Source organism: Oncorhynchus clarkii, chromosome 3 (genome assembly GCF_045791955.1).
Source record: "Oncorhynchus clarkii lewisi isolate Uvic-CL-2024 chromosome 3, UVic_Ocla_1.0, whole genome shotgun sequence".
Taxonomy (NCBI): domain Eukaryota; kingdom Metazoa; phylum Chordata; class Actinopteri; order Salmoniformes; family Salmonidae; genus Oncorhynchus; species Oncorhynchus clarkii.
The window spans coordinates 37,144,273-37,432,630 of NC_092149.1; the positions used below are offsets into that span (position 1 = coordinate 37,144,273).

The window sequence follows — 288,358 nt, forward strand, 5'->3', positions numbered from 1 at the left end:
TAAGGACAATCACACCTAACACTTGGCTATAGCCCCACACTCTGTGGACCCACACATCCTGTTCAGTTGGTGAAACTTAGTCCAAAGACACCTGCCCGACACAGCACTCGTACACACACACACACACACACACACACACACACACACACACACACACACACACACACACACACACACACACACACACACACACACACACACACACACACACACACACACACACACACACACTCGGCTACTGCCAATGAAAACAGTCAACAAAATTCTACAGAAATCAACTACTTCAATGGCTGGTATGATAAACACACTCATACACAGAACGTGTCATTAGCCCCATTCAGACAAAGCTAGTTCAGACCCATTTTTCTAGCATGAGGCCTGTTGGGAACAGTAGCATGGCAAAGTAGCATGTGTGAGAGGTGGCAGGAGGAGTGTCGTGGGGCTGCAGACAGCAGACTGCCTACCTGCGATGCGGATGACGGCCCGCTCAGCCGGGTCCAGGACGTCCCCGGCGCCTGAGGCAGACTTAGAGCGTTTTACCCTCTGGTGTTTAGCCAGGTTCCAGGGGAGTGTGTCCCCAGGGAAGGGGGCAGGGAAGCTCCTCTCTCCATAGCTGTCTAGCAGGGCCCTCTCCCTCTGCCGGTCCCTGTCCTTCTGTCTGTCCTTACGCCCCGACGCCATCACCTAAATTACAGTACTGTACAACGACATGGAGGAGAGCAGCAGTCAGACGTGGCACGTGTATAGGCCTATGCATATTTGAAACATACAGTACCAGTCAAAAGTTTGGACACACCTACTCATTCAAGGGTTTTTCTTTATTTTGACTATTTTCTACATTGTAGAAAAATAGAGAAGTCATCAAAACGACTATGTAATAAACATGTGCTAAACATATCAAAATATATTTTAGATTTTAGATTCGTCAAAGTAGCCACCCTTTTCCTTGATGGCAGCTTTGCACACTCTTGGCATTCTCTCAGCCAGCTTCATGAGGTAGTCACCTAGAGTGCATTTCAATTAACAGGTGTGCCGTGCTAAAAAGTTAATTTGTGGAATTTCTTTCCTTCTTAATGCGTTTGAGCCAATCAGTTGTGTTGTGACAAGGTAGGGGTCCATATTATGACAAGAACAGCTCAAATAAGCAGAGAAACGACAGTCCTTCATTACTTTAAGACATGAAGGTCAGTCAATGCGTATCATTTCAAGAACTTCGAAAGTTTCTTCAAGTGCAGTCGCATAAACCATCAAGCGCTATGATGAAACTCGCTCTCAAGAGGACCGCCACAGTAAAGGAAGACCCAGAGTTACCTCTGCTGCAGAGGATAAGTTCAGTAGAGTTTCCAGCCTCAAAAATTGCAGCCCAAAGAAATGCTTCACAGAGTTCAAGTTACAGACACATCTCAACATCAACTGTTCACGGGGGCCTGCGTGAATCAGGCCTTCGTGGTAGAATTGCTGCAAAGAAACCACTACTAAAGGACACCAATAAGAAGAATAGACTTGCTTTGGCAAAGAAACATGTGCAATGGACATTAGACCGGTGGAAATCTGTCCTTTGACACCAAATGTGAGATTCTTGGTTCCAACCGCTGTGTCTTTGTGAGACGCACAGTAGGTAAACGGATGAGCTCCACATGTGTGGTTCCCACCGTGAAGAATGGAGGAGGAGGTGTGATGGTGTGGTGGTGCTTTGCTGGTGACACTGTCTGTGATTTATTTAGAATTCAAGGCACACTTAACTAGCATGGCTCCCACAGCATTCTGCAGCGATTCGCCATCCCATCTGGTTTGTGCTTAATGGGACTATCATTTGTTTTTCAACAGGACAATGACCAAACACACCTCCATGCTGTGTAAGGGCTATTTGACCAATAAGGAGAGTGATGGAGTGCTGCATTAGATGACCTGGCCTCCACAATCACCCAACCCAATTGAGATGGTTTGGGATGAGTTGGACCGCAGAGTGAAGGGAAAGCAGCCAACAAGTGCACAGCATATGTGGGAACTCCTTCAAGACTGTCGGAAAAGTATTCCAGGTGAAGCTGGTTCAGTGAATGCAAAGCTGTCACAAAGCTGTCACAAAGGCAAATGGTGGCTACTTTGAAGAGTATAGATATATAGAATATAGAATATATTTTGATTTGTTTAACAATGCAGAAAATAGTACAAATAAAGAAAAACCCTTGAATGAGTAGGTGTGTCCAAACTTTTGACTGGTACTGTACATTGTTCATATTTGAACACTTTGAGATCCACAATTTAACACTGGATACAGTCCACATGATACAAATATACACAGCCACAGGTACACACACGGGCAATGTCCATAACATGTTCAGTTGGAAGCCTTCCCTAACATGGGTCAAGTGGATACACTGGAACTACTGTGGTTTACAGTACGACTCTCTGGAATCGCCTGGCATGTCAGGCGGCATGGGAAAAATTGTCCACCAATGACAGAGCATGCATCCACGTTAGTTGAAAAGATAGTCCAGACTGGTATTCAGATATCAGTAGGATAATGACGACAACATTCTATGATCTACTTGCCACATGATAAATGGCAAGCCTTAGCCAACACAGTAGGATATCATCCAGCTGCTGCCAGTCAAGGTGTCTAAAAAGCACCTAACATTTATAACTGAGTTAGGGTCCGGTAGGCAATTCTCACGTGTTAAAGGAGGGACACTTTCGCTGTGACCCAACTCCCAGTTGATGATTAACCACCATGAAAATATGCAGCCAAGATAAATGTTAAGAGAATATATTTCCATATTACAGTCATAGAGTGGAACAAAGTGCAAACTACCATTTGCATCCCTTACTGTCCGTAGACTTGGGCACTTGATAGGAAAACGAGACGAGGCTGACTATGAACTATTGAGTTTCCTGGAAAAAGTCTGACTAAGTGGCAACTATTGGTAAGTGATGGACCTTAAGCTCTGATCGGAATGCAAAAACCCGCTCTGCTAATGTTACCCAATGACAATGCACGAATGTCGTTTTTGGGGGGTAAAAACATGTAAGCGGTGCCAAATCTGTTAATATTTGTAATCAAAGTATTTGATTATACTGTAACTAGATGAAGACAAAAGCATAAGGCATAGATTTTTAGATGACACATTGGTCACACTTTCTTTGGATAGCCTGTAGATGCTCTACAGACGGTCATACTATCAGCAAACTATCTGTTGATAAGCAGCTGCATGCTAAGGTTACGGTTAGGGTTAGGTTTAGAATAAGGGTTAGGGTAACGGTTAGCATCTAGAAATGGACTATCCATATAAAGTGTCCCCGATACATACGTTTGTTGTAAAGTAAATAAGAAACTAGCGTGATGTAAAGACTGTCATCTCAAAGGTGTGTTGCTATGACAACCAGGCCACGTGGGAGCACGTTTTGCGGCTTCAATTTGTGATGTTTACAGGAAAACATAACTAATACACTATCTCTGCCTTGCTCTTCCCTGTGCATGGTAAGGATTCGTGTTAATTTACAGTCCCTGAAGTTATGATTTCCTGTTTTGTTGGGTGTGTTTATTTTGGTGGACAAGGAACTAAAGTCATTCAATTTTCTTGTTTATGTCTAATACATTGTCTAGTAGTTCATCAAAGAAAATGGCCATGATCTCATAATCTCCCAAAACCAAATCTCACATCTTTCACGAGAGACTATGGCATTTGCTTCCCAAATACGGTCCTTTTGGAAATGTTGTAAATCCCAAAATTAAAGGGACCTGAAGGAGTTGCGACTCCAAAATCGATATGTAAAATGAAGAAACGCAGAGCAAAGAAAACAGCCACATATATGCAAAGTCGTTCCTGTACGACTTCCTGTACGTTCCAATTAGCATTTTGAAGCCAGCCGTAAGGCAAACCGCCACACCATTGAAGTCGTGATGAAATTGAAAAATTTGCTCTAGTATTCTGAAACTGAAACTACCCATCACATGACCAATCACCTTCAGTGCATAGTTTTATCAACTTGTTCAGATTTCAACCCCTCCTGACCCCGGACATATTTACTTGCTTCCCATGTAATCCTTGGTTGGCATGGTGACAGACAGAGAGGCTCTCTGGCAGTGGAATGTAGGTCTGACTGATACCAAACTCGAAGTCCCCCTGACTTCTGGAAAAGGCTGGAAAGGCTATTTTGATGTTGTCGGCACGATGTGTTGATAAAGAAGGCGGGTGTGCTTTTACTGGTTGGTTCTCCTCTGTGTCGTTCTCACGCAAACACTCACAGGCACAGCCACACACAGCCCCAGAGCGATGCCCCCTTCAATTACAACTGTTGGATTTTCACATGCAAACAACCCCCCCCCCCCCAGAAAGAAAGAAAAAAAAAACATTGGAGATAATCAATCAACGTGGCCACTCAATTTCTGAGCAAATATTGCATTAGCAAACGACCTCCTTTCCAGACCAGTGAGTCACAGCTCTTCTGTGTGGTCACTAGTAAAATGTCACACCACGCAACACATGATGTCATACCCAGCTAGACTAGACCCCTCCCCATCAGCCCCTAACCCTAACCCCCCACACACACACATAGATGCACACACCCTCACATACTATGCACGCTATGCACACACACACAGGGTGGCTACTAGCTATTAGTGATGACATTTTATGCCATTCCCACACACACACACACACACTGGCGATACAGTGAAGCCAGTAAAATATATAGGGGTACAGTGAAATTAACCTCAGCTATGAGGATGTGGGTCAGACTAGGCCTCAATATAGCCAATGGAGCAAGAGGGATTTCTGTTTATTCAACTGTGTTTCCTGAAAGGGTTACCAAAGAGATGGATAGCATGATAAGTTCATTAGTGTCTCACTGTCACCTCGTGAAACGTGGCAATCAGCAATGTGGTGTGAGGTCAATGCCACAACAAAGACCAACTGTAGCTGATGTAGAGAAGAACCGTGGTATCTTCATAGGCATGCATATTGCATATTTGAGTTGCAAATGATTAGTACCAATGGCACAGTGACACGCCTACTGTGACACATAGCATATGGGTGTAAAGCAGTCCTGTGGCTCCAAGGTCCTAGACAGTGAAGCACTATCCCAGAGACATGCTACTGGGACGTGTCAGCCTGGACTGAGTGCAAATGAGTCCTTCATGGAGACATAGTGCATCTGGTGGCAGTAGATAGCCCAAAAACAGACCAGTAGCTGGAAGGTTGCTGGTTTCAGTTCCTCTGTACCATCTCCGGCCGTTATGCCCTTGAGAAAGGAACTTAACACCAACATATCTCCAAGGGCACTGCGGATGCCGTGTGCTCCATTCAACGTGTGGTGTGTGTAGTCTGGTGAGCAGTTGTTAGCAGAGTAGAAGAATTCCCATTTCGGATGGACTAATAAAGTACAATTCTATTCTTCTGTTCTATTCCATTCAGCCCAGTATGTCTAGGTTTCCTTGAGAAATATGTAGTTTACTGTCACCTTCTTACTGTATGTTACGATCGTTTAGAGATGGATTGGACCAAGGTGCAGCGTGGTAGGCGTACATTTTACTTTTTTTAAATGACACCGAAAAAACAACAAAAATACAAAAACGAACGTAAAGCTACATGCAGTGCAGAAAGCAACTACACACAAACAAGATCCCACAAATTAAAGGTGGAAAAAAGGCTGCCTAAGTATGATCCCCAATCAGAGACAACGATAGACAGCTGCCTCTGATTGGGAACCATACCCGGCCAACAAAGAAATAGAAAATCTAGAACCCAAATCATGCCCCGACCTAACCAAATAGAGAAATAAAAAGGCTTTCTAAGGTCAAGGCATGACAGTACCCCCCCCCATAGGTGCGGACTCCGGCAGCAAAACCTGATTCCATGGGGGAGGGTCCGGGTGGGCATCTAGCCTCGGTGGCGGCATCTAGCCTCGGTGGCGACGTAGACCCCGCTCCGCTCGCTGATCCCTCCGCTTCTGTGGAACCGGACCGTGGATCGTCGCCGGAGGCTCCGGACCGTGGATTGTTGCCGGAGGAACTGGACCGTAGATCGTCGCCGGGGACTCCGGACCGTGGATCGTCGCCGGAGGAACCAGACCGTGGATTGTCGCCGGAGGCTCTGGACCGTGGATCGTCGCCGGGGACTCCGGACCGTAGATCGTCACCGGGGACTCCAGACTGTAGATCGTCACCGGGGACTCCGGACCGTAGATCATCGCCGGGGACTCCTGACCGTAGATCGTCGCCGGGGACTCCGGACCGTAGATCGTTGCAAGAGAATCCGGACCGTAGATCGTTGTAGGAGGCTCCGGACTGGGAATCCCCGGTGGAGGCTCTGGACTGGGAACCCCCGCTGGAGGCTCTAGGCCGAGGACCGTCGCTGAAGGCTCTGGACTGCCGACCGTCGCTGGTGGCTCTGGACCGCAGACCATCACTGGAGACTCTGGACTGCAGACGGTCGCAGGAGACTCCAGACCTTGGATTGTCTCTGGAGGCTCTGGGCCATGGATCATCACTGGAGGCTTTGGGCCATGGATCATCACTGGAGGCTCCGGGCCATGGATCATCACTGGAGGCTCCGGGCCATGGATCATCACTGGTGGCTCCGGGCCATGGATCATCACTGGAGGCTCCGGGCCATGGATCATCACTGGAGGCTTCGGGCCATGGATCATCACTGGAGGCTTCGTGCCATGGATCATCACTGGAGGCTTCGGGCCATGGATCATCACAGGAGGCTTCTTGCAAGGAGCAGGCACAGGACGTACCAGGCTGGAGACACGCACTGGAGGCCGGGTGCATGGAACTGGCACAGGATATCCTGGACTGTGGAGGTGCCCTGGAGGTCTGAAGCGTAGAGCCAACACAACCCATCCTGGCTGGATGCTCACTTTAGCCCGGCAAGTGCGGGGCTCTGGCACAGGACGCACTGGGCTGTGAAGGCGCACTGGAGACATGGTGCATAGAACCGGCACACATTGTACCGGAACAGTGACACACACCTCAGGGCGAGTGCATGGAGGAGACACAGGATGTACCGGACTGAGGAGGCGCACTGGAAGCCAGATGTGTGAAACTGGTGCATATGACACCGGACTGGTGTCACACTTCTCAGCACGCCCGCTCTGCAGTGCTCTCTCCGGAATCTTTCGTTGAATTCCTCACTCGACTCCCTGACTGGCTCTGGTTCACCCCTCGGCTCCACTGACCCCTCCGTGTGCCCTCCACCCCCCCAAAACATTTTTGGGGCTGCCTCTCGGGCTTCCATCGTGGTTGTGAACCCCGGAGTTGTTGTTGATCCTTCTTCCCTGCCTCCGCCTGCTTCCATGGCAGGGTCTTGTCTCCAGCCATAGTCTCCTCCCATGTCCATGATGTCCTCCACTCCCTTTTCTCCCGGGCCCAGGATCCCTGCTCCTCCTGGCCATGCTGCTTAGTCCTTTGAGAGATGGATTGGACGGATATGGATTGGACCAAGGTGCAACGTGGTAGGCGTACATTTTACTTTTATTTAAATGACACCGGAAAAACAACAAAAATACAAAAACGTAAAGCTACATGCAGTGCAGAAAGCAACTACACACAAACAAGATCCCACAAACTAACGGTGGAAAAAATGCTGCTTAAGTATGATCCCCAAACAGAGACAATGATAGACAGCTGCCTCTGATTGGGAACCATACCCGGCCAACAAAGAAATACAAAATCTAGAATGCCCACCCAAATCACACCTCGACCTTACCAAATAGAGAAATAAAAAGGCTCTCTAAGGTCAGGGGGTGACACTGTACCTTTGACCCCTGGAAATGAGCATGGTCAATGTACTGTAAAGATGTTTGATCTAAATTTGACCCATTTTGTCACAGGAGGAAAATAATCCTGCAGCAGGAGGATTTGAATATCTGAATAAATATTTAGAATCACCGCCAGGAGGGCAGCTGGAAGCGGTATTTGTATACCATGCAGTATCATACCTACATTGTAGGCTACCTTATGTAGGCTATGGTGACAACAATGTAGACTGTGTGTAGCGGTTAGCGGTGAGCAGGAGCTCACCAGAGCTGAGTACTGGCACCTCAAGTTTTCTATTGCTTGAGCTCCTGTTCCTCTTATAGAATATTAGCTCAAAAGTATTGTGGAGCTCCTGCACCTAAATATAATCAGTACCAGCACCTAAAATGAGTGCTGGCACCTATTTCAGTCAACCACTGGCGGTTATGGTATGTAGGTTTGGTTTGGAAAGGTTTTTTTGCCTGGTCACAGACAGCTGTTGTGTAATGCACCGAAGTCCACTAGCGAAGGGAAAAGGTGAGTGGAGTGGAGCGTGAAGATGCAAGAAGGAATTATACAACGAGCAAAGTGATGATGCTGTTTGTATGTGGCTGCAATGAAAGTGAACTGTGTGCGCGGTTGAAGCGGTCATAAGCCTACCTAAATTTGTCCAATAGAAACTCCTGTTTGGACAAATGATTACACCCTAGATCAGCTACATGCAGACAAGATGTGTCACTATTTGCCACCTCCAACTTGTCTCTCGACCTGTGCACCTACGTTATAAACTTTTATTCATAGGATAGGTTGTAGCATGACGGGTATAGGGAAAATGTTTGTACTATGTAGTAGTCTAAACCTATCGATGTTACATTGAACTGGGTGAATGGAATATGAATGACAGTCCTCCAATATCCTTTCAAAGAAATAAGGCCATGCTCATTATAAAAAGCACCCTCCCTAATCTTAAAACAGCAACAACTGCCACTGATGGGTTCCTACCAAACTATTGACCAATCAGTGTCCCTTACATGAAGGCAATGATGCAATGTAAAAGTATAATTGTGTTGCACCTTTAGGCCTAAGCTTCAAATTATTGTGCGCAATTCAAAGTGACCGAACATCTCATGGAACTACCACTTTACTATTTAAAAAAGTAAATGATGTTTCATAATGAAAGTATTAAACACCTGCTGCAAATGGAGCCCATAATTCCCCCCCAGTGGATAAGTGAATCGACCATGGAACCTACAGTATTGCTACTCGACATTGCATTAAATAGTGATACACAATCTGAATATTAAAGTACAGTACTGTGTAGTTGTTGTGAGTGACAAAATAGCCTTACCGTACCCTATGTTGGTTCTGCTTGCTGCTTTACGGGCTCCTGTCAAATAGCCATGAATGCGGGTGTCCATACGACTTCGCTGCAACCGAAACAAATGCACTTGCTCCCTGTCAACGACCGTGCTTGCATGTGTAACGTTTCAATAGCCACTCCTTTTCAGGAGGCAGGGTATGAGAGACGAGCCGAATTGCAGAATCTGCAGTCCTCTAACGGTACTATGTACCCTCGGCGCATTTGTGAATGTGAACGTCTCCTTCGCTCTCACTCACCATCCCCTCCCGCGTCTGTTGTTGGATCTAAACGTTAACCGATAGAGAATATTACAAATATATACCCCTTTCATCATTTAGAGATGGAGGCAGAAGATTAGACTTCATTGCGAGGTACGACACGCTCGGGAGCAATTGACGGTACCTTCACGGGCTGGGTCTGCTGGGAGAATCTGATGCAGTGAATTTAACCCAGAGCCCGTGCTTCGTTGTTCGATTAGTTATCCTGGTCCTGAGGAGAGCTAGAGCCCAGTCGAGGTTAGAGAGATGCTCTTGAAGCATGTTTCTGAAATCAGAAGACTAACCTGAAATACGGATTAATCTAATAGAGTGATAGCTCAGTTGTCTTCGTCACTACCATCATCATCTTCCTCAGCATCAGTAGCATGCCTGTTATTGCGTGGCTGTGATTATATGTTCGAAATTATTACATGCAAATGACTATCCCATATAATACTTACTTTTTATTTTTCTAATTCCAAAAACATGTATTGTGGGTTAGGCTATGATTTAGAAGATTTGGGTGGAAACAATTCATAATGGAATGATTGATTTCTCCCTATTTCTGTGCTCAGGTCCTCTGCCATGGAAACAGAGGTAAGTGAGAGTAGTATACAGAAGAGAGTGTAGCTGCAAGAGCTGAGCCCACAAGCATCAACCACTAGGTCCCCCAAGCACAAGTATCATAATATCACCCTGCACAGCTGTGAAATGGAGAAGAAATCTAGTGAACATGCCATCCTTTTAATGAACATAAAGTACAGTATTAAACTGGGAAAACCATAAGCCTGCAGTAGCATTTCACTGAATCCATGGCTGTATTCTCATCGAGAAATTGAGACACAGGGGAGAAGTCTCATACTGCACTGCAGTGATGAATACGTAGGCTCTGTGGGTAATAGGAGTTCTTGACAAAGCCAGATGTCTTGTGCCACTGAGTCATCCGGAGATTATGTAGAATGTATTGCTGACTAAATGATCTTGCTGTCAAGGTGTTGGAGAGCTCTGAATTATTCCTCATGAAAGCACTCCTTTAAACACACAGCCCAACCAGATTATACATCACTATCACACACTGGCAATAAACTTCCCAAATCATTCTGTCTAACGAACAGGACAAAATGTGCTAGGCTACAACCTAGCCCAAGATCTACTGTTAAAGGGTCCAATGGAGCCATTTTTATCTCAATATCAACTAATTTCTGAGTAACAATTATGTACCTTACTGTGATTGTTTTCAATTAAAATGGCCAACAAAAAACAAAAACAGCTTCTTAGCCAAGAACAATTTCTCAAGCAAGAATTTTGCTAGGATTGTCTGTGGGGTGTGGGAAATGGAAAACTAGCTGTTATTGGCAGAGAGGTTTGGAACTCTCTTTCTTATTGGTCTATTAACTAATTTACCGACTGGTGATGTCACCAAAACAGGCAGAAATTTCAGGCAGGATTTCCAAACAGCTCTTCCACTAAAAAGGCATTATCAAATTTTTCACAATTTCACAGTATTATTACAAATCTCATTTTGTGGAAATATATATAAGACAAAGGAAAATCACATTTTTGACTGCACTGGGCTTTGAAGAGACAATTTATGATTGATCCGAAATTGTGGTCGGAGGCTTTGTATGGAGAGGCCAAATTTATATATTTATTTTTTCACCGTTTATAACAATGCCCAGGGCTCCGTATAGCTCAGCATTGACATGATTGGTTGATGGTAGGGGGGGGCATGAGGTCCTGTAGAAACACAACATCACTTCAGCTCTGCACTGCTCCGCGAAGTTCTGGCGTCTGGATACGCCGTATCACTGTAAATGCTGGACCAATGCAGACGCAGATTGACCATGCAGGTCCTTTAAGGAGTCTAGGCTAGCCTACTCTTTTCACGTCCAAGGACCGTATATGTTTTGTTTAGAGGTAAACTGGCTCTGGCTGCCAAAACATCTAAATTCTCCATCGAAACTTGAATCGATTCTCAATTGCGATACGGTTGTAGAAACATAAAGCCTTCTCCTTTCATATCACATCCGAATCATTTTACAAATACAAAATATACACTTACTGTACACTGTTTCAACACATTTATATCAGACAGTATTTCTCAGTTACAACACTTTCCTGGCGTCCTTCACCTGTTATACACAGGTGTTTGGAGAGCTAGATAGCTAATTAGAACAGGTGGTCATCTCTCTCTTCTGTAAACAAGCTGTAACATGGAAATAAGGCCGTGTCGAATCATGTTTCAAGGGCGTGTAATAATTGTACCTTTTGTTTTATGAAATATGTTTTTCTCGATCATAAGAAAATAACATTTGAAAGGTTTCCAAAAGCTATCGCAAGCGAGGATTATTAACATGTAGACAGAGCGTTGAGACTGTTGTTAACATTCCTGTGCCTTCATTAATGCTTCAACTGAGAACCAAAGACAAAGCCCACTTTGGTTGAGCGAGAGCTAGGCTACACCCAACGAGACCGCAGCTGATTTTCATTCACACTAACTCTCAGACACTGACAGGGTTGACTTTCATTGTGTCTGACTATCATCATGTTGATTGACCTTGTGTTTGACTCACTGCAATTGATATGATCCAAACTCAGTCATAAACAGTGCACAGACGTGACTCTGTCTTCCTAAAGACTTGGACACTTTTTTTTGTCACTGGGCCGACTCACCTCTACTTGACAAGAGGACAACTCGATTTCAGTAGGCAGGATTTGCACCGCTTTAGTTTCCACTTCTACGGTATTGTAGCGACCCTGTGTATATAACCGCTTGATCTACTCTTCCACATGAGCAGGCTTTTGTGGCATAGTCAATGGCACGCTGGGCTACGGGCCAGAAGGTTGGAGGTTCAAATACCACTGTGGACAAGCACGCTTCCTAGCCTGGCTGATGCAACCCATGTGACTCAGAGCGCAAGGAGAGCTGTGACCACACTGGTCTGTAATAGAGGCTGTTAATGCAGCATTAGCTCCAAAATTCATTGATAGGTTCTCTCAACAACAACTACAAATATTTGGGGTTGAGACCTGTAGTTGTCTGTATTTGAAAATCCAACCATTGTGTTGGAAGAGGGGCGGTGCTCGGGGACTGTGTGTGGCTGTGTGTGGCAGTGTGTGGCTGTGCGTATGAGTGTTTGAGTGAGAAAGACACAGAGAGCCAACAAGTAAAAGCCCTTCATTATTGACACATTGTGCAGACAACAACAAAGAACCATTCCAAACTCAGAAGTCAGAAGCTCTTCTAGAATTAGGTGTTAGCCAGAGTACACGCTCCCTGCCTGTTTCATCACACTGGTGTCAGAAGTGATCGGCCCTTGCATCCACCAACATGCGTGTGCTTGGCCGTAAGAGCGTGTTCCTGTAAGGCGTGGTTCTGTTACGGCTAGTGCGAGGAAGCGCTCTTTGAAAAGAGGGAGTTGTGCAGCAACCCAGTGTTTATAAGCACGGATACCCCACCTGTTTTCTTTAAAACATAAAAGGTGGGCTTCCCGGGTGGCACAGTGGCCACCAGAGACTCTGGGTTCGCGCCCAGGCTCTGTCATAACCGGCCTTGACCGGGAGGTCCGTGGGGCGACACACAATTGGCATAGCGTCATCCGGGTTAGGGAGGGGTTGACCGGTAGGGATATCCTTGTCTCATCGCGCACCAGTGACTCCTGTGGCGGGCCAGGAGCAGTGCACGCTAACCAAGGTTGCTAGGTGCGCAATGTTTCCTCCGACACATTGGTGCGGTTGGCTTCCGGGTTGGATGCGCGCTGTGTCAAGAAGCAGTGCAGCTTGGTTGGGTTGTGTATTGGAGGATGCATGATCACCTTCGTCTCTCCCGAGCCTGTACGGGAGTTGTAGCGATGAGACAAGATAGTAGCTACTAACAATTGGATACCACGAAAAAGGGGGTAAAATTCAAAAAAATTAAATACCTAAATAAAAAAAACATAAAAGGTGCACGAGTCCAACTCAGCTGCTTTTAGCCTTTTACGTTTCAACAGAGATTTTCAACAAGCAAAATAAAAAAAAGTCCTATCATTGGCCAGCCAAAAGGCTCCCGAGTGGCACAGCGGTCTAAGGCACTGCATCTCAGTGCTAGAGGCGTCACTACAGACACCATGGTTCAAATCCAGGCTGTATCACAACCGGGCTGTGATTGTGAGTCCCATAGGGCGGTGCACAACTGGCCCAGTGTCGTCCAGGTTTGGCCAGGGTAGGCCGTCATTGTAAATAAGAATTTGATCTTAACTGACTTGCCTGATTAAATAAAGGTTACATTTAAAATATATATAATAATAAAAAAATAAAGTGTCACAGGACTCGTCTGAAGGTAACCCATACAAATGAATGGAAGTACGGAGGAACAAAATAGGGGTTAAATAGGTGTCCAAAAAAATAACAATTTTCCTGAGCTTTCTTATATCTCTTAGATATAGGACATGATATGATTTATTTTTTGACTGTCATTTATGAATGTGTTAAATCAAATAGCTAGATGATCCATGGTATGACCATCTTAAAACAATTCCATATGTATTTATTTATTTAATTTTTATTTAACCTTTATTTAACCAGGTAGGCAAGTTGAGAAAAAGTTCTAATTTACAATTGCGACCTGAAATGAAACATGTTAGCTTTTTTTTACGCCAGGATTATGCAATTGAGATTTTCCATTGGTGTCCTATGGAGTTGTCTTCCTTGTGCTTTAGTAGAGAGTAAAGATCGTGGATAAATGAAGATAGTTCACTCAAGCCTTTTACCATTGAAAAGATGGTCAGTTCTGGTTAACTGTGTGTTTCTCCCATAGACACTAACGCAATAGCAGCTGGGTCTGGTCTACTTAGTTCATTGACCTTCATTGAACCAGAAAAAAATGACAAAATCCAGCGAGTGGGGTGTCTCGCTTCCTCTTCTGTCTCTGGTAGAGAACACCTTTGTAATTACAAAATGGCTACCACAGCAGTTTCCTGAGCTGCAGCCAGGATTTATGGGACAAATGAGTTCTGGACAAGAAAGACCATTGGCAACCTTTATTCATGAATCAAAAACAAAATCCTTATTAGTAGGATGTTTTTATTTGATAAGGATTCAGAGAAACAATGACTTATGCGATAAGGATAACACAGCAACAATGAATGGCTGATGCAGATGTGTCCTGTAATAGAGGGGTTATGAAGAGGTGCAGCCAGCCATCCTGAAATTAAACTCACCCCGAGATATAATTATCTATGGCTGATGTTAATGATACTTATAGAGCCAGAGAGAGGGTCAACCCCAAGATGAGTGTAAGTTATTAGCCAGGGGCCTCAGTGGAGCCCTATCACAAGTTACAGCAGTAAATATATTTCCCCCTTTGTTTTACAGATGAGATGTTCTGTTGATAACCTCAGTTTTCCAATGATCACTTCTCTGCCTTCTGCCCTACTGATTTGGAGAGAAACTGAGCGTTTGAGAGATCAGATAATGTACCTCTCAACCGATGTTTCATCACTATAGCTCCATGAAGCACAGCTATTTGATCGTCTCTTGGATAATGTATCTTAGGGCCATGGTTTCAATAGTAACAGATTGCATGTATGCCATTATTCAGAGCAGATCTCAATAAAGTCACGGCAATCAGACTATATCCTCAGTCATTTCCAACAAACTTCTCTCTTTCTTTGGGATAATCTAACATTCAGCTCACTCAGTCCTCTCATCAGTCTCTCTGAAGTCTTTGTTTGGATCCAAACCATCACTATAAAACCCCTAGATTTGGCCATGCCGCCAAAAGCATCAGAATGACTGAACAAAGCTGGGCTCTGTGAGCGGTTAGGCTGCCGCTGCACTTCTGCTTGTGTGGTGGTGTTGCTATTGAGACAGTTCATTCAGTAGCACAGACGCTGTGTAACGGACTGTCTGGAGCCTCACTCATCCAGCCGTCTCTCACCCCACTCTGGCTGGGCTCTTCAGTGTGGGCTTCAGAGAAACAGCACTGACACTAACTCTCTGTACCTAAGACCAATCTAGAAATAGCCCAATTGTCAGGAGTCCAAGCAGGCCCACTTTCACAGGGAGCTGAGTCATTGTAATGTGCTTGGCTTGTCCAGCAAGGCTGTCCCAAGAGCCAAGAGGAGTCAGTCCAGTCCAAAAGTCCCCAGGCCTGGCCTAAATCCCCTCCATACCACTCTGAAATAGGTTGACTATTCAATATTCACTGAACATCATATTATTTAATTACTTAGCTAATAATTTGACATAGGTGTTTGAGCTCATGCTTTATTTTTCTTTCACATATACTGTAATATTTATAGTTGTCTCTCACATATTTCCATAGGATATTTACATTTCGTAATCAAAAGTGTAACATCATATTTTGAGGAGACATTTGAGTGGTCAGGACATGAGTGGTCATTTTCTTGGAGAGGGAAGGGTTAAGGCAGTGGGATACACACAAAGGATCTTGGAAACCGACGGGGAGATGATCGCAGACCCATGTACATTGTTATTATCAGACTTACGCTGTCCTCCAGAGGACAGAAGAGGAAATGCGTTACACAGAGCTGTTCGGTGCTCTCACGTCTTGTTATTGTCTAATATTCCACCTGTACATCAAGTCATGATAACACATATGATCCATATGATTGGACAAAGAGCTGTGACTCCCTTGTTGTGGTAGTATTTTAGTCACGAAGATGGAGCCAAAAAGTGGCAGCAATGGATGGTCATGGCCACAAGACAAAGCGGTAATGTGGCATTTTGCTCTGACATTCCCAAAGTCGTCCCCAATCACAATTTACACATCAGCTGGAGCATTTTGAAATGAGATCTGTTTGACAAGTAGCACACTCTCAAGGCATTTACTTCTATAGCCAATACCTAATGTCACTCTTGCTTCTCAACGTCTTTTTTTATATTTAAAACATTATGAGTGAGTGTGGAAATATACTTATTGTAGCTTCAGAGAGTAATCGCGCCAACACGACCACATTTGACATAATGCACGGATGGAAACCTGGCAAAATGGGGAAAAGTAGTGTTTTGGAACGATTAGTAAGACTGATATGGTAGGGTACATTAGCATGTGGGCCCTGGAGGGCAGCAGAGTGCTTTATTTGGATTCTATTCACTGAGAGGAATGTTTAGTTGGAGATACCCCTCCCACAACCACACACGTATACTGTATACGTGCACGCTTAGGATAAAAAAGCTGCTATCTGGAACCTTACAGGGTTCTTCGACTGTTCCCATAGGATAACCGTTTGAATACATTTTTTTGGTTGCAGCTAGAACCTTTTGTGGTTCCATGTAGAACCCTTCCTAGAAAAGGGTCCTACCTAGAACCAAAAAGGGTTATCCTATGGGGACAGCCAAAGAACCCTTTTGGAACCCTTTTTACACAAACACACACACACACACACACACACACACACACACACACACACCAGAAACATCCTCCCTCTGTGTTGCAGACCCAGACACCGTGTACCAGTGCACCTCACACAGGGAGCCACAGGCAGCAGGGGCAGTAGCAGTAGCAGCAACAGATGGGCACCAGCTGTATGCATCAGAGCCCTGATGCAGTACACAGCTACTGAATGACACACATACACATGCATCCACCAACACACACACACTTTTGTGAGCATAGTCCACGGGTCCTGGAGGGCCAACGTTCCGGTTCGTTATACCTAGTTAATTGATTGGCCAGAGAGTCCACTTACCTGGTGTCTCAGGTCTGAATCAGTCCCTGATTAGATGGAATGAATGAAAGCCAGATAAGAAGTGTGTCTGCCCTCCAGGCCTGAAGTTGAACACCCCTTTGCACAAAAGTAGGTGCTCCCGTGTCACACTCACCGTGTACTAGCCACTGCTTATGAGCGTATTGCCATCCAGGGGGATGAACGGTTTACATACTACAGTGCACTGACCAGAACAGGTCTCAGTTGGGATATCGTTAGATTTACCATACTTACTGTAAGTCACAGCTTAGGAAATTGATTTATAATGACTAGTATAACTCTGTCTGGTGAAGAACGGTCAGCAAAAACATTTTCACGGGTTCCCTCTCTAACCAAGGGTCTACAGTACATTCCCTGATCCCTCAAACAACCCAGGCTTAGTGAGGGGGATGGATTCCGGAGGTGTTTTTCTTGACTTGCCCTCACCAACCCTGTACTTTCTGATCCAACCAAAGCCGTTTACTTATTTACTATGTATCAGCTGAACTGGGTCCTTAACATATTTCTAAAACACGACCTTGTGAAAACCTAAGCCCTCGTTCTCTGCTTACTGCTAATGCCCCAAATTCTGTTGTGTGTGTGCCCCCCCCCCCCCCCCCCCCTCCCCGAATGTCATTAGCTTCGTGTCTCAGTTACACTGCTGTTCCCTCTTATTAGATTGACTTTGAACACAAGCTGTCTCGTTAAGTAGATATACGGCATTGTGTAAAGTATACTTAGGGTGCAATTCATCAGTGCTTAAGATTCTGCTGTGACCACTGTGTCCTTCATCCCTGTGGGGCTGCTCCGTTGCAATAAAACCTGACATTAAGGATGACAGGACGTCACGGGTTCTGACTGGCTGATGTCAACGTCACGGGTCTTACGGTTGCCTTGCGGTCTCAAGTGGTAAAGAGGACTGAGCACGAGTGGGAGGAAAAATAACCAAATGGAAACGGTATTGTGAGCGTGGCTGCCACGGTCGTCCTATGATTTCACCCCTCAGCCCCTGATGTGGTGGGCCCAGTGTGGGTTTAGAGGGCACTCTTCTGGAGCAGGAGTTTCATTGGGCCTGCCTCTCTGTGGTCACACAGGATGCCTTGTTGACCACAGTGTATTTGAACTGTCACATCTCACCATGTTACAGGTCAACCGTACTCACTGGCACATGCACAACATGAAAAGGAATGTGCAGAGTTAAATAAGAAAAATATGAAAGCTTGAAATTAAATCCGGGAAATGTAGTCGCTGTTAAAAAGACCACAACTGTCTAACAATAACAATAAAGAATGCCTTTAGTTGTATATTCTTAAACCTGGTTTTAATCCCAGACACAGGCATGAGGCCTTCCTGAATGTTAGATCTAAATTTAGAGGCATCTAATCTAGAGAACCGTTCTCATCATACGGTAACTTTGATGTGACCTCAGACAAAGGTTATGGACCAAACAAGAGTAACAGTTTATTCCTGTGGTACCTGTCTATATAAGGTCCCACAGTTTACAATGCATGTCAGAGCAAAAACCAAGCCATGAGGTCGAAGGAATTTTCCGTAGAGCTCAGAGACAGGATTGTGTCAAGGTACAGATCTGGGGAAGGGTACCAACACATTTCTGCAGCATTGAAGGTCCCCGTTTTGTGTGCAGTTTGTTCTATACAAGATCAAGGTAATGTTGTTTAGAATTGTCTTTACTTAAGCATCACTCGGTAGCATGCATACAGCTCCATTCAGTGCATAGTAAGTAATGCCTAACTTGGCTAGCTAATCCCAAAGAACACAGTGACCTCCATCATTCTTAAATGGAAGAAGTTTGGGACCACCAAGACTCTTCCTAGAACTTGCCGCCTGGCCAAACTGAGCAATTGCTGGAGAAGGGCCTTGGTAATGAGGTGACCAAGAACCCGGTGGTCATTCTGACAGAGCTCCAGAGTTCCTCTGTGGAGATGGGAGAACCTTCCAGAAGGACATACCTATGGTGAAGCATGGTGGTGGCAGTATCATGCTGGGGGGGGGGGGGGTGTTGAGGCGAAGGTTCACCGTCCAACAGGACAACGACCCTAAGCACACAGCCAAGACAACACAGGAATGGCTTCTGGACAAGTGTAACGTCCGTCGTTTGAATGAGACCAAGATGCAGCTTGGGGTAGGTTAATCATATTCTTTAATGATAACCACAAAGACAAGAAAGAGAGAACCAACGAAACGTACAGCCTTGTCGGGCTCAACAGCAACAATACAAGGACAAGATCCCACAACATAGGTGGGAAAAAAGGCTACCTAAGTATGACTCCCAATCAGAGACAACGATAGACAGCTGCCTCTGATTGGGAACCACACTCGGCCAAACGCAAAGAAATACAACACATAGAAATCCCACCCAAATCACACCCTGACCAAACCAAATAGAGACATAAAAAAGCTCTCTAAGGTCAGGGCGTGACATTTTGCTTTGTCATTATGGGGTATTGTGTGTAGATTGATGAGGAAAAAAATACAATTTTATCAATTTTAGAATAATGCCTGAATGTCTCAATACTTTCCAAATGCACTGTAAATTCACATTTGTAGAGCATGAGGTTACCTACTACAGTATGTCCACAAGATGGGGTCACTGGTATGAGCATGTAGGAGCGTGAACCATAATGCCTGACTCTTGTGGCAGCCAGAAATAGAAAACAATATGACTCCATTATGTGATGATGGTTCAGTGACCGCAAGTGTTGATATGGCGCATACTGTTTCCATTTCTCCAAATTGTTGTTCAAGACCATGCGATAGGAAACTCAAAACATTTTCTACCCAAGTTTGATCTTGTGGGCTCTTGTGAAACTGGAAATGAACAGTGATTAGATATGATAAACTACAGGGTGTCATGTGAAATGTTGAGTGTTTTCTCAATTGATATTACTGGTGATTACAACATATTTCTAGGATATAAACTGAGTATACCAGACATTATAAACACCTTCCTAATATTGAGTTGCAGCACAGCACAGCACAGCACAGCCTCAAACCCAGCAGCATTGCAGTTCTTGACACAAACCGCCCGGCACCTACAACCATACCCTGTTCAAAGGAAATTAAATATTTTGCTATTCCCATTCACCCTCTGAATGGCACACAACCACGATAAATGTCTCAATCGTCTCAAGGCTTAAAAATCCTTCTTTAACCTGTCTCCTCATAGCTTTCACCTGGATTCACCTGGCCAGTCTATGTCATGGAAAGAGCAGGTGTCCCTAATGTTTTCTATACCCAGTGTATATGTTTCCTTGTTGAAAGTATAGATGTTTTCAGTACTATGTGTATGTTGCCATGTGCACTGTGGGCCAAGGTGTATGCAGTCACATGACACCACGTTCTATTCTCTTACTGACAAATTCATGGCCTTTTAGTACCTCTAACTTCCCAGCCTCCGTGTTGATGTGCGTTGCAGTGGGAGATTGCGTTCTGGGGAGTGTTAGAGGGATATGGCTGTGATTAAAGCAGGCACTAAAGCAAAGGTGGTAATTGAGACCAATAAACACTCACTTTCCGTTCACCCCTCTAATGAAGCGCTCATGTTTATTTTGAGCGTGCAGATTCATCAAAAATACTGCCGCCACTTAACTTCTCTTTAAGACGTTTTTGTTGTTGTTGTACCACCAATAAGATTTGATCAGTGGAACTTGTAACACCTCTCACCTTATATCGTTCCTGAACAGTTGCACACACATGCACATGCCAGGATGCATATCACACACAATTCCCCCGTGCATGCAGGCAAACACATGCATGTAGGCATGCACGCACGCACGCACGCACACACACACACACACACAAACACACACACACAAACACACACACACACACACACACAGAGTGTGAGAAGCAGACGAAGAAACACTGCTGGGACCTAGATCAGAACATCTGCTGCCTGGGACTGCTCCTTATTTTTCACATGGGAAATTGAGACCATAAAACAGAGGTCTTTACAGCAGTGAGGATGAGATACAGTAGCACTGTGGCTCAGAAGGCACGAGGGGTCAAACCCCGGCCATAACTCCTTGGCATAGCACTCATTTTCACCCTTTTTCTCTCCTAACATCCGAAAGGACAGCAGCGTAGCTAACAGACGATGGAGCTGTCAAGCGTGGCAGTGCAGAGTTAGTTTACTGCAGATGTGGGGCCTGGCTGGCCTTCCTGACACCCCGAGTGTTTAGCTGAGACACAGCCATTGGGGTAGATAGCCCAGGAACTGGAATCTCATAATAATCATAAATATTAGGAGGATATTTACTTAGTTGCTTTTCTCATCAGTGCAGAAGTGTTTTCCATCAAGACAGAAGAGTAAAAGTCATAGCTTGTTCTATTGAGGCATGACACGGAGAGCTGTTGGACGGAGCCATAGTCACTGTCACTCTGTGTGATATTGATTTTAATAACGTACGTGTATTCCCCTCGCAGAATCAAGACATCCAAGATGTCAGAGAGGCTGAGTTAGGGACAGCAACAAGAGTTTATGTTCACTGTTTTGACAGAATCTTTATTATCATTGGAAGTCTTTAACTAAATATCACGTTTGCCACCTGGCTGCCTAGACTGAAATCTATAAAACATGACCTTTGCTTTACCCTTCACCGCAACATATATCTATTATGTATCGTCTGCCGTTGAAGTTCAACTGAAAAAGTCAACCTGACTTTTCCATTGTTAACGTGATTCCTTTTGGACTTTAACCGTGCGTCCAGAATCTAGGCACGTTAATTCATGGTAATCCTTTGAAGCTTCGACCTGGAGGAAGCACACTCACAGTGTTCCCCTCGTTGTTCCAACTCTAAATGCTTTGTGGCATGTTTGACATAGGGAATGAAACAAATAACGCAGGTTGTCAGGTAGGAAGGAGCTGGGCGGCTACGAGGCCACAGCAATTAGGAAAACTCTGTCCTGCGTTAGGCACGACTTCAATAAAATACCTCCAGCACCGCTTTTAAAAGCATTAGTCCAAGGCAAATTAAAAAGTCGAGCGCAATTAAAAGAAATCACTGTATAAATGTTAGCATGTGGAAGTTTTTTTATTTTCCTTTCTCTTCTCTTCTCTTTAGTGAAAAACAAAGAATGCCCTGGGGGCAGGGTTGCACAGCTGTTGAATATTACTACGTACATGTGTATTAAATAAGGCGCCGTTATAATCAAAACACAAAGTTCATGTATTTGTGTCGATTTTTTTAGTAGTTCATCGAATGACTTCGAGGAAAACAGCTTCAGCAGCAGTCGTAAGTACAAGGTACTGTATATTCTACAGTACATAAAGGGTGTACATTTTGTGAGCCTTATTCTTATCTGGGGACAGATGATTCTTGCAACTTGAGTGCGCCTTGTTTTTGTGCTCAGTTTTCGCAGTTTAGATAGACCTTTTCCGAATCAAACCTTGGGATTTCAGAACATCATGTAACAAACAGTTGGCAATAACATACCAAGGAGAAAATAAAACAATCCTGTGTAGGAAATGGATCTCCACATGAGAAGTTCTTACACAGGCTCTTATCCAAAACAACTTTTAATCAGTAAATTCAACTTAAATATAGAAGTAGGGCCTTATTAAATCCAAACAGGTAACCGGATATACACTACATGGCCAAAATGTATGTGGATACCTGCTCGTCGTTGGTATTACATTTTTGCATCTGAGCTCCTAGAGTGTGCGGCGGCTCTCTTTTGTTTTCAAGATACCTGCTCGTCGAACATCTCATTCCTAAATCATGGGCATTAATATGTAGTTGGTCCCCCCCTTTGATGCTTTAACAGCCTCCGCTCTTCTGGGAAGAATTTCCACTAGACGTTGGAACATTGCTGCTGGGACTTGCTTCCATTCAGCCACAAGAGCATTAGTGAGGTCGGGCACTGATGTCGGGCGATTAGCTCTGGCTCGCAGTCGGCATTCCAATTCATCCCAAAGGGGTTTGATGGGGTTGAGGTCAGGGCTCTGTGCAGGCCATTCAAGTTCTTCCACACCAATCTCGGCAAACCATTTGTGATGCTGAAACAAGAAAGGGCCTTCCCAAACTGTTGCCACAAAGTTGGAAGCACAGAATCGTCTCGAATGTCAGTATGCTATAGAGTTAAGATTTCCCTTGACTGGAACTAAGGGACCAAGCCCGAACCATGGAAAATAGCTCCAGACCATTATTCCTCCCCCACCAAACTTTACAGTTGGCACTATGCATTCGGGCAGGTAGCATTCTCATGGCATCCGCCAAACCCATAAAAGTCCTTCCAACTGCCAGATGGTGAAGCGTGATTCATCACTCCAGAGTCCAATGGCGGCGAGCTTTACACCACAGACGATTTTTACACGCTACGCGCTTCGGCACTCAGCGGTACCATTCTGTGAGCTTGTGTGGCGTACCACTTCGCTTTAAAACAGTTACAGAGTTTAATGGCTGTCATAGGATAAAACTTAGGATGGATCAACAACAATGCTGAGCCCTTGTTGCTCCTAGACGTTTCCACTTCACAATAACAGCACTTACAGTTGACCAGGGCACCTCTAGCAGGGTAGAAATTTGATGAACTGATTTGTTGGAAAGGTGTAATTCTATGAAGGTGCCACGTTGAAAGTCACTGAGCTCTTCTGTACGGGCCATTCTACTGCCAATGTTTGTCTGTCGATTTTATACACCTGTCAGCAATGGTGCGGCTGAAATTTGCCAAATCCACTAATTTGAAGGGGTGTCCACATACCTTTGGCAATGTAGTGTAAGTAGAACATTACATTTCACATCTGCATTCTTACAGTGTACATATTTTAATCCCAGGAACTCAGAGTTTGATTAAATAAAGACCAGTATAGAGGGCAATACGTTTAGAAGGTGCACGTCAGAGCAGGACAGTGTAGAATGGCTGTGAAAAGGCGAGCCACTCAAACCTTCCTCTCAAACCAATGTCTCTAGCTCCCTCTATGCCCTCTGACCCAAACCCTATATTACCAGACCAGAACCTTCATTTAAGTGACATAACTCCGTGCTTGCCCGAATATGCTCTCCTCTCCCTAAAGTCACTGGGTGTCGCCTCACATCAGCGAGAGACGAGAGTCGGGACAGATGAGTTTCCACATGAAGAACGAAACTGTCTGGCCAAATCCACTTTTCCCCCATATTAAAATTGATATTTCCGAGCTGTCAGAGGGTCTGGGGTTTGAGAGTGTCTCTCCGGTGAAAGAGGACTTCGTTTCCCTATCGGTTCTCTCTATCCCTCGCAACTCCCTCCCTCTCATAACATGTGGGCAGTGGGCTCCCCACGGATCACAAACCAGCGCGGCGCTTGGCTGGCAAGCGGCTCACTTTTCACTTAACTGCACGCACTAATTTACTGAGACCCGAGACTGCTCCGTGTCCGCGGTGCGATTCCTACGTTCCAGCTGAGAAAATATATCATTAGTCCCTTACCATGTAATACTTGCCACATTACGTTATAAAAGCTGGGTGTAAAGCAACATAGATAAAAAAAGGAGCGATTTCCAATGTGCCTCATTTTGACAGCATGCTGGAAGAAATGGTGGGCGAGAAACCAACGAAAGGAGGACATAACGTGGTGTTGAAAAAGCCCATTTTGCTTACTAAATGGTCCTGGGTGGCTGCAAGACAAGACTAAGCATTTCCATTGCGAATGTCTCCATAATGTGATACAAGTGCTAGTGTATGTCTTTACGAGTATGTTTTCAGAGTTCCTTTGCAAGCAAATTAAGATTTCCCGGCTAATTGCAGTCTAGTCTAGTAGGTAGGCTAGGCTTACAAGTAGTAAGCTAATGAGATGTAGACAGAGGATGGAGATTCCACCACAAGCTATTTCCACCACTGGAGAGACATTGAATGAATATAGGATGTTAATTGGCTTGCCTGAGGTTTAGCTTCTTACTTTACAGTACTGTTTTGTAGACATGGTTTTTAGGCGCTTTAGTGGTGAAAAGGTTTAATACTTGTGTTCACTGACAGCTAAAATAAGAACAGGTTCGTGTGTAATTCCCTTGGGTAGATAGATAGCTGAAGAAACTTGAGGGCTGCTCTGGCTTCACTTAGCTGACATCCATGGGACCTATGATGACTGACTGTGACCTGTGGATTCGTTTTGCTCTTTCATTACGCCCTACTATATGTGTGTGAAGACCCTTTTTCGGCATGAGCACCACAGCTCCGAGAGGTTTTCACTTCACAAACATTTTTACAACTTCAACTGTAATCTCCAACCGAGAAGGCCACGGCGCACAGCAACCTCCTTTAAACAACCACCCCGCGGTGCCACAATAGACGGCTAAATATATCTGCCTCCATCAGGAAAGGAAGATATAGAACAGTTGAGCCTGACGACGGTACAGGACCAGTGTTGGGGAAGCTACTCTCAAAATATAGTTTACAAGCTACCAATTACTTCACACTAGAAGAAGTTAAGCTATACTAAAGCTACCCATAATAAAAATGCAGTTTACTTAACTAAAGCTACTTTTATAAAGTAGTTCACTACATCCAAACTACTTCATGAAAAATAATCATAGAAATCGGAAATGTCATAGAATACAATTTGCAAGAACAGATTACTATGTCATCAGATGTTAATATAATGTGTCGTTTATAATCATTTACAACATAATGTGTTCCAGTAACGTGATAAAAAAAAAAGATTAACTACTGAAAACACTACCAATATTTGAATTTAGTTCAGCTACCACCAAGCTACTGCAAAATGTAGTTAAATGACTAGTTGAACTACTTATAGTTCACTACTCCCCAACACTGCACAGGACACAGTAAATAAGAGACCAACACAACTTGAGTAACTGGATGGATCCACATGGTGGCCAGGATGTGATCAGCTCCTCTCACATCCCTCACCCTCCCTCTCCCACGCTCAGAGCCCCTTACTTAGATGATTGTGTTGTGTCGACACACTGGTCATCCCTCAGGCTTGGATTGTGTAGATGCTAAAGATGCGTTCAAGTTTGGCCGTGTCCCTTTAGGGCTCAATTATGCACCATAGGAACCTATTTTCAACCCTTTTTCCCCTTCGTTTCCCAATCACAAGTGCACAAGGCGTTCATGTGGCAGCAATTTGGCCGGCTGACACCCAGTGGAGAGCGAGCCTGACCCCCTCCCTGCCCCCTCCAAACCCCCTGACACCCTCTGAAAAACCACATCTATAGGGCAGGAACCAGCAAAGCACTAACTGGCAGCCCCCGGCCCATTAAAGGAGGGCCGTCTGCTGTGTGCGCAGGTTCTAACCAGAGGCTCTGGGCAAGCTGTTCCTAACCAGTACAGCCGTCTCCTCAGTAATGAGCATGGCAGCCTATTGTAACAGTATTAAACCAGAAACATGTCACCCTGCTCAGTACCTCAGTACCTCTATAAACCACTATTCATGCAGTCTCTCATGGCTGTTTTAATGGATGCTCCAAACAAGCATCCATGTTACCTAGCACATAATTAAAAAAGAGAATCAAATCAGCATGCTCTCCTTATGCAATCCCTCGTCCACGTTCGTTCATATATCTTTTATCGGGGTTAATGCGATCATAAAAAAAAGGTCTTGAATTAAAACAAAAATCCACACGCACATTTTTATTGCATCCTCATATTATAAAAAAAATAAAGGAGAGCAGTTCCACATTTGGCTTCCTCGGTAGTAGAACACTGGATTTGTTAGTGCAAGTGCTCCCGTGAACTAGTTTCATTGCCACCGAATGAGAGAGCCCTTTGACACGGCGCAGAAGACATCATCCGCTTACAAGGTCTCACAATAAAAGCCATGCGTGCCACAATAAAGCTCTGCTTTGTTTCCAATACATCCACGTTAAAACATTTATTAGGCTAATTACACCGGTCTCCCATAGAATTTTCTTCCTGTGTTACAGTTGCCTTGGCAGAGTTCCCATGTCACAATGTATTTTTATTCGTGGCTCTGGACATTGCCAGAGTACGGAGGGAAAGAAGCACTTTAGCCTAAATGTGAATTATGGAGAGACGTTCGCCCTGGTTGCCCTTTGTTCACCTTCACTCTGATGTGACGTCACCCACCATAAGTGACACATTTTTTATTTATTTAACCTTTATTTAACTGGGCAAGTCAGTTAAGAACAAATTCTTATTTACAATAACGGCCTAGGAACAGTGGGTTAACTGCCTTGTTCAGGGCCAGAACGACAGATTTTTACTTTGTCAGTTCGGGGATTCAATCTAGCAACCTTTTGGTTACTGGCCCAATGCTCTAACCACTAAGCTACCTGCTGCCCCAAATAGGTCAGCTTGGGTGTCGCTATAAATATTAAATGTCACTATATTTGAGGAAATATAGTATACCATACGTGCGTGTATGCATGAGAGAGTGACCTTTGTAACAAGGAAGAGGCTGCTTCAACCAATGAAAAAACATAGATGAGAGCGGAATAACCCCGCCCCCTCTTCCAAGATTACTCTGAGTTGCACATCCTCTAATGCAGGAATTTTCAACTATATGTAGATTCAGTCGCGGGCCAATTTTTTTCTTGATCGGTTGGTTGGGGGGGGGATCATAATTACAAATAATATAATTTATAGACTAAGAAGTTGTTGACTAAAATTATTTCAAATTATTTCAAACCTTGCTCACATTTGTAAACGATCACTTGTAGAGTACATTATGCGTGGGAATACACATTTCCAAAAACGTTCTCACTTGGATCGAATTTTTACAGATTTTTACAGAAAACTTGGGGGGCCATATAAAACCATCCGTGGGCCAAATTTGTCTCTTGGTCCACCAGTTGCGGAGTCCTGCTCTAATGGTTAGCAGTTTGCAAATTCTCCAGAAAACAAAATAATCCCTGGAGATATGTATTCCTGGTAACAAGACCTCATGCTCAAGATTACATATTCTAATGAGACCATGTTATTTAACTAGGCAAGTGAGTTAAGAACAACTTCTTATTTTCAATGACAGCCTAGGTGGGTTAACTGTGGGTTAACTGCCTTGTTCAGGGGCAGAATGCCAGATTTGTACCTTGTCAGCTCAGGGATTAGAACTTGCAACCTTTTGGTTAACAGTCCAACACTCTAACCACTAGGCTACCCTGCTGCCCCACGTAAGGATGTGAGGAGTAACGGTCACAGGTGTGACTGATGGCCCCTTTTTATTCAGCTAATGCAGCAAACATTTTCATTGGACAATTGAACTGATTATGTGACTTCAATGTCTATTTAAACCCTACTCTTTTTGTGTTCTAGATGGCTGTCCACAGGAAGTGAATGCAGCCCGCAGGTATGGCGGATCCTTGTGAACTATGTATTGGCTAAAAGCAAAAACTGTGGAATGACACGTGAGATGTCCCCTAACTGAGCCACATGTTCTATTAAATAGTCAGTGTTTTTTTTGTTGTTGATATGTTTTATTTTGTTTGGTCTCTACTTCACTCTGCCTGCTCAACCCAGATTCAAAAGAACCTGTGGCTTTTCTACCACTTGTCATACCTTCAGTCAGCTGTTTGTCAAGAACTCATTACTGGTGGACTCAGGTCTGGAAACGGTAGACAGTTTGAGCTGTGTTACCCAGTTGTGTTGTGCCCACAACCATGAGGTAATTCAGCCCTGCATTGACCTAGTGCTTTGTCGAATCTCTTAATAGCCTGTTGGTGACTTACCATATCAACCATCGTCAATGATTTGCTCCCACCTAGAACCATTTTGTGTTGTTTCAGGGAAAGAAAATTTTATGGTTGTGTATTTTTTTTAACCAGGAAATCTAATCAAATTGTATTGGCCACATACACATATTTAGCAGATATTATTGCGGGTGTAGCAAAATGATTGTGTTCCTAGCTCCAACAGTACAGTGTATCTAACCATTCACAACAATACACTCAAATTTAAAAGTAAAAGAATGGAATTAAGAAAAGAAAATAATTATTTAGTAATATAAATATTATGAAAAGCAATGTTGAAGTGGCATTGACTAAAATACAGTAGAGTAGAAGACGGTACATACATATGAGATGAGTAAAGCGGTATGTAAACATTATTAACGTGACTAGTGTTCCATTGTTAAAGTGGCCAGCGATTCTATGTATATAGGGCAGCATTCTCTATGGTACATGGTTGAGTAACTGGTTGGTTGCCGACTAGTGACGGCTATTTAACGGTCTGATGGCCTTGAGTTTTTCAGTCTCTCGATCCCACCTTTGACGCACCTGTACTGACCTCGCCTTCTGGAAGATACCGGGGTGAACAGGCCTTGATGATCATTTTGGCCTTCCTGTGACATTGGGTGCTGAAGGTGTCCTGGAGGGGTTAACACTGCAATAATTGAGGTCAAGTTACATGTAAATGTTTGTTGTTCATACTATCCTTCTGACCTCTTGTCAGGTCGGCCTTACCAAAGAGGTTTCTAACCTCGGGTCTTTCCTGGTTAAATATTGGTTCAAGAATGATCACAGGGAAACAGAACCTGTATAAAACAGTGAAGACTTTGAGCCTACCTCTTTCCAGCCTGGAATTTCCACTCGTGTACCACACAGGAGAATGGAGAGCCACATAGGAAAAAGCTTGTCTACAGGCTCAACACACCGGGGCAACTTGATTTTCCTAGGGTGGTCTTCCATCCAAGTGCTAACCAAGCACAGCCCCACTCTGCTTCATTTCTTCACCAACAGGGGAGTTATGGCTGTTGGCCAGGGTGGCATGTGTGCTATTGTATTATGTTAAGCGTGGATGGGTCACACCTCGCCGTTATAATGGCCACTAAGTTCGTTAATGGCATGGTGTTAATTAAGTGAGAAAATGTGTAGAAAAACACAGACTGAGATGTGTTCACACATTGTAATCTGCTGTCAGTTGCTGTGGCATACAGTGGGGCAAAAAAGTATTTAGTCAGCCACCAATTGTGCAAGTTCTCCCACTTAAAAAGATGAGAGAGGCCTGTAATTTTCATCATAGGTACACTTCAACTATGACAGACAAAATGAAAAAAAAAATCCAGAAAATCACATTGTAGGATTTTTAATGAATTTATTTGCAAATTATGCTTACGAAGCCACTCCTTCGTTGCCCGTGCGGTGTGTTTGGGATCATTGTCATGCTGAAAGACCCAGCCATGTTTCATCTTCAATGCCCTTGCTGATGGAAGGTTTTCACTCAAAATCTCACGATACATGGCCCCATTCATTCTTTCCTTTACACGGATCACGACAGGCCTGGACATGTACTGGTTTAAGCAGGGGGGCACGGCTGGCACTGCAGGATTTGAGTCCCTGGCGGCGTAGTGTGTTACTGATGGTAGGCTTTGTTACTTTGGTCCCAGCTCTCTGCAGGTCATTCACTAGGTCCCCCCGTGTGGTTCTGGGATTTTTGCTCACCGTTCTTGTGATCATTTTGACCCCCCGGGGTGAGATCTTGCGTGGAGCCCCAGATCGAGGGAGATTATCAGTGGTCTTGTATGTCTTCCATTTCCTAAAAATTGCTCCCACAGTTGATTTCTTCAAACCAACCTGCTTACCTATTGCAGATTCAGTCTTCCCAGCCTGGTGCAGGTCTACAATTTTGTGTCTGGTGTCCTTTGACAGCTCTTTGGGGTTGTGGACAGGTGTCTTTTATACTGATAACAAGTTCAAACAGGTGCCATTAATACAGGTAACAAGTGGAGGACAGAGGAGCCTCTTAAAGAAGAAGCCTGTGAGAGCCAGAAATCTTGCTTGTTTGTAGGTGACCAAATACTTATTTTCCACCATAATTTGAAAATAAATAAATTAAAAATCCTACAATGTGATTTTCAGGATTTTTTTTCTCGTTTTGTCTGTCATAGTTGAAGTGTACCTATGATGAAAATTACAGGCCTCTCTCATCTTTTTACGTGGGAGAACTTGCACAATTGGTGGCTGACTAAATACTTTTTTCCCCCACTGTATGTGTGATCTGTCTGATTGTAAGTGGATGTCAATAGTGTATGTGTGTGGGCACTAGTAAACCCATGGTCTCCATAAGCCTGTTAGATTGGGGCTTAACCCCACCACAGAGACTGGAGCCTGCCGCTAGACTCCCACAGAGACTGGAGCCTGCCTGCTAGACCTCCGAGCAGCCAACCATTGCAGGGGGTTGAGCAGTACACTGCCATGCTTAGCGCCCAGACAGATGCCCGCTGTACACCCCCGTACCAGCACAAAACCGCTGCCAAGCCGAGCCACACAGGGAGACAGACAATGAAGGCAGAGAGCTAGGTCCGGCAGCTGTCTCGCGCGCGCGCGCGCGCACACACACACGCACACGCACACGCATGCGCACGCGCACGCGCACACACACACACACACACACACACACACACACACACACCCCATGTGGTTTATTTTTATTTCACACAATGCATACAAGCCAGGCAGGCAACTGCAATTAAATGTCTGTCTCATTGGTTTGCTCCAGTATACTGGCCTTATAAATCTTCATGGTAGTGTTATAAAGTGCAGGCATTTCCACGCAGGGCGGTAAAACTGAGGATCCCACAGGATGCTGCCATTGTTATTCATTTGATTAGCAGACACTCGTCGCTGGATGCGTTACAAAACCGGTTAAATGCTACTGGGGGTCCTGCTGAAGTACTTTATTTGATAGTACAACCTGAATATGGCGTTACTGTATATTCTCTGCTCCAATGGCTTAACTGCTTACTCCTCGGCTCTCCCAGCTAATAAGTACATGCTATGAATATATATGCCAGAACATCTACTGTATGTTTGTTTGGTAATGTGAGACTTGGTAGGAGGTGGATTTGCTCAGCCTACTGTAAAAACAAATCACTGTGATAATGAGACAACCACCTTAAAATCCACACACGCACGCACGCACATTAACACATACACACACACCTCAGAGGGATGTAGCTTGTGCATGTACTGGATCATTGCTTGTTCTGTTTACACACACACACACACACACACACACACACACACACACACACACACACACACACACACACACACACACACACACACTTATAGATGAAAGTTTTACAAGCATCTGCAATCTTTCGCTGTTCTGGAAACAGAGGAACTTATTAGCATTTAACTTAAACTGATTGTTGTGGATAATGTGCAGTTATATGGATTGCGCTGTCTGTCAGGCTACCTCCCATTAGTCATTACTTTCTTAAAATTGATCACTTTTACCAACAAAGAGTCCTGAGTGTGAACTAGTGGCTGAACCACAGATCACTCTTCACACCAAGGCCTAGGAACCATTGACATGAGGTCACGACCTCCCCTATGGTTAGTTGATTAAACCCATTTCTGAGACCCACCGCACAATGCAGCCAATAAAAGCTGGCGCTGGCTGCTGAGGAGGACTGACGGGCAGGCGGGAGTCTGAGGGAGGCTGATGGAGTGGAGGGTGTTCTATGGCTGGCTCCATGGCTCCAGACAACAGAGGAGTCAGGAGAGACAGCAGCCATGACACCCTGCTGCAGCCTGGCCCGGCTCCAGCCCAGATCAGACCCACACCTACCACCTCTAAGAGGAGACCGCCATCGCTGGCTGGAAGCAGGAAACAACAGGCTCCTTATTGTGGTGTATATTGTGTGTGGTGTGTGTGTGTTTGTGGGCGCACACGCGCGTGCATATGTGTGTGCATGCGTGCATGTGTGTTTGTGTGCGTGTTTGGTGTGTCTGGATGAAGATTTCCACTCAAGACCCTCCAAGTCGAGGCAGAGGTTGACTATGAAGCATGGCGCTGCATAATCCCCCTCTCAATGAAGACATGGGGGAAGGTGAGGTGAACATTCCAGGACAATGAGACCCTCTTACCCCCTACTTTATACCCTCCTAACCACCCTTACCCCCTCTCACCATGAATGCAGGACTCTTGGCTCTAATGCCTAAATGGCCCCCACGGGAACCTGTGCTCCCCTACACGATAGCGGACAGCCCCTTTTTCAGGGGCCACTTGAGTCGGCTCCATGGAACAGATATGGCCCTTTTGGGCCTTTGCTGGTCACATTATATCCAACACGAGTGGTCTTAACATGGTTTAATAAGAACTGTTTTTGATTAATTCTCCCTTGAAACCAGTGGTAACGCAGCTACTAGGCACATATAAAAAGTCAATGAATGGAGAAGGGCTGCCAAAAAAAGGGGGGGAAAATAGTAGTCTTCGTGGACGTCCTTAGCAGCTGGCTCCCGAGGTAAATACAGTTATGCCAATGGCTCTCTGTCTGCCAGTAAGGGGAATTGTTTGCTCCTCTAGGTGATCACTAATGTTTTTTAAGTGCACAGTATGATTCAGCTGGGGTCATAAAGACCATGTGTGTCACATCCTGAATGGAAGGACAGGGTCCCTGTGCTTATTTCCCTCAGGTGGGGGTGAGGGACAATGGTTGTGTGTTTTCATTGTTTGGGCCTCACTGTTGATTTATTGAACCTGAGGAAAAAAGCAACACTCGCTCCGGGGTGCTGCTGGTGGTGGTTCACCATCAGTAAAATGAGTCATTGGAAAGGAGATGAGGAATGTTAGGTGAAACAGGCCGAAAACGACTGCCAAGCCCTTAAGTAAACCTCATACCAGGTCAGGAATATAATATAGATTTGCTCTTCTGGGGAGTGTATTATGGAACTGCATGGTCCCATTTCTGCACCTGTTGAAATGTAGCCAAAGAAACACAGGCCAAGGAAATGAGTCATAAATATCCCCCTGCTTGACAAAGTCAGAGTCTGGACATCATAAATATCCCCCTGCTTGACAAAGTCGAAGTCTGGACATCATAAATATCCCCCTACTTGACAAAGTCAGAGTCTGGACATCATAAATATCCCCCTACTTGACAAAGTCGAAGTCTGGACATCATAAATATCCCCCTGCTTGACAAAGTCAGAGTCTGGACATCATAAATATCCCCCTGCTTGACAAAGTCGAAGTCTGGACATCATAAATATCCCCCTGCTTGACAAAGTCAGAGTCTGGACATCATAAATATCCCCCTGCTTGACAAAGTCGAAGTCTGGACATCATAAATATCCCCCTACTTGACAAAGTCAGAGTCTGGACATCATAAATATCCCCCTGCTTGACAAAGTCGAAGTCTGGACATCATAAATATCCCCCTGCTTGACAAAGTCAGAGTCTGGACATCATAAATATCCCCCTGCTTGACAAAGTCGAAGTCTGGACATCATAAATATCCCCCTGCTTGACAAAGTCAGAGTCTGGACATCATAAATATCCCCCTGCTTGACAAAGTCGAAGTCTGGACATCATAAATATCCCCCTACTTGACAAAGTCGAAGTCTGGACATCATAAATATCCCCCTACTTGACAAAGTCGAAGTCTGGACATCATAAATATCCCCCTACTTGACAAAGTCAGAGTCTGGACATCATAAATATCCCCCTACTTGACAAAGTCGAAGTCTGGACATCATAAATATCCCCCTACTTGACAAAGTCGAAGTCTGGACATCATAAATATCCCCCTACTTGACAAAGTCGAAGTCTGGACATCATAAATATCCCCCTGCTTGACAAAGTCGAAGGCTGGACATTTGAAAGAATCGAACCGAGCATGATGAGGGCAATGTAAACAGGAAACAACTGACTTCAGTAAGAGTCATTAGGTTGGTCCATCTCTCTCCAGCAGGTGGGACAGATGTATAAGAGGTCAGACGGCTATAGTCACAAGCACTGCCTAAGATAGCCACCTTCAAAGCATCACTTCAGCTGCAATCAGGCAGAACACACCAGCATTAGCTATGGAGTCCCATTACCGGGCCTGGTCCCTTTCAATTTCCCGTCCGATTTGTCTCCCAAGAACGCAGAGAGAGGGTCACAGACAATTACCTTTTATTGACGTATTTATTTATGCCTGTAATAAACGTGTTACTTAGCAACTTTTTCTTAATGAAGCCAATCTGCTTCTCAAAAGGAAGTGGATACCGGATACCATTTTGCAATTACGAGGGAATTTGTCCGAATTTGGTGGATGAAAGACATGGCGTCTATGCCTCCACTCAGTACCCCTGCATATGATAGCTGACATATGGTAAACTTGTAGAAAGTCTTAGACTGGTTTCATTGTACCTACTCTGTGCGGCCTGCAACAGGCCATGCCAAGCGTCATCATAACCCATGTGAACGCAAATAGTTCCAGATTTCCTTCAGCTCAAAGGGCAACCGATGCCCAATTATATAGTTATTAAACACAGCAAATGATTTCAACGTTTATTGTCCCGGGCAATGTTATTAACCCGCCGATGTCATAACTTCCACTTCTGCCATCTGGGGTTGGAACGAATGTGTCACTCACAAAGTGCTGCACATTTGAAGTAGCTGAAGAGAGGGACTGCAATATATGTATGCTTAAAAAACCTTAAATCCGTCATCTGCATTGGCCGTGCAGAATTTATGGTGATATGGCCTCTGCAGAAGTCAGGGCATTCTTACTACTTGCGCTTCGCAGAGCAGAGCTGTTGAGCAGAACTGTTGTGAAGGAAGCTGTCAAGGAAGTGAGTTTGTGTTTAGGCAGGACCTCCCACCCCCACCTACCGTCAACCAATCATGTCAATGCGGAGCAATATGGAGCCCTCCAAATTGTTACAATAAAATTGGAGACGGAACGAAGCTCGATTTGGCCTATTCATGCCTTCGGAGGCACCGCAATTGCGTCACAACCTCCATTCGGAGCATAAATTGGCTTTTACCTTTGTTACCTGCAAGATACACAGTTCTTAAAGATATAGCCATTCAATTTACAAAATTACATGATTTGGGCATTTTGGTACCCTGTCAAAACTGGATGTTAGTATACAATTTAGGTGAACTATCCCTTTAATAGTACTTCACTGTGCTCCTCCTGTATTACAGTATGGCTCTCTAGTGTGCAGAGGCCACTGGGACATTTCCTGTTTGTGGTTTCACTTGTTGGGCCTTTGAAGAGGGCTTTAATAATAGGACTGAACTGAACTAATGACAATGCACCCACATGCACTCACATGAAAAGGGAGTGTCAGCCTCAACAACCTAGCTATGTCCTTCAACCACACACACACACACACACACACACACACACACACACACACACACACACACACACACACACACACGGTGAGAAACACAGACGCTTCCTTTAAGCTGCCTCGAAGTTTACAGAAGTGGTTTCACTAATAAAAGGGGATTAGCATGGCTACCTTCTGATGTCTGGGTGAGCGTAAAGAAACCCTGAAGGCAGTTTCTCACCGACGACCCAAATACACCCCGAATGGATGACAGACAGAGGAATAATTGGAAGCGGAGAGGTAAGGGAAACAAGACATTTAGGATGTCCCCCCCCCCCCCCCCCCTGCTAGACATTGTGTAGTGTTTCAGTGGTGTTGGTGGTCTTCTCCTTAATGAATCCACTTCAGTGCAGTTAATTCCCAGTCTGAAGCAGTGACAGTCTGGCCCTGGGGATGACATCTGTAAATCGTTCATTAACTTTTAACCAGCAGCAGACGTCTTTTAAAACACTTAGTACTTTTACATTTCCATTCACTCTTCACTCACTGTTCTGCACTCTAGGCTTTATGGATATCTCTACTTGCTATAAGGCGCATCAAAGAGGATATTCCCCTTTTATGACAATGAGTACCGGTGCATTTCATCAAGGGGAAAGGTTAAGGGAAGTGTTAAGCTGTAAAAAAAAAAATGAAGAGCACGTCAAGCATCCTACTCCGTGCTCCTTTCCAACACCTGTGAAAGACCTTACTTGTACGTTGAGGCATTCGCCGTTCCTAGCGGAGGCTACTGTTTCACTGTCAGAGGTTGCTTTCACTCCTTTTCAGAGAAGGCTACACGGACAAACCGGGTATTATGGGTTATTTGAGCATCAACACCGTCACCCCTTTCCCTCTGGAAATATCATGTGTGACTTCAGAGGATTACTAGGAACAGGAAGCCTGCGGTCGGTGTCTCCCAGGATAATATAGGACACAACGTTGATTCATTCGCTACTGTGCGTCCATAAGCTGTCTGGCAGATACGGCCTCACATTTTCTAAGGGGCAATGATTATACAGTATGCATCACTAGGTTAATTAGCCGTGACTGGCGTTGAAACCTTTCTTGGCAAGCCAGCACGTTTTGGATTTATATATTTATTTATCTGATGTTTTGAAACCCCTGAAAATGAAAGAGATCTGATGAGTGCACAAATAAAGAGGGGGTGAATGTGTGTGTGTGTGTGTGTGTGTGTGTGTGTGTGTGTGTGAAGGAAGCATAGTAGGCATTTGTATGGTCAAATCAAGTGTAAGATAATGAGGATGGAAATGAATGATACGGTGGTGACGTGTGGCATTGCACCATCCGTGAGGTCACGTCAAGTCAAGATGACTTACAGTGACGTCATGGTCAATTGACCATATCGAATCTCCCTGGCTCGAAGGCAGCTTGTGTCATTGCAGCGCACAGTGCATGATTGGTATCACAAATGTTGTACAAAATGACACAATTGTACACTAACGCGGGAGGGACAAGCTAAAGCTAGCGCTCTTAGCTATTCACGAACAATAATACTGAAAAGCTACAACGACAGTCAGATGAAATGTATTTTAATAAAACAAATGCACACGTCGTCCTATGACCATATATTTGTTGAATCCTGAATATCAAACCTAAAAGAATGTCAAACGAAGTACGCATTTTATTTAGCCGTTTTTGAAACATTGAAATCGGTAGATGAGACCAAATGAACGCAATGCAACACTCAAACTGTTTCGCATGACCAGACACAAACAAGAGGCTCTTTTAAAGATATCTGTATTGTGGGATTCAAATCATATTTCAGCACAGAGTAGTAACAGTATGAGACAAAATTGTCACCGAACACAAACGTACAAAATAGAATCAATAAATAAATCAAATATATACCATATAAATGTAATAGCTATGTGTTGGCTATGTTTATTACTTTGTTTTAAATCTTTTTGAAACTGTGGCTTGATATTACAACCTTTTCACTAAAACATTTAGAACGCTGAAGGAGAGTCAATACCGAAAACACAGTAATAGGTTTTATAATTGGATAAACTCATCAACTATGTACACATGAGTTTTTTTTTGCCATGCTAAGTCAAACAACTACATTTATTTATCCACACCATACAGTTAGAGAGTTGAAGCGGTTCTGGACGTAAACATTTTGTGCTGAGAATAAAATACATTGCAACTATGCATGGTATTTCTTAACATGACTCTCAAAAATGTACATAGTGAACAAACAGGCAGTACATGGAACACACCGCCTCCGATGGGGGGAAAATAAGAGTTGGCTTTGAAATAAATACAGAAAAGTCTAAATGATTTAAAGATGTCACTTAAAGCCGTCACCCTCGTTGCTTCTGCCAAATCTCCCGATCATCCTCTCATTCCATCTCTTTGCACGCTCTTCCTCTCTCCGTCGGAATTGTCGTCTTGACGTCTTCCATTGCCCCCTTAGCTGGACCGTCATCACTATTATCAACATCCATCTCATTCCTCATTCTCCTTCTGCTCCTTCGCGTCCTCAGTCCGTCAGTCTGTGTGTGTCGGTCGCCCCTCGTTTGGTTTGTTCTAACCAGACGTACATGACGGGTGGGCAAAGGGAACAAATGTTTCTATGAGTTCTATGATGTCACAGTGGGCTCAAAGGGGGAAGCTGATTGGCTGATCTGCCAGCTGTACACTACGATGCGGTACTCTACGGTACGAGGGAAGCAGCAGAAGGCAGAGAGAGACAGGGACAGAGGGCATATGTGTACTTTACTACAACCATAGACATGTGTAGGGTCATTAATAGGGTGTAGTGTGACTGTGTGCTGGGGTAGGGGGGTGGGTTGACGGGGGGGGGGGAGCAGCAGCTAGCAGCTTTGTGTTGTTTAGGTTCCAAGGGGAGGGGGGGGGGGGGGGGGGGGGGGGGGGGTTCCAGTCCTCTACTGGCTGGAGCTCATGGAGGCCAGGTGGTCACTGTGCTGGTTCTGGGCCTGGAACCGGAGCCTCTGCTTGTTGGACTTCTTCTTTGGTTCTTTGGGTCGGTGCTTCCCTGATTCTCCTGAAACAGAAAGACAAGAAGGAAAAGAGAGCCTATTAGAAAAGCATTGCATCCATGTAAAAAGGGAACACGTCCCTTTGGTGTCTCTAAAACCTGCTGATGTATTTACACTACCGTTCAAAAGTTAGGGGTCCTTGTTTTTGAAAGAAAAGCATTTTTTTTATGTCCGTTAAAATAACATCAAATTGATCAGAAATACAGTGTAGACATTGTTAATGTTGTAAATTACTATTGTAGCTGGAAACGGCAGAATTTTATGGAATATCTACATAGGCGTACAGAGTCCCATTATCAGCAACCATCACTCCTGTGTTCCAATGGCACGTTGTGTTAGCTAATCCAGTTGATAATTTTAAAAGGCTAATTGATCATTACAAAACCCTTTTGCAATTATATTAGCACAGCTGAAAACTGTTGTCTGATTAAAGAAGCAATAAAACTGGCCTGCTTTAGACTAGTTGAGTGTCTGTAACATCAGCATTTGTGGGTTTGATTACAGGCTCAAAATGGCCAGAAACAAAGCCCTTTCTTCTGAAACTCGTCAGTCTATTCTTGTTCTGAGAAATGAAGACTATTCCATGCGAGAAATTGCCAAGAAACTGAAAATCTCGTACAACGCAAACTGGCTCTAACCAGAATAGAAAGAGGAGTGGGAGGCCCCGGTGCACAACTGAGCAAGAGGACAAGTTCATTAGAGTGTCTAGTTTGAGAAACAGACGCCTCACAAGTCCTCAACTGGCAGCTTCATTAAATAGTACCTGTAAAACACCAGTCTCAATGTCAACAGTGAAGAGGCGACTTCGGGATGCTGGCCTCCGAGGCAGAGGTGCAAAGAAAAAGCCATTTCTCAAACTGGCCAATAGAAAATATTGAGATGGGGAAAAGAACACAGACACTGGACAGAGGAACTCTGTTCATTTCTCAGAACAAGAATAGACTGACGAGTTTCAGAAGAAAGTACTTTGTTTCTGGCCATTTTGAGCCTGTAATCGAACACACAAATGCACAGATACTCAACTAGTCTAAATCAGGCCAGTTTTATTGCTTCTCTAATCAGACAACAGTTTTCAGCTGATAATCGGCCTCTGTACGCCTATGTAGATATTCCAATAAAAATCTGCCGTTTCCAGCTACAATAGTCATTTACAACATTAACAATGTCTACACTGTATTTCTAATCAATTTGATGTTATTTTAAATGGACAAAAAAAAAGTCGCTTTTCTTTCAAAAACAAGGACATTTCTAAGTGACCCCAAACTTTTGAATGGTAGTGTATATACCATATATCTTGGTTCCCTCCTTACCCACTCACAACCAGCAGAGCTATGCCACTGGGCAGAGGGACTGGCAGGAGGATTCTGCCTTTTTTCAGCCCCATTGCTCTCTCTCTCTCTCCCCCCATCACTTCCACTCACTCTGCTAGGGTACACAGGGGGGAGAGAAACTGGGGAAATTGTATAACACTCTTTCCGAACTGGAAAGGTCCTTGTTCGCAAGCCCCGGGTTAATGTAACTTAATGTATCCCAGGTGTCATTGGTGTGGGGCAAAGCATGTTGGCAATCTGTGCTATTGGAACCGTGTGCGGTGATACCTCGGTACCCATGGTTTGCTATGACAGAGGCGACTGCACCAAAAGGCAACAGTTTGTCTGCCAAAGGACACAAATTATATAACGAGGTGTGTGTGTGTGTGAGTGAGTGTAAGTGTGTGAGAAAGACGGAGAGAGAGAAGTAAAGAGGGGGAGAAGTGATGGGGCTGGATAAAGGTTGGCTTTGGGTGGTGGCGGGGGGGGCACAATCCTCCTGCCAACCCCTCTGCCCAGTGGCATAGCTCTGCTGGTTTTGAGTGGGTAAGTGATCTAAGGAAAAATACAATCTGATAGGGGAGGGGGGGGGGGGGTGAACTAGAGTCAGGCTTGGATGATGAGATGCTATCTGGATCCTGATTTGGCACAGCACGAAACAAGGCATGCTATGGTTCGCCGAGGGGGGAAAATACTGAAAAATGCTACATAAATGGATGTCTCAATGGTAGATTTGCAAAACTTGGCTCCGTGTCCTATTATTGCACTTGCTCATGCCATTTCACTCAGGAAAATAAGGCTAAAGTGTGTCATATGTGGCAGAATTACCTCTAATTACCTTCTCATATGGCCTGGCCAAACGCCGGCCATTTCAAGCCGCCCCAAAAAAGTCTGGTTCAATTGAACATCTCAATTTACACTGTAAAATATATTTGAAAATATTATTTCCAAGAAATGGGGACGTATAAAATTAGAAAAAAATATCTGTTTTCGCTCTGTTAACGAGAGTCATTTTACAGTTGCACAAATGTCAAACAATGTCACGTCCACATTTCACAGCCATTTCCTGCAATTAATTAAATCTAGCTAGCTATTGTTGGTCACATCGGCCATTCCGAGGGCGAACAATAATGTTGCCTGTACGCAATATCTTATTAAAAAAAAATCCCCTCTTCAGAGCATAAAGGCTTTAAAATAACATCTCGTGAGGAAAACAAACATCTTGCTCTGAACTTTCCGTGACCTCCAACTGAAAAACATTAACAGCAAAGTTGCTATGCTCGTTTAGTAAATGTCGCTTTTGATTCTTTGGGTAAGCTACTGTATGGTTATGACTGCTAGTGCAGGCATAACGCTCAAGTCAATTCCGGACCACAGCCAATTACGATTCAATTACGATCAACTCAAGACGAATTACATTTTGGTGGCTATTAAAAATACCTCTGTAGCTGGGTTAGGCCCACGTGGGCCATTCCTTGGAGCCATTAGGCTGTTTGTGTGTAGCGCAAATAAATGCGTGAGAGCTCACGCTTAACAGTATAGATTTCCTGGATAGTCGGGAACACAGAAAGGATATAATCCACACGGCTTTAAGATGTTTGTGAACTGCATAACACGTGTCTTACACCACACACAAACAGGACTACAGCATGTTCATGGAAAAACAAGGCATTTTACACATCTCCATGGCATTACATAGATCGTGATCCCATGTCACAGTACTGCTCATCTCATAATATGTAAGTAAGTCAACGCTGCCTCCAGACCTGGGTCAAAATATACACACTTTGTCAAACCCTTTCAAAAGCTTGAGCCGTGCTTCATTTGGTTTTCCCCCCAGTCCAACGTAACCAATGGATAAAAAAAAAAAAAGTTATGTATTTGTCCCAGGTCCGAGGTCTGTTTGCCTCGCGTAATTATTACGTTTCTCATATCTCAAAATATCTTGTTTATTCCAGGACAATGTGAAGTGTAAAAACCAAACGTCCGGGAATGTCATCAGAGCTGTCCAAGTGAGCTGATGAACTCTTCTGTGTCTGTTTGACCACCGTGTCCATGAAAGCATGGACCACGCTGGGTTATATTTCATAACCAGACAAGAGTTCTCTAGGCTGACAGCTAGAGGGCAACCAATACCAAGAGAACTTAGATCTTCCGCCCTCCTGTGCATCTGATATAAGGCTCGTGAGATGGCACATCATTTCAGGGTCTGTCTCTTTCACTTTTAGCATTTACCAGGGCGTATCACAGAGTGAATACACAACGCTTTTATGATGTCATATTTACAACCAATGTAATCACTTAAGATGATTATGCAAGCTAGAGTTTCCATCAGGAAAAAAAAAGAAGTTTAATTTACCAGGAAATAAATGATTAAGAAGTCAACTCGATTACTTTCCAAACAAGGAACAAATTCATAAATCTTAGAGCGAGTACAGATAATTTGCCTTGGAAGGAAAATAAATCTTCAAATCATTTTTGCTATTTTTGTTTTACCCCACACTGACCCAGAATTGAAACTTGCTGCCAAAATTGAAGAATGGCTTTCGATTCATTAAATACTTGTACAATTTTTTTCCCCCATTTTCTTTCCAGTTTTGGCCACAATCGTTAATTGCATAATGTTTGTTTGTTTTTTGTAGATACAATCTGCCAACTAAAGCTTTGCATGTGGACAGGTTCGTAGTCAGAGTAAATTGAACAAACAAACAAAACATTTATAAGCTAATCTAAATGTTTTGTAGTTTTGAATGAAAAGCAGAAGCTGTTGTGGTAGCAGAGGATGACCCCAGCATTATCACTGTGTGTGTGTATTATAGACGTGGTGTGTACATTAGTATTTGTACCTGTGTGTGAGTAAGCTCAATCTTGGTCTCACTGCATGAGCCAGGTCTGGTTCTGGTAAAGTTCTTGCTACCTGAAGAAAGCCCTGGAATGCGCTCCAAGCCTGCTTTGTATCTGTGTGTTTGTCTAAGACGAGGATATGTACGCTCTTCCATATCAGCTCAAGATCTATCTCTCTCTCTCTCTCTCTCTCTCTCTCTCTCTCTCTCTCTCTCTCTCTCTCTCTCTCTCTCTCTCTCTCTCTCTCTCTCTCTCTCTCTCTCTCTCTCTCTCTCTCTCTCTCTCTCTCTCTCTCTCTCTCTCTCTCTCTCTCTCTCTCTCTCTCTCTCTCTCTCTCTCTCTCTCAGGAATGGAACAGCAGGAATGCTGTTCTGTAGGCTTGCTGTATAGTAATAACACTATTCTACCTCTCAGGAGATATGGCACTCTGAGTTGCGGTCCATTCAACTTATCTAATTTAATCACAATAACATTTTATACAGGGGAGAAAGACGGAGCCAAAACTCCCTTCACCTATCTCCAAATCCAATAACTTTGTTTTGGAGAACCAATTATGTATTTTGAATTATGTAAAAAAATTACGTATTTTTTTTGTTGCATCATTAGGTCAATGTTGTGTTCTTCACGCTGCCAAAGAATGGGCTCAGTTCAATGAGGACATTGACAAAAACAGACCTCGATAGAGACAGAAAAGGAAAGGGATGATTACTTTGATACGGACCTGGTGGCTGCCACTGTGGGAGTGTGTACCTGCATGCAAATCTATAATCACTGAGGCCATGACCACCGTGTGTGTGTGTGTGTGTGTGTGTGTGTGTGTACTGACTGACGGCACGGCCAAGTGACTTCATCCACCCAGTGCTCGGGTTCCAGCAGGCAATGCACCAATCAAAGGCCTAACCTTATCTGCTCCGCTTGCGGTTGGAGGAAATCGATGGGACCAACCTTGAGAAGGCATTAAGACAAACGGTAAATGGGTTCCTCCTCTGAAGTAAACCCTCTCCTCTCCTGTTTGTTACCTCATCCCGCCAGTAAACGCCGCAATCATCCTGAGACCATCAATTAATATGTATCTTAAGAGAAGGGGGGTTGAGTGTCAAAACAATTCCGAAGGAGATTCTGGTGGATTTAGTACGGTGAAAGCTGGAATTTTTGGGGCGGCTCATCTTCTTCATAAACATGCCAAAGCGAAAGCCATTATTTGTGAGGGAAGGAGGGGACTACTGGCGCCAGCGAGATTTGATTTCAGTGGCAGAAATTGGATTAGCAGCCATTAAAGGCCTCCTCACACATACATTTATAATGCCGTGAAGGGGAACGTATCGGTAGCCAGCTCCTCTCACTCACACCGATGAGCTCTACTGTCTGGAATAAGATACACTGCATGGACAGTGTGTGTGTGTGTGTGTGTGTGTGTGTGTGTGTGTGTGTGTGTGTGTGTGTGTGTGTGTGTGTGTAAAATGGTAAGGACATATGGTGAGCCAAGGTCTACAGATGTTCACATGAAAAGATATGATCTAAAAGTGACAGAGAGTTTAGAGAGTGAGTACTAGGGAAGGGGGGGGGGGATGAGGATGAAGAAAAGGAAGAAATGTAGGGGGGGGGCTTTTGAGTGACAGTGTATGAGAGAGAGAAAGGTAGGAAAGAGGGCGAGAGAGGGGAGAGAGAGACAGAGATGGAGGGAAATTGGAAGGGGAAAAAAGGGGAAATAGTTGAGAACAGGGAAAGATACACAGAGATGTGCCGGCAAAAAAAAACACACCCTCTTTGTCCAGAGAGGACAATATTTTATGAGAACAAGTCCGTCTTGCCAACAGGATGACAAGAGCCTCTCTGCACAGCATCATTTAGCCTAACAAGATTACTCTGAATCGTACTTTCTCTTCTCTCTCTCTCTCTCACTCTTCTCTTTTCTCATTCTCTTTCCCCCAGTGCTCTGCTTACAATCACCCATCCTGCTTAGCAGGAATGATTTAAAACATACGCATTCCGATTTAAAAAGCTAATGTTGGGATTAGGTGGGTCATTATTTTCTCATCTATGCGACGGAGGCTCTGTCGGGAGATTAAGCAGCAGGTTAGTCCACCGGTCCCGCCTTTGAAGCTCTTTTTTTGCTGACAATAAGTCAAATTGAAAACCCAACTCGGAGATTAACGTCTTTAGCAGGGAGAAGCCCCGGCAAATAATGCATGACTGACAACGTGATTAATCTGCCCGGTGGGTAATATGGAGTTGGGGTTCTTCTCCTTGGAGCTGCTGAGTGACTGTGACAAAGACAATGGAACGTTCCCCTGGAACGGTATCCAGGACTGGTCCAGTATCCAGGACTGGTCCGGTATCCAGGACTGGTCCGGTATCGAGGACTGGTCCGTTATCGAGGACTGGTCCGGTATCGAGGACTGGTCCGGTTTCGAGGACTGGTCCGGTATCGAGGACTGGTCCGGTATCGAGGAATGGTCCGTTATCGAGGACTGGTCCGGTATCGAGGACTGGTCCGTTATCGAGTACTGGTCCGGTATCGAGGACTGGTCCGGTATCGAGGACTGGTCCGTTATCGAGGACTGGTCCGGTATCGAGGACTGGTCCGTTATCGAGGACTGGTCCGGTATCGAGGAATGGTCCGTTATCGAGGACTGGTCCGTTATCGAGGACTGGTCCGGTATCGAGGACTGGTCGGTTATCGAGGAATGGTCCGGTATCGAGGCCTGGTCCGTTATCGAGGACTGGTCCGGTATCGAGGACTGGTCCGTTATCGAGGACTGGTCCGGTATCGAGGACTGGTCCGTTATCGAGGACTGGTCCGGTATCGAGGAATGGTCCGTTATCGAGGACTGGTCCGGTATCGAGGACTGGTCCGGTATCGAGGAATGGTCCAGCGTTGAGGGAAGGACACTGTCTGACGATGAAACCACATTCAACTTTCAGTCGACGCTCGGTCCGTTTCTGATCTGTCAACACTGAGTCTGTATGCTTAGACTTTGCTAATGAGAGAGCTACCTGTAAATATTTGGTCAATATTTGGCTAACCGCTACCACCACACCGCTAACAACCTTAACATAGGCAAGCCAGCAGACCAGGCCCCAATTGTGGAAATCAAAACTGAAACCTCTGCAGAGTCACTCACAACTCTGCTCCCCTGAACGGTACCCCTCTCCGGGTTAAAATCGGTGCTTGCTCACCGCCTCTGGCTCTACTTTACGGATGGTGTCACCACGGCAACGGCAGAGGGCCACGCAGAGTGCAGGCGTGATGACTAGGCCACCGTGTCTGATACGCCTGAAACTCAAATTAATCTGCAGTCTGCTATCGCTCCCCCCGACTGACTCACACACACACATCTGGGCCTAAATACACGGAGCTGCTGACAAGGAGGAATAATTAGCTTTAGTTAACTATAATGAATGGCTAAATATTGCGTTTCATTTCTGACGGGCAAAATAGCTCTGTCGTTATGTGTGTGTGTGTCTGTGGACATGCTTGCTTGCATGCTTGCTTGCATGCACGCGTGCGTATGTGTTCGCGTGCTTCAGTGTGTGTGTGGCTCAGCTAGTGTGTGTGCTGGTTGCGAGCGGGTGTGTGTAGGTGTGTGTGTGTGTGTGAGTGTCAGCGAGCTGTGGATAGCTGTAGCAAACCAGGGGGTGGTGTAAAAGTGGGCCAGGGGTCCAATTAAAAGATCAAGGGGACTATGGGTAGAATATTACACATTTATCATCGTGGCTGGAATAATAGGGGAGATGTCAATTACGTTCCACTTCAGTCACATAGCAGAGGAGAGGGTGGGGCTCTCATTCTCATGCTGTCATTGTGGGGCGTCTTCCATTTCCAGGTCACAATAAATGATTTGATCTCACTCATTCATTTAATTGAATCTATTTTATGTAAATATTTCCCGCATGCCTTAGAAACAGAATCATTGATCTTCGTTCCATCGCACCGTTACATGGCAATTGATAGACGCAGGGTAATTCCCTAACGAAACGAACCATTTTAAAACAGGGAAACATGGCGCTGACTTGGTCGCATTCTTGACTCTCCCTTTGTTTAGAAGTACAATGATTGCCTCTGCGATTCATTATCTTACGCCATGCCATTAAACAGTAAAAGCTCATAAAAACAGGACTTGGCAGTGCACTTTTACACACTCTGCTGTTGCCTTTTAAAACCAACTAAAGAGAATGAGGAACTCACACTCCAGAGCACACTGACCTACCCAGTCTTAACTGTATACTTTGAAAAGCATGCTCGCTAGTACCGAGATGGCAAAACGTGCGTAGTCCTGCCAAGGAGGTGACCTCCTCACACCAAGGGTTAAACATTGGATGGAACATTTGTTTTTCATTTCAAGGTGGTGAAGATGCATTTCCTGTTGCCTGCTGGGGGTGTTGAGTGGGCCTGGGTCGGGGGTGTTGAGTGGGCCTGGGTCAGGGGCCCAAAGTGGGCAGCAGAACAGGGAGAGGGGGCAGGCAATACGTGGTCTGGGTGGTGGGATGTCTTTTTGTGGGGCCACAAGGCGAAGGGTTCTTCTGCTAACGCTCACGGTGCCATCTGGAAGACCCTTCCTTACACGCACACGCAAATAAATGGTGTCAGATATACTGTACTTACACCATCATGAGCCCTGCTGAATACGTATGTATTATAGTGCCGACACACACAAGCACGCACGCACCCACACACAATGGAGTGTGTTCTCTTCCAGACATAGGGGCTCACATTCACTGAAATATCAAGGCTGTGTCAACAGTGCATCATACATCCATAAAGAACATCGTGTCTGCCTTGTGAGGACACCAAGGGGGCATTAGGGGCGACTCAGAGTCTGTCACACAGGCTGTCGGCTGTCTGGGGCATGTGTGTGTGCTCTCCTCTCCCTGGCCTGCAACAGCCCCTCTTGTCTACTCCCCCCACCTACCATACACACACACACACACACACATCACAACATCCCCCCTTGGCCTGGGGGGCTTGGGGGGGATCTAGGAGGAAATTGTCCAGCATGATTCACTGCTTTATACCTAATTTCTCCACCATGTCACTTCATCCCCTTCTCCTCTGGGAAAATGAATGGGAGTCCCCCCCATGTCTGGACACGGAGCACAACTGTCCCGTGAAGAGGAACTAGGCCCTAATGAAGAGGGAGCCATGCTAAATCAGACGGGCTTAGACGCTAAACCTGTGGAAATCATGGCACAATCCCCGTGCTCTAGCGGATGACAAAGGACTCAAGGATATAACCTTGTTTTTGTGTTTTTATCTTCTTGGATTGTTTGGGTAACTCTGGACGCTTTTCACCCCATCTCCTTGCACTCACAAAGTGAGTGAAAACACTACAAACCATTTTGTAAAAAGAGTTACTTTCGACTAGACAAAGTCTAATTTGAGCCTTGAAGTCTCAGTCTGTTTGATGTCATAGCAGAGCTCCTGTTGTGTGTGTGTGTGTGTTTTCGTTAGAGACCCAGAGCAGTCTGCTCTCAGTAGTCCCTGATTATCACTAAGGCCTGAGCTCTATCAGAAGCCTGTCACGCGCCAGTCGAGCAGACAGCTGAGTGAAGCTGACAGATCTCACAGATCCCGTATGGTCCAGCTATAGGCCGCTGGTGTAGTCTCCTCTCCTACCCAGGCACCAGCCGTCTCCCTGTCTGTCAATAATACTCCCAATTACCCCTCCACTCGGTCAAACACAAACAGGGGCTATCCTGACATCTTGACATGTGGAAAACATTTGATGGGTTTGTTCTTTAGCCTCCTTTGATTACAGTGCCATGTCCATTTCGACGTCCGTTTCAGGGTCTCACCGAGAATGAGAGAGAGGGTTGTGTATTTCAGGCAACAACATCCTCCCAGAGAGGTATGACGGTATGATGCTCATCGAGTGATTCCATTCAACGGCAATACCCAGCCTTGAGGCCTATTGGTGTGGGGTTATGATCCCAAAGCCTGCCACCAACGAAGCAAACTAGGTGCACTTTACAGGGGATTTAAAACATCAACGATAGGGCACCTGGGATTGGTCAAACTCCCTTTTGAGTAATTCACATAGAGGTCTGAGAGGTCGGATGAGCCATGGGAGGATCTATGGTTTCTCAGGTTTTCCCTTGTATACACAATGACATTTCAAATCAAATCAAATGTTATTTGTCACATGCGCCGAATACAACAGGTACTACGGTGAAATGCTTACTTACAAGCCCTTAACCAGCGATCCAGTTTTAAGAAAACAAGAGTTAAGAAAATATTTACTAAATAAACTAAAGTTGAAAAAAGTAACTCAATGACATAACAATAACGAGGCTGAAACATTATGTACAAAATGACACACAAACTAGCACAATTGGTTAGGAGCCTGTAAACGACAGCCATCCCCTCACCTCAGCCGTGTAATAAAACACGTAGTACAGTTACAGACAGCCCAAATGGTTGCCGTCTCCTCAGAGCCCATGGCGTATTGCCTTCGTGTGCTGAGCTGAGTACAACATTTATGAGCGGGCCTCAACTTAAGTGCTCTGCTTCTCCTTCCCTGTATTTGTCTGTGTTCACAAACACCGACGCACCCGCACGTATGCTCGCTCGCACGCGCGCGCACAAAAACACACACACACACACACACACACACACACACACACACACACACACACACACACACACACACACACACACACACACAGCAGCAGCTGGTAGGCCTGTACTTGTTGCTTTGTTGTGTCTGTGTGTCTGTTCCCTGGGTCCAAGCTCCTGGACATGAGTGGGTCAAAAGCCGCAGCCTCTCTCTGTGAATCATCAGGCTCTAATTAAAAGCTGTGATGTCTCTATGAAGACCAGGCCCGCCAGAGGTGGATGGAGAGGGAGAGGGGGGAAGAGAGAGATAGAGGGGGAGTGAGAGAGTGAGAGAGAGAGAAAGAGGGGAGAGGGGGGAAGAGAGAGATAGAGGGGGGAGTGAGAGAGAGAGAGAGAGAGAGAGAGAGAGAGAGAGGGGAGAGAGAGTGGGAGGGGGGAGAGAGAGCTAGAGGGGGGAGTAAGAGAGAGAGAGAGAAAGAGGGGAGAGAGTGGGAGGGGGAGGTAGAGGGGCTTCTGGTGGCTGAGCCGGTGCAACTGTGCACCAGATGTTCCCAGCCGGCCCCCTTCCCTTCTCCTTACAGCCAGCACACTCAAGGGGGCGGACGCGGGCATGCCAATGTTCCCCTAGAAAATGTGCACAACTACCACCACACTAAAATGTTCTCCTGTGTTGTGTGCACTGTACATTATCTGTCATTCCGACTGTCTTTGTCATATAGTGCTTGCATGTCTGAAATGTGTGTATGTTTGAGTGTAAGAGAGAGAGAAAGAGAAGGCAAGAGTAGAGTAGAGTAGATAAACATAAGCTACACTATGTCCTTTTCTGCTTGAGGTCTGTTTGTCTGATTGTGTCTGTGTACGTCGGCAAGTGTGTGTGTTTGTGTGTGTGTGTTTGCACGTGTGTGTGTACGTGTGTGTGCTAATACGTGTGTGTGTGTTGGTATGCTATGTGTGGTCTGTATGTGGTGATGGAAGCGTGTGCGGGCCACAGTCAGAGAGCTGGAGGTCTGGCAGACAGAGATGCATCGACGGGCAGGGGCCACACTGGGGGCTTTAGGGCCCTCACAGGGGCCATGGAGAAGGTTACTTACATTTGAACACATCCCCTCAATGCGAGTCTGTTGAAGCACCGAAGACTGCCTCCGACCTCATCTCTAGATGCAGAAACCACTGACAAAACATCAACGCCCTAAAACCTCCAATGAACCCTCAGCAGAGAACCTGGCTTTTACAGCCCTAACGATGTCATGGACAACATCACACTGTGACAGTACGTGTCTCCCACTTGTGAAACATGTTGATGGGGACTTGAAACGTTTTCCTTCTGCTCTGCTCCCCCTCCAGTGTGCTGCCACTTTGTTTGTTTGTGTACGTTCTGTTTTTGATGGGGCTGTCGCTGTTTAGGCATGTACCTCCTCATTTCCTCCCAGCCAGAACCTCAGACAGGGAGGCTTTCCTGATCCGTGCTATTTCGCTCTACGCACACTGCCATGGACAGACACGCATACTCGCTTACATACACACGGTCCAAAACAGACAAGCAGTCAGGCACCTGGACGGGCTACTCCGTGACACACAAATCATCTGGCTTAAACCCATTCATAGTGCGTTGTTCCGTGGATGTTTCATCATTCAACGTGTCAGATTTCGTCGTAACGCGCCCCCTAAACGTCCTCGCCTCACGTCAGAAAACCTAAGCAATAATTCATATGGTCATCGCCGTTAAAATGAACGAGAGAAATGCCTGGGATTTCCATGCTGTAATGTGACTACATGCGCCTAGCGAGTCCGTTCGGTAAAACGACTAGTTGTCGGGCCAATGAGTGGGAGAAAAAAAGCCCCCCCCCCCCCCCCCCCCCCCTCGTTCTTCCTGCTTGGAACCGACCAGATGACAATAACGTGGAGTATGGAGCCCCAGTGAGCACTAATGCACCCCCTCCTCCTCCACCCCCCTGGTCTTTGAAAGGCCTCCACATGTTTATGGCTCATGCCTGTGGTATGACGATGGATTCTCCATATAAAAGCCAGCAAGGATCATGGGGTGTTTCAAATATTGCTCTCCGAAGACAGTTGCTGACAAAATGACAGCGGCCATATTTATTTTGGTCAGGGAGCAGGGCACTTTGTGGGGAGTTAATCAGAGACTCCCTCCTCCGAAGCCTCCTTTGAGGAATGCAACCACGGCAGAGAAGGACCGGAGACTACTGGTAATGACTTTCTCCTCCTGTGGAAGATTTAACACCGCGAAAAACGCTCGAGAGGCAGAAAAATAAACCCAAAGTTTGGTCAGGGAACCGTCAGTATAAATCAAGTGTTGATTGGCTGTGCGCTTGGATAATCAATTCCCATCCGGTTAGGAGACGCAAAAAATAATATAATAAGTGCTTATAGGAAAAGGAAGCGACTGTTGGGGACTGAGGATGACTGAAAGCAGAACTTGTGTGTTAATTTGTGAGTGCGACCTCAGCGTTTGGCTATAACTGCCATTGGCCCAGGGCTGCAGGCCAATCCAATGGCAGGTTGATGTCTTTCCTTCTGACCTGTGATCCTCTATCTGAGTCTCAGAAACACGGCAGTAAACACTCTCTAACCTCTCTACCTCACCATTCCAATATATCTCAAATCTCAAGCTCAGAGGTGAAATGAATATCACACAGCGCTCAACGACGGCCTCATTATCACCGAGAGCTACCGGTTCCCTGAATATCCTGACTCGTCACATCTTAATGAATAACCTTAATGAATCATTTCAGATACATTACATAGTTAATGCATGTCACCGTGTCACCTGCTCTGGAGAACAACGGCGAATGGTAGATGTCAGAGGGGGACAGAGCTGCCCCTGTGGCCGCGAGGAGAGGGCGAGGCGGGAAGCGTCAGGGCGCGGCACTTCTGAAGGCCCCACTTAGTGGCTACCGTGTCGGCCGTGCCGTGCGGGCTAATTAAATGAAGATTAGGCCACGGCTCTCGCAGTCGCAACAGGCTGCCGCGTGGGGCGCGCATAATCACTCTGACAGGCCAGCAGCCAATTAGTGCTCTCCATCTGCCCTGGGAAAGCACTTGGCGGCTCACATTTATCTGGCTTTTCCGTGATATTGCCCGGGCCGGAGTTTGCCTGTTAATCATCGGCCCCATTCCGGATTTGCCACGGAATCATCAGGACTCAGGAATCATCATCTACAAATCATCTCCTTTTTGTTTTGCGAGAGCATTCAAGAGGTTTGGTCGAGTGTGGTGGCAGAGGCAAATCACTTGCTGTTCGGTTTGGACGAGGCCTGTCCCGTGAACTTCTCTGGGGAGGAGAAGGAGCCGCGCTCCATAAGAGAGGAGTTAGCTCTTCTGTAAAAGTCTGTCAGCCTGTGTTCCGCAAACTGCCGTGATGATGGCAGCAGGAGAGGGAGCGGGGTATGTCTGACAGGCACACAAACATCCAGAAATTTGTTGGGGGATATTGGTTTTCCAAACCAACAAACATGGGCCAGAGTCAGATGTGATCAGCGGATAGCCTTTGCCAGCACCTAAATCTCTTGGCTTTCTGACCGTAAACAGGCAAATTATGTCTGACACAGTACGCATACAAGCTCTAGTGTGTGTGTGTGTGTGTGTGTGTGTGTGTGTGTAAGTAAGAACTTGAATATAAGCATTTCACTGTATGGCTTACACCCATTGTATTCTGTCATGTGAATCAACTTTGATTTGACACACACACACACACATCAAGCGAATCCTAGCTTGAGCTTGTTGGTGTCACGGACGGTGTGTGTTACAGACAGGCGGCCGCGCTTCCTCCCAAACGGATTTGGGGCAGTCACACTTCTCAAAGCATCGTTTTACAGGAGGACCAAACCGACCGCCACACATGGTTCCCAGACGGAGACGGCCAGGAGGTCCACAGAGCTGTGTGTTCCCTACAGAACCACACTGCAGAACCACACTGGGGTAGACAAAATCTACAGACCCACACTTAAGGGTTAGACAGAACCTGGTCCACAGCCCTGTGTGTTCACTTCACAACCACACTGGGTTAGACAGAACCTGTGGACACACTCTGAGGTGGCTGCTGAGCACAAAGCTGCTGCCTATCACTCTCTGTCCGATTCCATAGCTCTTTAATGGCTGACGAAGACCTCACAGGCCTTGTAGCTTTCATCTAGCCATGTTACTTTATATGGACACTGAAATACTGAAATACTACTAATACTGAAATACTAATACTGTATAACAAGTCGGAACTTTTTTCATAGGCTGAAAAAAGGTACCGTATGCATTGCACAATTGTACAGACACGGAAACAGACACACAAGTGGTTTTCCAATGAGAAGCATTTGCAGCCTGGCTAAGGCAAGGCAAGTGCTTGGGGCCTGTTCTGAGACGTTTAGCTAAGTGTATGATTGATGATAGTGCGATGGAGGGCTTGGCCTCAGATGAGCTCTACAGCAGAGAAGGTTTCTCCTCTTACACACAGGGGAGATCATTAGCCCCCACCACACTGGCCTACTACTTCTGCTCCTCTCCGCTTCCAGCACAGGTACCTAACCCAATGACAATAGACAATCATTATGGGGTCTCTCTTTCACAGGTACCTAACCCAATGACCGTAGACAATCATTATGGGGTCTCTCTTTCACAGGTACCTAACCCAATGACCGTAGACAATCATTATGGGGTCTCTCTTTCACAGGTACCTAACCCAATGACCGTAGACAATCATTATGGGGTCTCTCTTTCACAGGTACCTAACCCAATGACCGTAGACAATCATTATGGGGTCTCTCTTTCTCTAACAGTCTACCTTACACTCTCCAAATCCACGCTGTCGCCATGGTGCCTGGGAGTCTTGGCTCATCTCATGTCTCCGTCTTTCTGTGGCTAGAAATGATCCCACTCTGGGCTGGCTAGTCATTTTGTTTTTTGCGTATTTACACAGAAAACGCAAACAAGAGTTACCCAAATGTCACGCTTTTCAATGACAACTGGCGACTTCGGAGCCGTCTGTGAATCTGAGAGCGGATTTGCAGAGCAGTAGAAAATTAGCCAATGAGGTTCAATGGTGTGTTTGTGTAAGACCTGACTACTCAGCCTAAATCCAAAAACCAGGGATCACAGAAAGATTAAGTAGGCGTTTTTAGAGCTTATACATTTTAAGTTGTTTACACAGCATCTAATACTATTAAAATGGAATAACCCATCACTTGGAGGTTAGGAGAAGGGTGGGGGGGTGGGCTGTCTGCAATGAATTTAAGCAGAAAGAGGAAGTTACAGTGTAAAAGAGAGAGAGACAGAGAGAGAGACAGAGAGAGAGAGAGAGAGAGAGAGAGAGAGAGAGAGAGAGAGAGAGAGAGAGAGAGAGAGAGAGAGACAGAGACAGAGACAGAGAGACAGAGAGGTAGAGACAGAGAGGTAGAGAGAGAGAGAGAGAGAGAGAGACAGAGAGGTAGAGAGAGATAGAGGGAGAGAGTGAGAGAGAGATAGAGGTAGAGAGATAGAGGGAGAGAGTGGGAGAGAGAGAGGGATATGGAGAGATGTACATGTTATATCTCTGTTTGTAAACCAGAGTCTGATGACAGGATTCATGTTTCTATATTTTTAGGATTGCGGTGAAATCTCCTGAGGGAGAATCCTAATTGCGTCAACACTGAGCAGCTTAAGACTCCAGAGAGAGAGAGAGAGGCCCCGAGAGCAGAATTTAGACAGCTGGAGGTGAATAATAAGAACACATACATTGACTATTGGCAGTCCCCCCCCCCCCCCACAATATGTACTGCAGTTGTTTTGACTATGCTGCGCGACGTCTCTTCAGCTTGGCAACAAAAACAATAACAACAGTGGTGGGGTGGACGCTGCGCTGTTTCCACCTAATGCAGATGTAGTCTTTAACTAAATACATAATTAGTAATCGTAGCCTGGCAATTGAAACAGGACGCCACAACAAAAACATGGCTGGCCAGAGCGACTATGTCATTACAGTGGGTCGGGAGAAAGAGAAAGTACACTTTCTAATCTTTTGGCCCATACATATTGGTTCGAGATTCCTTCTTCCCCAAGTGAAAAAAGTAAAATGTTCCCATTCACAGAACGATCAAACAAAGAGACACTTATACTCTATACTTTTTGGGGAAAGGTCTGATGCGTATTAGTGTGCAGCACAATATGTCACAGCTTGCCACAAGCTAAGGGAAGAAAGTACAAATTCTCCATGTACTGAATTAGACTTCTGAACGTTCACCATTATTACATTTTTTTTGTATTGGATATATATATATATATATTTTTTTATTCTTATTGAATTGTTGCTGTTGCTTTCCTAATTGTTATGTATCACTTTGCTTTGTCAACATTGACCTTGTTATCATGCAATTAAATGCATATTGAAGTTGAAGAGAGAGAGAGAGAGAGAGAGAGAGAGAGAGAGAGAGAGAGAGAGAGAGAGAGAGAGAGAGAGAGAGAGAGAGAGAGAGAGAGTCAGCGTGTCATTGCAGAGGCCAATGGAACAGCTACTGATCAGGCATGTTTCTGGCCCTTTCAGCAGACCACCCTGGGGAGAGAGGAGAGGATGGAAGCAACAGAACAGCAGTCTGTCATCCCTGAGGGAGGAAAGAGGTGAGGAGAAGAAGACTGGCACCCAACAGCAGTGGTGGAAAAGGTAAAGATAGTCAAAATAAAGATACCTTAATAGAAAATGACTCAAGTAAAAGTCACCCAGTAAAATACTACTTGAGTAAGTCTAAACGTATTTGGTTTTAAATATACTTAAGTATCAACAGTAAACGGAATTGCTAAAATATCCTTAAAATATCAAAAGTATAAATAATAAAAAAAAATATTTATAATAAGCAAACCAGACGCCACAATTTTTGTGATTTTTTTGTGTGAATCCAGGACACTCAAATGAGTATGATATGTTATGTTTGGTATGGTTCCATAAGACACAATGTTACAGGAGGTTGTTACATCTACCCCTGAGTCCAGGTTACAGAGACGCCATGCGAGCGGAGTCAGAATATACCCACTCATATCAACGTGGATAATTGGCTAATATTTGTTTGACATTGATCAATGAGATTACAACCTATATTAACCCACTCAAAGACAGCCAAAAGTTAGTTGAATTTCCAATATCATATTACTATGATTTCAACCATCTAAAAGCACAACCAAATTCCAATAATAATAATAATTCACCCAATGTTTATCACAGTGCTTTCAATCATTTTAAAAGCATGGCAAGGTTCAAATAGGAATACAATGTCAGATGTTGTGTTTATTTATACCACATATTAATGTGTAATCACTTTGCTTCATCAAATAGCACAACCAAATGACCTGGATTGCAGATTCTGCACAGATTATTACAGTGATTGTGAAGATCTCACAAACCTGCGACAACCGATTCATGCCATCTTGAACATGCACACTTGATGATTACATGTGACGACAAGTGTGGTTACAGTAACCTCAAAATGTGGCCATGGATGTGTAACTACTTTTGAGGTTGAACGTTACATTAGTTTGTAAGATAGCCTTAACTTTAGGCTATTTACTGTAAAAGTAATATTGAATTGTGTTTGGTTGACAATGCAACAAAATATCTACGTTTAAAAGAGCAGTATCTACAGTACTGCTGGAAAAGTTCCATTTGAGCCTTTGGCTTAAACCCATTTTTCAACTTTCATTTTTGGTTGAGTTGGAGACGTGAATCCAACATGTCATTTGTTAACTGTCGTCAAGTTAACAGGCTATTTATTTGACTTCAAAAGTGATATTGAATTGTTTGGTTGTCAACGCAACCAAATATCAACATTTGAAGGAGATGTATCTTCTGTTTGGATAGTTCCATCTGTGCACTGACTTGGTCTGGCTTTAATTCCAGTTGGTCTACAAATGAATAATTGTCATGTTGGATTCACGTCTCTATCTCAAAACAAAACAAAAATCTAAGTTAAAGAATAAGTTATAGGACTAAATCAAATCCAACTTTAAATGTACTTTAATCAAATTAAGTTTGATTTGATTCCCTCCTATTATTTTGGTAAACAAACATACATACTGTACTCAACCAGACACGACACTACAGGTTTCTTCATGGTTCCCAAACCAAAAACAGATTTAATGCGTTGATCAGTTATGTATAGAGCCGTGTCATCGTGGGATGCTCTGCCACCAGAGGTTACTCGTGCAAAATGTAAGTTTAGCTTGAAAAAACAGATTAAAAAGAATATTGTATCACAGCACCTCCTCTTTCTAAAAATCTCATTTAACTGTGCTGGATATAAGAATATGAATGTGTGAATAGTGCGTAAATAGTATTTTTTTTGTCTCTTGGTGTCGTGAATATATCAGACACCCTTCAGACACATCTTCGCATTTCGTTGAGAAATGCTTTGTTTCTTGACGTCTTTGACATTATCTGGGCTTTGACTATCTCTCTCCATGTACATTTTCTTGATGAGGGATTATGTCTCCAGAAGACACTGAGGAAGAAAGATCCTTGACTCGAGCTGGGCCATGTGCGTCAGAGTTAAGATGGGTGACATGAATCTGTAAATGACTTCCAGTGTTATTTAAGTGCATGGAAATGCAAGCTGGAGGCGATCAGATAAACATTATCATAAATAATGTATACCTACATACACGTAATATATACATATATATATATATATACATATATATATATATATATATATATATATATATATATATACATATCTATACATCTATATACAGTGCCTTGCGAAAGTATTCGGCCCCCTTGAACTTTGCGACCTTTTGCCACATTTCAGGCTTCAAACATAAAGATATAAAACTGTATTTTTTTGTGAAGAATCAACAACAAGTGGGACACAATCATGAAGTGGAACGACATTTATTAGATATTTCAAACTTTTTTAACAAATCAAAAACTGAAAAATTGGGCGTGCAAAATTATTCAGCCCCCTTAAGTTAATACTTTGTAGCGCCACCTTTTGCTGCGATTACAGCTGTAAGTCGCTTGGGGTATGTCTCTATCGATGCACATCGAGAGACTGAATTTTTTTCCATTCCTCCTTGCAAAACAGCTCGAGCTCAGTGAGGTTGGATGGAGAGCATTTGTGAACAGCAGTTTTCAGTTCTTTCCACAGATTCTCAATTGGATTCAGGTCTGGACTTTGACTTGGCCATTCTAACACCTGGATATGTTTATTTTTGAACTATTCCATTGTAGATTTTGCTTTATGTTTTGAATCATTGTCTTGTTGGAAGACAAATCTCCGTCCCAGTCTCAGGTCTTTTGCAGACTCCATCAGGTTTTCTTCCAGAATGGTCCTGTATTTGGCTCCATCCATCTTCCCATCAATTTTAACCATCTTCCCTGTCCCTGCTGAAGAAAAGCAGGCCCAAACCATGATGCTGCCACCACCATGTTTGACAGTGGGTATGGTGTGTTCAGGGTGATGAGCTGTGTTGCTTTTACGCCAAACATAATGTTTTGCATTGTTGCCAAAAAGTTCAATTTTGGTTTCATCTGACCAGAGCACCTTCTTCCACATGTTTGGTGTGTCTCCCAGGTGGCTTGTGGCAAACTTTCAACGACACTTTTTATGGATATCTTTAAGAAATGGCTTTCTTCTTGCCACTCTTCCATAAAGGCCAGATTTGTGCAATATACGACTGATTGTTGTCCTATGGACAGAGTCTCCCACCTCAGCTGTAGATCTCTGCAGTTCATCCAGAGTGATCATGGGCCTCTTGGCTGCATCTCTGATCAGTCTTCTCCTTGTATGAGCTGAAAGTTTAGAGGGGCGGCCAGGTCTTGCTAGATTTGCAGTGGTCTGATACTCCTTCCATTTCAATATTATCGCTTGCACAGCGCTCCTTGGGATGTTTAAAGCTTGGGAAATCTTTTTGTATCCAAATCCAGCTTTAAACTTCTTCACAACAGTATCTCGGACCTGCCTGGTGTGTTCCTTGTTCTTCATGATGCTCTCTGCGCTTTTAACGGACCTCTGAGACTATCACAGTGCAGGTGCATTTATACGGAGACTTGATTACACACAGGTGGATTGTATTTATCATCATTAGTCATTTAGGTCAACATTGGATCATTCAGAGATCCTCACTGAACTTCTGGAGAGAGTTTGCTGCACTGAAAGTAAAGGGGCTGAATAATTTTGCACGCCCAATTTTTCAGTTTTTGATTTGTTAAAAAAGTTTGAAATATCCAATAAATGTCGTTCCACTTCATGATTGTGTCCCACTTGTTGTTGATTCTTCACAAAAAAATACAGTTTTATATCTTTATGTTTGAAGCCTGAAATGTGGCAAAAGGTCGCATAGTTCAAGGGGGCCGAATACTTTCGCAAGGCACTGTATATATATATATATATATATATATATATATATATATATATTTACCCACAGTTGAAGTCGTAAGTTTACATAAACTGAGTTTAAATGTATTTGGCTAAGGTGTTTCACAATTCCTGACATTTAATCCTAGTAAAAATTCCCTGTCTTAGGTCAGTTAGGATCACCACTTTATTTCAAGAATGTGAAATATCAGAATAATAGCAGAGAGAATGATTTCAGCTTTTATTTCTTTCATCATATACCCGGTGGGTCAGAAGTTTGCATACACTCAATTAGTATTTGCTGGCGTTGCCTTTAAATTGCTTAACTTGGGTCAAACGCTTCGGGTAGCCTTCCACAAGCTTCCCACAATAAGTTGGGTTAATTTTGGCCCATTCCTCCTGACAGAGCTGGATAACTGAATCAGGTTTGTAGGCCTCTTTGCTCGCACACACTTTTTCAGTTCTGCCCACAAATGTTCTATAGGATTGAGGTCAGGGCTTTGTGATGGCCACTCCCAATACCTTGACTTTGTTGTCCTTAAGCCATTTTGCCACAACTTTGGAAGTATGCTTGGGGTCATTGTCCATTTTGAAGACTTAACTTCCTGACTGATGTCTTGAGATGTTGCTTCAATATATCCACGCAATTTTCCTACCTCATGATGTCATCTATTTTGTGAAGTGCACCAGTCCCTCCTGCCGCAAAGCACCCCCACAACAATGTGCTGCCACCCCCGTGCTTCACAGTTGGGATGGTGTTCTTCGGCTTGCAAGACCCCCCCCTTTACCCTCCAAACATAACGATGGTCATTATGGTCAAACGGTTCTATTTTTTTCTCATCAGACCAGAGGACATTTCTCCAAAAAGTACCATCTTTGTCCCGATGTGCAGTTTCAAACCGTAGTCTGGCTTTTTTATGGCGGTTTTGGAACAGTGGCTTCTTCCTTGCTGAGCGGCCTTTCAGGTTATGTCGATATAGGACTCGTTTTACTGTGGCTATAGATACTTTTGTACCCGTTTCTTCCAGCATCTTCACAAGGTCCTTTGCTGTTGTTCTGGGATTGATTTGCACATTTCACACCAAAGAACGTTCATCTCTAGGAGACAGAACACATCTCCCTCCTGAGCGGTATGATGGCTGCGTGGTCCCATGGTGTTTATACTTGCGCACTATTGTTTGTACAGATGAACGTGATACATTCAGACGTTTGGAAATTGCTCCCAAGGATGAACCAGACTTGTGGAGGTCTACAATGTTGTTTCCGAGGTCTTGGCTGATTTCTTTTGATTTTCCCATGACGTCAAGCAAAGAGGCACTGAGTTTGAAAGTAGGCCTTGAAATATATCCACAGGTACACCTCCTATTGACTCAAATTATGTCAATTAGCCTAGCTTCTAAAGTCATGACATCATTTTCTGGAATTTTCCAAGCTGTTTAAAGGCTTAGTGTATGTAAACTTCTGACCCACTGGAATTGTGATACAGTGAATAATAAGTGAAATAATCTGTCTGTAAACAATGTTTGTAAAAATGACATGTGTCATGCACGTAGTAAATGTCCTAACCAACTTGCAAAAACTAGAGTTTGTTGATAAGAAAAAATAGTTTTAATGACTCCAACATAAGTGTATGTAAACTTCTGACTTCAACTGTCGTTGCCAAAAGTTGAGAATGACACAAATATACATTTCACAAAGTCTGCTGCCTCAATTTGTATGATGGCAATTTGCATATATTCCAGAATGTTATGAAGAGTGATCAGATGAATTGCAATTAATTGCAAAGTCCCCCTTTGCCATGCAAATGAACTGAATCCCCCAAAAACATTTCCACTGCATTTCAGCCCTGCCACAAAAGGACCAGCTGACATCATGTCAGTGATTCTCTCTTTAACACAGGTGTGAGTGTTGACGAGGACAAGGCTGGAGATAACTCTGTAATACTGATTGAGTTTGAATAACAGATTGGAATCTTCAAAAGGAGGGTGGTGCTTCGAATCATTGTTCTTCCTCTGTCAACCATGGTTAACTGCAAGGAAACACGTGCCGTCATCATTGCTTTGCACAAAAAGAGCTTCACAGGCAAGGATATTGCTGCCAGTGAGATTGCACCTAAATCAACCATTTATCGGATCATCAAGAACTTCAAGGAGAGCGGTTCAATTGTTGTGAAGAAGGTTTCAGGGCACCCAAGAAAGTCCAGCAAGCTCCAGGACCATCTCCTAAAGTTGATTCAGTTGCGGGATCGGGGCACCACCAGTACAGAGCTTGCTCAGGAATGGCAGCAGGCAGGTGCGAGTGCATCTGCACGCACAGTGAGGCGAAGACTTTTGGAGGATGGCCTGGTGTCAAGAAGGGCAGCAAAGAAGCCACTTCTCTCCAGGAAAAACATCAGGGACAGACTGATATTCTGCAAAAGGTACAGGGATTGGACTGCTGAAGACTGGGGTAAAGTAATTTTCTCTGATGTATCCCCTTTCCGATTGTTTGGGGCATCCAGAAAAAAAGCTTGTCTGGAGAAGACAAGGTGAGCGCTACCATCAGTCCTGTGTCATCCCAACAGTAAAGCATCTTGAGACCATTCATTTATGGGGTTGCTTCTCAGCCAAGGGAGTGGGCTCACTCACAATTTTGCCTAAGAACACAGCCATGAATAAAGAATGGTACCAGCACATCCTCTGAGAGCAACTTCTCCCAACCATCCAGGAACAGTTTGGTGATGAACAATGCCTTTTCCAGCATGATGGAGCACCTTGCCATAAGGCAAAAATGATAACTAAGTGGCTTGGGTAACAAAACATCTATATTTTGGGTCCATGGCCAGGAAACTCCCCAGACCCTAATCCCATTGAGAACTTGTGGTCAATGCTTAAGAAGTGGGTGGACAAACAAAAACCCACACATTCTGACAAACTCCAAGCATTGATTATGCAAGAATGGGCTGCCATCAGTCAGGATGTGGTCCAGAAGTTAATTGACAGCATGCCAGGGTGGATTGCAGAGTTCTTGAAAAAGAAGCGTCAACATCGCAAATATTGACTCTTTGCATCAACTTCATGTAATTGTCAATAAAAGCCTTTGACACTTATGAAATGCTTGTAATTATATTTCAGTGTTCCATTGTAACATCTGACAAAAATATCTAAAGACACTGAAGCAGCAAACGTTGTGGAAATTAATATTTGTGTCATTCTCAAAACTTTTGGCCACGACTATATACTGTATATATTTCCTGTCTCATTTGAATCCATAGCAATCTAACCCAATACGTATCCCAAATACTGGTGTTCAGTGGGAAGAAATTATATTTTCTTAACCCAGCCTTTCCTCCGTGTCACTCGGGATTCTACTCTAGTTCACACTCTAACTGATTTTCTTGTTGGTTTGTATTGTTGTAAAGGTATATTTAGAAGAAAAAAAACATACATTGTGGTTATAGCTTGGGAAAAATCCTATTTACATCTTGAGACGTAATTTGTTATATTGCGGAGCAAAGCCATGGTGTATTAGATTGCATTGGAGGGACTTACTGACCAAAGTCCCTTGAATATGTTGTAATTTAAAAGGTCAACTGGGAGGTATTTAATAATGAACCCGGGCGTAATGAGGCCTTTCCATGAACCTCTTGATCTTCATCCACCGGCTTGGACCACTTCCTGGTCACCTGCACACCAAAGGGAAAAACAGACATTCCTCCCATTGGATTACTCTTCACTTTCACTTATGTGAAGTGATTATTTTACAATGTCAGTCGGTCTGGAACTGGGACTGGGTCCATGCTGCCTGCCTGAAATGAATCTCTGTGCTGTGTGGAACCCTGAGGATGTCTTGTTCTTTTCTTTCTTGGCATTCCCTTATCCCGCCCGACTTAAATGGCTTCCATTTTACATAGTATTTATTTAAACAGCTTGACATGGACGAGTCTTTCGTTTCACAGGCTTAGTTTTGGGGGATAGGATTTTTCACTACCACTTGAGCGGCTTGAGGGTCGGGGAGTTAACAGTTTTGTTTAAGTACAAAACTCAACTTTATGATACGAGCCACCTCTGCCATTCTTGTAACCAAAAAGAGCACACAGCAACGACTACAGACAACTTTAACTATACAACTCAATTGAAGACATGGACCATTCCCAGAAACATTGAATGGGGTGAAGACACTAATAGGTGACCGTATCAACCATGAGACAGGAGTGATAAGCAAGGTTGACGTTAGAGGCCCCCATCACTTGGTTTCTACAGGCTAGCAGAAAAATAGCTTTGCTATGCATTCAATTGAGACTTTTCACAATAACTCCCCATCACTGACCTCATACTAGATAATTGATGCCAGTAACACAGGCCCAACAATGGCAGGTTTTAATTAAAGACGACCATAAAATACTTTGGAAAAGGTCAAGCAAGCAGTGCTAAATTAGGGGGAGAGAAATTCCTAAAGAAAAAAACAGAACAGGGGATAGGAACACATAATCACCCCAATGGGCACACATTATTTGAATCAATGTTGTTTATGCATCATTTCAATGTTTCCACGCCAGTTTCACTGGGCACAGTTAATTCAACGTAATTTCAACGTTGGTTCCATGCACATGGCCCAGCTAGAGTCAAAAAACTGCCAAGTGGGACAGTTTCCAAGCCAGAAAGCACTGCCTGCTTCAATATTGCTCAATCATGGTTTATTTCAAGTTTATTTACTCTCTCACCACCTCACTAAATGGTACTCGGATTTAACATGCAATACCAAAAATGGAGGAAGATCCTGGAGAGAGTAGGATATTTTCCTGCTTTTTTTGAACAATGTTCTCTTTCATCATTTTCCGGGAGGCTTGAACCCAATCTGCCGTTCTGTCCCTATAACTCCTATATCTCCTTGTTTTGCCTAAGGAAGCGTATACACAGCACATCCTAATCCAAAATCACATTGACTGGAGTTAGGGACATATTTGAGTGAGGGGCAACTTTTCTGTCATCACCTCGTCAATAAGCACACTTGAACGAGGCCACCGCTCTAAATGGTGTGTTTGGATCATCTGTGAAGAACTGAATACCTTCAGAAAAAATATTTTCCTAGCTGTATTTACACAAAAAATATTTCCAGATCTGACTTCTCATTTAATGGTCAACGTACATGCTGTGCGTACCCGCAAATAACTTTCAAATGGACGGGAGGAAACAGAGAGTGCCATTGAGGAAACCTGCAGTTCATACTTTGAAGAATTCCACTGAAAAGAGAGAGAGAAATATACCCAGAAAAACCTGGTGAGCTGGCTTGAATGGGGCGGCCATGGAAAAATACTGATATTTCATGCATGAAAACGCCACTGTGCACCTAAAAACCAAAAGGTAAAAAAAAAAGGCAGAACGTGGTGGGTTTGTGTTTGAGGGACACACAGGGTTAATGTGGGCTAGAGCAGCAGACATACCTGGTGGGACTCTGAGACCAGAGAGGGGAAATGGTTTCTCCCAAGAGGGAGTTCTGGCCCCTTACCCTAGATACAAGTCTCTAAAACACAGGTGTCAAACTCATTCCACGGAGGGTCGAGTGTCTGTAGGTTTTCGCTCCTGCCGTGTACTTGATTGATGAATTAAGGTCACTAATTAGTAAAGAACTCCCCATACCTGGTTATCTAGGCCTTAAATGAAAGGGGAAAAAAAAATGCCTGCAGACACTAGGCCCTCCACGGAATGAGTTTGACACCGCTGTTCTAAAGCACTATGATCCTTGAGGAGAGGCTAGACTTGCACATGACAACACACCACAAACCAAAAACACCCTAAAGATAGAGATGGATGACACAGACGCGAACACACACACGCACGCACACACACACACACACACACACACACACACACACACACACACACACACACACACACACACACACACACACATTATCCATCTACCCACCCAAACAGCTGTCTGCCCATATGGCGTTATGTCTTACCTCTCCTGCAGTGCCTAATGGCCATTTTGCATCTCTTGGACTCGGCAATAGTGGGGCAGGGTATAGTGTCCTTGGGCGGCTTCTTCACGATGTGCCGCGTCCGGGTTTCCAGACCCCACTTGAAGCCGCAGGTTTTGTTTCTCCTGGTGCAGGACCCCCACTCGCTCCACTGGCCCACCTCGCAGCCTTCTGCGTGGGGAGAGAGATGAGTCATTAAAGGGTAGCGCCAGGGAGACTCGATGGAGGGTCCAAATCAAGGTTCCCTACAGTACATAGTGAAAAGACTAGGAAGGCCATAACCTCCTGGTGTGTGGTCCTTTCCATCCTTCTACTGTTTCATTCAAAAACATATACTAGAGGTTACAAGGTTGGGTTGGACTGTTGGGTAAAGCCATAAGTTCTAGGAGATCCTGCCTCAATGTGATCCACATTGTCGACTTTCCACATTTCAACACAGTATGAATTACTCCAAAAAGACACCCTATTCCCTATATAGTGCACTACTTTGGACCCGAGCCCAGTAGTGCACTACATAGGGAATACGGAGACACACATGTCTTTGCTGTTTCCCGTCTTACCTCCACACTCCATGGTGTCCTCCAGGGGCGCAAAGCCCTCGGGGCACTTCTCGGAGCAGCGCCCTTTGTGCAGGTAAAACTCTGCCTTGCACTTGGTGCAGAAGTCTTTACTGAAGCAGGACTCACAGTTATCTATCCTGCACCCTGTGGGGAGGGAAGAGGAGAAGAGATGAGGCGACGCGGGGAGAGGAGGGGAAGTGAAGAGAGGAGAGAAGAGGTCTCGGCAAGGCCAGGACTAGGCAGCGGTACAGTACAGTATACATTCATACCATCTGGAGTTGATAGAAGACTAAGGGGGTTTGGGGAAGGAGATGGAGTTCTTGAAAGGATTACTGCCCCCCTCCAAAAGAAAGCCTCTGTGTTGATGTCCTGTGAATCATATAATCATATCTCTCCAGGGCTGTGCTGTATTTCAGCACACTCGGTTTTCAGTGTGAGCGGGTGAAGAGTGCGAACTGTGAAATAACAACAGCAAAGTTAGTGAAACATTACCTCACTGTGACCCCTTTCAACACAGGCAGGAAAACAGATCACTAGCCTGACATCCGACAGTCTGGAGACAACACAGAGGTCTGGGCCTGGTTCTCTTGTCCTAGCCATGAATGGGTTTGAGGGAATCCATTTTGTTTTGGTGGGTGGATTCTATTTCGTTTTAGTTTTAAATATGTTTTTAAAGCAAGTTAGTGTTACCCATGCTTCCAATGTATGTTTGATATGGCTTATTCTAAGCTTAGTGTTATCAGACATTGCGTCATTGATGGAGGTAAGAATGAACTTTTGGTGATTAGGAAGATGGCATACAGCTGCGATAGAATCCTCGGTTTTGTGTTAGTTTGGGTTGGGGAACAAAAAGTTTGCCAGCCCCTGCCAAACGAACTAACCAACGCTGATGTCTTTGGTGAGAAACACAACGCCACACCCCACCCTGCCGGGCTGAAACGCAGCACTGTGTGGCGAGTCATCAAGCCTTTTACTCTGCAATTAGCACGTTCAGGCAGGGGCCCAAATTACACGAGCCGCACCGACGGGGCGACGCACTGGGCTGCATGATTAAAAGGAAGCCCTCACCCGAGCTGTCTAATTTATGACACTCCTCAGAATCCCTAAGTCGTCTGATTGGTTGGCTAACCCCAATCTATATCAGAGGAGGCCGGTGGGAGGACCTATAGGAGGATGGGCTTATTGTCATGGCTGGAATGGAATAAATGGGACGTATCAAGCATATCAAACTTATAGAAACCACATGTTTGACTCTGTTCCACTAATTCCATTTCAGCCATGACAATGAGCCCATCCTCCTCCTCCCACCAGCTTCCACTGACCTATAGGCTAGCGAACTAGCAGCAGTCATCTCAATCACTCGCTCTACTAGACTTTCTCAGGTATGGTGGTGACATCTGGTCTTCTCTGTGTCTCCGGGAGAGTCACCATGTGTGCATGTGAGTGTGTGATTGTGTGTCGAAGTAATTATCCACATGTAACAGATATAGAGTACAAGGCCCAAAACTCTTATCTAGGACCCTACTGTGGGCCCGGAGAAGGTTCTCACAATCACGCCCCTTAATTACGCCATCTCCAGCTAACCATCGGGCCTCCTCTGCATTCCTCCGCAACGACGGAGGTCCCTCCCCTTTTCACTTTGAACCCCTAAGTATGGCCTCTACCCACTCACTCTGACTCTCACGCTTTTCCAACCCTGACCAGTCTAAACAAACCCGCCGCAAACACACACATAAGTACACAAGTACGCACATATACACACGGCACGTCATGTACACACACAAACATACACACACATAATTGAAACACACAACCATACACACACACGCACATAATTATATATACACACACACACACACACACACATCAGAGTTGGTTGGGGACACACCCATCGCGCTGTCGCCCCTGTTGCCTACCTTCTGAAAAGATGATTATTTACCTAGATACAGCTGGTTCTCTGGCTAGTCATTGGCATAATGCTTGATTATCACCCTCAAAGTTTAATGGATGATGTTCCTGATATGCGATATGTATAGGCCTGCTGTATGCCTATATCTTGAGTTTCAATGGAGAAAAAAACATAAATAAAAACGTGTATATATATATATATATACACACACACACACACAGTTGAAGTTGGAAGTTTACATACACCTTTATCAAATACATTTAAAGTCAGTTTTTCACAATTCCCGACATTTAATCAGAATAAAAATTCCCTGTCTTTTGGCAGTTAGGATCACCACTTTATTTTTAAGAATTTGAAATGTCAGAATAATCGTAGAGAAAATGATTTATTTCAGCTTTTATTTCTTTCATCACATTCCCAGTGGGTCAGAGGTTTACATACACTCAATTAGTACTTGGTAGCATTGCCATTAAATTGTTTAACTTGGGTCAAACGTTTAGGGTAGCCTTCCACAAGCTTCCCACAAAAAGTTGGGTCAAATTTTGGTTTGTAGGCCTCCTTACTCGCACACGGTTTTTCAGTTCTGCCCACAAATTTTCTATAGGATTGAGGTCAGGGCTTTCTGATGGCCACTCCAATACCTCGACTTTGTTGTCCTTAAGCCATTTTGCCACAACTTTGGAAGTATGCTTGGGGTCATTGTCCATTTGGAAGACCCATTTGCGAGCAAGCTTCAACTTCCTGACTGATGTCTTAAGATGTTGCTTCAATATATCCACATAATTTTCCTCACTCATAATGCCATCTATTTTGTGAAGTGCACCAGTCCCTCCTGCAGCAAAGCACCCCCACAACATGATGCTGCCACCCCCATGCTTCACGGTTGGGATGGTGTTCTTCGGCTTGCAAGCCTCCCCCTTTATCCTCCAAACATAACAATGATCATTATGGCCAAACAGTTATATTTTTGTTTCATCAGACCAGAGGACAATTTCTTCAAAAAGTACACTCTTTGTCCCCATGTGCAAACCATAGTCTGGCTTTCTTATGGCAGTTTTGGAGCAGTGGCGTCTTCCTTGCTGAGCAGCTTTTCAGGTTATGTCGATATAGGACTCGTTTTACTGTGGATATAGATACCTTTTGTGCCTGTTTCCTCCAGCATTTTCACAAGGTCCTTTGCTGTTGTTCTGGGATTGATTGCACTTTTCGCACCAAAGTACATTCATCTCTAGGAGACAGAATGCGTCTCCTTCCTGAGCGGTATGAGGGCTCGTGGTCCCATGGTGTTAATACTTGCGTACTATTGTTTGTACAGATGGTCGTGGTACCGTCAGGCGTTTGGAAATTGCTCCCAGGGATGAACCAGACTTGTGGAGGTCTACTATTTTTTTTCTGAGGTCTTGGCTGACTTCTTTGGATTTCCCCATGATGTCAAGCAATGAGGTACTGAGTTTGAAGGTAGGCCTTGAAATATAGCCATAGGTACACCTCCAATTGTCAATTAGCCTATCAGAAGCTTCTAAAGCTATGACATAATTTTCTGGAACTGAATTTTCCAAGCTGTTTAAAGGCACAGTCAACTTAGTGTATGTAAACTGCTGACCCACTGGAATTGTGATACAGTGAATTATAAGTTAAATAATCTGTCTGTAAACAATAGTTGGGAAAAATTACTTGTGTTATGCACAAAGGAGATGTCCTAACCAACTTGCCAAAACTATAGTTTGTTAGCAAGAAATTTGTGGAGTGGTTGAAAAAAAGAGTTTTAATGACTCCAACCTAAGTGTATGTAAACTTCAACTGACCACGTATATATATATATATGTGTGTGTATGTATCCATGCATGTATGTATGTATATATATATATTTGTTTTACCCATTATTTAACTAGGCATGTCAGTTAAGAACAAATGACAGCCTAAGAACAGTGGGTTAACTGCCTGTTCAGGGGCAGAACGACAGATTTGTACCTTGTCAGCTCGGGGATTTGAACTTGCAACCTTTCAGTTACTAGTCCAACGCTCTAACCACTAGGCTACCCTGCCACAACATATACAGTGCCTTGCGAAAGTATTCGGCCCCCTTGAACTTTGCGACCTTTTGCCACATTTCAGGCTTCAAACATAAAGGTATAAAACTGTATTTTTTTGTGAAGAATCAACAACAAGTGGGACACAATCATGAAGTGGAACAACATTTATTGGATATTTCAAACTTTTTTAACAAATCAAAAACTGAAAAATTGGGTGTGCAAAATTATTCAGCCCCTTTACTTTCAGTGCAGCAAACTCTCTCCAGAAGTTCAGTGAGGATCTCTGAATGATCCAATGTTGACCTAAATGACTAATGATGATAAATACAATCCACCTGTGTGTAATCAAGTCTCCGTATAAATGCACCTGCACTGTGATAGTCTCAGAGGTCCGTTAAAAGCGCAGAGAGCATCATGAAGAACAAGGAACACACCAGGCAGGTCCGAGATACTGTTGTGAAGAAGTTTAAAGCCGGATTTGGATACAAAAAGATTTCCCAAGCTTTAAACATCCCAAGGAGCACTGTGCAAGCGATAATATTGAAATGGAAGGAGTATCAGACCACTGCAAATCTACCAAGACCTGGCCGTCCCTCTAAACTTTCAGCTCATACAAGGAGAAGACTGATCAGAGATGCAGCCAAGAGGCCCATGATCACTCTGGATGAACTGCAGAGATCTACAGCTGAGGTGGGAGACTCTGTCCATAGGACAACAATCAGTCGAATATTGCACAAATCTGGCCTTTATGGAAGAGTGGCAAGAAGAAAGCCATTTCTTAAAGATATCCATAAAAAGTGTTGTTTAAAGTTTGCCACAAGCCACCTGGGAGACACACCAAACATGTGGAAGAAGGTGCTCTGGTCAGATGAAACCAAAATTGAACTTTTTGGCAACAATGCAAAACGTTATGTTTGGCGTAAAAGCAACACAGCTCATCACCCTGAACACACCATACCCACTGTCAAACATGGTGGTGGCAGCATCATGGTTTGGGCCTGCTTTTCTTCAGCAGGGACAGGGAAGATGGTTAAAATTGATGGGAAGATGGATGGAGCCAAATACAGGACCATTCTGGAAGAAAACCTGATGGAGTCTGCAAAAGACCTGAGACTGGGACGGAGATTTGTCTTCCAACAAGACAATGATCCAAAACATAAAGCAAAATCTACAATGGAATGGTTCAAAAATAAACATATCCAGGTGTTAGAATGGCCAAGTCAAAGTCCAGACCTGAATCCAATTGAGAATCTGTGGAAAGAACTGAAAACTGCTGTTCACAAATGCTCTCCATCCAACCTCACTGAGCTCGAGCTGTTTTGCAAGGAGGAATGGAAAAAAATTCAGTCTCTCGATGTGCAAAACTGATAGAGACATACCCCAAGCGACTTACAGCTGTAATCGCAGCAAAAGGTGGCGCTACAAAGTATTAACTTAAGGGGGCTGAATAATTTTGCACGCCCAATTTTTCAGTTTTTGATTTGTTAAAAAAGTTTGAAATATCCAATAAATGTCGTTCCACTTCATGATTGTGTCCCACTTGTTGTTGATTCTTCACAAAAAAATACAGTTTTATATCTTTATGTTTGAAGCCTGAAATGTGGCAAAAGGTCGCAAAGTTCAAGGGGGCCGAATACTTTCGCAAGGCACTGTATGTACTGTATGTATACATAATATATTTGTCATGTGAATGCTGTATATAAAAGTACCATGTCTGTAGTATGTAATATGTCAAATGTATGTACGTGAAGAAAAAAAAACTGGGAAAAAAGTTACAAAAAAAATATGTTTCATATTTGGGACATGAATAAAATCAGCTACAGCCTAAATGATCTAATGGTAAAAGCACAGTGCAACCTAGGGCAATATAATGGCATTTAATATAAGCTTTAATCCAAAGGAAAAGAGAGAAACTCTCCGGATGTGACAACCATATGTGACAACCAGCTGGGATTTGCAGAAACGGGATGTTGGGGTAGGAACCGTGTAAATCCAGTGCTACTGGAACGGATGTGCGGATGTGGTATATGGAGGCATACAACAGTCACTCTCCGATTCAAGAGGAGGTCTGAGGCAGCCTGTAAGACCTCACTGCACCCCTGGATCTTGTTCATTAGGGCACACTGTAAGGCAATTCCGCAGTAACAGAGTGATAGTGAGACTGTTTTTTTTACTTTAAAAATGCATATCCAACAAAAACCAAAGAATGAAAAGTTATACAGACAATAGAACTCTATGCCTAAGGGACAACGATTAGAACCTTCCACTGAACATTTTACAAAAACACATTTACTTGAAGAACAGCGCTGATGCAAAGTTTGGTAACAGAACGGAGCCACAAACAGCACAAACCGTCATTCTGTGTGTTTAACTTGGCAATCATTGTTTTTTTGTTGGATATACTGTACATCATAAAGTGAAAAATCTGAGTCTCGGCATCACTCTGTTACAGTGGAATTGCCCTACACTGGACAAGTACAAATAGTTTTATTCCGTTTGGTACCAATTGAAGACAACCTAGACAGAACAAAACAAACGACACATGGAAGGCAGCCAACATTTACAATATAGACATTTCTGCCTTCTCACCATCTCATCCATGGTCCAACATATCACACACACACTTGCTTATCCCTTGCTTGATAAACACACTGAGCCAATAGAGTTCCGCAGTGCTGTAGAGATTTTGGCATGGAATGAGTGAAACAGAGGAGGTAAGGCAGAGGCCCACACAAATGCAGGATGCACTCGCTCTCCTTTCCCTCCTCCCTACTTTCATTTTTTTTTTTTTAGCTCTCATCCCTCTCTCCTCTCCTCTTCGTTCCCGCTGAAATTAGATATTGGTGGGGCTCGGTGTCAATACACGTCAGGCCCAAGACAGGGACCCAACAGCCAATAAATCAAAGGAGCAAATTGGAAAGCAGCGCTCCTCTTTACCCCTCAAACACAAGCCTTCCCAGGCCTGTCATCACCGATCTTTCTGAAGAAGAAGAAGTAAAAGAAAAAAATAACATCTGGCACTACTACACTCTCAAGCACCGGCATGTTGCGCAACCTGCTGTTACTGACAACAAACAGGAATGGAGACGCTGGTACACCGAAACACACACGACTAACGAGTGCCACAACATTGAAGTTCATCTTACAATATAGAAGTCAAAAAACAAGCTTATAGTGAAATTTATTAGCAAACACCGGTGGTAGCGATTCCTGTCCTACTCCTTATCAGATATAATCAAATAAGATACAGCATTCCTTTACAGATATATGACATATGCATAATACAGTGGAATTTGGAAGTTTACATACACTTAGGCTGGAGTCATTAAAACTTGTTTTTCAACCACTCCACAAATTTCTTGCTAACAAACTATAGTTTTGGCAAGTCGGTTAGGACATCTATTTTGTGCATTACACAAGTCATTTTTCCAACAATTGTTTACAGACAGATGATTTCACTTATAACTCACTGTATCACAATTCCAGTGGGTCAGAAGTTAACATACACTAAGTTGACTATGCCTTTAAACGGCTTGGAAAATTCCAGAAAATTATGTCATGGCTTTAGAAGCTTCTGATAGGCTAATTGACATCATGAGTCAATTGGAGGTGTACCTGTGGATGTATTTCAAGGCCTACCTTCAAGCTCAGTGCCTCTTTGCTTGACATAATGGGAAAATCAAAAGAAATCAAACAAGTCTGGTTCATCCTTGGGAGCAATTTCCAAACGCCTGAAGGTACCACATTCATCTGTACAAACAATAGTACACAAGTATAAACCCCATGGGACCACGCAGCCGTCATACCACTCAGGAAGGAGACGCGTTCTGTCTCCTAGAGATGAACGTTCTTTGGTGTGAAACGTGCAAATCAATCCCAGAACAACAGCAAAGGACCTTGTGAAGATGCTGGAAGAAACGGGTACAAAAGTATCTATAGCCACAGTAAAACGAGTCCTATATCGACATAACCTGAAAGGCCGCTCAGCAAGGAAGAAGCCACTGTTCCAAAACCGCCATAAAAAAGCCAGACTACGGTTTGAAACTGCACATCGGGACAAAGATGGTACTTTTGGCGTACTTTAGTGCAAAAAGTGCAAATCGATCCCTGAACAACAGCAAAGGACCTTGTGAAGATGCAGGGGGAAAATAGGTACAAAAGTATCTATATCCACAGTAAAACGAGTCCTATATCGACATAACCTGAAAGGCCGCTCAGCAAGGAAGAAGCCACTGCTCAAAAACCGTTTACAACTCCACATTGGGACAAAGACGGTACTTTTTGGAGAAATGTCCTCTGGTCTGATGAAACAAAAATAGAACGGTTTGGCTATAATGACCATCGTTATGTTTGGAGGATAAAGGGGGAGGCTTGCAAGCCGAAGAACACCATCCCACCCGTGAAGTACGGGGGTGGCAGCATCATGTTGTGGGGGTGCTTTGCTGCAGGAGCGACTGGTGCACTTCACAAAATAGATGGCATCATGAGGCAGGAAAATTATGTGGATATATTGAAGCAACATCTCAAGACATCAGGAAGTTAAAGCTTGCTCAAAAATGGGTCTTCCAAATGGACAATGACCCCAAGCATACTTCCAAAGTTGTGGCAAAATGGCTTAAGAACAACAAAGTCAAGGTATTGGAGTGGCCATCACAAAGCCCTGACCTCAATTCCATAGAAAATATGTGGGCAGAACTGAAAAAGCATGTGCGAGCAAGGAGGCCTACAAACCCGACTCAGTTACACCAGCTCTGTCAGGAGGAATGGGACAAAATTAACCCAACTTAAGCTTGTGGACGGCTACCCGAAACATTTGACCCAAGTTAAACAATTTTAAAGGCAATGCTACCAAATACTAATTGAGTGTATGTAAACGTCTGACCCACTGGGATGTGATGAAAGAAATAAAAGCTTAAATAAATCATTCTCTACTATTATTCTGACATTTCACATTCTTAAAATAAGTATGTATGTATGTATGTATGTCTGGGGTCAGAGTTGGGTGGATATGAGGGAAGTTCCCACAGGGAGCTGCATCTGCCCGGCTGCCTCTGCGGTGGCCAGGGGCCCAAAGGAGAGCGCCAGACAAGGCCCCCAGGGGCCTATGGCCCTCAGATGCATAGGAGCAGGTTATAGTCCTCTTTGGGATTAACCTCTGTGCCACCTCCAATGTCTCGTCTAGGTGCCTCTGGGAGACTAATAAGAAATAATGAGGTCATCAGATCTGGCAAGAATCTGATGAAAGGAAGGCTCAATGTTCTTATTGAGGCTTAAAACACATGATCTCCTCTTAGCCTTGTTTCTCAGTTTTTAACTCAATATCAAATAATTTCTGGGTAACAATTAAGTACTGTACTGTGATTGTTTTCAATTAAAAATGGTCAAAAGGAAAAATAAATAGCTTCTTAGTAATGCAATTTCTCAAGCAAGAATTGCAGTAGGGCTGTCTGGGAGTGGGGAAGGGAAACTGAAAAGTAGTTGTTATTGGCAGAGAGGTTTGGAACTCTCTTTCTTATTGTTCTATTATGCCAAAACGCCAACCTGCCAAAACAGGCTGAAATTTCAGGTGGTCAACATCTTTTAAGGGAAAGTCATGGTTGCACTTGTATGAATGTGACTGTTTCCATTTTTTTTGTTTTTTCAGTTTGTGGTTTTCATGTCAACTACATTTGGAGTTGAATCATGGAGCTTTAAAAGCGTGATCTAACCCTGCGAGTCTAGCTGGCAGCGACTCTACCCTCTCGCTCTCTGCTGTGGTCTGGATCGAAAATCAGCAAATTTGATCAGGGACACTCAAAGCAATTGTCAATTTCAGAGGTGTTCTGCCTGAGATTGGGTTGACATGGGACATATGCCATCACTTGATTTATTTCTAAGAATATTCATGTTAAAAACTGTAAATAATTTTTCATAAGATGGAGAATCTGTTGGGAGCCCAGAGAGGGCCTTTCTTGTAAGCTATGGGGGTTAGGTTGTCAAGCCAATCATCAGTCTAATGAAAAGTCACAAAGTCTTCCAGGATGCTAACCAGGACTGCTGTTGAACAAGCAGGCAGCGGCAGTGTCCATGTCCATGATCAGACAGAAAGAAGCTCTGGCACTCAAGCGGGGGAAAACAAACCCCTATTTTTCCAGCCTTCCTCTCCAAGCGAGTCTGAGTGAAGCAGCTAGCCTTGTGCTAGCCTAATAGCGCTTTGACCTACTCTCTAAATCAGACGGTTTGGCTGGCATTTAACCCTGGGCTTGCTAGCTGCCACCCGGCCATGTCATGGTGGATGGATGGCAGGAGTTCATGTCACAGGGAAAGGCTGCATGTTCTCCCCTCTGACATCCTCTTGTCTTTCCACGTGGATGCTCTCCAACACACTGGCGTGGGGCCGCTGGGCGAGACAGAGCCGGTGTTCCTGTCAGTCAGAATGGGCCAGTGGAGAGGAGACACGACAGGCATGTCAGTTGGTTGTGTCCATTGTGTTGTCTGGCAGTGTGTCTAAACTGTGGTTTGTAAAAGCTGTGATGATTAACTGTCCCTTGGTAAGGCGCAAAGGCCAAAAGCAACTGGTATTTTTCTGGTTAAAATGTGCAATGGAAATACCCACAGGAAGACAGAGATGCAGAGTAGCCCGTTTCTGCCTGTGCTGCCAACGTAGCTCATGGTATTATGAGTTAGTTCCTTTACAGAGCTTCATACTTCGGTACTCAATTGGCCCGGAGAACTGACGTGTGGCTACTGTCCACCTCAGAATCCACCAAACTCCCACGATGCACTTTAAAAATGAAATATCTTACAAAGGTGTAACCAGTCATCCAAAACGGCACAAACCAGAAACAAAATGCAACAATGATATTCAGTTACCAATTTGTAGTACAAGAGAGGCAATAAAAATAAAATCAGAAATGGAGTTTTAAAAATCACCTCGGACAAGGGGAGTCTCGAGTGGCATATATATTGGCACGGGACGAGCTGTGATATTTGAACCACACTTCCAGAATATTGGCCATAACTATGAGCTCAGCTCGACATGGTTTCCATCCTGGCAGGGGGTGATCGTTGCTGGGGTTTCTGTGAGCATTACAGCTGTTTGTGTGTGTGTGTTTGTTAAATGGGGTGCATATAGGGACAATCTATCCCAGACTTAAAGCCTTGTCCACCAGGACACCCCCCAAACCTCTCTCCCCCCCACCACCTCAGCAGTGTTTAAAACCATTATTACAGCCCCTGGGAGGAAGTTTTGCTCAGAGTATTACTCTCATGCTGTCCCTGTCAACACTTTCCCTACCGTTAAACTCTGCACACTGTTATCCACCATTCACCCCCTCTTCCTAATATTTTAAACCCATATGAAAATACAGTTGATGCCTGATACAGTCTATGCCATAGCTTGGGAATTAAATAATGTCATAAAAGCCTGCGTTAAACCTAAATCATGCAGATAGATGTCCCAGACAAGTGGAATGATTCGTTTGCATTAGCACGGGTGCAAATGCAACGACCTTACACATAGTTTGCTAACTTACACATCACTTACTGTATATATGTGCACTTATCAGGACTGGGCTGTATATAAAGCATATGTGAATCTCTATCCTTAGAAATGTCCCTGGTAGAGGAGGTTGACATAGAGACAGATGAGCAGAGAGCAGTATTAGCCTGTTGAGCTGATAAGTGCCTCCATGACTGCAACTGGACTTACAGATCACATCAAACTCTTCACCATTAGCTGCTGAAAGGCGTGTGTGTGTGTGAGTGTGTGTGAGTGTGTGAGAGTGAGTGAGAGAGAGAGAGATGCGCAAAACGCGAACGGAATCACGTATGCCAGACATTAAAACTGAATTCAGCAATATTCAATCATTTATTGAACTTAGTAGGAAATTAACTAGATATTGAAAATCCATGAACGGCCTCCCAGGTGGCGCAGTGGTTAAGGACGCTGTACTGCAGCGCCAGCTGTGCCATCAGAGTCCCTGGGTTCACGCCCAGGCTCTGTCGTAACCGGCCGCGACCGGGAGGTCCGTGGGGCGACGCACAATTGGCCTAGCGTCGTCCGGGTTAGGGAGGGCTTGGTCGGTAGGGATGTCCTTGTCTCATCGCGCACCAGCGACTCCTGTGGCGGGCCGAGCGCAGTGCGCGCTAACCAAGGTTGCCAGGTGCACGGTGTAGCCTTCGACACATTGGTGCGGCTGGCTTCCGGGTTGGATGCGCGCTGTGTTAAGAAGCAGTGCGGCTGGTTGGGTTGTGTATCGGAGGACGCATGACCTTCGTCTCTCCCGAGCCCGTACGGGAGTTGTAGCGATGAGACAAGATAGTAGCTACTACAACAATTGGATACCACGAAATTGGGGAGAAAAAGGGGTAAAAAAAATAATAATAAAATAAAAAATCCATGAACAAAATGCATCAGTAATTTGTATTTTCCTGCAACTTTCTCAAAAGGCACATGAATGCCCTCGTCTGTGCTGTGTACAGTGCGCTTTTATCTAGTTTGTGTAGCCATTAGCATGAATGCTAATGATAATCATCTGCTGGGACCAAAACCTTCTTAACTAAATGTTAACTACAAAGTACCTACCTGGCAGAATGATATCATGATGATTTGCATCAATCCAGTAGCCATTTGTTTAGCTAACTCTGCAATCCCATGAGTGCTACAGAAACACTGCTAACCAAACAAACGTCTATGGCTGGTGCACACTTGCATTAAAGGGTAACTACACCAATATTTCTTAGATTTTTCCCAGACCTTAAAAGTGTTCTCCTGGTGGGGTAAAACACTGTTGTGAACATACAGTTGAGTGTGTTTTCTATTTTTTTTTTTTAAGTGTGATTAAGAGACCGAAAACGTAAATAAATAAATGAAACCTGGAAAAACTACACGGAGAAAAATGAATTTGAGAAAAAACTACGCTGAATCAGGCATCTTCCTCCCCTCACATTTCCCAACCTTTAACTTTCCCCCTCTCTCTTCTAAATTCAGCCACTGGCTGGTTCAGTTGCCTGGTTAGCTTCAGTCACCTAGTCTTACTGCACATTGGCACACAGGTTAAAGTGTGTGGCTACACTCTTTCTTCTCCTAATGCCAAGCTGTGAAGTGGCGGCTGAAAGAGAGTGAGGAACTTAGCCATGGGGTTCCAGCCTCATCACGGCTGGGCCTGGGAGTGAGTGTGTAAACCTCTCTCTCTATCGTGTGGCTTTGGTTTTCCTTTACCCAGGCAGTCCACAAAACATTCTTGAATGAGATAAGATCACACAGACAAACTCTGGTGTAATAATAAGCAGCTGCTCCTTAAGTGATTTCAGAGGCTGTTTTGAAAGACCATGATAACAGAGACGTAATGCCACGTTCCCGGGCCTCTTAGAGAACAGGGGCAGGCACTGGCTCTGGGTCTGGGGCACTGGTGGCGGGGAGGAACCCCGGTGTCTTTGAGCTCAGAGGAGAATCCAGCTGCCTTGTCAGCCCACAAATCGTTCCCAGTGACCCGACAATTAGCTTCGTAGAGCCGAGCTGATAGAACGTCCCGTTATGGCCGACAGACCCAAACTGTTTAGTGGAAATTACATGAAGAGTGCAACTTAAGGAGGAAGGTCAAATGCGAAGTGGGATTACAAAGTTACGGCTCCAATTGCGATCACATCAAAGAAGACCTGGCCGCCGAGAATTGATGCTACTTGACAATGGTAAGATTTTGGTTCTGGGAGCAGTTTGCTCTGAAAAGGACTCAGATTAATTTGCCACACATTGGTGCCGCACGTCAGTACCGCTTAAAATCAAACTTCGCGCAGGACAGAGAGACGGTGTGGGGAGGGATGGGGAAGAATTACTATCCGCTGAAGAACAAAATGTCTTTCTCCTCTGATTTTCCCTGACTTGTAAAGAGAGGGTGAAATGACTGCAGGCCCTTCCTTCTCCTCTTTTATTGTGGGGAATGGAGAGATGAGCATGTGTGTGCAGGGGGAGACCGGGTGTCTCGGGGAGGGGGGAAATCCAATTGATACCAGCAGTTTACGACAAGCCAGGCATTTCAGTCGTCAATCTGCTCTATTTTTCTGACTGACAAAACCAGCGGACGTATTTGCATGGAGGTTTTGGGGAGAGAGAGCGAGCGAGTAAGCAGCAAAATGGTTTCTCCTCCGGTGTCTGCTGCGCGTCTGGATTATTGGGCCTAGAGGTCCTGACACGCTCCTCTGGGGCCTCATTTCAGCATGTCTGTCAGGAGTTTGGCTAACAGAACCCAATGGGTTCAAGTTCTTTCCCAGTTTTCACATGAAACACTCAGCCAACGCCTCGGGCTCTCTATAAACCTATAAAGCCGGTCTCTCTCAAGCCAGACTCCATGTTAAAATAAGGTTATGAGATGGGGGCGCAGCCTGGTCCAATAGGAGTGGAGAGGGATACATTTAATTAATTTGATATTGTATTATTATTATTTATTTTATTTATTTTTTGCCCATTGTTGGGTTTTAGTTTTTCCCCTTTCGGTTTTTAATATAGACAACATAATTAACAAGATCTGCGTCTAAAGGTGTCTGTTTAAGTTTGTCATGAGACCAAAACAATCCTGATATCGAATACAGCTGACTACACACAGAAAACACGTTGAACACACGAGTACATAAATCCCACAAAAAAAAATGACATACATTTATACTATTGACATGGATGAATAGAAATATCTAATATGCTTGATGTTTTTTCATCATCATCATCGGGATAGTTTTCCCTCAGAATGACATCCCCCGGCCCTCTGCGAGTGCCTTAACCTGTTCCGCTCGCTTTAATCTGCACATGGCAGCGTTCCGTTTGTGCAAAGTCTACAAACTATTGGTAAGCGTTACTAATCTTCCATTAAAACAAAACACCAAGATATGCCTGGAACTTGAATAACAGCCCGTTTAAGTACGTTTGAATAGCCTTCGTTCTGAAGCCCATCCACAACACCCTCTAACGAGCCTCTAAAATGTTCACCAAGTGAGACTGTTGGTTGAGAAGCCTGGATTAACCAGACATCTCCAGCCTCAGATCCCACATCCGGGCCTATACTGGTCGCCCCTGGAGGAAAGGCCCTTCTTAATAAAGTCTCTGCACTAACATCCACCTGTGTTAAAGGTTCAGCCGTTCAAAACGTGAAGCATGTGTGTCTCCCTCTTCCCTGCATAAGGAGCGTGTGAACGTGACAATAGATCATGTGACGAGAGAGGAGATAGATGGAGGGGACGGAGGGGATGAAGGAGGGAGGCCTTACGGGAGCACGTGTTGATCTCCGGAGCTCGAATGCCATAGTATCCCGTCGGACATGCGTGGAGACACTCGCCGTACTGCCTCATCCTCTCCCTCCGCAGGAACAAGAAGAGCTTGGGCTGGCAGTTCACGCAGCCATTGTCCTTGGAGCACACCGAGCAGCCCTTGCAGATGGGGTACACGCCATAGCTAGCTGCAGGAGAGAGACGAGAGACAGAGGGCACAAACAGAAAGTGTGATTAGTTTCGACTACATGTTAAGCAATTCAATCAAGCAATCAATCAATCAGTCGATCAAATGTACTTACAAATGTACTTACAAAGTGCCATACAGTAGCTCTGTTTAGACCACCAAAAAGCAAAGTGGCAAGGGGAAAAAAAACCTGGAACAATGCTTGAGTTTGAGTGTGGAATACAGGCCCCGTCAGTATGAATGATAACTGCCTTTTATAGTATATTCCGCTGTAACTACTGTAACTAACATGTGATAGTGCAGCTGAGTTCACTTGGCCTAACAACAACATTGTCCTGTCACGGTGGTAAGACAAAACTGCGGATGGCCTCAGAGCTGAGGACAACAGTTGAGGAAACAGACTACACCAGAGGAAAAAGTCAGCCGTTGAAAAGTCCATCACACAGTATAAAGCCAAACAATAGTAACAGATATGTAACAAAGATATTTTCAAATTTGTAGGAAATCCGTCTAATTCAGCAATTTGTCATTCATGCAAACTTTGGTTGCCCCCTGCAACATTGAATACTGATTGGTTTTGAATGTGAACATTGCATTCATTCTGGTCAGAACTGGCCCTCCCGAGCGCTGTGTTGACGCTGTGTTGAGACAGCCGATGAACGCCCCAAACCACATTGACTCTGGGCCCGGATCGAGTTGCCGGCGGAGGACAAAGGAGCCAGTAACAGCCAGTCCATTCCACAATAAGCGTCTCTTAATGTAAACTCCGTAGCGATCCCGTTTACAAGAAAATGTCCTTGGGCGAACACAATAGCTGCAAACGAGAGACACTGCTATCGATCGGAGCCAAGTTTTAAATATCACAGGCAGATATAGGGTAACAGCTTCCACCGAATAGGCAATTTACCACAGTGCTTAATAAAAAAATCATAGAGGAGAAGTCAACTGACTGAACAGAGCATGTTTCTCCATTGGCCATGATTTCGCATATTACATATCTCCAACCCGTTTAAAGATGACAATAAATTGCTAAGTGGAACTATAAACAACAGTGTGTAATCATGTGAGAAGCAGCACGAAGGAGATGTCAGTGTTTGACATGGGGTTCACTCTTCCTACGCAGTGTTGAAGACTGAAGCAGAGTACTGAGGATTTACAGAGAAGACCCGCCTGGCAGACTACACACCAAATCTGTGTTGGGGAGAGATGAGATGGAGAGAGAGCAGAGACACTGAGCTTAAGTGTTAATCAGAGTGTGTCTGTGATCGTCTCCAGGGATTAAGTTCACCCCGACACCTCGTCGATCACGTTCAGATTAGCACCCACTGTACTCCGTGGCCTATTCATCACTGATTGCTCATCTCCATACTGCACGACTACTCACTCAGCAACGAGCAGAGACCTCAATACGTCAGACAGATAACACATTTCAAGATATTTCCGAACTGTAGTCAAAAATGTGGTATTTGGTCCCATATTCCTAGCAAGCAATGATTACATCAAGCTCGTGTCTCCACAAGCTTGTTGGATGCATTTTCTGTTTGTTTTTTTGGTTGTGCTTCAGAATATTTTGTATCCAATAGAAATGAATGATAAATCATGTAGTGTCATTTTGGAGACGCTTTTATTGTAAATAAGAATATAGTATGTTTTTAAACACTTCTACATTAATGTGGATGCTACCATGATTACAGATAGTCCTGAATGAATCGTGAATAATGATGAGTGAGGTGCTGTAGATACAGAAGCACAACCTCTCGCCAACACACGCTAACCTCTCGCCGACACACGCTAACCTCTCGCCGACACACGCTAACCTCTCGCCGACACACGCTAACCTCTCGCCGACACACGCTAACCTCTCGCCGACACACGCTAACCTCTCGCCGACACACGCTAACCTCTCGCCAACACACGCTAACCTCTCGCCAACACACGCTAACCTCTCACCATTACAATAACAGAGAAGGTTAGCATTTTTGGGAGGTAGGATATTTATGCCTCTGTAACCTTTTCACTCATTATTATTCACAATCCACAATCATGGTAGCATCCATGTAAAAGTGTTTAGCAACATATTCTATTCTTATTTACGATAAAAGTTACCCCAAAATGACACAATACATTACTTGCCATTATTTTCTATTGGGCACAAAATAATCTGAAACACACACAACAACAAAAAAAATGCATCCAACAAGTTTGTAGAGTCACAAGCTTGATGTAATCTTTGCGTGCTAGAAATATGGAACCAAATACAAAACTTTTGACCTACTTTAATACATATGTAAGTGAATTTGTCCCAACACTTTTGGTCATCTAAAATGGGGAGGTACTACGTGCTAAAAGTGCTGTAATTTCTAAACGCTTCACCCGATATGGATGAAAAATACCCTTAAATTAAAGTTGACAGGCTGCACTTTGACCTCATAGTCATTGTATAATTTCAAATCCAAAGTGCTGAAGTACAGAGACAAAAAAACATATACAGTCGAAGTCAGACGTTTACATACACTTAGGTTGGAGTCATTAAAACTCGTTTTTCAACCACTCCACAAATTTGATAACAAACTATAGTTTTGGCAAGTCGTTTAGGACATCTACTTTTTGCATGACACAAGTAATTTTTCCAACAATTGTTTACAGACAGATTATTTCACTTGTAATTCACTGTATCACATATCCAGTGGATCAGAAGTTAACATACACTAAGTTGACTGTGCCTTTAAACAGCTTGGAAAATTTCAGAAAATTATGTGATGGCTTTAGAAGCTTCTGATAGGCTAATTGATATAATTTGACTCACTTGGAGGTGTACCTGTGGATATATTTCAAGGCCTACCTTCAAACTCAGTGCCTCTTTGCTTGACATCATGGGAAAATCAAAAGAAGTCAGCCAAGACCTCAGAAAAACCATTGTGGACCTCCACAAGTCTGGTTCATCCTTGGGAGCAATTTCCAAACGCCTAAAGGTACCACGTTCATCTGTACAAACAATAGTACGTAAGTATAAACACCATGGGACCACGCAGCCATCATACAGCGCAGGAAGGGGACTCGTTCTGTCTCCTAGAGATTAATGTACTTTAGTGCGAAAAGTGCAAATCAATCACAGAAGAACAGCAAAGGACCTTGCGAAGATGCTGGAGGAAACAGGTACAAAAGTATCCACAGTAAAACGAGTCCTATATCGAAAGGCCCATCAGCAAGGAAGAAGCCACTGCTCCAAAACCGCCATAAAAAACAAAGATTGTAAATGGGTCTTCCAAATGGACAATGACCCCAACCATCTTTTGAAGGTTGTGGCAAAATGGCTTAAGGACCACAAAGTCAAGGTATTGGAGTGGCCATCACAAAGCCCTGACCTCAATCCTCTAGAAATTTGTGGGCAGAACTGAAAAAGAGTGTGCGAGCAAGGAGGCCTACAAACCTGACTCAGTTACACCAGCTCTGTCAGGAGGAATGGGCCAAAATTCACCCAACTTATTGTGGGAAGCATGTTGAAGGCTACCCAAAATGTTTGACCCAAGTTAAACAATTTAAAGGCAATGCTACCAAATACTAATTGAGTGTATGTAAACCTCTGACCCACTGGGAATGTGATGAAAGAAATAAAAGCTGAAATAAATCACTCTCTACTATTATTCTGACATTTCACATTCTTAAAATAAAGCGGTGATCCTAACTGACCTAAGACAAGGAATTTTTTACAAGGATTCAAATGTCAGGAATTGTGAAAACACTGAGTTTAAATGTATTTGGCTAAGGTGTATGTAAACGTCCGACTTCCAACTGTATGTGTCACTGTCCCAATACCTTTGAAGCTCACTGTATATCTGGCTTCATGGTGTCAATCTCTCTATATGGAGAGAAAATAAACGGGAGTATTTTTCTTCCTCATCGCCTCACACAGCCATACATTAACGTAGAATATACACTCTGGGCATGTTTACATTGACCTGACATCCACTGTAAATTGGCCAAATGTACTCCCCTTTCCCAAACCCCATCCACACATGATTGCTAACACACAACTTTGAGAGCAGGGGAAACCGGGCATGGAATGAAAATGGAAACTGTGAGAAGTTAGCGAGTTAATTTCCCACCCGTTGGGAGAGAAGGGGTTCTGGGTTCTAACAGCTCCGAAGGCGGGTCACTACTATCCCAAAGCATGTCCCTTTCTTTCGTCATCTGGGCGGGTTAGTTACTCACTTGATCTGACCAGCGGCGCCTCTGGCTCACCTCTTTTTACTGGTTGAAGGCCTACCGCCTTCTATTAGTAGCCATTTAACTGTGTGTTCATTATGCCTGATCACCTCAGCCCACTGGTCAATCAATCAGCGAGAAAGTTGTCAGTGAATCGCTTCATCACATCTCTGGGCTCACACTCCATGCCTTTCCTCTTTGATCCTGTTGGAAAAAAAAATGTTTTGCTCGTTGCTAATCTTGCAACACATGCTGATTAAGGATAACAACAACCATGCATGCACTGTTTGGATCCGATGCCGATCCCACATCCTACAGTTAGAAATGGAAAGGAAGGAAGGAAACACTCTGCAGGCGAGCAAGATTTTTTTGTTGTTGGTAACTGTTCTTTGGAGACTTCTTTGGATCAGGTCGAAGTCTGGAGTGCATTCGAAGCACAGCCCGCAGGTTTGTCAGAGGGGAGGCAAGGATTAAGTCTATCTGTCTGTCTGTCTGTCCGTCTGCCTGTTTGGAGTGGCCCTGTCCAACTCAACTCGACCTACTGGAACGGTGTCAGGCGCATTCAAACATCAACATTGCCAGCTGGTTTCAGTCATTCATCAGTTCTCAGACACGTCGATGTCAACCAAACATGAAACAAGCTCAAAAAAGGACGACAAGGTGTCCAAACGAGTTCTCTCCAATTTCATGCCTTCATAAGACATGGATATTTAGCAGGAACATATGTTCAAGATACAAACCTCTCACAATATTCGTGCAGAAATCCAACAATATCCTTGAAAAATCCCAATAAACAAAGTTTAGAAAATCAACAATTTGGGGGTTTTCTAGAGGAATATGGCATCCACCACCGGCAGCCCAGTGCATTGTAGAGAGAGACATTGTGCCAATGGGGAGATAGATCCATGGCGAAGTGATCAGATAGATATCAAAAGAGAAGCTTCTAATCCCTTAGCTCGCATAATACAGGGCCTCCAACCCGAAACAGTGAATGCCATTGGGCTCTGATGTGTAAACAGCATTTATAGCCATGTTTTCAAGTCACACTAGAGAGGAGACGATCAAAGTGCGTCGGTCTGGAGGAATTTCGGGCTCGCTGAAAATGACAGCATCGTAACCTAATTTGGCACCCATGTGAGCTTTAAAACGCACAGCGATGGTATGTTGTGTGAACTTGCAACTCACTTCGTACATAAATAGTTTTCCGAACAGCAGATAGATTTGAAACCAGCCAATCAACTATGCAAAACATATTTTGACATGTTCACATGCTAGACTTTTTCAAGGCGTCTGTAGTAGCTCAGGTCTTTTCTTTCATGTCATCTTTCATCACCAGAACATAGACCTAGCCGAAATGGTCATCGTGAGATTATGGATGCCATGGAACAGCCTGTTTTTTGTAACTGTGGAGAGAGAGAATGTAAGCAGTGAACACACCATTACAAATGCCACTCCCTCTCCATGATCAACCAACATAGTTTGCAGTTTCAACCACAGAATAAATAGGACTTAAAACAAAACATCTCTGCAGTCCCCACTTCTGATGGTTATCTAACGATCCCTCTGTGCCTCAAGTATTGCATTTACAAAAACCAGGGCCTCTATGAACATCGCTGGAGAAGACACTACCACGATGGTTCCTTAGCACAGCAAGCCAACCGAGCAGACAAGACAAATATTACAAATAATTTGGAGTGTGACGGTTCTACAGTGAAATGGGACTGACATATAGCTGCTAGTTAATACTGGTCTTCTACTGGCACCACATACAGTAGATAATGTGAGAAACCCCTCTCCTGCCACAGACATCTAACTGTTTGCTGTGGTGGGTTTGAGGGTTCTCCTTGTATGTGCCTGTGTGAGAAATGCAGGGAGCAATTGTACATATACCTGAAGTCCTCCACTCTATTAGCAGCCTCAATTCTACTACACTGAGTTTCTCAACTGAACCAACGTGTGTTGTGTTTTTGTGTTGCTGGGAAGTCCTGATAAGTTTCTACGATTCAACTGCCTGGGTTGAGTAATAATCATTCTTCATCTGACTCGCTCTTTGGGCTTCATTGAGACTCCATTTAACAAGCAGTTCTGGTAGAACAAACTGTGCAATTTGATCTATGAATGAGAGCAATATCTACGACATTCAACAATGATTTCAGGCTCCAGACTATGAAATCAAATCTAATTTAAACTGAGAGGCACCATGTTCCTCCAACAGAGTTCCAGATGCACTGCCCAGTTTGGAGAGAGACATTCTAGTTCATTCAGGTGAACAAAGTTTTGGTCCTCCATTCATGCAAAACACAGGCCCATAATGTGAGTTATGATGACAACATGTTTGGAGGGTAGTGGTTTCATTCAGCAAGGCAGCGGTGCTGTTGCTGGGAGGTTTGTTTTGAACGCAGCTCAGGAGCAATTAGGCCCACTGTGAGATCCAGAAGGAACACAGTCTGTCTCAGGTACGTTTAACGACTCTGAAACAAGCGTAATGGGCATCACCGGCAGTTGCCAAAGCCCCACATGCAGGCAGGGGAGTTAGCCGGGCCTGGTCTGAGCCAACCACCTCCTGCCTCTCACGCACCTACCGCTCTCCATGACATCATCAACCACACTGACTCATTATAACTTTCTGCAACTTATGAACCATAAAAAGGCAAATTGCAGATCCGTTTTTGGTGTTTCTTTTATGTGAAAACTTTGATTGTTCCCTGTAGGAATCACACACTGACTCACCCCTCGATCCATCCACCGCCTGGAATGGAAATGTAAAAGGGAGCATCCCACCCACATTAATAAGGCTAATTTACTGTTGATCCCATTTGTTGAAGTTGTGTGAGGCAGAGATAGATGGGATGTCATGAGAGGGCAGAGGAAGAGGGGTGCCGGGGCCAGGGATCCATTCTCTCTCATCATTGGGCTTTCCCTAAGTGAGTAACTAAAGCTGCTATGCATCAAAACCCACTCAGGGTCTGATTAATGACTAATGTTCATCTGTAGAGGGGGAAAACTCTTACTCAAACTGTTGTGACTGGGAAACTTGTGCTAATGATACAGTACAGGGGATTCAGGGTCAAACGCACCAAACACAACAGGTTATATATATCCTTATATGTCTCCTTAGCTACTCAGGAGGGCACTGGTATGTCAGTCTAATAACACTAGGATAGCTATATCCCTAGTAGCTAACCAGGGTTTTAGAAGAGTTCTACTCTAGATTAATGTATGGATCCAATCATATTGGATGCAAACGGCGAGGGAGGACACAGTGCAGGGAAACCTCAGGCCTCATATGTCACAAAGCCGCAGCCTGGTTAGGAGGTTCACTCTTCTTATGTGGTGAGAAGAACATTTCGCCAACAGAACTAAATATGTGGACTTTTCTTCATAGCATCTAGGCGATTATTGTATTTTTTTTATTTTTTTTTACCCGCAATGATGGTATAAGCCTACTGTTATTCAGTCAAAAAGAGAGAAGCCGTATCCCTCTCATTTCAGTGGGTCTGGATGTGCTACCCCTGGGCGAGAGACGTGCGGGACACCATCACAACCACCAACAGGCTGGCCTCGTATCGAACTTGGAGACGCGACCGCTCGCTGTATCCCTCTTCAAACCACGTAACCCTCGAGGCTTACACGCTGAGGCAGCGAGAGGCTGAACAGCCAATTCTACAGGGTAAAACTCACAGACCATCCACCCAACGTTAACCAGCCCCCGGAACGGCTACACATTGTTCTAGCTTGTTAAAGTCGGTACATGGAAAAGGACATCAAACCACCCACATTTTAAGCATATGACTTTATTTGTCACGGTTCTGGAAATCACACTTCGCTCAAAATTAGGGGGAAAATCTGAAAGGTGGGGGGGGGGGACACCAGCCCTATGCGCTGAAGGCACTTTTCTGTTCCAATTTAGCAGAAAATATGTTGGACTCAGCTCCGACTCCTTTCCAGCTGGAAACAGTCAGGATTTAGGATCTATGTTTTTTTTTCAGAGTTTACTTTAACAGATCGTACTGTATGCACATGTTTATAATTTAGGACAATTCTGCTGCTTATAATGATTTTGCAGCATGTGTCTGAGCAAACACATTTGTTTTCAGACGTATTATTATAGCCAAAGTGTTCCTGTAACACAGACCCACCAGGCAAGGCAGGCAAGGAGAGATTTGATCACATCACTTGAAAGGAGCTAGAGATCTCCAAAGCAATGAGGAAAACAGGCAGCTATATGAGTAGGAACCTGCAGCTTATAATAGGGAATAGGGTGGGCATAAAGAGTTGTGGCACAGCCTGTACCTAGCATGTGTTCTCATTTCCATGCAGAGAAAAATGACCCTGATAGAATCACTGACTCAATGTCATGTGGATACACATCCTTGGCAGGCCACATTAAATTGACTTGTGGGGCAGATTTGGCCTGCAGGCCACAAGATGAAGACTCCTGGCCTACAGTAGGCCTCAGCATAGCTTATTTCTGGCTTTGGCCTCCCTCACTCAATCAATCAATCAATTACTCAAACAAACCATGACTGATTAATATACTCTCCTCTCCCTTAACCAAGTCCAATCAGTCCTTATAAGCCCTTTCCCTTTTAGAATTCAAACTGTGTCACAACACAACTGTCAAGATTTTATTCACATACTCTTTATAAAAGAGGCCCTTGGTATTCCTTAACGAAAAGCATATTTTACTCAAGGCCTGACTAATATTCAATCCTATACTTCTGTTTTTATTTTTATTTAATTATTTAAACTTTCATATACAGGTAAGTCATTGAACAACAGATTGTTATTTGCAATGACGACCTGTCAAGAGTCGAGCATAGCAGAGATATAGTAAAAACGGACTGCTCAGTTACACGTGCAGTTGGTTTCTCCGATTGAAAATAACTCCTCGGGGGATTCAACATGGCTACGTGAAGACGCGTTCCGAGGCCTCTCCACAAAGGGTTGACACTTTTATGTTTGAACCTTTTACCTATCAAAACGAGAACAACCTTTGCACACCTACTGGCTCTAGCAACATTTGGGTGGCATTATTGGATACGTCTGCAACCCGGGAAAACGATACGAAACGGTAAACAAGAAGACATGATGAAAACTAGCAACACAACGTTATGGAGACGCTTGTCACCATCCGCGCAGAAATGGCTAGACCACGCTCTGATTTCATGACCCAGCTTTGTTCCTCTGTGTCAAGTCTATGAGCTGAGATTATGACATACAACTATCGCGACACAAACCCCCAAAAATAAAGGATATGGAAACGTTGTTGACCGACATCAATAAGCGGTTTGGAGTTTGGAGACCAAAAACGACGAGCTTACCTCCGAGAACGTGACGCTAAAGGTTAGTCTGGGTGAACAGGAAAACCATTCTCAGAGAAAGAACATACGTGTGGTCGGAATCCCAGAAGGGACGGAAGGGCATAATCTTACTGAGTTCATGGCCTCTTTCCTGCAAGGCGTCCTCGGCAGAGAGACGTTTGACAGAAAATCCACAGCCCGGTTGCCCTCCCAGAGCAATGCTAGTCCGCCTATATTACCTCCAAATCTTTGGATCTCTCGCGAAAGAGGGCAGCTGAACTACAATGGCAAGCGGATCCATATCTCAACAGATTACTCCGCAGATCTGGCAAGACGCCAAACTGCATACAAAGATGCGAAAGCCCACCTTCACAAGGCAGGAGTCAGATTTGGCCTGATATACACTCGGCTAAATTGAGGATTATTTTCCAGGGGGCTAGCCACACATTTGACGACCCCCAGTCTGCGCTCACCTTCTACCGGGACAATATCCACTCAACAGCGGCACAGAACCCAGATCTGTGAAGGCTGCTAGTTATGTTATTAAGGGTGCCCTATTGGTCTAGCTCGGGATGGAACAGTCTACCATGGTATACAGCTAATAAGCGTTATGGTGTAATGTAACTAAGCTTTTCATTTATAGAACTGAGGTTCTTTTTCATTTTTTCATGAATGAATAAGTCAAAGCCCTATGACGTAACTGTTAATTTGCTACTATAGTTGGGCCTCACGGTAGGGAAAGGGGTGTAATTACTAGGCTATGTTCATTTACTTCAGGCTTGCAATTTGTATTTTTTTTTAAATGTAATATATAGGCTAGGCTACATGTGACTATATGGTGTGTGTGTTCGTGCACGTGAATACAATAGCGTTAATGCTTAGGACAATTTAAACAACTAGGCTATTCATTTTTCATCCACATGTCCATAGATCAATGTTAATTACCCTTTATTCAACATAGGACAGGGTGAAACATGTCGTTTTTTTTTAGCAATGTGACAGAAAACATTTTCGGGGTCTGTCGTTTCATTTGGGGACTCGGCATCTGGGTTTTTCTAAATTGTATTTTTATGTTTAATTTTAGTTTAGGGTTACACAAATGTTTTATTAATTGTTTTGTTTTTGTGATACACTATTTAGTCTGGTTTAAGTTATTATTTAATACTACTGAAAACATAAACGGTTCACTTAAACCAGTCTCCTGGAATGTTCAGGGCAGTGAGCATGTGGTCAAGAGGAAGAAAATTCTTACATTCTTGAAAAAGGAAAGGGTTTCAATTGCTATGCTACAGGAGACCCATTTATCTTCAACAGAACATGCTGAAGTGGGACTGGGTGGGCCAGGTGCACTTTTCTTCTTTAGTTCAAACAAAAATATCCCATTTATATTTGAGCACCAAGATACAGACCCTGAAGGACGATTTGTTTTGATTACAGGTAATATACTTGGTCAACATATTACTATACTAAACGTATATGGCCCGAAACACAGACTCCCCCAAATGTAAACTCAGCAAAAAAAGAAACGTCCTCTCACTGTCAACTGCATTTATTTTCAGCAAACTTAATTAACATGTGTAAATATTTGTATGAACATAAGATTCAACAACTGAGACATAAACTGAACACATTCCACAGACATGTGACTAACAGAAATGGAATAATGTGTCCCTGAACAAACCCTCCGATCCAACAGGTCCCAGACGTACTCAATGGCATTGAGATCTGGGCTCTTCGCTGGCCATGGCAGAACACTGACATTCCTGTCTTGCAGGAAATCACGCACAGAATGAGCAGTATGGCTGGTGGCATTGTCATGCTGGAGGGCCATGTCAGGATAAGCTTGCAGGAAGGGTACCACATGAGGGAGGAGGATGTCTTCCCTGTAACGCACAGCGTTGAGATTGCCTGCAATGACAACACGCTCAGTCCGATGATGCTGTGACACACCGCCCCAGATCATGACGGACCCTCCACTTCCAAATTGATCCCGCTCCAGAGTACGGGCCTTGGTGTAATGCTCATTCCTTTGACGATAAACGTGAATCCGACCATCACCCCTGGTGGGACAAAACCGCGACTCGTCAATCAAGAGCATTTTTTGCCAGTCCTGTCTAGTCAAGCGACGGTGGGTTTGTGTCCATAGGCAACGTTGTTGCCGGTGATGTCTGGTGAGGACCTGCCTTACAACAGGCCTACAAGCCCTCAGTCCAGGCTCTCTCAGACTATTGAGGACAGTCTGAGTACTGATGGAGGGATTGTACGTTCCTGGTCCCGCAGGTGTGATGTTCGGATATACCGATCCTGTGCAGGTGTTGTTACACGTGGTCTGTAACTGCGAGGACGATCATCTGTCTGTCCTGTAGCGCTGTCTTAGGCATCTCACAGTACGGACATTGCCATGTATTGCCCTGGCCACATCTGCAGTCCTCATGCCTCCTTGCAGCATGCCTAAGGGCACGTTCACGCAGATGAGCAGGGACAGGGAGTCAGTTAATTGCCTACTGTCTGTAAACTGTTAGTGTCAGGTGCATGTTCATTAATTGTTTATGGTTCATTGAACAAGCATGGGAAACAGTGTTTAAACCCTTTTACAATGAAGATCTGTGAAGTTATTTTGATTTTGCCGAATTATCTTTGAAAGACAGGGTCCTGAAAAAGGGCCTTCTTTTTTTGCTGACTTTATGTTTGACATCATTTTGTTATTTAATCAACACTGCAAGGGACTTGGGTTTATTTCAGGAGATTTTAATTGTACTTTGGGTAAATTTGATAAATCATCAACTGTTCCAGTCTCAAATCATAGAGCCTCAAATGCTCTCAGAAGCGTTTGTGATTCATCTGGTTTAGTAGATGTATGGAGAGAGCTAAATTCTAATGTCAGAGACTATACTTTTACTCAAGACCCCATCATTCATATTCTAGATTGGACTATTTTTTGGTTTATTGGTTCTATAGTAAGTTCTGACTATGTCCCAGTGTATATAGATATTCAAATTGGCAACAAACAAAAAAAATCCCAAAACGAGATATTGGAAAGCAACCATAAGGGTTATATCATTTCCCAAGCCTCTCTGATCAAGAAGCTTAGAATTGGTTGGAAAATAGGGAAAAATTGGAGGCTGAAGCAAAGCATTTAGAATTTTTTCATAAACAACAACCAACCCAGGCGAACTGGAATTCACTAACTTGTGCTAAGGACAAACTCAATTTAGATCATACAAAGCACGTAAGCATTTTCACCAAGCAAACATACTATGAGTTCAGTAACAATCCAAGTCGTCTACTTGCACACCAACTTAACAAATAACAGAATGAAATATCGATTAAGTCTATAAGGATGGCAGATGGCTCCACTTCTTATGATCCATTGCTTGTCTATAATATGTTTTGCGGCTTCTATAAATCTCTTTATACTTATACAATGTACAAGATCGAACGACAAAATGACTAAATATCCGAATAAGATCATCTTGCCCATTTATATCAGATGAGCAAAGATTAAATGCTCCCCCCTCCCTCTACTCCTAAAGAGGTTTGAGAAACTATGAAAAAAAATGTTCACCTTCATTTAACTAGGCAAGTCAGTTAAGAACAAATATTTTTTACAATCACGGCCTACCGGGGAACAGTGGGTTAACTGCCTTGCCACACCCTGATCTGTTTCACCTGTCTTGTGTTCGTCTCTACCCCCCTCCATGTGTCTCCCATTTCTCCCCATTATCTCCTGCGTTTTCTGTTTGCCTGTTGCCAGTTCGTCTTGTCAAGTCCTACCAGCGTGTTTTCCCGTTTTTGAGTTTCTATAGTTGCTGTTTTCTAGTCCTCCTGGTTTTGACCATTCTGCCCTGAGCCTACCTGCCGTTCTGTACCTTTCTGACACTGCCCTGGATTACTGACCTCTGCCTGCCCTGACCCTTAGCCTGCCTGCCGTTCTGTACCTTACTGACACTGCCCTGGATTACTGACCTCTGCCTGCCCTGACCCTGAGTCTGCCTGCCGTTCTGTACCTTACTGACACTGCCCTGGATTACTGACCTCTGCTTGCCCTGACCCTGAGTCTGCCTGCCGTTCTGTACCTTATTGACACTGCCCTGGATTACTGACCTCTGCCTGCCCTGACCCTGAGTCTGCCTGCCGTTCTGTACCTTACTGACACTTCCCTGGATTACTGACCTCTGCCTGCCCTGACCCTGAGTCTGCCTGCCGTTCTGTACCTTACTGACAATGCCCTGGATTACTGACCTCTGCCTGCCCTGACCCTGAGTCTGCCGTTCTGTACCTTACTGACAATGCCCTGGATTACTGACCTCTGCCTGCCCTGACCCTGCCTGCCGTTCTGTACCTTACTGACAATGCCCTGGATTACTGACCTCTGCCTGCCCTGACCCTGCCTGCCGTTCTGTACCTTACTGACACTGCCCTGGATTACTGACCTCTGCCTGCCCTGACCCTGCCTGCCGTTCTGTACCTTACTGACACTGCCCTGGATTACTGACCTCTGCCTGCCCTGACCCTGCCTGCCGTTCTGTACCTTACTGACACTTCCCTGGATTACTGACCTCTGCCTGCCCTGACCCTGCCTGCCGTTCTGTACCTTATTGACACTGCCCTGGATTACTGACCTCTGCCTGCCCTGACCCTGCCTGCCGTTCTGTACCTTACTGACAATGCCCTGGATTACTGACCTCTGCCTGCCCTGACCCTGCCTGCCATTCTGTACCTTACTGACACTGCCCTGGATTACTGACCTCTGCCTGCCCTGACCCTGCCTGCCGTTCTGTACCTTACTGACAATGCCCTGGATTACTGACCTCTGCCTGCCCTGACCCTGCCTGCCGTTCTGTACCTTACTGACACTGCCCTGGATTACTGACCTCTGCCTGCCCTGGCCCTGCCTGCCGTTCTGTACCTTACTGACACTGCCCTGGATTACTGACCTCTGCCTGCCCTGACCCTGCCTGCCGTTCTGTACCTTACTGACAATGCCCTGGATTACTGACCTCTGCCTGCCCTGACCCTGAGTCTGCCGTTCTGTACCTTACTGACACTGCCCTGGATTACTGACCTCTGCCTGCCCTGACCCTGAGTCTGCCGTTCTGTACCTTACTGACACTGCCCTGGATTACTGATCTCTGCCTGCCCTGACCCTGACCCTGAGTCTGCCGTTCTGTACCTTACTGACACTGCCCTGGATTATTGACCTCTGCCTGCCCTGACCCTGCCTGCCGTTCTGTACCTTACTGACACTGCCCTGGATTACTGACCTCTGCCTGCCCTGACCCTGAGTCTGCCGTTCTGTACCTTACTGACACTGCCCTGGATTACTGACCTCTGCCTGCCCTGACCCTGAGTCTGCCGTTCTGTACCTTACTGACACTGCCCTGGATTACTGACCTCTGCCTGCCCTGACCCTGAGTCTGCCGTTCTGTACCTTACTGACACTGCCCTGGATTACTGACCTCTGCCTGCCCTGACCCTGAGTCTGCCTGCCGTTCTGTACCTTACTGACACTGCCCTGGATTACTGACCTCTGCCTGCCCTGACCCTAATTCTGCCGTTCTGTACCTTACTGACACTGCCCTGGATTACTGACCTCTGCCTGCCCTGACCCTGAGTCTGCCTGCCGTTCTGTACCTTACTGACACTGCCCTGGATTACTGACCTCTGCCTGCCCTGACCCTGACCCTGAGTCTGCCGTTCTGTACCTTACTGACACTGCCCTGGATTACTGACTGACCTCTTGTAAATAAACATGTGATTTGAACTGTCTGCATATTATTCTACAATGTAGAAAATAGTGTAAATCAAGAAAAACCCTTGAATGAGTAGGTGTGTCCACACTTTTGACTGGCACTGTATATCTGGAACAATAAGAAACCTGGAACCAAATTTACCAAACAAATTAAGCCTAAGGATTTAGGAGTCTCTTTGACAAATCTGCAATTATAATACTGGTCTGCTCAGATCAAGCACATGATTAGTTGGTGCCTCGACAGACGCCACTCACTTTCGGTTGAGATGGAATCAATAGCATGTCATCCAAGCGCATTGGCTTCCTTACCATTTATTAATAGCCTTGAAAAGATCCTGGCCTTATCTGACAATTTTGCACAACATAATACACTCTTAGCTTGGAAAGATGCAAGGAGGTATTTGCAGATTCCAGACCATATATCACTCTGGTCACGGATTGCCCTTAATCCACATTTTCCCCCCAAAATAAGGAGTATTGGACTTCTGGACTGGAAGACGAAGGGTATTGCTGACCTTAACGCCTTTATTTACTCAGGACACTCAATCGTTTCAACAGATAAAAACGGAGTTTGACTTACCCAACAAAGATTTTTTTTTTAAGTACCTACAACCTAGACACTTCATAGAGGGTCAGAAGAAAGTCGATAAACTATGTTTTCAAATGACTGAAGTTGAAAAACTATTTACAAATACTACTGTTCGGTGAGTTTTAATCTCAAACATAGATTCTATTTTATTGAACAGAAGTGCCTCAGCCTATGATGTGTTGAGACATGTTTGGGAGAGAGACATTGGACATGCATTTGTGAGGAAGAATGGGCTTCTATCTGTGAAAGGGTCTACCCCAAATTAACCTCCATAAGCATACAATAACTACATTTCAAATGTTTTCATAGAACCTACTTTACACCTCTCCGCCTTCCCTAAATGTTTCCCAATGCATCACATGTATGTTTCAAATGTAAACAGGACACTGGCACATTCATACGCGTTTGTTGGTACTGTAGCAGAATCCAGTCTTATTGGAATGATATTAATTTACACATCCAGAAGATCTTAGTTAGATTATTTGGTAGACAACTTATATTTGCTCTGCTTTGACTGTAAAGTTGTGTTAGACCCTGCCTGACTGAACGTCTGTTCAATACCCATGTTTTGCTTAGCCCCCCCCCCCCCCAAAAAAAATGCATATCATTATTATGGTCCACACCTGAAGTACCATCTGCAAGAATGCGGCTTTCTTAAGCTTCTGCTATTCTACCCCTAGAGAAACTTACCATTCATCAGACGTCTGATACATTTTGAAAAATCTGGTCTCCATTGTGGTCCTATGTTGAAAACCTCCCATAAATGACCCACATTATAATTGTGATGTTTGTATATGATATTTTTTCCCTCTGTTTTATGACTGCCTTTTTTGGTGTAATATTTTTTGCTGTCTCCTTATTCCTTTTATTGTACTTAGTCTGTATGGAGCACTTTGTTTAAAATTACATTCTAATAAAAATATCCTAGATTCAATACAAAAAAAATAACTCCTCACCTGGAAATTAGAACCCAGTCAGTCTACGACCATAATACCAAGGCTCTCTCTCTCTCTCTCTCTCTCTCCAATCCGGGTCAATATTATTGCATCAGGTCGTAGTGAAACGTAGTGCGTTTCAGACACAATCTGGAAACACTCTGAGAACCTTTCACCCATCTGTCTAACTCAGTGAGGGGCTCCTCTTAGCTCTCACCCTATGCATTCTTTCCACATCTTATATGAAGAATCCAGGTTGGTTCACATTCTTATTCATTTCTTTATGATGGATTCTGCCTAAAGTCCCATGTACCAGGGTGAGATCCGACATCTGGGTTTTCTCACGTGAAAGAAACCTCATTATTTTTGCTTTTATGAACATTGAAAAGGTGACTGACCCAATGGTATGGTAGTATGTGTTGCGGTCTGTTCCCACGTTTCATCCAAGTTGTGGAAAACCAAATGAGAATAACCTTGGCCATTAAAATATATATATATATATATATACATACATACACACACGCACTAAATATATTTTCTATTGTGCACATTTGCAGCTAAAAAAGCTGAATTGCAGCATACATAGGCCTACGAAATGGTAATGTCGGCGATGTGTGTTTCCCATTTTAGGTTGGCTTGGAATGTCACACCGAGCACTTTGGCACTGGACACCACCTCAAGTGTGTGGTCGGAGATGGATAACGGCAGAGGTGGGTCAGAATTATGGCTGGAACAGGTACACATAACTGTATTTTGTTGGGTTGAGCATCTTGTTTTGTTCTGAGCAGTCGGCTAGTTGGTTGAGATCCTGCTGTATGGTGGAAATGTCACATTAAAGGTACAATTTGCAATATCCTACAGCTGTGGTCATTTCAATTAATTAATAATATATACCTATTGATTCTATAAGAATCTTACTTATAAAGCCCCATGAACTTAGTGCAATTGTCTAACCCCAACATGTACTTGTTTTTTACTCAATAGTTAACAGTAGTCGTTGTAAACGCAACACGTATTGCCTCAAAATACCTCTAGCATAATACGAATGAAGGATTGTGCCTTTAAAGAACTGGAAAGAACTGGAAAGACTCATAGCCCCATTTGAACTGAATTGCACAGGAAAAGCAGTGAGAACTGCCTTGACGTGCAGCTGACAAGTCAGTGTCATTTCTACATGTGGTCCCATCAAATACTTTATCGTGCAATCAGGAGAGGAAAGTAGAAACAACAGCAATACTATTTAACGTCATTAATCACATTACTTAAACATCCCATTAAAAAGCATGACTATTTTGATAGCATCATTTACTAACGCGACTAAACTAATTTCATTACATGATGCATTTTTAACCGTGTATAGTTGTTCCTCTGTGGCACATCTCTAGAGAATTCTCTGTGATCCACTCCTACTGTCACTCTGAATGATCTTCCAGCTACTGACTGGCACGGTGCTCTTGTCTATACAGCATCTGCCTCTGGTTTTCATGTTGCTATGCTGTTTAGATGCCCGTATGGCCAATAGGTCTGTGCAGGTGCTACAGGGTTTACTAATCTCCAGAGGAGAATAACAGAAAGAGTTAATGGGTGACTCAACACAATGGATCTTATCACTCTATGGCCATGCTCGAAGACACAAACATGTGGTTTATGTTTCTGCCCTGTGGTTTATGTTTCTCTCTCTTTTCACCCTTCTTTTTTGGGGGGAATTTTTTTATATTTGGTATTTTCCACTCCCCGAATTCCTCTCAAGCTGCGAGAGTGAAATGTGTTTTCCTCTCTCTGAAAAGGGGTTGAAATAGAGAAGGGGTGGGTGGAGGTGAAGTGGCTTAAATTAGCACACCTGTTGGTAATTTATCACACATAAACCTCGCACCTAATTTTCACACCTGTACCGCAATGTGCTGAGAGTCCCAGTAATTCACTCCCACGTGGTGTTTGAGTCCTGGGTTTCCCCGCAACGCCTGGCTCGGAATGAGAGGAGAGTGGACATGACAGCCTATGAAGAGTGGACATGCATGCTTGGCATTTTTTGCACCACATGTAGCATGGAACAGTCTGGCCTCTTCCATCCCATCCCCTCCCCACCCCTTCCTTTGCTCATACTGCTTTTACTCTACCAGCCATGGATACTTCAGGTTCTTCACATCTGAAGGAAAAGGTGGATGGATACCAAGCTTCTCCCTGCTGTGTAGCACGAAAACAAACAACCCTGAGGGCTTGGTTCTATTTGAGACATCCCAAACAAACAAAAACATCCACACAAATTAACACACACCACACACACACACACACAGGGCTCTAAATTTAAAAGTTGACTTTGTAGCACTTCCAACCTAAAAAAAATGTAGGAGCACAACATAGAATTTAGGAGCACCAGAAAAGCAGACGTTTTTTATTGATTGAGATAAAGCCTATATTGGGTCTATATGAATTATAGCTACTTCTGAGGCACAATGATGTGCCCTAGACACTAATAAAGACATTGTTTATTATAAAAAGCTAAAACGTTTATACAAATAGCTGTAAACCAAGATTTACTGCAGATTCTTTTTTTAACAGAACAACTTCAATGCACCTCAACATAGACTCTACAAGTGTCTGGAACTCTATTTGAGGGATGCCACATCATTCCTCCATGACAAATTCCATAATTTGGTGTTTTGTTGATGGTGCTAGAAAACGCTCCAGAATCTCCCAGAAGTTTTCAATTGGGTTGAGATCTGGCGAAACACAAACTTGCGCACCACGCTCCTTTCAGACCCCTCCTTCAAAGTAACTGAGATCTCTTCTTCTAGCCATGGTAGCCAAAATAATCTCCAACTGTGCATTTTTATACATGACGCTAAGCATGATGGGATGTTAATTGCTTTATTAACTCAGGAACCACACCTGTGTGGAAGAACCTGATTTCAATATTACATTGTATCCCTCAATTGGGCAGTTACCGTATAGGATCACACTGGCAATAGAGCAGGTGTTGTATTACTCGTGAGGCACAGCTGAGTGAGCCTACATTTAAATCATTTGCTTTTTAAATATTACTGGACTGATGTTGTCTGCATCTGATGGTCAGTTTCAGCAGAGGGAGGGAGCAGCAGAGGGAGGGAGGGAGCAGAGGGTCTGCCTCTCACCATCCCTCCGTCAGGACTGACCGTGACCAAAAAGGGGACGCCCACTGGGCACACACTGATTGAATCAACGTTGTTTTTTTTATGGCGGTTTTGGAGCAGTGGCTTCTTCCTTGCTGAGCGGCCTTTCAGGTTATGTCGATATAGGACTCGTTTTACTGTGGATATAGATACATTTGTACCCGTTTCCTCCAGCATCTTCACAAGGTATTTTGCTGTTGTTCTGGGATTGATTTGCACTTTTCGCACCAAAGTACGTTCATCTCTAGGAGACAGAACGCGTCTCCTTCCTGAGCGGTATGACGGCTGCGTGGTCCCATGGTGTTTGTACAGATGAACGTGGTACCTTCAGGCGTTTGGAAATTGCTCCCAATGAAGAATCAGACTTGTGGAGTTCTACAATTTTTTTTCTGAGGTCTTAGCTGATTTCTTTTGATTTTCCCATGATGTCAAGCAAAGAGGCACTGAGTTTGAAGGTAGGCCTTGAAATACATTCACAGGTACACCTCCAATTGACTCAATTAGCCTATCAGAACTATAGTTTGTTAACAAGAAATTTGTGGAGTGGTTGAAAAACAAGTTTTAATGGCGAAATATTCACTTCCGTTTTACCGGTCAGGAAAAGTATGGCTTCGTTCCCAGAACCAATGGTAAACCAAAAACTTCCAAGGAACCTAATGTGCTAACTGGGTCTCTAGTCATGGTTTTAAAACTTTTGAAATCTCATAGTATCAGCGCTCGAGGAAGCTGCAGACATGGTAATCTGAGCAAATCGATTAGCCAGCCGTAGGCCTATAGGTGCACTTGATTTGCTCTCCAAGCACGAGGGGTATGGCACTTGGAGGCAGTGGTACAGCAAAGCCTAATCATAACAACAATTATTCTGGTAGATTTTTTGGGTGCAAAACATTTAGGAGCATGAGACCAAAATGGTTACACGTTAGAGCCCTGCACACACACTGTATACATAGTCACACTGACTACCACTACGGCCCTCCCTCTCTCCACTGGGTGAACATGAAACGTGCCACACTGTTCTACCTCAATAACCCTTTAACAAGGTACAACCTCACACCCCTGCTCGGCCATGCGGCCCGGAGGGAGATCTAAGGTGATCCACAGGGTCAAAAGTGGAGCGCTCCACAGGAGGGGCCGATGGCCGAGACACGGTCTTACTTTCACACATGGTCCACGCCACAAAAAGACAACTTCAAAGCATCGTTCCCTGGCTCCAATATCTCCAATCCCACCACCTTTCACTTGAGAGTGAGAATTGAACTGCCATGGGTTTTCAAGCTTCAGTAATTAAGGACTGTTTCTTACCTTTTACAGATAGACTTCATGGTATGTCGCCTGTAAAAAAAAATATCTACCCATTTTTTTTAGCCCAATTCATACAGTCCCATTTTAGCATATTCTTGTTGCAATAAGCCTTTTATATCTCCGTGCACATGAATTTGAGTAGACATGGGCCAATGTGGGTGGACTTCTATTTTAATAAATCCATTATTCATTTGTTTTAGGCAGGTCCTAAGAAACATAAGACTAATAATTTATTTTCAAAAGAATAGAATGGCTTATTTTGTGTGTGTAATGTCGTTACTGGTCTGTGCAGCCTATATGCTACATGGCTGTGCCATGCCATGCACATGAAATCAATAGTTGTTGTGCTCATTAAACAGACGAGACACTTAGGTTACCCTGATCACAGTCAACACAGACGGAGATTCCGTGAAACAAAATCACATTGATTGATTAAGACGAGTCATAGGCTTTGTGGTTGGGAGTAAGCCTAGGCTACTAAGTGACTGCGAGTGAAGAGCAACATTATCCACTTGTTAAGCTACAAAACATGCTGACAAATGTTCTGTTCACCAGTGCTTATACATGAGCCAACGAGACAAGATGATCGTGAGCAGCATTCAACTCGACTTAGCTAACGTTTTTCTACAGCCTAATTGTCACCAATATTCAAATGTGGATTCAGTGAAGAAGAAAAAAAAATCTGACATTGATTGATTTATCAAGACGAGTCCCCACCCTTGTCTCAATGAAGCGTGAAACGGTGCTGAAATAGTTGACCACACGCGGGTAGGCTATTGCTTCAAATGTATCATAACTATTGGATGACTTTCATCCTGCGTGGGCTATGAGAAAGAAAAAAAGAGATGGGTGAAGTGACATGCCTCGCAAAGTTTAGAACTGGCAGGAGAATGGTAGTAACGGGCGCTGCCTAGCAACCATCAAGAGCTTAAGAGAGTAGTCCGTGTCAATGCCGCCTCAGCATTACGGCTACACTTCATACCGTCGTCGGAACTTTACTGCAATCATGATTAGGACGGTTGGCTTTTAGCAAAAAGCTGGCGGGATGCTAAAGTTGGTGGAAAAAAACTTACTGGTTTGAAAGGTGTGTAAGTGTCACGCCTGCCCCCGCTCCCCCTCCCGGCGCTCAAAGGTGCCAGGCTCCCCAGCACTACGCACTCCTGCCACCATTATTACGCACACCTGTCTTACCCCCGTCACGCGCATCAGCGTATTATTGGACTCACATAGACTCAATCACCTGTTTATTACCTCCCCTATATGTCAGTTCCCCATCTCTGTTCCCTGCTGCTGCAGTGATTGTCGAATGCCGGTGTTTTGCCCGTGTGCTGACGTTGTGCCTGTCTTGTTTCATGTCTGTTCCTTATTAAATGTTGACTCCCCGTACCTGCTTCTCATCTCCGGCGTCGGGCCGTACAGAATGCAGCAGCCATCTAACGAAGCATCGGGGAGTGCTGGTGTTCTGGTTGGTGGTGACGACGTGTCCGGGGGCCGCCGCTGATGGAACCGGGGGTGCCTAAGCCAGCTCGTCGGGCTTCCACTCACTAGCTGGCTCAAGAAGTTCTCGTCCCGGTTGGCTCGGTAGGCACCCATCCCACGTCAGGCCTCAGCCGGATCGCCAGGGTTTTACGCCTCAGCCGGCTTGCCAGGCATCAACGCTTCAGCCGGCTCATCAGGCTCCCACGTGCCAGCAGGATCATCAGGCTCCCAGGCCTCAACCGGGTCGTCAGGCTCCCAGGCCTCAGCAGGTTTGTCGGGATTTTACGCCTAGCCGGTTTGTCCAGTGCCCGTGCCTCGGCCAGCCCGTCAGGCTCGCCCAGGTGGGACACCGGGTGGTGCCCCTACGCACACCTGTCTTACCCCCGTCACGCGCATCAGCGTATTATTGGACTCACATAGACTCAATCACCTGTTTATTACCTCCCCTATATGTCAGTTCCCCATCTCTGTTCCCCGCTGCTGCAGTGATTGTCGAATGTCATTGTTTTGCCCGTGTGCTGACGCTGTGCCTGTCTTGATTCATGTCTGTTCCTTATTAAAATGTTGACTCCCCGTACCTGCTTCTCATCTCTGGCATCGGTCCATACAAAAATAGTCCTATTAGAGAGCATTTCCCATAGAAGTAATGAAATCGGATGGCAAAGTACAGAAACATTTTTAAGCACTCCACACCTCTAGGGGCAGTATGGTATGTGCAATAGGTGTTCACATTAGGATGGTGAACTGTATGTCTAATTCACAGGGATGGTTGACATATTAGAGCTGTGGTGGGCAACTTTGATGGGGGTAGGGGCCACAAAAAATCTGAAATCATCATGAGGGGCCGCAGTGGTTTGCGGTTCTGCGTTCCCACACATGCAGTCATGCCTTTTGAGGGCACTAAGTGAAAAAATATTCAAATGAAACATTTGCAGTTTTACAGCTAATTTCCTAAAAAATTTCACATTTTGCCATAGTTTGGATAAAAATATTTGCAGCTTTGAACATGACATCTGAGTGAGAGTGACTAACAAAACCAATGGGGGCTACTCGGTCAGTAATTCGACCATGATTAGTACAAGTTTAGATAAGTTAGTCTAGCCAACTATCAATCAATTTTTGTTGTTGCTGTCAGGCTGACATAACAAGAATAAAACTGCTGATGCACAACCAAATTTCGAAATTGCACCTGGTGTATTCTACTATTCTAACTCAACAGTAATTTGAGACTCCAACCGAGTTCCTAAAAAAAAAATGTATATTTTTTTATTTTTTTAAATCAAGACGTGTTCGATAGGATAGATTAGGTGGTGGCTTCCATCCAAAGACATGGGTGGTATTGTAAGCCCTGAGTGTCTCATCACAAAGAGGTCATCAGCATAGAGTAGGCGAAGTCCCTACCTTGCAGGTGTCAACATACCACACTACTTACTGTTAAAAATGAGCAGCAAATTGTTTTTTTTATGCAAGAACCGCTGCTATTACTCAAGCCCCCCGAGGCACTGGTCGTGCTAAGGAGTTATGATAACTCAAACCACAGGAGTCTCTTCTCTTGTCTAAACAATCCTGCCTGATGGAATTCCTAGCCCTGCTGTGGTAGGGTTACCATACAGCGTCAGAAAACGACACTCTTAAAAAGAAGGGTTCCAAAAGGGTTCTTCTGCTGGCCCCATAGGAGAACCCTTTATGGTTCCAGTTAGAACCCTTTATGGTTCCATATTTTCCTTGAGTTTCAAGTAGAAAGACCATGTTAACCCTCTGTATGGGGTCTACTTGGAACTTAACAGGGGTTCTACCTGGAACCAAAATGATTCTACATGGAATAGAGTTGCAAAGGTGGTTGCAAAGTTTACCAGTAAACTACTAGAATTTTGGTATCTTTCAAGGATTTTATGTACTTCAGATTATCACAGGTGTCTGTAATTATCTCTGTCCCACTGTGTGGCCTTATCACATGTAAAACGTATGAAATAATGAAATAAGAATTTTACAATAAAACACATGACAAAAATGAAAAAATATTATCCTAAATACAAACCATCAATTTAGTGAATACCATTGATGTTTAATATGAGGGTTTCAGCATGAAATATCCTTTATATTTTATTACATGTCTTTATTAACTATGTCAATATGTATTTGTTGTCAATGTTTTGGCATCAAACTGGTGGATTTTATATTTCGAAGTTAATTGAAAGTCATGTCATTTGATTAGATGCTTTTTTCATTCATTGGACTATTTTCTCTTGAACCATATGGTCTATCTACTAGAAACTCATGGAAAATATGGGCACAGATATAATAAATTAATATGGTATGTGAAGACATTTTTATAAATTACCAAAGTTAATCAAGATTGCCATAGATTTTCTGTTAATTACCAAAATTACTCAAGATACCATTAACTTACCGGTAGGTTTTGCAACCCTAACCTGGAACCAAAAAGGGATCTTCAAAGGGTTCTCCTTTGGGGACAGCCGAAGAACCCTTTTAGGTTCCGGATACACTCTTGCTATCCTCCTCTTCATCCTTTCTCTGCATCCTAAAAAAAGCTGATGGGTTTTTAGGTATAATCCTTCCTCTGGCTCGTACATTTAAATTGTGTTGTTTTCAACCAAACACTGCTTGCTAAAACCACACTGTACAGTGTGTGCGTGTGCGCGTGTACAAGCGACTGTGCTTAAATGATGATATCCAGCCCTAAATGTCCATTACGCTTCGCTACTGTCCATTACGGCATCATGGCCGTGTCATCTCGAAACCCATTAGTGCGTAAACATGTACACTACATGTGACCCCTGCCTACTTACACCTATTAGTTAGGGCTCCTGTCTGTGAAAGTTGTTTATACAGTGTGCTCATGAGACCTGGCTGCCGTTCAAAGAAATCATATTGAGTTCAGGAGAAGTCGGCCAAGATGTAATACAAATAGCTGTAAGAAAAAGAAAGAAAGGAATTTGAAAAATGTTAATGGGTTTTTTCTTTTTTCCCCCTCCTTTCACTTTTTCTTCACCAATCTTCCCTGACGCAGTTTTGTTCCATTGTCTGGTCCCTAAACCAAGTTAGCAAAACATTTTTTTTTTCAATGAATGGAGTTCAGTACCGCAACAAAGAGTATTCAGTAACCAAACAAGCTGGAAATGTGGGGTAGCCACACGGGACATTAAAATCATAATGCAGCTTGTAAATTTCCCTACACTCTTTCTCATCTCTCTGTCTGTCTGTTCTGTGTGTCCTGGCTGTGTGGCATGCAGCCAGAGCAAAGCACACAAACAAGCATGGCTTTGAGTCAACACAGACAACAACAAGACAAACAACAACAATGACCACAACCACGCACTGACCAAAACCCAACCAGCTATATTACAGACACTCTTATGTCTGGGCCCTTGTGGAATGACTTGGGATGCATTCCATCTCTGACAAGGTCTGACGAAGAGGAGAATGCTTGTTCTGATGAGCAGAAGCCCCAAGTACACAAGACTAGGAACCATGGTTTTAACGAGCTCTGCCTTCACTGTATTTGGGTCTTGCCGGGACAATCATCCAGAGAAAGTAACTTGGTGCAACTAAATGGGACATTTCATTTTCAGCACTTGGTGAGAATATCTCACTGTTCACTGTTCTCTATCTACAACTCTGTAACTACATACTGTATGTAATGCCAGTGCCACCCATATGGTTTGGTGCATGGCATGACTAGAGGGCTCTGTTCACTTCTGTTAGAGCAGAGTGACGGTGCTGTGTTGACAGTCCTTTCCAGTGTGGGACTATCAACTGTCCACATTGTTAATAGCAGCAACATAGTGAGCCTAATTAGATGATTGACGAGGCATCTCATTTGTTCGTCTTGACAATCTCTCTTGCTCTCTCTTTCTCTCTCTAAGCTCAGCATCAGGGCCCTGTAATGACTACCAGCACTTGGCCCCAGCCCGAGACCTAATCCTAGATCCAACCTTGTGCCCAGATCCTTAAAAAATACAAATACTGCCCCGGTTCCAGCCTCAGCCCCAGCTGAGTAGTCCCAGCCTAGTTCCAGCCCCATACAGCACATGCCCAATATCCCATCCTAAGCTTCAGCCCAAGTCAAGCCCCTGTCCAATTCCAAGTTCTATAGCTCTAGCCTTAGATCGAACCCATGCCCTACCCCCAGCCCAGCACCAATCAAGCCGCAAGTCCAGCCCCAGCCCTACCCCCAGCCCAGCCTCAGTCAAGCCGCAAGTCCAGCCCCAGCCCCAGCCCTACCCCCAGCCCAGCCTCAGTCAAGCCGCAAGTCCAGCCACAGCCCTACCTCCAGCCCCAGTCAAGCCGCAAGTCCAGCCCCAGCCTTACCCCCAGCTGCACTCATAAATCCAGAAGCCTCACTCAGTGGGTAAGGTGGGTTCGGGAGCACCACCACCACCACCACCACCACCACCACCTCCACCTCGACCACCACCTCCTCCTCCAGTACAGTACATCCATGTCCGGCGGATTCCTAAATTACAGGCAAGTTCCACACAGTGAGACGGTTTATTGCATCTGACCAGCTCACTTCCTCCCCATACCGAAGGCATTGCATGCTGGGCCTTATTTTGATGTGGCGTGTAAGCATAATTAGAGGTCCAATAAAAGCAGAGAGGGGGGAAAAAGGAGGCATGTCCATCTGTCGAGTGTTAAAGGGTGGGGAGGGGGTAGAGAGAGCACTGCTCTGCACTCCGGATCACACAGCTCCACCACGCCTCCCTGTCTGTTGTTGTAGCAGCCATTAGAGCAGGCGTGGATGTAAATACTCTGCAGAGCCAAAGACCAACCCCACACACTTGTCTGTCTGTCTGTGTGTGTGTGTGTGTGTGTGTGTGTGTGTGTGTGTGTGTGTGTGTGTGTGTGTGTGTGTGTGTGTGTGTGTGTGTGTGTGTGTGTGTGTGTGTGTGTGTGTGTGTGTCTCTCTCTCTCTCAGAGGGAGGGGGGCTCCTGATCTCCAGTTACCAGGGCCTTGCAGAGATCGATCCAAAGTAGGTACTAGTCAGCACGCACACGGAGAAGAACACACACAGACATGGCAAACAAGAGTCAGATATGGCTCACTGCAGTAGTACAACACTGGACCATCCCTATTCCCTCCCTGCCCTTGTGTCTCTAGCTATGTCCCTAGGAGCGGTGATGTTAATGCAGCCCAACGACTGCGAACCTGCTGGTCATCGAGTTCCAGCTTCCAACATATGCCCTCCTTTTTTATACTGCTCCCCATACTTACAGTATTCCTTAAGAATCACACCAGTTGTGACCATGTTATTGTCAATACACTGTTCTGAGTAAATGCTGAGTAAATGCTTGAGTGTTGTTCTTCACATGAGTATAGTGAGAGGTTAGTTGACGAGGGCCTCCCTCTCTCTGTCTCTGGTCCGCTCTCCTACCCCTGAAGCCCTCGCACAACTCGCTTCTATGTTTAAATTTCTTTTGCTTCTTTTGTGTTGTTGTTTTATGCCCGCCACTTAGAAACGATCCCCACATTATGACTTTTATGGCCTAATAAACTCAAGAGTATCGAACCAAACTGGCTGGCCATATTTAGTAGCTTTATGCAAAAACGTATTAAGGTGTAATTGCTGTAGGCAGGCGCGCTATTGAGGGAATAACATAGGTGAGGGCTACAAAATTTCCCCTCGCACTCGAAAGGGACACTGGACCTTTTGTCTGCTGCTCTGGAGTTTCCAATCACCACTGGGAAATATGGAGTGTATTATAAGATTTATATAATAAGTCCATTTTATTTCACATTTCCGAAAATGAACTTTTACAGTGTGGTAAAAATGTACCCGGAAAGAAAAACATCTGTTTGGCATTTAGCGTTGCCAACATAATGGAATCCTCGGATGACAATGATTGAGGGTGGAAGAGAAGATCCCCCTTGTGCATTGCCCTGAGAAAAAGAAAAAACAGGGGCCGAATCTACACACAGCGACTGTTTCTCTGCAGTGACGTGATAAATGGAAACGTGTAGAAGCGTTACAAAGCCAGCCTTCTCCTCTGTGTGAAATGGATCCTCCTCAGTCTTTGCTCAAGACACGAAACAGCGCACAGGGGGAAAAAAAGAGGGAAAGCGGGAAAAAAAACTAAACCCTCTAGTTTGCGAACCTACTGCAAACGCCATCGAATCAGAAAGCTACGTGTTGGTGCCAATTTAAATTAATTAGGGCGAATTGAGTTTATCGGGTGAAGGGGGCTAGGCAGAGGTTGAATAGGCAGAGGGTGAATAGGCAGAGGGTGAACAGATTTGTTTATTTTTTTCTGGTGAGAGATAATGAAACAGATAACCCTCAGCTTGTCACGTTGGTCCCGAGGAATCTCTCCGAGCCTCACTACAAGTTCATGACACCTGTGTTGTTTTTTTGTTTGTTTTTTTTACCTCAGGGGGGATTTCCACCAGTGTAGCATGGCCTCGGTGCACTGAGGACTGAGAACCCTTTCACTGGCTTCATTTGATACGGCTGTGACTGAGACCTCCTAGTAGGTCTGCTACACTACACTACAGACAGGGTGGACATGCTTGGGTTAGTGGGTCCCACCAGACTGACCTCGCCGCAACAGGTACTGTCATTCACAGATTTTGTTTTTGTGACTGAATTTATTTGTCAATGCAGCTGAAAACTTGAAATATCTGCCATGATTTTCCACAAAACTGTCTAGACGCAAAAACACACCTGCATAAAGACTTGCACGCACACACACACGCACGCACAAACATATCCACACACACACTCACATTAACGGATTGGCTGATGGGGCCTGGAAAGAGAAAGCGAAAACGGTTCCTCTTAGACGCTGCAGCCGGGGCTCAGGTCAGGACTTGGCGAGCAGTAAATCCCTCTCAGGTGATGCAGCTCACATTCAGCCACATCCAGCTGATCTGCTTAAATATGTTCGTCCCCGTCCCTCCACTCCCTCTCATCTTTAAAAAAGCCCCCTCGGCAAGGAGCAGAACTTGGGAGGATGGACGACACTGCTATTCCACACCACGAACCACGGATCGCTTTTCAGCGTTTCCGTAACGTGATCGTTCCATGTGTCGCTTGGCGCGCTGACTCAACGCACAGGGCTCCTTCATAACCAGCCAGGAGAAACGCACTGCTGCTGTGGAATAAAAAAAAGTCACACAGTCCTCCTGGCTTAGGAGAGAAACGCAGGATACAGGGCACCCATCCCGTGGATTAGAGTGGCATTATGTGAAAAAGCCTTGTTAAAAGACGTGCCATCTGCGGGCCCCTTTTCACTTTTTCCAAAGGCAGAGTGGCAAAGCTGGTTTAAGAGAGGCCCCTCTCACTCAAACACACATTAATTCTCTCCAAATCATCTCCAACTTCAATTACAAACCTTCTGACTCACTCCTTCACATCTCTCTAACTCACTCACTCACTCACTCACTCACTCACTCACAGTCAGTTTAAAATGGCTTCATGTCCACCAAACAATAAGAGGGACAAGCAATTTAATAGACAGTCATAAACTATTAATATATAATAATATATGCCGTTTGGCAGACGCTTTTACCCAAATTGACTTACAGTCATGCTATTTGTATCCATTTCTCTCACAGAAAATTCAGAGTATTAGCAAGTGCGGTCTGAGTGCTTTCAGGACGGCAGGTAGTCTAGCGATTAAGAGCGTTGGGCCAGTACCCGGCTAGGTGAAAAATCTGCTGATGTGCCCTTGAGCAAGGCACTTAACCCTAATTGCTCCTGTAAGTAGCTCTGAATGAGTGTCTGCTAAATGACTAAAACGTAAATGTAAGGCATATCCTTCTAAGTATTACCCACACTGTACTGCCATGTCAAAGAGGTGCTCTTGACTGTCCTCCCCCTTTGAATGTGTGTGTTCATACTACAAGCAACAGGAAACAGGGAAACAAAAATTAGTGTCTCTTATTGGGAGTCCCTCGCTGTTTCAGTTTGTTTCCTTCTGCTTGGTGACTAATGAATACAACTTCAGCAGGTACCGTACTAACACATCTGATGCTTGGTGACTAGTGAATACAACTTCAGCAGGTACCGTACTAACACATCTGATGCTTGGTGACTACTGAATACAACTTCAGCAGGTACCGTACTGACACATCTGATTCTTGGATGTTCTACATAACTTTTTCCATCAGATGTATCATCACTGTGTTTCATCTTCTCACATCAATTGAGTCTGTTTCCTCAAATAAGCCCAATCTCCATATTCAAGTAGACTTTGACACAATCGAGATCATTTATTATCACTTAGTGGTTACAAAGTTACTTAGAGATGCAATCTCGAAGTTTTGTATAATTTCAGCCAGTAGTTTTGAAAGTAGTGCCCGTTTTCTGTGTACTATGTCATCAAATGATGTACATTTTACATTCTCATTTTAGTCATTTAGCAGATGCTAAATCCAGAGCAATTTAAAAGGAGCAATTAGGGTTAAGTGCCTTGCTTAAGGGCACATTGACAGATTTTCACCTAGTCGACTTGGGGATTCGAACCAGTTACGCCCTGCAAATATTATTATAATATTTTTTTTTGCATGAATGATACATTACGAATTTGTTCTGCTTAAGATCCTTCAGTACATCTGAGTATCTTCATCTCAAAATCTGTTTCATATCATTTTGAGAAAGAAGAAGAGTAGGCGGCCAGTTCGTTGCAAATAACTTTAGTAAACTATTAACAGAATGTACTTGCAAAATACTACAGAGCAGTCAGCATTGTACATCACAACTGGACGCACAACTGGAAAACGCACTTTGACTACTAGACTTTTCCTCAGGCAACGTTGGAAAAATAGCTGAAGATTATTATTTGAACGAATCTGATTCGGATTCTTTTATTACTGTAAAAAAAAAATCAGATTGTGGGGACATTCAAAACCGTATCATTTCTATGATCTTTTGAAACAGCTGACCTACAAAATCTAAATTTCACCTTGGAGTGATTACAGAACACTAAGGGTACATTTTTTCTTCAGTGCTGTACAGTCTTTCACTACTATAGCCATGTCCTAGGAGTGGATTTACAAACTCCCCTGACCCATGGTGCATCTCTTCCTCCAGGCAACATTGGTACTTGAGTCTGTTTTTATGTAGTCAGCAGGTGGCATCATTAGCCAGAGAATAAAAATGAAAACCAATATCCTTGAGTCTAGCAATGATATCATAGCAGGCTTCATTGGCATGATTTCCTCTTTTTTTAGTGGGCGGAGTGTGGGAGTAAGGAGGTGTAAATCATTGGTTTTTATATGAAGAGAAAAAACAACTACTACTACAGTGTAACAGGGGATTGAGTCATGTAGTAGATTATGGGAGCTGCTTGCAAGACATGATCAAACCATGTACACCACAGATTCCCTTCATTTAGCCTTAGCCTGACTCACAGTTTGCCTTTGAACACAGACGGTTGCTGACTAGAACAGCCCTGCATCCTCTTACTATACACCCATCTCCTTCCCATGCACTTCCCAAGCTAATCCAATTACATACTGTATGTCAACGGCAAGGTTCTACTACTTATTTCAGCCAATTAATTTGAATTTATTCCAGCCTGAAAGGTAAAGGCATTTGTTCCTCCACACACGGGATATTTTTCTTTACGTATAAAATATATATGCCTGGGGAGCTTAACGTGACCAATTCCATATTCAGTTTTTAAAATGTGTCTGGGACTCAACACTCCAGACTGATTTGGAAACCTCACTACATTAATGCTGCGTTCCAGAGCTGTCATGGTGAACCTTGAGGGCAAGGCACAAATATTCAGCCCTCTCAGAGCATATTGAACAGTGATCTCTCTCTCACATTCTTCTCTCAATAACCATAAAAAAAATAAAGGAAGGAAGTGAAAACCTAAAGCCTGGCTGCCTGCCAGTGTCTGCTAAATGTCGCTTTTGGCCTCAGTTGGACCATTCTAATCAAAAACAACAGGAACCAATCCTCCACCTTCCCTCAAAAAACAATCAGTACAAAAGCCATACATTGCTGAGGGCTGGGGCATCCAGTTTAATATGTTCAGAGGGTCAAATGTAAGAGCTAACATTTTGGTCTCCACCTCCAGCCTCCACTCCTCCCTCTCCCTCTCTCTCTCAGACACACACACACACACACATGTACGGGTTATACCTCTCTAGCCTGTTAGCCAAAAGCATTTCAACCACTTCTACCAACAACAAACACAGACAAACACACACATCTATGCCATTATCAATGTGCCTCTCTCCCTGTAACATCTCAAACTTAACCAGTTCCACTCTGTGCCAAAAAGTTTGATCCCATTTAAGAACATTATATTACGGCGCATCTGAGATCACCCCAATCCTAAGAGAAAAATAGAGGAGCAGAGAAAAGTGTGTCTGTGCAAGTACCCCACAGTGATTGCTTGATTATTTGCAGATGGGCAGTGGAAGGCTTGCAGCCAGGAATGGAGGTTCCCCCTGGCATGCCTTGCATATGATTCAATCAGTGATTGCCTTACATTGACTTTACATTGACTTGCATTGAGAAGAGGACCATCCTACTGTACTCCACACCACACTAACATGTTCTGTTTAGGGTATTGGTGCTATAACCAGGCTATCATGGGATCAATAAGGAATAGCACATGCACTTCAGATTAAGCAGTGTTCCCTCTCTCCCTTGCCACCAACGGAGTAAGGACCTTGCTTATGTCACAGATCCAGAGGGGTGCTGCTAACAGCAGACACACTGATGGTCACAGTCTGCTCATTCATTCCACATTGCTGTTTTTACCAATGGGCTAAATCCCCAGAGGCGATTGTTATGCATGTACCAACTGTTCAAAGATAACTCTGCGGTTATGAGATCAATTAAAACCAGCTTAGGAGGTTGGAGAGGTCGAATTCATATGACAAGGGAAGGGGGTTCCGCATCTATTCATTAAAACTCCCACAATACGCCCCCCTAAGCCGCTGCGCTCCACAATAGATAGAGCCGCACTACCAGCGTTTTACCGTCTCGTCGCTGTAGCCTACTAAGCAGTTCCACATTCAATTAAAGACACAGACCTCTCTTTGTTGGCACGGACAGTCGGACAGGTAAGAGCACAGAGAGCCCGAAGCAATTTGGGGTAAACTAGGCTATTTGACCAAACGACTCACCAACAGCAACTATGTAAGAAATATGAAGCAGATAATATCACAAATATTATCAGCCATTTTATTGTTGGCAAACCATGACCGTTATGTGTCCAAGACGCACATTTTGCGCATTTGCCAAAATGTCCCCAAAACTGAGCTTCATGAATGACCTGTAATCTAGTAATACAACTAACAACGTCTTTGAGTGGTGAAGTCTCAACAATTTGTTCCAATTTAGAAAAATAGTTTCCACGTTGAACTCATGAAGTTCCGAACAGTTACGTCGTAAAACATACCCACAGTCTGGACAGACTCGGCTACTGCTTTACATCGCTGTGGGACTTTTCGTTTTTGGCGGGATGGATATATTAGGTGGATCGAATACATTTTTTCACTGCGCTTTTAATCTTATACCGGCAGTCGGGTGATAATAGCAGAGTCCAGGAACTCACGAGCGCATTTACCAGATATGCATCACCTCAAATAGCCTTAGTCTACAGGATGCTGGACGGTCACTGATCAATATACCGTGCTCAGGGCGATGATAGTGTCAGTGTGTAGGAGACGTGCCAACGAGTTTTGTTTGAAAACATTGGACGGTAATTATCTACTCATGGTTATGATGCCATCATCATAAGCAGAACCGGATATACAATGGCAACAAATGTGGATTAAACTTTTGGTCTCAGAATGTTCAATATTATCTTTCCGACCATGTCGATTTTTCTTTTTCTAATGTTGCTGTCTCAGAAACTATCCAAAACTTCTCGCTTTCAACTGTCACATTGTCATTGATGCTATATGCAGAGATGGACGATTTTTTCACGTACCTCTTTTGTTCCTCCTCCAGCGATTTGACTGCGTTTGACAGTTGCTGTACTCCATACAGTTCAACACGATTAAAGTCAATGAGAAAAGTCGAAACTGCATCTGGACGGCTGGTGTTCCGACTCGAATAAGAAGTGTCAATGGTGTTTGGGATGAATTATCTGGTTCGCTTCCTCCAGTTTCTTGAATGATTCCAATTTGTCACACATTAAACGAGCAGCGACAACATAGTATCTCACCGCGGGATAATATCATTTTATGAAGATCACCGTTCCGTCATTCACAAGTGTCCCTTTGCGTGCTGTAAAAAAAAGATATGGGTTATTGTGATAACACACGTGACGATATCCACATCTATCCAAACATGGGAAAAATACTTGATCTAAAGAGTTTAGGAGGCTAAGCCTACTGTATTTAAATGCACTGCAACCATGATTTTTTTTTTCTGCCACACGTGTTAATTTACTCTCCATTTTCGACCAAAAAAAAGAGCTTGGCATGAAATGAATTCTAACGCCTCTAAAAACAAGCAATAACCTTCCAATATAATGAGCGCAAGAAGCTGTGTTTAACAGTGAACACAATATGAAACATACCTGCATATGTGACAGTCTAAATCCACTTCAGAAAGCCACAGCGGGTCTGGAGCATACAGCATCACCTCTTGTATGAAAAGTTATTCTGAAGAGAACAGAGGTCCGAGTGATCTCCCTTCTCCTTGAGACGCACGCGAGTTTTATTCCGGTAATACCTATTTCCCCGCGGAGAGCGTGTCCTTTTTCACTCCAACTTGTCTACACAATTCGGACGTCCCGTTTATCGTTGGGGTTTTTAAAAGCAAAGGATGTGAAGCCAGTAGATTCTCCTCTAGATTGTCTGCATTTGCGCTTCGAACAGATGGTGAAGTGGTAGGTTACTACTGGTCCTGATGCTTGGGCTGCTTTCTCATATAGCTGCTCCTGTCACGTGGAGAAGTCTAGATCTTTGGGGCTGCTCAGAATTAGAAGCCCCTTGACCAGAGTGAAGTGTTTTTTTCTTATTATTTTAGATAATGAAGATGACACATGCTATTTAGCAGCCTAGGTCCTCACGCTACACCGAGGCTCCCTCAAGGTCCTAGTGCATGAATCAACTCAATCGCAGCCGTTTTGATTCTCGCGTGAAATTACGCACAACCCGTGACGTTAGAGTGGGGTATTGTTGAAGGCTATCAACCCCTAGTTTGGACGTTGAATGACCGAAAGACTCTCAAATTTCAAATGATAAAAACAAATATTACGGTACTTTACGTTTTTTTTTTTTAAAGAAAAGGGTTTCTATGGGGTTTGGAAACGGAGATTGTTTGGTCGTCCAAATTATTCACATTTGACCAATGAGAAGTGGTCTTGCTAGTACCTGCATGGTTAAACTGTTATTTCCACTACATGACAAATAGGCCTATTCATGTCTCGAAAAGCTAGTGAATTGCAGTGCAAGTTATTCTCATTTTAGGATTTCAAAGAAAACATAGTTGTATGGCTTTGGTCGAATTTTAATGGATAAATTGGTAAGACAATGATCATAACCATCAACATCAACGTTTTACCTTCATCGTTGCCATCATTCTTGTAATTTGCTCTCAAGGAACAAGAATGCATGCAACTTCAAACTTACTCTAGGAGAATGTAATGTGATTGTACAACTATTTACTCCCATGAATGGTTGTGATATAAAGTTAGTAACTTTAACAGTTAAACAATCTACCTAATCAACTGACACAAAACTATGCATACTTGCATGACCTCAAAACTAACTGAAAGGTAAGTCAAGTGATTACCAGAGAATAGGCCTACCGGTCCTGAAAAAAATACCAGAAAAACCCCAGGTTAGGCCCTACCTGAGATTTCCTGATACCCACCTAGGTCCATCATAGCATTCACCTCCAGTTCTGATAGAAATAGGCTGTAAATGCTGTACCCCCTTTGACCACTAGGTGTGGCACTTAATCTTTTATTTATTTTAGGAAATTAGTGTGTGTCGGGCACTTATCAGAACACAACTGTGTGCCCCCAATTGGGAAGCAATATTCTACTCAAAATAAACAGGAGGTAGAGTTTTAGGAAATGACTGAGGCCCAGTGGTTACAGATTGGTGTAATGCATATGGTACGCTCCAAACGTAGTCCTTGTATAAAAAGCACACATTTAAACCTTGGATGTTTTCTTTTTGAAAAGCCAGAGGTCAATTCAGTCCGACCTGTCAAAAATAAAAACGGGGGGGGGGGGGCTTTGTAGTGAAAACATTCAAATATAGCCATGGAACAGAGCATGATTAAAAATGATTGTAGATAATGGAAAGAGGAGCAGCATCATATAGGAATACCATTCCAGAGAAAACCAGAGACCTTCCATGACATTTTGTCACACTGGTTTTATACAAGACAAGCGTTCTAACCTCAAGCAATAAAAAGACAATGTAAGTCTTCCATTTCATCACTGGGACCGCTTGCAAACCTTTTGTGGGGGGAAAACCTTGGGACAATATGTAAAAACAGAACCATGGAAGTTTCCCAGCCAAAACCGATAGTGACCTTTTGCCTGACTGTTTATTTCTTTATTCGAGTGCAGTGACAGACATTGTGGTCAAAGGGCTGTTTGCTGCAAGTCTGGTATTGGTCTGGACATCCTACTAAAACAATACAGGAGAGTGCACTGGTAAGGTGAATGATAATTAAGGGCTAGGATAACTTTTATTTTCATGATGCGTCATGGCAAAGGACCGGCAAACCAATCACTTTATCCTCCCCGCTGGCCTGGTCCAAGGTGACGTCAGTGTTTGAATCGTCTGGCTCCGAGCCCTGAGTGCCAATGGAAGCTGAAAGCACCTCTTCTTTGCTCCCCGGAGACGTAGCAGCCCATGAAAGTTTGTCTACCAAAGCACCACTAGTCACTCACAAGAGTAGTCACCTACCTGAAACCATCTCCCCTTTTAGAACAAGGTCAAGTTGAGAGGTTAAGGGGAAAGAAAGTTACGTGAGAAAGACAGAAGCTGAAGTAAGAGTTGGTGAGAGAATGGGGGGGGGGGGGGGGGGGGGGGGGGGCGAGGCGCAAGAGGCACATTAAACTGATTAGTCTGGCTAATGGAGGTTTACGAGTCCCTCATGTCCTCAGAGGGAAAGATGACTGGCAGAGAATATGACCACTATTAACTGTACATCACCTCTGTCTGCCCCCCCTACTCCCACTTCCCCTGCTGTGTGACTGCCATGGTGAACCGGGCCACTAAAACACCATGAAACCCAATAGCCTAAACACTCATTCATCATTACAGTGCATACATGAGCCGCATCACCCAAAACAGTATTAACTGTCCCACTCAGTGACTTAATTCACACATTAAAACTTCCAAGTATTACCAATGCAAAAAAACTCTAACCACTTAAGTCTCAACCACCATCTGTAATGTCCAGAAATAAAGCGATCATTGGTGAAAATGGTTTTTGCACGTCTGTTTTATTGAATCACTGATGACTTGAACCAAGAGCAAAAAAATAAATAAATCCTCTGCTCCTTGAGAGACAAGCAGAAAAAAACAGGATGTTGTTGCTGGATGGGAATGCTGTATAGGAACAGGAATAAAAATATTCTCGGTGGTGTCTTGCTAAAAGCCAGTCTCTTGACCTGCCCAGTTGGGTGTCTGGGGGGGAAAAAGGGAGGAGAGGTTAGACTACCAGTTGACTGACAGACATACAGTATTTTATTTCTGGGCTTTAATGAATTCTGTGATGAATTAGAAACAGAAATCCCCATGAGTGTATGTAGTCGAACACTAGAAGTTGACATCAAATGTGAGCAAGTGTGTGTCCGCCCGTGTGTATAGGCATGCGTAACAGACCCCCAACAACCCACCCAGATGGCAGGCAGTAAATGTATTAGAAGTGATTTGTAGCCCTGAGGATGTAATGACACTTGTTTGCAGCCTCTTATCTAATTAGAGAAATTCCTTAACAAGGGTCTCTGCTTTTACTAAACAGAGTTATAGCAGCTCTCTTCCTGCAGATATTCAAACAAGAGAGGTGGTAACTGAAAACATCAAAAGATACCTACTCAGAACTGGACAGTTAAAGGCACATTTGGCCCCGTTGTGATTAGACATACGTTTATAACGTTTATAAACTAATCTGAGGGGGTCCTGGAGGCGGTGGGCTGACTCTTGAAAGTTTAAGAATCCGTTTGATTTTGTTTTTTACAGACATGTCCTTCTCTCCCTAACTTCAAGGAGTACTGCTGGCATGGGGAGAGGGTGGGGCTCAGGGATGTGTGTGATCATTGAGGATTACCTTCGTGGATTAGTCTTACATACCACTCATACACGGTCAAGATCAAAACAGACCAACATTTGGACCCCAAGCCAAACATCTGTGGGGACCTGTACTAAGTGCAGGGAACTCCGTAGTTTGAGGCTAGTGTGAGAATCGACCTTATTTGCGCAGTGGTAGCTGAGTCACAGGGCACAGGCCCTGTTTTACGGCGGCATTGACATCTACCTTGTCATTAGGCCTATAAAGATCAATGGGATGATGAAAGTGCCTGCTAGCTCCGTTAAAACCTGCTCTTACTGGCTGATTCCATGTCAAGTGGAGCATTTTGTTGAAGCTGGTTCGTCGACATTCTTCTAGCCCTGTTCTCTGAGCTGATCATTTTGAGAGGGCTTTGAACTGTGTCCACCCACATAAGAGACAGTCAGTTGGAAAAGGGAATAGGTAGTCTAGTCGTTGAAAATGGATGGGAGGGTGGGTAGTGGTGACAACTCGCTTACCTCGTTCCTGCTGGCGTGGGCCATCTTCTTCTCGATGTTCATGGCCAACATCTGGCTCCTGAAGGACAGGCTCTTTGTCTTCTCAATCACCTGCTGGTACGGCGACACAGCGTTGTTCCCCATCACCACGTGACCCTGGATAAGAACAGGACAGGGCGAGGGGCGCACAGTTAGGCCTAATCACACAGCGGGGAGAGCCAATCACATCTGGTCTCACAGACACGCCAACCGCCAGCCTCTCAGGACACATTTATGTAAATTTCAGTGCACATCTAGGTAATTCTATGTCATTCCAGGCAGAGTGGCTAGGGTATGATTTGCTGATTACAGAGAACTCTGTGCCGTGATGGGTACGCCAAAACATGCAAGACCCAATGTGGAGCTGTACAGAGGAGAACAAGGACTTAAAAAAGGGTAAGGTATTGTGGTTGCTTACTTCGTACTGTGTTGTATACCCTCCTATTATGATAATGGCCCATCCCATGCCTTGTTATTCTCGTCAGTCATTCTACAGTTATGCACTTATATTGCATCTAGAGGTACACCGGAGAATAAGCTCCCCGATTACGAAGGAGAAAAAAAAAGAAAAAAAAACTGACTAATCAATTGCGTGGGAGCAGAGGTCATTGATTGTCGAGGCAGACAGACAGGGCGTCAGTCTTACCAGTTTGGAGTCTATCTTGGCATCCAGCCTGGCGTTGCGGATAAGGTTGACAATCCATCTCTCCGCCTCCTCGGGGGTCATGTTCAGCTTGTCTGCCAGCATGCTGAGGAGGAGCAGAGGAGAAACAGGATTTTTAGAAGGCGAGTGGAACAATACACACGTGTTCTCCGATTAAATAGGCGATACAGATGTGAAGTTGCTAATTGTTTAAAGAAAAATGTGGCCTGAGTGTTGTCTATATAGTTCATACACACACACACCACATTAATCAACTGGGGTGTGGGAAGGTGTACCCCTCTGTCAAATGAGGTCATTTCTGGACAATATTTGACCCTTCAGGGGGGGACCCTTTTGGGGCCCATTTTTGCCCATGGGCCAAAGTTGGGTATAGCCTCTAACAAACTGAAGCAGACAGCAGAAAAGACCACAAATCAAAAAAGCCAAGATCACACAGTGTACATAACATGCTATTTCATTGTCAGGCTGACCAGGTGAAAGCTATGATCTCTTATTGAAGACACTTGTTAAATCCACTTCAACTCAGTGTAGATCGAGACGTGTTAAATATTATTCTATATTAAAATAAATATTTTAAAAAATGGTAGCAGGCGTACCGGTTTGAGTACGTCACGTACTGCAACGCTGCTGGGTTTCACGCTCAACAGTTTCCCGTGAACATCAAGACATGTCCACCATCCAAAAGGAAATCCAGCCAACTGTGGGAAACATCGGAGTCAACATGGGCCAGCATCCCTGTGGAACACTTGACACCTAGTGGACTCCATGCCCTGATGAATTGAGGCTGTTCTGAAGGGCAAAGGGGAGTGCAAGCATATATTAGGAAGGTGTTCCTAATGTTTGGTACACTTCGCGTATATGACAATCCTTTTCAGTGGAGGTCTGATGCCGTACCTCTACATTTGCTACACTACTAAATATGATGAATGGGCTGCATTGACTGTAACAAAGTTAACAGGACAATGCTAATACATTACCAAGTCATACACATTCTTAGGCTAAAAAGGCCAATAAAGTAATATACAAGTGACATGTCAAAGAAACCAGATCAGGGGAACACGCGCAAATGATCTAACATGAATTAGAACAGAAGATTTCATGACTCCCCTGGCTAACACAATTAGAGTAAGTGGGAATCCCGTTTTCTCTCCCTAGCCAGTCACTTTACTCTTTGATGTCCTCTCCTGGACACACTTAGGTTCACCCCATCGGGCCCAGATCCTGCCGTGACAGAGCGGGACCTGCTACTGTCCCCAAATGAAAGCCAGGTTGCTGCCGTGGAGCTCTTTGATAGAGCGGTGGGACATGGATGTGTCACAGAGGGAGAGAGGGAGGTGGTGGGCGCCTGGCCACCTTTGATCCAAAGCCTTTTCCAGTGCAGCAGGCCTCCATTGCGGCTTTGAAAATAACTAAACCCCCTTGGTTCTACTACCACCACCACCATCATCTAGACCCACTCCGTCCAGCCCGCCCCACATTTCCTGCTGGTCCTCAATTTCATAGTAGGGGCCTATAAATATACCCATCTCTTCCACAAGTAGTATAGCTAGTTCCTTCTCATCCCACAGCCCAGTCAACTAACACACACCTTTGAACGAACCTCATTAATACACTCGTTCAACAAAAGATACTAGTGTGCGTGTGGACCGTGGGGTTATGACGACTGTATGAAAAGTGCACCCCACTCATTACAATTTCCTTCTCCATTAATCAAGTTTCTTCTCCCCCACGGAGATCGGAGAGACAGACCTGCGAGTATGCCAGACCCTGGCCACCCCAAACCACCTCTCGCCATTGGATCAGACCCAGTCCACAATAGTTGCCAATACCAGCAGGACCGTTTCAACAGTCACTTCCCAAACGCTGACTTCTTTAAGACTTTCTCTCTCGTAAATTCCCATTTGGAAATAACCTCATTTGGGATAATGTTTGCCTTACCTCAAGGCCCGACAGCAAAAACACATTCTCGCTGCTCTGACCCAGCTTGGCATCTTTTTTGAAAGTAGCAGCAAAACTACGTACGGAGGGGGTTGAAATTACATCAGTGTCTGGAAGGGGCTCAACCCCCCCCCCCCAAAAAAAACAAATAATAAACAGCATTACCTCAGCATAAAGAGGCCGTGCCTCAGGGGATTCCAAGTAACAAGAGCATGATGATCCATCACCACTTTAACCACAGCACAGTGTTGTAGGTGGATACCAGAAGAGAAAAACACCAGTTAAGAATTGATTAACGTTGAATCCCCACGGGCTGGAGGAGTGGAAAGGGGCACGACCAACTTGTCACTCACACCCAAATGACTAAATTACGGCAAAATGCTGCCGAAAATAAAATTGCACTTACGGCTCATTATGAATTACCTGACAAGCATGGGGGGGGTCAGTTGTCCATTCACGTGAGTTTAGGTCATGATGGCTAACATGTGTCTGCTATTCATGAGTGACACAATCAACACTAAAAGGAGACACAGGTCGTACCAGTTTGGGCAAAATGACTGGTGTAGGTCTATAAACACGGTTCAGTTTCAAAATGTAACCCAAGAGATGTGTGACTGCCGCAGAGGGGTACGCAGAGTGTGCTTGTTTGGCGATTCCATCAAGTGGAGGGCACATGTCAGTCAAACCAGACTCAGATCAGAGATCAAAACAAACATGACCCAGTTTCCTCATGGCGAGTTCACCTCAGCCCTAACCCCCTGCAGAATGTGATCTCCCCAGCATACCATAGTAACACGCAGTGCCCCAAAAGTCCCAGGGCAGCCCCTGCATAAACCCAGGGCGACTTCGGTGATAACAACCTACTCTAATTCATTACGGGAAATCTGGCAATGCTTTCCTGTGGATGTGCATTCATGTATCATATTTTACAAAGGACTCTGGTTTATCTTCCTTATAGACCAGGTCTCAACTTTTAACCTAGAACTTCAGAAAAGGGGGGGCTAGACCTAAAAACTAAACCATTGACATATCCCTTGGCCCTTAAGCCAACTAGAACACCTTCACTGGTTTTGCTTTACACAGCCATAGCCCTGTTCCTTGAGGGGGGGGGGGGGGGGGGGGGGCTTTCATTTCAACCCTTTATTTACTGGCTTCTCAGCACTCAATTTTAGGCTGGGGGGGGCGACGACTCCTGTGAGTCTCTCAACCACCCTCCCACTCAGGGAGGGAGGTCAGGATGACTGTTAGAGGGAAAACTCCCATAAGACACTTCTAAAAGTGGCTGGGCTCAGACGAATGCATTGTTAAACACTACCATATGATAGCATTAAGAGATTCCAAGCCATTTGGAACGACTCCCGCTTTCGGCTTCTTGGTGTAAAATAGATTGTTCGGGAAAACGGAAAATGACCGCTTGGTCTTTCTAATGACTATTGTGAAGTGGAAAGATATTCCATTTTACATGCAAGTACACAACAATACTATTCCAACTATCAGAGAACTTAAGCGTTAGGAAAACATTTTGAGTGATGGGAAAAGATGTCCACTACCTTTCCATGTGCCACATTTCAGTGTCGGCTGACCGGCTCGGTCTTATGTACGTACTGACAAAGTCACTGGACCGTGTACCATCGGAGGTCAATGTTAGAAATATCAACATTCAAAGAAAGTCAAATATGGTAATATTTAAGTTTGTGAATCCAGAAAATGAAATCAAAATTGTAAAAACATACCCAAGTCTAGACAAGAGGATATGTGGACGCAATTATGGAGCAAAACCTCAAGTCGCGGGGTCACATTTTCACAGCTTCCTTTTTTACATGAGCCTTTCTGCATAAAGTAACTCAATTACCCGCACTTCTAGTCTACTTTGGTCCCAAGTTGTGGGCAAAAAAAGCAAGCTAAATATCTGTGAAATGTTCATAGCCAACAGCTGTAAAAATGTCCTCATTAAAAACAGGGATCAGATTCATTTGAGTCCATGCTTGGATGCAGAGGGCTTCTGGGTAGCAGACTAATGACATGGAATTTGAGCGTTTGTCAAAAAATAAACTACGTGTTCTGTCCATCGTCATCGCAACAGCTTTAAATAAACACGGAAATCCCTGACACTCCCGAGGACCGCTCTGTTTAACCTTTCCTTTACAATCTCAGCTCACAAAAGACGTACAAACACAGGACAAAAATTTAGAAACATCACAATTCTACTTCCTACTGTTACCACTAACCTTTGTGGTCTTTAACAAGTAAATGTATCCAATTGCAGCAAGTCTGCCAAAAAAAAGAGCCGGGACTCCTAATCAATTCCAGACAATCTGCAACTGGAGATTTCGACAGAGCCCTATCGTGTTCCATGGTTCAACCTTGACTACAGACCTCCACAGCTCTGTATAACAGGCAGTGCAATAATTTCTCTGTCAAAAGTTATCATTCATTCGCCCTTTCCATTCAATGTCCATGACAGCATATTCTAAATATTCCATTCAAAGTTGTAGTATAACCATTTTTGCCTTAGTACAGTAACTATGTCTTGCTAAATGCATTTCCACAAGTACAAATGTTCAGTGTACACTAAAAGCTATGAGGTAAAAATAAAGTAGTATATCAGTCTAGAGTAAAGAGTGAGCGAAGTCCACAGTAAGATGAGAACTAAATGGTAGACTGGGCCCTAGATGCACCTAATCTGTATAGCTATACATTTGTTATTTTCTAGAATTGATGCACAAGGGGCAGCCAAATCCTTAATTGTGGACCATTACCCTCCCCTAATGCTCACCATAATTAGCATTGACTAAATGTATTGTTTTGGTGACTGTCTAAGGTACATTTATTGTAGTGGATGTAACTAGGCTTGGGAAAGAAAGCGAGAACTTCAGAACCCTCTGAACACTAGCCAGCCTGACCCAGGACGACTCAGAAGTGGAGCTACGCTGTTCCTCTCTCCCTCGCATCAGCAGCTGGCAAAATCTAAAGCCGTCAAAGCCCATCTAAACCCTGACCTCTACCCGAGAGAAACCTGTCCCTGGTTTGGTCTCTCACGGAGGTGGTCTTTAAAAGTTTAGTGAGCAGAACAACCAGGAAGCAGTTAAAGCTCTCATTGCCTAATCCCTAAAATGTGTATGTGGAGATGTGAGTGTATTTGACTGGGGAAAGGGGCAATAAACGCTTATCTATGGGGGGGGGGGGCATTCCTGTATTCACTGCACATATCCACCCTCTTCCTGCAGCTGGTCTGCTTAGCAAGCTCATTGGCTGGTGACAGACTTTCATGACCTTCCTGTGTACTTTAGCTAGTCTGAGCTGGCCACTGTAGTGCATGAAGCACATCTTAGCATTTGGACAGCGATGGCGAACAACGGTCTAGCAGAGACAGATCTCTTGCAAAGTCCTTCCTGTCAGTTCCCCAACTGGTGCTTTGCATCACTCCCTGGTCTCACCTGATGCTGATGCACTGGTGGATCCTGCAGAAAGTCTCAAAGATGAACAGACGGGCATTCTCAATGAAGTCCTCCAGGCAAGCCACCAGGAAGAAGTCATTCACAAGCACCTGGAAGAGATGGAGGGAAATAAAAGTTAGCAGTAATACAAATATTGCAGTGAGTATTTGCCTCGGTGTATGCATTTCTATAAAAGACCACTGCAGGGTTAAAGGAATGTAAAACAGTTAAATGAATGTTAAGCTTTTTAGTAAACTCATTAGGGCAATCAAGATTGGATTCTGACTGAGTGGCCCTGGAGAGCCATAAAAGTGCAGCAGTAACAGGTTTCCCCCTTGCAGTCCTTATTTGGGATTGAGGCCCCGATTAAATTGTGGGAAAACCCAATTCACTGTCAAATTAAAATAGAACAGAAGGATTATTTATATTTTTCATACATGCAGAGTAAAGGGGGATGGGGGTCTTGCTCTAACCACATTTAAAGTTACCAAGCGATTTACTTTGGCAAAAGCCTCAAAAGGAGAAAACCCCCCCACCTGCAAAAAAAGCACTCCCAGGCCACTCGGGGTGCTCCAAAATCGACCACAAATCTTTTAATTCAGCTGCCTCCACATGAAACGGGAGACAAGAATGGAGCCAGCCACTGACCACAGTGGCTGTGACTTATCCCTGTTCATCTGTGCAGGGTCAATTGTGCAGTGCGGGAGAAACCAATTTACACGCCACCACTCTCAGGGGTTCTACAGCCACCATAGGGGCAAGAACACCCTCTGCCCAGCATTAGAACACATGGGCTAGCTACACTGACAGATGGGCTACAGCAAAATTGAAATGTTTACGCCGCCATAAAAGAGCAGTAAGACAGCTCTACTTTAAGTGTTCACGACCCCATTGTGCACGCAAACGTTGGGTCAAAAGGCTTACATTCCTTTGTGGTTATTACTGCGTTCCTACTCTCGAGTACTAGGTTCACGTCACAGACCTCAGTTTTCAAAAGTTCGAAGAACTCACAACCCTTTGCATGCTTAGAGCTGTTTTCACCCTCCATTTCTGCTTGAAGAAAACCCAATTACATGGCGCTATCAGGCAACACCACATTTCAGCTGTGACAACGCTTATCTAGGCATGATAAACTTTGAACATCTAAGTGTCCTAATCAGTGTCATCTGGGATTCAGCCCAAGATCCTCAAACACATTTTGAAAGGGCTAGAAGTGGCCTTTCATGCACAATCTGATGAGCTAAACTTGGAGGTAGGCTTTCCCCCAACATGCAAAAGTTGCCAACATCTGACAGCGATTCCGGCTGGGGTGAAGAAAAAAAACTGCAAGGAGAAAAACACAGGCGCTTACTTACATGACAGGGGGTGCATTCAAAGCAGACTGGATTTCCCACTTCCTTTCAAATCAATTTCTACTCACTGTTGAAGGTTGCAGTGAAGACATGGAAGTTGGAAAACACCGATATCTGACATTTACAGCAATCAGTAAATAGTTGGGTATCACCCAGAGTAAATGTAACCCTTTTGTTCTCTCCTCAATGACTCCAAACTGATGTATTACACATGCTGATCAAGGCAAAGGCCCATCCCCAATGGAATATCTTTCTACCTCTCAACCATCACTACACAAAATTGAATGAGGTTCTTTTTCGTGGAGTGTGTGTCTGCAAAATCCCCTTGCCTTTATTGCTTTCAAATGAGGCCATTTTGTGAAAATGTTTGCAGACCCATCACACTTAATGCACTTAAGGTGCAGCAGCTTAACTGTTGCACAACCACCCACCTCGACAGAGCGCGCTCCGATTAACCCTTTGGCGTGTAAGATCATATATGTGATAATTGTTGAGGTCCCTGCAGCGAACCACGGCAAAAACGTGATTGGGACAGTAGCAACTGAACATATGATGCAACAAACACCTAAAGAGCATAGTCTGAAAAGCATCTAAACATTATTTCCAATGAGTGCAAAAACAAAGGTCTTCAACCTTATTCCTCAATTTCACCTTCATTGTAAAATATATATATTTTTATTTAACCAGGCAAGTTAAAGATAAATTCTTATAAGAAAAACAAACTTCATCATCCAAACATCACATCCATAGCCAAACTCATTCCAAAATGGTTTTTTTAGCATTATTTAACTAGGCAAGTCAGTTAAGAACAAATTCTTATTTACAATGACGACCTAGGAACAATGGGTTAACTGCCTTGTTCAGGGGCAGAAGGACACATTTTTACATTGTCAGCTCAGGGATTCAAGCCAGCAACCTTTTGATTACTAGCCCAACGCGCTTTCCACAAGGCTACCTGCCGCCCCATAAACCAGTCTAAATAACAGATTTCACTGACAAAAAAACCTAAAAGTTCGCAACCTAACAGTTACACTTCTTTAAAAATTTACCATATCTCTGGTGAGCACAAGGGAGAAATGTAATATGGCTTGGAAATGAGATGCGTGTCAGCTAGCTAACAGCAGCTAAATACTTTGATGTCAAATATAAAACAGTCTCTCCGACTGGGAAACTGCATTCCGTTTCTTGCAGAACACATGATTTGTCACCAGTACATGAAAATGTGAACAAAACAGGAAACACATTAGACTCCATAAAAAACAGTATGCTAGAAGAAATGACAACACGATATACAGAAAATAAGGCACTTTGATAAGAATGCACATGTCCAAATTATTATTGTTTGTAAGGAAAACAATGAAGGCAATTCATGGGCCAGCCAGAAAGTGTGCCAGGGGGAAAGTTTGGCCTGTTTTTTTTTTTTTTACCCCTTCTCCCCAACTGATAGTTAGTCTTGTCCCATCACTGCAACTCCCCTACAGACGAAGGTCGAGAGCCATGCGTCCTCCAAAACACGACCCTGCCAAGCCACACTGCTTCTTGACAAACTTCTCGCTTGACCCAGCCGCACCAATGTGTAGGTGGAAACGCTGTCAAGCTGGCAACCGTGTCATCTTGCAGGCGCACCACCTCATGGGTCTCCCAGTCACGGCCTGGCTGAGACTGCCTGGAATTGAACCTGGGTCTGTAGTGATGCCTCAAGCACTGCGCTACTCGGGAGGCCATGCAAGGCCTGTTCTAACTAGAGATACGCAATGTCTTCATACTTGATCTGGGGAAAATACTGGGGAAGTGCTTAGACTCTAAGAGAAGTTGTCTGGCTCAGTAAAGCCTCAAATTGTAACAGTGAAATGGGCTACTTATGTGAATTCATTAACACACTTCAAGTCAAACTGTTAGAAAATAATTTGAAATTTACAAGTTGAAACACAGCCTATAGATAATTCGTAGGCAGCGCAGGTTAACTGTCCTGTTGCATAAGACATCACACTTTGGTACAGTGAGTGCATTGACATGCGCATAACAAATGTAAAAAATATTTTTTTTTAAAAACAGGGTGACCATTGGAGATATTTGGAACTCCAGCCCCTCTTCAGTGCGAAAAGAGTACGTGTATGTGTGTGCTGGGCCTGCTCTGAGAAGACTAACAGGACACGACTCCCAAGACACTGCTGCTAAAGCACAGAGGAGAACTGGTCTCCAACCTGAGTAGGAACACTGAGCAGAATCTGCTCCAACCACATGGAGTCTCTCTAAACAAGACCCCAAGCAGGGAAGTCGAAACCAACCTACAGGGCTCTTCAAAAGTGCACGCGTGTTCAACAAGCTTGGTGATTGAGAGCGCATAAGGTCTTTTCTGAAATGGGATTGTGTTACAATATTGTTGGTAGCATGTCATTTAGCGATTGCTGCCGCCCCCTGCTGAGGCATGTGCACAGGAAAGATTGCAAAAGATTGCAAATAAAAAAAATGAATCTGTACAAATGAGTTTAGTTATAGGTTCCTCATTCGTTAAGAAAGACTGGGGGAGCTAGAGGCTCTTTATATTAGCTTAAAAATAGATTAGGATGAAATGGGAGCTTCAGTAAACCGCTGACATGATTTACTTCTGAGAGCCATTTGATCAGGCCAGATGTTTTTCATTCAGAGCATTTATTGTCAAGAAGCAAAGATGAAGGGGGCCAAATAGCCCAAAGTTCAGCCTTTTATTTCTCAGCAGGTCCAAATTATCAAATCATTTGGGAAATCTCAATTATACTCATGTATGCAAAGAATGAAGCTGGGAGATTGGGTTTCAGAGAATATACCCAGGGCACTGCACCAATTAGCACACCTGGTTAGTCTCTAAACCCTATTCCTGTCCAGTGATTGGGTCTCCAGAACCTGTCCAGCCCCTCTTCAGTAAATTAAAGAACCACATAAGTTACCCTAAATGACTGATGACAAATTTAGGTACAATTACAAACATCTGACCAATATTAGAAGTAGATGAAACAAACAAGTTTTAAATATGTTCACAGGGACATTGTCAACACTCAAACCTAGGAAATCTTAATACCAACGTTGTATTACTAGTTCATACCAGTGTTATTTTACAGCATTTCAAGCTGAGTGGATTAGTCTTCCACCTAAACTCTTGATGACTCTGAACTGAGTGATATTTTTGACAGAACTACTCCCAGATAATCCCTGAAAGGGCAGCTAGCTTCTGATTCAAATAACCATGGATGCCTTTTCCTTATTTGGCCAGTTGTCCAACTCAGTCTTGTCTAGCTAAGAACAATCATATCTTAAGGATCAGCACCGTTAAAAAAATGTTTTTGCCCAAAATATCATACCCAAATCTAACTGCCTGTAGCTCAGGCCCTGAAGCAAGGATATGCATTTTCTTGGTACCATTTGAAAGGAAACACTGAAGTTTGTGGAAATGTGAAAGGAATGTAGGAAAATATTACACATTAGATCTAGTACCAATCTTTGAATTTAGTACCATCTTTGAAATGAAAAGAGAAATACCATAATGTATTATTCCAGCCCAGGTGCAATTTAAATGTTGGCCACTAGATGGCAGCAGTGCATGTGCAAAGTTTCAGACTGATCCAATGAACCATTGCATTTTTGTTCAAAATGTATCAAGATTGCCCAAATGTGCCTAATTTGTTTTTTAAATAACTTTGCTCAAAACTGTGCACCCTTTTCAAACAATAGCATGCTATTCCTTCACTGTAATAGCTACTGTAAATTGGACAGTTCAGTTAGATTAACAAGAATTTAAGCTTTCTGCCAATATCAGATCTATCTACGTTCTGGAACATTCTCGTTACTTACAACCTCATGCTAAATCGCATTTGCCTATGTTAGCTCAACCGTCCCACAGGGGACCCACCAATCCTGAAGATAACTAAATGTAAGGAGAGACTCCATTGCATACAGCTTTTTGTCTACAAACTGCATCCTTTCTAAAATTGCTTTCACTACAACTGAAGCCGTCTGTAGATGCAAGGACCCATCTTTCTGTTGGCGTTCTACATCAAATAAGTTAAATATTTTGAGCCAAAGGTCTTAAAAATCAGCCATGGTGGGAAGAGATTAAGTAGAGCGTTTCAACCTTGCCATCCACATGTACTAGAGAAGTAATTACTCTTGCCAAAGAGCCTGCCCTTGTACATCACAGTATTTTGCAGAACTAATCTACTCTTAATGTGGGCTTCAATTCCATTCAAGTCTGTGGCTAGTTAGCACAAATTAAACAGCCTTACTGCAAATCAAATTATACTTAACAGAAATAAAATGCAATGTGTAAAATGTCCTGTTTCATAAGCTGAAAAAAGTTTCCAGAAATGTTCCACACAACAAAAGCTTCTCAAATTATGTGCACAAATTTGTTCACATCCCTGTTAGTGAACATTTCACTTTTGCCAAGATAATCCATTCAACTGACAGGTGTGGCATTTCAAGAAGATGACTAAACAGCATGATCATTACACAGGTGCACTTTGTCCTGGGGACAATAAAAAGCCACTAAGATAGCTGTGGTGTTGAGACAACTGCACGTCTCAAGTTGAGGAAGTGCGCACTTGGCATGCTGATGGCAGGAATGTCCACCAGAGCTGTTGCCAGAGAATGTAATGTTCATTTCTCTACCATAAGCCCCTCCAACCAGCCTCACAACCGCAGACCATGCAAGCCCAGGACCTCCACTTCTGGTTTCTCCACCTGTGGGATTGTCTGAGACTGGTCACCCAGACAGCTGACGAAACTGGAGTATGTCTGTCTGTAATAAAGCCCTTTGTGTGGAAAAACACATTCTGATTGGCTGGGCAAGTGGGTGGGCCTATGCCTTCCCAGGCCCACCAATGGATGTGCCCCTTCCCAGTCATGTGAAAGGCATAGATAAAGGCCCAATGAATGCATTTCAATGGCCTTGTATGGAATGTAACTCAGTAAAATTGTTGCTTTTATATTATTTCCAGTATATGCACACACAGAGCTTCGAAGTTAAGTTTGTGTCTGGGACACTCCAATACAGTAGATGGGGTTGTAAACAATTGGTGTTATGCATTCGTTTCTGTTGGTGAGACAGAAGTTGACAGCACTACTAGCCAGCCAACTTTTCACCTACATGGTATTTAATAATTTCTTGAAATAAACACATCAACTTAAGCGACCAGACTTGTTTGGTTAAGCTAACATGCTGACCACACCGCTCAAATCGCATGCGCTGCAAAATAAATGTACACATACATGTTATTCAACGTCGGTTGCCAACCGCCATTTAACGTCCAAAGAAGAAGCCTGAAGAAGGAGAGATGACTAGAAACAAACTCCGTTTACCCTTTTTATCAACATGTGCGTGATTGCACATGCGGTCTGGTCAGCAGCTAACTTATATCCAGTTAATTTCTAGCTAGCTATACCTAGTGGCAAATAACCAGCTACAGTAACATGAAAGAACGCAATCAATCCGGAAACTGTGTGTGTGTGTGTGTGATCATAAACCAGAGATTGGTATGCAGAGATGAAATAAGCCCACCACCTACTAGTCTGCACTAGTGAAGAGTTCTGCTAAAAACAGCCAAGGCAGCAACCACCAGTAACCAGACCACCATTTAATTTGACCTATCACAAAGTGGTGGGTTGGCGTAAGCCAGAGAGCCATTTTTTGTACGTTTTGAAAGCTTCATCGTCGCAGTCCACCACGAGCCAATACCTCTGACGAACAGCTGGCGTCAAATACAATTTTATTTGTGACACGCGCTGAACAGGTGTTGACCTTAAAGTGAAATGCATACTTACAAGCCCTTAACCAACAAAGCAGTTAAGAAAATATCACCAAAAAAGAATAATAACTAATTAAAGAGCAGCAGTAAATAAGTGGGGCTATATACCAGGGGGTGCCGGTACAGAGTCAATGTCAATGTGCGGGGGCAACAGTGGAGAGGTAATATGTACATGTAGGTAGAGTTATTTCAGTGGCTATGTATAGATAAGGGAGGGGCAAAGAAAATAGTCTGGGTAGCCATTTGATTAGCTGCTCAGGATTCTCATGGCTTGGGGGTAGAAGCTATTTTAGGAGACTCTTGGACCTAGACTTTGCGCTCTGGTACCGCTTTCCGTGCGTTCACTGAGGGAATAGTGTATGACTAGGGTGGCTGAGTCAGAATTTTTATGGCCTTCCTCTGACACCACCTGGTATCTACAGTGAAGTTGGAAGTTTACATACACATTAGCCAAAGACATTTAAACTCTAGTTTCACAATTCCTGACATTTAATCCATTTAATTCTTGACATTTAATGTAAAAAATAAAATCCCCGTTTTAGGTCAGTTAGGATCAACACCGTTTTAAGAATGTGAAATGTCAGGAGAGAGAATGATTTATTTATTTCATCACATTCCTAGTGGGTCAGAAGTTTACATACACTCAATTAGTATTTGGTAGCATTGCCATTAAATTGTTTAAGCTCTCTGGGATAGGGGGCGGTATTTTCACATCCGGATGAAAAGCGTTCCCAAAGTAAACTCAGGCACAGAAGCTAGGATATGCATATTATTAGTAGATTTGGATAGAAAACTCTGAAGTTTCTAAAACTGTTTGAATAAAGTCTGAGTATTACAGAACTGATTTGGCAGGCAAAACCCCGAGCACAATCCATCCAGGGAAGTTTTTTTTTTGAGGTCAATCTGTTTCCATTGGTTTTCTATGGCAACCCATTCATAATAGAAATATGCTTGCAGTTCCTTTATCTTTCACTTGATGTCAATATTCTTTAGAAATTGGTTGGTTTTTCTTTTGAGAAATGAAGAAGCAGCCCTGTCATTTTCCTGTGTAACTCCAGGTGCACACGACCTGAAACGTGCTTCACTTTGTTTTCATCTGGAATTGAACGGAGTTTATCCAGTCTTAAATGTGATCGATTATTTACGTAATGAAAAAACTAAAGTTGTTTGAAATGTTTGGACAAAGATTACAGGCAACTTATGAGATATTTTGTAGTCATTTGGCGCGTTTGGCGAGTTGTAACCGGTGTTTTTCTGGATCAAACACGCCAAACAAAAAAATGAAGTTTTGGATATATAATGACGGAATTAATCTAACAAAAAGGACCATTTGTGATGTTTATGGGACATATGAGTGCCAACAGAAATAGCTCGTCAAAGGAACGGCATGAAATATATTTATTTCTGAGTTGTGTCACGCCTGGCGGGTTGCATTACGATTGTCCGTCTTTGATGGGGTGCTGTCCCCACTAATAACATGGTTTTCTTTCGCCGTAAAGCCATTTTGAAATTTGACACGCGGCTGGATTAACAAGTGCCGCTTTAATTTGGTGTGTTGCATGTGTGATTTCATGAAAGTTTAATATTTATAGTAATTTAGTTTTTGGAATTTGGCGCTCTGGCATTTCACCGGATGTTGTCAAAATCGATCCTGCTAAAGGGATTTGATCCATAAGAAGTTAACTTGGGTCAAACATTTTGGGTATTCTTCCACAAGCTTCCCACAACAAGTTGGTGAATTTTGGCCCATTCCTCCTGACAGAGCTGGTGTAACTGAGTCAGGTTTGTAGGCTTCCTTGCTCACACATGCTTTTTCAGTTCTGCCAACAAATTTTCTATAGGATTGAGGTCAAGGCTTTGTGATGGCCACTCCAATACCTTGACTTTGTTCTCCTTAAGCCATTTTGCCACAACTTTGGAAGTATGCTTGGAGTCATTGTCCATTTGGATTACCCATTTGCAACCAAGCTTTAACTTCCTGACTGATGTCTTGAGATGTTGCTTCAAAATATCCACATAACTTTCCTCCTCATGATGCCATCTATTTTGTAAAGTGCACCAGTCCCTCCTGCAGCAAAGCACCCTTGTGTGTCATGGTATTCCTCAGCTTGCAAGCCTCCCCCTTTCCTCCAAACATAACCATGGTCATTATGGCCAAACAGTTCTATTTTTGTTTCATCAGACCAGAGGACATTTCTCCCAAATCTACGATCTTTGTCCCCATGTGCAGTTGCAACCCGTAGTCTGTTTTTTTTATGGAGGATTTGGAGCAGTGGCTTCTTCCTTGCTGAGCGGCCTTTCAGGTTGTCGATATAATACTGGATATAGTTACTTTTGTACCGGCTTCCTCCAGCATCATCACAAGGTCCTTTGCTGTTGTTCTGGGATTGATTTGCACTTCACACACCAAAGTACATTCATTTCTAGGAGACAGAACGCATCTCCTTCCTGAGCAGTATGATGGCTGCGTGGTCCCATGGTGTTTACACTCACGTGCCATTGTTTGTACAGATCAACCTGGTACCGTCGGGCGTTTGGAAATTGCTCCCAAGGATGAACCAGACTAGTGGAGGTCGACAATGGTTTTTCTGAGGTCTTGGCTGATTTCTTTTGATTTTCCCATGATGTCAAGCAAAGAGGCACTGAGTTTGAAGGTAGGCCTTGAAATACATCCACAGCTACACCTCCAATTGACTCAAATTATGTCAATTAGCCTATCAGAAGCTTCTAAATTTTCTGGAATTTTCCAAGCTGTTTAAAGGCACAGTCAACTTAGTGTATGTAAACTTCTGACACACTGGAATTGTGATACATGGAATTATAAGTGAAATAATCTGTCTAAACAATTGTTGGAAAAATTACTTGTGTCATGCACAAAGTAGATGTCCTAAAAGCAATAGAGATGGAGTCATCTGTGGATCTGTTTGGGCGGTATGCAAATTGGAGTGGGTCTAGGGTTTCTGGGATAATGGTTTTGATTTGAGCCATGACCAGCCTTTCAAAGCACTTCAGGGCTATAGATGGTCTGCTTGAAACATGTTGGTATTACAGATTGACAGGGAGAGGTTGAACATGTCAGCGAAGACACTTGCCAATTGGTCAGCGTATGCTTGTAGTACACATCCTGATAATCCGTCTAGCCCTGCGACCTTGTGAATGTTTACCTGTTTAAAGCTCTTACATCGGCTGAGGAGAGCATGATCACAGTTGTAGGGAACAGCTGATGATCTCATGCAAGTTATTTATCTCGTCTGGTCGGCTTGCGTCACTGGGCAGCTCTCGGCTGTGCTTCACTTTGTAGTCAGTAATAGTTTTCAAGCCCTGCCACATTCGACAAGCGTTGGAGCCGGTGTAGTACCATTCGATCTTAGTCTTGTATTGATGCTTTGTCTGTTTGATGGTTTGACGGAGGGTAAAGCTTCTGGGATATAGTCCCTCTCCTTGAAAGCGGCCGCGCTACCCCTCATTGAGTTTAGTGCCAGCATCGGTCTGTGGTGGTATGTAGACAGCTACGAAAAAGGCAGACATACTCTAGGTAGATAGAAAATCTCATGATAAGCTGCAGACCACACTACCTCAGGCGAGCAAAACCTTGAGACTTCCTTAGATATCGTGCATCAGCTGTTCACATATATGCATCAGGCTCCGCCCCGTGTCTTACCAGAGGCTGCTGTTCTGTCCTGCGAATGGAGTGTATAACCCGCCAGAATGTTCTTAATGTCGTCGTTCAGCCACGACTCGGTGAAACGTAAGATACAGTTTTCAATGTCCTATTGGTAGGACATATGTGCTTTCAGCGCGTCCCATTTATTTTCCAGCGATTGAACAGTTAGCAGGGCGGAAGGGCAGATAAGCCACTCCTCGTCCTGATCCTCACAACGCACCTAGATCTTTTTCCACAGCATGTTATTACCTCGTTTTGTCACTGAGAACTTAGCCGCGATGGACGAAGGCATTGCTGGAAGTGCAGCTTCTATTTTTAGCTGATGCACTACAGTTACTTCAATGGCAGTACACATCAAACCATTACAAATCAAAATGGAAATAAATTATCCCAGCGGCTGTCTATGACACACATCTCTTAAATGAGTGTCTGAACGCCCCTGCAAAGACCTTTGCTTATAGAAGCTTTTACTGTTAACTACCAGGCTGATGGACAATTACAGGCCATCGTAAAAATCTGGCCAGACCAATGAGTCATAGGGTTTCCCAGAGAACTTCTGTATCACCCAAGTGACCTAATGCAATTCTACCATCGGCCATTATGTATGGACCCATGTATTAAAAAATAATAATAATAATAGAAGTCCAGTCCAATGCTGTGAGAAAGGTTGGCCAATCTGGCATCATCCCTAATGGTGTTTACTTCTGTGCTAGCTACAAGGGAACGTTGGGAGGGCTGGTTGGCTAATCCAAATCCCTCTGTAAAGCAAGGAATACAGAGTTCAGTTAAACTTCTAAACCGAGGTCTGAAAAGGAGAAATTATTCACAATCTATTGCAAATTGATGGATGGGTGCAGGGGAGAGAGTCTGCTGGGACTTACCGACTCACACTCCCTCAGTTTCTTCTGAGCGCTGTCAAAGTCAAAGTTCACATACAGGCACTCCACAAACTCTGTGATGGGATCTTTGTAGGTGTAGGACTCCTGGAAACGGAAAAAAAAACATGTAACAATTTGCACATGCCTGTGTGTGCTAGCTCTATTTTTCAGCAGTGGAAATAGCACAGGTTATCTCGACAGGCATGGCGGCATGCCTCCAACCCATTACTAAAAATAAAATAGTCAAATGTGGAGAAACATTGCTAACCAAATACTAGAATTTACAAGGCAGTGAATAAAAGCAGATTCAAAAAGTCCCCTAAACAGTTCCAAACCATGGTAGCGGGGAGAGACCCAAGAAGACCCAAAAGACAGAACAAGCATCGAGCACATGTTTTAGTGATCACACAGAGCCCACCGAGACAGCGCTTATTTAGCTTTCAGAGCCATTGATCTCTGAAGAAGCTACCGATGTTGGGCTGGGGAAGAAATCGGTACTCTACAATCAGACAGTCTGCTGCCATTTATCAAATGTAATGGGTTCAAGACCTCTCTAGACAGGACCAGATCTGATAGCGTATACTCTATCAGCCAACGCCTTGCATTGCTCATAGATGTGTGGTTTCTCTGGACTTTAATAGGGTTGGGTTAAATGCAGAAGACATTTCAGTTGAAGGAATTCAGCTGTACACCTGACTAGGTATCTCCACCCCTTTTCCTAATTGTTGGTGACATCTTGTGTCAAAATGCCAAAACCTACACTGACAACTAAGGTTGGCTAACACGTTACTGTCCAGAAAGTGAGAGAAAATTAGTAGGAAATGTGTTCAGAGATATTGGGGTAAGGAATGTAATCAGATACATTTTTTTTACCTGCTGTATGACCTTGACCAGATCTTTCAGGACCTGCCGCCGCTTGCGAACGTCTTTGTTTGTGATGACAGCTGTGGTCAGGTAACGCAGAATGTGTGGGCACATGGTCTGAATGGCGTTGAGGTACCTGAAATGACAAAACAAGGGTCACGACAAGAACAAATAATCAGGGGTCTTAAAAGGGACTGGAGGAACTACATGGCAAAAAAGCAATGGCCCATGATGTGAGTTGATATTTATGGCGGTGAAGGCTATACAAAGTCGATAAACCTATGCATATACCAACACACAGTTTAAGGGCAGAAAGGTCTATTTATATACGCAAGTAACTTAGCAATTAGGCTCATGGCATTTAGGACGTCTGACCTTATCGACCAAACAGATATGTCCGTAACAGTGCATTCTCCGCATGACATAGGTTTAAGCACTCCCTTTCATTACCCCTGTATAAGCGGAGTGAAGGAAAGGAAACCCTGGCCTCTGCAGTAGACACAGATCACCGAGCAGGGGATCTGCCCAGTAGCTGAAACCCTATCCTTCAGGGCCTTGTTTTTCAGCCACAGGTCAACTTGCTAAGGGCTGAGCACGAGAGAGGGCCTTGTTAGAAGTCGATTAGAACCCTAGACAACATTCTTTTTCTGCAGACAGTGTTTCAAGTCCTTTCCCAACAAGCTTCCGTGAAAAAAACCCCACCCCATTCCTTGTCAAAAGGAGTGGTCGACTTGAGTTAACTGTATAACTTCTTCATCCTTATCTGAACAGCTATCATTGACCCCCCCCCACAATCGTCCTCCACCGACCAAATTACATTTCAAAAGAGGAAGTGGGGTTTCCCTGCCACTTCCGACCCCTTCAGCTCTCAGATGAGGACGGAGGAACACATGTTGTTCAGAGCGAGGAGGGCATGCCACAGACAACAGTTTAATTAGTTGTAACAATTAAAGGGACAAGGGGGCCTTTGGCACTTGTGATGTTGCTGTCTAAAATCAGCAGCGAGCAGGCGGGCTCGTCAGTAAGCGATCATCAACCTGGTTAGAGAAGCACTCTTTCCTCTCCCTTTGCAGTTGTCAGACTCAGTGGCAGACCACAACAAGTCATGCTCTGTTCCTGATTAACTTACACCTACTCTCTCTCCAGGGGGTCTCCAATAGCAAGCAACCCTGCATGAGTCATATCTGGGAATAGCTGTGAGGAGAAAAATAAATGTAACATTCGCACTACCCCACTTACGGGACCTAATCATTTTGGCATTTGAGGGAGCAACAACATCGCTTTACCGGTTGCAGAGGACGCTTCACAAGAATTGAACCAAGAATGAGTGTTAAAATCAAAACGATTTAGACCCAGGCACAAGCGAGTGTGTGAGTGAGGAGAGGATGGAGATGAAGGGTAGAGAGAGAGGTTACAATTTCATTGCCCATCTGAGAATGATTGAATAATGTAAAGCAAGTGAAACTCTGAACCAACTGCAAGGGCTTGGATAGCATTACTAAAGTATTCATTTTCCCCCTTTGCACCTACATCATAGATCATTGCATGACAATATGCTCCCCATGAGTGCCCTTGAACTCAGTAGATGTTTTCAATAACACTAAATAGGAAGGCCTGGTGCAACTTGTGCTGACTGTGGGGTTAACAGAGGTCAAACATTAAACAAAGGCCTAGCCACTGGTCACCAACTTCAGCCAAAGGAAGTAATGGTCAAGGGGTGAGGGAATGAGGCCAAGCCTCACTGTGGAATAAGTGGTTTCTTGACTGGGTAATTGCAACGCACATAAAACTCCCTCAAGTTTGTCCAAAACAGATGCTTGTGAGAGCTTGACATGACTAATTATTGGGCAGCCTTTTCTTCATTATCTGAATTAGTTTTTAATTTAAGTAAAACGCAAGAGAACCAGACATCCCTATCTGCTATGGTGGCGTGTCATACTTTCAGATGACTACAAAAATTGGTTCAATTACACCAACCAGCAATCAGAACGGGGGGTGCATTGTGTACATTTTATGCAGTGCATAGTTTGCGATACATGTGGACTAACTTGCAGCTTCGAGAGTAACTAGACCACACAAAAACAAATGGACTGAAAACACTTTTAAAAAATACCTAGAGTAGGTTTTTGAATCTGCCCCCTTCCCAAAGTTAAGAGTAAATGGCTTCTTTTTCAAAATCAAGTTTGTCTAATAAAAACGAGTCTACTTTCTACACATCAAGCAGGACCTGACCCAGGCGGCTGCCAGCTGAACCCTCCTGGGCCAGCAGCAAACCCTGGGGCACAAGGTTCAGCCCTCTACAGTGCCTCTTCTTTAGGGATAATTTCCTTCCACCCCCCCCAAGGATGCCAGCAGGCCACATTTTAACAATCACCTCTTGGGTCACTCAAGGGTTTAGTGTGGATCAGTGAAGACACTGTGCCTTGGACTGTAGAGATGGCAGCTTCTACAGGCCAATATGTTCAGGGTTAGTCATCAGGTCTAAATAGGCCAACAGTGTTTTAATAAAGAACTCCAGTGTGTCAGAAGAAAATACTTACTGGGGTTGATACAGGAAGAGCTCAATGATGTTGTCTCTGCCTTTGGGGTGGTTAAAGAAGACGAATAGGGACCAGTGGATCAGCCAGGTCCTCTGCTGAAGAGACTGGAGGGGGGAGCTCACCGACTGGACAGGAGAGAGATGTCATTATTTACTAGTTCTGATTGAGGTGACAACACAGTATACTGTAAGACAATTAAAACGTTCAGAGTACCCTAAGGGGCAGCAGGTAGCCTAGTGGTTAGAGCGTTGTGCCAGTAACTGAAAGGTTGCTTGATCGAATCCCCGAGTTGACAAGGTAAAAATCTGTCGTTCTGCCCCTGAACAAGGCAGTCAGTTAAGAACAAATTCTTATTTACAATGACGGCCTAGGAACAGTGGAAGAATTTGTTCTTAACCTTTCATTTAACTAGGCAAGTCAGTTAAGTAAAAAAATAAAAAATAAAAAACTTAAGGTCTCTGTTCCCTTCCAAACGTTTTCCTTCCAAGCCAGAACCCGCACCCCTGCACCCTTCCCAGCTATCTACCCAATAAATTAAAATTAAAAATCTAACTAGATCCACATAACCGCTCCATTTGCAGTTCCTCTGGAGTCAAGACTGAAGGGTGGGGGGGTGCATCAAGCCGCAACAGCGCTTTGCTGAAACCCAAAGCGGTCAATAAGGGAGTTGAATCTATGTAAGGGAATCCAAGTGCAGTGTCAAATTCTGAGAAGTGGGGCATTTACGTTGTTATCGATAGTCTCCCTCAGGCGGGTGAGGTCTTCCATCGCAGCCTCCCAGTTCTGCATCAGGATCTCAGAGGCCAACTTCCCCCACAGGGAGTTCAGGGCGTTCCTGTCTGTGGCCGGGACCTGGGAAAAGACATGTCATACTTGTTAGAACATGAAGCACACAGCATCACCTCACACTGCAGCATAACTCAACCCACCTGCAAAAATGACCAGGCACTGGCAGATCTAATCCTGATAAATGCCTCCGCCTACAAAACAGTGTGCTCGCAAACAGGCACAGTCAGTGAAGGAGAGGCTGGTGCCACCACCGCTTGGCTTTGGCAGGCAAAACTGTTCAGTAGAGTTACTTTTATTTATACACTAAACTGATTAAATTATGTAATCTTGAGGGAATGGGGCTTGACAGAAAGAGAAATGGATCATGAAAGAATGTTTAGCTTTTTATAAAAACCTAATTTGCTGCACTTCGTGATACGGCAACCGCTGCATTGCAGATGTTCTGCGATCCTTTCAGACTACCACCGTAATTAGGAGCACATTGGAAGCACATGTGAGCTTCTCTGTACAATGTGCTAGAGCTAAAACGTTTTGTTACTGTCATTTACTTAATGCTGCAACTCTTAAAAAAAAAAAAATTGCAGGGTGGCACACTGCCTTGGGAAGACAAAACACACATTACTAAGGATGCATTTCAGCTTCGGTCCTCCTCTCTAGAGTTAAGAATGGAATGTGTCACTTAATTTAACTAAGCTGAGTTCAAGCTACCGCCTTGATGTTGTGATGTTTCTGGGGCAGGGGCAGCAGGTCAAAGGTCAGCTTGTCTGTGACATCGCCATACCACAATTCTATCTAAAAAATAAATTGTTGAAGGTACCTTGAGTTCACAACTCCGGGTCCAGATATCACTCCTTTGAAATAACTTTGTCCTCGTTTGGATAATTAACTTAGCAGTAAAATAGTTGAAATTGGAAATAACACTGAAGATATACCCGCATATGAGAGTAGATGGAGGGAAGGGCACATCTAGCATTGTTGAGGGAAACCCCCCCATCGCTGTTCCTGACTCTGCATTGACCTTCGGTCAATCCCCTCTTACTGAAAAGTGTCTGGTCTTCTGCCCCTCTCTGAAGGGACTTTAACGAAGTGCGCATGCAGCTACTACTTCTGGTGGTGATTTTGCACAACGTCAGAGCATTGATCAACAAGGCTACAAGGAGAAGCATGCAGTAGAGGCAGTGTTCTCAAAATGTCTGTCAGAGTTCGCCAACAACTGATGTCCTGCTCCAGCCACAGAAACCTAGATGCACTGTGACCAGCAACAGCCTGGGTTTACTCAACACCATTTGGGAGGTGTTCATTTTCTCAGAGCCAGGGTAATCCGTCTAGTCTAGATTAATGACTGTTTGGATGCTTTGATTGAAAAGGGGCATCAAAGACTACATCTGTTAATGCCCTTAGGAAATGTCCCCGATTGGCTATCAAGCTTCTCAAAACCAGGTAAAATGCTTTTTTGAAGTCTATGCCTGGTACATTGCCAGGAGGACACTTAATGTCAGGTTTGCTGTACAAACTGCATGTCTTTGAGAGGAATGTTTCAATAACTTCTACAGTTTATCAAGCCTGTTAAAATATAATTGTGATAATCTACCATTAACACAGAAGGAAAACATCCTGTAGAATCATGCTGGCTATAAAGTTTTAGTACAACTCTTCCATTACCACAAGCTAAATGCATTGGTATGATATGAAATTGATGGGATAGACATCAAAAGGTCAGGAGACACCATTTTTTTTATGTAACTAGGCAAGCCAGTTAAGAACAATGACTGCATATACCGGCCAAACCTGAACCAATTGCGCGCCGCCCTATGGCTGCTTAATCAAAGCTTGACCTCCACCCCAAGGCTCATGGGAACCTCTGGCCCACAGTAGCTTATGAAAACACCAAATGCAGTCAGTTACAAGAGTCAACCTGGAAGTGAGGGCGGGTGTCTGCTGTAAGGCCAAGGAAACCTAGACGCAATCCACCACACCCCTTCTTTCGGACAGCCAGAGGAGTGGACTGAGATACAAATGATACATGGGTGGAGAAGGAAACCACATTTGTATTTCTATCAAATTTCAGCTGGGATCTCTTAGCGATTGAGAGCAGCAGATTCCACCTATAGATCTATCTCATATACAACGGATAGGTGCAGTGAGTGTTGTTTTACAGGGTCAGCCATAGCAGTACGGCACCCCTGGAGCAAATGATGGTGCCTTGCTCAAGGGCACAGATGTTTCACCTTGTCAGCTCGCGTATTCGAACAAGCGACCTTCCGGTTACTGGCCCATCGCTCTAACCGCTAGGTTCCCTGCTAGGCTACATGAAGACTATTAGGCTACACATTAACTTTTAAATGAACTGCTACATAAAAGATGATAAATGGTGGAAAATTATTCTGGTAGGAAAAAAATAAGTGGGGAATGTCAGCGGCTAGATAGTCTTCTAGAGTAAAACACAAAGAGGAGCAGAAGGCCATCCATCCACTCACAACAGTAGAGTTCTTTGATCATAAAACTTGGGATTGCTTTAAACGTTAAAAAGAAATAGGCCTCATAAGATTAGCATTATAACTTAAAGCCAACCATGCTGCCAATTTAAAGGTCGTAGTTTCATCTCTAAAGAGGTTTGTTGTTTTTTCTGCATTGGAGGTCCCTGTCTGCTAGGTTTAGCAGACCTCCATGTCATTGTGGCAGCTTTCTACACACTGCCTGGCATTCACTAGTAGCCACGCAACAATAGTTTCACCTCATGGGTTTTTCCAGCAGTTACCTAGTTTCCGTTGGTTGGCGAAACGGGGCACATTGACTGACCAGCAACAATAAATTTACTGTGCTGGAGAGCAGTCGGGACACTCAATCTTTATTCGCAACATCCAATACCTGCATTAACTGATGATATGAATAAGTTGCTCTTTTCGCGCTACGCCACACTGTAACAGAACCCGAGGACTGGATTTTACAAGCCTGGCTTCCTCTGTTTAATTGACTGGCTTTCCCACGTTCGATGACTTATGGAGCCTCACCTCTACCTTACGGGGGCAGTCTGAGAAAATGGGAGGTCCACAACAATAGGGGGGAGTAATACGGGGGCTGGTATTAAGTATAAAGACAGACTTTTAGGCATTTGTAAAGAGAAAAAGGAATGTGAGCCTTTGGATTGTCAAGAGTAGACAGCAGCTATCTGGTAAAAGTGCCTACCCTGGCTGGGGGGGGGGGAACACAAAAAAAACATAACTGAGCAATTTGGGTTTATTTAGACTGAGCTAAAAACCATAAACAACTATGCGGAGAGGGAGCGCATCAATTGCATGCTTTTGATGTGGGTTTTGCTCATGTCCAATCAAGAGCCACCATCATCTGGTCTTCAATGTCTCTCACTAGCATACTTAAATGTGAGTGCATCACATAGAATCAATCAAATGAAGAGCCCAACTGCTTTGGTTTAAGAGGCTGTTTACAGAGAATAGGGCTCGTTGTTAAGTCCCCGCAAAGCCTGTTTTTCAGGAGGCCACCAGCATCACCAACAAGCATGACTAGTCACAGACATCTTCACGACAGAGGGAGAGTATCAAATGTCAATTAAAATGGGATTCAATTGGTTGTAATGGGTGTCATTCTGATGAACATGTAAATGTAGATTTTATTCTTTCGAGGCTGGCTTTGGCACAAGTCTTTGCTATTCTGCAGAGCTCAAAAGAGGACATATGCTAACAAAACTAAAACAAACAATTGAATAAGACTTGGGAAACACTGGTTGTGCTTGTTTGGTGGGAGGAATTACAGGACACTGATAGTAGAGATGAAATAGTAAACAGTGGCTTTTGAGTAACAATGGCGAAATCTACCACCAAAAACATAGGCGCGTTTGTTAATCACATTTGCAAACAACTTTCCCAAAAAGAAACACAGGCTTCTGAAAGGAGGCACACAATAGTAGATGTGGTGCATGGTCAGACCATAGAAAAATAAACACACACCTCAAACCAAAAGCACTTACACTGGGTCTGGTGCTACTACAGTACAAATTAAGCTCATTGGCCAACAGATGATTTTTGTTTGGAAATTAGGTTTGACGCCGAGGCTTTCTGAAGACTGAACTCGTTAAAGTCAACGATAGCACCAAAGGTCAGCCAAGCATTCAGACCCACCTTACAAGCCACTGGTCCTGGAGAGTGACTAACAACAAAAAAAGGCAGCACTGAAGATCTAGTGGCACCTTCCACTGAGGTCACAGGCTGTCCATTCCCAGGACTTATCTAGTGTTACACCACTCTATTGTGGCACAAAACACTTTTATAGCCTTCCCTCTCAGTCAGGTTACCACCCCTCTAGGCCTAAGAGGCTTCCAACTCTATATACAGCAGTGCACACAGTCCAACTGCACCTTGGCCATTCTCTGTGTAGTTCATCTTTCACTGATTTCTGAGGGCAGCGGGAGAGAAGCCACAAACACAAGAGCAATGATCCCTTTGTTTATAGAGGAAATAATAAGTACGCATGTGTAACAAGAATACTGCCAGTACTTTCAGTGAACTGTAATTACCCCCCGCCCCAACCCTCTTTGCTATTATCTGATTTCCAAAGTATTTCACTGCTGCTGAAAATGATTTAATCCAAGCCCTCCTCCATGACTCTCAAATGTTAGCCGTACAGGCCGAGAAACGCAATGGAATAATGTGCAACATTCAAAACTAGGGATGTTAATGGTTAACCGAAAATATATTTGAACGGTCAAGCTCAGTCTGTTAAATTGCATAATTTAGTGGAACTAAATTGGCAACAAAACTTATAACGTACATCCCTAATTTGATTAACTCAAACAAGATAGGAGTAAATGAGCGGACTTTGCAAATGTATAGCCTAAGTGGTTGGCTAGTTCTTTGTTTAGTAAACCTGTTCGCTCAGTGACAGTCGATTCTTTATTTGAGTGCATATGACTTTCTCTAAGACCACCAGAACATGTTACGTAACTCATTAGCACTCTGATGCCTGACGAGATATCTAGCTTCAAATCAATACGTCGTCCACCGCAGCAGCCCGAGATGACTAAAGACAGATTATAAAGTCTGCTGCTGAACACTTGGCACAGTAAAACATTTATTTATTTAATCCTACCCTTGTCCTTCAATATCAGCTCATCCTAATACTGAAGATGTGTGGAGAATTGAATGGAGCGAATGACGGAAGCTTTTCGCATGCAATTACTGAGGGTGTTCCTTCCTCTTGTGCTATCCCCTTAAAAAATTAAAGAACCCTGGCCAAACAACCGAGCAGTGAAGTAGGAAAATCCATTTTTCATAACAAAATGCATTGAGCCAAAAAAGTATACATCAACGAAGTGTCTAATTCTAAAAAATGCAATGTTAAGTGGATGTACACTGCTCATAATAGATGGGGTTTGGCACTGTGCAGTGCTGGAAAAATCACATAACGACAGTGATTAATGCACAAAATGGGAGTCGTTCCTGAGAAACTAATACTTCTTAATGAAGCTTCAATCATCGTCTAACTGTTTGCCTTAAAGAGCTTGCTAATATAAAGCACTGCCCAATAGTGTCAACTTTTGAGTGGTCAAGTTTTCATTCAGAAAACTACTGATGAAGTTGCAAGGGTACAAATCCATAATAATCAAAATAAAATAAACTCTCTGGATCTATTAACTTGCTGTGAACATCTTGTATCCAAGGTTGCCAGTTTGATATTTGATAAGAGTACACTGAAATGAGGGGAACTTGACTTACCAGGACACGGAAGAAGTAGAGGTACTCGGCAGCCCCAGAGTAGTTTCCACACTCGTACTGGAACTTGGCATATCTGTACAGAGTGTCCAGGTACTCCTGACGGAACTGGAAGAGAAAAAGGCTGATCAATGGTTTCACTCGATAACTATTTAGTGCATAGACACAAGCAATTGTTTATTTGATGACAATATTATCAGCTTTCTCGCACGCCTCGTGAGATTATGGTCCTTGATGAGAGCCATGATGTTATATCCAGTCAATGCCAGACCACGCCAGAGTGGCTGGAGTAAGGAGGGCAATTCTAGAATAATCTATGATTTCAGAGCCCATTCTGTTTGATTACCATCACTGATCAATGGGGTCAGCAGGTAGCCTAGCAGTTTGTATCTGTATTTATTATGGATCCCCATTAGCTTCTGCCTAGACCAGTTACAGAAGTGGGAGGGTTGCCGGTTCGAATCCCTGCTCAGATGGGAAAATACGGTGAGGAGTGCACGGTCAACCAAAGGTTTACTGGTATCATCCTAGATACCGTTAATCTGCTGTTGTGCCCTTGAGCAATTTAAGTGTGGAATTGTATGTACAAGTAGCTCCATGTCAACATCCCATACAGAATGCTGCATTACCACATGTAGGCCTATTTACTTTGAAATGTAAGTTGTCACCTGTGGCTATTCGGGAAAAGCCTTCAACAAACCTGAGCCCTATACTACGAATAAGATGAGTCAACTTTGGTCTAAATTCCACTTGGGATAACTGGTACCACAAAAGTGGCTCACCTTTTAGCCAAGTAAATTTCTGAGTACAACACCTTCAGAACTAAACTGCTCCGGGGGGAGGCTAACGCGAAGCCAACTCCATTTATCCTCAATCTAGTGTCTGAGCCACTAATTGAGGAACAATGAAATCAGATACACTCCCTCACAAAGAGTCATCAGCCCCATAATTTGAGGGACAAAACTGATTAAATGTGTTATTAAAAAATGCTTTGTGTCAAAAAAGTTACTACCTATCAATTTACACATTTAGTAATGGACAGCATTTGCTTTCCAAACTAAGTTTTTCGCGTGATCGTATTTTGACAATTGCAAAACGCTGACTGACAACCACAATCCATAGAAGGAAATTCCCATTCATGTCAAGACTGTGAGCCATTGCTAGTGTAACCATGACGTAAGTAAGCTTTTAACTAAGGTCTGCACCTGATGTATTCAGCGCATGTGACAAATTGATTTGATTCGTCAGGTCGTCCAACTGGCCTCAACCACAGACCACATGCATGGCGTCATGTGGGCGAGCGGTTTGCTGATGTCAACATTGTGCCCCATGTTTGCGGTGGGGTTATGGTATGGGCAGGGATAAGCTACGGACAACAATGGCATTCGATCAATTTATTTCAATGTACTTATTTCCTTATATGAACTAACTCAGTAAAATCTTTTAAATTGTTGCATATTGTGTTTCTTTATGTTCAGTACACAACTGTAGTAATGATAAATGACTGTTAGGTGGCAGGGGCAGGGGAACAGCATGTTGGGAAATGTCCATAGGAGGCACAGAAGGGGGGAGATTAGTGAATGAAACCGTAAAAACAATAACTGTCCATTTTGGGGGTGGAATCTCTCTGAATGGAGCCCTAAACGGTACACTCCTGCTAACTCCTGACATATCACAACGCGCTGACGTCAGTTTGGGAACCGAGTTCAGTCTCACAGATGCAGTGTGGCTTTGACAGGCAGTGGTTGCTAGCCGCTGAGATGCGGAGGGAGACCGCCCTTTCCCACAGCCGAGTGGCCTACGGGCTGTGGAGGTGCACTGAGGACAGGGTGCAGGTCAGAGGGATGCCAGGGGAGGGGGGTGTATAAAGTGTCACACCAATTATAGACTCCCAGGCATTCTTGCGGCCAGACCCATGTGTCCCGAGCTGTTCCATCTATTCTTAACAATTCACCGCAGACTGTAAAATGTCCACAGAATTTTCTGCAAGCCGTAAAACCCCCAAAAATGAGTTACGGTTTTGGGAAGTCATTACGTCTCCCTGTTTGGGCCCCCCATTCCCGAAACAGCGGGTTCACACAGGAGTCATGGGAAATGCAGCTTAGAATTGAGACGTAAGCAAAGTGGTCCAAACTTACGCTGTGTTTCTCCGCCAGATAGTTAAAAAGGGCCTGTCCATCCCTGAAAGAGAAAGAGAGTCACAGTTAGTGGCCTTGTTTCGTTAAAGTAACCAGTTGGCGGATGCAGGTTAAGTGTTGAGCCCCATTCAGGTATAATTAATCCATTTCTGGACTGTAGCAGTCCAGGCAAATCAAGGGACTTTCATTTTCAAAACAGTTTGAGCTGATCCCTGACAGGTAGCAAAAGTACTTTTATTGTGTGTGAATATTTACAGGCTGTTTACAACATTCATCTTCAACACTGACGCCATTAAACTGTCAAGGTCCAAAATTTAGGTGGGGGGAGGGGGATCAATCTCACTTAACAAAACTAGAATTGCAGCCTTAGATTAGTCGCTTGCCAAATAAAAAAAAAATTATTACATTAAAATGAAAACGCCATTCATGTCGAAATAGAGGCATAAAAAAAAACACTACATGACCATAAGTAAGTGGACGCCTGCTCAACGAACATCTCATTCCAAAGTCACAAGCATATATGGAGTTTGTCGCCCCTTTGCTGCTATAACAGCCACCACTCTTCTGGGCAGGCTTTCCACTAGATGTTGGAACATTGCTGCGGGGACTTGCTTCCATTCAGCCACGAGCATTAGTGAGGTCGGACACTGATGTTGGGCGAATAGGCCAGGTTCACAGTTGGCTTTCCAATTCATCCGAAAGGTTTGATGGGGTTAAGGTCCGTGCCCTGTGCAGGCCAGTCAAATTCTTCACACCAATCGACAAACCATTTCTGTGTGGGCCTAGCTTTGTTGTGCTCACAACAGGAAAGGGCCTTGCCCAAAGTTGGAAACACAGAATCTTCTAGAAAGCCATTATTTACTGTAGTGTTAAGATTTCCCTTCACTGGAACTAAGGGGCCTAAACCATGGGAGTATCAAATAAAATAAAACTTCCTCCACTTAACTTTAGTTGGCACCAGTAGTAGTGTTCTGCTGGCTTCCGCCAAACGCAGATTCGTCCGTCAAACTGCCTAACGGTGAAGCGTGATTCATCACTCCAGAGAACACATTTCCACTGCTCCAGTCAGGATGATAAGCCATTGAAACCACTCAAGAAGCTACCGACGAACAGTTATTGTATTGAATACCAGAGGACGTTTGGAACTCGGTAGTGAGTGTTGCAACCGAGGACCAACGATATTTACACGCTTCAGCAATTGGCAGTCCTGTTCTGTGAGTTTCTGCAGCCTACCACTTTGCCACTGAGCAGTTGTTGCTCCTAGACATTCCCACTTTACAATAAAAGCACTTAGTTGACCAGGGCAGGTCCAGCAGGGCAGGAGTTTGACGAACTGACTTGTTGGAAAGGTGGCATCCTATGATGGTGCCACGTTGAAAGTCAGACCCTTTGCTATGAGACTTGAAATTGAGCTCAGGTGCATCCTGTGTCCATTGATCAGCCTTGATGTTAATACAACTTGGAGTCCACCTGTGGTAAATTCAATTGATTGGACATGATTTGGAAAGGCACACACCTGTCAATATAAGGTTCACAGTTGATAGTGCATGTCAGAGCAAAAACCATGCCAATTGTCCATAGAGCTCTGAGACAGGATTGTATCGAGGTACAGATCTGGGTAAGGGTACCAAAAAATGCCAGGGAGGTGATGGTCACTCTGACAGAGCTCCAGAGTTCCTCTGTGGAGATGGGAGAATTTTCCAGAAGGACAACCATCTCTGTAGCACTTCACCAATCAGGCCTTTATGGTAGAGTGCCCAGATGGAAGCCACTCTTCAGTAAAAGACATGACAGCCCGCTTGGAGTTTGCCAAAAGGGACAAAAATGACTCTCAGACCATGAGAAACAAGATTCTCTGGTCTGATGAAACCAAGATTGAACACTGAGCATCATGTCTGGAGGAAACTTGGCACCATCCCTACAGTGAAGCATGGTGGTGGAAGCATCTCCAATCGGTCAGTCCATTCTGAATTTGTGATGAATCTGTTGTGATTTTGGCAGGCAATATAGCTTGCCTACAAACATTTTACTTATATATCTTGTTTTTAATGAGACTGTCATTTCAGTAATCAAGAGCTTGTGTGCAAGGCATGCACACGTGTGTAGAGAGCCAGAATGGAAATGAGTGAGACGATATAACGATGGGAGAAGTTGAGAATTCTGTGATTACTGCAGATCTAATCACTCAGCAACTCACATCAAGAAATGTAATTAAGTTAAGATAAACACCTGAACTAGAGTCAATGTGAATGAACGGTGGACTCCGGGATAACATTTCACTTGCCTTTCTTTTCAGTTCATCGGGAAACAGTTAAATGTTTCCCTGTACGCTATATATGTAGCTTTGTCAGTTCTCACCATCTCCTGCCCAGAAACTAATGAAGGATAGTGACTTCGGTAGCACCTGGGTGACCAGCTTCCCTGTAGAGGGGAATGTATCTCCGCTGAGCACTGCGGGATCACAGTCCTGACCTGTCCCCAGTGATTAATCCAAGTTCTATATCTCTCCATGTGGATTACATAGTCTTTAGTAGGGCTGCGGCGGTCACGAAATTGTCAGTCGGTAATTGTCAAGCAAGTAACTGCTGGTCTCACAGTAATTGACTGTTAATTAACATACACATTTAGCATCCTACAAGCCACTAATGCAGACCTTTGGAAGATCTACAATTTAAAAAGTTGAATAATTACATGTAATATAGCCTCCACTTTCACAATAAAAGTATTATTTAATTTATACAGGTCAAAAAAAATAAAAAAATAAATGAGGTCTAATTCAGAAGAACAGAATAGCATACTCTGAGTTGTCCTTATGTTAGGTACAGATATGGCTATGCCATATGGTTGTGAATTCCACAGCATTATTTTATAGTATGGGGAATACAATTGAAAAAAAATAGAAAGGATATTTTCTGCAAACGATTTGAGGGAGTGCGCACATGCGGCTAGTCGGTGTTGAGCGGTTAACAAAGAAACAGAATCCTACATGCTTAAGAGTTATTTATGTAACTTTAGTTGTGATGCACACAGGGATTTTTAATACATTCTAAGGCTGCATGACGCGACTATTGATGACTTGAAAAAGTAACGGTATGAGCTCCGTTTAGTTTTTTTGTGTAGGCTCCACACACTTCAGTCTCATTAACAATTGGACAAGCACTTAATGTCATGGAAGTAGGCGATAACCGCTAATGTTCCATTAACAACATTACCAAGTGACTAAATGCGATTACGCATGTAATGCTTTTTTATTTATTTTTTAAGTTAATTTTTAATGGTGAAAATGATCTCTCCCACCTTGAAACTTACTCGCTGCATATGTATGCCAGTTAGGCTCTACATCTGTTGTAAAGCATATTAATGTGCTTAATTTTAAGTTATTTGGCCACTTTAGTTATGATAAAAACTTATCAAAACATAAGCCTACGGGCTAAGCTACATGAGGTGTGCGACCAGGATTTGAAAAAAGTCCAACAAAAGAAAGCATGCCTTGTTTCATGCCTTATACTATTCTTGATTTAATTGTGTATTTACATGTAAATTACTTGCCTAGTTAAATAAAAAAATAAGGTGAAATTTGTTTTTACTTAGGTGGGTGATAATCATCAATTTTCTGGAAACGGGCAGGATAAAACAAAAAAAATACATCTCATCTATGTATTTCCCAGTCCCATCAGCTATAGAAAGCTGATGGGAATCTTTTTTATTTTAATTGAGCCCATCACTGTCCTCACGCAATTGCATAGCCTAACATGAGCCCAACATGAGCTCTCATTAAGTGTTTGATTAGATTTGCATTGATGTAAGAGTGATTAGAAGGGCAATAGATTGCTGAGTACCGGGCAATTAGCAAGTTTGGTAGGCTACTAATGACCAATAGCAGAATCAGCACTTGGAGAAGCGTAACTACCGTGACTAAGCAGTCAGGTGGAATTTGACTGCCTTCACGACCACCGGTGTGGTGGTAATATGGTCACCTTAACAGCCATAGTCTTCACCAGGACCTGCCCCAGGTTCTCACATCCACAACTGCCTTTCAAGCAACAGTCCCTACAGGAATAACGGCAAGATAATCCACATATCCAAATGTAAAGGTCTACATTGCGCCTTGAATACCCCTTCAAAAAAGGTAGACAGGATTGCATTACTACCACCACCGCCGTCTGCACCAAAAAGAGCAAAGAAGCTATGGAAGTTGAGAAACTCAAGATCAATAGAATTGTTTAATTTCCGCAACCTATGAACATGGATCAGAAACATTGCAAAAATAATCCAGAGAGTGAACGACAGTTTTAAGCATTTATTGGCTAGGCCTAAACTATATTGGATTTGCTTCTTAGAGATATTAAGTTGAGGGCAGGCCTATGAGGCATGATGGCATAAAATGCATCTAAAAAGACAGTCTCTCTCCAACACAAAACATTATCACACAGTATTATCCCAAAAAGATAGGACTAGGGGATCTAAATATTGAACCTCTTTGCCAATTCCGGTCAGGCATGATCCACTATATAATTCCAAAATTACATCAAAAACACACTACCGCATCCAGAGTAACTTTAGCAGATATTTACTCCTGCCAAGAAGCCAAGTAAAGAATGAGGACATGAGTTTAACCAAACTATTTTAATCACGGCAAAGTCAGCAGAGACCAAATGTTCTTAACATTCACCGCAGCATTGTGCACCGGTCTCCTCGTCTGCCGAGTGAGTTTAAGATGTAACCCTAAAGTCACTAGGGAAATACTTGTATGCAAAATGTAAGAATACCATTTTTGTTTTTTTATTACCATCATCTCAATTAAATGCCACTTGAACTTCATCCCTTAAGCATACAAAGTTAGAGAATCTTACGACAGAGAACACTACTCTGGGACCTCAAGAATTGCAACAACAACAAAAAATGGCAATGACGGACCATCTATAAAATGCAAATGACACCTAAACCATCCATCAGTCACATGGTGGGACAGGAGGTTCTAACTCACCTGGTTGACTGCATCTGTTTAGTGGTCTCTGGGTCCTCAAACATCTTCACAATGGGCTCGGTCTCACCCTGCAGCTGCTTCAGCTGAGCCACCACAGTGATCCTCTTCTCTTTTAGGGCTTCACATGGACATAGAGCAACCATTAGAGGCTTTGACCAAGGCAATACCCAGGAAAATACCATTAAATGAAACATTAAAGATGACTGTTTATACTATTTTTTGGGACAGTGAGGATTGTATTAGACATGACTGTAAAATACGAGGGGGGGGGGGGGGGGGGGTGCAATCAGTTCTGCCACCATCTTGTGATTGTTCCATCAATAAGTGTAAACAATACTGAACCATGCATAACCCATATCACTGTACAGGTTTCTTTAACAAACATTTTAGGAGGTAGACCAAGCAGTGTGCAGTCTACTTACTGGCGGGGATCTCTTTCTCAGGGAAGAGGTTTTTGTGTACATCCATGGCAAAGTCCACCATGTTGGTCTCGCTAAGGAGATCCAATTTTCCATGAAGCAGTTCTTTCTCATTGTAGATCTGAAAGAGGAAATGGTTAAAAAGGTGGGAAATAAGGTTATTTTGGAATATACAGTTTCAAATCCTTAACTTTGACGACCCAGTTTAAGAGAACTACTGACAATGACAGATGTAAGGAGTTAATCTTCTAACCTGACTAACGAAGTTAGAAAACATGTTTAGCTGTAATGGACGCCTGGTTGTTAACGTCGCCCAGCAGAGGGCAATGCCGCCCTCATTTTGACAGAATTCCTGCCCTAGAGCGTAAATGCTTGTTTTGGTTACACCGCCGAAGAATGATGCAAGCTACGTGTACATATTCACGAATTGGAGCTGGAAAAGAACGTTGTGGTGATTTCCACGTGGAGTGGAGAAACATTAACAAATGCAGAACTGACAACTGCTCTTGTAGCAGTGCTAACCTTAGCTAGACATCTTGCTAATCTTATCTAGCTAGCTAACGTTCTGTTGCTCATTTATTTAATATATCGTATTCAAAAGACGAGCCAGCTGGCTAGGCTGAAAACCTCGTCACAGATGGAAACCAGTATCTTTGACTTCACCATCAATTGTTATTCTCTTCGCATCTTTCACAAGACACTTATTTATTTACATTATACTGCACATGGTGAGACTTTGGGTAGGTTGGTTACGGTACAGCAAAGCAAAGTCTTCACATGGTTTCTCACAGGGGAAGTGAAATGATAGGCGCAATGACTTCTGATGCACGTCGCAAATGACATCTAACACCTTGAGCGCATTGGACACGAAACACCGATACAAATGTAACAGCACAACAAAACAGACACGTTCCTTGAATTTTATTTTGCAGGTGCCTGTTCATTAGAGAATAGACACTTGTGGTTAAGCTGCACCAATCAACGTGGTGAAGCATGCCATGAAGCAATACTTTAGCGGTAAAAACCATTAATCTTGGAAGCAGGGCTGTAAAATCCAATCATATCACATTTATAAAATGGTCATACATTTTTGGGGAATACAGACCAGCATAAATTACCCAACAAGTTTGCAAACCTTTTTAATTTGCTCCATCTCTTAGGCAGCCAAGTGTATGCTACTTCAAAAGGCATTTTTGCCCAGTTGCAACTTGCGAAGAGTAAGAACTTTGTTTTTATTAATCAGAAACGCCTGCAATGTCATGCCGGTGGGTGGTAACATTCAAATAAATCCAAGGACGCAAAAAGAAAAGACTGAAATTATAGCACGTCATATAGGGGGAAACACAGAAGAAAAAAATCATAAAATAACCCCAGTTCGGATTTCCGACTTCCAAGTCCAAATACATCATACTTTGACTAAAAACGATAACTTAAGAGCCGTCCACACCAAGGACCATAATTATATAATTTTTTGTTATAATTCAAATTCACAGAAGAGTTTAACACAATAACAACAAAAAGAGCGGAGAATGATAAGAGCTATTGTTTGGATCACTTTCACAACGATTTTCCCCCAACGATAAAACAATGACAACAAATCAACAAAAAAAGTTAAATTGAAGTGTTCTTGGTTCTAGCTGCGCGAGGCTGCCCGGAGAATAGATAATGTACCTTTATTTAAGGCAAAGCACAGGATGAGCTTTCCTGAATATCTGAGCATGTGAGCATATTTGTGGCCACATTAATTGTAGTAAAACTTGGGAGAACGATGAGCCGCGACAAACAGAAGGCCATATTTTCCGAAGGCAATCCCATTTTTACTCCGATACATCCTGAAAAGCTAGACAACAAGCTATTGCAGTATACTTAATTTGAGCATTATATTTACTACAAGCCTATCTAGGAGTGATTCCAGCTTGCTCTTGCTTGCTGAATGTAGAATAGGGGAGTTTGAAAGGAGAAAGAGGGTGTGAGTGATGGCCTGCTGATGTACATTTCTGGACCTTTAAGTTCCAGCTATGGGATTTTGGCTGGTGAAAACCATTGTCTCTGTGTCCAGTATGAAGGAACCATGCTAGCAGATACCCATAGACTTCATTCAATCCAAAAATGATATCCATGAGTTCATCTGACTCTGGGGAAGTAGGTAAAGGACATCATTGCCAAAATCCTGAAGTATTCCTTTAAACTGTGGAGAACAAACTCATAACTGATCCAAATGGTTGCATAATCAGGCCTCGGCTGTAGGCAGTTATTTTGTAATTAACTATTCAAAACAGTATGTTTGAGCGGTTATTCATATTGGCCTACATCATTGCAGTTTACAGCCCTAGACAATTGTGCATTCACTTGATAATACATTCCACTGTGTTGCCTAGGTAGAATAATTGTATTTTCTAAAAAAGTAGGCCTAATCAATAGTGGAGCTTTGAGTGTCCGGGAATGAATGGTGGAGAGGCTTGAATAGCCTACTGCGCACGGAAACAGCTGGGAGAGAGGCTAGAGATGTGTGCCGAAGTAAGCTAGATATTAGCCCATTCGTTAGCTAAGTAAATAGGTTTAAATATTTTCCCGTCAAAGTGCAAGGGAAATAAAGTTAACCGACTAGGAAATGGCAGATCTGTGCATTTAACCAGGCTGCGTCCGGGACTGGTTAAATGCACAGATCTGCCATGTCCTAGTCGGTCAACTTTATTTCCCTTGAGCTCTCTCCCTTCCTTGAGTGAAGGAGGCTTGCTCTTGCTAAATGTAAAACAGTCCTAGGCCAAATGAACTGTCGCACAGGTCAGACATGAGCACAGCGAAAATGAGCCAAACAAATTGACAACCATTAGAAAAATGGAATTCACTTGCAAACCACAAGTGGCTAAACAGCATTTATTTTTGAATTACTAAATTTAAAATATGAGTTTCTATATTGCATGTACATTGAAGTATTATGTGCAGTTGTCACTACGGACAATGAACACACCCTGAAGCACTGGATGGTCTTGTGTTAACACCTTATTAAAAGGCCTACAGCGTGCAGTAGGATGTGTTGAATGAGTGGCAGGTGTCCTGCAGAACGATAAACAATCTGCTGGTAGGCTGGATGAAATATTTTAACAATGCTTTTTTCTGATAAAAACTAGTTCATTGCATCCTCCGTGAAGCCCAGTTTCATAATATTAACAAATGTCATAGTTTTGAAGTAATCACAAAAAAAACAGGCCTTATTTTAGGACATTTTTCACCCTGCCAATATTGAGCACCGTGGCACCAACTCGCCTTCCGAACGTTCTATTCCCAGCCTATTGTTCTACGTCACAAGGCCTGCTTTGCTATTGTTGGCAATGAGACCTGCCCACGTAGGTGTAGTGTAAATGTAAACAAAAAAGGACCCCTGGAACTCTGAGGTCATCCCATTGTTTCCTGAATGGAAATATAGGTATGTCTGTTTATTTAGCCAAATATCCCACAAAGTGTATATTTTGATTTTACAAATTGTACACCATTTTAAACATGAGAATATCTCCTTTCTAATTATGTAAGGCTTGGCACCGTACTCTGCCGTCATTGATCGCTAGAACAGAAATAGCCATTTCTTTCTTACTTCCTCGTTATGTGTTGTGATTGTGGTCTCTACCTTCTTGCCCTTTGTGCTGTTGCCTGTGCCCAATAATGTTTGTACCGTATTTTGTGCCGCTACCATGTTGTGTTGTCATGTGTTGCTGCCTTGCCATGTTGTCATCTCAGGTCTCTCTATGGTGGTGTTGTCCCTTGTTGTGATATAGATATAGATATATATATATATATATATATATTTGAATCCCAGACCCCGCAGGAGGCCTTTTGTCTTTGGTAGGCCATCATTTTAAATAAGATTATTTAATTAGGCAAGTCCAAAAAAAGGTTAAATAAAATAAACAATGCAGACATAATCACACTTGGCACCATCGAGGTGCTGATGTTCACTTTCTACACAAGTTCTTTTTCAGTTTAGTCCTAAGAACAGACTGGTGGTAAAATAAAAAGGGATACATTTTTTGGTGACATTTAGGCATAGGCTAAATGGAATTCGAAGCGTTACTCGAGTCAAAAACGTTCGATTCCATTTATTTGCTATGGACTCACGCTGGTGTTCCAGCTTAGCCAAAGTTCTTTTGCCATTTTTCAGCCTTGGGTGAATTTTGACTCGTTTTATTTTCCAGCCTACCGCTGGTGTGGATGCTCGCCAAGGTTTCGAGTTGTGTATCATTTTTAGTTATGGACCTTGGTGTGGATGGCCCTTTATTAACTTCAATCGTTGTGCAACGTCATGGGTAAGCTCTGGGCATCGTGAATTTGTGTTATTGCCTTGTGGTAACGTTATTTTAAAATGCATACCTAGTGTTTGTAGTTAACTAGTCATCAACCTTTCTAGCTAGCTAACTAACAACAATAACAGTTAACGCGTTACCTAGTTGACAAGGACACACCAGTATAGTTAAATACATCGAGACGAGGATCTCGCTAGCATCTAGGAGTCATGTTACCAAGATCTGCAGATAGTAATGTTGAAAAACAAAAGCTCAATGAACGTAGCAAATTTGTTCACTCGGCTAGCCAGATAACTAACGTTAGCTTAATTAAATTAGCAGCAGCCGCCAGTGCCGGTTAACGTTAGTTAGCTAACTATCGTTAGCCTAGGTTTTAAAAAGTTAGCAAGTGTGCTGGAGTTAAGGTTATACAATACGTTAATATACAGCAAACTGACACCAACATAGCGTTTACTAAATAACCAATATAGCTTGCTAACAGACGAAGCATGTGCTAGCTAGCAAGCGAGGCCCAAAATTCATGGGTGACTCTCACGCACGTGCCTTTACATTATTTACATGGGTTATTTACACACTTCTACCGAAAACGTAGATTGTGGGTACAACTTAACATAACACACGCATTTACCTCTTTGACAGAAAGGAATTCCAGCAAAGGAAAGACGAGATGTCGGTCCAAAAAATGGGCAATTTTGGTGGTGAGGTCGTACTCCGCCATTTTCACCGCGCGAGAGGAGGAAGTAGACGCGCGAACGTGTTACGTCATTTGACCAATCAGCGCCACTTTCAGCATCAGTACCTGCATGGATTGGCCATATTGATGATGAACTATTATGAACTACTATTTTAATGAGCATAACGACGATAATGACCATGTCTAATTATACTGTATATTATTTTAACTGGCTGTTCCAACAAAGCGAATTTGGAGGCACATTGTAGCATTCAAGATGAATTATAGCGTTCAAGATTCATATTCAAAATGTTATTTTTTTCTTTGACAGTTTTGTTGACAAGATACAACAAATTAGTGGATTGAGTATCCTTCAACTAATAAACCAAATGTACAACACTGATAAAGTACCTTGCGTGTAAGTGCAAATACTGTCTAACAATTTAGAAAACAAAAGTCCTAATTTAGTTTATTATTTTTTAATTGTTCCTGATAATGGCATGTGCATGAAGACATTTTCTTCTAATTAGACTTTGCAATTAGATTATTATTAAGTTATCCCTTTGGCAACCAATTAGTTAATATGGTTGAACTTGTGTTGTGAGTGTACAATTCCTTCTCTTGTGACTTGCAGGGCTGTCTCATGAATATATTTTATAATGTGGTCTGTTCATATGGAAATGTGTATTCAGCTTTTCTCCTGCATAGGCCCACTCAAAAGGAAGCATGGCTATGTGGTAAACCTTTCAAGACTACCATCATTTCACTGTAGTGTTGATACAATGAAACATGTCATTTATGAAGAGGGAGTTCTTTGCCAAGTGAACTTGTTGAAATTGAAAACATTGGGCCTCCCCAGAACCCACCAATATTTCTCCAACAAGAGAAGTGTCTAATAGAGTTCACCAAGCTCAAAGACTGACTCTTCACAATGAAATAAAGCACATGGGAAAACACAGAGATGTAAATAAACATAGACATGATTAAATAATAATAATAAGGCTGATTAAATAATAATAATAAGGCTAATTAAACATTTTGGTTTTCTGCCTGCCTACGCAGTTATTAGGGTCTTGACTACCCAGCAAAAGTAAACTCTTTTTTTCCTCACTTCAGCAGATGCCTCATAAAAATGCCCATGTGTTGGCCATACCCAGCAATGAAGAGCCAATATCAGATACTAAATGGTCCATCTCTAATAGGTTCCACTACTACCTTGTTTGCTTGACAACCACATGGCACTGTCCTATAGCACCAAACAATTGCCCCCTTGTTACAAGGAAGCCCTCTCTCTCTCTCTCTGCCCTCCGACTGCAGCTAGAAATTAGTCATAAACAGACACCACTCACCATGGCCGATGCTGTTTTACTGGGTGCTTCAGACACAGCCAGCCCTGACTTAAAGTCAGTGATCTTTAAAACTTGAAGAAGAAGAAAAAGGTAAGTATAACACCAGCACTGCTCCTTTGTGTCCTCTGCCCAAGAGTTCTGAGTAAGGTTTTTTTGAGTAAAATATATTTCAGATCTTTTCATTGTCTTGTTAATGTTATTGTTTTTGCACAAATTTAACAAATGTCCCTGTAATTTGATCTCTAGATGCTCGCTAGTTTGTTATTTTTTTCAGGGAGTGATTTAAACCTTTCATTTCCCTCAACATTGCATTTTGAGTTCTCACAATCATCAATAACTGACACACTGATCATTTTGCATTATTTTGGCCAATGGTAAACTATATTTACACAGCCAGTTCTGAGGTGGATAAAATATTTGCCAAAGAATAGACCCATCTTTCAGACATGCCTCCATTTGGCAGCCATACTTCCATTTGGCTCACATACTTGTAGGCCAAGCAGTGACTTCACTCTAAAAATAGCTTTTTTTGTTTTATGATATAGCCTAATGTTTTTTATCATTTGGATCACCACTGACTGAACAGCATTGGGAAAATGGTGCTTTGACAAATTCTGCATATTCACTTATTTGCCAGTTTTACCTCTTGGGAGTCCAAGTAGTAAAAACTGGCACATTATTCATGGTTTATTATGAAGAAATTACCAGCTATTACTAAGTGGTTTGGTTTTACTCAGAAGAAGTGCACTGTTTAGTCTTTTATATTTTTTATGTTAAGATTTGTCTTCCTCAGTTTTTTAAATCGTAAGATATAGGGATATATTTTTGCAAAGTGAAAGTGTAAATATTATGACAACCAACCCTGATACGATTGGTTCTTCTCTTCCAACTTTGATTGCAGATTTTGTATTTGACCTATTTTATTAAACATACCCAACAAAACACACCATGGTACATAAATTTGCAAATTAGTCTGGAGAAGGCAAAACCTAACATTTGCAAACAACAGCCAATAAATATGTTTCAACCATAGGTTAAATAGCACAAGCTAAATTATAATTGACAACGAATATTGTGTTTGAAAGAGTGATTCAAACACTAAATTGTTTTGTTTTCTCTTATTTCAACCAGCCAGTGATTTTAATGAAGGTGCCCTGGGGAGTATTTTGGAAAAATTCAAGCAAGGGAATACTCTTTCTTAAGATGGAATCAGTTTTCTGTTGAAGGGAACATTTTTTATTTCAGAAGCTATTCACATTTCCCCCTAGTAGGACACTAAGAGGATACTGTGCTGGATTTGAATTATGCAGCATGCAAATTTCATTTGATTGAAGTCATCACACAAACTGCACAATTTACACCAAATAAACATCTATCAGGTTTCAGAGTCACGCAAAAAGCTGTGATCACCTTCCCTTGCTGGATTTTTTCAGCGGGTTATTTCCTTACTCTGAAAAGCAGAATTAGGCCTATGTGTTTTACAGTGAATCATACCCAATTGTGGCTTGGTGGAAGTTTTAGGAAACTGTGAGAGCTAAGGTGATTAACACATCGAGGTTCCAACAAGAGGGAAACACTTACACAGCAAAAGGGGACCTGCCCGCGTTAGTCATTTGAGGTTACTGAACCTGAGCTTTTCTTGGACCTGAACACTGCTCTGAGGTCTATCGACTTCAGGGCAGACCACATTTTGAATGTTATTATTTTATAGGGCTACTGTACTTTACTGATGCGCTGAGTGAGCTCATAGCTCACAGCCCATGCTCATGTGTGCACAGTTGACATCCAAAGATATATACCCTCACTGGCGGGCCGGCTGCGACAAAGGTTAAAAGTGCTGTACTACCCAAAACTAAGGTGGTCTAGCCTATCATATTGGAATCTTCTTGAATGTTGTGTTTACTCACTGTGTATGGAAATGGGCGGTAACGTGACTGCGGAAGGCAGAACTATTCTCAATAGTAGCCCTAGTAGTATCGAATGTTGCTACTTTTTTTTACAACTTCTGTGTGGAATCTTTGTGATGCAGACTCCTCAGAATGTACTTGTGAATGCAGAAAGCACGCCTACGCACTCTGACACTTTTTCACACTCAGAGGTGTTTTTTTTTTTTTTTTTTTTTTTTTTTTTTTTTTTTTTTTTTTGCACCTTTATTTAACCAGGTAAGCCAGTTGAGAACAAGTTCTCATTTACAACTGCGACCTGGCCAAGATAAAGCAAAGCAGTGCGACAACAACAACAACACAGTGTTACACATAAACAAACGTGGTAAATAACACAAAATTAAAGGAAAATAGACAAATCTATGTACAGTGTGTGCAAATGTAGAAGTGTAGGGAGGTTGGCAATAAATAGGCCCTAGAGGCAAAAATAATGACAATTTAGCATTAATACTGGAGTGATAGATGTGTAGATGATGATGTGCAAGTAGAGATACTGGGGTGCAAAAGAGCAAGAGGGTGAGTAATAATATGGGGATGAGGTAGTCGGGTGTGCTATTTACAGATTGGCTGTGTACTTGTACAGTGATTGGTAAGCTGCTCAGACAGCTGATGCTTAAAGTTAGAGGGGGAGATAAAAGACTCCAGTTTCAGTGATTTTTGCAATTTGTTCCAGTCATTGGCAGCAGCGAACTGGAAGGAAAGGCGGCCAAAGGAAGTGTTGGCTTTGGGGATGACCAGTGCAATATACCTGCTGGAGCGCGTGTTACGGGTGGGTGTTGCTATGGTGACCAGTGAGCTGAGATAAGGGCTTTACCTAGCAAAGACTTATAGATGACCTGGAGCCAGTGGGTTTGGCAACGGATATGTAGTTAGGGCCTGATACAGGTAAATTACATCGCCGAAGTCAAAGACTGGTAGGATAGTCAGTTTTACAAGGGTAAATTTGGCGGCATGAGTGAAGGAGGCTTTGATGCGAAATTGGAAACCGATTCTAGATTTCATTTTGAATGCTTAATGTGAGTCTGGAAGGAGAGTTTACAGTCTAACCAGACATCTAGGTATTTGTAATTCGCCACATATTCTAGGTCAGAACCGTCCAGAGTAGGTGTGCTCGTCGGGCAGCAGGCAGCAATCGGTTAAAGAGCATGCACTTAGTTTTACTAGCATTTAAAATAAACGTGCACACACAAGTATTTACCCCTCATTTATTTTGTTCTCTCATTAGATGGGTTCCAGTCTGGACCGTCCAGAACTGGAGGGCCTAGTCCAAGATCTTGACAGACTAGGATAGAAACTGGAACCTTGGAGCCAGACTCTGGAGACAGCACCAGGACGTTGGGGTCAACCCAAAGCAGACCTTTCCAGCTGGAGGGCCTGAGACCACACTCTCTCTCTGTGTTTTGCAAGGCTCCCCCTTGTTCTGCATCACACTCAATCTCTGTGAGGGAGGCAGGGTGGTCTCCAAATCAGCGATATAAGCTGGGCTATATTTCTGACTGTATCTTAGTCTAGTTGACCACTGCCAAGGTGCTTCTCGGTCAACCAAACCATGTAGGAAAGGCAAAAACACGTAACTAATGAGGAGATCCCAGCAAGACACAGCAATATCACACAGCCATTCTAATGAAGAAAGTGATCCAGAGTGGAGCCTTGTAAAACACTACACTGATAACTGCCGTAAATACACAGATCCACATGCTCATTTCTGTTTCCTTGAATGAAAATGAAAATGTTGTGAACGCTATAGGCGGAGGCCTTTGGAGACTGTGTGGGTTTGTGGCCACACAAGATCCATCAGTCAGTATATCCCAGTCCAATAAAAGGATGCTGTCAGAAACAACAACATATTTCAGCATGCAGAAAAATTATCCAGCTCTTGATGTGTGTGTCTTTCAGAGGATAAATACTTATCAGCTTTTCCTAACTGGATCAACTTAAAGGGCCAATAGTGATAAGCCAGGGATTCCATGAAAAACCTCAGCTCTGTAGTTCTCTGAAAACCCCTCAGTAAACGATTCCAAGAGAGGGATGAAGGCAGACAGTGCCAAAGACCCCCACCACCAGCCTCTCTTCTCTCTAATATCTGTCAAAAAATAAATCAAAACGATCTGAAGACAAATGTCTCTGTGCTGGATGTTGCAAAGCCAAGCATCTCCTCTCAATCTGAATGCCAGTGTCTCATATGAATTTCAATTATTCTTTTAGATATGCATCACCTCGCGCGCGGTCTGTGTCAGGTTATAAATCAGCAGCCCACACTCCTGATCCAGAGCCCAATGCTGACATCGGCAGCGTCCGATTCGATGGCAGTGGGATCGGGGTTATCGACCGAGCCAGGGGGCTAGAAAACAATACAAACTCTCAGGCAAAAGGCACCCGGTTGCACCAAGCATGGCAGAGCATCTGCACAGCACATGTCCACTTTTTACACCAAGAGTAACATGTAAATACTTTTCTAACCCCGGAGAATCTTCACGTGGCCACGTGTCATATTATGTCTTAGGAAAGACAGAGGAGAAGCTGTGTGTGTGTGTGTGTGTGTGTTGTAAGGATGTATGTTCATGTGATGCTGGAATCCTGTAGTTGGTACACCTCAGTAATATTATCCACTCAGAAAAAGAGAGAGAATATTTGACTCGCTCGGCCCCAACTCTACAGTACCTCACTAAACTCTGTTGCCATGCTAACTCCTCATGATATGCATAGCTTGATTTCCCCTCTGCAATTTTCTCTGAAAACATGACATTACAGGGAATGCCGTGTTATCTCCAAATGTGTGGTCATGGACATTCTTACTGGAAAAGAAATGTGAAATCCAATAACTCCACGAACATACTATTTAGCAATGGCTTCTGCCGAAGTTGGGATGGGATTCATTTATACTTCTTCATCTGGATTCTGAATTTCTGGAATGATTGCAGTTGCATGTATTTATGTAACTTAGTTGAAGGCTCAGAAGAAAACCAGTCTCAAAACAATTGGAGGAAAGTAATTATGAGAGTGAAAAGGGCCATAACTCCTCTAAATGGTAAACCTCAACTCTGACCCCCGGGAGGATGTAGAAGTGTTCCATGTTTCAAGCTGTAGCAATAGCTTTGGGCTAAAGGTCAGACCACTACTGCTCAGGATACCGTTACTGAGAAGGGCCACCATCTGTGAGGGTAGCTCTTAAAGGATACTCAAATGTAGGCTCTACTCAAGAGTAAACTTTTTTTTCCTGATCTTAATCAGTGCCAGTATAAAGTTATACGAGGAAATCAACATCCAAACATTAAAGAGGCTCTCTACAGTAGATGACAGATTGGTCACTGTGTGGCGTATCATATGTGCGCAAGAAGTCAAAATTCAAAGACTGAATCTGTATCCTTTCATAAAGATTACAGTAACTGATACAGAAGAAATAATGTTCCATGTTGCAGCATCATATCAAGCACCTTTAAAAAAAAACATTTCAAATAAAGGTTGGCATTGAAAGATCAAACATTTCTCTCACACTATTGTTGAATAGACTGCTCAACTACTAGGATGAAGTCAAGGAAATCTGAATTCAGCTTCAAGGCTCATACTTAATCAGGAATTTAGTTGATCTTGTACCTCTAAAATCAACCCATATCTTGATGGGACATTTCATGCATGCCTAAATTGCAGTGGGTTACTTGTGGGTTAACACATCTGAACACACATGGAGAATGAGTCTTTTAAGATTCTTCTCTTGCCTGGTGATGTTAAACTTGTTTAAAATGAATTTAATGAGAAAGAACGGTGGACATTAATCCAATCCAGCAACACATTGTGTACTGCATGTGGTAATACACTACTCCACTATGAGCAATCACGCTACTACACTAGGTGTCAGGGGAGCCATACATCCTGAGCTTCTAACTGTGTGAGTAATGTCAATTACTTGTGCGGGGGCTGACATTGAGCTGAATATTGTTCTTGGCATTGAAACCTAGGGAGAGTGAGTGAGAGAGTGAGGTAGCTAAATTGTGATGGGCCACAGTGTTCCCGCTCTGGGCCTCTCACGCAGGCTAAGGGTAAGGTGAAAGGGTGCTACGGAGAGGAGATCATCAGAGGCAACGTGTGCTGAAGTCATCTGTAGAGAGTGATTCGCGGTGAGCTGAAAGCAACTTGGTCAGACAGGGGTTGTAGTCAGCTTTCAAAGCAGACACAGCACAGCTGGCTCCAGAGGGTTCAGCCCAAACATTGTTGCTAATTGCATCTGTCTTCATTTTCCGCAACCGTATAACACCGGTGAAAAAGAAAGAAAAGGCTGGAAACTAACAGGAACTGTTTCAAAACCGCAGAGCACTGTTCATTCGTAACTGTTCATTTTAGTGATTGCCAACTCTGATTGCTTCTGTCAGAAATAAAAATATAATGCCTGTGCAGTGTTTCTACTGTAAGCCTGTCTTTTTGAAGACAAGGAAAAGAGACTGAAAGGAAAGAAATATATACAGTGGACAAAACATTAAGAACATGCTCTTTCCATGACATAGACTGACCAGGTGAAAGCTATGGTCCCTTATTAATGTCACTTGTTACATCCACTTCAATCAGTGTAGACTAAGGGGAGGAGACAGGTTAAAGAAGGATTTTTAGCCTTGAGACAATTGAGACATGGATTGTGTATGTGTGCCATTCAGTGGGTGAGTGGGCAAGACAGAATATGTAAGTGCCTTTGAACAGGGTATGGTAATAGGTGCCAGGCACACCGGTTTCAGTCAAGAACTGCAACGCTGCTGGGTTTTTCACACTCAACAGTTTCCCGTGTTTATTAGTCACACGCGCCGAATACATTTCTTACTTACAAGTCCCAAACAAAAATGCGGTTAAAAAAAAATACAGTTAAGAATAAGAAATACAAGTAAGAAGTATTTAAAGACCAGCAGTAAAATAACAATAGCGAGACTATATACAGTGGGGGTACAGAACTGCTACGCTGCTGGGTTTTTCACACTCAATAGTTTCCTGTGTGTATCAAGAATGGTCCACCACCCAAAGGACATCCAGATAACTTGACACAACTGTGTTAAGCATTGGAGTCAACATGGGCCAGCATCCCCGTAGAACACACAGCGTAGTTGTCCATGCCCCAACGAATTGAGGCTGTTCTGAGGGCAAAATTGGATGGGGTGAGGTGCAACTCAATATTAGGAAGTTGTTCTTATGTTTTGTACACTCAGTGTATTGCCTATCTCATGTGCCATATGTGGGGCTCTCGCAGCATGAAAACCTACGTAAGCAGCAGTCAAGGAGCACAAATTGGGTTTTCAGGACAGTTGCTATTGATCTCTCCTCATCGTGACATTCTAGCTTGACCCTCTCCAAGGTAAACAGCAGCCGTATGTTGAGATGTTTTTTTTTTTCTTTCACTACTTTCTTTCACTCCAGATACAGCTGCATCTCATGCTGACAATGTTAAAGACAGCTTGTTAAATCTGTACATGGTACAGAGGGCCTTTACCACCATGACCTCGTCCTCTGAGTCTGGCCCCACCGTCTTTTCTGGTCGTTGGTGCAGGTCGGGAAGAGAGCAGGGCCCTGGCCTTTAACAGCACCCTGGCAGAGAAGGGAAAGCCCTTTACCCTGAAGGACAGTGTTTGCTTGTTTTAATGTGGTCGCCTCAGTATTTTGGTTTCCAGCAAAAACCCGACCACATATCAACTGACTGCCATGTGCAGACTTGAAAATTACAAGTCCACGGATCGTTTGAGCTGAACGTAAGTTCAACCGCACATAATGTTATTTTTTGTATCCCTGACAGAGATGATGACATTTTATAGTCCTCTTGTACACTTGTACTTGCCCAATAATGACCATGCTCTGCCTTTTTACAATGGCAGTGTCCTGTAAAAAAAACATAGTCCTGTTGACCTCAGACAATAGAACATTAACAAAGTATCTACAGTGCAGTGAGCGGTACTAGGGATGACATCAGGATTCTGAAATGTTTCTGTAAGTGAGTTTGTGCTGAGTCCACCTCAACAAGTGTGTAATGTGGTAGTGGAGTGTGGCGTGTAACTTACAAAGTCAGAGACATGGGACAGTCAGAGGCCCCTTGAGAGGGAAATCAAGACAAGAAAGGGACAACACAGCATCTCAAATGTGCTTTCAACACACAAGTCTTCTACTGCTGACATTCTGCTTAACCTACCTCAGAAGAAAAAGAATTACAAAACTAAGCGTGAGACTATACAGCATCTCTGACCCCTTTCCAGCCCTCCCTGGTAACAACCACAAATCTAACCAGGCCTCGTGAAAGCTAGGTGTAAGATTAATATACATTTAGTGTGAGCAGCATTGCAGAGCTCGGAGACCTAAACCTCTGGAGGGATAGCGTTACGGTTCAAGCCCTGTTTTGTGGTGGGTTGAAACAGGGTAATTTTAGGCCCAGTTACATGAATAATAACTGGAAGCAGTGTGTAAATCAGCGTTGTCAGATTTAATACCTGGGTGTGATGGGGGAAAGGGTGCATGCATTGCTTTTGTTTACATCTAGTCCCACATCTAGCGCTGTCATAACTCTTATGCTAACCAGTCTGTTATGATCCTCTTAAAGTGAGATTTTGCTAGGCGTTGAAACTGTGGTCTGCTCTGAGTGTCAATTGTTAAATTTAAGCAATCTATGCATCAGATAGTAGGATTAAATTACCCCAATGATTGAACAACTGCCTCAAAGTGAACATCCATGATAGCTTTGCCTGCTCAATTAAAACACAGCCTTTGAGCAAGCCATGCTAAAAGTACAATTTTATCCTTACCTCTCTTACCATTCCCGTTAATCATAAATTATTTGACTTCCATGATTCTTCTCATGTCAATAAAAATCGACATTTTACGCCCCACCACTCAATCATAATCATAATTTAATGAAAATAGTCTGGGTAGCCATTTGATTAGGTGTTCAGGAGTCTTATGGCTTGGGGTAGAAGCTCTTTAGCCTCTTGGACCTCGACTTGATGCTCCCGGTACCGCTGGAGTCTTTGACCATTTGTATTACACTCATATTAATAGCAGGGGGGAAAACTACGGAAGCAGCAGAAATATTTAAGTCCATAGAAATGAACAAAAGACATTTAACATGTCTCAAAAACATGTTTGACTATTGTCGAGCTTGTCGACGGATGGTCACTTGTGGTGACACTACTCGGTGCTCAAAAGGGTCAGCAGAGACAAACCACACCCAGTTCAATGACGTTAAACCTGTGCTGCCAAGAGCGATGGCGTCGGTGTCAGAAATGTACGACGTAACCTGGGAAGGTAAACACAGACGATTAAACGTTTTAATGTACTGTACTGTATGACCGACGGTGGGTTGCTAAATCCTTGTGTAATTCGACGTAGTGCATTTTAGCCGTCGTTCGGCGGATGTAGCTGCGTATGTGCCAGCCATCTCATCACGCCAGCTGCTGACTTGTTCGCTAGCTAATTCGGCTGGCTAATACGAGATAGCCACTTAGCTAGCACATTATTTCTGCCTGGATTTCTTATTTTGAAGTTAGCTAGCTAACGTTAAGAATTGATTAATCTGTTTTTGTTGTCGTAGCTAACAGTCCACAGCATGTGTGGGTTTAAGGATACACAGCATGCTAAACTAGCTAGCCAGTTTAAGTACCTTACGCCTGTCATCTGATTATAACTAAGTTAGCTAGCAGTCTGTTGTCGCTCTGCCTCTAGCTGGCTTGCTAAAATACACGGTCTTGCAATGGATACTACTAATAGGCAGTTTAGTCACCCGTTTAATCACCCGTTTAATCACCCGTTTAGGTGATTTGTCTAACGTCAAAATAAATCACAGCACGTTTTGGGTCTCAACAGTTAACTGATTAGTTTTGTACAATACCATTGGCCATTAATGTTGTAAATGTAATTGAATTACTAAAACTGACATTTAAAAGGATGCTGTTTCCTGTTGACAAGACATTGATAAATAGCACAATGCCAAAATACCGTTTTAAAGTGTCCAAATTGGAAAGTATTCAGACCCCTCAGCAAATTCCCCAGCAATCTACACTCAATACCCCATAATGACAAAGTGAAAACACGTTTAGAAATGTTAGTAAATTTACAAATAACAGAAATACCTTATTTACATAAGTATTCAGACCCTTTGCTATGAGACTTGAAATTGAGCTCAGGTGCATCCTGTGTCCATTGATCAGCCTTGATGTTAATACAACTTGGAGTCCACCTGTGGTAAATTCAATTGATTGGACATGATTTGGAAAGGCCTGTCAATATAAGGTTCACAGTTGATAGTGAATGTCAGAGCAAAAACCATGCCAATTGTCCATAGAGCTCTGAGACAGGATTGTATCGAGGTACAGATCTGGGTAAGGGTACCAAAAAATGCCAGGGAGGTGATCCAGAACCCAATGGTCACTCTGACAGAGCTCTAGAGTTCCTCTGTGGAGATGGGAGAATCTTCCAGAAGGACAACCATCTCTGCAGCACTCCACCAATCAGGCCTTTATGGTAGAGTGCCTAGATAGATGGAAGCCACTCCTCAGTAAAAGGCACATGACAGCCCGCTTGGAGTTTGCCAGAAGGCTCCTAAAGGACTCTCAGACCATGAGAAACAAGATTCTCTGGTCTGATGAAACTAATATTGAACTCTTTGGCCTGAATGCCAAGCGTCATGTCTGGAGGAAAGCTGGCACCATCTCTATGGTGAAGCATGGTGGTGGAAGCATCATGCTTTGGGGATGTTTTGCAGCGGCAGAAACTGGGAGACTAGTCAGGATCTAGGCAAAGATGAACGTAGCAAAGTACAGAGAGATCCTTGATGAAAATCTGCTCCAAAGTGGTAAGGACCTCAGAATAGGGAGAGACGGTTCACCTTCCAACAAGACAACGACCCTAAGCACACAGCCATGCAACACTTTTTGTTTATCACATCCATCGATAACGGGGCAAACGTTTGGGGTAACTGCATTCTAAGACCTGCGACCCCCAGCGCATATGACAAAATCAATAGTACAAACCCAAAGATTTTGATATTTTTTAAGCAATTGATCTTGTGTCATTGTGTAGGCTATAGACATTCTGAGGTAAAAATGGATGACATCCTGATGACTGCCTCATCTCTGTACCCCACATATATAATTATCTTACAGATTCAACCACAAGTCCAGGGAGGTTTCCCAATGCCTCGCAAAGAATGGGACCTATTGATTGATGGGTAAAAAGAGAAAAAAGCAGACATTGAATATCTTTTGAGCATGGTGAATTTATCACACTTCTGAATCGTGTATCAGTACACCCAGTCACTACAAAGACACAGGCATCCTTCCTAACTCAGTTCCTGGAGAGAAAGGAAACCGCTCACCGTGAGGCAAGTGGTGACTTTTTAAAACAGAGTTTAATGGCTGTGAAAGAACACTGAGGATGGATCAACAACATTGTAATTACTCCACAATACTAAGCTCATTGACAGAGTGAAAAGGAAGTCTGTACAGAATAAAATTATTCCAAAACATGCATCCTGTTTTCAACAAGGCACTAAAGTTATACTGCAAAACTTTTGGCAAAGCAATTAACTTCTTGTCCTGAATATGAAGTGCTATGTTTGAGGCAAATCCAATACAACAGATTACTGAGTACCACTCTCCCTACTTTCAAGCATAGTGGTGGCTGCATCATGTTATGGGTGTTAAAGAAACAGAATGGAGCTTAACCACAGGCCAAATATGTGACCGATCGCCTTGATTCGGTCTTATGTAGCAACATTTGAAATTGTGTTTTTTACATTGACTAAAGTAGACTCCGAGCTAGAAAATGGTATATCATACACTGCAGTTGAGGAACAATGGGAAAGTTCTTCTGCTTTGAAAGTTGATAAACTTGTAAACCCACTTTTGAGAAAATGGTCCTTGAATGTTTTGGTACACCTTCTGGCGAGGTCTTTACACCCATTCAGCATCGTTCACACCCTCTTAAGCCTTAGCCCCACCCATCTCTTTAAGGATTCACTTGTGAGGCCATGTGGTAAACACGCAATATCAAATAATATCAGAGTTTATTTGTCACATGCATAGGATACATAAGGCGTAAATGCTACAGTGAAGTGGGTTAACTGTATACATGGATGAACGCTTCATGGCAGACTGGAACCATTTAACTAAGTTTTGTTTGTAGCTACATCTTGGGTGTGTTCGTAAATTCAATATGGAGTGCCAGAGTGACCTCTGGGCGTTCGTAAATTCAGAGCGTTGTCAGATTGTCCGTTCGTAAATTCAGAGGGTTTGTTCAGTAGGGTTGGTCCGAGCGTTCTGTCCTTACAACGGCAGTCAAGCACCCAAGCTAACATTGACTACTTCCGGACACAAATGAGAGAGAATCTCACTCTGACAATTTTACTCGCCTTAGCAGACCTGGTTAGGCTGTTTTCATGTTATCCAGAGTGTTGGTGACTAACTGTGCTGCTGGCAACAATTCAATTGTTTGTTTTTTTAGGAAGGTTTACTTATTCCGGCAATATTCAACGAATGTTGAGCGTTCGTAAATTCATCAGTTATTCTGTCGGAGTACATAGCCAGAGTGAGTTTACGAGCACACCTCTTGTCTGGCCAGCATTGTGTCAAGTCACTCCGGTTCACACTGACTGTGGCGTGTGCAGGAAGTAGCCCATTACTTTATCCAATTGATCTGTCGATAGCGCCTGCTAAATTGGGGTCATCAATGATGTTGAGAAAAGTAGCAAAACTTTTGTAGTTCTCGATGGCTAATGTTATATCTTTCAAAAACGTCGCGGTAGAAAGGACTGTCATCACATACTGAACAGCTCACGTTTTAGACAGACGCAAGCTACATGGCAGACCAATCCAAACTCCTCTCCTGGCATGTCCAGCCCATCCATTATCTCAGCCAAACTAATTGTACAATCCAGGTGTGCAAAGCTCTAGAGACTTACCCAGAAAGACTCACAGCTGTAATTGCTGCCAAATGTAATTCTAATATGTATTGACTCAAGGGGTTGAATACTTATGTAATCAAGATATATTAGTGTTAGACAAATGACAAATCCATTTTAATTCCACACAACAAAATGTGGAGAAAGGGGTCTGAATACTTTCTGAAGGCACTGTATGTCAGGAACCAGTAGGTAGCCCAGATTTTAGAGAGTTGGACCAGTAACCAGAAAAAGTGTGCACTGAACTGCCTACTCGAGTAGAGGGCTGCTGGTTCAGGATCATTACCATCCACTACTGTTGTGCTATTTAGCAAGTTTTGATAATTGGAATGTTTTGATCATTGTGTTCACAGAAATGAGAGACAAGCTGCGGAAGTGGAGGGAGGATAACCACAGAAACAGTGAGCAAATCGTGGATGTTGGTGAAGAATTGATAAATGAGCATGCATCCAAACTTGGAGATGACAGTAAGTACATATGTATTAAATCAAGATTCACATCAGACCAATTTCTAGTGCTGCTGTAGTAGGCAGAATCTGTTTCTACACAATGATCCACAACACTAGCCATCCATCACAAGATGTTTGGGAGCCAAGGACTTGATTTGTCAATTTGGTTTCATTCTTGATTTAAGAAAAAGTAGCATTATAATATGAAGGATGTCAACTTTGAGGCTAGACATTTTGGTGATGGAGGTGTATAGTGTTTTCAGGCATCAAAGATATACACAAAGCCAACATTTACAGTTGGGCAGCATGTTCCATTTTGACTACATTTAGTGGCAGAAGGGGACATTCATTAATATACTGTATTCTCAGTCTGTCAGAAAACATGCAAATACTCCAATCTAGATTTTATATGGACTGCTATGGTTTGTAGTTTCTCTGCAACATGATTGCTAGAACAGGTTGTGCAGTAGGCCTATGACTGATTTGGTCTTGTCACAGTTCTCTGCTCATGAAAGCAAGGAAGGGCATCAATCTCTTAGAAAATGACTGGTTCTCCCAATGGTGAATTAATTCAGTATGGAATCAAGGAGTACCGACTTCCTTTGTACAGGCATAGAATAACAGGGAACCAACCTGCTGGAGATATGATTAGGCCTGTGTTATGCTGCGAAGACATTGAATACATGTTACTTAGAAGGAGAGCGACCATACACTTGTTAACACCTTCCGGTTCAGTTTACACCCTTTTCACTGGTAGTCCAATGGGAGACTGTCCACTCAAGCGGTCATATAATGTATGCATCGTTTTTGATTGGTCAAAAAAAGAGTCCCAACATTTAACAAGGCACACCATTTAATTTAATAGCATTCCGGGTGAAGCTGGTTGAGAGAATGCCAAGAGTGTGCAAAGCTGTCATCAAGGCAAAGGGTGGTTACTTTGAAGAATCTAAAATATATAATATATTTTGATTTGTTTAACACTTTTTTTGGTCTCTACATGATTCCATATGTGTTATTTCATAGTTTTGATGTCTTCACTATTATTCTACAATGTAGAAAATACAAAAAATAAAGAAAAACCTTGAATGAGTAGGTGTGTCCAAACTTTTGACTGGCACTATACATACATACATACATATACAGTGCCTTGCGAAAGTATTCGGCCCCCTTGAACTTTGCGACCTTTTGCCACATTTCAGGCATCAAACATAAAGATATAAAACTGTATTTTTTTGTGAAGAATCAACAACAAGTGGGACACAATCATGAAGTGGAATGACATTTATTGGATATTTCAAACTTTTTTAACAAATCAAAAACTGAAAAATTGGGCGTGCAAAATTATTCAGCCCCTTTACTTTCAGTGCAGCAAACTCTCTCCAGAAGTTCAGTGAGGATCTCTGAATGATCCAATGTTGACCTAAATGACTAATGATGATAAATACAATCCACCTGTGTGTAATCAAGTCTCCGTATAAATGCACCTGCACTGTGATAGTCTCAGAGGTCCGTCAAAAGCGCAGAGAGCATCATGAAGAACAAGGAACACACCAGGCAGGTCCGAGATACTGTTGTGAAGAAGTTTAAAGCCGGATTTGGATACAAAAGATTTCCCAAGCTTTAAACATCCCAAGGAGCACTGTGCAAGCGATAATATTGAAATGGAAGGAGTATCAGACCACTGCAAATCTACCAAGACCTGGCCGTCCCTCTAAACTTTCAGCTCATACAAGGAGAAGACTGATCAGAGATGCAGCCAAGAGGCCCATGATCACTCTGGATGAACTGCAGAGATCTACAGCTGAGGTGGGAGACTCTGTCCATAGGACAACAATCAGTCGTATATTGCACAAATCTGGCCTTTATGGAAGAGTGGCAAGAAGAAAGCCATTTCTTAAAGATATCCATAAAAAGTGTTGTTTAAAGTTTGCCACAAGCCACCTGGGAGACACACCAAACATGTGGAAGAAGTTGCTCTGGTCAGATGAAACCAAAATTGAACTTTTTGGCAACAATGCAAAACGTTATGTTTGGCGTAAAAGCAACACAGCTCATCACCCTGAACACACCATCCCCACTGTCAAACATGGTGGTGGCAGCATCATGGTTTGGGCCTGCTTTTCTTCAGCAGGGACATGGAAGATGGTTAAAATTGATGGGAAGATGGATGGAGCCAAATACAGGACCATTCTGGAAGAAAACCTGATGGAGTCTGCAAAAGACCTGAGACTGGGACGGAGATTTGTCTTCCAACAAGACAATGATCCAAAACATAAAGCAAAATCTACAATGGAATGGTTCAAAAATAAACATCCAGGTGTTAGAATGGCCAAGTCAAAGTCCAGACCTGAATCCAATCGAATCTGTGGAAAGAACTGAAAACTGCTGTTCACAAATGCTCTCCATCCAACCTCACTGAGCTCGAGCTGTTTTGCAAGGAGGAATGGGAAAAAAATTTGGTCTCTCGATGTGCAAAACTAATAGAGACATACCCCAAGCGACTTACAGCTGTAATCGCAGCAAAAGGTGGCGCTACAAGGTATTAACTTAAGGGGGCTGAATAATTTTGCACGCCCAATATTTCAGTTTTTGATTTGTTAAAAAAGTTTGAAATATCCAATAAATGTCGTTCCACTTCATGATTGTGTCTCACTTGTTGTTGATTCTTCACAAAAAATACAGTTTTATATCTTTATGTTTGAAGCCTGAAATGTGGCAAAAGGTCGCAAAGTTCAAGGGGGCCGAATACTTTCGCAAGGCACTGTACATACATACATACATACATACATACAGTGCCTTCAGAAAGTATTCAGTATCCCTTGACTATTTCCACTTTTTTTAACCTCATCAATCTACATACAATACAGCATAATGACAAAGGAAAAACTGCTTTTTAAAATTTTTGGCTGATTTATTAAAAACTGAAATACCACATTTACATACGTATTCAGACCCTTCACTCAGTACTTTGTTGAAGCACCTTTGGCAGCGATTACAGCATCAAGTCTTTTTGGTTATGACGCTACAAGCTTGCCACACCTGTATTTGTGGAGTTTCTCCTATTCTTCTCTGCAGATCCTCTCAAGCTCTGTCAGGTCTTTCCAGAGATGTTTAATCAGGGTTCAAGTCTGGGCTCTGGTTGGGCCACTCAAGGACATTCAGAGACTTGTCCCGAAGCCACTCCTGCATTGTTTTGGATGTGTTCTTAGGGTTGTTGTCCTGTTGGAAGGTGAACCTTCGCCCCAGTCTGAGGTACTGGGAGCTCTGGAGTTTTCATCAAGGATCTCTCTGTACTTTGCTCCGTTCATCTTTCCCTCGATCCTGACTAGTCCCTGCCAGGTTTCCTCCAGACGTGATGCTTAGCATTCAGGCCAAAGACTTCGATCTTGGTTTCATCAGATCAGAGAATCTTGTTTCTCATGGTCTGAGAGTCTTTAGGTGCCTTTTGGCAAACTCCAAGCGAGCTGTCATGTGCCTTTTACTGAGGACTGGCTTCCTCCTGGCCACTCTACCATAAAGGTCTGATTGGTGGAATGCTGCAGAGATGGTTGACGTTCTCCCATCTCCACAGAGGGACTCTGGAGCTCTGTCAGAGAGACCAGCCATGGGTGGGCCAGGCCAAGCCAACCGGCCTGAGTTTTTTCCCCACAAAAGGGCTTTATTACAGACAGAAATACTCCTCAGCAACCCCACCCCCCCCCCTCAGACGATCCTGCAGGTAAATACGTCCGATGTTGAGGTCATGGGCTGGCGTAGTTACACGCGGTTGTGAGGGCGGTAGGACGAACTCCCTCAACTTGAGACATCTGTGGCGTTGTGTGACAAAACTGCACATTTTAGAGTGACCTTTTATTTTCCCCAAGCACAAGGTGCACCTGTGCAATGATCTTGCTGTTCAATCTGCTTCTCGATATGCCACACCTGTCAGGTGGATGAATTATTTTGGCAAAGGAGAAATGTTTACTAACAGGGACATAAACACATTTGAAGAAATAAGCTTTTGTGTGTATGGAACATTTCTGGGAGCTTTTATTTCAGCTCATGAAACTTTACATGTTTTGTGTATAATATATGTTCAGTATATTTATATTTGTCTTATGGCTTAGGGGTAGAAGCTGTTCAGGGTCCTGTTGGTTCCAGACTTGGTGCATCAGTACTGCTTGCCGTGCGGTAATATAGAATCTCTGGAATCTTGGACAATTTTTAGGGCCTTCCACTTACACCATCTGGTATAGAGGTCCTGGATGGCAGTGAGCTCAGTCCCAGTGATGTACTGGGTCATACCCACTACCCTCTACTGCTTTGCGATCGGATGACAAGCAGTTACTATACCAAGCTGTGATGCAGCCAGTCAAGATGCTCTCAATGGTGCAGCTGTAGAACTTTATGAATATCTTTTCAGCCTCCTGAGGGGGAAGAGGCGTAGTCCTGCCCTGTTCACGACTGTTGGTTTGTGTGGACCATGATTGACCCTTAGTGATGTGGACACAGAGGAACTTTAAGCTCTCGACCCGCTCCGCTACAACACCATCAATGTGAATGGTGGTTTGGTTGGCCCTCCATTTCCTGTAGTCCATGATCAGCTCCTTCATCTTGCGGCTGTTGAGGGAGAGGTTTTTGTCCTGGCACCACACTGCCAGGTGTCTGACCTCCCTATAGGCTGTCTTGTCGTCGGTGATCAGGCCTGCCGCTGTTTTCATCGACGGTGTTGGAGTCGTGCACTTCTTCTTGTAACTTTTTGGAGCAGGGGTAACGTGTCTTGCTCTGGCACTTTGGGTTCCTAGTACTCGCCTCGGAAACCTGACACTGCCCCCCCCCCCCCGTATATTTTTAACCTCAGTTTCAACATACTAGCTAGCCAGCTAACTAGCTAGTAGTCAGTAAGCCACTGCTAGCGGTCATCAGCTAACCTTAGCCCGGTCAACTCCTGTCAGTCTGCACAGCACGATTCAACCCAGAGCATACCAGACTGCCTTTTTTTTTTTTCTCCACATCTCTGGTTTCCTACCGCAAGCACTGAACCTTTTCACCTGGATCATCGCAGCTAGCTAGCTGCTATCTGAGTGGCTATCCCCTGGCTCTAACATCTCTGTCCCGAAGCAAGCACCAGTGAGCCTGGAACTAGCCCTGTGCTAGGCCAATTTCCTGGTTAGCTGATGAGGTCCGTCAGCCACTCCTTGGGCTACAATACATATTTTGCCAATTTGCCTGGACCCCTTTTACTTCCGACACGGAGCCCCGCCAATTCCATCACGACTGGTCTACCGACGTAATCCGCCCGAGGGGTTTCAACAGGCTCCTCGGTTGCGACGTCCCCTGAAGACCCATCCGCTAGCTGCGGCCCGCTAGCTATCTAGAGCATATCGGACTGTTAGCTGAAGCCATTTTCTTGGGCTACAATACCTATTTTGCCAATTGACCTGGACCCTTTTACTGCCTACACGGAGCCCTGCCGATCTAACAATTCTGGTGTGCCGACGTAACCGTCCGAAGGGGCTACAACAGACTTCTTCCATCGCGACGTCCCCCTAAGGCCCTTCTGCTAGCCCCAGCCTGCTAGCTGTCTGAATCGCCATGTCTCCAACTCGCCGAGCTTCCCACTGGTCCCTATGATCACTCGGCTAAGCATGCCTGTCTCGTCCATTGCTGTTTTGGTTAGTGATTATTGTCTTATTTCACTGTAGAGCCTCCAGCCCTGCTCAATATGCCTTAGCTAGCCCTTTTGTTTCACCTCCCACACGTGGTGACCTCACCTGGTCTAAATAGCCTGGTCTCATAGCCTTTAGCCGTACCCTTAACCTACTTCTCCTCTGTTCCTCTGGTGATGTAGAGATTAATCCAGGACCCGCAGTGCCTAGCTCCACTCCTACTCCCCAGGCGCTCTCATTTGTTGACTTCTGTAACTGTAAAAGCCTTGGTTTCATGCATGTTAACATTAGAAGCCTCCTCTCTAAGTTTGTTTTACTCACTGCTTTGCTTAACCTGTTGCGACGACCAAACCCGGATCCGGGATTCTATTTATAGACCTAAGCTCATTACCATAACGCAACGTTAACTATTCATGAAAATCGCAAATGAAATGAAATAAATATGCTAGCTCTCAAGCTTAGCCTTTTGTTAACAACACTGTCATCTCAGATTTTCAAAATATGCTTTTCAACCATAGGAAAACAATCATTTGTGTAACAGTAGCTAGCTAGCGTAGCATTTAGCGTTAGCATTAGCGTTAGCATTAGCGTTAGCATTTAGCAGGCAACTATCACAAAAACAAGTAAAGCCTTCAAATAAAATAACTTACCTTTGAAGAACTTCTGATGTTTTCAATGAGGAGACTCTCAGTTAGATAGCAGATGCTCCGTTTTTCCAAAAAGATTATTTGTGTATTAGAAATAGCTCTGTTTTGTACATCACATTTGGCTACCAAAAAAAAAAAAAAAAAAAAAAAAAAAAAAACGAAAATTCAGCCCTCAAAACGCGAACTTTTTTCCAAATTAACTCCATAATATCGACTGAAACATGGCAAACGTGGTTTAGAATCAATCCTCAAGGTGTTTTTCCACATATCTCTTCAATGATATATCCTTCGTGGAAGCCTGGTTTCTCCTTGCTCTCAAATGGAAAAATAATTGCACCTGGCTTTACGCTCCAATTTCGACGCAGGGACACCAGGCGGACACTTGGAAAATGTAGTCTCTTATGGTCAATCTTCCAATGATATGCCTACAAATACGTCACAATGCTGCTAACACTTTGGGGGAACGACAGAAAGTGTAGGCTCATTCCTTGCGCAATCACAGCCATATAAGGAGACAATGGAAAACAGAGCTTCAGAAATTCTGCTCATTTCCTGGTTGATGCATCATCTTGGTTTAGCCTGTAGAATGAGTTCTGGGGCACTTACAGACAATATCTTTGCAGATTCTGAAACTTCAGAGTGTTTTCTTTCAAAAACTGTCAAGAATATGCATAGTCGAGCATCTTTTCGTGACAAAATATCGCGCTTAAAACGGGAACGTTTTTTATCCAAAAATGAAATAGCGCCCCTAGAGATCAAAGAGGTTAAGAAGGCCACCGAAAATCCTGAAATTTCCATCCCTAACTATAACATTTTCCGACAAGATAGAACTGCCAAAGGGGGCGGAGTTGCAATCTACAGCAGAGATAACCTGCAGAGTTCTGTCATACTGTCCAGGTCTATGGCCAAACAATTCGAGCTTCTGCTTCTAAAAATTCACCTTTCCAGAAACAAGTCTCTCACTGCTGCCGCTTGTTATAGACTGTGCCCTGGACACCATATGTGAATTTATTGCCCCCCCCATCTATCTTCAGAGCTCTAACAGATACTGTTAGATGACCTAAACTGGGACATGCTTAACACCCCGGCCGTTATACTATCCAAGCTAGATGCCCTCAATCTCATACAAATGATCAATGAACCTTCCAAATACAACCCCAAAACACGGGCACCCCTAAATAAGCATGCCCATTTAAAAAAATATAGAACCAGGAACAAATATAGCCCTTGGTTCACTCCAGACCTGACTGCCCTTGACCAGCACAAAAACATCCTGTGGCGTACTGCATTAGCATCGAATAGCCCCCGCGATATGCAACTTTTCAGGCAAGTTAGGAACCAATATACACAGGCAGGAAAGCAAAGGCTAGCTTTTTCAAACAGGAATTTGCATTCTGTAGCAAAATCTCCAAAAAGTTCTGGGACACTGTGAAGTCCATGGTGAATAAGAGAACCTCCTCCCAGCTGCCCACTGCACTGAGGCTAGTAAGCACTGTCACCACCGATAAATCCACGATAATTGAGAATTTAACTAAGCATTTTTCCACGGCTGGCCATGCTTTCCACCTGGCTACCCATACCCCGGTCAACAGCCCTGCACCCCCCACAGCAACTTGCCCAAACCTCCCCCATTTCTCCTTCACCCAAATCCAGATAGCTGATGTTCTAAAAGAGTTGCAAAATCTGGACCCCTACAAATCAGCTGGGCTAGACAATCTGGACCCTCACTTTCTAAAGTTAACCACTGCAATTGTTGCAACCCCTATTACTAGCCTGTTTAACCTCTTTGATCTCTAGGGGCGCTATTTCATTTTTAGATAAAAAACGTTCCCGTTTTAAGTGCGATATTTTGTCACGAAAAGATGCTTGACTATGCATATTCTTGACAGGTTTTGAAAGAAAACACTCTGAAGTTTCAGAATCTGCAAAAATATTGTCTGTAAGTGCCCCAGAACTCATTCTACAGGCGAAACCAAGATGATGCGTCAACCAGGAAATGAGCAGAATTTCTGAAGCTCTGTTTTCCATTGTCTCCTTATATGGCTGTGATTGCGCAAGGAATGAGCCTACACTTTCTGTCGTTCCCCCAAGGTGTTAGCAGCATTGTGACGTATTTGTAGGCATATCATTGGAAGATTGACCATAAGAGACTACATTTTCCAAGTGTCCGCCTGGTGTCCTGCGTGGAATTCGGTGCGCAATTGCCAGCTGCTTGTACTTTTCCATTTGATTGAGGGGAGAAACCATGCTTCCAAGAACGATATATCAATGAAGAGATATGTGAAAAACACCTTGAGGATTGATTCTAAACAACGTTTGCCATGTTTTCAGTCGATATTATGGAGTTAATTTGGAAAAAAGTTCGCGTTTTGAGGACTGAATTTTCGTTTTTTTTTGGTAGCCAAATGTGATGTATAAAACGGAGCTATTTCTAATACACAAAGAATATTTTGGGAAAAACTGAGCATCTGCTATCTAACTGAGAGTATCCTCATTGAAAACATCAGAAGTTCTTCAAAGGTAAATGATTTTATTTGAAGGCTTTTATGTTTTTGTTGAAATGTTGCGTGCTGGATGCTAATGCTAACGCTAAATGCTATGCTAGCTAGCTACTTTTACACAAATTATTGTTTTCCTATGGTTGAGAAGCATATTTTGAAAATCTGAGATGACAGTGTTGTTTACAAAAGGCTAAGCTTGGGAGATGGCATTTATTTCATTTCATTTGCGATTTTCATGAATAGTTAACGTTGCGTTATGGTAATGAGCTTGAGTCTGTATTCCTGATACCGGATCCGGGATGGGGAGATCAGAGAGGTTAACCTCTCTTTCGTATGGTCTGAGATCCCCAAAGATTGGAAAGCTGCTGCGGTCATCCCCCTCTTCAAATGGGGAGACACGCTAGACCAAGCTGTTACAGACCAATATCTATTCTACCCTGCCTTTCTAAGGTCTTCGAAAGCCAACATAACAAACAGATCCCCAACCATTTCGAATCCCACCGTACCTTCTCCGCTATGCAATCTGGTTTCAGAGCTGGTCATGGGTGCACCTCAGCCACGCTCAAGGTCCTAAATTATATCATAACCGCCATTGATAAAAGACAATACTGTGCAGCCGTACTCATCGACCTGGCAAAGGCTTTCAACTCTGTCACTCACCACATTCTTATTGGCAGACTCAACAGCCTTGGTTTCTCAAATGACTGCCTCGCCTGGTTCACCAACTACTTCTCAGACAGAGTTCAGTGTGTCAAATCGGAGGGCCTGTTGTCCGGACCTCTGGCAGTCTCTATGGGGGTGCCACAGGGTTCAATTCTCAGGCCGACTCTTTTCTCTGTATACGTCAATGATGTCGCTCTTGCTGCTGGTGATTCTCTGATCCACCTCTACGCAGACGACACCATTCTGTATACTTCTGGCCCTTCTTTGGACACTGTGTTAACTAACCTCCAGACGAACTTCAATGCCATACAACTCTCCTTCCGTGGCCTCCAACTGCTCTTAAATGCAAGTAAAACTAAATGCATGCTCTTCAACCGATCGCTGCCTGCACCTGCCCTCCCGTCCAGCATCACTACTCTGGACGGTTCTGACTTAGAATATGCGGACAGCTACAAATACCTAGGTGTCTGGTTAGACTGTAAACTCTCCTTCCAGACTCACATTAAGCATCTCCAATCCAAAATTAAATCTAGAATCGGCTTCCTATTTCGCAACAAAGCCTCCTTCACTCATGCTGCCAAACATACCCTCGTTAAACTGACCATCCTCCCGATCCTTGTCTTCGGCGATATCATTTACAAAATAGCCTCCAACACTCTCCTCAGAAAATTGGATGCAGTCTATCACCGTGCCATCAATTTTGTCACCAAAGCCCCATATACTACCCACCACTGCGACCTGTACGCCCTCGTTGGCTGGCCCTCGCTTCATACTCATCGCCAAATCCACTGTCTCCAGGTCATCTACAAGTCTCTGCTGGGTAAAGCCCTGCCTTATCTCAGCTCACTGGTTACCATAGCAGCATCCACCCATAGCACGCGCTCCAGCAGGTATATTTCACTGTTTACCACCAAAGACTATTCCTCCTTTGTCCGCCTTTCCTTCCAATTCTCTGCTGCCAATGACTGGAACGAATTGCAAAAATCACTGAAGCTGGAGACTCATATCTCCCTCACTAACTTTAAGCATCAGCTGTTAGAGCAGCTCACAGATCATTGCACTTGTACATAGCCCATCCAACTACCTCATCCCCATATTGTTTTTTTTTCTCCTTTGCACCCCAGTATCTACTTGCGCATTCATCTTCTGCACATCTATCACTCCAGTGTTTAATTGCTAAATTGTAATTGCTTCACCACTACGGCCTATTTATTGCCTTACCTCCCTAATCTTACCTCATTTGCGCACACTGTATATAGATTTTTTTCTATTGTGTTATTGACTGTGCGTTTTGTTAATTTGATGTGCAACACTGTTGTTGTTTGCGTCACACTGCTAAGCTTTATCTTGGCCAGGATGCAGTTGTAAATGAGAACTTGTTCTCACCTGGCCTACCTGGTTAAATAAAGGTGAAATATAATAATACATTTTTTTTAAAGTCGCATACAGTTGCAAGGAAAAGTATGTGAACCCTTTGGAATTACCTGAATTTCTGCATAAATTGGTCATACAATCTGATCTTATCTTCATTTAAGTCACAACAATAGACAAACACAGTCTGCTTAAACTAATAACACACACAAACAGTTATATGTTGTAATGTCTTTATTGAACACACCGTGTAAACATTCACAGTGCACAGTGGGAAAAGTATGTGAACCCTTAGATTTAATAACAGGTTGACCCTCCTTTGTCAGCAGTAACCTCAACCAAACATTTTCTGTAGTTGCAGATCAGACTTGCACAACGGTCTGGAGAAATTTTGGACCATTCCTCTTTACAAAATTGTTTCAGTTCAGCAATATTCTTGGGATGTCTGGTGTGAACCGCTCTCTTGAGGTCATGCCACAATATCTCAAACGGGTTGAGGTCAGGACTCTGACTGGGCCACTCTAGAAGGCATATTTTCTTCTTTTGAAGCCATTCTGTTGTTTTACTTCTGTTTTGTGTTGTTGTACTGTTGCATCACCCAACTTCTGTTGAGTGTTAATTGGAGGACAGATGGCCTTTATTTTATTTTTTGGTCGATGATAGCTAGCTGTCCAGGCCCTGAGGCAGCAAATCAGCCCCAAACCATGATGCTCCCTCCACCATGGTTTGCTGTGCCTTTTTTTTCTCCATACATAGTGTTGTGCTCCCTCCAAACAATTCTACTTTAGTTTCATCTGTCCACAGAATATGTTGCCAGTAGCACTGTGGAACATCCATGCGCACTTTTGCGAACTTCAGATGTGCAGCAATATTTTTTTATTTTTGGACAGCAGTGGTTTCTTCTGTGGTGTCCTTCCATGAAACCATTCTTGTTTAGTGTTTTAGGTATCGTAGACTCGTCAACAGAGGTGTTAGCATGTTCCAGAGACTTCTGTAAGTATTTTGCTGAAACTAGGATTCTTCTTAACTTCATTGAGCATTCTGTTGTGCTCTTGCAGTCATCTTTGCAGGACGGCCACTCCTAAGGAGAGTATCAACAGTGTTGAACATTCTCCATTTATAGACAATTTGCCTTACCATGGACTGATGAACATCAAGGCTTTTAGAGATACTTTTGTAACCCTTTCCAGCTTTACGCAAGTCAAAATTCTTAATCTTTGGTCTTCTGAGATCTCTTTTGTTCGAGGCATGGTTTACATCAGGTAATGCTTCTTGTGAATTGCAAACTCAAATTTTGTTAGTTTTTATAGGGCAGGACAGCTCTACCAACACCTCCAATCTCATCTCATTGATTGGACTCCAGGTTAGCTGACTCGTGACTCCAATTAGCTATTGGAGAAGCTAGGGGTTCACATTCTTTTTCCAACCTACAATCATTTGCGTGTTATTAGTTTAAACACACTGTGTTTGTCAATTGTTTTGACTTAGATTAAGATCGGATCAAATTCAATGACCAATTTATGCATAAATCCGGGTAATTACGAAGGTTTCACATACTTTTTCTTGGCACTGTAAGTTGCATGGACTCACTCTGTGTGCAATAATAGTGTTTAACATGATATTTAAAATAAGATTAAGAAAAGGGATGGCTAGAAATGTAATGTTTGGAAAAAAATTGGTGATGTGGTAAGAGGATGATAGCAGTGCCAGCTATGTTGTGTTGTGAGACAGTCACAAGACGGGACTTTAAATAGGCCTATGGCATGTCAAGAACTGCCCACTGTTTAGATGTGTTGAATGGAAACTGAAATCTGGACACTGACTGTAGGTCTATAACCTCTCACACAGCGTTATTTATAACTCTTGCAGAATTAACAATTTCTTGCAGTAAAATTATACACCAAATGTTGGCAAAATTTGAACTTGGGCACAGGAGTGAGAAATATGATTTCTACATCTTGAGAGAATGCAATGCTCAGTTAGCACCTCTACAGATGGTATGTCTTTATCATAAAAGCTGATAGTATTTCAACCACCTAAAATATGCATCGAAGCTGACCTAAAATCTTATCAGAAACACCTTAGGTCGTTTTCACAGCTTTCTTTTTCCTTACCGGTCAAACTGATGTCATTTAGGACATTTTTTGGGGTTATTGTATATTTTTTTTGCGTTATTGTATTATCTCCCCCGTCCGTAAACGTCTTTGCTCCGCGAATGATGAAGAGAACTTTGAATGCTTCAATCTAGTTGACAACAGTATTCTATCGCTCTATTACATTATTCTGTTGAGCCAAGGTTTATTTAGTCTTCTAAGGCAACATATAATGACAAAAAAGAAGCTACATGTATCTTATTATAGACAAGTTGACTAACAAATAGCCCACCAAAATGTCGGAAATTATAAGCAGAAACATATCTAAATCAGGCAAAACAAAATTCTGCAACCCCTGTCAAATTCGTTCTATTGTCTGACTGTAGCCTATTGCATTTTCTATATTTGCGGGTTAGCGTTGGGTATGGGCCTCAGATTTTCACTTTATCATATAGTCGGGCGGTTGTGGATGGGTTATTGAACAAACAGCACCACTACCCCACACACAATTATCTGTAAGGTCCCTCAGTCAAGCAGTGCATTTCAAACACAGATTCAATCACAAAGGCCATAGTTTTCTTTGCCTCCCCAAAGAAGGGCACCTATTGATAGAAGGGTAAAACATTTTTAAGTAGATATTGATTATCCCTTTGAGCATGTTGGAGTTATTAATTCAAATTTGGATATTGTATCAATACACCCAGTCACTACAAAAATACAGGCGTCCTTCTTAACTCAGTCGCCGGAGAGGAATTAAACCGCTCAGGGATTTTTACCATGAGGCCAATGGTGACTTTAAAACCGTTACAGAGTTTAATGGCTGTGATAGAACACTGAGGATGGATCCACAACATTGTATTTACTCCACAATACTAACCTAATTGCCAAAGTGAAAAAAATGAAGCCTGTACAGAATAAAAAATATTATATAGTAACACTGCAAAAAATGTGGCAAAGAAATTAACTTTATATCCTGAATACAAAGTGTTATGTTGGGGGCAAATGCAATACAACACATAACCGAGTAACACTCCATATTTTCAAACATAGTGGTGGCTGCATCACGTTATGGGAATACTTTTTAAGGCCTGGGGAGTTTTTCAGGAGAAAAAAAATAAACGGAATGGGGCTAAGCACAGGCAAAATCCTAGATCAAAACCTGGCACAGTCTGCTTTCCACCAAACACTGGGAGATTAATTCACCTTTTCAGCGGGATAATAACCTTAAACACTTGGCCAAATCTACACTGGCGTTGCTTACCAAGAAGGCCAGTGAATGTTCCTGAGTGACCGAGTTGCAGTTTTGACTTAAACCTACTAGGAAATCTATGGCAAAATCTGAAAAGTGTTGTCGAGCAATGATCAACAACCAATTTGACAGATCTTGAAGATTTTTGAAAATAATAATTAGCCAAATTTGAGAAATCCAGGTGTGGAAAGCTCTTAGAGACTTACCCAGACATACTCATAGCTGTAATCTCTGCCAAAGGTGATTCTACAAAGTATTGACTCAGGGGTGTGAATACTTATGTAAATATCTTTATGGGGTATTGTGTGTACAGTAGATGGGTAAGGAAAAAAATCTATTTAATCCATTTTGAATTCAGGCAGTAACACAAAAAAATGTGGAATAATTCAAAGGTTATGATTAATTTGTGAAGGCACTAGTGTAGCCTGAATACTTTTTTTAATCCAAAATAATATATTCCCACCTCCAAAAGGCAAACCGTATAGGCTAGTATCTTTTAAAGCTGGACTCCTTTTGGTGTTACTGCCACGTTCGTTTGGGTTATAATAACAAATAGTCACTTCAGACAATGTTAGAACAGAGCGGTATACTACAAAGCAGGATCAATAAGTTAGCCAGCTATCTTTGCTAGGCAACCAGAAATAGCTCATTTCTCGTTCATAAAAAAAAAAAGCTAAACTTGGATGTGTTTTTGTCCGTTGAATCAATTAGACCATGCCCATTTTAACTTTACATTTTTTGAAAGAAACGTATCAGAATATTTAGTCTCGTTAGCTGGCTAACTCCTGGATCCGACTTTGTAGTATACCCCTCAGCAGAATATGTACTGCGACATTTTTTTATTTTTTTTGCAACGATGCTGGTTGTTCCTCTCCTCCGTTTCATCAACAAAACAATAACAAAGACGCTGGGTCAAACAGTGGTGTTTCACCTTCTTCCAATTCCAGCTTTAATGTGTCACAAGTTCTCAGAAGCCTAGGCCTAGTCAGTATTTTTAGTAGGCTCACCAATGTGACTCAACTTTTGAATTGAATGATGCAGAAGCTTGGTAAGCCTCTTCTTGATTAAAAAAAAGAACCCATATGTGATAGTTGGTAGCGGCACACTCGGTTTTGCCTTTAGGCTATATAATAGTCTGCTCCTTTCTCACTAGGTAGTCTTGCTGAACGACTCTGTGGAAGTCTCTTTTCCTTGTAGTCGTTATGATTCATAGTCTTTAAAGAGCAGGGTAAACACTTAACACGCCCCGGTTTTATTGAAACCACAGCCAGTTCTTAAATTGGCTGTGAAACAAGATGGCAATTATCAAAACAAGAGCTGTAATCATAAACAGGCAAGGAAAAACTCCAGGCGTTTGTTTGTTTTGGCATATCAGTTTTCTTGTTGATTTGGGTTTTATTGTTCTTTCTCAATTAACAGTTAGACAGCGTTTGGCAGAGGACGTCTGGCGTGCTTGTCAAAACAGACTTGTCTGACATTTAGCATTAATTCCATTAATTGGATCCATTGGCCAAGCCTATTATTAATCACTGTCTTTTACTGTTACAGTTGAGTGATTGAATAAACACTTCAATAAACATTTAATCTTTATTTCTAAACCACTGGATGAAATGTATCTGGCTATATTGATAAGCCTTGTGAATAGGGCGTCACAGCGAAATGAGGGGAAATTACATAATATTCTGTTGCCCTGGATGACCGCTGTGTAAGCTTTCTTTCTTTGTGCTTTTGGAAAGGGCTGCGAAGCGTTGTCTTTTGTATGGAGTTGTCCAATATCTTATGAGGTTTAGGACATTTTCCGTGAAGAACAAAATCTTGGAATACCAGCAGAATTTGGTCAACGGTCATTCACCATGATTGATCCTCTAAATTAAGGCTAATCGAGCGGTTTGTTTTGTTGTTGTATTGAACTTTCCATCCAGTCCTTTAAATACATGGTTTTATTTCTATGCAGCATATATTGATGATTATTAATAATAAAAGTGAGGATTGAGGAGAGAAATTATACTTGAAAGCAATTCCCCAGGATTGAAGTGCTAAGAGAGCAGACATTATTGTAGGACTGAATGGTGTTAACGAGTTTCTGGGTTGGTAGGAAACCATGCCAAGATAGCAGGCAGACATTATTTTCCCTGTTCAAGATATTGTCATATGCAAATGCAGGTGAAAAAGTTTTGAAGTGAATGCCCCACAGTTGAAAAGAAGCATGCTAGGAGAGCAGATGGGGCCTAATCCCGATTCCTGTTGAGGCATCACTTAAGGGCCATCTCCTGTCCTTCCTATGATCCAGTAGAACAAGAAGAAAGCACCTTGTGTTAGTCAGAACTAATACTGTAATGACAGTCTGTGTCAATTGATCATGTTTTGATGTTCCACTTGACACTGTACTGGAATATTAAAACAGTGCTTTTTCTCTTTGTCTCCTGTGCCCAGTATGGATTATTTATGAGCAGGTGATGATAGCTGCGTTGGACTGCAGTCGGGATGATTTGGCTTGGGTAAGTGAACTACCGACAGCTGCCACACACGCCCAACGACCTCAAAATCCATCTCTCACAGTCATTGCTGCTTTGTCACCCCCGCTGCCAAATGTGAAAATATTTTTATTTGGCCAAAAATATTACCCCATCTGTCTGTACTTTGGAAAAACCATTTGCTGAGCAGTGTTGGAATAAGGGAGTGTAGAAAACTCACTATAGATGAACACCAGTGTTAGTGTTAGCTGTAAACCTTTATGGAGTTTAACTCCCCCTTTCCTTGTTCATTCATCTGCCAACCCAGAGTTAGCTAATAGATATGTTACAGATTGTGTTACTTAAAGTGCCTTCAGAAAGTATTCACACCCCTTGACTTTTTACACATTTTGTTGTTACAAGGTGGGATAAAAATGGATTTAATTGTCATGTTTTGTCAATGATCTACACAAAGTAATCTGTAAAGTCAGTGGAAGAAAAATTATACACTTTGTAAAAGAATTATGAAAAATCAAACATTAATATATCTTGATTATATCCACCTAAGTCAATACATGTCAGAATCACCTTTGACAGTGATTAAAGTTGTCTTTTTTTATCTAACTAGGCAAGTTAGTTAAGAACACATTGTTATTTACGATGACGACCTAGGAACAGTGGGTTAACTGTCTTGTTCAGGGGCAGAACGTCAGATTTTTATCTTGTCAGCTCTGGGATTAGATCAAGGAGGGTGAATTCTTTCTGAAGGCACTGATTTTTTTCCTCCCACATATTTTTGGATTGAACAACATAAAGCATACAGGAGAGAGATTGATACAAAAGGATGATTCTTTTATATAAAAAAAAATATAATTGTCCCTTGTACATCAAATACATGGTTTTATTTATATGCCGCACATATTGGTTATTCTTAATTAATGTGAGGCTTGAGGAGAGAAATTACACTCTCAGAATTCAAGGGCTTTATGAAAATGTATTACATTTTAATATGACGAGAGCAAAAAGTTAAGATCACTACACTTTTCTAATATACATTGGGAATTTAAAACCACAGTTATTTCTAATTAGTGTTTAATCCAGTTTATTTTTAAGATCTGATTGATTATTTGTAAATCCAGCACGTGATAGAATGAGATTATTCTGTTTTACTCATTTTAGGACTGAATCGTGAGTTCTGGGTTGATGACAAACCATGCCTTGATAGCAAACAGACATTATTTTCGGACCGAATGGTGATTGAGCGGGTTATGAGTCTCTGGGTTGATAAGAAACCATGCCTAGTTAGCAGAATTCATCATTTTCCTGTTCAATATACTCTCATATGCAAATGCAGGTGAAAACTTTGAAGTGAATGCCCACAGTTGAAAATAAGCATGCTAGGCAAGCAGATGGGGCCGATTCCTGTTGAGGAATCACTTTGGGCCATCTCCTGTCCTTCCTGTGATCCAGTAGAACAAGAAGAAAGCATCTTGTGTTAGTCAGAACTAATACTCTATTAACAGTCAATGTATCATGTTTTGATGTTCCGATACGTTTTGGATTGGAATTCAATCAAATTCGCATTGTGGAATATATAACATTGTTCCTGCTTATTTTGATATGAATCAAAAGATACCTTTTCACTGCAAAGAGCAGGAACCAATGGCATTACCCTGTGCGTTTGGATTGGAATTAAATCAAATTCGCATTGTGGATATACAGTGGGGCAAAAAAGTATTTAGTCAGCCACCAATTGTGCAAGTTCTCCCACTTAAAAAGATGAGAGAGGCCTGTAATTTTCATCATAGGTACACTTCAACTATGACAGACAAAATGAGGGAATAAAATCCAGAAAATCACATTGTAGGATTTTTAATGAATTTATTTGCAAATTATGGTGCAAAATAAGTATTTGGTCAATAACAAAAGTTTATCTCAATACTTTGTTATATACCCTTTGTTGGCAATGACAGAGGTCAAACGTTTTCTGTAAGTCTTCACAAGGTTTTCACACACTGTTGCTGGTATTTTGGCCCATTCTCCTCTAGAGCAGTGATGTTTTGGGGCTGTTGCTGGGCAACACGGACTTTCAACTCCCTCCAAAGATTTTCTATGGGGTTGAGATCTGGAGACTGGCTAGGCCACTCCAGGACCTTGAAATGCTTCTTACGAAGCCACTCCTTCGTTGCCCGTGCGGTGTGTTTGGGATCATTGTCATGCTGAAAGACCCAGCCACGTTTCATCTTCAATGCCCTTGCTGATGGAAGGAGGTTTTCACTCAAAATCTCACGATACATTGCCCCATTCATTCTTTCCTTTACACGGATCAGTTGTCCTGGTCCCTTTGCAGAAAAACAGCCCCAAAGCATGATGTTTCCACCCCCCTGCTTCACAGTAGGTATGGTGTTCTTTGGATGCAACTCAGCTTTCTTTGTCCTCCAAACACGACAAGTTGAGTTTTTACCAAAAAGTTATATTTTGGTTTCATCTGACCATATGACATTCTCCCAATCTTCTTCTGGATCATCCAAATGCCCTCTAGCAAACTTCAGACGGGCCTGGACATGTACTGGCTTAAGCAGGGGGACACGTCTGGCACTGCAGGATTTGAGTCCCTGGTGGCGTAGTGTGTTACTGATGGTAGGCTTTGTTACTTTGGTCCCAGCTCTCTGCAGGTCATTCACTAGGTCCCCCCGTGTGGTTCTGGGATTTTTGCTCACCGTTCTTGTGATCATTTTGACCCCACGGGATGAGATCTTGCGTGGAGCCCCAGATCGAGGGAGATTATCAGTGGTCTTGTATATCTTCCATTTCCTAATAATTGCTCCCACAGTTGATTTCTTCAAACCAAGCTGCTTACCTATTGCAGATTCAGCCTGTCTTCCCAGCCTGGTGCAGGTCTACAATTTTGTTTCTGGTGTCCTTTGACATCTCTTTGGTCTTGGCCATAGTGGAGTTTGGAGTGTGACTGTTTGAGGTTGTGGACAGGTGTCTTTTATACTGATAACAAGTTCAAACAGGTGCCATTAATACAGGTAACGAGTGGAGGACAGAGGAGCCCCTTAAAGAAGAAGTTACAGGTCTGTGAGAGCCAGCAATCTTGCTTGTTTGTAGGTGACCAAATACTTATTTTCCACCATAATTTGCAAATAAATTCATAACAAATCCTACAATGTAATTTTCTGATTTTTTTTATTCTCATTTGTCTGTCATAGTTGAAGTGTACCTATGTTGAAATTACAGGCCTCATATTTTTAAGTGGGAGAACTTGCACAATTGGTGGCTGACTAAATACTTTTTTGCCCCACTGGAGAAGTGTTCTTGCTTAGCTTGATTTAAATCAAAACGTGCATTTTCACTGCAAAGAACAGGAACCTATGGCATTTTCCCACTATTCTGGACTGATTTGAACTGGCTAAATGTACTATTGAAGTCTAGTTAATGTCCTGTCAGTTGTTTTGCTCCTACTTGCTTAAAATTGAGTGATACATTTAAAAAAAAATATATATATATATATATATATTATGGGTGATGGGGAACTAGTATATAAGGATGTTTTGCAAGGATTCCCTGTGCATTGCAAAGAATATTGGCGAAGACGAAACGAGATTACGTGAAGTTGTCCAATGACCTGCTCCCAGTGAGAAAGACCATGACTGTAGTTGGATAGGTCAAATGATCCGGGCTGCAGAACAGATTTTCCATCTCATCCAGAATATCGTTGGACGTGACGATAACCATTCCTCACCTCTGTCATGAGTGTGTGGAAAAAAACAAACTCCAGTTCCCTCAGAGACGGGAGGGGAAAAAAACTCACGAAAAGAGCATCCTGCCTCTCCTTTTTATGGTAGCGAGTGGTGAATTGTGGGTAGCCACAAGGCAACATGGTCTTCAACCACGTCAACTGCTGATTTTCACATAATTTCTCCAGGACCGTGTTGTTGCTCTTTTATCATGGATCCCATGAATGGAAACCAGCTATCCCTCTCAATGGTCTGGGCAGACTGGATTGCGTCATTTAAAAAAAATGCACACAAAAAAATACATTGCATATGACATCTCAAAACCATATATGCTTTACATGGATACAGTATATTTGTTTGTGTTTAAAGGGGCAGTGCGGTCAGTCAATTTTCTTTTTTTGTATGACACTCAAATTGTGAATTTATGATAATGCCCTTTAGTGTAAGAACTTTTTGAAAAAAACTCCGAGTGTCAGCCTTTTAGGATGGAGTTTTTCCCCACAGCATGACAAAATCTCATCTGATTATTCTGAACAATGACCAGTTGCTGGTGTTGAACTTTTGTGACATTGTTCAAACAATGTTGCAGTCCACTAAGCCAAAGAAATTAATTTTACCGTCGTGGTCAAACCGGGCTCTCACCTGAACATTGATATTGTTCAGTACATTGTAGTTGATTGTCCCACTTTCTACTCTGATCAGCTGTTTACTTAGTGTTTCACTTTCTGCCAGGCCCAGTTCATCGCATTTCAGCTCGAATTGTTCATAGGAACTATCAGTCTTGTCGCTGCCGTTCCAGTGCTTTAATCGTGTCGCTGATATGGGTACTGCAGAAACTCCTATCCATCACTTTGTTCTGCAGAACATGGAAGAGCGACTCAGTTTTATTGAAAATTCCATCATAGGCCATGAGCAAAAACCAAACCAGGTGGCGGTCTCTAAACGGGGTTGCTAACATTTGTTTCAGCCAAGGCATGTAGTAGTTCCACATAGTTGCCCCTGAGCCTGTTTGATGAGCTGGCGCTCATTGTTGCTCTCTGACTGCCTTTCGACGTGGCTAGCAGCATATGGTGTAAACTCAAATACACAAGTCATGTCAAGGAGTTTGAAGGGAGGGAGAAAGGCACAGCGAGGCTGCCTTGCGCAAATTCAGGAAGTAAATACATGTTCAGGAATCGATTTTTATCATGCAAAAAAAATCATGACTAACTGATTATTGGTCATGTGTATATATTTTTAATTAGTTCTATTTTGATTCATTTCACAGAGTAGGCCCTGACTCCGTCACTCGGGCTGTGTATGTTAATATATTTACATTTTTATTAACATGCCCAGACGATCAGGCTGAGCATTTCAGTGGCAAAAGGAGACTCGGGGAAATAAATTACAAATATATTGGGCGGCAGGTAGCCTAGTCGTTAAGTGTTGGGCCGGTAACCAAAAGGTCTTAATCTTAATTATTTTCTGTGGGGCATAACATTTGCGTTGCGGAAAACGCAGACGGAATCCAGATTTTAAAAATGGAATTCAGCAATATTGAAAAATGTATTTAACTTGTTAGGAAATCAACTAAATGTATTAAACTTATTAGAACATGTGTTAATAAGATATGAACATGCATCAGTGATACTTATGTTCCTTTCTGAAAAGGCACAGGAATGCCTCTGTGTTGTGTGCAGTGCATGTATGTCTAGTCTACACTTTGTAGCCGTTAGCGTTAATGCTAATGATAATCGTCTGCTGGTAGATGGAAAGACTTTCCCTAGAATCTTCTAAACCAAATGTTAACTGCAAAGTAGCCTACCTGGCAGAATAATGCCATTATTATTTGCATCAATCCAGTGGCCGTTTGTTTTGTAAATTCTGCAATTACATGAGCGCTACAGAAACACAGCTAACCAAACAACTCTCTGGGTGATGCAAATCAAAGTTTGTCACGTGCACCGAATACAGTGAAATGCTTACTTACAGGCTCTAACCAATGGTGTGTAAAATAAAAAAAGGTGTGTGTGTGTGTGTGTGTGTGTGTAAGTAAAGAAATAAAACATTCGTAAAAAGACGTGGAAAAAGAGCAGCAAGGCTATATACAGACACCTGTTAGTCAGGCTGTGATTTAGCTCGCCTGGTAGGCTCGTCACTGAGCAGCTTCCCTTTGTAATCTGCAATAGTTTGCAAGCCCTGTGTTACGAATCCCTTTTGGCCCGACAGTCTAGGGGGGGATGGTAATGAGACCTGTAACATAACTCATGTAAATTATAATTGTGACAAAGTAAAAGTGTGAACGTAATAACCAGGACAACTGAAATCTACCGTCAAACTCAAGGTTTATTTGATAAACACACGGTAATGGGGGGAGCAGGAAAAGGGGCTGAGCTGGACCCAAGGAAAGAAACAAATATGCAAAAACACCCCTAAGCTAGACTAGCCTACTTTAACAACAGCTAACTAACTAACCAAAAATACAGTGGGTGGTCTGCCCAGTTCTAACTAGTGTTTTTAACAAAGTTTACCTACGGGTAGTGTATGCCCATGGGCGACTTGTCTTGGTTTCCCCTTTTCCCACCAGCAAACACCATAAGCAAAAACAATACTCACAGGAGATGACAAAGTGATTTGGAGGTGCTCAAACAAAAGAGAGGTTAATTAATACACAGAGAGCGAGCGAAGAACAGAGATCTACAAACATGGCATTTACAAAGAGATTGAGCTCCTGAAATCTATGAAGAACAGAGATCTACAAACATGGCATTTACAAAGAGATTGAGCTACTGAAATCTATGAAGAACAGAGATCTACACACATGGCATTTACAAAGAGATTGAGCTCCAGAGCAAACAAATGATGGGGTTTTTAAACCATGGGGAAGGAACTGTGATAGGGTAGGAAACAGGAGGAGGTGTGTCTTCTGATTGATGGGTTGATTGTTGACTGATTGGGGAGTGATGATGTTCACCTGTGAGGGGAGACGGAGAGAAAAGAAACACACACAGGATACCCACACACACAGGATAACTGTATCCGTAACACCCTGCCACATCCAACGAGTGGCAGAGCCGGTGTAGTATGATTCAATCTTAGCCCTGTATTGACACTTTTCCTGTTTGATGGTTCGTCGCAGAGCATAGCGGGATTTCTTGTAAGCTTCCGGTTTGGAGTCCCACACCTTGAAAGCAGCAGCTCTACCCTTTAGCTCAGTGCGAATGCTGCCTGTAATCCATGGCTTCTGGTTGGGGTATGTACGTACAGTCAATGTGGGGACAACGTCCTCAATGCACTTATTGATAAAGCCAGTGACTGATGTGGTGTATTCCTCAATGTCTTCGGAAGAATCCCGGAACATGTTCCAGTCTGTGATAGCAAAGCAGTCCTGTAGTTTAGCATCTGCTTCATCTGACCATTTTTTTATAGACCGAGTCACTGGTGCTTCCTGCTTTAAATCGGGAGGATAGAGTTGTAGTCGGATTTACCAAATGCACACTTGTAACAAAGGGTAACTACACCCAAAATACAACATTTCTTCTATTTTTTTAATGTGTTTCTCCTCTCCCAGTTCTAAAAAGTGGTGTCCTGATGTGGTTTAAGCATTGTTGTGGACTTGTTTTTTTATTTTATTTAAAAAAACTGAAACCTGGAAAAACAAAAAGGAGAATTTGGAATTTTGAAAGAAATGTAATGGAATCGGGCAGAAAATATAACAGATTTTATAGGGCCCTACTAAGTCATTCTGGATAAGAGTGTCTGCTAAATGACTCCAAATGTAAAACATTTCTCACCTAACTATCTGAAACACGGAACCCAAACCGGCTGCGCGCGTGCGCCATCGTACATAAATGTATTTTGTCCCCCCCACACTAAACGCGATCACCACACGCCGGTTGAAATCAAAACAAACTCTGAACCAATTATATTAATTTGGGGACAGGTCGACAAGCATTAAACATTTATGGCAATTTAGCTAGCTAGTTTGCACTTGCTAGTTAATTTGTCCTATTTAGCTAGCTTGCTGTTGCTAGCTAATTTGTCCTGGGATATAAACATTGAGTTGTTATTTTACCTAAAATGCACAAGGTCCTCTACGCCACCAATTCATCCACATAAAATGGTTAACCAAATCATTTCTAGTCATCTCTCCTCCTTCCAGGCCTTTTCTTCTCTTGACTTTATATTGCGATTGGCAACTTTCATAAATTAGGTGCATTACCTCCACTGACCTCGTTTGTCTTTCAGTCACTCATGTGGGTATAACCAATGACGAGATGGCACGTGGGTACCTGCTTCTATAAACCAATGAGGAGATGGGAGAGGCAGGACTTGCAGCACGATTGGCGTCAGAAGTAGAACTGACTTCTATTTTAGCCCTTGGCCCTCAACGCTCATTGGCGTGCGCGCAATAATTGAAAAATATAGATTTCAAAATTGATTTTGCAACGCTCGTGCATGCGACGCGAGCGGTGTAGTCAGCCAATAAGACATGCTTCGCCACTTTGGTGTCTAAGGGCTGGATGTGTCAATGTGTAGTTCATACATGCATAATCTGAGGAGAATTACTGTTTTACCTCAATTAGCCATGATATAATAATATATGCCATTTAGCAGATGTTTTTATCCAAAGTCATGTGCGCATACCTTTTACTAAGAGGTGGTCATGAAATCCCTAGTTTGAAAGCGACCGTTTTCTTGAAGCTGTGCATTTTTCCCTACATTTCCCCCCATGTGGGCCAGCCCCTTAGCAATTCGAGTTCTCGTCAATGAGCTACAGCCCCTCTCATTTGAGTGACCGCTATCAAGTGGCCCGCCCAGCGTTATCTGCGGGGCGGACCCAACGGCACAGTGAAAACATCAGAGAGAGACCGATAGAGAGAGCAATGACGTGGTGCACATATGTGACGTAGTACGCAATTTTCAGGGGACCACTTTTGGCTCGTGAGTGCTAGTTTCAGAACTACTGGCAAGAAAGTTGACAAAAGTACCGGAGAGTCTCTAAGTGCAGTAACTGTAAGTCGCTCTGCATAAGAGCATCTGCTAAATGACTAGAATGTAAATGTCAAGTGTTATTTTCATGAAATAAACTGATTTTAAAAATACAATTACAAAGACTGCATGGTGGCTTTAAGTAGTAGAAAGTGTATGTGTCCTGTACGTTTTGTAACATGTTGCAACCAGCCAACTCTAATTGCACCTCCCCTCTGCCCACTTCCCTTGCAGACTTGTCTACAGGAACTGAAGAGGCAGTTTCCAGGTAGCCAACGGGTGAAGCGATTAGCAGGCATGCGGCTGGAGGCTTTGGAAAAGTAAGCTTCAGTCTCTCACTGTAACATGGCCGAAAGACTAAAGGGTAAATCCATTTGAATTCAATCACTTTTTGACAGCATCCCTTTTGATTTGAGCGAAACAGTTGAAGTCGGAAGTTTACATACACTTAGGTTGGAGTCATTAAACTAGTTTTTCAACCACTCAACAAATGTCTTGTTAACAAACTATAGTTTGGCAAGTCGGTTAGGACATCTACTTTGTGCATGACACAAGTATTTTTTTCCAACAATTGTTTACAGACAGATTATTTCACTTATAATTCACTGTATCACATATCCAGTGGGTCAGAAGTTAACATACACTAAGTTGACTGTGCCTTTAAACAGCTTGGAAAATTCTGTCTCCTAGAGATGAACGTACTTTGGTGTGAAAAGTGCAAATCAATCCCAGAACAACAGCAAAGGACCTTGTGAAGATGCTGGAGGAAACAGGTACAAAAGTATCTATATCCACAGTAAAACGAGTCCTATATCGACATAACCTGAAGGGCTGCTCAGTAAGGAAGAAGCCACTGCTCCAAAACCGCCATAAAAAAGCCAGACTACAGTTTGCAACTGCACATGGGGACAAAGATCGTAGATTTTGGAGAAATGTCCTCTGGTCTGATGAAACAAAAATAGAACTGTTTGGCCATGATGACCATCATTATGTTTGGGGGAAAAGGGGGGAGGCTTGCAAGCTGAAGAACACCATCCCAACCGTGAAGCACGGGGTGGCAGCATCATGTTGTGGGGTGCTTTGCTGCAGGAGGGACTGGTGCACTTCACAAAATAGATGGCATCATGAGTTAGGAAATATTGAAGCAACATCTCAAGACATCAGTCAGGAAGTTAAAGCTTGGTCGCAAATGGGTCTTCCAAATGGACAATGACCCCAAGCACACTTCCAAAGTTGTGGCAAAATGGACAACAAAGTCAAGGTATTGGAGTGGCCATCACAAAGCTCTGACCTCAATCCTATAGAACAATTGTGGGCAGAACTGAAAAAGCGTGTGTGAGCAAGGAGGCCTACAAACCTGATTCCGTTACACCAGCTCTGTCAGGAGGAATGGGCCACACTTCCACAATTTAATGTGGGAAGCTTGTAGAAGGCTACCCAAAACGTTTGACCCAAGTTAAACAATTTAAAAGCAATACTAATTGAGTGTAGGTAACCTTCTGACCCACTGGGAATGTGATGAAAGAAATAAAAGCTGAAATAAATAATTATCTTTACTATTATTCTGACATTTCACTTTCTTAAAATAAAGTGGTGATCCTAACTGACCTAAGACAGGGCATTTTTTACAAAGATTAAATGTCAGGAATTGTGAAAAACAGAGTTTAAATGTATTCAAATCTAAGTTTATTTGTCACATACACATGGTTGGCAGATGTTAATGCGAGTGTAGCGAAATGCTTGTGCTTTTAGTTCCGACTATGCAGTAATATCCAACGAGTAATCTAACCTAACAATTTCACAACAATGACCTTATATACACACAAGTGTAAAGTAATGAAATAAGAATATGTACATAAAAAAATCTATGAATGAGTGATAGTATAGAACGGCATAGGCAAGATTCAGTGGATGGTATATAGTACAGTATATACATATGAGATGGGTAATGTAGGGTATGTAAATATTATGTGAAGTGGCATTGTTTAAAGTGACTAGTGATTAATTTATTACATACATTTTGCCAGTGGCTGGAGTTGAGTCAGTATGTTGACAGCAGCCACTCAATGTTAATGATGGCTGTTTAGCAGTCTGATGGCCTTGAGATAGAAGCTGTTTCAGTCTCTCGGTCCCTGCTTTGATGCACCTGTACTGACCTCGCCTTCTGGATGATAGCGGGGGAACAGGCAGTGGCTCAGGTGTTTGTTGTCCTTGATCTTTTTGGCCTTCCTGTGACATCGTGTGGTGTAGGTGTCCTGGAGGGCAGGTAGTTTGACCCCGGTGATGCGTTGTGCAGACCTCACTACCCCCTGGAGAGCCTTACGGTTATGGGCGGAGCAGTTGCCGTACCAGGCGGTGATACAGCCCGACAGGATGCTCTCGATTGTGCATCTGTAGAAGTTTGAGTGTTTTTTTTGGTGACAAGCGTGAATTTCTTCAGCCTCCTTAGGTTGAAGAGGTGCTGTTGCGCCTTCTTCACCACGCTGTCTGTGTGGTTGGACCATTTCAGTTTTGTCTGTGATGTGTACGCAGAGGAACTTAAAACGTTCTACCCTCTCCACTACTGTCCCGTCGATGTGGATACGGGGGTGCTCCCTCTGCTGTTTCCTGAAGTCCACGATCATCTCCTTTGTTTTGTTGACGTTGAGTGTGAGGTTATTTTCATGACACCACACTCCGAGGGCCCTCAACTCCTCCCTGTAGGCCGCCTCGTCGTTGTTGGTAATCAAGCCTACCACTGTAGTATCGTCTGCGAACTTGATGATTGAGTTGGAGGCGTGCATGGCCACGCAGTCGTGGGTGAACAAGGAGTACAGGAGAGGGCTGAGAACACACCCTTGTGGGGCCCCAGTGTTGAGGATCAGCGGGGTTGAGATGTGGTTACCTACCCTCACCACCTGGGGGCGGCCCGTCAGGAAATCCAGTACCCAGTTGCACAGGGCGGGGTCGAGACCTAAAGTCTCGAGCTTGATAACGATTTTGAAGGGTAGTATGGTGTTAATTGCTGAGCTGTAGAACAGCATTCTCACATAGGTATTCCTCTTGTCCAGATTGGTTAGGGCAGTGTGATTGTGTCGTCTGTGGACCTATTGGTGCGGTAAGCAAATTGGAGTGGGTCTAGGGTGTCGGGTAGGGTGGAGGTGATATGGTCCTTGACTAGTCTCTCAAAGCACTTCATGATGACGGAAGTGAGTGTTACGGGGCGATAGTCGTTTAGCTCCGTTACCTTAGCTTTCTTGGGAACAGGAACAATGGTGGCCCTCTTGAAGCATGTGGGGACAGCAGACTGGGATAAGGATTAATTTGAATATGTCCGTAAACACACCAGCCAGCTGGTCTGCGCATGCTCTGAGGACGCGGCTGGGGCTGCCGTCTGGGCCTGCAGCCTTGCGAGGGTTGACACGTTTAAATGTTTTGCTCACGTCGGCTAAGATGTGTGTGTGTGTACGACTTCAACTGTGTTTGCCCATTGCAGAAGTGACTTTGGACATGAATGCCAAAACATTCAAGAGATAAAGGTTCTCGTTGAATGCATTCCGTTGTGCAACTGACTAGGTATCCCCTTTCCCTTTCATTTCCCTTTCAAAGTTGACGCATTAAGACATCCATATCTTCATCACTGAAGATCACTATTTTCATCACTATTTTATAATGATTTTATAATGATATAATGATTTTTTTTTTTGTAAATCTTTAAAAAATCTAGCATCTCAATGCCAGAGGCATCACAACCGGCCATGATTGGGAGTCCCATAGGGCGGCGCACAATTGGCCCAGTGTCGTCCGGGTTTGGCTGGTGTAGGCCGTCATTGTAAATAAGTATTTGTTCTGAAATGACTTGCCTAGTGAAATAAAGGTTAAATTAAAAACCCTATTTTACATAATCTAAGGTTTTTGTGTTGTGCCCGCCATCAGTTGAGAGACAACATTCTCTTGAACACAGGATGCTTGTCATGTTTTGACTGATAAATGTACTAAAATCGGAATAACATTTAAACTTTCAAATGGTACCACAAAGATGGTTGGAGGTCCACACATCAGAGAATGTTGACTTGGAATATGTTATTTTAAATTATACTGTCAATCCTCCATAAGAAACCTAATGAAATCATTGAAATGTAGATACTGTAATAGAAAAGGCATGACATTCGCTGGTGTGTGGACCCGTGTCATATTTGTGGCCGTGTCATATTTGTGGCAGTAAAAATGTCCATTTTACATTTCGATGATGTACTGGCTAAATTCAGTAGTCTGAAGGGATTTGTCCATTATATGAATTATATTGCTATGCTTGAAATAACACTAGGGCTGTCCTCCTTTTTAAATATATATATTTTTGAATACACGTTTATTTTTCCATAGACACACCTTATGTATTTGAATAAAATCAACTCTATGTACTGAGCTTGTCTGATGCTTTAACCATTTACATTCATACGGGTTTAAAAAGGAAGATTTGGGCACTAATAAGTGCCTAAATTGGAACGTAGTGGCTGTACAGTAACATGCTAGAACTCTGACTGACAGCCGTTCTGAATTTGAGCACCGCGCACGACAAGAAGTTGCCCCTTCCCTCCCAGTAATTGGGCAACTTTTGCCGCTTTTTTTTTGTTGTGTGAGGGAGAGAAATGCTGTAAATTAAGATGAGACATTGAAGATTATAACAAATACCTCATTGATGTCATACAAGCTAGCCAAACACCCGTCAGTCCAAATGTGCACTTCACATTTCCAAATCTTAAAACCCATGTCATGTACAATGTCAACATTTGTGATCACTATGTTTGATGTAGGGTTACAAGTTGACATGGCTTGTTCTGAACAGAATGAGCCTATGTTTGTTGTGAAGAGAATTTAACGGCACACGCTAGCGTTGCACGGTATACCGAAACCTCTGTACTTTTTCGATACTATAACATGAAAAACGGTTAGGTACTAGAAATGTTACTTTTGGTACTTCAGGCCTTCGCAGATTCTACCATTACGCTCTGGAAGTTGCCGGCAATGGGCTACACAATAAGTTTTGTTTGAACTATATTTGAGAAGGCCAAGTGAAAATGAAGAGTTATGTTGTTTAACATGCAAACCAGGATTGCGCCAATTCAACAGCTCACCGAAGAGTGTTTCAGAATGGCAGAGAGCGACCGCTGTCCAATGCGGGAGAAAACACTCAATGAAGATTCAGTTCATCACCTTGGAGAGCTCCACTGCAGCGGCTTCTGACAAGCAAACACAATCTGTCAACTAGAATCTTCAACTAGAAAAATAAAGTAGGCTAATTTACTGTTTTCAAGTGTTATGTCTTCTTCGTTGTCCAAATATGGTAAGCTGTTTGCAGGTTTTGCATTCCTCTTTTTTGGCGTCATCCTTTAACTACAATGAAATGCTGCCATACTGCAGACTTTTAAAATATTTTGTCTTAAGTAAGCCTAATAGAGCCCCACAATGGAGGTGTCATAACCTAGCAGTCAAATGGGGGAAATGGTTTCCACCATTCATTTTTCCCATAGGAATTTTTTTAAACACTTAAAATAAGGGCTGTGTTTAGTGTAGGCTTTACCCTGGCGTGACGTTTTGATAACCATGTAAATCTCTCTCGGACAAGTTGACTTTTATCAATATATTCGGCTCTATTTCTACAAATAAAATGTATTGAATGCTTGAATGAATGTGTTTTTTTAAGTTTTTTTTTTTTTACATATAGCCTACAGTAACATCAACTAATGAAAATTATTATAATTAAAAAAATTCTGTTACCATTTATTTTTCAACAGGACAATGACCCAACACACCTCCAGGCTGTGTATTGGCTATTTAACCAAGGAGGAGAGTGATGGAGTGCTGCGTCAGATGACCTGGCCTCCACAATCATCCGACCTCAAGGACCCTGGTCAGGGAAGTGACCAAGAACCCAATGACAGAGTTCTTTGGCTGAGCCTGTCAATAGGACAACAGTCTCGATAGCACTTCACCAATCTGGGCTTTATGGGAGAGTGGCCAGACGTAAGCCACTCCAGAGGAAAAAGCCACTGTGGCAAAGATTTATATTCCAACAGGACAATGGCCCTAAGCATAGAGCCAAAGCAACGCTGGAATGGCTTCAGAACAAGAATGTGAAAGTCCTTAAGTGTCCCAGCCAATGCCCAGACTTGAATCCCATTTGAAAATATGTGGAAAGACTTGAAGATTGCTGTTCACTGCCACTCCCCATCTAACTTAACAGAACTTGAGAGAATCTGCAAGAAAGAATGGTAAAAAATAATCCAGATGTGCAAAGCTGATAGACATACCCAAGACGACTTAAAGCCGTAATCCCCGCTCAAAGGTGCTTCTACAAAGCATTGACTGTAATTCATTTTCAGTCAATTTGCAAAAATGTCTAAATACACGTTTTCACCTTGCCATTGTGTGTAGATGGGTGAGAAATCGATTTAAACCATGTTGAATTCAGGCTGAAACACCACAAAATGTGGAATAAGTCATGGGGTATGACTACTTTCTGAAGGCACTATATGTCTTAGAGCAGTGGTTCCCAAGCTTTTTCACTTACTGAACCAACAATTGCATGTTTCTCTGCCCGCGGTACCCCTGAAGTACAAACAATCGACCTGTCGATAAATGGGGTCAGCCCTAAATGGCGCTCACCCTGTATCCAATAGCGGGCACAACACAAAAACCTCAGATGTGAAATAGGCTCTAAGCTACAGCATTTGTGAATATAGAAGGAAATCTGGAGTTTGTGTTTTTAGATAATTGACGTTAAAGGTTTATTTTTTTTATTACAAAACCTTTTTTCAATAAATAATTAGTTTGACCACTTTTTGTAAGCTTTTAAATTCTCAAACTCAACTGTTGATCTTTTCCAGTGATGAAGACATGGATGTTGCATGGTATGGAAAATGGTTGCACTTTGAGCACCTTTTATCTCCTGAATGTTTTGGCATTCAGTTCCAAAAAGTCACTTTCTGACCACTTTTTCCATGGGCAAATGTATGGGAAGTTTAGTTTAAATCAAAAGGGATGCTGTCAAAAAGGGATTGAATTCAACAGAATTTACCCTATAGGCCTGTGGTAAAGGGGGGTAGGGTGTACTGTAGATCCTAAGTGGTACGATGGTGTGTGTGTGTGTGTGTGGTGGGCTCTCTGTTTGTGTTGGAAACAACCATTCCACTGGCAAAAAGGGGGAGAAAAAATAAGTGAATGTTTCGGTGCTCGGCCCTTTTTAGCCTGAGCGAGGGATTCCCCGGGAAGGAAGTGGTTTGCTCCCACTGCTATTCTGGGGGTCCCTCAATCTTCTGTTTAAAAAAAAAAATAATTCTCTTGTGCTTTTCGTCTCCGAGCTGAGAGGCGAGGCCTTGCCTGCCTGTAAATATTGACATGCCACCACAGTTTCAGCTTTGTTTCTTCTAAGCACTGTTTATTTTTAAATCTGCAAATGTGATTCATAAAAACAGAAAGGGATTAAGATACACAGTATTTTTGACTGGAACTGGAGTAAGGGTAATTCAATCTGTTTACCACCCCTGATCACCATGACTCGTTTATTGGTTATGTCAGAGTTGATGTGATAATTGAGATTGATTGCTCCTGCACTGTCAGATTAAATAAATGGCACACTGGCCTCTAATTGGCTTCAGGCGGAGAGGTACACTGGAATGACACAGCTTCAAAAACGAACTATCCCCCCCGACGCACAAACACACACTGTGTCTCATTGAGCCCCCCCCCCCCCCCCCCCCCCAATAAATAAAGCATATCAAAGTGGCTCAGGAGTGGTTGCCTGGTGCCATCTGAAATCTCCCAGAGTGCAGTTGAGTAATAAAGTGGATATGAGTGAAGGAGTGGCACTGGAAGTGGGGCTGCTCACTACTAATGGGAAACAGAGTTGCTTCTGTTGTAGGTTGTGGTGGGCAGAACAGGTTTTGATCATGGAGCCCCGGCTTTTTGGCTGCTAAACCGTTAGCATTGCAGTTCGCCTCTAATAAAAGAAACAAGTTCAAAATCATCCCTGCGGACCCATGATTTGACATGACAAGTGAAGTGAACACGCCTCCCCACCTCCCTGTTGCCAGGAAATTTCTGCATGGTTTGATATTTACAGTTCATAACTCACTCATTTTAAACAGAATCGTATGGATTCCCCCTTTGCCTCGTAACTTTAAAACACACATTGTGTTGAATATAATTCTGATCAGACTTGTATGTAATGGAAGGTAGCTTATTATTCTACACGGCTCAAAAAAAAAGGCGAAACTGAACAGATTGATTTGATTCACCTTTAAAGAAATCAAAGGCAATAATTGTGTATACACTCTTCAAATCAGTGTGCTTCCCTACCATTTATGTACTGGTTTCTTAACTCATTGTTAAGTGGCGTAAGCCTCTCACAACGCAAGCTATTTGAGCAGCAACAGTAATGACTGTTTATTTCCTCTTTTAGGTCACTGCTGATTTTGGCAAGGGTTCACAGTGTAACCATAGAGACCGGCTGCATTGTGTACAGAAACTTGATTGCCTTGAACTCTGTTTGATTTCCCCACCACCTAATTTGTCTTGACTGGTGAGTCCTTTTTTTTTTGTTGCCTTTTTGAAGGTACGAGGATGCCAGCAAGCAGTATGATTCAATACTGCAAGACGATCCCACCAATACGGTAAGTGAGGAAAAACGCACACTTATTCTTGTTTAGTTACAGTTGTTGTCCAAACTTTTTGGACAGCTTTTGAATCTGCTGTAAAGTTTTGGTATTAGTGGTGCGAGTTTGCTTAGTTAAACTCCCCTTGGCCTCTTTGACCTCAACCACATTGCTGATCAGGCTCTCACCCACACAGATGACAAGTGTTTGAGGGGGGGTGGTTCATGGTCTTAGGCAGTGTTGGACATGTTGGGTGGAACTAAGGCTAAACTAAATGCCTTCTCTTTGAAGACGGTGATATATAGGTAGTTATTCGACCCCTTCTGGGGTGAGCAGGACTGTGCTCCTGTATTACATCCTCCATTACTGTTGTGAAAATGACCATCAGACTGAGAAGAAATGGAACAATATAGAACAGCAGGATCAACCCAAGGTGTCAAAGGCACTTTGAAATTGAACGTTTGGGGCAACTTCAAAATTTGGTGTTTGGAGAAATGTGGATAAACGTTTAATTATGCACTGAGACTGCGGGAGCTTGAGTGAAACATGCTTTTGTAAGCCTTCGGCTACGATTTTATTTTGATGGCTATGATTAAAAAGAGCTAATATATTTTTGTTTCTATCTCAACTCATAATTAAAACGCGCCTCCCTTTCGTCATTTGAGTGCATAGGCTCTAGTCAACGGTATACAGGTTATCAGCCCTGTCACCCACCATTTTGCAATGTAAGCATGAGGCAGTATAATTGTTTGAAACCTGAACGGTTTACTTCAAATAATGAGGCATGTCTTACCTTGCTTCAAAGTAGCCTATTAGCCAAAATCTATCCATAGAAACATGGAAGCTATTATTGACTTCCTCATGCCATTAGCCAGCATTTCTCTCCTGTTCTATTGGTTTTCATAACTTTCTTTTGTTGTCCATCCTAGTTGTTGCTATTAGAGTCCCCCTCGTTCTATGTTTCTAACTGAGATATTCATCTGTCACATGTGGAACCGCTCACATTAGGTGTGCTGTTCAGAACGGGGTTTTCCGCAAATTGAATTTTTTTGAAAATGCCGTTTTATTAGCTGCTTCATTACTGGAGGACCATGTTCAATAATAGGCTATAGCCTTTTGACTAAAATACAATAGGCTTGCTATTGTTGCATGGTTCTCTTAATGAAAAATTGCAATTTCTTGTATTCATGCATAGTATTTTCTGTTAGTCACAATTTTACTCTCTGGATTTTTTAAACAATTTGTTGACCGGTTAATTAGGGTCGGTTAGTCGACAGCAAAATTGATCGAAATGTGCATCCCTTCTTCAGGTGTAAAGCCCAGCGTTCACTTCTGAACAGATACAGGAAGCCGTTTGACTTTTACTCAAGTTCTTTGTTATATTATATCTTAGGCCCATGCACAATGCACTGAGATTTGTAGAGCATTTTGGCTCTGACAAGGCTGCTACTTTCCCACTATCTTGATCGCCACTTGCTGTATCAGTTCTATCCATATGTTGTCTTTTGTGTGTCATATGTATAAATGTATCTGCCAATTAGTCTGCATTATCATCATGATGTAGCAAAACTGATTTTCCCACAAAACAATTCCAACAAATGCAACGCTCTGGCTTACACAGCAGTTAACCATTTGAGTCCGTCAGATTATAAATGGGCATAGCCTTTAGAAATACACAATTGTTGCCTTAAGTTCTATAAAGTCTTCTCTCAATTTATATTGAATTTCAGCTGAATGACTTGCAGGACCATGTCTATCCAGTGTTCTGCCAATCCCTGACCACCAACCCAAAACACATTGTACCTGCTGTTAATTGTTTCCATAGGGACATGTGGCCACGCAAGAAAATACATGTTTTAAAGGGTTTTCAAAAGAAACCATGACCTTCATTTGTTTTGGCAGTCCTCCTGTAGACGTTCAACAAGCTTCTGCGTTGCCCCGACACATGGACTTGCTTAGATATATTAAACATTTTTTCTTGGCTGGCAAAGTGTGAGAGACGAAGCATAAACATTTGTCCTTTGGACACCATGTGAGGATTCTGCACCTCACCGACTGTCTGTTTCAAACAAACGGAGGCCTTGCTGACAAAATCAATAAACTTGGGTATGCTCTGATGCAGTCGCCTCCCCATCTTTCTGGTGTGGAAGAATTGCCCCCCTCATCTCTATCAGTTCCCTGGCGTGTAACTGTCTGTTCCCCCCTCGTTCAGACCCCTTTACACCTTCTTCACTTTGTCATTTACCGTCATTCTTTATTTTACTCTCTGTTTCTGTTGGGACAAAACCAGTCACACTGTTCATTCTTCTATTAAAATGTTTTACACAGGTTAGATCCACCATGTCCTGTTTCAATTATAAGCACATTGAATACTCTGTCATGGAAGACAAGACAGGTGGTGGGAAGGGGAGCGCAAGTTAGTTTGTATAGGCCATGATGCCTCCAGAGCAACTGCTTTTGGTCGTCAAGTTGCCAGTGTAGGCACTTCCACAACCTCAGCAATAAATATACTTAACAAAAATATAAACGCGACATGTAAATTGCTGGTTTTCATGAGCTGAAATAAAAGGTCCCAGAAATGTTCCATACGCACAAAAAGCTTATTTCTTTCCAATGTGTTGACATCTCTGTTAGTGAGCATTTCTCCTTTGCCTAGATAATACATCAACCTGACAGGTGTGGCATATCAAAAAATCTGATTAAACAGCATGATCATTACAATAAAACGCCATTCTACAATGTGCAGTTTTGTCATACAACACATTGCCACATATGTCTCAATGTGACACAGTGTGTAAATGATAACACATTTGTGTAGGAAATCAAGAAAATTATTAAAACTAGGATGTATCCAAATTGTCATACCTTTTTATACCGACCTTGTGCCATGCTAATAACTACATGTCAAATCTCATAGAGAATAATAACTAAATGCTAACGAGCACATTGCAAACATTTTATACAGTCTCTGACCTAAAATATACAAGTAAAGTATAGAAGTAACAAAAAACTGCCACTCACAGTTTGCTGCACGCACAAAACAAATATTAGACAGCAAGGCTCATGATCCAGGAAGGGATTCTCTGCTGTTAACAGTCGAAGCTTGATTTTGGAAGAAGCTAACCACTTAGCTAGATACAGTGCCTTGCAAAAGTATTCATCCCCCTATTTTCCCTATTTTGTTGCATTACAACCTGTGATTTTAAAGGGATTTATTTGGATTTCATGTAATGGACATACACAAAATAGTCCAAATTGGTGAAGTAAAATGGAAGAAATAAAGTTTCAAAATATCCCCAAAAATTTAAAATAAACGGAAAAGTGGTGCGTGCATATGCATTCACCCCCTTTGCTATGAAGCCCCTAAATGAGATCTGGTGCAACCAATTACCTTCAGAAGTCACATAATTAGATTGCACACAGGTGGACTTTTATTTAAGTGTCACATGATCTCAGTATATATACCCCTGTTCTGAAAGGCCCCAGAGTCGGCAACACAACTAAGCGGCACCATAAAGACCAAGGAACTCACCAAACAGGTCGGGGACAAAGTTGTGGAGAAATACAGATCAGGGTTGGGTTCTAAATAAATATATCAGGAACTTTGAATATCCCACGGAGCACCATTAAATCCATTATAAAAAAAATGAAAAAATATGGCACCACAACAAACATGCCAAGAGAGGGCCGTCCACCAAAACTCACGGACCAGTCAAGGAGGGCATTTAATCAGAGGGGCAAAAAAAGAGACCAAAGATAACCCCGAAGGAGCTACAAAGCTCCACAGTGGAAATGGGACTATCTGTCCAAATGACCACTTTTAAACCACACACTCCACAGTGCTGGGCTTTACGGAAGAGTGGCCAGAAAATAAACATTGCTTAAAGGAAAAAAATAAGCAAACACGTTTGGTGTTCGCCAAAAGGCATGTGGGAGTCTCCCCAAATATATGGAAGAAGGTACTCTGGTAAAATTGAGCTTTTTGGCCATCAAGGAAAAAGCTATGTCTGGCGCAAAGCCAACACCTCTCATTACCCCGAGAACACCATCCCCACAGTGAAGCATGGTGGTGGCAGCATCATGCTGTGGGGATGTTTTTCATCGGCAGGGACTGGGAAAATGGTCAGAATGGAAAGCATGATGGATGGCGCTAAATACAGGGAAATTCTTGAGAGAAACCTGTTTCAGTCTTCCAAAGATTTGAGACTGGGATGGAGGTTCACCTTCCAGCAGGACAATGACCCTAAGCATACTGCTAAAGCAACACTCGACTGGTTTAAGGGGAAACATTTAAATGTCTTGGAATGGTCTCGTCAAAGCCCAGACCTCAATCCAATTGAGAATCTGTGGTATGACTTAAAGATTGCTGTACACCAGCGGAACCCATCCAACTTGAAGGAGCTGGAGCAGTTTTGCCTTTAAGAATGGGCAAAAATCCCAGTGGATAGATGTGCCAAGCTTATAGAGACATACCCCAAGGGACTTGCAGCTGTAATTGCTGCAAAAGGTGGCTCTACAAAGTATTGACTTTTAGGGGGTGAATAGTTATGCACACTCAATTTTTCCATTTTTTTGTGTCTTATTTCTTGTTTGTTTCACCCCAAAAATATTTTGCATCTTCAAAGTGGTAGTAGGCATGTTGTGTAAATCAAATGGTACACACCCCCCCAAAACTACAGGTTGTAAGCAACAAAATAGGAAAAATGCCAAGGGGGTGAATGCTTTCGCAAGCCACTGTAGCTAGCTAGCTACGAAATTAGAAAACCACATGCACAACTGCAGAGCATTTAGCACATTCTAGGCAGTTAACTTAATAATTATAAGATATCTAGCAAGCAAACATATAGTTGTGAATTCCTGTAACTAGATCACCTGGTGTGTGCTGTACAACGGTGAGTGACTCACAAGGCTCCGGTCTCTCGTCTGCTTGTAAACGCCACGTGACTGTGGACTACCGGTAAGCTCTATAATAAAAATGGATGTTGCAGGTGAAATGAAGAACACAATCTTTTTCCCCCCTAACATTTTACACAAGTTGACTGCAGGTATTTACTTAAAAAGTACCTGCAAATATTCAAATGTATAAAAAAAAAAAGTCAAATAAATCCCGTGGCCATTTCCAAATACCCTGGTATACCGTCAAAAATGTTTCCCTAATCTGAACTTGGAAAGGCTGAGCGTAAAATCAGCCTTCGCAAAGGACAATGTTTTAGGTAGACTTCGCTGAAAGTCTACCGGGTTCTGAGTTATCAAAGGCTTTCTAGAAGCTTTACTTATGACACATAATAGTTTACTTAATGGGTAAACTAGTTCAAATATCCATTGCCCTAATCATTCTTTGGGTTGTGAGATCCTCTCCAATGGGAAATGGGAGGTGCCTTGGGAATAGTACCCTTGTGGGAATGGTGGGTACTAAGTACTCGCTAGCCCATCAGAGCACCACCCAGGTGATGTCCTGGGGATGTGATCGGTCCGTTTCCTGATCTCAAGGCTGGGTGGTTGCCATCCGTAACATCAACGCCCTTTCGGTTAAGCCTGAGGGCGGGAATGGAAACAGGTCCTCACTGTGCCCTGGTGTCTTCCAGACCAGATTTTTTCCCACCAACCCTTCTTGGCTGGTGAGGGTGTGGTGTGGACGGGGGCTGACATCATTTAGGTCACCTGTCTTTGAATGAAGGATCTCCACTGCTCCCAGTCCAGCATGTTCTCTAACATGTTCTGTACAATGAGGGAGGGGATGGAGCTCAAAGAAATGGCGGAAAATTGGCGACCACAGCAAGGACTTGTGAGGCATCCCAGCATGCCGAGCTGGAGATTGGAAACTGAGCTGTTGTAATTACAGGCTGTGGAATAGATGTGGTACCCATTAACCAAAATTGTTGAATCAACAGAAATTGCTCAAGGTTTCTTTGCCATGGCGGTGTCCAAAGAATGTGTCGAACTCTTAGCCCTTCCATAGTTTTATTGTGTTCCAATACCTACAGCAATGATCTGGAGAATTTCTTGTCTGCTTGCGTAAATGCATTTTTGTGCTTCTCATCTTTTTTTCTTTAAGAACTTTGGCTAAAAAGCTAGAGCCTAGCCTAGTGTCTGTCTACCACAATTTCATACAAAAGGTTGTTTCATTAATTATTAATTCAGAGTCCAAATGACACTGGATGATTCATCTGTTAAATGGAATTCCGACCCTCATCTTATCGTTATTGTTGTGTAGAAGTAATTGAGGTCACTAAGAATCCCTTACTGAGGTTGAATGGGAATTGTATGCAATTAGAGTGTAGGACAAGAGTTTTTACAGCGGTAAAGATGCACTCAGATTTCTACGGAGCTGAAACCAGATCCTGTTGAAATTGAAAATATTGGCTCTTTGCAACCATATGATTTAGGCACTATTTAGACAATGCTTCTGTATTTGATTTCTGGATGCCTTAGTATACTTTTGATTCCAAGTAATACAAGTAAAACTCCCTAAGCTCTTAGGCATTTGAAACATCTGTGTAACAGTTTTGTATTTTTTTTTACTGTAAACAAATGTTTTACTCTGAATGTTTTAGTGTTTCTTTTAATGCGTTAATACTTTCATCTACCTGCTATTTCACAACAGCGGCACATAACATCGTTCATGGCCCCCCCCCTTATTTTTCTCTGTATTCTTCTCTCCATCTCTTTTCCCTCCATCTCTCCCTCTGTATGTTATTTAACATTATTATAACGTGCTATCTAAGTGTCCAGCGTTGTCCTCACAGTCAGAGCCTGGGTTGTGGTGAGTCCTTCTCAGTTAGCGCCAGGGTTGATTTAAAAATCCAGTGCTCTAAATGCTCCTCGAGAACCCTAATTAAAAAAGAATCATGACAACGGTGGGATTATCCCTGCTGCCAGGTTCTTCTGGATCATTAGTTTGGAGAGGGGGAGAGAGAAGAGGAGGAGCGGTTTGGAAGAGCTCCGCATTTAATAAAGTTCTGTGTGACTCCTTCGGGGCTACCAACTTCCATGTGTTCTGAGTGAGCCCCAAGTGGTTCTTTATCAGGAATGAAGGACTGGGAGAGAAGAGAGGAAGGAGGAAAGAGAGGGGTGTGGGGTAGGCCTACAATTGCAAGAATCGCACTGAAAGTTGGTGTTCTGACAGATTTTTGGTATCGGACGGGGAAAGTACACATGTTAGCAATTTGGTTAGAAGTGAGTAAAAATTCCTTAATCTCACATAGCATCAATCCCCAGTAGAATATGGTCCATGTAGAATAGTTTGATATTTTGAGGACATATGCGTTTTATGGGTAGAGGGGGAAGGGGGAGAGAAGAGGAAGTTGGTGCGACCCCCCCCCCCCCCCCCCCCCCCCGCCTATAAATTCATCCTTTTGAATAATATTTTCTCGATGATGCTTGTGTTTAATTGTGTGAGGACCACTCTCAAACGGCAATTGACATGGTATGTGTTTATTTTTAGAACAAATGCAAGCAATAATACAGGTCAACGATAATCTAGATATTTATAAAAAATTGCTGACTTTAGATTAGTGTGTGGTTGTGTAAGTAAGCACCATAGCCAGGCTGTAGTGCAGGTCCCTGTTTCAGGGTGATGGATAAGTGGATTTATTGTGACGGCGGTGTCAGTGGATTCCCAGATTTATGGCGGCTCAGACATGACTCATGCACAGCCCTCAATGGCTTTGGTTATGAGTGTGGGAGAAAGGAAGCCCCACTTAATCAAATGCCAGTCCATAAATAAAATGGGCCGTGGCAGGCAGGGCAGCACTATTCTAATGGCAACAGCAGCCCGCTGTTAGGTACACACACACCCTCGCAAACGCTGCCTGGAAAAGTCAGAGGAGCGAGCGTAATACTTTCTGATTCAGATTGATGAGAATCTAATCCACTTTAAGGTCACTTCAACATCAAAATGAAAGAAAAGGCAATTGGAGGCTGATGTAAGTTAGCATGGCTTCAGAAGCTCGTTCTGAATGCGCTGGCCGTCGAGTTTGGGGTAAGGCCCTGTTTTCCCTACTTAGACGGGGATGACTCACCACTTTATCTCAGACACTAAGCTCACACACGCCGACTCAAACATCGACTCATGATTTGTGTTCTTCTTTCCACAGATATAGCCTAGCTAACCATTACCTCTTATGAGATGCTGGCACATCAATTTTAAAGTTGCCCCATAACAATATCAATAATAGTAGGGACATCAGCATTTTAAGTAGCGAGGCTTCTCACCGCTGTGTAAGAACTGTAACAGGGAAGTGCTCAGTAAGGCTGGTTCTTGCGGTCAATATCTCTCCTAAATGAAGATATCTCTTAACTGAAATGATTTGGTACTGAAAATCACCACTTCACATCAACGCTGTTGGCTGATGATTCTGCAGAGAAAATGTCAAATCCCGATTCCCACCACTCCAGTCCTCCACTCTCCATCGACTTGGCGTTCTGTGAACTGATGGTCCCTATTCCCAAGGGGCTCGGGCCAGGAGCAGAGAGGGGGGTAGCATTGACCAACATCTCATACCACCCCCCCCCCCCCCCCCCCCCAACTTCCACCTGAGCACAGTTCCAAGACTCCCAAACTCATTTAACACATACCCCCCCCCCCCGCCTCCTCCTTTCTCTCCTCTCCCTTTTATTTGTGTGAGCTCTGAGGAGACCCCCTCTCCTCGGTCAAACACTTGAGGAGCTAAGACCTTACTAATCCTCTGTTGATGCCGATCTCCACAGGCGGCGAGGAAGAGGAAGATCTCGATTCTGAAGGCCCAGGGGAAGAGCGCCGAAGCCATCCGCGAGCTCAACGAGTATCTGGAGCAGTGAGTAGTGTTTTACAAGGGGATTTGGAGGATCTCCTCACACGCACCCCCCCTGGCCTTTTTAATTAAAATGGGGTTTGCATTCGATTTGATCCGGGCTGGGCCACAACCTGTCCATGAGACCCCCTCATCTCGACTCCATCTTGGGAGCTCTGCCTCTCTGCCCTGTCCGTCTGTTAGCCTAGTTATATAATGCCACGGTTTTTGATTGATTTGAAACGTGGCGATTTCAGCTATTGTACTATATATTAGAGAGGTTATTGTTGATGATCCTCCTGCTAATCAGGGTTCTAAAAAGCATGGTGTGACGATGCTGAACTGCATCCTCAACGGGAGACTCCCTAAATTTCTCACTGTTTTTTTACAGGTTCGTCGGGGACCAGGAAGCGTGGCACGAGTTATCGGAACTCTACATCAACGAGCACGAGTAACCATCGCATTTCTTCATCACATTAGCTTACCTCATCATCTACATCACTTGTGACGTTTTGACTGACGTATTATTCCAGTAGTGAGGAATAACCGGTGACCGTTCCAGGTTTGAGTGGTGTGGGTCATTCTCGCTCTCGTCAAGACCTGGAGGCAGCACCTTATCATACCTGGGGGGGGGGTGTGAGACGGACTGGGGAGTGTCTGTAAGCAGTAGCTCCTCTCTCCCAGTCTCGGTGGCTGACCTGACGGCTTGATCCCAGAGGGGGGATGTAATTAGGATGGGCACAATGGAGAGGGGCGTTGAAATGCCTAACTCAGCCAGGGGTCCTCATTGAGCCCCTGTCTATGTTTGTCACATGAAGAGGAGGGTAATAGGATTTTGACCCTAAGCCCCCCGCTCATACATATGGGGGTAAGACAACCCCCTACTGATATCTCTGTTGCCAGGGGTAATTGTCAGGCTCCCAAGACAAGAGCATTGTGAGAAATGTTTTTGTTTGGTTTTGTCACTTTTTATTTTTTATCCCTCCTTAATTGTCTTGGGGGCTTAGGAGTCAGGGAAGCAGACGTCTTTCACGGAGGTGTGTTTGTGTGTGTAAGCGCTCTGGTGTGTGTGTGTGTGTGTGTGTGTGAGCAGCACACCGGCTCTGCGGTCACCCTGGCAAGAGGGCAGTGTCTGCAGGAATGTTTAGCGCAGTGAGAGGGCTGCTTATTGGATATTTCACGTTTTTGTCCCGAGGGGCTTTATTGCTGTAGTAGAGGGAGGACATCCAGGGGTGAGCGGATTATCTCCCAGCTTAGCCAAACCTTTGTAATATCACCCCATTCACTCCCCGAGCCCCTTATCTACAGGCGTGTCCATTTCTTTTCTCTCTTTTTCTTTATTTTGGGTCACAAACTCCCTTTTTTCCCCCTCCTCTCTTCCGGACAGCATGGCATTATCACCTCTCTTTTCCACAGAGCGAGAGGCAGGGAGAGTGGCTGCAGAGAGATTCCCAGGAGAAGTTGGTGGCACTTTGTTTCCAGAGCCAGAAAAAACAGAGGCTGATGGAGAAGAGAGGAAGAGCAATGAACTGCCCCGCCCTCAGTGTGTAGCGCCCCGCAAGCTAAAAATATACAAATCACTCACGGCCTGCCATTGTTACATGTCTACAGGCATCAGTGTTCAAACATTATGACAGTAATTAATAGCCTAACGCAGTGGAAACTTTTAAAAAGAAAGACACAAACAAAAAGAAATCCTCATACCGCTGAGTGATATTCTGACATTATTGAGATTGTGCCTTTTTATTATTGTTGCGTTGAACCGTTGAGATGCTTCGACTCATTGGGAATCATCTGAGCTTGTAGTGCTGTTGAATTAGGCGTTATTTAACTACTGTCTAACGGTTCAGATTGGCCTGGTCATCCAATGGAGCCACTTTCTGTGGTCAGTTTGCACAGTCTAATGGAGGAATCTTGATCCGTTTGCCCAAGTCTGGTTGGGAAAAAGCTTTGGGGTGGAACTCAGTCAAACTGTGGTATTACAATTGGTAGCACCAAAAACCAACCATTGTCTGGTTTGGTGTTCAAAGAGAACAAAGCATATGTGTGAGTCATAGTAACAGTGCTACCACCACGAGGTAGCAGCGTGGTCTCTTAACCCAGGTGTAGCGAGTTGGAGCTGAGTGGTGGTGATGATGAAGGTTGGAGATTGGAGGGTGCGGTACTGCAGTCAGCCAGGTCTCTGCCTGCTGATGGAGGCTGCCTCTCCTCTCCGCTGCAGGCCCGGGGCCACTGCAGGAGCACATCTGAAAGTCTTTATAGGGAGGAAGTGGTAATTGTAAGCAGCCCCCCCAACCTTCCGAATACCCCGATCTCTCGCTCTCTCTCTCTCTCTCGCTCTCCCCACCACTCTAATGCTGCTCTCTTTCTTTTGAAGTCCTTTAAACAGAGTCTAAATGGGCCCGATCGTCTCTTCATGTCGTGCGAGGCAGCATTTGGTCCTGTCTGTTCCCGCCAAAAACACCCAGCTTGCGTCAGAGCTTTTTTTTTTTTTCCCCCGACCCTTTCTCCCTCTGTGGCAGTGAAATGGCTACAGATTAGCATCCTTATCTTGTGTCATTTATGATCCCTCCCCAGCCACCACAAGCACCATTTTTGGTTTTTCTGCACATTGCCAAGCGCTGATACAGCATATGCTGGATCACGTACAGTCTCTCTACACTAGAGCTGAATGCTGGGTTTTGTGTTTTGTCCAATTTTGTTTAATAGCCCTGTTTTGGTGTTCTGAGTTCATGTATTCTTTCAAGGTGTGGGAATTGAGTGTGTGTGGACTGTGTAATTCTGACTGTGTGTGCTGGAGAGATAAACTTGCCTTCCCTTGGACGGGTCCCCTGAAGGGGAAACTGTGTGTCTTAAGATGTGGAATGGCTGCAGATTAGCGTGAGGTCAACAGCTCCAGCAGTCTGCTGAGAAGTGATCTCATCTGAAGTAGGGCACAGTGTGCCAGTTCCTACTGTAACGCTGACCTCAGGAAGGTATTTAACTAGACATTACCAGAGTGAAAAACACATCGCCACATCGCCAGACAGATTGATCCTGTGTGTCTGGAGCCCCCTGCTCCTCTCCTTTTCAATGTTCCACTTTGCAAAACTGAAGAGTTTCGCCAATATAGACATAACCACGTAGGCCACAAGATCCCCTTAGTGTGAATATAAACTTAGTTTGTTGGATGCATCTTCCTAGATCCAAACTTGCCAAAATGTACAGTATACCAATCGGCAATAGCACTTTCTGCAGAACAAATGTACACTCTTGGATTGGAATGGGTGGACTACGTCACAGATGAAATGGAGCACATTTCCCCCCCCCATACTATTTTAAAGCTGGAAGATGAACTGTCCATCGCTCTAAGTCATCAATCTATTCATTGTTCCCTTGTTCCCACAGCTATGGAAAAGCAGCTTTCTGTCTGGAGGAGCTGATGATGACCAACCCTCACAATCACTTGTACTGTGAGCAGTACGCTGAGGTAGGTATAACTCTCTGCATGTCCGTCATCAAGCGGCCTAACTATGGAATAATGTTTCCCCCCAGCCCTCTACGTGAATGCTCTCTCTCACTGGAGGAGCGGGCCGCTGCACTTAACGTCAATACACGCTCATGAATGTCGAAATGTTTACACGGCTTGTCATGTCGTGCTTATCCAGATGCCATGTAGGCATTGCGTAAGCACCCCCCCTCCCCCAGGTTGACACGCCTCATGCCCATATTTTAATGCCTTGTCTCACAGGTGAAGTACACCCAGGGGGGGCTGGAAAACCTGGAGCTGTCCAGAAAGTATTTTGCCCAGGCTCTGAAGCTGAACAACAGGAACATGAGGGCCTTGTTCGGTCTGTATATGGTGAGTTCGCACATCTAACCGTCGCATGATGAGAGGAGCGAGGGAGGGGGGTGAAAGAGCAACAACTCATCCCTTTTTCTCCTGTGGTTTGTCAAAATGTGCAGGCCTGCTACTGCCTTTTGTGTAGCGACCACAGAGCCCAGCTTTCAGATAGGTCAGGTCAATGCTGACTCAGTGGGTAAACCCCCCCTGGCTTGGAAAAGTCTGCCCCTTCAAGCGCTCAATTTTGGTAATTTTACCCCTCTAGGCTTTCGTACGGGACCTTTTTTCATGTTGAGGACCAAAATGACTCAAATAAATAAAGAGCAGTGGCAGTAAGAAAACGGGGAAGAGAGGGCCACTGCCTCCTTCCCGCGTTCTGTCAGTCGCAGGCAGCCCCCCAGCCCCGGCCCAGGTTAACGTTTTGATTTCGTCTGCGCCAAATGCCCCCCTTTCATCTGCATATTTATTTAAACAGGAAGTTGTCCGTTAGCACAAATGCATCATATGTAAGTGAGTCCTGACATAAGAACACAAACGGAGAGTGCAGGAATAAGGGTGGGTGGATGGCCAGAGCAGAGAGAAGCAGCGACACAGGCCTTCCAGTGTTTTCTCTCTATTGCAACAGGGGTTCAAGCAGTCAAAACATCTCATACCTGGAAAGGGGCACAACCACTGGATCCGTTCATGGTCTTTGAAGAGGTATCTTCACTTTTATAGACTAACTTTTATGTTTCTAAAAGAAGTCCATGGGGTTCAAATGAGCTAACGTTATTTAAACAAATGTCTCTCCCGGCCCGTAGACTACTTTCAGGGTAAATGGAAAAAGAGGTAAGTCTAAGAAGGTCTTCAAGGTGCTAGCTAGCTACAGAACGTGCATAAAAAGCAGCATAAATTTAAGAATTTCAGGTCCCTTAACCTCCAAAGTTGTTGTTGTTAATTCCGTTCTGTTTAGGTGCTCTTATCTTTGTATGCACTTTTCTCTCTACACATTTGATAAGAGCGATTTGATAAGCACTAGGTAAATGAGTAAGCCATTTGGATAAGGGGATTGTAAATATAAATGACAATTGTTCTAGGTCTATTTCACCATGCCACTGTCAGTTATACCCACGTACATTTACGACGGTCATTTTAGTGTTCCTCTCCTTACATTTTGCATCATTCCATTACAGTCAGTTTACCTTTCTTCACTCTGTCACGTTCGTGTGGTTGTTCCTGAGGATCGCTAGCAATAGTAGATCATATCGGGCTGACATATTACAAGTTGTGCAATCATTTGGGACATGTAGCCTATTGGAACCATTACGAACTGTAGACCATACATACAGTACATGTAGCAGGTTAAACCTGGAGACTGGCACACTGTTCACGTCAACTGGACTGTTCTCATCACAGTTCCATGATTTAGTGTGGACTTATTGACTACTGTTCAGCCACTACTGTACACTTTTCTCACCTTCCAATATTTTGTGGCTTGAACAATTTGAATAGGTCAGCTTTCAGGATGAATCGAACCACTGTATTTTTGATTCACCAATATCGTTTGTGCGTATAGGCTCTCCAAACCTGTTTTTTTTATTTTTTTATTAAATAAATACTTTCCTAACCGTAAATAATATAGATCAGAATATTTTTTTTTATCTAGCAATTGGTGTTCAAAATGAGAAATAGGTGTGTATTTAGATCTACAAGGCTTTCTTTCATTGATCCCTAATATTCTGAACCGTTCTTTCCATATATTTTAGTGAGTCTGTCGAAAATTCAGATTAAAGGTACGCCAAATTAAAGGGGATGGCTTTAGATAAATGCACTGAAAATCCTATTGAATGAAAACTCCATGAGAAAGTCTGTTGGCCAGCAAGTGGGAGGGTTTTCAGTGGTTTGAATTAAATGTATTCAGCGCGCGTAAGGGAACCACGCCTGCAAGGCCCGTTACGCACCTGCATAAGGTAAGTCTGAATATCAACTACTGAGAAGTGCATAGGAAAGGCATACATAGTTAAATAGAGGACTTTACGTTCCTCTGTCAAATCATCCACTGGCACTTGTATATTGGCCTAACGCGGGTTTCAGATTTAAATTTGATCGTAAAAAAGTTTGTGTGCACGAGGTCCAAAGTTGAAATCCTTGACAAGTGCAAGTTCGTTCCTGACATGGGATTGTGCCAAGGCGATGGCTTTGACCATTTCATCTGATTCTGGGAGACTGTGAAGCTTCATGAACACCATTGTTGGGCAGCTCCTCACCGAAGAGCTATTTGATTGGTTCAGTTTAGTCGTTCAGAGCACCTGGTACAGCTGAGTAGTTGGTAGCCGTGATCACTGTAAGGTTCAATCAATCAATCAAATGTATTTATAAAGTCTTTTTTTAACATTTTATTTTTTACATCAGCCGATGTCACAAAGTGCTGTACAATGCAGATGTAGAAGCACTAACACTAGTTGGTGTTAGTCAGTGCTGTGTCACTCCACCAGCGGGGATCCTCACGGAGGACGACATAATTCTGGGGTAGAGCTGACATCATACGCCGGAGGTTATGAAGAAGAAATCCAGAAGCAAAATCGTTTACATTTTTTTTAGAAATAGTGGGGGCAAAGTTGATTGGGGTGTAGTTAAAGTTTCAGCATGTCCACAGGGACATCTTTGAAGTGCTGCCCGTTTAAGCCTAGTGGGGTTTGCACTTCGGAGACGATGGCAGTAGCATGGAAAATACATGGGTTTTGTGGTTCTGAGGGGAGCTGGGGCGGGCAGAGAGCATGATTCACATCGCGCTTCGCTCGCCACAGCACCGCGGGTTCTGAAGACACACTGAAGACATGCCGGGCCCTGTCATCACCGGCAATCTATGGTGTTGGAGAAATTAGGGCCCATTAAGTGACACTGCACTCGGGGAGCTGGGGCATTAAATAAAGCACTCACTTTTTCCTCTCCCGTAAAAGTTTTCTTCGTGTCGTCGGGCCAATTTTTTTCTCGTCCTGCCCACGGCGGAGTTGGTTGCGCATTCATCTCATTTATGCTTTTATTGCTGTTTTGATATGACGACACCTTTCTTTCCTCTCTCCCTTGCTTTCCACTCCCTTCTTCTTCCCCTGTGTAGTCGGCAAGCCACATTGCTGCCTGCCCCAAAGTGAATGCAACGGTGAAAAAGGCAAATGTGAAGTATGCTGCTTGGGCCACCAATCAAATCAACCGAGCCTATCAGGTGAGTCACGCTATGTGTCTACTTTAATTATGAAAGCTACACTATTTACATTTTAGTCATTTAGCAGATGCTCTTATTCAGAGCAATTTACAGTAGAGTGCACACATTTTCCTACTTTCTTTCGTACTGGTCCCCCGTGGTAATCGAACCCACAACCCTGGTGTTGCAAGCGCCATGCTATAGCGACTGAGCCGCATTTTCCACTTGCCTTTTCCACTTAACTGTTCCTATACTGTTACTATACAACAAGGCTAGTCAGCCCTGGTTTAACAACAGGCTGAAACTGAGTGAAAAACATGGTTGTTGTGGATGTTGTTTCAAAGCCGAACACAACGAAATGGACAGCGCTTTCTAAGGTGATTATTAATTCAAAGCATTAAGAGGTTGTGTGTAGAACACCCATACATATATTACAGCTTATGCATAAACATGTGCCGATGTATGAGCCCAAGCCTGAAAAGAACCCTGAATTAAAATAATGTGCCGTTAAACAATACATAGCCTACCGCATATTACGCAAGGCAGAATAAAAAAGCGTAGGATTTAATGTATTTTGTACATAATTTTTCTTGACGATATTCCCAAATTAAACAAATTCTAGTAATCGCCTTTGAGTGTGGACTGTATTATTATTCATACTGGATGGACTGGTTACCTGTTTTTTTGTGTGTTTTTTTAAAATTTAATTTTAAGGGGTGCTGAGTCTGGGAGAGAATGTATAGGCCTAGGTGATGCTGTTGATTCATTGATTGTCCAGGGCAGCTTACAGAGTTAGCCTACAATTATAGTGAATTTGTATTTGATTTTGAATAGCCTAGTAATAGGCTATTCCCCCCATTATCAATAGGCCTTTAGCTACAGAATATCCCACCACTGTGCATTTCCATTTCCTCCTATCTCCTTCATTCCTTTCTCGAGTGAGCAGAGATGGGAGCTGTCAACAGTTTAATTAAATGTTTTGTTGCGAAAACATGTTACTATCAATGTTCCCGAGCAGATTTCACTTGGTTTCCCAAATGAAACACTTGGTAGTTGCAGGAACAACGGGTTGGAGAGCCCATGGCATACAGGGTTTGGGCGGAGTATTACCTGTCGCGCAGCGAGAGGCTGTGTGCTCCTCAAACAGTGATGCGTGAAGTGAAATATGTTATTTTAGTCCAGACATTGCTATATGCAATCCTGTGTGAAAGCAGAGTTTTGATGGTTGTCACTGAAATGAGGAGGATCCCAGCTGCTACTATATTTAGGCTTATTTCTCAGCTGCTCCACTATTGAACTGGAGTAGCCAACCCGGCAGGATTTAAATCAAATCAAATCAAAATCAAATCAAATCAAATTTATTTATATAGCCCTTCGTACATCAGCTGATATCTCAAAGTGCTGTACAGAAACCCAGCCTAAAACCCCAAACAGCAAGCAATGCAGGTGTAGAAGCACGGTGACTAGGAAAAACTCCCTAGAAAGGCCAAAACCTAGGAAGAAACCTAGAGAGGAACCAGGCTATGTGGGGTGGCCAGTCCTCCTCTGGCTGTGCCGGGTGGAGATTATAACAAAACATGGTCAAGATGTTCAAATGTTCATGAATGACCAGCATGGTCAAATAATAATAAGGCAGAACAGTTGAAACTGGAGCAGCAGCACAGTCAGGTGGACTGGGGACAGCAAGGAGTCATCATGTCAGGTATTCCTGGGGCATGGTCCTAGGGCTCAGGTCCTCAGAGAGAGAGAAAGAAAGAGAGAATTAGAGAGAGCATATGTGGGATGGCCAGTCCTCTTCTGGCTGTGCTGGGTGGAGATTATAACAGAACATGGCCAAGATGTTCAAATGTTCATAAATGACCAGCATGGTCAAATAATATTAAGGCAGAACAGTTGAAACTGGAGCAGCAGCACAGCCAGGTGGACTGGGGACAGCAAGGAGTCATCATGTCAGGTAGTCCTGGGGCATGGTCCTAGGGCTCAGGTCCTCCGAGAGAGAGAGAGAGAGAGAGAGAAGGAGAGAATTAGAGAACGCACACCTAGATTCACACAGGACACCGAATAGGACAGGAGAAGTACTCCAGATATAACAAACTGACCCTAGCCCCCTGACACATAAACTACTACTGCAGCATAAATACTAGAGGCTGAGACAGGAGGGGTCAGGAGACACTGTGGCCCATTCCGAGGACACCCCCGGACAGGGCCAAACAGGAAGGATATTTAACTCCGGGTAAGCGGCCTCCATTCGCCATCCAAGTGCATTCTCCCCCCCCCCCCCCCCCTTTGCCTCTACCCTGTTGATAATGGGCCATTCTAGGTCAAAACCAATTTGACATATTAGTAAAGACCAGATTAAATTGAGAGTAGTAGTGATAGGTAAAATATGATTGCTTGATGAGAGAACGGGGTGTGCAGCCTGAGGCAAGGAAGAGAGCTCAAGCTTTTTTTTAGCACATTTTTCAAATAGTCAATAGCCTATTGTTGCATCATGCAGCCCATATATGTTTTTAATTTCTAAGACATTCTAAGGTTTGAATCATTCACAACTAAATTATCCAAATAACTCTAAATCTAGAGTATAGGACCTGTTTTAAAATTATCACTTTTACGCCTAACATAGCCACTTCATATGCGTACTGTCCTTTCAATTATAGTTCAATTATACTTACAATAAAATCAGAACATCATCCAGTAGGCTGACTCCTATCCGACTCGGTTCTTCTGAAATACATTTTATCCATATCATAATGTTTCTTTAGACCTGCCATCAAATAAATTATGGATATATTGTGTTGGTGTATATTAAATGGATCTATTAGACTCTCTTTTTTTTATGTTTATTTTGTAGATGTTCCTAAGGCAATAACCAGCTGCCAAAATGTCATGACCACCATAGCCCTAGTGGTGCATGACTGTTTGGGACAAAATCCTGCAGTGGCACTTCAGGACCAGGTTTACCTACCCCTGCTACGCAAGAACTGAATGCCTTGCATATACTCTTGAGTTCTTACTGTATCCTCCCCCTGGTCTATGCGAACCACACTACTTAGCCTCTGAGGCCACGGCTGTACTGAGAATGGTTTTGACCAGCAGGGGGGGGGGGGGGGGGTCCAGACTGTCCACCTAAAGGTCCTAGACCCAGGGCTTCAATTCAGTGTCTTACTGTTTGGGTAGATTTCAGCTAATGTGTTGACTTAAGACCACAAGGCCTACTCTGATTTTTGATTTTTTACTGTGCCTTTACGTGTGCTGCTGGGCTATCGACCCCCCCCCCCCACCCCCCCACACACACACAGATTACTCATGTATGATTTGAGTGGAACAAAGATGACTAGTGGTGGCACGGGGAGGTATGATGGGTCTACCTTTCTGAGAAAAGGGGCGGGAAAGAGCGAGGGGGATACGTGGGGAAAGAGCGGAAAAAGTGAAAAGCTGCTCAGATGGCATCACTAAACCGGTTTACGCTGTTGCCATGGCACCTTGAGCATAAATGTGTGTTTAATATAACTCTTTGCTGCCATAAGGGGTGATATGCATTGCTTATTTAGGCGTTGACAGTTAAACATGCAATAAGCAGTTCCTTGCTCTGCATGTGCGGGCTCTATCAGGAGAGTGGAACCACGCTGAGCCACTAAAGCCCACGTCTTGACACACTCAGCGCTGTCTTTCCCTCCTGCAGTGCTGGGAGGGTTTCCACCTCAGAGGCACGGAATGGCTCTGTTAGTAGTAGTAGGGGTGTTGGGTATCTAACGCTTTGGGTGTTGATTAATCAAGAACACTTAACTGTGTTAGTCAATCAATCAGGCACACTTTAGAATGTTAAGCTCAACAACGTGGCTGTGGAAAGTGTATTAACATTTTATTTCTATTTGGTGTTTGAGCAAATGCACAAGGGAAAATATGTGTTTTTGGTCTCCACTCTGACAGAGCCAGAGCCACACCCTTATCCAGGGAACAGGAAGAGGCTCCCGGTGGGCCCGGCCAGCAACCTGTTGGGCTGTGTTTGTTTTAAGTTGCCTGGTAATGGCAGGGGCAGCAGAGCAGCGGGACCCCACCCTGCGTGTGAGAGGGAAAATGACAGGGTGCAAGGTTGACTTGACTCTTAATTCTGACTTTTTTTCCCTCCTTTTTAAATGGGTGCTGGGCTATTTGAAAGGGAGCCGCTGTGGAACATTGTGGGCCTCCGCAGGGCTGGCCTGGCTGCTGTGTGCTTGTGCTGACTGATTGATGGGGGCTTTAAAGGGCTACTCGTGTCAGTCGTCCTGCTTTTATGACCCGCTGTACCTGGTGATTGTCATACCTCAGTGCGAGAAAAGGCGACAGGTGAGTGGTGTTGTGGGAGCAGACGTCACAATGGGGTCAAAGCGACTGGGGCAAGGCCGTTAAAAATGTTATTACTGAAAGCAAGGTCCCGACTTTGACATGTTAATGACCCAGAGAGAAGTCCTGATAGCGTCATAATGACTCAAAACAAAATAACTTTTTTAATTACTCTATCGTTGTTAGAATCTTAATATCGCAAACAGTATTTGTGTTATAAGCACTGCCCATCATTCACAGCCCGTCATTCACTGGCAGTCAGCCTGCACAGCTGATGGCCCATCAAAACTATACTGAACAAAAATATAAACGCAACGTAAAATGTTGGTTTCATAAGCTGAAATAAAAGATCCCTGAAAGCTTATTTCTCACAAATTTTGGGCACAAATGTGTTTACATCCCTGTTAATGAGCATTTCTCCTTTACCAAGATAATCTATCCACCTGACAGGTGTTGCATATCAAGAAGCTGATTAAACAGTACAATCATTACACAAGTGCACCGAAATGTGTCTCGCGTATTTTGATTTTATTTCAGCTTTATTTAACCAGGTAGGCAAGTTGAGAACACGTTCTCATTTACAATTGCGACCTGGCCAAGATAAAGCAAAGCAGTTCGACACATACAACAGCACAGAGTTACACATGGAGTAAAACAAACATACAGTCAATAATACAATAGAAAAATAAGTATATAAACAATGTCAGCAAATGAGGTGAGATAAGGGAGGTAAAGGCAAAAAAAAGGCCATGGTGGCGAGGTAAATACAATATAGCAAGTAAAACACTGGAATGGTAGATTTGCAGTGGAAGAATGTGCAAAGTAGAAATATAAATAATGGGGTGCAAAGGAGATAAATAAATGAATAAATAAATAAATACAGTAGGGGAAGAGGTAGTTGTTTGGGCTAAATTATAGATGGGCTATGTACAGGTGCAGTAATCTGAGCTGCTCTGGCAGCTGGTGCTTAAAGCTAGTGAGGGAGATAAGTGTTTCCAGTTTCAAAGATTTTTGTAGTTCTTTCCAGTGATTAGCAGCAGAGAACTGGAAGGAGAGGCGGCCAATAGAGGACTTGGTTTTGGGGGTGACCAGAGAGAGATACCTGCTGGAGAGTGTGCTACAGGTGGATGCTGCTATGGTAACCAGCGAGCTGAGATAAGGGGGGACTTTACCTAGGTCTTGTAGATGACCTGAAGCCATTGGGTTTGGCGCCGAGTATGAAGCGAGGGCCAGCCAACGAGAGCTTACAGATCGCAGTGGTGGGTAGTATATGGGGCTTTGGTGACAAAACAGATGGCACTGTGATAGACTGCATCCAATTTATTGAGTAGGGTATTGGAGGCTATTTTGTAAAGGACATCGCCGAAGTCGGATTGGTAGGATGGTCAGTTTTACGAGGGTATGTTTGGCAGCATGAGTGAAGGATGCTTTGTTGCGAAATAGGAAGCCGATTCTAGATTTAATTTTGGATTGGAGATGCTTAATGTGAGTCTGGAAGGAGAGTTTACAGTCTAACCAGACATCTAGGTATTTGTAGTTGTCCACATATTCTCAGTCGCAACCGTCCAGGGTAGTGATGCTGGACGGGCGGGCAGGTGCAGGCAGCGATCGTTTGAAGAGCATGCATTTAGTTTTACTTGTATTTAAGAGCAGTTGGAGGCCACGGAAGGAGAGTTGTATGGCATTGAAGCTCGTCTGGAGGGTTGTTAACATAGTGTCCAAAGAAGGGCCAGAAGTAGAGGTCTGCGTAGAGGTGGATCAGAGACTCACCAGCAGCGACATCATTGATGTATACAGAGAAGAGAGTCGGCCCAAGAATTGAACCCTGTGGCACTGCCAGAGGCCATAGAGCCTGCCAGAGGCCCGGACAACAGGCCCTCCGATTTGACACTGAACTTTATCAGAGAAGTAGTTGGTGAACCAGGCGAGGCAGTCATTTGAGAAACCAAGGCTATCGAGTCTGCCAATGAGGATGTGGTGATTGACAGAGTCGAAAGCCTTGGTCAGGTCAATGAATACGGCTGCACAGTGTTGTTTCTTATCGATGGTGGTTATGATATCGTTTAGGACCTTGAACGTGGCTGAGGTGCACCCATGACCAGCTCTGAAACCAGATTGCATAGTGGAGAAGGTTCGGTGGGATTTGAAATGGTCGGTTATCTGTTTGTTGACTTGGCTTTCGAAGACCTTAGAAAGGCAGGATAGGATAGATATAGGTCTGTAGCAGTTTGGGTCAAGAGTGCCCCCCCCTTTGAAGAGGGGGATGACCTCAGCTGCTTTCCAATCGTTGGGACTCTGCTTTCCAATCGTTGGGACTCTGACAACACGAAAGAGTGGTTGAACAGGCTAGTAATAGGGGTGGCAACAATTTCAGCAGATAATTTTAGAAAGAAAGGTTCCAGATTGTCTTTTGTTGGTCCTTTGCCCAAAGCAAAGAATGGTAACTAGTTTCTCTCAACCATCTATTTATTGAACTGGATTGTTGGTTAAGGGCTTGTAAAGTAAGCATTTCACTGTTGTATTCGGAGCATGTGGCAAATCCATTTTGTTTCGATCATGTGTGCTGCCACTCTTTTCCACTAAGGAAAATCACGAGAGGACAGTTGGTATCTATATTACAGGAGTTTCCCCTTGAAATGTCTGTGGTAAGGACAACTTGGTTGCTGATTTTGTCTTTTCAAGGATTGGGCAGTCAACACGTTTTTGGCTTAGCCAGTGTGTAGCCCTGCCTCACAATTTATTTTGACTGCACATTTTGCCATTTTGGAGACAAGTTTTGTTTTTGTTGCGCTCGCTCGAAGGGGATGAGAGTTATAGAAGCATATGTGAGTTTTTCGAAATCTTATGATTTTTCGGCAAATATAGAAAAAATATGAAGAAAAAAAATTGAGGTGGCTGTTTTGTCTTGTATTTAATTGTTGACAGCCAGTAGACGCCATGTTTATATTGGAGAAGGCGACTCATTTAAGTAGCGATGCATTTAAGTTGGTTATGTTGTGCAATGGAAGTTGTTTTCTGTTGGTGGTGAGCAACTATAGGATATATTTGTTGTCTGAAGGGGGAAGGTGATAGAGGTTTTGGTTTTTCCATTTTATGTTATGAGGTTGGACGTATAGCTCGTTTGCACACAGGGCGCATCATTGGTGTCACCTCATTAGTCAATATGTGTTACACCTGTGCTGGTTGCCATCTCGTTAGTTGGAAGGTGTTTCACCTGTGCTGGCCCAGATGCTATTTAAGAGTGGCTGACCTAGTGCTCCAGTTGTCTTGATAGATACGGACGGTTAGCACCTTTTAGTTGGCTCTCCCTATTTTGATTTCTATGCAAACAATCCTTGATCTGATTTCCCTGTTATGCTCCACCTTTTTGGGTTGTTTCCTGTCTTTTAAGTTTGGTGTGGGTTTTTCTTTTGTTTGCCTCTTAGTGGGGCAATTTAGTGGGGCGCTCATGGTGGGTGTCTTTTAGGTCCCAGTTGTTGCTGCTATGCAACCTAAAGTGGATACCCCCATGAGTCTTTTAGACCCCCTCCTAAAACTCCACCTGTTTCGTTTAAGTTGTTGTCAGTGACTCTTTGTTAGTTCCCCCTTCTGTTTCAGCAACATTTTCGGTCTTCTTGCTGGGGAATGTAACAAATAGAGTCCCAGGATATTAACCAAGATATGGCCACTATGTCAGGGTTCTCCCCAAACGAGGGGCGCTACGCCACCTGGTTGGGTTGGCTTCGCCATTATGTAATGATAGAGTAACTATCTTTGATCGGCAATTACATTATTGTGAATTGCGAAACAGGCTGTTCGTAAATTCTGAGCGTTATCATGTTCCTCAATTATTTTAGCAGTAAGCGATCTCGACACAGAGCGCGCTCAGGATGCACAGAGGGCGTCCTGAGAATAGCTTTGTTGAATCATAGCTCTCGTATGAGCAGCAGGTACGAAACAGCGCACATTATTTTATAGCCTATACTCTAGGGGTTTCCTGTAGGGTTTATTAACTGCATTTGGGCTGCGTGTGCAGTCCAGCAGTGTCAATTATACGTGTGCTTTGAATTTGTGGCATCTTTGTGTGAAGGTAATATGCTAGGTTAAAAGCTTCTATGTGAGGACCTGTTTGGATAATGTGCTATTACATTTTTTTGTAATCTACTCCTGTGCATGTTGTGTATTTTGTAGTGTTAACATTGGGGAAAAATGTAATGTCCCAGGTCTTGTCGTTTGAGTTTTTTCGGGAAATGTGAAGTGTTCCCGGGACGGTCCCAGTATCCCTCTTACCCATGTTAATCCCTAAATTGCATTCTCAACAATCAACGCACAGTAATATATTTAAACTCAAAATATGCAATTCTGTTCTTTTGAAATGCATTTTCTTACATTCATGGTCCTTATGATCTGTCCTTAACGAATGAATAATGAATGATCTTTGTGGTGGTGTTTATTTAATGGATTTTAACACTTTAATTGTGACGTTTTAGTGTTTTTTCGTTTGTACATTTACTCTACAGTTACATAAACTAATGGAATCTAGTCTATATTTTTTCCGCTCGTCGATTAGTCTTTCTCGAGTCGGATTGTTTGGTTTTTGGGCTGGAGTTAATACAGTCCCCTCACCTTAGGCAGGCGAGATAATTGGCTGCCTGGCTCTGTGGTTGGGGATAATGGGAAATTAGGGAAGCACACAGCGAAACGTGCTGACCATCAACTCCCCCTCAGCCTCACCACACCGCCCCCACACCACTGCTTTAATACGTCTGCATGAGTCACGCTCGGAAAGGACTGCTTTTCCAAAGGTACATTTTCACCAAATGCCCTCTCTATGACACTCTGAAAACAGTTTCCCCCCATATGGAAACATTATATTGGCTATGCATGTGTGTGTATACTGTATGTGAACAGGTTCATAAATGGTTGACAGCAAGCCCTGCGTCACTTTTCCCGATAATAATGGAATATATTTATATAGCTTTTCCAGGTTCTCCAAGCAGCAGCGCTTTACATTTGTATGTTGGGAAACTCACCTTGTATCATGTGGATTTGTGTTGGAATATGCACATTTACTGTAAAACCTTCTGCTATTTAGCAAGCTGGTAGAAGCCAGATGAAGAGGGTTAGTATGGGATTGAATGTTGGTCTGTAATGAGGAGTCGGAGCATCTCCAGAGACCTATCACTCATTCCTGAGGACAGGCCGAATATGCTCCTCTCTGTGTCCAGCCAGAAATGGCACATCAGCCATGTATGTGGGAGAAAGAAACCCAATCTCTGTTTTAGCACAGGGGGTTAGTTAAGCAATAAGGCCCGAGGGGGTGTGGTATATGGCCAATATATACCACGCCAATATACCGGAGTGCTAGGGCACAGCCCTTAGCCGTGGTATATTGGCTATATATCACAAACCCCGAGGTGCCTTATTGCTATTATAAACTGGTTACCAACATAATTAGAGCAGTAAAAATAAATGTTTTGTCATACCCATGTCATACTCATGGCATACCGTCTGATATACCACGGCTTTCAGCCAATCAGCATTCAGGGCTCGAACCACCCAGTTTATAGTGGGTTTATATAGTGGGTTTCATAATGATTTTATTGAGAAAAGGCCAAAGATGTCCTCCGCTGCGTTGCTCTGACTTGTCTGTGTGCTCTCCGCCCAGCAACAGATGTGGCCTTACACACACACACACCAACCCTGCTCTCAAGTCTTAGGAAGCTTGCCCCGACGCGGCTGTCCCTGTGCCCAAATAGCAGTTATTATAATGAGAATGGAGGAGTAGTCTACCGTACAACTCACTAATGCCAAGTGCCTGTGGGTGTTGTTGCAGGGGGCACATGTCGTAGCTCTTAGCGTGGCTAAATTAGGTTATCTGTTAGTCTCTGTAGTTTGGGGACAGGGCCGAGAGGAGAGGACCCCCTCCTGAGTTCAGATAATAGCAGGGCTGATTGTGGTTTAATTGGGAGATAGAGAGGTCTGAGGGGCTGTGTGTGTGAGTCACAGAGGAAGTCCAGTCTTGCCCCTGTACACACATACACAGAGGGGGAGGAAGGCAGAGATTAGGAGCAGTGGTTTATGGTCGTGATGCACCGATATAACATTTTTGGTCGATACCAATATCCAATATTTTCCTTGCCAAAAAAGCCTGATACCGATAACCGATATTTAACATTTTAACAGCCTTTTAAGCATTCTAGTAGAGTTAAGTAGTTAACACACACATGTTCGCAGCGGTCAAAGGCACTGCATCTCAGTGCAAGTGGCGTAACAACAGTCCCTGGTTCGAATCCAGGCTGTATCACATCCGGCCATGATTGGGAGTCTCATAGGGCGGCGCACAATTGGCCCAGCATCGTCCGGGCCGTCATTGTAAATAAGAATTTGTTATTAACTGACTTGCCTAGTTAAATAAAGGTTACATACACACACCACACTGACCAAAAAGTTTGTTGGCATTTACGTATGTCCCCATTACCAGTAAAACATAATCAAAACCTATTTCTTCATTCTCAACCAGGATTTCTATGGAACGCCGTTTGGGTCTTTGGGTGTCAAAAAAGATACATGTCAAATAACACCATTTGTTGACCAATCAGGACCTGAATATGACAGCATGTCACATAATAATTTAACGCGTTCATTCATTTTTTTAATGTAGTTATTACATATTGTCACAACGATTCATCGATACATATGCTATGATGCTTCAAAAGTTGTCTCACGCACATACAGTGCTGGTCATAATAAAAGCTAGATAGCTAGCTCATGGATGTAAACAATGTTCTTCCCCAAAAACATACAGTGCCTTGCGAAAGTATTCGGCCCCCTTGAACTTTGCGACCTTTTGCCACATTTCAGGCTTCAAACATAAAGATATACAACTGTATTTTTTTGTGAAGAATCAACAACAAGTGGGACACAATCATGAAGTGGAACGACATTTATTGGATATTTCAAACTTTTTTAACAAATCAAAAACTGAAAAATTGTGCGTGCAAAATTATTCAGCCCCCTTAAGTTAATACTTTGTAGCACCATTTTTTCCCATTCCTCCTTGCAAAACAGCTCGAGCTCAGTGAGGTTGGATGGAGAGCATTTGTGAACAGCAGTTTTCAGTTCTTTCCACAGATTCTCGATTGGATTGAGGTCTGGACTTTGACTTGGCCATTCTAACACTTGTATATGTTTATTTTTGAACCATTCCATTGTAGATTTTGCTTTATGTTTTGGATCATTGTCTTGTTGGAAGACAAATCTCCGTCCCAGTCTCAGGTCTTTTGCACTCCATCAGGTTTTCTTCCAGAATGGTCCTGTATTTGGCTCCATCCATCTTCCCATCAATTTTAACCATCTTCCCTGTCCCTGCTGAAGAAAAGCAGGCCCAAACCATGATGCTGCCACCACCATGTTTGACAGTGGGGATGCTGTGTTCAGGGTGATGAGCTGTGTTGCTTTTACGCCAAACATAACGTTTTGCATTGTTGCTAAAAAGTTCAATTTTGGTTTCATCTGACCAGAGCACCTTCTTCCACATGTTTGGTGTGTCTCCCAGGTGGCTTGTGGCAAACTTTAAACAACACTTTTTATGGACATCTTTAAGAAATGGCTTTCTTCTTGCCACTCTTCCATAAAGGCCAGATTTGTGCAATATACGACTGATTGTTGTCCTATGGACAGAGTCTCCCACCTCAGCTGTAGATCTCTGCAGTTCATCCAGAGTGATCATGGGCCTCTTGGCTGCATCTCTGATCAGTCTTCTCCTTGTATGAGCTGAAAGTTTAGAGGGACGGCCAGGTCTTGGTAGATTTGCAGTGGTCTGATACTCCTTCCATTTCAATATTATCGCTTGCACAGTGCTCCTTGGGATGTTTAAAGCTTGGGAAATCTTTTTGTATCCAAATCCGGCTTTAAACTTCTTCACAACAGTATATCGGACCTGCCTGGTGTGTTCCTTGTTCTTCATGATGCTCTCTGCGCTTTTAACGGACCTCTGAGACTATCACAGTGCAGGTGCATTTATACGGAGACTTGATTACACACAGGTGGATTGTATTTATCATCATTAGTCATTTAGGTCAACATTGGATCATTCAGAGATCCTCACTGAACTTCTGGAGAGAGTTTGCTGCACTGAAAGTAAAGGGGCTGAATAATTTTGCACGCCCAATTTTTCAGTTTTTGATTTGTTAAAAAAGTTTGAAATATCCAATAAATGTCGTTCCACTTCATGATTGTGTCCCACTTGTTGTTGATTCTTCACAAAAAAATACAGTTTTATATCTTTATGTTTGATGCCTGAAATGTGGCAAAAGGTCGCAAAGTTCAAGGGGGCCGAATACTTTCGCAAGGCACTGTAGCAAAACGTCAATATGTTTCAGTAGCTATAGTTAGCTAGCTAGGTGTCATCTAAAATAACCCTACTTTATAAGACAGTTCTTATTTGATTAATGGTGGTCGGACCCATCTATGTGAAGCTAGCCTCAGTAAGGATTAGCTACAATAGTTGACTTTGCGGTTAGCCTTCAAAATAAAAGTATGGCATAATTCTACTATTTGTATTCGTTTGCATCACTCTTAATGACATACTTTTATTTTGAAGGCAAACCACAAATTCCACTATTGTGCCAAATCCTTATTGTGGCTAGCTTCACAACACATAACCCGGTCCGGTCGAGCCTCACTATCCAGATGAAGCTAGCTGGCTGATCGACTTGTTGACTGCTCAATCCACACAGCAGACGTTATGTGGGCTAGGTTAGGAATGCTAGCGTTAGGAATGTGTAGTGCCAAATTGTACGTGGCGTCATTACATCATGTACCTACGTTATATAGGTATGCACTGTAGCTTAGACATCGGTTTTTAACACCGGCGTTAAACTAGACATCGGGATGATACCAATGTTGGCATTTTTAGCTAATATCGTCCGATTCTGGTATGTTCACCGATATATTGTTCATCCCTAGTTTATGGGTTAGTTTGGGGCTGTCCAGGTGAGGGGCCTTGAGACAATGAGTCATCAGGACATCCTGGCCCTCCCTCTCTCTCTCACCTCCCCCCCTCCTCACACAGACACACAGCTTTTTTTTGCAACAGGCCAGGAACATCCCTGACTCCAGGTGGTGCTTCTCTTCTCTTGGCCCCGTTAGTCCACAGCATGTGGATGTGTGTCATTCAGAGGGTAAATGTGCAAGACAAGATTTAAGTGCCTATGAACGGGGTATGGTAGTAGGTGCCAGGCGCACGCACCGGTCTGTGTCAGGAACTGCTACGCTGCTGGGTTTTTCACGCTCATCAGTTTCCCGTGTGTATCAAGAATGGTCCACCACCCAAAGGACATCCAGCCAATTTGACACAACTGTGGTAAGCATTGGAGTCAACATGGGTCAGCATCCCTGTGGAACGCTTTCAACACCTTGTAGAGTCCACACCCGGGCGAATTGAGGCTGTTCTGAGGGCAACTCAATATTAGGAAGGTTTGGTATACTCTGAAGTTTAGTCTGTTTCGACTTGATGTGTTGGAGCGTGAGACGGGGCTATGCGGTTATCGTGACATTCTGAGTGTGCGATAGTGTTTTGGCTTGGCTGGCTCTCCCTCAGCCAGCCCTGTGCTTTGGCCTCTTTAAAGATGTTATGAGCTGATGTTTTCTCTCTCCTCTCTCTGTCATGCAGCTGGCCGGTCGCGGGGCGAAGGAGAACAAATGCTCCGTGAAGGCCGTGGAGGAGATGCTGGAGTCCATGCAGATCACCATGTCCTAGGCCCCCAACCCCCCGTTCTACATGGCTCAACAAGGCAGCTCTGTTGGCTCAATGCTGTGCACCCCCCAGACTCGACCACCACCTCCCCTCCCTCTGTTTTTTGATGATTTAGAGCAGGTCTGTTCTTTATAGTGCAGTACTTTTAACCCAAGCCCTATCTAAGAAAATATAATGCACTATATGAGATATAGGGTGACATTTTAGACGTAGGCCAGGTAGAGGATGCTCCCGCGTTGTCAGGGACTGAGATGTGAGTAGAGAAGAGGCTGTAATAAATACTAATATAAAGAGAGGGCTTAGACAGGTCCGTCTGTATGCAGCTAGGCCCTCCCAACATTTCCTTATGTCTGTAAATGGAAAAAAAAATGGAAAAAAATAAACCGTTTTTATCATAAGTATTGTTTTTTTCTCTGTCAGTCCATCCAGATGTCTTAATAAAGGCTTGAATTGTTTGCGGTCTGGAGCAAATTTTCTCATTTCAGTGGGTTTGGTGTTCTGTGTTTTTCCTGGGTTCTATTAGGTTTTTGTGTATAGGGCCAATCTTTCTTATCAGTACATTGACAGAACTGTTAATGATAACGGCGGATTCATTACTTTTATGATAATGATAACATCTTCTATGAATTTATGGTAATTGACTCCCAGCCACTCTCACCACTCTACCGCACCAGTAGCAACAGCAGAGCAATCAGCAACACTAGAGCAGTCTGCTTAAAACATTTCCCAGCGAGCGGGAGAGAAGCGACCTCATTAAACGGGCAGCAGCGAGGCTAAAGGCTTTTGCTTCTCACACTGGATCCAGCTGAGACTCCCGCCCTTCAATTACCCAGACACCGTAAAGACTCCAACTGCAACGTGTGGCGGCCGGGAGAACACCTCTGTCAGTTCAGTTTAGGGAGACCCAGAGTACACGGACTGGCTGCCAGTAATTAAAACACAGACAAAAATCGAATTCATGAAACTGGGAACGTTCAGTGGTGGCAATTTTCTTACCTGAGTAAAAGTAAAGATACCTTTAAAAGAAAATGACTCTAGTAAAAGTCACCCAGTAAAATATTACTTGAGTAAAAGTCTAAAAGTAATTGGTTTTAAATGTACAAAAAGTAAAAAATATAAATCATTTAAAATGTCTTATATTAAGCAAACCAGATGACATGATTCCATTTTTTTTTTTTTACGGATAGCCAGGGTCACAGATCAGCACTCAGACATAATTTACAAACAAAGCATTTGTGTTTAGTGAGTGCCAGATCAGAGGCAGTAGGGATGACCAGGAATGTTCTCTTGATAAGTGTGAATTAGACAATTTTCCTGTCCTGCTAATAAGCATGTAATGAGTACTTTTGGGTGTCAGGGGAAATGTTAGGAGTAAAAAGTACATTGTTTTCTTTAGGAATGTAGTGGAGTAAATGTAAATAGTCAAGTACAGATACCTAAAAAAATTACATAAGTGGTACTTAAAAGTATTTTTTACTTAAGTACTTTACACCACTGGGAACGTTTATAACGGAGGGGGTAGAAATATATATTAATGCAGTGAAAAGGTCTGGTTTCCTATACCACACTCATTTGTGATTGTCGGATCCGGGCTGGTCCAAATAAATGTCTTGTTTCTCACTCACCCGTGCAGGGTCAGCTGGTACTTCCATCGTTTTTGTTTATTAAGTCGCAGCAATTGTCTCATCATTTCACTCGCAGACTGATGGAAAAGTTGAGCGTTGAGTTTATGGCCTTTTTTTGGACAGCTTTGGGATTTAAAGAGGTCGCGGAGCTCTAAGCCGATGTGGAGAAAGTTTTTAATACCCTGGTCAGTGTATGATGTGTCTGCTTTTGCACACCAATCTGTCAGAACCAATGAAAGCCAAGGGACTTTTTCTGGGCATAAACTGATAGTGGTCACTTTTACAGGATTTGCTGAAGGTAAATGACACCTTTTGAAGAGCTATAAGGGATGTTTAATTTGAGAGAGGATGTCATTTACTTGCCGACCCAGGCAACTAGTCCTGTTCTTGTGGTGAGGGTAATTAAATGCCTGTAAATGGTCTATAAAGGCTCATTGTCAATCATAGTGATGTGTGAATGATCAGTTCAAGGCACTGACATATAGACACTGTCCAATAGTGACTGATGCAATAGTGCCATCTGTAGTCTGAAGGTAGAACTTAGAGAACTTCTGGGAGTTCAAGGAAGAAGTTTAGAGAATATTAAGTTATGAGAATGCAAGGTTACACTCTTTCATCAGAAGTTCTTTCCTACACGTTATAATACAAGTGATAGCCTATCTTGGTAACCAACTTATATGTAAGTATCGTGATCAATTACAGACCTATGGATATGGAAAGGGTCTAATTAATGTCTGTCAAAAGATCGAAATAACATGACGCAAAAAGAAAACCTAATCACGTATAAATGCACCTCCACCAGGTCTGTTGCCACGTTCACTTGAACGTGTATAACTACAACCAGGTAGCAAGTCGGAAATGTACGAGTTTCCTAGTTCCTACTAGCACGTGCACGTGGCAAGTATTTTATATGCAACTGTCTTAGGCTGAATTTCCACTGGCAGCCCAATTCTGATCTTTTGCCCAATTATGGGAAAAAGACCAATTACTAGAAAAAGATCGGAATTGGTCTGCCTGTGTAAACTCAGCCTTATAGTCCTGTTCTGTTTTTGCTTTTTTGTACTCTACATGTAGTCAGCTTCAGTCCACTGCTGTGCACCACACACACACAGCAGTGTGAAGATTCCCAGACAGACCAGCAGCAGGAAGGGAAACCCAGCCTCCCCTAAACTGTTGGCTCGGCTCAGTGGGTTACAAAGTGCAGTGGATTAGCCATTAGTGTTGCCTGTAATCCCTTATTCCCAAAGAGATTAGCCTGAAGAGGGCTTGCTAGTGTCTAGAGGCTGTATTGGATCCAGGCTCCACGGTGGTCAGGTCAGCTGAAGTGGATAAGGCTCTGTGATGAGCTTACACTGTGACTTAGCCGTCCTCGCCAGAACATCAGTCAAGATTGGGATGATATGTGAATTCCGCTAGCCACGGATTGGACATCTTGATTGGGAGCTAGAGACACGATTGGAAGACCTCCAGAAAAAAAATCCTGAACCATGCTATGCATGTTTTTTTTGTTTTTTTTTAACCAAAGAAATCCATACAGTAAATTATATTTCTTCCAGGCTTGGAGAGAAGAAAACAATGAACAACATCATTAATGTGAACTATGAGTATGAGTGGATGTTCTCGAGTAGCTTTGCGAGAATCATCTGTCATGCGGCGCAGTGGAAGGTATTGACACTAGGGCGAGGGCCGGGCGAGGGTGTGGAAGCCCCATCCATTGTGCGGACTGGAGAGAAGTTTCACAAGGTGAGGGAGTGGAGTGGGTAGACGGGGGAACGGGGAGCCCATCCGTCTCTTTCTGTTTTGGGGGGTGGGGGTGATGGAAGTGTTTGGTTAGGAACGGAGACCCCCGGGACCAACGATTACGAATTGCTCAAATAACACCTGACACAAAGTAGAGAGATGTCAGGGGCTCGTCTGCCAGAAACACACATGCCCACAGATGCAGATGGTGTCGAAATAAGAAGTGTCATTGGTGTTACTCTATTTAAATGTGAGCAAAATGATTCATCATATCACTTTAGGATTATTTTTTTAAAGTGCTAATGATCTTAGATTTGAGCATCTGTGGGCTACGAAAATCCTCAATTACCTCAAATTTGTCATTGGTGTTACCGTCTTTAGTGTTACTACTCCTATTGGTGGCACAGTGTTATCATTCTGGTACATGTTATGTAAAGTCATTAAGGTAATAGTTTAGAATGAGACGGAAGATGTATCCAAATACATTTAAATAAATACAAAACATGCCCAAATGCCACCGCAATTCAAGAATGACTTTTTCCCTGTAAAGCTATTCAAGGATTTATCAGTACGGACCAAGATTCCACAGGCTTGCGTGTCTAAATCAAGCCCATCACGAGGATCAAAAACAGTATGTGATCTTGAGGTCCTGGTCTACTGATGTGTTCAGCTTCCTGTTACCTGCACAAAAGGGCTTAAACCCCCTTTGAAAAAGAGCATAGAAGATCAGCATGTTGCTCCAGAGAAAACTCGACAAAAATAACCTCTTTCAATCTGTTTTCTGAGCCATGAATCTATGAATATTAACTCCACCGCAATAAATTCACCCCCATTTATGCACATCTGTTTACACACAGATATACTTGAAAAGTCACCAGTAAACTTATTGTGAGTTCAAGTAACTTTGGTTTTCAGGGTGAAATTTATTTGACGGAAAACCAGTGACCCTCCAGTTTCAGGCCATGAAAAACAGAGAGTTGGGTTTAGAATTGAGTAAATTTCTCATTCAACTAGTTGAGACGGAATCTCTGTCACACCGCAGCGTTTTGACATTAGTAACGAATATGGTTATTTTCGGTATTAAAGATAGGTATCACATAACTTTCCACATTGGAAAAGAAGAGATCGCTATTGCATAAGAAAATGGCAACATTGCAAAAATGAAACTGAGGTCAATTGGCAAATTCCAAAATGCTAACCTTTCTCTGTTGCTGCACAATGTCTCCTTTCAGAACCCAGCCAATTCACAGATTCTGAACAAACTGAGTTTACTCTCAAAGGGCAATGATGCTGGGAAATAGTTTTCTCTCAAAGCAAAAGGACAACTCACTGTGTGTGTGTGTGTGTGTGTGTGTGTGTGTGTGTGTGTGTGTGTGTGTGTGTGTGTGTGTGTGTGTGTGTGTGTGTGTGTGTGTGTGTGTGTGTGTGTGTGTGTGTGTGTGTGTGTGTGTGTGTGTGTGTGCGCGCGTGTATATCTCTGTGTGCGTGGGTGTGGTCATTTATGAGATACTGTGAGCTTTGCATTGGGCAATGAGACTGGCTCTGAATGCAGCTCATCTCCCAGGCCACTTGACCATGAGGCTCCAGACTGCTGCCATCTCCTTCCAGCCAGGAGATCATCTGTGGCCTCTAAAGGCCTGTCTCTGCTCTGGTCTGGTCGTTGGGCCCTGCGTCGGGCTCCACATGGCCGTGGTGATGGGTTGGCAATCCACATGCCGTCCCCGAGCAGCATCCTGTCTGCACACTCCGTCACAGCACAAGGCATGTGTCGAATTAGAGATAGAGAGAGAGAGAGAGAGAGAGAGGGGCAGGCTGCTGGCTTCAGTAGACAGTTGCTCTTTCCAGCCCAGGCTTCGCAGACCACAAATCCCCTCTCAGAGCGTCTTCTCGGCCAGAAGGCATGCGGCTTACCCCGCAAAAGGCCAAAGACCTAATTAAAAAAAAAGAAGGAAAAAGCAGGATCGGCTACTGATTGTGCTTCCTGGGTGGATGTTGCTGGCAACCACAGGGATATTTTGTACCCGGAGCTGGATATGAGAGAAAGACTGGGGGATGGCAAAGTCAAGAGAGTTGGGGATGGAGAGAGAGGTTTCTGAAACCTACAACCCTTTTATGAGTGGCGCCCTCAAGCCGTTATGTTTGCTCGCCAACATGGCGGGTGTTTTGTGTTTCAGACACCTTGTCAGTGTTTAAACTCACAACAGAACACAACACAACATAGCCAGGTAGGTAGGTATGGGTAACATATCTTTAACTGCTTCACCAATGCTTAAGTCAAAGGAGTTCCAAGGGCCGTGTGCCAGACCTCATTCCTTATGGCAACAATGGGACATGACAGGTATTCTTCTCCATATTTCCCCAATTTCTCCTTTGATGTGAACACTTCCTCCCCGGGGCTGTGATTTCACTGTGACAGATGTAATCAGGACCCACACGTCGCAGGCCTCTCCTGCCCGCCTCCCATCATGACTCAGTCTTTTCCTGCTTTTCTTTATCATCTTTTTAACCTCTTTTTCTTGGCACCAATAGCACACCGAAGTAACCTCCAACCCCCATCCCTGGAAATGTGAGTATTGTTATATCCATTACAATAACATGTTTCTTCTTTTTTCCTAATCTCTAAAACCAACAGCAGCGTTATTGATGGCGTCCACATGGGCCCCGTGAGGATCTGTGGACACGCATGGTTTGACTTATCAGTAGTCTGGTTAGGCCTCGCCTCACGGAAAAGATTCAAACTCCTCCACAGTCTGTAGGGGTAATTGGCCACAGCTTATTCCCAACAATGATAATTGGGAAACATGGAAGGGTTTAAGACAAACCCCAAAGATCTCTTCTGAGCAGACGGACTCGCTCCTCTTCTGTGTGATTTGTTTATCGGTTGAAATTGAAGATCCAGACTGACGATCCGCTGCGCTAACTGTACAAACTGTGGAGAGCTTGGGATGACAGAGCGGTTGGTCGCTTCGACTGTGATGAATTCCCCCACTCAGTCAGTGATAGTGTGCAATTGATTCACTCTGTTACTGTTTGGCATGCTGAGGTTGCCAGACATATTCTGTTGGATACATAGAGAGAGAGGATGAGCTACTCTGATTGAGGTGACATACAATCATATTTATTTTTTGGGCTGACAAGATGAATAGCCGAGCGGCGAGTGTTGAGATGGGAGATTATTTTGAAAGTGTTGTTAGTGCTGTGTGTGTACGCATGGGTGTGCATACACATGCGTACCCGCACACATCCAAACGCACACGCACATCCTCCTCCCAGGAAACTTGGCAGGCGGCAAATGCTACCATCTGTTTGTGAGGAAAGTCAAGGTGATAGTGATGGGTTCCACTCAGTCTCTATCTCCGAGACAGTAGCAGGGACTCTTCTCTTCATTCCTTGACCAGAATTATGCACTGAGGCAGGCTGATGCTGCTATTACTAATGAAAGCAAAGGGCCCTAATTATTAGGCTGCACATGGAAACTTCACAGCTTGTTGTTGTCTAGCATCTTATGACTGGAAATAAGATTTATTTAGTTTAAGATGTGCTAGTTGTCACATTGGCTCTTAACTTACGATATGTTGACTGATGGTATATTATTTAAGAAGTTTGTTCTTATCATAAACACACTCATACCACTCTAAAACTTCAATCATACTATTTTTGCCCAGCTGCCCAGATACACGAGCCTACCAAATGGGCTAAATTCCTTTTATGCTCACTTCGAGGCAAGCAACACTGAAGCATTCATGAGAGAAGCAGTTGTTCCGGACGACTGTGTGATCTCGCTCACCGTAGCCAATGTGAGCAAGACCTTTAAACAGGTCAACATTCACAAGGCCGCGGGGCCAGACGGATTACCAGAACGTGTACTCAGAGAATGCTCGGATCAACTGGCAAGTGTCTTCACTGACATTTTCAACCTCTCCTTGACCGAGTCTGTAAAACCTACATGTTTCAAGCAGACCACCATAGTCCCTGTGCCCAAGAAAGTGAAGGTAATCTGCCTAAATCAGTACCGCCCCGTAGCACTCACGTCGGTAGCCATGAAGTGCTCTGAAAGGCTGGTCAGGGCTCACACCTTCCTCCTTAACACCTTCTACCCCTGCATATGGCCTCGTTGTTGTTGTGTATTTTCTTGTGTTACTTTTTGATGAATTTAATTGTAATAATACTTTTAATTTTACTTTAATTTATTTCGTAAATATTTTCTTAACTTTATTTCTTGAACTGCATTGTTGGTTAAGAGCTTGTAAGTAATTATTTCACGGTAGGTCCTGTTGTATTCTAAGCATGTGACAAAGACAATTTTATTTGATTTAGTCTCATTGTATTTTATTGTGTAACTTAAAAAAAATGTTTACTTTAGTTTATTTAGTAAATATTTTCTTAACTCTATTTTCTTAAAACAGCATTGTTGGTTAAGGGCTTGTAAGTAAGCATTTCATGGTAAGGTGGTACACCTGTTACACCTGTTGTATTCGTCGCATGTGAAAAATACAATTCGATTTGATTTGATTGGTTGTCTCTGGGTGTGCCGACTGGGTGTGCAAAATCTTTTATGTATATGTTGTCTTCACAAAATATTTTTCCCTTTTCCCTCCTATTTCCAATTACTTTTTATGAACTGCTGATCGAGAATGTTCTGTCTGGAAAGGATATTTTGGTCATGGGAAATATAAGGGGAGAAAAATAACATATTTATAGAGAGAAAAATTATATAGCCGGTCCAAAAAGAAAGGTTAGCCATATGCTGAGCCAATAATAGAAAGGCATTAGAAAAATGAAATGAAAGAACTTATTTTTATGAGTTGGGTCCTCAACCAAATGAACACTTTAAATCATTGGCCAGAAAATGAATATAAAAATCATTCAAAGTCATTATCAATGGCTCCCTTTTATAGACACAATTGTGTTCAACCAGACTCTGTAGGCTCACATTACGAATACTAATCATACACAGACACTACAAAATATCTATCCAGGGATATTCTTAGTGGCACTAATGATACTTGTTAAATGGAGTTGAAATGAACAGAAATACAATTTTAAAAAACAAGTGGATGCTATGCAAGTATGCAGCTGAGTTGTTATAATATAATTCTTGAGTTGGCCTTCAATACTTGTTTGTGAGACGTTTGAGGGGACTATGTATTTTAGAATATGTTATATTAAAGGATTCTCATCAGCTTGAATTGATGTGTGTATTATTTTCACAAGGGGTATATATGGGTGAAACATGGAACATTGAAATACAATTAGCAACATCGAAGCATTGATGTATAATGCCTCACATTTACTGTGGTGGCAATTCCATCCCTTTAAGCAATCATTAACTATGATTCAAAGCATAAGTGGCAATGAGTCATAGAACATTTTTATTCAATGTCATATTTTTAAGCGATATCATCACGCGGCCTTGAGATAATATTACACGACTGAAACCTCTCTGGTTGGGGAAGCTGCGCATTCAGCACATCCAGTGGAGCTTCAATGTCACCACAATGAATCTGACAGGGAGATTGAGTTCTCCTTAAAGGTATCAAATTCTGCATGGTCCAGTAATTTTCCCTCTCGCCCCAGGCTATTGAGCTCATTTCGGAGGGGGTGGGGCACATTTTGCTACTGGTTTTCAATGCTAATTTCTAGTGACTTTTGAGAAAAGGATACAGACAAAAATCTGCAAATTTACAAGGCAGAGGGGCACTTTCTCTGGTACAGTCCAATCAGTCTTAGGGCCATTCATACTGTACTGAATACCAGTGTGACTGTTAATGTGTATATTTTCAAGTAAACAACCATTTTGTCCTTTCTCTGCTACTGATAGTATTTTTTTAAACTTCCGCTATGTCAGGTTGTTACTACTGCTGATGTACATGCTGTATGGTTTGAAACGTAACTTAATATTTCCAACAAGTTATTACACATAAAAAAAAATGCATGAAAGGTCAAACTGAAATGAATCTCCACTAACACATCAATCAAAAATAAAATATACTGGCTGCCTTTCTCCTGCATGGAGTTTACACGTGCAATACACCCTCTAGACATTTGCTGCTAACATTTCATCAGAGATCATATATTATGACAGATCGTCAGTCTATGAACTCTTTGAGCTTTTGGAGAGAGGCACTTCTCACACCTTTTGCTTTGTGGTCTCTCTCTCTCTCCCTCGCTCCCTGTCTGTCTGTTCATGGCTGTCACTCTCTTGCCATGATCATGGTAGCACCAAACAAAGTCTTAACACATGGAACACACCGTCATGACCCATAATCACTGTGATGAAATTAAAGAAATCTAAGCTGAAAGCACAAACATTTGCCATCTAGTTTGGCAGGGGTGGTGTGCGGGCAGTTGCAAAGTACCCTACTTACAATTCTTTGCACTCATTTGAAAAAACTATTATGAGCTCTTTTTGTTCTCTTCTTGACTGCTGGTACGTTCACTATCAGTTTTCACACAGCCAGAACTACCCACCCAGCATGAGCCAGAGATAAAAACCTGGCACAGCTAAAAACGACTCAACTGTAAACGTAAAGCTAACTAGCTACTAGCCAGGAGAAAGCATAGAGTTGCTCATGTACTTTCTAGCATATCAAAGTTTATTCACATTCATACACTTTGTACTTAAACTTACTTCATTGTTGCCAACAACAATTACTTTCCCCAGTGCAGTGAGTACTGATGGTGGTGCTGTACAGTGCATTTTCTCTCACTCACACACTGCCACAATGCTTGTAACAACCGAGAAGTTCGATTGAAACAGTCCTCAGGGAAAAGTACCTCAGGGAATCTGGCAACTTGTTTTTCAAAATAAAAGTCGAACAAATTATTATTATTTGGGAGGGACATGTCCCCCTGTCTCCTAAGCCCTTGCACACGAGGAAACACTGTAGTGTCACTCTTAAAGAGAGACTGAGATTCTGGAATTTAAAAGGATCTGACCCTTTATTTCAATTCTGCCTAAAATGACATACCCAATCGAACTGCCTGTAGCGCAGAGCCTAAAGCAAGGATATGCATATTCTTGATACGATTTGAAAGGAAACACATGTTTGTATAAATGTGAAATTAATGTAGGAGAATATAACACATTAGATCTGGTAAAAGATAATAAACATATTTTTTTGTTCCATCATCTTTTAAATGGAAGCGAAAGGCCATACATTCAGATAGGAGTCTAGGTGTAATTTAGATTTTGTCTACTAGATGACAAACTGTAGAATCCAGTTCCTACAATATAAAAATAGATTTTATCAAACAAAAATATGCAACATTTTAATCTCTGGGACCCTCATGATGACAAATCAGAGCAAGGTTACTGAATGTAAGTACATCATTTACCTTCAGAGATGAATGTGTCAAATCAGTTGCAGTGCTAAAAGTGTTTTGTTGTTGTGCACTTTCCTCAAACAATAGCATGCTATTTTTTTCACTGTAATAGCTACTGTAAATTGGACACTACAGTTACATTAACAAGAATATAAGCTTTCTGCCCATATAAGATATGTCTATGTCCCATAAAGTTGGCTGTTGTTTGCAACATCATTCTAGTCACATTTGCGCACGCTAGCAACAACCATCCCAGTTTAGGGACACCGATCCCGTAGAGGTTATGGAATGTCTCTGCGTGCAGTATGAAGGAAGTTAGCAATAGCATTGTTACTCTACCTGTAGACTTCCAGTCATTACGCTTTGTCACGCGCTGACCATAGAGAGCTGTTTATTCTCTATGTTGGTTGGGGCGTGATAGTGACTAGGGTGGGTCATCTAGGTGATTAATGGTTTATGTCAGCCTGGTATGGTTCCCAATAAGAGACAGCTGTTTATCGTTGTCTCTGATTGGGGATCATATTTAGGTAGCCATTTCCCCATTGTGATTTGTGGGATCTTGTCTACAGTAAGTTGCATTTGTGCACACCAGTATCTTCACGTTTCGTTTGGTATTTTGTTGTTTTTGTTCGGTGTTCATTTATTAAAGGAAAATGTACGCCTATCACGCTGCACCTTGGTCCACTCATTACGAAGATGGTGACATGCTTGTAACGGTTCCATAACTACAGACGCTGGGAGACGGGAAGCAAATACAAGGTGAGGATTTAATAATAAATAGACATGAAACTAAACAATAACAGCTTCTGGACCAGAGAAACAAAATAACATCAATGTAGACACGTGAATTAAACTGAGGAAGTGACAAATATAGGGGAGGCAATTAATGACGTAACGATGGTGACAGGTGTGCGTAATGATGAGCAGACTGACGACCTTGAGTGCCAGAGAAGGGGAGCGGGAGCAGACGTGACAACGCTAATGCTAGGTAGAAATGGCTCGTGAAACTACCGCTAACTTACTTCATACTGCAAGCAGAAAACCCTTTTTAATGCCAGAACCTCGCAGTATGCCTTTAACTGTTAAAGTCAAATGGGAAACGTGGCCGACTTTTCTCACACAAGAGTTTGGCACTTTACTGTAGCTTTATTTATTTGTCCATTTGGTGTGTACATTTTTGAGTTTTTTCCTTTGACAAGTGATCCTGAATGCTAATTCAAAATGTTGTGGATGGACCCAGTTTCCTCAAACCCCAATTTTGAGCTAATTTTCTGGGTGCGGATGAGGGGCAGAGGAGGGAGATTAAAACCAAAACGATTAAGTACTCTGAGACCATTACTGCTTACTTTTCTGTTGTGCGTCACCACAGTTGAGGTACTTAGTATTTAGTTTTGTTCCTCTCATGGAGTATTATCAAGGACTTATCACATTGAACCCAGGAGTTTATATGTTACCTTTACGTATAATCCACATAGTTTTGACCCAAAGAAGTCAAAATGCTTTGACCTCTCACATTCGAATCATAGTACAAACTTGAGAAAACAGAACGTTGGAGAACTAGTGTGTTCAAATTTGCATCTCAAGTGAGCTCCATATGGGCCCTTCTTTTTTTATTTCAAGGGAGTATGTGGATGCCAAAGTATTTTTGGTGGGGGTTAGTTGGTGAGAGAGGTAGAGAGGCAGAAATGGAGAGTGGCAGCACAGTAAAGGCAAGCCTCAACTTCCCCTTCTCCTCTATCCTTTCTCCCCTTCCCCTTCTCCCCTTTCTCCTTCTCATTTCTCCTTCTCCCCTCTCCCCTGGAAGAGCCCAGCCCTGGTACATGTGTGTTGGGTTTGGGTATAAGAGCGGTGCACAGCCTGATCTCTGACGGCTGACTGCCTGGGAATCCGTCACAGGAGATTAATGAGACAGCCTCCATAAACCACACCGTCCCGCAGACAGGTCGGCCATTTTTCACACTGACAGATCAAGGCTTGGCATTTTTGGCATATTTTATGTTAACACTTAACTCTCCCCGGTGACGCATCCCCTCCAGCGTCTAAGAGACCAAGGCTATTCGGTGTAGTCCAGAACAGACATTAACGTCATAGCCACCCCCAACTCCCCTGCCCATGTCAACGACCCTGTGACCTGACTTTAGAGCTACAATGGAAGCCCTGCGTGTTCATGCAGCGGGACACTACAGGGTTAGAATTACTGGGCCTCTTGAAGGTTCTCTCTGTTTTCCCTCTCTCTCTCTCTTTCTCTCTCTCTCTATCGACAGTGTGAACAACAGAACAAGGTGAGGATGAGGAGAGATAGTGTACTCGATAAGCGGTGGAGGAGAGGAGATGGTGTGATATCTCCCTGCCAGTTTCCAACTTCAAACTATCATTCATGGCATGCTCCCAACAGCTCTTCCTGGCGTCTTAGCCCGCTCTCTCTGCATCCTTGCCTGCTTTGAAGTCCTGGGGGCAGGGGGCGCTGTCACTCACATGTCAGCCAGTGAAGTGGAGAGCCAAGGCTTTCTGATGGATGAATGCTTGGTGGGTATATATTTAGATATCTGTGGAGCGGGGCCCAGTGGAGCGCCTACTAGAGGAGCTCATCTGTGGAGCCCAGTCAGGTCGAAAACGTGCTAGAGTCACGTCCTGAACCACATCGTGAAATCGTGATTAACACAAGTCCTCTGTCTCCAAATAAGCCCCTCTCATGGTTTTCCAATAAATGTGATGGCTCAATAACGTCCAAAACAGAGCATGATTGACAGGATTCCACTTTTGGGTTGAGTTGTTCACACATTTCGACAAACCCATGCTCGTAGAACCATATACTTTTAAACATTATTATGTTTTTTGGTATGTTCTATCTGGCCTTTAGATTCTATGGGGTTTTCTCTTGCTTATGGAAAAATGTTGTGACTGTTCCCATGCAGTGGTCAGTTCCCATACTGATCCCAGCAGGTTATAGATCCCACTGTACATCCATCTCAAAATTAGCACATTTCTGAAATCTCCTTATGACTGTCAATATTTCTGGGCGTGGGGAAAGGAGGTTTTGAGCAATGGGGGTGGTGCCTATTAACTGCCCTCTGGTTGAGGAATCTGTGGGAATGTGTATATGGTTTCTGTGTCCGATTTATCTCCTGGAGAGCGCTTGGCTCGACGTGAAAGGTGCCGGGTTGCTAAAGAGGCTCATTAGGGCCGAGAGGACCAGCGGACAGGTCTCAGGACAGCAGTGAGCGATGGGGGTCCAGGGGGGGTCGGAAGGGGGTCATTAGGGGTTGGCGGGAGTCTGGGAGAGCGTGAAACTCAGGACACATGGTCGCCCGCACTCCGCACGATAACATGCAGGAGAAAGAATGGGAAGGCTGGGAAAACATGTGCTTGTTCTAGATACATCACATACCTGTGTTTCTGTCTCGGTCTTGAATATCTCTGACCTTTTCCACTGAATTTGTCTAGGCCGACTCTTTCTCTCATTCTCTCTCGCCCTCACTTTTTTCCCCTCACGGTCTCTCTCCCCCTGCACTGTAACAGCTATACAACTGAGACAACGTCTTATGAGAGCAATAAATATATATGTGTGTTTCCAGATGTATAGGAGAGAAATGGAGAAAGAGAACGTAGGTATGCATTGCACGGTTTTGTCTTTCGACAGGGAATTAGTAAAGCAAATCGTCCCATTAGTCCATAGGATCGGGTGAATTTCATGTGTTTTGATCCAGTCACTGGGTCTAATCATTACAGTGGAGGAAACACAGAGGACAACATACAGTAGATCGTCAGTCTACCGCACATGGCATTGTTATTACACGGACTTGAACTGTGGACATGATTGGATTTCATTGGAAAAACAACACATACATAGAAAAGCTAGTAGGGCTACTGTGGTTGATGTCTGAGTTGCTTGAGACTACCTCAGATAAGTACCGTATAACTAAGTATTGCGGGCGGCACTTCATTTTACAGACAAAAATAAATACCTCTTTAAATGATTTCTCCTGTGAACTCCTGGACTAACAGATTCCAGGCACTCTGCAGGTATTTGTTTCTAAACCCAGCGCCGTATTGGTCTAATGGATATCACTTCAAACACATACCACATGCTCTTTATATCCAGGACGGTTATGCTTCCAAAAAAAACTAAATGCATGCAAACCTGTTAAAAAAAAGAAGCCAATGGTTAATTTGTTTACTTTCAACAGCTCCACTTCTCTTTCATGTGATCTCTGTTGGGGAGCTACTGGCACCTGCCAGGGACTTCTGGGAGGCATGGGGTCAGCACCACTCACAGGTCTGGAACTGAACAGAGCTTCAGGTCCAGCAGTCCAGCCCATGAAGGGCTGGAGTCAGTCGGGTATTGTGATTCTGAATATCCACAGGGATAAGTGCTATCTCTGAAACCCATTCTATTGGGGGCAGTGACCTGTCCACTTCACATGAATCAACAACATGTAAAGTATACGACCTCTGTTAGCATCGATCCCTGCACGTCAACAGACATTACTCCTCAAGTAATACAGTACATGCTTTGTATACGATATGTGTATCTGACTCATGACACACCCAACCATGTATAGGAAAAACACACTCAAATGGATGCATTCTTTCGGCTCCACTTGGCTCTGCAGTCAACACAGTGCATTTTGGGTATGCTGTCTCCTTAGTTGTTCCCCTGTGTGTATTTGACTTACAACACCCTCAACCATATATACTGAACAAAAATATAATTGCAACATGTAAAGTGTTGGTCTCATGAGCCGAAATAAAAGATCCCAGAAATGTTCCAGATGAACAAAAAGCTTATTTCTCTCAAATGTTGTGCACAAATTTGTTTACATCCCTGTTAATGAGCATTTCTCATTTGCCAAGATAATCCATCCACCTGACAGGTGTGGTATATCTTTTTTACCTGCGGGATAATCTGAGACCAGCCACCCGGACAGTTGATGAAACTGTGGGTTTGCAAGACCGAAGAATTTCTGCACAAACTGTCAGAAACCATCTTAGGGAAGCTCATCTGCGTGCTCGTCATCCTCACCATGGACTTAACCTGACTGCAATTTGGCGGTGTAACTGACTACAATGGCTGCTGGCATGCTGGAGAAGTGTGCTCTTCACGGATGAACCCCGGTTTCAACAGTACTGGGCAGATGGCAGACATCGTGCATTGCAATGTGTGAGTGAGCGGTTTGCTGATGTCAACGTTGTAACAGAGTGCCTCATGGTGGCGGTGGGGTTATGGTATGGGCAGTCATAAGCTACAGGCAACAAACCCAATTGCATTTTATCGATGGCAATTTGAATGCACAGAGATACCGTGACGAGATCCTGAGGCCCATTGTCGTGCCCTTCATCTGTCACCATCACCTCATGTTTCAGCATGATAATGCACGGCCCAATGTCACAAGGATTTGTACACAATTACAGGAAGCTGGAAATGTCTAAGTTCTTCCATGGCCTGCATACTCACCAGAGATGTCACCCATTGAGCATGTTTAGGATGCTCTGGATCGACGTGTACGACAACATGTTCCAGTTCCTTCCAAAATCCAACAACTTCACACAGTCATTGAAGAGGAGTGGGACAACATTCCACAGGCCACAATCAACAGCCAACAATCAACAGCCACAGAAGTCGCTAGTGTGCGATGGGACAAGGACATCCCTTCCGGCCAAACCCTTCCCTAACCCGGCCAACACTGGGCCAATTGTGTGCCGCCCCATGGGTCTCCCGGCTGCGACAGAGCCTGAACTCAAACCTAGAATCTCTAGTGGCATAGCTATTACTGCGATGCAGTGCCTTAGACCACTGCGCCACTCAGGAGGCCTGGCAGCTCATGTTTTCTTTGTGCCTTGCAGTAACTATGTGGTTCTAAATCAATAGTTACATAGTAGTCTGAAAATGTTGGCGACATTACCTTGCTTGTTACATGCAATATGTTTTGTGGACTTGCGGACAGATGTTGCTCTTCGGTTTTGTAATGAAACAAATGCGTGATTGAATTCATTCTGCCACTACTGTCTTCTTATTTTCTCGGCCTTAGGCCTATATATCACAGTGTCAAGGCATATGAACTAGCAGGTTACAGAGCAAACAACGTAATTATCACAACACATAGGTTTTAATAATGCTTTTCTTCTGGATTGGCTTCCCGAGTGGTTTTACCCACGCACCGCTACTGCATGAGGCAAATTGTGGCCACACCAGATACTGACTGGTTTTCTGATCCACGCCCCTACCGTTTTTTTAGGGTATCTGTAACCAACAGATGCATATCTGTATTCCCAGTCTATTAGGGTCTAAGGAATGTATTTCAATTGACTGATTTCTTTATATGAACTCAGTAAAAAATGTTGCATGTTGCATTTATTTTTGTTCAGTATTCATAAAAACACACTCATATACAGATGCATGTACACACATACAGTGCCTTGCGAAAGTATTCGGCCCCCTTGAACTTTGCGACCTTTTGCCACATTTCAGGCTTCAAACATAAAGATATAAAACTGTATTTTTTTGTGAAGAATCAACAACAAGTGGGACACAATCATGAAGTGGAACGACATTTATTGGATATTTCAAACTTTTTTAACAAATCAAAAACAGAAAAATTGGCCGTGCAAAATTATTCAGCCCCTTTACTTTCAGTGCAGCAAACTCTCTCCAGAAGTTCAGTGAGGATCTCTGAATGATCCAATGTTGACCTAAATGACTAATGATGATAAATACAATCCACCTGTGTGTAATCAAGTCTCCGTATAAATGCACCAGCACTGTGATAGTCTCAGAGGTCCGTTAAAAGCGCAGAGAGCATCATGAAGAACAAGGAACACACCAGGCAGGTCCGAGATACTGTTGTGAAGAAGTTTAAAGCCGGATTTGGATACAAAAAGATTTCCCAAGCTTTAAACATCCCAAGGAGCACTGTGCAAGCGATAATATTGAAATGGAAGGAGTATCAGACCACTGCAAATCTACCAAGACCTTGCCGTCCCTCTAAACTTTCAGCTCATACAAGGAGAAGACTGATCAGAGATGCAGCCAAGAGGCCCATGATCACTCTGGATGAACTGCAGAGATCTACAGCTGAGGTGGGAGACACTGTCCATAGGACAACAATCAGTCGTATATTGCACAAATCTGGCCTTTATGGAAGAGTGGCAAGAAGAAAGCCATTTCTTAAAAATATCCATAAAAAGTGTTGTTTAAAGTTTGCCACAAGCCACCTGGGAGACACACCAAACATGTGGAAGAAGTTGCTCTGGTCAGATGAAACCAAAATTGAACTTTTTGGCAACAATGCAAAACGTTATGTTTGGCGTAAAAGCAACACAGCTGAACACACCATCCCCACTGTCAAACATGGTGGTGGCAGCATCATGGTTTGGGCCTGCTTTTCTTCAGCAGGGACAGGGAAGATGGTTAGAATTGATGGGAAGATGGATGGAGCCAAATACAGGACCATTCTGGAAGAAAACCTGATGGAGTCTGCAAAAGACCTGAGACTGGGACGGAGATTTGTCTTCCAACAACACAATGATCCAAAACATAAAGCAAAATCTACAATGGAATGGTTCAAAACTAAACATATCCAGGTGTTAGAATGGCCAAGTCAAAGTCCAGACCTGAATCCAATCGAGAATCTTTGGAAAGAACTGAAAACTGCTGTTCACAAATGCTCTCCATCCAACCTCACTGAGCTCGAGCTGTTTTGCAAGGAGGAATGGGAAAAAAATTCAGTCTCTCGATGTGCAAAACTGATAGAGACATATCCCAAGCGACTTACAGCTGTAATCGCAGCTAAAGGTGGCGCTACAAAGTATTAAATTAAGGGGGCTGAATAATTTTGCACGCCCAATTTTTCAGTTTTTGATTTGTTAAAAAAGTTTGAAATATCCAATAAATGTCGTTCCACTTCATGATTGTGTCCCACTTGTTGTTGATTCTTCACAAAAAAATACAGTTTTATATCTTTATGTTTGAAGCCTGAAATGTGGCAAAAGGTCGCAAAGTTCAAGGGGGCCGAATACTTTCGCAAAGCACTGTACATGAACCATTCATACAAGATGATTCGTTGTGGTATTGTATTCATTGTATTGTTTTGCCAGTGTCTTCCAGCAAACCCAAACAGATCCGAGAGGGCCAGTAGTTCAGAAGAACATGAAACTGGGACATCCGGGTTGGTGATTGATGCTCCTTGTCTCCCCATCCCTGGCGAGTGGAACATCTGAACTCGATCAGAGAGGGTGTACGATTGCGCCTCGCACGGAGGCCGTCTGAACCAGCCGCACAAAGGGGACACCAGATCCTCCGGGTCCAGAGCAGGATGACTCATGCTGGGTTATATATTGGTCCCGGCGGGGCCTCCCATTTTGGCCCACAACTCCCGAGAGGATGGCCTCCAACAACCACTATGAGGCTAGATTCCACATGTGCGTGTTAACTTCTGTTGCTTCCACCTAGAGGGAAGAAGAGAGATTAGCAGGTGTTACATAAAAAAAAGAGGACGGAGAGCCCCCTCACAACATGAGACAGTGACAATGAACTAGGTCAAACCGAATGACCTGTTTTCTTTAAAGGGAATAAAAGGAAAAAAAAGTGGAAATGGCTGTGTATCCATCCAGAATACTGCATTGAGTCATATTTCATAAATATGACCCCAAAGAAAAAGATCTCTGAACATCTACTTTGAACTGTAACTTAGACGGTTCATTTAGAGGGTATTGGGTTTTCCATAATATTGTCCTTCATGAGAGACCACTGGCCCAAATCAAATCAAGTGATGCATGGAACGGTGGATCCATTCCAACAGCCAGTATAACGACACTGTGATACTTTATCCACACTAATACTTCCAGTTAGCCTGGTTAACAGTGTTGATGTAACATCAAATGAGTCATTACCATGCAATGCAACACCAATCAAACAATCATATTCACACCGGCCCGGGCATACTTGTAAACTGACACTGGCTGTCTCCATAGACACATTTGTTCTAAGTGATGATCGCTTAGCACTCATGGTTCCACCATCATCTTAATATCACATAGCATACTGTCAACTGTTCTGGCTGAGAGTGGAGAGTGGAGTTCAGCTTCTACGTTCTCCTTTTTCCTTTAGCTTCGGCTTTACTGCCTCGCCTTTAACACTTTGGGGTTTATGGAGGGGCCATTCTTACATCCACCAGAGGTTTATGAACCCAGTAAAATGTTATTGTACGCAGTTTTCTAAACGGTCAGGCCACACAAAATATCCAATCATGGGCTTTTAACAGTCGGTATTGACCTGTTTTTCTGCCTAGGCCTTCTCTCGTGGCCTCCAGTCCCAAAAAACTGAAGAGAGAGGCTCAAACCCTTGATTTGGACGTACCGAGCAGAGCGAGCAGAAACAATTCTATTCAGTGCTTCTCCAGAAATCTCGGATGTCTACCGTGGTTCTTTAAGTGATTCAAGTCTGCTTGGACCGGTGTGGTGATCAAAGCATCCAATCCTCAGTTGCTGGGATGTTTTCACATATCCCGACATGAACCGAAGAACACCCGGGGTCAAATAGTTTTCATGTGGTATTCAGCGAGAAACACAGTAATTTCTGATTTCACAGTGTATGATGGAGATGTATTATAAAGGCAACATAAATATTGATATACTGTACAGCTAGCAATATTATATTGATATACTGTATAGCTAGCAATATTATATTGATGTACTGTACAGCTAGCAATATTATATTGATATACTGTATAGCTAGCAATATTATATTGATATACTGTATAGCTAGCAATATTATATTGATATACTGTATAGCTAGCAATATTATATTGATATACTGTACAGCTAGCAATATTATATTGATATACTGTACAGCTAGCAATATTATATTGATATACTGTACAGCTAGCAATATTATATTGATATACTGTACAGCTAGCAATATTATATTGATATACTGTATAGCTAGCAATATTATATTGATATACTGTACAGCTAGCAATATTATATTGATATACTGTATAGCTAGCAATATTATATTGATATACTGTACAGCTAGCAATATTATATTGATATACTGTACAGCTAGCAATATTATATTGATATACTGTACAGCTAGCAATATTATATTGATATACTGTATAGCTAGCAATATTATATTGATATACTGTAAAGCTAGCAATATTATATTGATATACTGTACAGCTAGCAATATTATATTGATATACTGTATAGCTAGCAATATGACATTGATAAACAGGCTTGAGTTATTTCGCCACTGAATTGAATGACTGCCATAAATCCAATTATCTGTCTATCTACTGTCTACAGAATAATAGCAGTATAATAACAATGTAATAACAATAACCATGTAGGTATTATCTCAATTATGTTGCTGAGTCAGGATGTCCGTATTAAAAACCCAGGTTACATAAGTGTAAGAGGAGACGTAAAAAGAGATGGAGCGTAGAAATGTGTATTTATTCAGGGTAAAATTCTAACATTAGAAAGGAACTTATTTTTGTGTGCAAATCTCCCATTGATATAAATGCATGACTTATGCTACAGTGCGCGTTAACGTGCATGTCTCTGTACTTGCTTGAACTCGACTGGCCTGTTTCCTTTGTTTATGTTCATTGTCGTCAAAGAGAATTGTCGGCAAATCCACTTTGAGTGATGATTCAGACCAACGACTCTAACTTTGAGGCTATTCCTCATAAATGACGTAGAACTGATGTGAGACGAGACACAATATTGGTTAGTTACTTGGTTTGATGACAGAAACATTTATCTTCTGAACATTGACACAGCTATGCGTCGGTTCACCATAATCCATCTGTGAAAATCCATGCCTTTCAGTGAAAACAAATGACAACATGAAGTCAACCTTGAATATTGTCTTCTTAGGGGAAATCTCTGGGTTATTTCCATCACTTGGAATAGCATCTTGTGCGTCATCTGATTACTGGGTGCCCTTCCCCATTTAGCTGTGTATCCTGTCGGCCATCTATGTTGGTCATCGGGCTGATGGTCATCCTTCCGCCCGTTAAACAATTCCACTCTGAGGGTTCAATGCCCGCTACACACCACTCCACGCCATCTCCATTGCAGCAGAGCCTCTATCTCTCTTTCGCTCGCATGGAGGTATGAATGGACTGAGCGCACAGAGACTCCATGCTTACTGGAGGGGCCGTCTGAGTTTTCATCTAATCAGAAGGATATTGACCAAGTCACTCATCAGATAAGGCTCTCCAGGCCCAGGATAGAAAATAGAAAAAGTATGTCTGGCTGGGGTGGTTAAGAATAGATTTTGTAAGGGTTTCTTCGTCATATTGGCTGTTGTTAGTGGTGAGGATTTATTATGTGTTGGCTTCGTGTTTAAATCCAAACACTTGGCCTTTCATTGAGCCGTGCCCTCATATCCATAAAGTCACGTGAAGTTGCCAAAGACAGGTTGGGGATGAGCTGATCGCTGAGTGATTATTTTGAGACCCTCTCTGATCCTGGGCTTTGTCCATCTTTAGCCTCAGTCGTTTAGCAGGGTCAATATTATTTTGGCAAATAGTCATGGAAATGGTCATGTGGGCCTAATTTGGTTCTTATATGATGGGTTTAATAGACATTAAAGACGGAGAAAGACTACTGTTCAAAATAATGTCAAACGCTCTAATTGACTAATATAAGAGAGACAGGATTTTAGTTCAAGTGAAAAAATATTGTGTCTTCCTAAAGTCCATATTGTGTTACTTTTAACGTAACCTCGGCTCCAGGTTTACTCACATTTCAGTTTGGTACATTTGGAGAACCAAATTCTCAAAAAAGGGGAGAAAAGTTGACACTTACAACCTATCAAATATTTTGTATAGGTGGCGCTCCCAAGAAGAGTTGGAATTTTTAAACTACTGCTATACACTAAACACCTAGGAAGACCTGCTCTTTCCATTACCTAGACTGATCAGGTGAATCCAGGTGAAAGATATGATCCCATATAGATGTCACTTATTAAATCCACTTCAACCCTTGTAGATCAAGGGGAGGCGACAGGTTAAAGAAGGATTTTTATGGATTGTGCATGTGTGTCATTCAGAGAGTGAATGGACAAGGCAAAATATTTAAGTTCCTTAGAAGGGGTATGGTAGTAAGTGCCAGGCGCACTGGTTCGAAAGTGTCAAGAACTGCAGCGCTGCTGGATTTTTCATGCTCCACAGTTTCCTGTGTGTATCAAGAAATGTTCACCACCCAAAGTACATCCAGCCAACTTGACACAACTGTGGGAAGCATTGGAGTCAACATGGGACAGCATCCTTGTGGAATGCTTTCGACACCTTGTAGAGTCCATGCCCCCAACGAATTAAGGCTGTACTAAGGGGACAAGAGGGTGCAACTCAATATTAGGAAGGTGTTAATAATGTTTTGTACAATCAATGTATATTTGTTGGTGACAATAAAGTATTTATAAAACCTTTCTAACAATCCAGTTACATTGCTAGCTAGCCATATGGTTGGACCTAGTTTCAGTGGATTCAGAAAGTATTCATACCCCTTGACTTATTCCACATTTTGTTGTGTTACATCCTGAATTTAATTTTAAAAAATTGTCACTGGCCTACCCACAATACCCCATAAAGTCAAAGTGAAAGTTTTTTTCAAATGAATTCGAAATTAAAGGCTGAAATGTCTTGAGTCAATAAACCGTAAACCGTTGCATGGGCTAACTTTGTGTTCAATATTAGAGTTTAACGTGATTTTTTCATGACTGCCTCTTCTCTACTCTACACATACAATTATCTGTAAGGTCCCTCAGTCGAGCTGTGAATTTCAAACACAGATTCTCAAAGAAGGGCACCTATTGGTAGAAAAAAAGCAGACATTTAATATCTCTTGGAGCATGGTGAAGTTACTAATTACACTTTGGATGGTGTATCAGCGCACCCAGTCACTACAAAGATACAGGCGTCCTTCCTAACTCAGTTGCCGGAAAGGAAGGAAACCGCTCAGGGATTTCACCATGAGGCCAATGGTGACTTTAAAAATAAATACTAAATACTATAGGACTGCTTGGTGTTCTGAAGAGTAGACCCCTTCATCCGTAATATGGCTAACTGTCTCACATCCTATGGTTCTCATCCCAGATACATGGACACAGACAGACATTGCATGGCGGTTCACGGCCCCTGGAAACAGTGCTGCCAGGGTCACGAAACACTCTGACAAATATATTCCCATGTGCTCCTTCCAAGGCAATGAATCAATCAAGCTTACATGCAATAAAAGCAAAAAGGGGGCATGATTATTATTGCAATAAATACCACGTTGTAACAGAGCCAAGTTTTTTTTTTTTTTTTCTCTGCTGCTGTTTTTATTGCTGGTTACAGATGAGCGTTTTTATGGTCCCACGGGCCCCTAGCGCACGGGACGGAGCAGTAATGGGGCCCCAGCATTCCCGTAAGGCTGCGTTTTGAAACAGGCGGACATTGTAATTACGGCTGTCAGAGTGCGATGACACATCGTTGGCGATGGGTATATCTTCACGTGGCCTAAGAGTTAGAGCCTCTCCAGGACGCCGGAGGCCTGCCAGACAGTAAGAGGGTGGTGTGGATGCCTCTGGAGACAAGCTCACACGACCCTTGCCCAGTGGCCAGAGAAAACCATCCTTCGTGGGTTTTTAAATTCTAAAATAACAAAGAGGGAACAATGCAGGCGCCGGCGGCCGCGGCATAAACTAATCTGGACACACCTAGAACAGCATTTTTTGGACAACTGAGCTCCCTGTACTGAAAATATTGCAACTGTAACTATGTGCTGTTTGTATTGTAAAAGTGTGGGGCAGAAAAATGAACAGAACATTGTTTGAGAGTTATGGGGTGAATTTTTGGGCCCCGACCGAGAAGAACCCTTGTGTACCCTGTAAGGTGTGAGGTCATTCAGTCAGTCAGAGGCTGGGAGCTGTAAGGCTGCTCATGGCCGTCTCTCTGTGGGTGGCGCAGGCAGAGTGAAGGGGAGTGCGGGGGCCAAGTTATTAACTGTCATAGTCGTGCCCACATATTGGATTTCACTGCGATAATATTTTACTTTCCTGGTGACTCCTCCTGCCCGACCCAAGATTCTGTACAGACGGTTCATTGGGCCCAGAAGCCCAGAGAAGCAGCGTGTGAAAATGGAGAATAGGACGCAAACGTCTCAACAGTGTTTAAGAAAGTATGACAATCTCCTTGGGCATTACTCCTGCTTCCCCTCTACGTCTACCATCTCTCTTTAGGCTAAGAGGTCTGACGAACTGCACAGCTAACAGAGTGTGCCAGTTGGAACATATCCTCACGTAACCCGTGCTGTGAGTTCACAAAGACTCGTATTTGGATACAGCCTAGGACACCTACTTTAGTTGATATTGAGGGAAGTTACTGAAGAATAATCGAAATACGGTGTCTTCATAATGTCTCATTTATTCAATTGAATATGGTTTCAAGGAAATAGGGATATGTAGGCCAACTCTCAATGTCGGGTACAGTCTCTCAAGTAAACTTTTGCTGAAGTGAATGTCCTCCTTGTCTAAAAGACATTGATGCGGAGAATCCAGTGGAGGTAGGCAGGAGGACATCAAAGTGTTATCGATGGATCCACTTAAACAGTAGCAAAGTCGGGAACATAGCGGAAGGGGGGGTTTTACCATAAGCCTCTTATACAGTAGATGTGATCAGCCAGTCTTAGGTATTCACGTCTCGTCCTACAGCTTTTTAACACTGATTGAATTGGACGTGGCATCTGGGGGCGAGCGTGCTCAACTGCCTGTCGATCAGACTCATACAGGAAACTGCACAGCCGATCCCAGACTCACCCTTCCTGTGTCATTTCTCAGCAGGTCAGTGTTAAGGGCTTTTCCCGCTACCGAGCCAGAACCAAGTCAAGCCAAACCAAGCTGTACCGAGCAGTTCTGGTTATTCATCCACCATATTTGCTGGAACTGTGCTTTAAACGACAACGTAAAAAAGAAATAATCCAATACTAATTGGCATGGTGTGATGTGAAAAAGGCTATTGTACACTAGCGAAAGGCTCTGCTGCGTAAAAAACACTGAAGGAGTGTTTTTCGCACAGATATACAATATATACAGTGTGCCAGTCTGGTGTCTGACACGGTGCCAGAGTACAGGAGAAAGAACACAGCAAGCACCCACCCAGACAGAATAGAAGGGGAATAACCATGACTGACCGTGACTGTAGCCATAGTTAGCAGTCATAGCATAGCGTTAGCGAGACCCCTCAGTAATATTCCCGCAGAGGAGCTGTCCATTTAAACTGAGCCCAGAAGCCAAATAAAAACAAAACACCATCAACGCCAGGGTGCCACAATCCACTTAAGCACATTGCTGTTTGGGAAGTGGGAGATGTTGAAACAGATGTTTTTCACATTTCCGTTTGCGGCCGTCGAACTGATGAGCGTTCTGTTACGTTAGCACAGCGAGCTCTGCTGCTGAATTGATTTCTCCCTGATTTACACACAACCTCTCCCCCAGCGTCCATTTACACGGACGTCTCAGAGGATCCACTCCAGAGCGTGGGCGATCAACTCGTCTCCGTCCTTTTCAAAGGTAATATTAGTATGTTTCAATGCCCTCGAAAGGTCCATAAAAAAAAAAAACACGGCATAACATCATTCAGACAATTTGCATTCAAGTGTTAAGCCGAAGGCAGTTTGTGTTTTTCGAGAGTAAACCTTTCCCACGAGAAACAGAAACGTAATCCAAACACAGAAACCAAAAAATAAATAGCCTTTTATGATGAACTTTATTGACCTGAATGAGGTGGGAATATTTTGGAGTTTCCAACCTGCACATCGTCAAAACCCTCAGCGGATTTATTACCAGGTTATTTAATATCATTGTACTGGTACGCCCATACACACCCACCTGGCTCTATAAATAATAATACATCATTTTGGAATTGTTTATGAAGTCATAAGACGGGATATTGTAATGAAAACATAATAGTTAAGTACCCAATGTTGATTTCGGCCGATGCTGTATATGCAGTCTACAGGAGACATGAAACTGACGTTGCTTTACTCTGAGAAATGGCAGCCAAATCTGTCTTCTCCTGTCCTCTCCTCTGTCACTCTTCCCCTCTCTCTCCTCCTCCTCCTTGCCCTCCTCCCTGCCTGGGATGGAAATGGACAAGCAGTTAACGATATTAAAGATAGTCCGACGTCGACCGCTTGCATTAGCCCTGGCTGCCTCCATCTCTCTCCATCACGTCCTTGTCGTTAGGGAAAGAGGTAGGGTATGTGGTTGATAAGGTCTGTCATTACTGTCTCACCAGACGGGCCAGAGAGCAACGTGGAGCAGCCTTCTTCTGAAACACAAGGTTCAAATATTACTATCACTCGCCTCAATCAACTTTGAAGGGCAGAGGGTCCCAGTGAAAACACACATATACAGACACGCATGCACCCACACACATGCTGAATTGTAGAAAGAGTGCCTTTATGTCATTCTCAATATTTCTGTACTGACAATTTTACTACCGATGCACATGAAACCAATGGAGAAAAAAAAACGGACTCGACCAAGGCTCCCAAATATTACACTACTGTTAAAATAAACCAGACTATTGCTGCAACCGATCACCCTATCAGCAATCTTGTATTTGATGTTGTTAGACATTGTTTTTGTCATGTACGTTCAAGTCTAAGTGACTCGTCATTTTCGTGAAGAGCATCCTTAGCATATGGCAGAACTCCTCTCCCTTCCCTCCCACTCACCCTTTCACCTCCAGAAAAGGGTTAACATTCCAGCGAAACGCCAACAGCCTCTAAGCACACAAACGCTTCTCATTTCCACTGCAACCTCTGTATGTCTCTTTCATGAGGCTTTTGCCAGAGCAGGCCGACTCCTCTGGTTTAGGAATAGAAAAGGGCCGGTGGCTGCCAAAAACTCTCTGTGGTTGGGAAACAATGGCACGCCCTGTGAGATTCTCACTGCTCCTCAAACCCCAGACGTCCTCCGAGCAGTAATCCTCTGTTCCTTTTGTTTGTCAAATCACAGTTGCCTCCGCAAACGGTTTTTGTCAGCCTTGGCCCAGGAACACCGAGACGACTTGACCAACATGGTTGCCTCTGATGCCAAAGGGACAGAGAAGAAAGAAGTGGGGAATGGGAGAAATGCTTTAATTGCAGCAGGAATCTAGACAATCTAGTTTGGGGAAAATCTGTTTGAGAAATGTGCGGGTAAGACAGAGGCCAGCGGTGCGATCCAGCGGGTTCAGCCCTTGCTGCACTTCCAACGGCAACTTGTGTGGCAGCCCCAACTTACGCCTGGCCATGTAGAGACAGTACTGGAGAATTGTGACCAATTTTATAAGCGTGTGTGTATGCGTTTGTGTGTATCGGGGAGTGGAGGAAGTTGTTGTGTGGAGGCAGGGTTAATCCCGGGGTAATTGACGTTGACAGATGAGGAACGGGCATGCTCGTCCAAGATGCTGAGAGAAACTATTAAAGAGTGGAGCAAGCAGTTCCCATAGACATGAACCCAGTGCACTTTTCCTTAATTAAAATGGGAAGTGTTTTTTGTTCTATAGAGTAAATATATAGGAACGAGTGAGATCACACTCTGAGATGACGCAGTCTGCAAGAACTGGAGTATTGGGTCAATCTTGAAATATCATTTGACAGAATATCAAAGATTCACTTTTTCAATAGCACCGATTCTGGATGAATTATGTATAAGTTAGAGCTAGAGCACTAGTCTAGGCTGAGTAGGGCTGTTATACAGCTTGGGGTTACATTGCAAACTGTAAAGTGATTACTGTCATGGTTTTGTCCACGTTTCAAATGTCTGCTAGAGTTTTATTCACTGCTCAGTATTGGCAGTATACATTTGAATAAAACACAAACTTCTGTCATCAAAAAAAATACCTTTTATTCCCTCCTCAGAAATGCATAGCACAGAGACATTTATGCCCATTTCATGGAGTTTCTTTGAAGGGATGAGTGAGGAGTGGGAGAAAGAAAATGAATAGCTCAAGCTTTATCTTGGCAAATCAAATTCCAATAAAGCTTAGAGAGAAATTAAAATCTGGCCGGTGTGAGAACGAAGCTTTGCACTTGATTGATATAAGGAGGGAGAGGAGTTCCAAAAGGCTACAGGTGATTCTTTTACAGCCTGATATCTGATGCGAGCTGGAGTTTCTATGAACATTAGAATGTTGACACAGGACGGCTCATTTCCTAAACGAGAGGCTGGCTTATCTGGAGACATCTGACAGAGAGTATGATTTATAATGCTCTGTTCATATAAGGTTTCAGTGTATATAAACTACAGGACATTTAACGTGAACACTTCATCCAAGAATATATTAGAAAAATAGATGTGTTCCAACTAACATCGGGGAGGCTAGTTGCTCGGTTGCACTCTGCTGCCACATTTAGTCATTATTAGCTATTTGGTGTCAAACTTGATATAATGCCTATTGCAGAAAGAGGGACATGACATGCTTCCAGAGGTGACTGATGGAGAGTACTAAAGTGGAGCGTGAAATTAGAAACCAACATGGAGAACAAGTGCTTCTTGGGAAATGAAACACTTAGAACAGTGTCTGTGGTATAAAACAATTGTTTTACCATGACTCAAATAAGGGGGTTCCTATATGCCCCACCCTACCTGGACAACAGACAACAGACAGCGGTCCCACCTTTTGATAGACAGATTACAATTTTATTTCGCTGTAAGATTTGACCATTCTGTCTTTGGGTAAGCTGACTGCAGTGTTGAAAAGTGCCCCCTCATTGGATAGGACTTCTCAGTAAGCATAAGCATATTTTTATTATGTTCCCGATGGCCAGGACCTGATATTGTGCATAAATAAAAATGGACTTGTTTTTCATTCCTTTTAGCATAATTGATAACCCTACAAGTGAGAGCCCTCACCAAATACAGATATAGTTTTCACTTCTGTTGCACAACAGACATGGGGGGGGGGGGGGGGGGGGCACATGCCTCACACAAGTACAATGCCGACCCCCCCCCCCCCCCCCCCCCCCCCCCCGTGTAAGGATAGGAGACCATAGGGAATGGGGGGGGGGGGGGAGTGGGTTTGGGTATGGTCTGTAGTCGGCAGTGCCAGTCAGGCCATCAGGCAGAAGAAGCCGATCCCTGAGAGGGAAGATATCACCATAGCCTGGTCGGCTGACAGCTCCATGGCTCCTTATTGAAAAATCAATGTCCATTTGTGCGTCCAGCTCACCTGGCCGCCTGCCAGCTCGCTTGAAGTCACCTAATGTAGCCTGATCCTGTTACCTGATTCCTGATTCGCTGAGCCAAAGTGACTTTGCAGCTGAAGTCATTGTTTTTCCTGGGAGTGACAGACACTTGCTGTGGCTAGCCACACATTGTGTTGTTGTGCACAGTCTACACTATAGCAACGTCCCTCCTGACATGTAGATCTGGTGATTAGGATTACCTTGTTGTTGTTGTTGTATCATCCTTCAGTAGAGCCCTCATTCCTACTGTAGCAGTCCTGTTTTATTTCCAATACTTTAGGCACACTTGATTTAACTCACCCCGTGCGGGTAGGCAGGACTTGCACTTTTGGGACTATTCTATTGATCCCATTATGCCAGGAAAGCTACTGAAAATCAAGCACACCTAAAGCATTTAAAAGAAAACCCATGTTTGAGGTATAGTCATTACTGGTAAATATTCCAAGGTGAATTTTGCCTTAGGCAATGTGATAGTAAACTCAGCATTCGTCATTGGATTACATTTGATGAAGTAGGCTATTATTATCTCATTATAATAATATAATGTGGATGAACTGGTATAAACTATGAGCTACAGGAGCACTGCTTGATGCAAGGTGGATGACACATCCAACAATAAAACCTATATCCAAATTAAAATCCAAATAACTCAGAATGGGTGATGCTATTCCAAGTAGCATTTACAATATCCAGAAATACAATCCTCTCTGGTTTACAGTACATTGTGTTCCTTTCCACTCAAATAAAATAGATTTTAATGAAGAGTTTGGAAGAACTTTGCTGATTTACCTTTAATGCATGGTGAACTCATCGGGTTAAGGGGTGGGGGAGGGGGGTGTGTGAAGGAGTCGGAGGAGGACGGGTTGTGATTGACTCATTGAGCAATGGCAGGGGGGAAGGGGGAGGAGTAGGGGCTGATTGATGATAGGGTAGCATTATGAGGGACAGAGCTGGGACAGGGTAGGGGGATAGAACTGGTTGGAATGGCACACCTTAGACCAGCTCTAAGCCCCCCTCCATCCCCTTCCCTGTACACTGTTCATTGCTAACAATAAGAGCCACGAGCAGCTGCAGGAGGGTGTGTGTGTGTGTGTGTGTGTGTGTGTGTGTGTGTGTGTGCCCATGTGTGTGTGTAAATGCGCTCTGCACTGATCCTCTGGAGTTGACTTAGCATTCGTGATCAAGATGACGTAGCCGCTGGTCTGTATGGTATAAGACTCGGAAATGACATACGTTCAACATGTCACAGTCACACAATAAAAAAAAAAAACGGCCCCCTCAGAGAGTCCGGTTGGTGCCCTCTGCCCGGCGCAGTCAGACTCTCCCCTGCTGCTTTCCTGCCAGGGTGCCTCGCAGCGGGAGGCAGCACTGGGTGTATAATGCAATTTGATTGATTAAAAAAAAACATTAAAGCACTACCTTATTGAATTTGACGGCACGTACGGCTCCGGATCTCACTGGCCACTCTCTTTTATTGGCTGGGATAAAGGAGATCACGTCATCTCCCCCCCTCCCCAGACAAACCTTGGCTGGAGGACGTCCTACAGGACACAGATTTATTTAGACCCCTCCCCCCACCGAATGTCTCCCTCGCGCCACTCTAACCTTGGGCACTGGAGAAAGAGAGAGCGAGAGAGAGAGAGATCCATTGTTTTAAAAGACTCCAGCGCTAGGTAGGAGAGAAGAGGCGGGAAGATGGAAGGAGGGGACAGAGAGAAGGGGAGTGACTCCCCACTGGGTGAAAACTAGGTGTGCCGCAAAACTAGGTGTGCCGCAGAATTTTAGATCCCATCAAGGTGTACCATGGTTTAAGGCTAAAATGTCCCTATTAATGTATTTATTTCAACCTTTTTTTATTATTCAATAGGGTTTATTGAAGTATTTTCTTTGTTTCTATAGTTCCTTACTCATGATGGTTCATTTGTGTGTACCCCTTTAAGAGCATCCCGCGAATCTAGCCACTGTTGTCGTCTAAAGATGCAACAAAGAACTTCTTAATGGACAGCTCAATGGTTAAATGAAAAGAGAAACTCTAAACAGAGAGGAAGAGGAAGAGAGGCACAACTCGGCTCAAAATCCAGCTCCCTCCAGCAGGTGGCGATTTTTCATTGTTTTGCCCAACAAGCAAGGAGTTTGTATGGAGGTCAATGTATGGCATATTTGCTATGGGAAGTTTATTTGATCGAATAGAATTTTCTAAATGCTTAAGTTCTTACGAGTGTACTGACATAAGCCCCGGCAACTTTGATTAAAAAAACTTTATATCGGAGTCATCTTGAGAAGGCTCTGCATATTCCTGGCATGAGGCTAGTAGCATAGCATCTCTCTCCATTGAATACAGGCAGTTGACGTCAACAACCCTCATCGAAAATGTAAAAAAAGATTACAATAATGAGAGGTATCTACCAATCAAAATAAATGATAGGTGGGAGCTAGACAGCCCGCCATGCCACTTTGTGGACAACAACTCCCATTGTTAGGGTGGAGAGAGGTGTCTGTCTTGTCAATATATCCATAACATTGCTCTAAAGAAGAAGAGTGTGGTATTATGTATTCACAGTGAACCAGCAAAGATCCACACTGATCTGAAGTTTCATAAATCAATGTGTTGAGTCAGAATCTTAGTGATAACTATCGGTTATGAATTTCAACAAGAGAAGATAGTTTGATGGATAATTACTTCAAGTGGGACAAGTTGTGATAAGTTCTGGGTTGGATGTAAACATTTGTTAAACAGTGATGACGTACAGTGACATTTATTGTTGAGTTTCAAACATTTATAGTCACTTTATAGGGATCATATTTGGCTGCTTCCCCAGAATCAGATTAACTCATGGATACCATTTGTATGTCTCTATGTCCAGTATGAAGGAAGTTAGAGGTAGTGTTGTGAGCTAATTCTAACCTGCAATGATTGGAGGTCGACAAATCATAGCAAATCAAGTTTTATTAGTCACATGCGCAGAATACAACCGGTGTAGACCTTACAGTGAAATGCTTACTTACGAGTCCCTACCAACGATGCAGTTTTAAAAAATACAGATAAGAATAAGAAATGAAAGTAACAAGTAATTGAAGAGCAGCAGTAAAGTAGCGAGGCTATATACAGTGGGGGTACCCGTACAGAGTCAATGTGCGGGGGCACCGGTTAGTTGAGATTATATATACATGTAGGTAGAGTTATTAAAGTGACTATGCATAGAAGATAACAACACAGAGTGGCAGCGGTGTAAAAGAGGGGGAGGTGATGCAAGCAGTCTGGGTAGCCATTTGATTAGACGTTCGGTAGTCTTATGGCTTGGGGGTAGAAGCTGTTAAGAAGCCTCTTGGACCTAGACTTGGCGCTTCGGTACTGCTTGCCGTGTGGTAGCAGAAATAACAGTCCAGGACTAGGGTGGCTGGAGTCTTTGACAATTTTTAGGGCCTTCCTCTGACACCCCCTGGTAAAGAGGTCCTGGATGGCAGGAAGTTTGGCCCCAGTGATGTACTGGGCCGTCCGCACTACCCTCTGTAGTGCCTTGCGGTAGGAGTCTGAGCAGTTGCCATACCATGCAGTGATGCAACCAGTCAGGATGCTCTCGATGGTGTAGCTGTAGAACCTTTCGAGGATCTGAGGACCCATGCCAAATCTTTTCAGTCTCCTGCTTGGACCATGTTAGTTTTTTAGTAATGTGGACGCCAAGGAACTTGAAGCTCTCAATCTGTTCCACTACAGCCCCGTCAATGAGAATGGGGGCGTGCTCAGTTCTCTTTTTCCTGTAGTCCACAATCAACTCCTTTGTCTTGATCACGTTGAGGGAGAGGTTGTTGTCCTGGCACCACACTGCTTGGCACCTCTGACCTCCTCCCTATAGGCTGTCTCGTCATTGTCGGTGATCAGGCCTACTACTGTTGTGTCATCGTCAAACTTAATGATGGCGCCTGGTTGTCAGGAGTGAGCAGGGAGTACCCGAGGGGACTGAGCACACACCCCTGAGAGGTCCCTGTGTTGAGGATCAGCTTGGCAGATGTGTTTTTAACTATCCTTACCACCTGGGGGGGGGGGGGGGGGGGGGGCGTCAGGAAATCCGGGATCCAGTTGCAGAGGGAGGTGTTTAGTCCCTGGGTCCTTAGCTTATTGATGAGATTTGAAGGCACTATGGTGTTGAACGGTGAGCTGTAGTCAATGAATATCATTCTCTGATAGGTGTTCCTTTTGTCTAGGTGGGAAAGGGCAGTGTGTGTTGCAGTAGAGATTGCATCATCTGTGGATCTGTTGGGGCGGTATTCAAATTGGAGTGGGGAAATGGTTTCTGGGATAATGGTGTTGATGTGAGCCATAACCAGCCTTTCAAAGCACTTCATGGCTACAGATGTGAGTACTACGGGTCGGTAGTCATTTAGGCAGGTTACCTTGGTGTTCTAGGGCACAGGGACTATGGTGGTCTGCTTAAAACATGTTGGTATTACAGACTCGGACAGGGAGAGGTTGAAAATGTCAGTGAAGACACTTATTTATTTTTGTACCTTTATTTAACTAGGCAAGTCAGTAATGACGACCTAGGAACAATGGGTTAACTGCCTAAATGATGACCGACCCGTAGCACTCACATCTGTAGCCATGAAGTGCTTTAACTGCAGAACAACAGATTTTTACCTTGTCAGCACTGGGATTTGATCTTTCAACCTTTCGGTGACTAGTCCAATTCTCTAACCACTTGGCTACCTGCCGCACTTCTTGCCAGTTGGTCAGTGCATGCTCACAGTACACGTCCTGGTAATCCGTCTGGCCCAGCGGCCTTGTGAATGTTGACCTGTTTAATGCTCTTACTCAACATGGGGACGGTGCCAGGTTTTTTACAGACATGGCACTTGGCATTCAGGCCTAAGAGTTCAATCTTGGTTTCATCAGACCAGAGAATGTTGTTTCTCATGGTGTGAGAGTCCTTTAGGTACATTTTGGCAAACTCCAAGCGGGCTGTCATGTGCATTTTACTGAGGAGTGGCTTCCGTCTGGCCACGCTACCAAAAATACCTGATTGGGGAGGCAGGGTTGCCTAGTGGTTAGAGCGTTGGACTAGTAACTGAAAGGTTTCAAGTTCATATCCCTGACCTGACAATGTACAAAGCTGTTGTTCTGCCCCTGAACAGGCAGTTAACCCACTGTTCCTAGGCTGTCATTGAAAATAAGAATTTGTTCTTAACTGACTTGCCTAGTTAAATAAAAGTTAAAAAAAATACAAAAAATAAGTGGAGCGTTAAAGAGATGGTTGTCCTTCTGGAAGGTTCTCCCATCTCCACAGAGGAACTCTGAGCTCTGTCAGTGACCATCGGGATCTTGGTCACCTCCCTGACCAAGGTCCTTCTCCCTTGATTGCGCAGTTTGGTCGGGTGGGTGGCCAGCTCTAGGAAGAGTCTTGGTGGTTCCAAACTTCTTCCATTTATGAATGATGGAGGCCACTGTGTTCTTGGGACCTTCAATGTTGCAGAAATGTTTTGGTACCCTTCCCCAGATAGGTACCTCGACACAATCCTGTCTCTGAGCTCTCCAGACAATTCCTTTGACCTCATGGCTTGATTTTTGCTCTGACATGCGTTGTTAACTGTGGGACTTAATATAGACAGATGTGTGCCTTTCCAAATCATGTCCAATCATTTGAATTTAGCATAGGTAGACTCCAATCAAGTTCTAGAAACATTTCAAGGATGATCAATGGAAATAGGATGCACCTGAGCTCAATTTCGGGTCTCATAGCAAAGGGTCTGGATAGCTATGTACAGTGGGGCAAAAAAGTATTTAGTCAGCCACCAATTGTGCAAGTTCTCCCACTTAAAAAGTATTTTACACCAATTTAAAGATACACTTGTTGTAAATACAGCGACAGTGTCCTATTTCAAAAAGGCTTTACGACGAAAGCACACCAAACAATTATGTTAGGTCAGAGCCAAGTCACAGAAAAACACAGCCATTTTTCCAGCCAAAGAGAGGAGTCACAAAAACCAGAAATAGAGATATAATTAATCACTAACCTTTGATGATCTTCATCAGATGACACTCATAGGACTTCATGTTACACTATACATGTATGTTTTGTTCGGTAAAGTTCATATTTATATCAAAAAAATCTGAGTTTACATTGGCGCGTTATGTTCAGTAGTTCCAAAACATCCGGTGGTTTTGCAGAGAGCCACATCAATTTACAGAAATACTCATAATAAACATTGCTAAAAGATACAACTGTTATGCATGGAATTTTAGATCCACTTCTCCTTAATGCAACCGCTGTGTCAGATTTCAAAAAAGCTTTACAGAAAAAGCACACCATGCAATAATCTGAGTACAGTGCTCAGACAACAATTCAAGCCAAACAGATATCCGCCATGTTGGAGTCAACAGAAGTCAGAAATAGCATTATAAATATTCACTTACCTTTGATGATCTTCATCAGAATGCACTCCCAGGAATCCCAGTTCCACAATAAATGTTTGTTTTGTTCGATAATGTCCATCATTTATGTCCAAATACCTCCTTTTTGTTTGCGCATTTAGCCCAGTATTCCAAATTCATGACGCACGATCACTAGGAGCAGACAAAAAGTCAAAAAGTTATGTTACAGTCCGTATGAAACATGTCAAATGATGTATAGAATCAAACTTTAGGATGTTTTTAACACAAATCTTCAATAATGTTCTAACCGGAGAATTCCTTTGTCTTCAGAATTGCAATGGAACGCAAGCTAACTCTCACGTGAACGAGCGTGGCCAGCTCGTGCCTCTCGGGCAGACCTCTGACTCATTCCCCTCTCATTCGCCCCCACTTCACAGTAGAAGCATCAAACAAGGTTCTAAAGACTGTTGACATCTAGTGAAAGCCTTAGGAAGTGCAATATAACCCCATAGACACTGTGTATTTGATAGGCCAAGAGTTGAAAAACTACAAACCTCAGATTTCACACTTCCTGGTTGTATTTTTTCTCATTTTTTTGCCTGACATATGAGTTCTATTGTACTCACAGACATCATTCAAACAGTTTTAGAAACTTCAGAGTGTTTTTCTATCCAAATCGAATAATTATATGCACATTATTATTACACAATTATATGCTTTTATGGCTGAGTAGCAGGCAGTTTAATTTGGGCACGCTTTTCATCAAGCAATTTTGCCACAACTTTGGAAGTATGCCATTGTCATTGTCCATTTGGAAGACCCATTTGTGACCAAGCTTTGCCTTCCTGATTGATATCTTGAGATGTTGCTTCAATATATTCACATAGTTTTCCTCTCTCATGACCTTCCTGATTGATATCTTGAGATGTTGCTTCAATATATTCACATAGTTTTCCTTTCTCATGATGCCATCTATTTTGTGAAGTGCACCAGTCCCTCCTGTAGCAAAGCACCCCCACAACATGGTTTTCCCATGATGTCAAGCAAAGAGGCACTGAGTTTGAAGGTAGGCCTTGAAATGCATCCACAGGTACACCTCCAATTGACTCATATTATGTACATTAGCCTAATTTTTAATGTTGTATTATTATTTTTACCTTTATTTAACTAGGCAAGTCAGTTAAGAACAAATTCTTATTTTCAATGACGGCCTAGTGGGTTAACTGCCTGTTCAGGGGCAGAACGACAGATTTGTACCTTGTCAGCTCGGGGGTTTGAACTTGCAACCTTCCGGTTACTAGTCCAACGCTCTAACCACTAGGCTACGCTGCCGCCCCAAGAAGCTTCTAAAGCCATGACATCATTTTCTAGAATTTCCCAAGCTGTTTAAAGGCACGGTCAATTTAGTGTATGTAAACGTCTGACCCACTGGAATTGTGATACAGCGAATTATAAGTAAAATAATCTGTCTGTAAACAATTGTTGGACAAATTACTTGTGTCATGCACAAAGAATGTCCTAACCGACTTGCCAAAACTATATATATATATATATATATATAAAACGAAATTGGGGAGAAAAAGGGGGTAAAATTAAAAAATAAAAATAAAAAATAATATATATATATATATATATATATATATATATATATATATTTTAATTGTACCCCCTTTTTCTCCAATTTTTGTATCCAATTGTTGTAGTAGCTACTATCTTGTCTCATCGCTACAACTCCCGCACGGACTTGGGAGAGACGAAGGTTGAAAGTCATGCGTCCTCCGATACACAACCGAACCAGCCGCACTGCTTCTTAACACAGCGCGCATCCAACCCGGAAGCCAGCCGCACCAATGTGTCGAAGGCTACACCGTGCACCTGGCAACCTTGGTTAGCGCGCACTGCGCTCGGCCCGCCACAGGAGTCGCTGGTGCGCGATGAGACAAGGACATCCCTACCGACCAAGCCCTCCCTAACCCGGACGACGCTAGGCCAATTGTGCGTCGCCCCACGGACCTCCCGGTCGCGGCCGGTTACGACAGAGCCTGGGCGCGAACCCAGGGACTCTGATGGCACAGCTGGCGCTGCAGTACAGCGCCACCCGGGAGGCTAAACTATAGTTTGTTAACAATAAATTTGTGGAGAGGTTAAAAAAATAGTTTTTATAACTCCAACCTAAGTGTATGTAAACTTACGACTTCAACTGTATATATACAGAGGATACAACCATCCCAGCTCTGCAGCTTTTGCTGCGAAGAGACAGAATCATTAGATCATCAGACAGTGACATTCAATACCGCCTCGCACACTCTTGCCTGCATCTACTGATATAGGGTATAATCATTGGTCCAACAGTTGCAAACAAGAGTTTCTATTGGACAAATTCAAATATGTTTATTCCCGTTTTGCTCCGCTTGCTTCCGTTTAAGAAACGTTTTTCAACTAAATTGGTGTAATCACGCATAAACACAGTTCACTTTCATAGCAGGCACGTTGTATTCCTTCTCGCATTTCTCCTCCTCTCACCTCTTCCCTTCACTTGAGGACTTCAATAGACAACACATCAGCTGATACACACAGCCTACATCGTTGTCACCATCATGCAATCATGCAGTAATGTTACAGTCAGTAAGCAGTTACACCGGCGGGCCCCTGTGGCAATATATTAGTAATATCAAAAAAGCTTAACTTGAAAGAGTTCCAGTGTTGTGTTGGAAAGTCATAGCCAGCTAGCTAACAGAGCATCCATCTGTTACGTTGAGCAGGGTGTTTCAGTAGGCTAAACTAGCTAGCTGCATTTGCTAGTTAAGTAAGTGAAACTGAAAGTGGAATTTTTTTTAGAAATTCTCTCTCTGTATTTCTCTCTTTTTTCTCCTTCCTTTTGGAATAAATTAAATTGTTCAAAACTGTTTAACTATTGTCTTTCTCTCTCTTTGAGTCAACTACTCACCACTTTTTTTCCACTGCAGTGTTAGCTAGCTGTAGCTTCTGCTTTCAATACTAGATTCATTCTGATCCTTTAATTGGGTGGACAACAAGTAATTCCATGCTGCAAGAGCTCTGAAAGGCTGGAGGACATCCTCCGGAAGTTGTCATAGTGAGAACCATGAGCCTAGGTTTTGTATTGAAGTCAATGTACCCAGAGGAGGATGGAAGCTACCTGTCCTCTGGCTACACCTTGGTGTTATCCTACAGAGTGCTGTTGAGGCTACTGTAGACCTTCTTTGCAAAATAGTGTGTTATAATCCAATATTTGGTGATGCAATTATATTTAGTATATTTTTATCTAAAAAGGATACCTTTTTAAATGTTTCACCATTAAAATTTTTATGAAGTTCACTGAGGAGGATGGTCCTCCTCTTCCTCATCTGAGGAGCCTCCACTAATCATTTGTTTTGGTACTGTCCATTTGTAGCTTGTTTTTGGTTGCAGGTTCAGGAATGTCTGAAGAATTGCAACGTTTACCTGGAGGTAACTCTGCAAACAGCACTGCTGGGTGATCTGAAAAGTCATAGTCCAATCGATCCAATAATATAATAATACTCTTAGCAAAAATGTTTATCTTTAATTTTCAATCTGTAGGAACTATGAGAATAGAAAGGTTCAGAATGTTTGTGAAACGCAGCACAGTTGAAAAATAAATGGGGGATTGGAAATTATGCAGACAATTACATTGATAGAAGCCACAATCTATTTGCAATATTCAAACTGATCCACCCCCTATTTTAACAAAGTTAAAAAACAGGCTAAATATTTACAGAACAGGCTAAATATTTACTTCCGCTCTCACAACGTTTAAAAAACGTTCAGTTTTATCAGTTAGGAAACGTATTGCTTCGTTTCTCAGAACCAATGGGAAACCAAAAATATACATTCCCACAACTTCCAAGCAACCAAATGTGATAGTTGGGGCCCTCTCTAAAACCGTTCTAATAGCCAGCCCCTTCACTTAACATGAATCTATTTTGGGCAGTATTGACTTTAGAAGCTAGTCACAGTACACACCAACACTCTACTCATGAAACCTTGGCAGGGAAAAGTCTGGAAGAGCAGCTCCAGACTTTTTCCGTCCTAGCTCGCTCATTAACGTCTTAATTGAAATTACGGATGGCCTCTTATCCACTTGTCATCCCCTTATGCCATAGTTTGTACATCTCAATTGTCAGTAGAAACCACATTTGTTTAAGCAAGTCAGCCATATCAGCTATGTTTTTTTTAAAGGAATTAAATGACGCTGAATGAACTGTTTCGCTGCCAGACAAGGCTCCGCTGATAGCCAGGTGTAGCAGTGGTGTAGTGCAATTAATGTATTGTTTAGTGTTGTGTAGTGGCTTTGCTGGCATGCATCCCACCAAGATGTACATGCTAAAATCGCCACTGCTTGTACATATCCCGTTCCACCCCTCACATCTCTCTCTCTCTATCACTCTCCCCCCCCCTCTCTATCTGTGTTATTGTGAAGTGCGGGCCGGAGAGCTGGCTGAAGGTTAGAGTGATGAGTATGCATCACGTCTCTGACTGTGCCACTAGAAACCTGAGATGGTAGCAGATACGATTGTATGATACTGTTTCCCGCAAAGAGGCTCTTTCCTCCAGTAGACCTCAGATGAGGGCAGGGTGGAGGTTTTATTACGTTAAAGACATCAGATCACCGGTCTCATCTATATCAGTGCAAAACACTCCATGCCACAGCAGAAAGATAATAAGAAACTGTTAGAGAGAGAGAGAGACAGAGAGAAAGAGAGAGAATGAGAGAGAATGAGAGTGAGAGAGGAAGAGAGAAGAGTGAGAAAGAAAGACAGAAAGAAAGAAAGATGAAGAAAGTGAGCTCCATGGAAAGGAGGTGCTTTCATTTCTACGGTCAGCCCAGAATGCTGGTGCTCTGAGGGCCATTGACCAGACCTGGATGAATAATTCAGCTCCTGGTGAGTTGGTCTCTGGAGGGATCCTGGGTCGGCGAGGAGAGCTCAGCTCCACTTGATGGTAAATGTGCAGTAGTGGGACAATCAAGAGGTCTTTAAAAAGGCCTTGTGCACTTAACTCACAGGAGCATCTCCATGTTGACCCCAGCCATGATCAATACAGAGCCTGGGCCAGATGTTGTCCAATACCACGCTCGGGTCTAGGCGAAAAGCAAGGAGGGGGCTGTTATTTAGGAGGAGGACTCTAGAGAGCGTGGTCTGTGGGATTGCATTTATGCATGTACTCAAGGGTGAGTGGATCCATTGTGGAAGAAATACTGTAGAGCACGTGTCAAACTCATTCGACGTAAGGCCAAGTGTCTGTGGGTTTTCCCTCCTCCCATGTACTTGATGATGAAGTAAGGTAACTAATTAGTAAAGGACTCCCCTCACCTGGTTGTCTAGGTCTTAATTGAATGGGGATAAAAAACTGAAAGACACTAGGCCCTACATGGAATGAGTATGACACCCCAGTTGTTGTTGCTGTTTGACCCGCTCAGAATCACATTGGATTAAACATTTTACTGAAAGTGTGACTCATGAAAGCATACACTCATCCTGAGTGAGAAAGATAGAGAACCAAAAAATAATTTAAACAATTGCAATTTATTGCTTTCAACTCGAGACATCTTGAATGTTTGAGCAAGTTCCGAAAGTGTGGTTGTGTTTTTATTTTTTTTTAGGTCTAAGGCTGCCATCTTCTGGTTATATTTGGAACAATCACCATGCCGAGATAATGCATGATAGTACTTTACTGTATGTGTGATATAGTTTGATCTGTTGAGTTGAGAAACATGACTAAATGGGAGATTATATGTAAGTAATCTATCTTGGGAAACAAGTCAACACAAAGGTTTATATCGTGTTTAGAGTGCGAGTGAGTGCCGGACCGTACTGTGCTGGCTCAGATATTTTATTTAGAAATGGTCCTTTCCAGCACCATTCCAACAACTATAGTGGATGTGAAACCAGGCCATCACAGTACAGATCAGCTCTGCTCGGCTCAGTAGTTAAAAAGGGTAATAGTGTGTTAGAGTTCGGCCCATTGGTATCTCTCTCTCCACATCACATACTGTTAATTGGCACTCTCCCACCAGACCAGTGTGTATCATCTTTCATCATCAGTCCACTTCTCTCCAGAAACAAAACACAGGGAGCAAATGAAGTGCAGCGCAAACAATCAGCCCTGGACTGGACTGGATGTTTCTCCCAATCTGGCCCTGGCTCTCGGGCCAACCTCTAACTCTATGCAGGCATCCAGGGCCTATTGTCTAACAGCAGCAAGGCGTCTCCCAGTCTAAACAGAGCTGATTTGATCTCTGTCTCCTCTTCGTCAGCGAGCCATATTGTAGAGCCTTGAACAATGCATCAGAGGTGCTGCTAACCGCAAACATGGAGCTCAGTTGGGGCTTTCAGAGAGGGCTTCCAACTACAAACACCAACTAAGTTATACTAATTATCTCCCTCTCTCGTGCTCGCTCGCACACACGCGCATTCGCACAGACACACAGACACAAACACACATACACACCCACACACACACACACACTTCGACATGCCAAATTGCTCAGGATGCTAGTTCATTTGTGTTGTATTGTTCTTCAGATGTTGCTCCAGGCACTGTGAGTTAAGATGAGACACACCGTTCCTCTGGCACACTGATAGCTTTCCACTCCACTAATTAAGTACCCAAACTTGGGAGCAATCATTCTCAGCCCGTAATTAAAGGCAAATGTAACAACCTACTGGACACCAGTGGTGGCTGGTGGGAGGAGCTATAGGAGAATGTTCTCATTGTAATGGCTGGAACAGTATCAGACACATCAAACATATGGAAACCACATGTTTGACTCCGTTCCTTTTATTCCACTCCAGCCATTACAATGAGCCCATCCTCCTATAGATCCTCCCCACCAGCTTCCACAGACATCAGTTCAATGTCTAGTTTTGATTTACATTTCTTTGAGTTGTCAACTAATGTGAATTCAATGTGAAATCCACAAAAAGAATGTCACTGTGTCATTGGATTTATGTTAAAAGATGGGTGAAAACAACCAAACATAATGTACATTGTTATTTTGACAAACTCTCTTGCAAGATGACGCCAAAAATAATTTAACAGCAACATATTCAATACGCTTCTGAATATGCCTCTGATGGTGCAGTAAGAACTTTGAAATAAAAATATTTTTTTCACTGCGATAGAGTACAAGTTAACATTTTAATGCCTAGATTACAATACCTGCTGTATTAATAAAAAGTCGGAAATTGTGTTAGGTTGATGATCCAATCAGTTTCCCATGTTGATTCAACGTCATCACATTACATTTTTTGTTGAAATTATTATGGAAACAACGTTGATTCAACCAGTTTTAGCCCCGTGGGAAGTGGTACAACGTAGAGGCTGATACACTCATATGAGAGGCCACAACTCACAATCGCATTAGCAATTTAACACAAACAGAGATCGAAGAGAAAAAAGGAAAGAAGTTCATCTCTGATTTGTGCAAATACAGGAGGGACAGCAAGGTGATTATTTCTGATATGGAGACAAATGCTGTTCATCTCATATGCTACATACAGTGCCTTCGGAAAGTATTCAGACCCCTTGAATTTTTCCACATTTTGTTACGTTACAACTTTATTCTAAAACTAATGACAAAGCAAAAACTGTTTTTTAGAAATGTTTGTTTATTTATAAAAAAAAATAAAAAGCTGACATATTATATTTATATACAGTACCAGTCAAATGTTTGGACACACCTACTCATTCAAGGGTTTTTCTTTATTTTCACTATTTTCTGCATTGTAGAATAATAGTGAAGACATCAGAAGTATGAAATAACACATATGGAATCATGTCGTAACCAAAAAAGTGTTTAAACAAATCTAAATATATTTTATATTCTTCAAAGTACCCACCCTTTGCCTTGTTGACAGCATTGCACACACTTGGCATTCTCTCAACCAGCTTCACCTGGAATGTTTTTCCAACAGTCTTGAAGGAGTTCCCACATATGCTGAGCATTTGTTAGCTGCTTTTCCTTCACTCTGCGATCCAACTCATCCCAAACCATCTCAATTGGTTGAGATCAGGTGATTGTGGAGGCCAGGTCATCTGATGCAGCAATCCATCCTTCTCCTTCTTGGTCAAATAGGCCTTACACAGCCTGGAGTTAACGGGTCATTGTCCTGTTGAAAAACAAATCATAGTCCAACTAAGCGCAAACCATATGAGATGGCGTATCGCTGCAGAATGTTGTGGTAGCCATGCAGGTTAAGTGTGTTCACGCAGTCTCCTCTGAAAAGTTTATATTGAGATGTGTCTGTTACTTGAACTCCGTGAAACATTTATTTGGGCTGCAATTTCTGAGGCTGGTAACTCTAATGAACTTATCATCTGCAGCAGAGGTAACTCTGGGTTTTCCTTTCTTGTGGCGGTCCTCTTGAGAGCCAGTTTCATCATAGCGCTTGATCGTTTTTGCGACTACACTTGAAGAAACTTTATTGAAATTTTCCGTATTGACTGACCTCCATGTCTTAAAGTACTGATGGGTTGTCATTTCTCTTTGCTTATTTGAGCTGTTCTTGCCATAATATGGATTTGATATTTTACCAAATAGGGCTATCTTCTGTATACCACCCCTTACTTGTCAAAACACAACTGATTGTCTCAAACACATTAAGATGGAAAGAAATTCCACAAATGAACTTTTAAAAGGGCACACCTGTGAATTGAAATGCATTCCACGTGACTTCCTCATGAAGCTGGTTAAGAGAATGCCAAGAGTGTGCAAAGTTGTCATTAAAGCAAAGGGTGACTACTTTGAAGAATCTCAAATATAACACCAATCTGCAGAGATCCTGTAGAGATACAAACGTTTTACTGGTACTGTAAGTATTCTGACGGTTTACTCAGTACTTTGTTGAAGCACTTTGGGCAGCGATTACCGCATTGAGTCTTCTTGGGTATGACGCTACAAGCTTGGCACACCTGTATTTGGGGAGTTTCTCCCATTCCTCTCTGCAGATCCTCTCAAGCTCTGTTAAGTTGGATGGGGAGCGTTGCTGAACAGCTATTTTCAGGTCTCTCCAGAGATGTTCGATCGAGTTCAAGACCAGGTTTTGGCTGGGCCACTCAAGAAAATTCAGAGACTTGTCTTGAAGCGACTCCTGCATTGTCTTGGTTGTGTGCTTAGGGTTGTGGTCCTGTTGGAAGGTGAACTGTCACCCCAGTCTGAGGACCTGAGCGCTCTGGAGCAGGTTTTCATCAAGGATCTCTCTGTACTTTGCTCCGTTCATCTTTCCCTCGACCCTGACTTGACTCCCAGTCCCTGCCGCTGAAAAACGTCCCCACAGCATGATGCTGCCACCACCATGTTTCATCGTAGGGATGGTGCCAGGTTTCCTCCAGACGTGAGGCTTGGCATTCAGGACAAAGAGTTCAATCTTGGTTTCATCAGACCAGAGAATCTTGTTTCTCATGGTCTAAGAGTCATTTAGGTTCCTTTTTGGCAAACTCCAAGTGGGCTGTCATGTGCCTTTTACTGAGGAGTAGCTTCCGTCTGGCCACTCTACCATAAAGGGCTGATTGGTGGAGTGCTATAGAGATGGTTGTCCTTCTGGAAGGTTCTCCCATCTCCACAGAGGAACTCTGGAGCTCTGTCAGAATGACCACCGGGTTCTTGGTCACCTCATGACCAAGGCCCTTCTCCCCCGATTGCTCAGTTTAGCTGGGCGGCCAGCTCTAGGAAGAGTCTTAGTGGTTCCAAACTTCTTCCATTTAAGAATTATGGAGGCCTCTGTGTCCTTGGGGACCTTCAATGCTGCAGACATTTGTTGGTACCCTTCCTCAGATCTGTGTCTCTGAGTTACTACGACCTCATATGGCTTGGTTTTTGCTCTGACATGCACTGTTAACTTTGGGACCTTATATAGACAGGTGTGTGCCTTTCCAAATCATCAATTGAATTTACCACAGATGGACTCAGGAAACAGGATTCACCTGAGTTCAATTTCGAATATCATAGCAAAGGGTCTGAATATTTATCTAAATAAGGTATTTCTTAAAAACAGCCTATATTACACTACTGCTCATCCAATATTCAATTTGCCCACTTTGCAATTCTACTCTCCTTCAGCATTTGAAATAAACACACGTGTTCACCATGGCATTTCATTCTTGCTTACATTGGTTAAGTGGTTAAGATTGACCAAAACGAATAACCTCATTTCCTTTTGGACTAGATGCCACAGCACAGAGTAGGCAGAAGGAGGCAGGCAGACTAATAGTTTGAGCTGTAGAAGAAAGTGATTGCAAGTGCCAAGGACAACACAGGAAATGACTGTGCAGGCTTGATTGTGGGGCTGAGGGATGATGCAGCTCAAAGAGTTCAGTGCATTTGGCTACGGAGCGAGTGACAGAGTGCCGCTACAGTCGACCGCCTCAATGTCAATGATGCAGAACACGGACAACCAGAGGTCGTAGAAGTGTAAATCGTTTTGACATGGAGCTGCATGTGTTGCCTTTTGCTCTTAAGAATGTCTCTATAAAACGCTGTATAAGACATTGCTGAAGCACTGAGTATCCCGAAATAGAAGGGCACAGAGGAGGGGGTATGTTTCAAAATGAGGAGTGCTTTAAGAGGTCATGTCAACATAAACCTGGATTTCCAAAGAGCATTAGAACTAATTTCATGCAAACATGAGAAATATGCAAGAGGGCCTACATGGGCTGAACAATGTAAATCGATGCATTCTAAATGAAAAACTCTATATTCTGAGCAAGAAGCTTTACTGGACTAAATTCACAATACAATAAGGTACTCCAACGAATGTAAATAACAGCTTGTAAGCGTTCCAGAAAATGCATTATGCACTCTTGTTAAAAATAACCCCTCTGAGTAAGGCTGGTGAGAGTGGCCAAGAGTGAAGTCACGTCCCTGGAGTGTTTGCCTTTAGCGTACCCCCTCGTGAGCAATCAATAGAATTGGAAACTTTTCCTGAGTCGCTTACCATACGCCTGAGATGAAGGGATGAGCTCACCTCACAAAAGCCATAGAAATCAGTTGTATGGTAGAGGAAAGTAAGCTCTGCCTGTCTCTCTCTCTCTCTCTCACACACACACACACACACACACACACACACACGCACACACGCACACATGCACACATGCACACACACTGGCCAATTAACATAAATGAACAGCACGTTAGCGTGTAGTACACTTGGGAAATGAATGCTAATGGCAGCTCATCCCCGCTCTCTTGTCTCTGATCCTGTCTTACCTTGGTAGATCTTCTTACACAGGGATCGACAAAATATCAATCAGTGTGTCTTAGCTGTGAAGCGCTCTCTCACAGCTAAAGAGCTTATGCATGAAACCTATGGAAATACACTTGAGCTTGACTTGTAAAATGCTGTCGAACTGAGCAAACCCATGATCAAATCCCTGAGAGACATTTGGATGGCAGAGAGATGGTGGGCATGGTGGGAGCTCTACAGCTCCACGTCAACAAGGAGGAAGGGATGTCTCACGTCCTCCACCTCACCTCCTTTTGAAAATGTATTGAAGGGTAAAGTCAGACGGGAGGGACCTTAGACCTTCTCTTCCTTTATTGTCGGGAGAAAGGTCGAAGAGGTAGAATGTGAGGAATCGAGGAGGCGAAGAGAAAGGATGTGAGGAATTGTGCAAATCGAAATTGAGATAGTATTCTCTATTATGTTCCCTTGCATCTTTGTGGCCTCTCCCCTCTTCATCTCCTTGCCTCCAAACATATTATTATTGGATGTACAGAAATATATGTATTTTTTTATATAACTTTCTGGAAAGCTCTCTGATTTGGCATTTTACTCTCCTTTAACTACCAAAACACCCCGTTTCTCTGGTGCAGATACCTTTTACCGTTACTCCTCTGTGACCAGAGAATAAGGAGTATGTCCCAATGATCTCTCCTTCTTCCTGAAGTGTGCTCCCAGTCACTACTCCCCAAAAAATGTAAAAGCATTGGATTGGTGTAGGCATGGGCTGGAGGAGTTTCTTATGACTGTC

The 288,358-nt window shown here is 43.2% G+C and overlaps 4 protein-coding genes across 4 annotated transcripts in view; 1 reads left to right on the forward strand and 3 right to left on the reverse strand.

Annotated features, from left to right (window-relative positions):
- LOC139385527 (plectin-like) overlaps positions 1-697 on the reverse strand; it is a 225,260-nt gene extending 224,563 nt beyond the window's left edge. Inside the window, exon 1 of the mRNA XM_071130654.1 lies at positions 465-697. Within this exon, the coding sequence (XP_070986755.1) occupies positions 465-681 (217 nt within the window). The 5' untranslated portion in view covers positions 682-697. The remainder of the gene's footprint in view (positions 1-464) is intronic.
- Positions 698-38,951: 38,254 nt separating this feature from the next.
- Positions 38,952-117,366, reverse strand: LOC139405953 (R-spondin-2-like). The gene is made up of 6 exons (XM_071148408.1): positions 117,234-117,366; positions 116,640-116,938; positions 81,818-82,006; positions 66,639-66,782; positions 66,061-66,249; positions 38,952-39,083 (listed from the first exon to the last, which is right to left on the reverse strand). Exons 2-6 carry the CDS (start codon positions 116,737-116,739, stop codon positions 38,965-38,967), a joined length of 741 nt encoding a protein of 246 aa, XP_071004509.1. The 5' UTR covers positions 116,740-116,938; positions 117,234-117,366; the 3' UTR covers positions 38,952-38,964.
- Positions 117,367-120,109: 2,743 nt separating this feature from the next.
- On the reverse strand, positions 120,110-161,670 carry LOC139394523 (eukaryotic translation initiation factor 3 subunit E). The gene is made up of 13 exons (XM_071142617.1): positions 161,555-161,670; positions 156,632-156,749; positions 156,210-156,327; positions 151,223-151,265; positions 149,088-149,192; positions 143,296-143,421; positions 142,570-142,694; positions 140,039-140,165; positions 139,169-139,270; positions 127,492-127,601; positions 122,099-122,201; positions 121,435-121,569; positions 120,110-120,312 (listed from the first exon to the last, which is right to left on the reverse strand). The coding sequence occupies exons 1-13, from the start codon at positions 161,642-161,644 to the stop codon at positions 120,277-120,279; spliced, it is 1,338 nt and encodes a 445-aa protein (XP_070998718.1). The 5' UTR covers positions 161,645-161,670; the 3' UTR covers positions 120,110-120,276.
- A 10,404-nt stretch (positions 161,671-172,074) lies between these two features.
- Positions 172,075-240,519, forward strand: LOC139394532 (ER membrane protein complex subunit 2). The gene is made up of 11 exons (XM_071142626.1): positions 172,075-172,154; positions 176,160-176,273; positions 192,861-192,925; positions 201,829-201,914; positions 210,188-210,245; positions 218,937-219,022; positions 219,390-219,449; positions 222,386-222,467; positions 222,729-222,839; positions 225,919-226,023; positions 239,981-240,519. Exons 1-11 carry the CDS (start codon positions 172,115-172,117, stop codon positions 240,065-240,067), a joined length of 894 nt encoding a protein of 297 aa, XP_070998727.1. The 5' UTR covers positions 172,075-172,114; the 3' UTR covers positions 240,068-240,519.
- Positions 240,520-288,358: the final 47,839 nt, after the last annotated feature.

Coding starts and splice junctions, on each gene's coding strand:
- LOC139405953 (XM_071148408.1), bottom strand. CDS start 116,739: ATGCAGTTTCGACTTTTCTCATTGACTTTAATCGTGTTGAACTGTATG. Junction 82,007..116,639: donor CTGGAGGAGGAACAAAAGAG/GTACGTGAAAAA, acceptor TCTCTCCTGCAG/CTAGCTATGGCGTGTACCCC. Junction 66,250..66,638: donor GGACACCATGGAGTGTGGAG/GTAAGACGGGAA, acceptor CTCCCCACGCAG/AAGGCTGCGAGGTGGGCCAG.
- LOC139394523 (XM_071142617.1), bottom strand. CDS start 161,644: ATGGCGGAGTACGACCTCACCACCAAAATTGCCCATTTTTTGGACCGA. Junction 143,422..149,087: donor TCTACTTCTTCCGTGTCCTG/GTAAGTCAAGTT, acceptor GTCTTTTCCCAG/GTCCCGGCCACAGACAGGAA. Junction 122,202..127,491: donor CACCAGTGCATCAGCATCAG/GTGAGACCAGGG, acceptor GCTCCTCCTCAG/CATGCTGGCAGACAAGCTGA.
- LOC139394532 (XM_071142626.1), top strand. CDS start 172,115: ATGGCGTCGGTGTCAGAAATGTACGACGTAACCTGGGAAG. Junction 172,155..176,159: donor GTACGACGTAACCTGGGAAG/GTAAACACAGAC, acceptor TTGTGTTCACAG/AAATGAGAGACAAGCTGCGG. Junction 219,023..219,389: donor CTCAACGAGTATCTGGAGCA/GTGAGTAGTGTT, acceptor GTTTTTTTACAG/GTTCGTCGGGGACCAGGAAG.